At 42.8% G+C, this 287284-nt stretch overlaps 5 protein-coding genes, 1 long non-coding RNA gene and 1 other non-coding gene across 16 annotated transcripts; 4 read left to right on the forward strand and 3 right to left on the reverse strand.

The window, feature by feature from the left end:
- Nucleotides 1–1774: 1774 nt before the first annotated feature.
- LOC138811409 (serine/threonine-protein kinase PLK4-like) lies at nucleotides 1775–24598 on the forward strand. 2 transcript variants are annotated; one of them, XM_069999152.1, is made up of 16 exons: nucleotides 1775–2057; nucleotides 3209–3304; nucleotides 4236–4331; nucleotides 4546–4660; nucleotides 8763–9780; nucleotides 11617–11714; nucleotides 13616–13956; nucleotides 16155–16259; nucleotides 16854–16956; nucleotides 18018–18167; nucleotides 19063–19196; nucleotides 19274–19365; nucleotides 19526–19673; nucleotides 20413–20535; nucleotides 22729–22835; nucleotides 24442–24598. In XM_069999152.1, exons 1-16 carry the CDS (start codon nucleotides 2028–2030, stop codon nucleotides 24539–24541), a joined length of 2856 nt encoding a protein of 951 aa, XP_069855253.1. In that variant the 5' UTR covers nucleotides 1775–2027; the 3' UTR covers nucleotides 24542–24598. The 2 variants fall into 2 exon arrangements, with proteins under 2 accessions (XP_069855253.1, XP_069855252.1); XM_069999151.1 differs by lacking the exon at nucleotides 1775–2057 and adding an exon at nucleotides 3053–3107.
- A 365-nt stretch (nucleotides 24599–24963) lies between these two features.
- LOC138811410 (major facilitator superfamily domain-containing protein 8-like) lies at nucleotides 24964–46957 on the reverse strand. Of its 5 annotated transcripts, none has more exons than XM_069999153.1 (12): nucleotides 46851–46957; nucleotides 44915–45006; nucleotides 42870–42913; nucleotides 40612–40852; nucleotides 39060–39173; nucleotides 38592–38736; nucleotides 37136–37191; nucleotides 35502–35610; nucleotides 31619–31753; nucleotides 27975–28078; nucleotides 27635–27882; nucleotides 24964–26683 (listed from the first exon to the last, which is right to left on the reverse strand). In XM_069999153.1, the coding sequence occupies exons 1-12, from the start codon at nucleotides 46913–46915 to the stop codon at nucleotides 26477–26479; spliced, it is 1560 nt and encodes a 519-aa protein (XP_069855254.1). In that variant the 5' UTR covers nucleotides 46916–46957; the 3' UTR covers nucleotides 24964–26476. The 5 variants fall into 5 exon arrangements, with proteins under 5 accessions (XP_069855254.1, XP_069855255.1, XP_069855257.1 ...); XM_069999154.1 differs by having other exon boundaries at nucleotides 40612–40701; nucleotides 42809–42913; XM_069999156.1 differs by lacking the exon at nucleotides 46851–46957 and adding an exon at nucleotides 46291–46357.
- Nucleotides 46958–47077: 120 nt separating this feature from the next.
- On the forward strand, nucleotides 47078–79151 carry LOC138811411 (protein ABHD18). 5 transcript variants are annotated; one of them, XM_069999162.1, is made up of 13 exons: nucleotides 47078–47314; nucleotides 55080–55187; nucleotides 55858–55942; nucleotides 59491–59591; nucleotides 62457–62535; nucleotides 62648–62732; nucleotides 64877–64904; nucleotides 67659–67797; nucleotides 69965–70054; nucleotides 71095–71196; nucleotides 72949–73327; nucleotides 74673–74835; nucleotides 76452–79151. In XM_069999162.1, the coding sequence occupies exons 2-13, from the start codon at nucleotides 55096–55098 to the stop codon at nucleotides 76501–76503; spliced, it is 1395 nt and encodes a 464-aa protein (XP_069855263.1). In that variant the 5' UTR covers nucleotides 47078–47314; nucleotides 55080–55095; the 3' UTR covers nucleotides 76504–79151. The 5 variants fall into 5 exon arrangements, with proteins under 5 accessions (XP_069855263.1, XP_069855259.1, XP_069855261.1 ...); XM_069999158.1 differs by lacking the exons at nucleotides 62457–62535; nucleotides 62648–62732 and having other exon boundaries at nucleotides 47079–47314; nucleotides 64887–64904; XM_069999159.1 differs by lacking the exons at nucleotides 47078–47314; nucleotides 62457–62535; nucleotides 62648–62732 and adding an exon at nucleotides 48576–48687 and having other exon boundaries at nucleotides 64887–64904.
- LOC138811420 (U6 spliceosomal RNA) lies at nucleotides 54016–54121 on the forward strand. The gene has a single exon (XR_011367378.1). It is a non-coding gene; the product is annotated as a U6 spliceosomal RNA (small nuclear RNA).
- On the reverse strand, nucleotides 54484–81574 carry LOC138811413 (uncharacterized). Its single transcript, XR_011367377.1, has 3 exons — nucleotides 81270–81574; nucleotides 79756–79902; nucleotides 54484–54664 (listed from the first exon to the last, which is right to left on the reverse strand). It is a non-coding gene; the product is annotated as an uncharacterized lncRNA (long non-coding RNA).
- Nucleotides 81575–83000: 1426 nt separating this feature from the next.
- LOC138811414 (la-related protein 1B-like) lies at nucleotides 83001–163312 on the forward strand. The gene is given in 21 exon segments (XM_069999164.1): nucleotides 83001–83289; nucleotides 92362–92420; nucleotides 92806–92865; nucleotides 97352–97526; nucleotides 100454–100594; nucleotides 102939–103085; nucleotides 103655–103820; nucleotides 109198–109342; nucleotides 111987–112161; nucleotides 117567–117739; nucleotides 122081–122434; nucleotides 142089–142215; nucleotides 144916–145002; nucleotides 145005–145084; nucleotides 146539–146569; nucleotides 146572–146644; nucleotides 151663–151823; nucleotides 152424–152568; nucleotides 157740–157849; nucleotides 159028–159155; nucleotides 160587–163312. Coding segments are annotated over 19 exon segments (2634 nt in total). The 5' UTR covers nucleotides 83001–83289; nucleotides 92362–92420; nucleotides 92806–92823; the 3' UTR covers nucleotides 160761–163312.
- Nucleotides 163313–189342: 26030 nt separating this feature from the next.
- On the reverse strand, nucleotides 189343–203210 carry LOC138811415 (membrane-associated progesterone receptor component 2-like). Its single transcript, XM_069999165.1, has 3 exons — nucleotides 202750–203210; nucleotides 193464–193619; nucleotides 189343–190695 (listed from the first exon to the last, which is right to left on the reverse strand). Exons 1-3 carry the CDS (start codon nucleotides 203189–203191, stop codon nucleotides 190598–190600), a joined length of 696 nt encoding a protein of 231 aa, XP_069855266.1. The 5' UTR covers nucleotides 203192–203210; the 3' UTR covers nucleotides 189343–190597.
- Between the last annotated feature and the right edge of the window lie 84074 nt (nucleotides 203211–287284).

Raw genomic sequence — 287284 nt, forward strand, 5'->3', positions numbered from 1 at the left:
AAGGAAAGACACAGACTTGTTAGACATATTTTGTGTGAGGGTTAATTTTATGAAGTCAATGTGGAGCTCAATAATCAACATAAAGACAGCATTAACACAATTTAAAATTAGCACAATTATAACTTGGAAAACTGTGTAAAGCTAAAGGCAGAGTAGTAGGTCAGACTGGCTAACTTTGACCTGAAATCGATGGAAGCACCCCTCATTTTCATAAATTTGTACGTCTGTCCACATACTCCAAGTAGGATTTTGCTAGAGCAGAAAAATGTGAGCCTACTGTGCCATTACAGAGGCAAGGCGCAGCGGGCGCTTTCCTCCCTCCCTCCCGCCCACTGCGCCTTTCCTTCCAACCCAGACTTTGGGAATTTAGGGTGGTTCATTATTATGTTTTGGTGCAGGTCTTAAGCTTGAACTGAGTTTTTGGAATCTAACTTACTAACAAGGCCCTAAGTCACAGGACGCGTACGTCGGCAGTGGGTTTTCTAAGCTTAGTGCATCCTCCCCTGGGCCCTCATCCTCCCAGCTCCCTCTGGGCCCCGAAGGCAAGGGTGGCACACCCTGGGAGCGGAAGGAATCGCTTCCCCTCACCGGGGAAGGCGGAAGGCTAGGCGAGGCGAGGCGAGGCGAGGCGAGGCGAGGCGGCCCGGCCCGGCCCGGCCCGGCCCCAACCCGCCCCGCCAGGCCCGGCCCCAACCCGCCCCGCCAGGCCCGGCCCCAACCCGCCCCGCCAGGCCCGGCCCCGCCCCAACCCGCCCCTCCAGGCCCGGCCCCGCCCCTCCAGGCCCGGCCCCGCCCCAACCCGCCCCGCCAGGCCCCGCCCCAACCCGCCCCGCCAGGCCCGGCCCCAACCCGCCCCTCCAGGCCCGGCCCCGCCCCAACCCGCCCCTCCAGGCCCGGCCCCGCCCCAACCCGCCCCGCCAGGCCCGGCCCCGCCCCAACCCGCCCCTCCAGGCCCGGCCCCGCCCCAACCCGCCCCGCCAGGCCCGGCCCCGCCCCAACCCGCCCCGCCAGGCCCGGCCCCGCCCCGTCAGGCCCGGCCCCGCCCCGGCGCTCTCGGGGCCGCAGCCAGACGCCGGCCAGCTGGCCAGGGCCTGCCGGGCCGCGTCGCCGTCACGCACTCGGTTACGCTTCCGGGCGGGCGGCTCGCGACGGCGGGGCGGAGGCGCGAGCGGGGCCCGGCGTGCGCGGGACTCGGCCGCACCCCGGAGCCCGGCTCCAGCCCGGCCTCGGGCTTCCTCTGGGCCGGGTGCCCTGGACACTGCGGTGGGCCTTTCCCGCGATCCGCGGCCGGCGCCGGCTGTGCATCTACTCATCCCGGCGGGCGCCGGGGCGCGCCCTCACCCAGCTCCGAGGGTCGCGGTTCGAAGCCAGCCCGGGCCGGAAAGCCCGTGAGACATCTCCCAGGAGCCGCCAGAAAACCGGAAGTGGGGCTGTGGCTCAGGCGGTCGCGCACAGGCCTGGAGCTGCAGAGCCAGGGACGGCGCCAGGCCCGAGTTCGAGCCCCACGACCGGCAAGGGGCGTGCGGAGGACAGCTGTTTTTAAAGCGAGCTGAAAACCGGACGAGGAGCCGGGAAGCTCCAGTGTTTCTCTTCGAAGGTTGCCAGACCCGGGTAACTGAGGACAGTTCTTCGCTCGGAACTACCGCCCTTCGGCGGAGTCCCAGGCGGTTTTCCTGGCGGGTTGACCAGCGTCCTCCCGCGCGCGTGCGCGCCCGAGGCGGGGCCGGAGCGCGGCCCGCGGGAGCGCGCGCAGCCGGAAGAGCCCTCAGCGCGCACGCGCGGCCCCTCCGCGTGACGTCACGCCGGCCGGGCCCGTCGGCTGCGGGCGCGAGATTTTCAAAATGGGGGCGCGGAGACGCCGCCCCGGCCTCAGGTGTCAGGGAGACTTGTCGGTGGCGTCGGCGTCGTCGCCGGGAGCGGCGGCCTAGAAAGCAAAGCCTGATGGGCGCCAAGCCCGGGCGGCTGCTTGGAGCGTTACCTCGAAGGCGCTGCGCGAAGCGAGCGAGCCCGGGCCGCCGCCTGGGAAGATGGCGACCTGCATCGGCGAGAAGATCGAGGTGAAAGGCTGCGGGCTGCGGGGCGGAGGGCTGCGGGCTGCGGGGCGGGGGGGGCTGCGGGGCGGAGGGCTGCGGGGCGGGGGGGCTGCGGGGCGGGGGGGGCTGCGGGGCGGGGGGGCTGCGGGGCCGGGGGGCTGCGGGGCGGGGGGCTGCGGGGCGGAGGGCTGCGGGCTGCGGGGCGGGGGGGCTGCGGGGCGGAGGGCTGCGGGGCCGGGGGGCTGCGGGGCGGGGGGCTGCGGGGCGGAGGGCTGCGGGCTGCGGGGCGGGGGGGCTGCGGGGCGGAGGGCTGCGGGGCGGAGGGCTGCGGGGCCGGGGGGCTGCGGGGCGGGGGGGGCTGCGGGGCGGAGGGCTGCGGGGCGGAGGGCTGCGGGGCGGGGGGCTGCGGGGCGGAGGGCTGCGGGCTGCGGGGCGGGGGGGCTGCGGGGCGGAGGGCTGCGGGGCGGAGGGCTGCGGGGCGGAGGGCTGCGGGGCGGAGGGCTGCGGGGCGGAGGGCTGCGGGGCGGAGGGCTGCGGGGCGGGGGGGCTGCGGGGCGGAGGGCTGCGGGGCGGAGGGCTGCGGGGCCGGGGGGCTGCGGGGCGGAGGGCTGCGGGGCGGAGGGCTGCGGGCTGCGGGGCGGGGGGCTGCGGGGCGGGGCGGAGGGCTGCGGGGCGGGGGCTGAGGGCTGAGGGCTCAGGGCCGGGGCTCAGGGCTGAGGGCCGGGGCTCAGGGCTGAGGGCTCAGGGCTCAGGGCCGGGGCCGGGGCTGGGGCGCGGAGGGGGAGCCCGCCGAGGTGGCCCCGCCCCGCCCCGCCCCGCCCCGCTCCGCCCCGCGGGGCGCGGGGAGGTCCCGCGGCCCGGCCTGGGAGCGGCGGTCCCGCCGAGACTGCGCGCCGAGGGCCGCCTCCCGCTTCCCTCGGGACGGCGGTTGGCCGCGGCGGGCCGGGCCGCGGGTTCGGGGGCGGGGGATGGGGCTCGCAGCTCTCCCCGGGGCGCCGCCCGGGCCCAGCCAGGAGCCCGGGAGCCCCGCGAGGCGCCAGCATGCCCGCCGCCCCGCGCGCAGGCCGCGTCCAGGTGCTCGCGTCGCCCCTCCGCCCGCTGCCCCTGCCCCCGGCCCCTCCCACCCTTCCTTTCTCCCGAGCGTTATCACATGTGTCTGATCTTTAATTTTTAAGGACTTTAAGGTTGGAAATCTGCTGGGGAAAGGATCGTTTGCTGGTGTCTACAGAGCTGAGTCCATCCAGACTGGTTTGGAAGTTGCAATCAAAATGGTAAGACTGTACTGATGAGTGCTTCTCCAGTACAGGGCCTGCTGTTGGGGATGTCACTCCACCAGCCGGTTCTTTCATTGTGATGTAAAGACTATATGTACACAAAAGACTAGGACCAAGTCCAGTCATTGAGCTTGAGAATATTTGAGGAGAGCTTGACCTTGCTTAAATGGTTTAACTTTATTACTGTTTCAGTAGAGCTGGTAGGGGTTGTAATTATGCATACTTGGAGTTGGGTCAAAACCCAGTAACTTTAAGCAATCCAGAGTACTAGTCTTGAGTGTTAGAAACCAGTCTAATAAACTAAAATAAACATGAGTTATCTCCCTGGTGGTAGAACTTACAGGTAGAGTGCTTGCCTAGCATGAACAGAGTTGGTAAGTCCTGTCTCTAGGAATTTAGAACAAAAGAAAAATTAACTATCAAAACCCGTTATAAAAGGAAAGAGGACTTTTTGTGTAAAGATTTAAGTTTGGATTTTTTTCCCCTAAGGTTAGTAGAAGTATGTTATTAAATTATTTATATTGAGAAGAGGGTATTAGAATGCAAAAGACAAAATTATTGTCTGCTCTGCAGGTTGCCTGTTGCTCTGGAGAAAATCAGTAGGGCATATATAAAAAGACCCCAGTCTGTTTTGAATTACTTCTAGACTTTCAATGTTGGCTTTTTTTGTTTGTTGGGTCATGGGGCTTGAGCTCTAGGCCTGGGGCTACCACTTAAGTCTACAGCTCCAAGAGTGGTTTTCCCGTGGTTAATTGGAGATCAGAGTCTCAAGGAGTTTCTTGGCCCAGCTGGCTTTCAACTGTTATCCTTAGATCTCAGCCTCCGGAGTAGGATTGCAGGTGTAAGCCACCGGCACCCAGATCAATGTTGACTTTTAACAACTTTGTAAGTTTTATCATCAACATTTAAACTTCTCTGCTATTTTTAGATAGATAAGAAAGCCATGTACAAAGCTGGTATGGTACAGCGAGTCCAAAATGAGGTGAAAATACATTGCCAGTTGAAACATCCTTCTATCTTGGAGGTGAGTTTACAAGTTCTATAAAAGTAGGTAAGGATAATGAATCATTTTTTACTTCCTTAGATTTTTGAGATAGTCTTGATATGTAGCTCAAACTGACCTCAAACTTAAAGTTCTATTGACCTCAGCCTTCTGAATGCTAGAATTACAGGTATGTACTACTACCAGGCCTAAGACTATATTTTTGCATAATTTATTATAACCTTTTACATTTCAGCTTTATAACTATTTTGAAGACAACAATTATGTGTACCTGGTATTAGAAATGTGTCATAATGGAGAAATGAACAGGTACCTAAAGAACAGACGGAAACCTTTCTCAGAAAATGAAGGTAGGCTTCTTTGTCTCTTCTTTCCATCTCCTTCCCTCCTTGTTTTTGGTAAGATAGACATTTTGCCTTTCAGAATATGGTTTTGAAGTGTGCTGTTTTATAGTATTTAGTAAAAGTATTCAGTCATTGCTATAGGCTAGAAAAGAAGGTTCCCTTTTGTGTCCCCCAAAAGCTGATAGGTTTTATAAACCACTAGTTACTGAAGCAAGAAATTTGTCGTCCCCCCCCCCCAAACACATTGTAAATTAAAACAACTTAACCTTTGGTAGTCATTTACTATATATTCTTTCTAGTCTGCAAAGTTTTTTTGAATGTCATTAATGGCTGTAGTGTAGGCCAAGTATAACCATTACAATAATTTATTACTGAAAATGTATAAAATTCTTTCCTGAATGCCCTCAGCTTATCACTCAACTTCCAGTTATACTCATCTTACTCTGATTTACTAAGTATTTTGAAGTAAATTTGTATTTTTAGACATACGAGTATATTTACGAGTATATATACGAGTATATTCAAAATACAAACTGAAAACATGAGCACATCGTCACATCTAATAATTCCTTACTGTGAAATAGAAGATGAACTTCCTCCTCTCTTCCCCATTTCTCTCTTTTTTTTTTTTTTTTTTTTTGAGGCTGGTTCTGGGTTTGAACTCAGGGGCCTGAGTATTCTGAGTATTGTCCCTGATCCTTTTTGCTCAAGGTAAGCGCTCTTCTTTTGAGCCACAACTCCACTTCCAGCTTTTTGGTGGTTAACTGGGTATGAGTCTCATGGATTTTTCTGCCCAGTCTGGCTTTGAACTGTGATTCTCAGTTCTCAGTCGCCTAAATAGGTAGCAAAATAAGTATGAGCCACTGACGTTGGCTCCCATAATTTTTTTTCTCATAACTTTTTTATAGTTAAAATTAGAGTCAAAGTCTATAATTATCAAACTGATTTTTTTTATCAAGTTATATTGCTCTGTTAACAGTGATTACAGATGATAAACTGGAAAGATGTATATCAGTAATTTTCTGTACTTTCTTGTGTGTGCTAGTATCAGGGCTTGAACTCAGTGCTTCGAGTTACCTGGTGCTTGGTCGTGGCTGTCTTGCTATCACTTAGCAAGACACCTTCAGTTTGGCATTTTGCTGGTTAATTAGAGATGGAATTTCCAGACTTTTCTGCCAAGGTTGGCTTTGAACTTGGATCCTCCATTACCCAGCTTCCTGAGTAGCTAGGATTATAGATGTGAGTCTGTGGTGCTATGCTGAATTGAAACTATGGGGTTAACTAGCATGCTTACAGAAATACAGCCTTCTGAAGAATAACTTGGAAACGTACAGGAAATAAAAGCCAGCACCATGGCTTATATCTGTAATCCTAGCTACTCAGGAGGCTAAGATCTGAGGATCAGGGTAAGCCAGTCTGGGCAGAAAAGTTTATGAGAATCTTATCTCCCATTGACTAGCAAAAAATCGGAACTGGAGATTTGGCTTAAATGATAGGATGCCAGCCTTGAGTGAAAAAGCACAAGTTGAGAGGTCCTGAGTTCCAGCACAAAATAAAAATGTTGAGACATATAGGATAAAACAACAGCAAAAAAAAAGGCAAGTGAGTCAGAGGCCCTGAGTTCAGTACCAGCACCAAAAAGAAAAAACAGAATCATTCTCCAACCCACTGAATCTGTACTTTGTTTTTTAAAGGGGACTTGGATTTGAACTTGGGATGGGCCTTGTGCTTGAGAGGCTTGTTTGCTTGGTGGTGTACCATTTGAACGCTTAAATAGTTTTTTGCTGGTTGACTTGGAGATGGGTGCTATGTATTTTTGCTTTACTCTGACTGGCTTCAAACCATGATTCCCTGAATATTCGCCTCCTGATTAGCGAGGACTATAGAAATACACCACCAACCAGGTGCTGGTGGCTCATGCCTGTAATCCTAGCTACTCAGGAGGCTGAGATCTGAGGATCACAGTTCAAAGCCAGCCCAGGGAGGAAAGTCCCTGAAACTCTTATCTCCAATAAGCCACTCAGAAAACCAGAAGGGGTGCTGTGGCTCAAGTGGTAGAGCACTTGCCTTGAGCTGAATTGCTGAGGGACAGTGCCCAGGCCCCGAGTTCAAGAGAGAAAAAAGAAATAAGCTACCAGCATACAGTTTGATTGTATATCTTGAATACCCTTAAGAATGAATGACTATGAGAAAGCCTCTTACATACACATAAGAGAACAAGTATCTAGAAGAATGTTTATCACTGTCTTCGTGAACTTGGAATACCACAAATGGACCTAAAGGTTCCTCAACAGCAAGTAAGCAAAAGGAAGACCTGTATCACTACAAAATTATCTGTGAGAACTGTTGTAAAATTGGGAAAATAAGCTGTATATTTAAAATTAGCTTTAAAAAATTTTTTTGTTGTTTTATACACACACACACACACACATATTTGCCAGTCCTGAGTCTTGAACTCAGGGCCTGAACACTGTCCCTAAGCTTCTTTTGTTTAAGGCTAGCACTCTACCACTTGAGCCACAGCGCCACTTCTGGCCTTTTCTGCTTATGTGGTACTGAGGAATTGAACCTAGGGCTTCATGCATTCTAGGCAAGGACTCTAACACTGAGCCACATTCCCAGCCCTCAGTTTTATATATATATATATGTATATATATATATAATTTTTAAAAAAAATTTTTTGTTGGTCATGGGTCTTGAACTCTGGGCTTGGGCGCTGTCCCTGTACTCTTCAGCACAAGGTGAGTGCTCTACCACTTGAGCCACAGTGCCACTTCCAGTTTTCTAATGGTTTATTGGAGATAAGAGTCTCAAGGACGCCGGGCGCTGGTGGCTCACGCCTGTAATCCTAGCTACTCCGGAGGCTGAGATCTGAGGATCCTGGTTCAAAGCCATCCTGGGCAGGAGAGACCGTGAGACTCCTATCTCCAATAAACCACCAGAAAACCGGAAGTGGCGCTGTAGTTCAAGAGGTAGAGTGCTCGCCTTGAGCTGAAGAGCTGAGGGACAGCGCCCAGGCCTAGAGTTCAAGCCCCACGACCGACAAAAAAACCCGACAAAAAAAAAAAAAAGAGTCTCAAGGACTTTCCTGCCCGGGCTGGCTTTGAACTGCAATCCTCAGATCTCAGCCTCCTGATTAGCTAGGATTACAAGCATGAGCCACTGGTACCTGGCTTAAGTTTTATATTTTTAAAAGTATTCATTGCAATGTGTAGATTTAAATGTATGTAAATATGCAAAAGAAAAAATTTAAAGATATACATAAGCTTGTCAGTGAATAATTTTTGGGAGAGTTTTGGAGCCATCAAAGGAACTTTCTTTTTTTATAAGTTGTATGTACTTAATTGTGCAATTACAAATTATTACTTTTTGCTGGGCGTGGGTGTTCATGCCTATAATCCTAGCTACTCAGGAGGCTGAGCTCTGAGGTTTACTGGTCAAAGCCCACCTTAGGCAGGAATATCTGTCATATTCCTGTCTCCAGTTAGCCATCAAAATGGCAAAGTGAAGTTGTGGCTCAAGTGTCAACATGCTATCTTTGAGCATAAAAGCACAGGGAGATTGCCTAAGACCTGAGTTCAAGCCCTAGGATAGACAAAAAAAGTAATAATAATTACTCTTCAGTTATTTTGGAATTCTCTTTAGTTACCTTTATAATTTAGCTTCCTTTGTAAGTAGAAAGCTTATCAGTTGCAAATGGCAAAGAATAAAAGCAGTGCCTAGTTTTCTTTTAAAGGGAATCCAGTATTGTGATATCAGCAGAGTGGTATTTTGGTTGATAAATCTATGTGTAAGCTACTATTTATCTGTACTCAATAATATACTTTTCTTTTTCAGCATACATTAGTTTTACAAGGAGGTTCCACATGTGCATATGTGTATTTTGATCAGCCGTACCCGGTCCTCTGTCACTCTATACTATCCCACTGCCACTTTCCAAAAGTTTTAACAAGTTTCATTGTTGTATTTTCATATATCCAAGCAAACTCTGTAAACTAGTATTTTAATAAAATTCTTTGGCATTTGTAGCAAGGCTTCATAATGTATTCTGAATGCTGAATCTCTCAGATTTTCCAGATTGTAAGTTCTCCTTTCTTCATCCTCATAGCTCGACACTTCATGTATCAGATCATCACAGGAATGTTATATCTCCATTCCCATGGTATATTACACCGGGACCTCACACTTTCTAATCTCTTACTTACTCGCAATATGAATATCAAGATTGCTGATTTTGGACTGGCAACCCAGTTGAAAATGCCACATGAAAAGCACTATACACTTTGTGGAACTCCTAATTACATTTCCCCAGAAATTGCAACTCGAAGCGCACATGGACTTGAGTCTGATGTATGGTCCTTGGGTTGTATGTTTTACACATTGCTTATTGGGAGACCACCTTTTGACACTGACACCGTCAAGAACACATTAAATAAAGTGGTAATGGCAGATTATGAAATGCCAACTTTTTTGTCAAAAGAGGCCAAGGACCTTATTCACCAATTACTTCGTAGAAATCCTGCAGATCGTTTAAGTCTGTCTTCAATATTGGACCATCCTTTTATGTCTCAAAGTTCAGCAAAAAGTAAAGATTTAGGAACTGTAGAAGACTCAATTGATAGTGGACATGCCACAATTTCTACTGCAATTACAGCGTCTTCTGGTACCAGTGTAAGTGGTAGTTTATTTGACAGAAGAAGACTTTTGATTGGTCACCCACTCCCAAATAAAATGGCTGTATTTCCAAAAAGTAAAAATTCAAGTGACTTTTCTTCAGGTGATGGGAGCAGCTATTGTACCCAGTGGGGAAATGATGAACAAGAAACGAGTAATAGTGGAAGGAGAAGAGTAACCCATGATGCAGAAGAAAGGCCACATTCTCGATACCTTCGTCGAGCCCATTCCTCTGATAGATCCAGCACTTCTAGTCAATCTCATGCAAAAACATACATGATGGAAAGATGTCACTCAGCAGAAGTGCTTTCAAAGTCCAAAAGATCAGGAATTGATGAAAATGAGCAGAGATATTCAACCACAAGCAGTGATGTGAATGTTTTTCACTTCTTTAAAGAAAAAACATCCAGTACTTCTGGATCTTTGGAAAGACCTGATAACAACCAAGCAGTGTAAGAACTATACCAAAAGCATTTTATTTTCTGTAAACGTACTAGCATGAATATGAAGCCACATCTAAATTACGGGATGTCCCAGGGCAATGAATATTGATTTTTATGAGAGGCAGAACATAATTTTTGAATTATGGTTAAGGAGTCTATTTATTTTTGTGGTACTGGTGTTTGAACTGTGTTAAGAAGGTACTCTACTGCTTGAGTCATGCCTCCAGCTTTTTCTCTTTGTGGCATTGGGGTTAGAGCTTAGGGTCTCACAATTCTAGTGCAGTGTCATTTGAGACACACTCCTGTCCCTGATTTAGAGAAGAGTCTGTCTGAGCTGGCCTCAAACTTCTGAGTCTCAGCCTCCCACATACCTAGGGTAACAGATATTGGTCACCAGAGTTCAACTCTGCTCTTATTTTATGTGTCTGAATGTGTCAGTATTGGGGCTTGATCTCTTCCTTAGCTTTTTTACTTAAGACTGGCACTCTACCACTGGGGCCACACCTCCACTTCCTGGCTTTTGGCTAGGCAATTGGAGATAAACGTCTCCTGGACTGACTTGTCAGGGTTCTTGGAACCAAGATCCTTAGATTTCAGCTTCCTGAGTGGCTAGGGTTACAGTCGTTAGCTGGTTGTGTGGCTGCCGTGGTTATTTTGGTGATCAGACCTTGCTTTTGCTAGGCTTTCTATAACAAGTTGGAGCGACAGGTACACTACACCATGCCTAGCTTTTTCTCTGGATTGTCTCAAATGACAGTCCTCCCAGATCTCTGGCTCCTAACTAGGATTGTAGGCATGAGCCTATGGGTTCCAGCAGTTCAGGTTTTTGAAAAAATGAATGTAGCTGGATATGGTCCTAGAGTAGGAAGGTGTTGAGTTTGAGGCCAGTGAATTCAAGGTCAGTTAGGATTATAGTAATACAACTGTCTCAACCAATCTCTCCCTGTAACAAGGCAAAAAAATGTGTAAATGACTTATAGAAGGTTTAATTTTTAGACATTTTAATTTTTTAAAGTGGAGCAGGTTTCTGTGATGCACTATATATTTAAAATCTGTTCCCTAAAGTACTCTAAGAACTGCACAGATTAGAAGGGTAGGGAACATTGCTCCCATGGACTGTAATAAGGCCCTGCCAAAGCAACTGCCACATTTGAAAGTCAGTAAATCTAGTGGCTTTTTCAAGAGAGATGGTTTAGGCCTGGGAATGCTGTTGTAAAATACCCAAATGGTCCTTTGCAGAGAAAAAAAAAAAAAATCCCTCGGCCCTACCCGACCAGTAGAGCTGAGCCTTAGGAGAGGATAAACCATGGTACTGACTGCTTTTACCTTGAAAATGTTTATTTTTTTGTTTATTTATTTTTGGGTCTGGTCGTGGGGCCTGAACTCTGGGCCTGGGTGCTGTCCCTCAGCTCTTCAGCTCAAGGCTAGCGCTCTACCACTTGAGCCACAGCGCCACTTTCGGCTTTTTTCTTTTTGCTTATATGGTGCTAAGGAATTGAACCCAGGGCCTCCTGCATGCAAGGCAAGCGCTCTACCACTGAGCCACCTTCCCAGCCCTGAAAACGTTTATTTTTTTTAATAGAGTTATTTTTCTTTGTTTAATCTTGTGACAGATTTTATACTTAAAATACGAGAGTCTTTCTAGAGATAGTTTAATTCTATTATTTTTCTATAGTTACTTTTGAAGTTTTTGGGTATTCACATCTTTCTCTTAGTGTATCTAAAGTTGCATGAGGGCTGAATAGCAATTCTGTTTTATCTTAGCAAAACATCCTTCCCCCCAAAATAGAAAGTTGATGGATGATTTATTACTTAATGGGATTTTTCTTTTCTTCCCTCCTTTAGCTCTAATCATCTTTGTTTAGGGAAAACTCCCTTTCCATTAGACCAGAAATCTCAGATGGAAATTGTACAACAATGGTTTGGGAATCTGCAAGTAAATGGTAAGGTTTTTTTTGTTTTTTGTTTTTTGTTTTTTTGGTCGTGGGGCTTGAACTCTGGGCCTGGGCGCTGTCCCTCAGCTCTTCAGCTCAAGGCGAGCGCTCTACCACTTGAGCTACAGTGCCACTTGCGGTATTCTGGTGGTTTATTGGAGATAGGAGTCTCACGGTCTCTCCTGCCCGGGCTGGCTTTGAACCGCGATCCTCAGATCTCAGCCTCCTGAGTAGCTAGGATTACAGGCGTGAGCCACCAGCGCCCGGCTGTAAATGGTAAGTTTTTAATGGAAAATTAGTGACCTGGAATATTTGTATTTTCATGAAAAACATTTCCAGGGGGCTGGGAAGGTGACTCAGTGGTAGAGTGCTTGCCTTGCATGGATGAGGCCCTAGGTTCGAGTCCTCAGCACCACATAAACAGAAAAGGTGGTGCTGTGGCTCAAGTGGTAGAGAGCTAGCCTTGAGCTGAAGAACTGAGGGACAGAGCCCAGAGCCAGAATTCAGGTCCCAGGACCTACCAAAAAAAAAAAACATTTCTAGTAAATTTCAAAAATGCTATAGTGCAGCAACTATTAGTGCATATTTAGAACATTTACTGTAAGTCAGCTCCTGTTTGTACTCAACATATATGATTAATTCACTAAATTCAAATAAAAAACATGAGGAAGATGGCATTATTATCCTAATTTTACAGGTGAAGTGCACAGAACTCAGTTTACAGGTGTTACACAACCTATAGAGAAGCTAGAATTCTAAGATACATCCTAGCTCAGCAGCTTTACTTCTGAGCCTTTTGCTCTTAAAGCTTCTCTATCATAAGCATCTATTGACAGTGTCCCCACAATATTTTAAACATGATTTATTACAACTTGAAGGTGAAACGGACATTGTAGTCTAGAAACCTCACTAAAAAGCTACTACAATTATAAAGCAGCTGTCACCAAGTCATTGTGGATGGAGTGTTAATAGTCCTCCTTAGTGAACATAACACTCACAGAAGGTGAACTGCAAAACAATGATGGGGAAATTAACAAACATATGGAGAGGAGGAGATTTTTTTTACTAAGTGTTGTATTACCATGTTTACAAAGAGTCCATAATGAGGCTATAATTGAAGGGGACAGTTAAGTCGCCTCAAGTCTACTCATTTTACAAAAGAAATCGATAGGATTTTCAGATGCCTAAAATGGAATTACTCTTTTCATGTGTATTTGTTGGAGGTAAGTCAGGTTTGTTTTTGTCATGTACATAATCATACACTTCTGTTTATAAGTATTTTCACTTGGTAATGTGAATTTTGAGATGAAGAAATCACCTTTTTATAACAGTATAGCAGTACTCTTTCACTTTTAAAGTATTTTACTTGATACAAAATTCTTTTGTTTAAGCCTTATAAGAAAACAATTGCTGTAGACTTTTAGAGCTTAGTAATTGAAAATTTTCAGGTAATCTAGTTGTATAAAGACCTTTGCAGTAATAATAATATGGACTGTAAAGTGTAAAATACAAATTGATCAAGTTCAGTAAGAACTTCTTAAAATATTGCTACAGGCACATATGTAATATTAAATATTAATAATAAAGCTATTAATGTAGCATTGCTTTTATTTACACTTTTTTCTAGGTAAAGATGGATTAGACATCTGAGTATAAAAGGAACAAATGTATATATTTTTCATATATAGAATGATCATCTGAGGCTCTTCTCAAATCTGCTTTTGTTTGTTGAAACAATGCTTTGACTTAGTAGGTGACTCTGGTTACATTTTTTACCTTAATTGAAAATTTTATCTTAAATATGTGTGTATTATATGTATATAATTATGTGTATAGTAGTTAATATGGTAAGCACATTTATGTCACTTTGCAGTAGTTTACTAAACTGCCTTTTTCACTGTGTATTATAGCTCACTTAAGAGAAACTGCTGAGCCCAACAGGATTAGCCCACACCAAGATTTCCAGGGATATCCAGATTGGCAAGACACATCAAGAAATGCTTGGACTGATACTTCTGAAAATGCACATTCTGTAAAACAGCTGAACACTATAAAGTATATGACTGCACTTCACAGTAAACCTGAGATAATTCAACAAGAACCTATTTGTGGCTTAGATACTCCTGAACAAAGCAAGACCAGGGGTATGGAGTCAGCTTTGGGTTGTCAGAAACGTACATTACGAAGCATTACAGCTCCTTTGATTGCTCACAGGTTAAAACCAATCAGACAGAAAACCAAAAAGGCTGTGGTATGTCTCTTTTTTTTAAGTTACTATTTATTATTTTTCTTACAATTTAGTTCTTATGAACATAATTTTTAGTCACTTGTGGAGAATGTACATGATAAACTTATTTAAAAAGAAAGAAGACAATGTAATTCTGTGCCTCTATCAGAAAGAATGGCATTGCCCCGTTTGTTAGGAAATGGAAAGACTTGGAAAAAATTATATTAAGTGAAGTAAGCCAGGCCCAAAGAAACATAGGTCTCATGGTTTCCATTATTTGCAATAACTAGGATATGTCTGAGACAAGCAGAAAAGGTCAGATAAGTTGATGTTAGGTGAAAATAACCCCAAGATAAGGATTCAAGTGTTTTTTTTTCTTTCATGCGATTGTATCTAACATATTTATAAGATGATTTCTATGTTTCTTTGTCCCTATGTTTCTATGTCCCTCCCCCACGGCATAACCCCTGCTTTCACTGTATTTGATTTTGGTATAATTTGTGGAGGGGAAGGGAAAAAAAACCAAATCGTTTAAATAGGGATACAGGTGGACCCATTGCAACAATGAGGTGTACACATCCTTATGTGGAAAAACGAACTTTACAACTTTGGCCGGGGGGTGGGGGTGAAGTGCGGGGTTGGGAGGGTGGGAGATGGGAAGGGGAAACAAAGGAGGAGGCAACAATGCTTGATGAGAGATGTACTCATTATCTTGCCCTGCAATTGTAACCCCTCTGTACAGTACTTTCACAATTTAAAAAAAAAGGGAGAAAAAAGATTTTGAGTATTCATGGAAAAATAGCTCTTTTTTTCCCTGTTTTGGGGGGTTTTGTGTGTTCTTTGTTGCTGTTTGTTTTGAGACAGGGCTTCTGTGTAGCCAAGTCTAGAACTTTTGGTCCTGGTGCTTCAATATATCAAGGGTTGGGATTAAAGGTGTGCACTAGCACCTAGTTGTTCCCTTTAGCATTTTAAGGGTGGTGAATTGAGCAGCCAGGCACTGGTGGCTCTCAACCACTGACGAGGTTGAGATCTGAAGCCAGCCCATGAGTCCATGAGACTCCACTAGAGAGAGAGAGAGAGGGAGAGAGAGAGAGAGTGTGTGTGTCTGTGTGTGTCGTGTGTGTCTGTGGGGAGGGGAGGGAGCCCTGAACTCAGTCTGGGCACTGTCCCTGAGCTGTTTTACTCGACTAGTGTTCTACCACTTTGAGCCACAGCTCTAAACAGTTGGTTTATTTTTGTTTATGTGATACTGAGGAATTGAACCCAGGGCCTCAGTCAGAATGCTGAGCAAGCACTCTACCATTAAGCCACATTCCCTGCCCTTTATCTCAAATTAACCACCAAAAAGCCAGAAGTGGAAGTATGGCTCAAGTAGTAAAGTTTTGAATTTTAAGTTACGACTTTTAAAAAAGTATTTGACTGAAAAACATTTATTTATTTATTGTTTTTTTTTTGGTCGGTTGTGGGGCTTCTGAACTCTGGGGCTGGGCGCTGTCCCTCAGCTCTTCAGCTCAAGGCTAGTGCCCTACCACTTGAGCCACAGTGCCACTTCCAGCATTTTTCTAATTATGTGGTGCTGAGGAATCGAACCCAGAACCTTGTGCGTGCAAGGCAAGCACCCTACCACTGAACCACTTTCCCAGCCCCTGACTGAAAAATATTTTTAAAATGATGCTGACAAAATACTGTGTTGAATATTTTATTCATCGTTCTGATCAGTGAATTGACTTAATATTAAACCCCTTGACTTAATTTTTATTTCTGCCTTTACTTCAACCTCCAATCAAAAAGTTAAAGTGTAAATTTTTAACAACTGAAACTCAAAAGGAATTTGTATGTTTATGTTTAGAATTTTAAAATTGTATGAAGTAGGAATGATTTTTTTCCTTTACAAATTAATTTTCTTTCTGTTCTTTTCCATTGAACTTACCTTGCCTTTGTCTGGCTTTCTATTGTCTTTTCAAAGTCCTTATTCTCCACCCTACCTTCTGTTTTCTTTTTGCTCATTGGATATCATTTCACACTTCATTATACATCTTTACCTCTCCACCTTCTGGCTCAGATGTGCTCATATTCACCTCTAGTCTCGACTATTATTGTGAAGCAGCTACTTGATTTTTGACTTTGATGTTTGTTTCTGTTATGGTTAAGTACTTTTAAGTATCATAGGTTTAGAGATGTCCTAATAAGATAATTACTAATAATTTTTGTTATTTCTTTAGGTGAGCATACTTGATTCTGAGGAGGTGTGTGTGGAACTACTAAAGGAGTGTACATCTGAAGAATATGTGAAAGAAGTTCTTCAAATATCCAGTGATGGGACTATGGTGTGTAGTTATTTTTATGATCTTGAAGCTTCAAATTGTGGCACTATTTAGCATTGCAGTTTACCTTCCAGTATCAGTATTTTAATATGATTATCTTTGGAATTCAGAAATTAATATAATAAATATTTATTTAAATAATGTAGCTTTAAAAACCTGTAGAGAAGTCAGACGTGTGTAGCTTATGCCTGTAATTCTGCCTATTCTGGAGGCTGAAATACAGAGGCTCTCAATTTGAAAACAGACCAGGTAGAAATGTCTGAAAAACTCTTATCACCAAAACAACCAGCCAATGCCAGACTGGAGGCATAGCTTAGGTATTAGAGCACCAGGCAAGCAGTGGAAGCCCTGAGCTCACACCTTAGTACTGGCAAAAAAGAAAAAAAGTATAGGTGTAGGGCTGAAATAGGGACCTTGCCTCTAGGTATGAGGCTTTGGCAATAAAATCTGTAGTTTTGGTTAAGTTTTTTTAAAAAAAATTAGAGAATACTTTAACATCTTTCAAAAATTAATGTTTTTATGTTTGAACCCTCTATATTTTTGGAAACAGTGTAGTACTCATGATGTACACTTAAAAATCTTGAAAAACTTTTACAGGTCACTGTATACTATCCAAATGACGGAAGAGACTTTCCTCTTGCTGATAGACCTCCCTCGCCTACTGGCAACATTAGTACATACAGCTTTGACAATTTACCAGGTATGTAAATTTTGTTGTTGTTGTTGGTGGTGGTGGTGGTAGTGGTCATGGGGTTTAAACTTGGGGCCTGGGCATTGTCCCTGAGCTCTTCTGCTCAAATGTAGTGTTCAGCCACTTTGAGCCACAGCTCTACTTCTGATTTCCTGCTGGTTAATTGGAATAAGAGTCTCATGGACTTTCCTGCCCAAATTGGCTTTGAACCACAATCCTCAGATAGCAGCCTTCTATGAGTAGCTAGGATTACAGGCATGAGTGAGCAGCCTGTAGATAAGTCATGTGTGACACTACATTTGTATTTCTAGGTGTGGTGTCACATGCCTGTAATCCCACATTCAGGAGGCTAAGGGAGGTGGATCCTAGCTAAAAGTGAGTTCCAAGATAGGCCTGGAACACACAGTGAGACACAAAAGAAAAGTTAACAAAACAAGCAGCAATACTCATACTCTTAATCCTAGCCACTCAGAAGGCTGAAATCTGAGGATCCCAGTCTGAAATCATCCTCAAGAGAAACTCCAATTAATTAGTAAAAAGAAGCTGTATTGGAGAATTGGCACAAGTGGTAAGAGCACCAGTCTTGAGTGAAAATGCTGAGTGAGAGTACAAGAGTCTGAGTGCTGGCACAAAAAATATGTACAACTTGGGATTGGGATTGTGGTTTAGTGGTAAGAGTGCTTGCCTAGAATGCATGAGGCCCCATGTTATTAATGGTTAGGGAAATAAGTACTGAATAGCACAATTCGTTGAAATGACTTTTAGAAGCAAGTAAAATCTGCCTAACCTATCTGTATCAGAATCAAATAAGGGGCCTGGGGATGTGGCTTAGTAATAGAGTGCCTAGTATGCATAAAGCCCTGGGTTGGAGTCCTCAACCACATAAACAGAAAAAGGCAGAAGCGGAGCTGTGGCTGTGATAGAGCACTATCTTTGAGCAAAAGATGCTCAGGGACAGTGCCCAGGCCTAGGACCGGCAATAAAGAAAAATGGGAAAATAACTCAAATAGGTAAAACTGTATGTCAAATCAACTTTTACTTCCTTAATATTAGGTAATTTTTCCCCTTAGAAAAATACTGGCGAAAATACCAATATGCTTCTAGATTTGTACAACTTGTAAGATCTAAGACTCCCAAAATCACTTATTTTACAAGATATGCTAAATGCATTTTGATGGAGAATTCTCCTGGAGCTGATTTTGAAGTTTGGTTTTATGATGGTAAGTACTATTTCGAAATGGTATTTTTCCTTTGTGTTTGTAATTTAGTAGTTTGCACACACACACACACACACACACACACACACACACACATATATACTATGTAATACACATTTTATATATTCATATAAAATATGTAGTACATATACAATCTCCATTTATATAAATTATACAGTAAGTATACTATGTGTTACGATGTTTTAACTAAAATTTACTTACACACATATCTTCTGTAATAGGTGTACATGCATAGTAGTCCTTTGTCCCAATCTAGCTCTGAATCCAGATTGATGATACAAAAATTGTGCAAAATAAACAGTATCTTCTTTCTTACTAGAAACTCAAATTGACATAAACCAAATTATGACAGCCATAAATGTGTGTGTGGGGGGGGGGGGGAACAGATAATTTGTAATAGTCCTAGTCCTAGAGATTGAATTTAGGGCCTGGGCTTTGTCCCTGAGCTTCTTTATATGCTCAAGGATAGTGCTCTACCACTTGAGCCTCAGGGCCACTTCTAGCTTTTTTTTTTTTTTGAGTAGTTTATTAGACATGACAGTCTCATTGACTTTTTTGCCCGGGCTGCCTTCAAACCATGATCCTCAGATCTCAGCCTCAAAAGGATTACAGGCATGAGCTGCCAGTGCTTGGCTAACATGGTGTACTTTTAAATCATGAATCTCTCTTAAGTAGATATGTATGTATACATATCACACAGTGCACAAAGCATGATGGCTGTCTTTGTTATGTTTTTGTATAAGAGCAGTGATTTTTTTTTAATATAAAAATATCAGTTAAAGCAGAGAAAAATGGGTGACCTATATGATTGGATATTTTTAGTCTAATTTATAACATAAAAATGTTGGCAGAAATTATAATTCTGCTAATTTTTTAGGAACAAAAATACACAAAACAGAAGATTCAATTCAAGTGATTGAAAAGACTGGGCGATCTTACAGTTTGAAAAATGGAAATGAAGCTAACAGCTTAAAAGAAGAAATAAAAGTATATGTGGATCATGCTAATGAGGTACCTGCCTACTGAAATTAAAAAGTGATTACAAGTTAAGTAAGTAAAATACTAATAGCACTCTTCTTTTGAAATAGGGTCATCATACTTGTTTAGCACTGGAATCTATAATTTCAGAACAAGAAAGGAAAAGTAGGAGTGCTTGTTTTTTCCCAATAATTATAGGAAGGTAAATATTTAAAAATTCTAAACACGTCTTAAACACATGTCTAAAATGTCTTAAGATACGTGTAATTCTTAAAAGAAGAGTTTACTGTTTGCATTACAAATATTCCTGTTTTCTGTGGAAAGTTTTAATGGACTATATCGACATTTCTTTTTTTCTTCAGAAAACCTGGTAGCACTGGTTCGCCTAAGGCCTTATCACCCTTTCCTTGTGTGGGTGCCAACTGCTCAGTGAGAGACAGACCAGCTTTGAACAGATCGCTCATGAATCGTGCGGCCTCTCCAACACAGGGACCCACGCTTAAACCGTCTGTAAGTAAATACATTATTTCTGAACTTTAAGCCATTAGTGATTGCCTGACACTCTGAGTAAATTAAAATTTGATCTTGGGGGAACATAGCTCTAGGGTTCCACGTGTTTATCATGTGTAACACTCTGGACTTGGTCCCCACAATCACAGTCAGTAAATTAGGGGGGGAGATAGAGAGATGAAACTATATAAATTTAGAAGAACTCTGTTAAGTAGGGATGTGGTTATGTGTTCTCACATTTGTATTCTTATCTGCATCAATAAAAACATTCCTTGGGGGAAAAAGATGAAAGACATCTACCAAAATAAATATAGCAGTATATCATGCTATCTGTCTAATGTGCTGGAACAGGAGCTTGAACTTGGGGGTCTTGTGCTTTCACTTGGCTTTTTCTGCTCAAGGCTGACGATCTACTACTCGAGCCAAAACTCCACTTCCTGACAGCTTATTTTAAGTCAGGTGCCAGTGGTTCACATCTACAGTCATAGCTACTAAGGAAGCTAAGAGGATTATGGTTTGAAGACAGATGGGGCAGGAAAGTCCAAAAAGTCAGAAGTACAGCTGTGGTTCAAGTGGTAGAGCACTAGCTTTACCTAAAAAGAGCTCAGGGATAGCACCCAGGCCCTGAGTTCAAGCCCTCAGACTGGCACCAAAGGAAGTTTGCTTTAGACTAATAAAAATTCAATGAGTTTCCTCTTTAGATGGCATTGGCCTATAAAATCCTGTCCTTTGTTTATAGGTGGTTACCCTGGAAGGCCCTGGCCACACAGCTACAGTTTCTAATAGTGTAAAAGACTGTCTTCCGAAATCGGCACAACTTTTGAAGTCTGTTTTTGTAAAAAATGTTGGTTGGGCTACACAGGTGAGAAGTTTGTAGGGAAGTGAATTTTCTCAGATCAATTTCATTTGGTTTTCACTAATTAGCCAGTTATCTGAAAATATAAATTATTTTAATAATTTGTCTATCAGGAAGCTTTTATACTTTTTTACATTGGTAATATTAAAATGTAATAATATGTAAGTAGAGGCCAAACAACAAAATAAATGAATCTTCACTACTCAAGAGGTTGAGATCTATGAATATGAACTTTGAAACCAGTCTGGACTGAGAAATCTGAGAGTCATGTATCCAGTCAATCAGCATAAAGCTTAAATCTTAGCTACTCAGGAGGCTGAGATCTACGAACAGAGGTTTAAAACCAGCCTGAGCTGACAATTTTTTTTTTCTTGCCTATCCTGGGACTTGAACTCTGGGCTTTGGGCATGGTCCCTGAGCTCCTTCTGTTCAAAGCAAACCGTCTACCACTTGAACCATAGTGTCACTTCCAATTTTTTCTGTGATTAGTTGGAGGTAAGAGTCTCACGGGGACTTTTATGCCTAGGCTGGCTTTGAACTGCTATCCTCTGATCTCAGCCTCCTGAGTAGCTAGGATTACAGGCCTGAGAGACTCTGATAGCCAGTTAGCCAGCAAAAAGCCCAAAATGACCATGTGGTTCAAATGGTTAAGTGCTAGCCTTAGGTAAACGAGCCAGGTGAGAGTGCAAGGCCCTAAGTTCAAGCTAGTACCAGCACAAAAGAAAAACAATTAAGAGGTCATGATAATTTGAAATTGAAGAGTGTATGGACTGGGAAGGTGGCTCAGTGGTAGAGTGCTTGCCTAGCATGCCTGAAACCCTGGGATCAGTTCCTCAGTATCACTTAAGTACAAAAGGCCAGAAGTGGTGCTGTGACTCAAGTGGTAGGGTGCTAGCTTTGAGCTGAAGAACTCAAGGACAGTGCCCAGGCCCAGAGTTCAAGCCCCACAACTGACACAAAAAAAAACAAAACAAAAACTAAGTCAAGCTGGACACCAATAGCTTACACCTGTAATCCTAGCTACTCAGAATACTAGGCAGGAAAGTCCATGAGATTCTTACTTAATCGCCAGAAAACCAGAAGTGGGGCTGTGGCTCAAGTGATAGAGCACAAAGAGGCTCGGGGGCAGTGCCCAGGCCCCAGTTCAAGTCCCACTACCAACCAAAAAAGAAATGTTAAAATTATAGCTCATCATAGTAGTTTTACAGTCTCTCAGTACTTGTACTTTTGTACACTTTGCTATCTTTGAACTGTGTCCATGTGTTTGTTTTTTTTCCTGTATACTTTGTGTCTTCCTGTTTGGAAAAGAATAGTAAATATTAATGACTAAAAGAAGTTTCCAAGGCTACGGTACATCATTCTCATTCAGGACATCCATTCTTGAGGCCTAAGTACAAAGGGCTTTGTTTTTCCTGAGATCCTTCTTGATGAGAAGTACTATATGTGAGACAAAAAGGAAAATCCTGCTTAGATAACCTACTGGAAATTAGTGAGCAGGATTCATTTAGAATCATTTAAGTATTACCGTGCCTTAGCTATTGAAGGAATGGTCTAGCTGGGTGCCTAGCTACTCAGGAGACCGAGAACTGGAGGGTTGTCATTCTGGGTCAGACTGAGAACTAGAGGCAAGCTTCAAGTAGAAATACAGGAACTGGTGGGAGCAAACAAGCCCAGTGAGAGCATGAAGCACAAATAAATTAAGGAATGATCTGGAAAAAGACAGTCTCAGTGTGGGGGGGGGAGGGGAGGGGGAGATGAGAGGGCAGGGATGGAAGGGGAAACAAAGGAGGCAACCAATGCTTGATAAGAAACGCACTCATTACCTTGCTCAAGTAATTGTAACCCCTCTGTACGGTATTTTCACAATAAAATCTTATCAATAAAAAAGACAGTCTCAGTGCCAAGGCCATTATAAGTCCTAAATTTTTAGTTATGGAACTTAGAAGTTTATTTTGTTTTCTTTGAGATGGTCTATGAAGTCCAGGTTAGCCTAGAACTCACCCAGGCTGGGCAGGAACTCAAGATTGTCCACCTTCAGCTCAGCTTGGATAATTTTTTTTAAGCTATGTAGAGGACAGGGCATGTTCATGAATGAATGAATGACAAAAACAACATGAAAACTTAGGATAAAACTATATACCTTTTAAGAAAACGAGACCTCTACTGTGTAGTTACTTTGTATGCTTGTTATTTTTCTAGTTAACTAGTGGAGCTGTGTGGGTTCAGTTTAATGATGGGTCACAGTTGGTTGTCCAAGCAGGAGTATCTTCTATCAGCTACACCTCACCAAGTGGCCAAACAACTAGGTAAGTTCTTTAAATGTTGGTTGAAATGCAACCTTTTCCTGTAAGTTTGCTCTTGCTGTATTAATATAAGTGATTAATAAAGCCACTGTTCTTGTGTTTTTTGTCACGGGGACTGAACTCATGGCCTGGTCACTGTCCATGAGCTTTTTCTTTTTCTTGGCTCAAGGCTCTACACTTTGAGCCATCGTGTCACTTCTTGTTGTTGTTGTTTTTTTTTATGGTTAACTGGAGATAGGAGTTTCATGGACTTTCCTGCCCAGGCTAGCAGCAAACCACAAACCTCAGATCTCAGCCTCAAAAGTAGCTAGGATTACAGGCGTGAGTCACCGGCGCCCAGCACTATCTTAATAATTATATTCTCTAAAAACTTCATTATTCTCCACAGCTCAATCTTTTAAGTATGTCTTTTATGATTACTGATTATTTACATTAATGCACAGAAGTTGGTATGAGTAACCTTTCCATAATGCACTTGAATGGTTAAATTCCTTATCACCTTATGATTCTATAGAAGAGGCTGACCCACAATGGAAACCTTTTGTTACATGTGTATATATGCAGTACTGTCCCTAAGAACTACTCTTATAGTGAGTAGTATACCTAACATGGAAACAGTAATCTTTTTATTTTATTGTTGGTTATGGGGCTTGAACTCTGGCCCTGGGCGCTGTCCCTCAGCTCTTCAGCGTAAGGTGAGTGCTTCATCACTTGAGCCACAGCCCACTTCTGGTTTTCTGGTGGTTAATTGGAGACAAAGAGTCTCATGGACTTTCCTGCCCTGGCTGGCTTTGAGCTGTAATCCTCAAATCTCAGCCTCCTGAGTGGCTAGGAAAACAGGAGTGAGCCACCAGTGCCCGGCTTCTGTGGTCATTTTTGAAACTTAACATTTAATAGAAGTGATTTCAATGAATCCAGATTTACAGCTTTAGAAATCAAAATCCTTTTTTATATAAAAGCCTGTTATTTAAATGTTTAGAAATTAATGCCTGTATCCTAACTACTCAGGAGGCTGAGATAACAGGATCATGGTTCAAAGCCAGCCCAGGCAGAAAAGTCCATGAGACTCTTTTTTTTTTTTTGTCGGTCATGGGGCTTGAACTCTGGGCCTGGGCGCTGTCCCTCAGCTCTTCAGCTCAAGGCGAGCGCTCTACCACTTGAGCTACAGCACCACTTCCGGTTTTCTGGTGGTTTATTGGAGATGGGAGTCTCACGGTCTCTCCTGCCTGGGCTGGCTTTGAACCGTGATCCTCAGATCTCAGCCTCCTGAGTAGCTAGGATTACAGGCGTGAGCCACCAAGCGCCCCAGCGCCCAGCTTCCATGAGACTCTTATCTCCAGTTAAACACTAGAAAACCAGAAGTGGAGCTATGGCTCAAGGCAGTAGAGAGAAAGCTCAAGGACACTGCCCAGGTACCTAGTTCATTACTGACAGAAAAAAAGAAAAAATGGGGTTTGCTTCATTCATACAGGTATCTATTCATAAATAATTGTATTGTTTTTCTTCAGATGCCTGTATCACTGAAGAAAGCATTACTTAAAAATATAATGTGGTTTTAAAAATATTGTTAGAACCAAGTTGTTTTTATATTTCTCTTTGCTTCACTTAGGTATGGAGAAAATGAAAAATTACCAGAATACATCACACAGAAGTTACAATGTCTTTCTTCCATCCTTCTGATGTTTTCCAATCCTTCTAGTTTTCATTGATCAAAAAACTTCTTTTAGATGTCTACATTTAATAAACAACTTTTTGGCTGGCTTTCATATCAAGTGATTTTTTAAATTTAATATAACTTCAGAAAGCCTTTCTAATAAGGAGAATGAAATTTGAGTTACCAAATACAGTGGTCATAAAGTAAAATAGGGCTCCTTACACCCCAGTTTATTGTAGTCATATATATATTAAGTGTGTGTCAGTCCTGGGGCTTGAACTCAGGGCCTGGGCACTATCCCTGAGCTTCTTTAGCTCAAGACTAGCACTCTACCACTTGAGCCACAGTGCCACTTCCAGCTTTTTCAGTTTATGTGATACCCAGGGCTTCATGCGTTCTAGACAAGCACTCTACCACTAAGCCACATTCCCAGTTCCTCAAACAAGTCTTTAAAGCAAAAATATAAATGATGTGTGATATGCTGTGCTTTTTTATTGGCTTCCCCATTTTTCAGATGTATTCAGAGTCATGGACAAAATGGGCAATAGTTTTGGCATTTTTGGGTGTGTAAATAATGTACATTTGTTTTAATTAACGTATATATTTTGTATTTATTTTTGTAGCACCAGTGTCTGATGAAACATGTTTGCAATGTACTTTGTAAAAAATGATAAATATGTTTATCTTTTGATTCAATAAATATTTTGAAGTACTAAAAATTGCTTTTAAATTACATTAATTTAAAATTTTAGTTTTGTTAATTAAATATTAAGTATTCTGAAAGTGATGTTACTTAAATAGGACAGCCTAATATTTCTGATGGTGTGTATACCAGAAGGTTTTGGAACTATTTCTATTAAGTAGGCAAGTATACAATCACCATTCCTGAGCAATTTTTTGGGAAGGGTTTTGCCTAAGCAAATAAGTTGCATATTTAATTTTTTAAAAGCCTAATAGAAAAATGGAGAAGGTAGTGGATAGTTTGAAAGGAAGAAATCCATATGATAAAAAATACAGAAACAGTATAATCTCATTAATGGTGAGGAAATGCAAAATTAAACCAAGAGAATCATTACTGTTATCAGAGTTGGTAAAATGAAAACAAAAACCCTAATGTGTCAGGGCACAGTAGATTATGCCTGTCATCCTCCCTACTCTGTAGGCTGAGATCAGGAAAACTGCTCTTTGAGGCCAGCCCAAGTGAGTTTGAGAGATGCCCCATTTCAATCACTTAAACATCTCAGCATCGTACAGTAAGGGAGGAAAAATAGAATCCCTGTCTAGGTCAGCCCGGGGGTAATGCAAGCCTCTATTTGAAAAACACCAGAAGCAAAAGAGGATCCAAGCATGGCTTAAGTAGTAGAGCGCCTGCGCACAAGACCCCGAATTTAACCTCCATCTTACTTAATTTGTGCTAGTCCAGGAGCTTGAACTCAGGCTCTAAGTAATGCTTTTTTTTTTTTTTTTGCTTAAGGCTAGTGCTTGACTTACTTGAGCCACAGTTCCACTTCTAACTTGGCTGGCTAACTGGAGATGAAGAGTTCACATCCCAGGCTTGTCTTCAAATTGTGGCCCTCCTATCTAAGCCTCATGGGTAGGATTACAGGCACCAGCCATAGGCTTCTGCTGCTTTACGTTTTGTATTTCAAAATGCAATATCTGCAGACTGGCACAGAGTTTGTCTAGCAGACTTACAACTAGGAAAGGCCACACAGCAAGTGCTTTTCCCTATCTTGGCTTACTTTTTTTTTTTTTGTCAGTCGTGGAGCTTGAACTCTGGGCTTGGGCACTATCCCTGGAGCTCTTCAGCTCAAAGCTAGCGCTCTACCACTTGAGCCACAGCGCCACTTCCGGTTTTCTGGTGGTTAATTGGAGATAAGAGTCTGACAGACTTTGCTGCCAGGGCTGGCTTTGAACTGCAATCCTCAGATCTCAGCCTCTTGAGCAGCTAAGGGTTATAGGTGTGAGCCACTGGCACCCAACTCTTGGCTTACTCTTGAATCCCCCCATGCCTCACAGAAAAGGCAACAAGTCTTTTGTATACCACTCCCAGGAGGGTGATGGTGAGTACCACTATTCCGCACACAAGGCTGAATGCCCATCGTGGTCCCAAGTAAGTATACACGTGGCTGATGAACACAGGCCCAAGAATCCTTGCTCCGCTTCCAGAAGCTGTTAGCCAGCCCATGTACACACCCTGGTTATCCGGTGGGGTTGGGGAGAAGGGACAGAAAAGTATTAAGAGTTTAGTTAGTTTAATGCTGCTATTATCAAACTGGCTAACATAATCACTTTTTCTATACTATTTAAGACAAAATGCCTCTCAATAAAAAACGTATTTCAAAGCCAGGTGTCTGCAGTCCTAGCACTCAAGAGTCTGAGGCAGGAGGATGATGAGTTCCAGGCCAACCTGGATTACATAGCAAGACCCTACTTCAAACACTTCAGTGAGTACGTAAGCCTATATCACAGTCAAAGAAAAATAATTCAAGGACAGAGTGGGAAGGTGGCTCAGTGAGAGCATGCTTGCCTAGCATGCATGAAGCCCTGGGTTCCATTCCTCAGACCACATAAACTGAAAAAAGCAGAAGAGGTCTGTGGCTCAAGTGGGAGAGCGCTAGCCTTGAGCAAAAGAAGCTCAGGGACAGTGCTCAGCCCAGAGCTCAAGCCCCAGAACAAAATTCAGTGAAAATGACTTTAAGCTCAGGATCACTGAGTTCAACACACGTTTAAGTTGTATCCAGTATGCATTATCATGCAAGCACTGCAAAAATTATTTTTCCTGTATTCCTGGCACCAGGGAGGTTGATGAAGGGGAGAGGTGGAGGTCAGCGAGACTCCACAGCAAGTTCCTAGCTAGCCTGGACGACAGCAAGAGCTTGTCTCAAAAACAAGGTTGGTTTTCAACTTTAAAATGCTAAACATGATTAAAAAAATCCCTCTGCCTGGGGACTGGAGGCTTGGCTCAGGTTATAGATTACCCGCCAATGAGCACGAGCAAAAGCATCGGATAACCCAGAATTTGAGTTCTGGTCTCAGACCAAAAAAAAATCCTCTGTCTGTGTAAAAAAAATAGAGGATGGTAGCAAGAAATGTAAGTTCTACAAGTCTACTTCACATAACTTCTCAACTTTCAGGAAAAGGGTACCTGAGGTCTGGGTCCTATGATTTTCGAATACAGTGTGTACGACATGACATTGCAGGCTGGGTAGCCTATGCCCAGCAGCCCAGCTGAGGTGAGGAGCTGGGCCAGATGGATCACCGGGGTATACAGGCACCAGGCTTGCTCAACGGGGCAGCCAGTTGGTGGTTCATTCTGACGTTCGCTGGCAGATTTCCAAAGACCAATAATAGTTTCCCCAAAGGTAGTATTAGGAACTGAATTATTATGTAAATCTGTAAAAACAAAACCGTACAATGAACAACTTGTTAGTTTACATAATAACAAGACCAAATAACGGGTTAATGTCAGAAATGTATGGCTGTACCTTCCCATTGTATTTTAGGCAATTGACTTCCCCAAGGTAACAGGATAAGGAAGCCTGCCAGTACAACTGTGAGTCCTCCCAGTAGAACAGCACGCTCTCCAATCCTGTTCAAGAACAAAAACCAATTTTTAAATGAAATAATATAACAGCTCTATTACTTTTGTAGCTTAAAAAATAACTTGTTTGATACATATACATAATCACAACACAAGTGCTTTCTAATAGTTATTATAAAGGTGATATACAGAGGGGTTGCAGTTATAAAAGTCAGGTAAAGAGTACATTTCTTTTTGGACAATGTCACCTTTTTCCTCCCTGTTTCCCAGTGAATGTTAAATATAATTCCCTACTAAAAGCAACCAAAGCCACTTGTGATGGTGCATACCTATAATCCCAACATCTAGGTAGGGAGAGGCAGGAGGATCAGAGTTCAAGGCTGGCCTGAGCAACATAATTGACACTGTCTCAAAATAAATAATTATTTAAAAAAAAAGCCCAAAGGCTATGGACATAGCTCAGTAGTAGGCAATGTAGCATGCACAGGCCCTGAGTTCAATTCCTAGCATAATGGTACACACCTGTAATTACAGTGTATTTAGGAGACTGAGACAGGAGGATTGGGCCAGCCTGGCTACACAGGATTTTGAGACCAGCCTGGGCTACACAGACAGTGCCAAACAATGAAAACAAAACCTGAGTCTCTCTGAAAAATCACTAATTGATTTATTTATTGGTTGGTTGGTCATGGGGCTTGAACTCGGGGTGGTGCTGTCCCTAAGTTCTTCAGCTCAAGGCAAGTGCTCTACCACTTGAGCCATAGCACTTCTGGTTAATTGGCGATAAGAGTATCACAGACTTTCCTGCCCAGGCTGGCTTTGAACTGAGATTCTCAGATCTCAGCCTCCTGAGTAGCTAGAATTAAGGCATGAGCCACCAGTGCCCAACTTAGTTAATTTCTTTTTATATCAAGAAACAAAATATATATCTTAGGTCATGACTGTTAGCTAAGAAAAAAAGGGGCTAAGCTGATTTTTAAAAACTGGTCAAGTGTGACAATGTTAAAACAAAAAAACCAGGTGCCAGTGGCCCATGCCTGTCATCCTAGCTACTCAGGAGGCTGAGATCTGAGAAACGCAGTTCAAAGCCAGCCTGGACAGGAAAGTCTGTGAGACTCTTTATCTCCAATTAACCACCAGAAAACCGGAAGTGGTGTTGCAGCTCAACTGGTAGAGCACTTGCCTTAAGCTGAAGAGCACAGGGATACCAAGCCCAGAGTTAAAGACCCACGGCCAAAAAAAAAAAAAAAAAAAAAAAAAAAATGTGAACACCAGAAAAAGAACTAAGAGAGCAGGGCAAATGTATAGGATGAACCCTGGCTACACACTGAGTTCCAGGCTACCCTGTGCTACAAATGACAGTCCCTCAACCGCCTCCCCCCACCCCAAAAAAAGGGACCAGTACAATGTCTCACACCAGTAATCCTAGCTACTTAGGAGGCAGAGGGGATTCAAGTCCAGCCCAAGCAAAAAGTTCATAACCAATAGCTAGGATGATGGTAAACATCAACTGTCCCTCAGCCATAGTGGGAAGTGAAAACAGGATCATGATCCAGGCTGGCCTGAGCAAAAAGCAAAATACTATCTCAAAAACAGCCGGAGCAAAAAGACCGGAGCCATGGCTAATGTATTACACTGCCTGCTTAGCAATTGCGAATCGAAGTCAAACCCCATGGTGCCTCTCCTAAAAAGGTAAGGATGTAGCACAGTGGTAGTATGTTTGTTAGTAAATATGAGGCTGTGGGTTCCATTGCCAGTAACAAAAATGAAAAGACATGAGACTGAACTGAAATATACTAGTTTTATAATCTAGGAGTTGACATTCTCTTATAGTTAGTGCTTGGGAATGAACCCAGGGCCCTGCTCTTGCTAGACAAGTTCTCTACTACTTGGGCCATATACCCCCAAGTCCTACTTGAAGCAGTTCTCTGCTTCACAGTCACCTCCTCAGAATTTAACTTTGTCATGATGATGATAAAGTGTTTATAAATTGAAAACTTTAAAGTTCTAGAGTAAGTTCAGTAATTTTATAAGACAGCATCTTCGTAGCTTAGGCTGGTCAGGAACTCATGACCATCCTTGTCTCTTACCTCTGGAGTAATTGAGTAATCTTTTGTATTGCCTTTTTTTGTTGTTGTTGCTCACAGGACTTGAATTCAGGGCCTGAGTGCTGTCCTGAGCTTTGTACTCAAGGCTCAAACTCTAACACTTCTAGCCACAAAGCCATTTCCAGTTTAGCTGGAGATAAGAGCCTCACGGACTTTCCTACCTGGGCTGGCTTCTTTTTTTTTTTTTTTTGGTTGGTCATGGGGCTTGAACTCTGGGCTTGGGCCTGTCACTGTGCTCTTTAGCTCAAGACGAGCACTACCACTTCAGCCACAGCACCACTTCCAGTTTTCTAGTGGTTTAGTGGAGATAAGGGTCTCATGGTCTCTCCTGCCCAGGCTGGCTTTGAACCACGATCCTCAAATCTCAGCCTCCTGAGTAGCTAGGATGACAAGCGTCCAGTCATTGTTTTGTTTTTTTGACACAGGACCCCATTAACCCAGGAGGGCAGGCCTACTGCTCCCAAGTAGCTGGGGTACAAGTGTCTATTATAATTTCAGTTTGGTAATCTTAACCAGAATCGTCAAATTTAACACAGTGGTTGCAAAGCATATATTACCATATACAAGGACATTATTTTAGAAATGCTTTTCAAGAACCATAAGGGGCTAGGAATGTGGCTTAGTGATAGAGTGCTTGCCTATGAAGCCCTGGGTTCCATTCCTCAGTACCATTTAAACAGAAAAAGCCCGGAAGTGGTACTGTGGCTCAAGTAGTGGAGTGCTAACCTTGAGCAAAAGAAGCTCAGGGACTGGCCAAAAAAAAAAAAAAAGAAAGAGAGAGAAACATAAAATATAAAAGATATGAGACAAGTATTCCCTATTTAAGATACTTTGCTTTATCAAAGACATGCTACGGAATATATGAATGGCATGTAATCTCAATAAATACACCTCCCTCTGCAAACTTCCTTTTTTTTTTTTTGTAATTGAACTTGATGGCTAGGCACTGTCCCTGAGCTGTTGTGCTCGATTAGTGCTCTACCACTTTGAGCCACAGCTCCACTCTGTTTTTCTAGTGGTTAACTGGAGGTGAGAGCCTCATGGACTTTCCTGCCTAGGCTGGCTTCAAACCTCAATCCTCAAAACTCAGTCTCCTGAGCAGCTAGGATGGCAGCAATGGTTATAAACTTTCAAGGACTGAAACATACATAAAGGAAAAGCTTTAAATTATTTTTAATACATTTACAATGTTAGCTTTATTTCATATTTTTTTTTAAATATAGATTTGATCTGGGGTCAGGGACTCACGTGCAGAAACATCCATGAGACTCTTCTCTAATTAATCACACACACAAAAGCCAGAAGTGGAACTGTGGCTCAAGTGGTAGAGCACTAACCTTGAGCACAAAAAGCAGCTCAGGGACAGTGCCCAAGCCCCAGGACTGTCACGTGCACATGCACGTGCACACACACACACACACACACACACACCCAAAATAAACTATAGATCTGAAACAAATCCAAAAGCATTTTAACTTACGTTTTTGAAAGTAATTTAACTCCCATGAAAATAACAACTGCTTCAACTCCAAGAGCAGCAAGTATTATTCCACCATACAGCACAGCCTGCTCCTGGGTCCAGCCGTACATATCCATGGTCAAAGGAGTCAGTATCCTAAGAAAAACAAAAAATAAATTATTATCTTATTAAATTCTGTGACTTAAAATTGAGTATAAAGATGAATAATGCCTACCCATTTGAGGATTTACATCTAACAGTGACAATGGCCTATTTTGAACTCTGCTTGGGCAGTCCCTGAGGTCCCTTATACTCAAGGCAAAAGTAAATTTTAAAAGCTACCATCTTTTCAAATCAGAATGGTTTCGGTATTTCTGAGAGCCCCTCTGTGGTAGGCTTTGTTCTCCCTGTTAAGGAAGTGAGCATGTTTCTAGCTGCTCAGCACGGCTTCTCTTAGCCAGCAGATTGTTTTCACCGAAATTCCCATGTACTAGGGGAAAAGGTTGAAAGGGTGATATCAAGATGTGTTGTGCTTATAAATGGTAACTCCTTTGTACGACTATTCAAAAGTAATATAAATAATAAACATGCTGCTAAACTTTTCTAAAGTAAATACACTTCGAACTCATCTCTTTTCAATGCAATAATGCATTAATGTTAATAGAATCTATTGAATTTTTTTTGTCTCTTATCCCTATCTTTGAATGTGTATATTTTTCTCCCTCACTCTCTTTTCCTTTATATGATTGTCTCCTTCCTTGACAGAGTTTTTTTTTCCCCTCTATTCTGCCATCTTCTGTTAAATAGCTACAAAATGAAATCATTTTTATTTTCTGGTGCCCATCCTGGGGCTTGAACTCAGGGCCTGGATGCTGTCCCTGAGCTTCTTTTATGGAAGGCTAGCACCCTAACACTTGAGCCACAACTCTACTTCCAGCTTTCTAATAGCCAGGATTACACCAGTACCTAGCCCAAAAATGGAAATTTTATTTAAAATATTCTTTTTTTTTTTTTTTTTTTTTTTTGGGTCCAGTCGTGGGGCCTGAACTCTGGGCCTGGGCACTGTCCCTCAGCTCTTCAGCTCAAGGCAAGCACTCTACCATTTGAGCCACAGTGCCACTTCCGGCTTTTTTTTTCCGGCTTACGTGGTACTGAGGAATCGAACCCAGGGCCTCATGCATGCAAGGCAAGCGCTCTACTACTGAGCCACCTTCCCAGCCCTATTTAAGATATTCTTTAAAAAGAAAAAGCCAGATGCAAGGGCTCATGCCTGTACTCCTGGCTACTCAGGAGGCTGAGATCTGAAGATCACAGTTCAGAGCCAGCCTGGGCAGAAAAGTCCCTGTGAGCCCACTCAAAAACTGGAAGTGGCACTGTGGCTAGCAATACTGCAGATTACCTTTTAAAAAACTAGATATTTATTTCCATCCACTATTTTCAACTCTTTACTGGTCCATCCACGCTAGTATAATAAATCAAGGTGAATGGGAACTGTGAGGTAGTTTTGGGGAAAAAAAGGTAAGTCTTCAATTTGAGAAAAGAAAATACCTTGGAGGCTAGGAATGTGGTTTTGTGGTAGAGGGCTTGCCTAGCATAAATGAAGCCCTCGATTGGTTACCCCATACACAGAAGAAGCTGGAAATGGCACTGTGGTTCAAGTGGTAACTTGCTAGCCTTGAGCAAAAGCAGCTCAGGGACATTGGCCAGGCCCTGAAGTCAAGCCCCAGGACTAGCAAAATAAAAAAAAATACCTTGGATTGGAGTCATAGCTCAGTTGGTAGAGTGCCATCCAATGAGCAAAGCATCAGGTTCTGAGTTGGAGTGCTAGTCAGGAAACAAAAATAAGAAAAAAAAAAAAAAAAAAAAGCCCAAAGAAACAGATGGGATCTTCTGGGGGAAAAATATTAGTGCTTAGAGTCCTTTTTTTTTTTGGTCAGTTGTGGGGCTTGAACTTTGGGCCTGGGCTCTGTCCCTGAGATCTTTTGCTCATGGCTAGTGCTCTATCACTTGGCGCCACAGCACCACTTCCAGTTTTCTGGTGGCTAATTAGAGATGAGTCTTATCGACTTTCCTGCCTGGGCTGGATTTAAACCACAATCCTCAGATCTTAGCCTCCTGAGAAGCTAGGCTGGAGATAAAACATTTGCTAGGTGTCAGGGTCTCATGCTTTAATTCTGCTCAGGAGGCTGAGGATCATAGTTCAAAGCTAGCCTGGGCAAAAAAGACCATGAGAATCTTACCTCCAATTAGCTTACTAAAAAGCCAGAAATGACATTGTGGCTGTAAGTGGTAGAGCACTAGCCTTGAGCAAAAAAGCTCAGAGACAGTGTTTAGGCCCTGAGTTTAAGCCCCATGACCACAAAACAAAACAAAACACTTAAAGATAGCACTAGCGTATGATCTAGAAATTCCACTTCTATGTATATGTACAAAAATAATTAAAGAGCTAGGAATGTGGTTTAGTGGCTTAGAGTGCTTGCCTAGCACACATGAAGCTGTGGGTTCCTTAGTAACATACACAGGAAAAGCCAGAAGAGGCGCTGTGGCTCACTCAAGTGGTAGAGTGCTAGCCTTGAGCAAAATAAGCTCAGGGACAGCTCAGGCCGAGTTCAAGCCCCAGGACTAGAAAAAAAAAAAAAAAAGAATTAAAAGACAAGACTCGAATGTTAGAACAGCATTCTTGAAAATAGTCAAAAGTGAAAACCACCAAAGTGTTAACAAATAAATGGTCAAATAAAAAAGTGGTTTAGGGCTGGGAAGGTGGCTCAGTGGGAGAGTGCTTGCCTTGCATGCATGAGGCCCTGGGTTCGATTCTTCAGCACCACATAAGCAGAAAAAGCCGGAAGTGGCACTGTGGCTCAAGTGGTAGAGTGCTAGCCTTGAGCTGAAGAGCTGAGGGACAGCGCCCAGGACCAGAATTCAGGCCCACAACCGACAAAAAAAAAAAAAAAACAACCCAAAAAACAACAAAAAAAAAGGTTTATACTTACTATGAAATATTACCTGCCCTAGTTAGGAAATTCTGATATATATAATAACAGGATGAAACTTAAAAACATGATAAGTGAAATAAAGCAGACACCAAAGAAAAATCCGGTATGATACAATTTGTATGTGGTACTTGCATAGGCATAGTATATATATAGAAGCAGCAGGCTGGACACAGGTCAGCAGGGCTGTGGGCAAGGCAGAGGTGGGGTGGATCATTATTGAATGGATATGGACCTTCTGTTGGGGAAGATGAAAATGTTCTGGAAATGTATGTGGGTCATAGTTGTACCACACTGTACCTGTATCTAATTCCACTGAATTAGATTGATACTTAAAATGGAAATTTTATGTTATGTGTACTTTTGAACAATAAACCATTACCCCCAAAATAAGGTAAGCTGAAGCACTTAATACTTTAATAATTCTGAAAAATACATAAAAGTGCTACAATATGTTGGTAAGCGAATTGTCCAAATGATATCATAGTCTATGTAAGTGTAACAGTTGCAAAACACGTGTTTGAAAAAAATAAACTGAAGATCTGGCAGTGGTTACTTCCACAGAAAGTTATGGATGTCGAAGTGTAATATTTGGGGTTTTTATAATAAGAATGCACTTCTGTATTTTTAAAATAAATCAAAGGGCTATCTGATAAAGGTAATGAAGCCTTCACAAGGTTATTAATTTTGTAATACACTTGTTTTTTTCTTTTCAGAATCAGAATTTAAATAGAGCTAAAATTTTCAGATTGAGTCCAATATACATAAGAAATTATGTCACCTAAAGCTAATTACATTATAATACAATTTATGCTTTCAATATCATATCAATAAAAATATGCTTTATATATCTACATAAATAACAGCAGATTTAGAAACAGGTTAACAATCTGATTTGGGTAAGTAAAACTTACGTTTCAAAAAGGGCAAAAATAAATAGAACCACAAAAAACAGGACATTAGTGGCCACAACTGCAACTTGATCAATATTTCTTTGGAGAATGTGAGGTTCATCTGTACTTGCTATAAGAAAAAAGAAGAAAAAAACATATATCATTTTTCTCATGATGCTAAGATAGTATGGAAATTTCTCACAAATTCTGTGAATAAACAATCACTTTGAGGTTTCTTTTTTTAGTGTGTATGCCAATCCTGGGACTTGAATTTAGGACCTGGGCACTGTCCCTGAACTTTTGTGCTCAAGGCTTGGTCTTCTACTATTTGAGCTACAGCTCCATTTCTGGCTTTTTTTGGTAGTTAACTGGAGATTAAAGGTCTCATGGACTTTCCTGACTAGGCTGGCTGCAAACTATGATCCTCAGATCTCAGCTTCCTGAGTAGTTAGGATTATAAGTATGAGTCAAGGGTGCCTGGCACTTTTAGGTTTCAAAGTTTAAAAGTAACAAGATTTAGGGGCTGGGAAGGTGGCTCAGTGGTAGAGTGCTTGCCTTGAGCTGAAGAGCTGAGGGGCAGCACCCAGGCCCAGAGTTCAGGCCCTACAACCAACAAAAAAAATAAAATAAAAAGTATGCAAGATTCTGCTGGGAAGGTGGCTCAGTGGTAGAGCACTTGCTTTGCATGTATGAGGCGCTGGGCTCGATTCCTCATCACCACATAAGCAAAAAGAAAAAAGCTGGAAGTGGCGCTGTGGCTCAAGTGGTAGAGCGCTAGCCTTGAGCTGAAGAGCTGAGAGGGACAGCATCCAGGCCCAGAGTTCAGGCCCCACAACCAGACTTCCCCCTCCCCCCCCAAAAAAAAAAGTTTGCAAGATTCTATTTCAACTAATTTAATATTTATTATTATAATTAAGGATATTAAGAACTGCTTGAAATAGAAAAGATACACTTGGAACAAAGTTACTGCACTCCAAAGATCTAAAAGGACAGGCACGGGTGGCTCATGTCATCCAGCTACTCAGGAGGCTGAGATCTGAGGATCATGGTTCAAAGCCAGCTCGAGCAGGAAAATCCGTGAAACATTTCTCGCTAATAAACTGCCAGAAAACTGGAAGTGGTGCTGTGGCTCAAGTGGTAGAGTGCTAGCTTTGAGCTGGAGAGTTCAGGGACAGCACCCAGGCCCAGAGTTCAAGCCCCACGACCAAAAAAAAAAGCAAAGATCTCAAAGGTTCTAGGGTAGTGGATCCCTGAAAATAAGACAAGTTAATTTTTTTTTGCGTGGGGAGGCAGTACTATGGATTTGAACTCAGGGCCTCCCAAGTTACTAGGAAGGTGCTCTACACTCCAGCCCTTGTGTTTTTCAAAGACAGTCTTAAATGCAGGCCCTATTACTTCTGCCTTCTGTATAGCTGGCATTACAAGTGTGAACCACAGGTATGCTTGGCCCAATAAATTTTTAGCAATGACTGACTGTAATTTTCCAATTATGAACACCAAATAACTGATAAGTGCAAGTTTCTTTTAAAAACCATTTACTTTTCACCCTTGAACATGTTCCCCATGCCCACTGTTTGTCCTCAGATGCCAAATCTAAATAAACATCAGACAGAATAATTACACACATTTCAATAATGTCAACAGGCTAACAGTACCTTCCTCAAAATTAGTATTTTTACACTGTTGTCCTGAGTCATTCACACGATGTTCTCTTAAAAAGAAAAATATAACATATTATAAATGTGTGGAAATCTCTATATATAACTAATGTAAGTTAATTTTTAAGGAAATATTGTATTTATACCATACTTAATATAAAACAAATGGTTTATTACTAGCATTTTTCCACATTCTAATATAGTTTAATAGCTTCTGACATTACTACTAGTATGAATTTAACTTATGAACTTAAAAAAATAAAAGAATATATATATTCCCCCCAGTAGTGAGGTTTTAATCCAAGCCTTGTACTTGCTAATGCTACCACTTCAGGCATGCCCCAACTCTTTTGATTTCAGGATACTTTTTTAGCTAGGCACCCATTTTTGTTATTGGCTGGCCCAGGCATGTTTTCTTCCTTATGGCCTTTCAATTCGATAAAGCACTCTGAAGTGACACAAACTGGCCAGAAGCCCATGGCTCCTGCCTGTAACCTTAGCTATTCAGGAGGCTGAGAACTAATGATTGTGGTTTGAAGCCAGCCCAGGCAGGAAAGTCCCAGAAACTCTTATTTCCAATAAACTACTCAGAAGTGCACTAGCCTTGAGTACAAGAAGTTTAAGGACACTGCCCAGGCCAGGACAGGAAAAACAAAACAAAAAACACACAAAGTGACAAAACTTTCCTAGTTGTTGAAACTTCTAATATACATAAAAGATACAAGTAACCTGGATATGTAAGGGAGATACTAAGCCTTTAGTCTACTTGAAATGCTGCTTTCATGGGGCTGGGAATGTGGCTTAGTGTTAAAGAGTGTTTGCCTAGCATGCATGAAGCCTTGGGTTCAATTCCTCAATACTGCATACACAGAAAAAGCTGGAAGTGGTGCTATGCCTCAGGTGGTAGAATAAAAGCCTTGAGCAAAAAAAAAGATGCTCAGGAACAGTGCCCTGAGTTCGAGCCCCAAGACTGGCAAAAAATAAAATAAAAATGTTGCTTTCATCCCATTGTCCTACTCAAAACACACAGTAAATCAAGACCAACGCTTACTCTAGTGGCTCATGTCTGCAATCCTTGCTACTCAAGAGGCTGATATCTAGAATTGCAGTTCAAAGCCAGGCCAAGCAGGAAAGTCTGAGAAACTTTTCTTTTTTGGTTACCAGGCTTGAACTCAGTGCCAGGGTGCTGTTGCTGCTGAATTTTTTGCTCAGCCTCCTGAGTAGTTAGGATTACGGGACATGAGCCACTAATATCCTGACTTGGGAAACTCTTATCTATAATTAAGCAATCATTAATTTTTAACTAAATGAGATGTGGAGCTGTGGCTAAAGTGGTAGAGCACCAGCCTTGAGCACAACAGCTAAGAAACTTCATGGGGTTATCCTTCAATAATGACATAACTTACTACATTTCACAATCTACCAAAGAAGCTTACCATATCCACCTACTTACCTTAAAATAGTAATAATCAGAATAATATTTAAAATTCCCAGGAAGGCACCAAGTAAAACCGGTGCTGTATACATGTTTATCTGCAGCTTAATTGTATCCCATGTCACACCCTTTTCTCCAATGAGTACAAAACAGGTCTGAAAAACTAATTGAAATGTACACAGATGAATATGGGAGGCACAGGCCAAATATATGCAAAAGACATCACAGAACTGGAAATAACACCATTATACATTCTCAACAGAGCCAATGGAAAAAGTTGAGATACTGATATTCATGTATACAAAAGATTTTATCTCCTGTAATTTGTATCTTTCAAATTCGTGCGTGCGCACGCACACACGTACATACACACACACACACACATTCTCATTATTCACAGGTTTTTATACTTGGGTTACATTTAACATTTTAACCTCAATGGTTTTCCTCATTCAAACCTAAGAAATACTAATTTGAGACACCTACCTGGCCCTAGAATGAAGCCTAGTGCTTGGCATGTACTTGTATTTGCCATGGACCCCGTTCTCTCCTCAAGAGAAGTAGCACCAGCAATATATGATCTGACAACTGCTACATTCCCTATAGAGAAATACAATAATCTACAGTAAAAAAAAAAATCTTTCAATTTATAAAATTCAATGTAATTTGGTTTTAAGCATGAAAAAAATATTGGCTAACACTACTGTTTCCTCTTTATTTTTATTTTTTTTTTTGTGGGTCATGGGCCTGAACTCTGGGCCTGGGCGCTATCCTTCAGCTCAAGGTGAGCATTTTACCACTTGAGTCACAGAGCTACTTCCAGCTTTTTCTGTCTATGTGGTGCTGAGTAATTGAACCCAGGGCCTTATACATGCAAGGCAAGCACTCTACCACTGAGCCACCTTCCCAGCCCGTTTCCTCTTTATGATCATACAAATAATGTAAGATATCTTTATTGGACAAATTAATGAATATAGTATTTTTTCTAAAATAAAAACTTTTTTCAATGACAATATTTTCATTTTTTAAAAGAATTTTAAAAATTAAAGCTATCAAGCTGTTTTCATCAGAAAACTGTATTTACTGAGAAAGCAAACAAATGACTGTGACAACTTTTTTTTTTTTTTTTTTTTTTTTTTGGGTCCGGTCGTGGGGCCTGAACTCTGGGCCAGGGCACTGTCCCTCAGCTCTTCAGCTCAAAGCTAGCTCTCTACCACTTGAGCCACAGCGCCACTTCCAGCTTTTTTCTTTTTGCTTATGTGGTGCTGAGGAATGGAACCCAGGGCCTCAGGCATGCAAGGCAAGCGCTCTACCACTGAGCCACCTTCCCAGCCCCAACAACTTTTTTAATAGCCTACCTACACTGGGGGCTCGGATGCATGCATGTTGCTTGCTTGGCCAGCACTCTACCATTTAAGCCAATGCTGAATGTCAAACACTGGTGGTTCATGCCTGTCATCCCAGTTACTCAGAAGGCTGAGATCTCAGGATTGAGGTTCAAAGCCAGCCCAGGCGGAAAAGTCCATGAAACTACAATTAACCATCCAAAAAAGCCAGAAGTGGAGCAGAAGCTCAAGTGGTAGAGCTCCAACTTTGAGCACAAGAAGCTCAGAGGGCCAAGACTCTGAGTTCAAGCCCCAAGACCAACACACATATACACACAAAGAAATAACAATTAACAAACTCTAAAAGTATCTTCAAAAGACTGCTTAAAAGTATCAAAAACTGTCTCTTAACTACAAAAGGCTTATTGTCTAATTTATGAGCAAGAATGAAAAGAACAGAAGACTATAAGTAAATGCCAGAAATAGACAAGTTAAAGCTCTACTAAGGGGGAAGATGGCCTGAGATGGCTCCATGTAAGAATTAGAACTTAATGTCTTGAAGGATGAAGAACCATGAGAACAAAAGAGAGACCAACAGGGAACAGAGACATTATGATTAAAAGAAAACTGAGAAGGAAAGAAGTAAGAGGAGAGGGCCATAAAAGTTAGGATGAATGTGAACTGAACACAACAAGTACATGCAAATACATTACCTGCTCCGAAACCCATCAGTGCCCGAGCCATCAACATGTAGTATTTATTGTGGGCAGCTGGGACATGGACATATGCATACAGGCAATTGGCTGCCACCGAAATAAAGATGGAAACAATAAGAGGTTCTCTTCTTGGCCTATAATTAGACCATAAACCAAATAAAGGTGAAGCTACCATTTGGCCAAGACTAAATGAAGCAATAACCCAGCCCAAAAAACTTGCATCAGCTGTCTGATCAATCTGCAGAGAAAAGTACAATGTTTTAGGAACTGTTATCCAAGAAAGGATTTTGCCTTTTGACAATTATAAGACAACTGTAAACATTTATATGTACATTTTTATGTGGATATAAGCTTTCAAATCATTTGGACAACAGATTGCTACATCATGGAGAAAAACTATAATTAGCTAGGTAAGAAACTATCAAACTGTACTGTTTGCATTCCTATCAGCAAATCTTTCTAGTACTTTTGTTGAAACAATCTAATTATACTAACTACTAGGGTAAGTTAAGTAAACTCTAAACATACAACATGGAATGTTACAACATTCCATGGTAAGTATTAATGATTACAAAGACATGGAAATAAAGTTGTCTCTTGTTATCCATAGGGTACAAAAGTTGTAGGACTCCTGAAGATATCAAAATTAGCAGATCTGTAAGTCCCTTATATGAAATGTATTTGTATATAATCTATGTACACCCCCTACACATTCTCAGCCCTTTATTATAATGCCTAATACAACACAAAGGCTATGCAAGTAGATGGAATAACAAGGAAAAATCAGTCTATGTACAATTTGTACAGAAGATTTTTTTTCCTTTTGCAAATATTTTCAATCTGTAGATGAATCACAAATGTATAATCAGAGGATAAAGGTGGCCAATTATATACAGAAACCCCCAAACTGAGGTGAAGGGCAGTCAGAAAAAGCTTTTACGAGGAGGTGACACTAGAGCAAAGGCTTCAAGAATAAATAAAAGGTAGCCTTGAGCACAAAAGCTCAGGGACAGTGCCTAGGACCTAAGTTCAAGCCCCAGGAACCACACCCCCACCTCAAAAAGAAAAAAAACAAATTAGAGTTAGGAGAAAAGCCAGAAGAGCAATGTCATTAAAGCATTGAAGTTAAAAGATGGAAAGAACTACAATGTTAAACACGATGTGTATGCCACCTAAAGTAAGGGCTAAAAACTATATTAAACATAAACAGGCTGTTTTTCTTGTCATTATCCTCTAAAACACAATTTGGTTAATATTTATATATTAACACTGTACTAGGTATTACATGTGAAGCACATGAAAGATGTAAGTAGACCACATGCAGACACTGCATCATTTTATACAAAGGACCTGGGCATACGCAGATTTTGGTACCCTTTGTGGGTCCTAAAAACCAATCTGCTAGAATAGCAAGAGGCAAATACATATTATTCTTTTTTAACAATTTTTTTTTTTTTTGTCTGTCATGGGGCTTGAACTCAGAGCCTGGGTACTGTCCCTAAGCATTTTTACTCAAGGTTAGTGCCACTTTAAGCCACAGCTCCACTTGCAGTTTTCTGGCAGTTAACTGGAGATAGAGTCTCACGGACTTTTCTGTCCGGGCTGGCTTTGGACCATGATCCTCAGATCTCAGCCTCCTGAGTAGCCAGGATGACAGATATGAGCCTCAGGCACCTGGCTTTCACAATCTTTTCTGAGAACCCAAATTAATTATATGGGAAAAACATGAAATGATTCTGCATAAATATCACCTGTGCATTTTGGGAGTTTGGACTATTTCTAGTTTAGTTTCCTTTTTATTAGGAATTGGTAATAATGGGATGTAAAAGTGACTTATAAATAGATGATCAGATATCTTCTTTTGCCTGTTTCAGATATAATCATATTTTCCTAGCATAACACACTTTTTTCTTAAATAATTTTTTATTCAGATTGATTACATAAATTTCACAAATTTCACAGTATTGTGGAATAGTGATACTTAAAAAGTCACACACATTTTAACCTTCACAAGGCAAATTATCATTATCATGGTCTATAAAGTTTGTGAATTCTATGAGCAACACACTTTTATATCAATATTATTATTTACACAATAAAGTATATGCTAACCATTCTACTGTTTCTTTTGAGAAATTATCTGTTATTCTAGTATAAACTACAGAACATTAACGAAACTCTCTAAGATGCTTACCTATGTAAGAGTTAACTCTACTACAGTCACTTAAGAGAAGAACAGACTGAAATGCACAAACCTTGTGGAGGTATGGCCATATTGACATTATCACAATAGAAAACCCTGTGATAGGGAAAATTTCATTAGTTATGACAATAGAATTGCTACTATAGATACGATTTTTAAAAGTATATTTTAAAATATTGTGAACCTATAAATACACACATACAAATTGCCTAACTTATAAAGAAAAAGATTTTAGTTAATAGAAGAAAATACCAAATACAAAACAGCAGAAAAGGTCAGATAAGTTGATGTTAGGTGAAATGAACCCCAAGATAAGTATTCAGATGTTTTTGCTTTCATGCAATTGTTTCTAACATATTTATAAGATGATTTCTTTGTTGCTTTGTATGTCCCTCCCCCACGGTATAACCCCTGCTTTCACTGTATTTGATGTTGGTATAATTTGTGGAGGGGAAGGGAAAAAACAAATCGTTTAAATAGGGATACAGGTGGACCCATGAGATGTACACATCCTTATGTTGAAAAACGAACTTTACAACTTTGGCGAGGGGCAAGGGGGGGCGGGGGGATGGGAAGGGGAAACAAAGGAGGAGGCAACAATGCTTGATAAGAAATGTACTCATTATCTTGCCCATGTAATTGTAACCCCTCTGTATGGTATTTTCACAATTAAAAAAAAAAACTCTATAAAGACTAATATACTAAGCCAGGCCCTGGTGGCTCATGACTATTATAATCCTAGCTACTTAGAAGCCTGGGATCTGAGGATCATGGTTCAAAGCCAGCCTGGGCAGGAAAGTCTGTGAGACTCTTATCTCCAATTAACCACCAGAAAACCAGAAATGGCACTGTGGCTCAAAGTAGTAGAACCCTACCCTTGAGCATAAAGAACTCTGGGATAGCATCCAGGCACTGAGTTCAAGCCCCATGACCAACAAAAAAATAAAAATTAAAAAATTAAAAGCCAGTGCAGAGGCTCATACTTTTATCCTAGTTACTTAGAAGGCCAAGACTGGGATGACTGAAGTTCAAGGACAGAGCAGGCAAAATGTTCTCAAGATCCCATGTGAACAGTAAAAAACTGAAAATGGTGCTCTATGACTCCTTCCAGCTTCATGGGAAGCATACACAGCAGCATTGTAATCCTGGCCAGTCCAAACAAAATGTGAATCCCTACTGGAAAAATAGCAAAAAGGACTAGAGGCATGGCTCCTGCCGCACAGTGCCTAGCAATGACTAGGCATGTAGACTCCTCTAGGTCTGGAGTTCAAACTCAAATACTGCCCAAACAAAAACAGGACAGAAGCCATAGTCTAGATCTGACAGCAGACAGAAGCCAAGCCGCTGCTCCCAGGAGAAGTGACAGGAAGCTAGATGGTATCACTTCACAGGACAGTAACTCTCAGATCAGATCAGTTGGTCATTAACAAGTTACCAGAAAAGGTAGCAAACACACATCACACTGGCTCCTTAATAAAAGAAGTTCTTGGGAGAATAACTTAAGGATGTAACCATTAAGGTGGATATTTGCCAGAAGAAACATCTTTTTGAGGAGCAAGCTAGGTCCTATTTCACTGCATTTTACAAAGTAGTTGTGTGGTGGTTTATACTTATTAACAAAAGCAGTGGCCTAATGGATGGATCATGAATACAGTGTACTACTATTTAGCTTTATAAAGGAAATTCTAACACTGGTAAACTTTGAGGACATTATGTGAAATGATATGAGCTAGTCACAAAAAAGTAAAAGATTTGTGATTCCATTTTTTTTTTTTTTCTTTTTGCTTATGTGGTGCTGAGGAATCAAACCCAGGGCCTCAGGCATGCAAGGCAAGCACTCTACCACTGAGCTACCTTCCCAGCCCCTGTGATTCCATTTTTGTGGTCAAATTCATAGAAATGGAAAGTAGGATAGTGTTTGCCAGGGTTGGGAAAGGAGGAAGTAAGGAGTTAATTTGATTATAATGTTTCAGTTTTGAGAGATGAAAGGTTTTATAGATTATATAGCAATGTTAATATATTTAGTACTACGGAACTAGGTATTAAATGAGTAAAGAATATTTTATAATTTTTTAAATGTGTAATTCTAAAACTTACCTACACTGCTGAGAAACATAGTAAGATATAGAACCCTAATAGATCTCCACCGGCTCTTATAGTGTTCTTCAGTTTCTGTAACATCCCATTCTCTAGATACAAAGAAGAAAAAGGTAATACAGGTGAGCATCAATAATTGAAAATCCAAAATACACTAAAATATGAAACTTTTTGAGTAATAATACTCTAAGTGGAAAGTTCTACACCTGCTCTTACATGACAAGTAGTCAAAACACAAATGTAGCCAGGTCAGTGGCTCACACTTGTAATTCTAGCAAGTCAGGAGGCTGAGATCTGAGGATCACAGTTCAAAGACAGCCCAAGCAGCAAAGTCCATGAGATTCTTATCTCCAATTAACCATCAGAAAACTGGAAGTGGCACTGTGGCTCAAGTGGTAGAGCATAAGCCTTGAGTTGAAGAACTCAAGCACTGCACCCAGGCCCAGAGTTTGAGCCCCATGACCACCACCACCAAAAAATATATATATATATTGTCTAGAATTATCTTCATATATTCCAAAATTGGGAAAATCCAAAGTCTGAAACACTTTTGTTTCTAAGCACCTTAAATTTATAAGGTTGAATATAAATGTTTAAAGCATTTTTATATAGTAGTAATTTTTTCTTCTCTGAAGTCATTAAAATGAAGCTGGTAACTCCTGGCTCAGGCTGTAATCCTAACTACCAAGGAGGCTGAGAAATGAAGATCATGGTTCAAAGCCAGCTCAGGCAGGAAAGATTCTTATCTCCAAGTAGCCACCAAAAAGCTGACAGTGGCACTGCAGCTCAAGTGGCAGAGAGCTAGCTTTGAGTACAAAAGCTCTGAGACAGTGCCTAGGCCCTGAGTGCAAGCCCCAGGACTGGCACGGGATAAACCATATGACAGGCTCATCAATAATACGTTCTTTTCTGCTACACTAGTTCATCTCTGAGTAAGATTTTTTTTAAACGTTTTCACAGATTGCATTTGTGTGTCATTGTATACAATACTTGAAAGACACAAGATGGCTTTATAAAGAAAGGACAATCTGGGAAGGTGCCTCAGAGGTAGAGTGATTGCCCAGCATGCATGAAGCCCTGGGTTCCATTCCTCAGTACCAGACACAGAAAAAGCCGGGAGTGGCGCTGTGGAAAAGCACTAATCTTGCGTGAAAAAAGCTCAGGGACAGTGTCCAGGTCCTGAGTTCAAGTCCCAGGACTGGCAACAAAAAAAAAGAAGAACCGTTCGATCCTGTCTGGTCTCACTTTAAGGCACACACACAAAACAAGTCATAACTGGGAGAAGGCCAGGGAGGGGTGGGACTGTCCAAAAAGAAGCGCCCCCGCCACCTGCCTTCTGTGACCCTAACCCTCCCACGCATTACGTTTCTTTCTACTTTGCTGGTCCTGGGACGTGAGCTCGGGCGCGGGCGCGGTCCCTGAGCGCCTGGGCCAGGCGTGAGGCACAGCGCCTCTAATCGGAGAAGCGTCTCCCGGGCTTGCGGGGCCGGCTCTGAACGCCGGTCTCCAGACTCGGCCCGAGCTGCTCGGGTCTCGGGTGCGCGTCCCCGGCGCGCGGCGGCGAGCCGTGGGCTTCGGCCCGGGAGCGGCCCCCCGCGGCGTCCCGGCGGCCCCGCGGCTCCGCGCACGCGCCCGGGCGGATCCCGCGTCGGGGCCCCGGGCGCGCGCTCCCCGCTCACGGCATCCCCCCGGGGTCCGTGCGGACTCAGGCCACTGCAGACGTCCAACGCCCCGTCGGCCAGGCTGCTGTGACCCCGCACGCGGGCGCGGCGCTCCCCGACCGCTCGCGGCCACCGCCGAGCCGGAGGCCCGGGCTGCGCGGCGCTCCCGCGGCCCCACGCCGGGCGGCTCTCGGCGGCGGCGAGCAGCCCGTCTAGACCGTGCGGGAGGGCGAGGGGCGCCGGGGGACCGGGCACGGACGCCGGCGCCCGCTCACCTGCTTCCGGCTGCGAGGGGGCCTAAGAGCGGCTCCCGCTCCGCCTCGGCTCCCAGGCCCGCCATAGCTTCGGCCCCCGCGAGGTGGCGCGCGGCAACTCTCGCGACACCTGCTCGCATCTACTTCCGACGGCCTGAAGCTGTCAAAACAGGCGTGCAGCTGCGCGCGCCCCGCAGCGGGCTACCGGAAGTGGGCGGTTCCTGCCGAAAGGGGCGGGACGCTGTGCTCCCGGCGGCGTCCGACCGTTGCGTCCTCAGCCGTGGGCCGGGACCGCGCGGGAGGCGAGCGGGGGAGCCCGGCGGGCGCCGAGGCTGGCGGGAGGCGAGCGGGGCAGCCGAGCGGGGGAGCCGAGCCGCAGAGCCCGGCGGGCGCCGGACGGCCTCCGAACCCTGCGCTGTGTCTGCCCTGCCCGCCGCCCGCCCCCGAGGGGCGCCCCGGGAAGTGCGCCGTCCGCCGCGCGGCCGGTGAGTAGCGGGCCGCCCGCCGCTGCGTGCGTGTCGGCGGCGGGACGGGGCCCGGGCCCGGCCGGAGGGTCGGAGCCGGGTCCGGTACCGCGCCGGGCGGTGGCTGCGCCCGGCAAGGGCAGGTGGAGGGCGCCGCGGCCCCGGGGGCCGGGCCGGGAACCGGGCCCCTCCGCCTCGGAGCCGCCGGCCCCAGCCCCGGGCAGAGGTCACTAAAGGGCACGGCCGAGCCGCCGCGGCTCCCCGGTCTGGCCGAGGCCGCCGGCGCGGCGGGGATGCGGGGATGCGGGGATGCGGGGCCGGCGGTGGTCCTGACGCCAGGCCCGGCCCGGCGGGGATGCGGGGATGCGGGGATGCGGGGCCGGCGGTGGTCCTGACGCCAGGCCTTCCCTGCGGGGATGCGGGGATGCGGGGCCGGCGGTGGTCCTGGCGCCAGGCCCTGCGGGGATGCGGGGATGCGGGGATGCGGGGCCGGCGGTGGTCCTGGCGCCAGGCCCGGCCCGGCGGGGATGCGGGGATGCGGGGATGCGGGGCCGGCGGTGGTCCTGACGCCAGGCCTGCCCGGCGGGGATGCGGGGATGCGGGGCCGGCGGTGGTCCTGGCGCCAGGCCCTGCGGGGATGCGGGGATGCGGGGATGCGGGGCCGGCGGTGGTCCTGGCGCCAGGCCTGCCCGGCGGGGATGCGGGGATGCGGGGATGCGGGGCCGGCGGTGGTCCTGACGCCAGGCCTGCCCGGCGGGGATGCGGGGATGCGGGGATGCGGGGCCGGCGGTGGTCCTGGCGCCAGGCCCGCCCGGCGGGGCGCAGGCTCGCAGTCAGGTCAGGGCTCCGCCAGCTCCCTGGGGTCGGGAGATGGGTGAGCTGAGCCTTTTTTCCTTTCCTCTCCCATGAGTTCCTCCGGCCGGTGGGACCGGCAGCGCCCAGGCCGAGCTGCTGTCGCTGAGTCCTGTTGTAGGCTGGTTGGGAGGTTGTGGAATTGCTGTCGTTGCTGTGTTGGCCATTTTGCCTTTACCTGAGGACCGAATCAGGCTCCTTCATTGGCCAGTAGCGAAACTTGAAATGTAGTTTCTGTTCAGAATCGTCTTCTGAAATCCAGGCCTGTCTTGTCAATTAAGTTGTTACGACTGAAAAGAACATGTAAGGTGCAAGCCGGGCACCCGTGGCCCTGGCCTCCATCCTAAACACCTCGGGAGGCTGATTTCTGAGGGTCACAGTGTGAAGCTCGCTCAGGCAGAAACTGAGGCTCTTATCTCCAGTCAACTACTAAAGAAAGAAAAACCCACAAGTGGAGCTGTGGCTCAGTGGTAGAGTGAGAAGCCCAGCAACAGGGACCCTGAGTTCAAGCCCTACAACACCCTTTCTCCTAAAGAAAAAAGGTACATAGATGGACAATCACTTTTAGCCATAATCTTGCTTTCCACTTTTAATCCCTGGAGGCTAGCACAGCTTGTAGGAAGTACAAGGAAATTTAAAGAGCATCTCATCAAAAGAACAGTTATGATAGATAGGCTAAATGAATGCTTAGTAAGTTACCTCCATTCATTGCTACAAAAGCTTCTCTGGGATGGGAAATGTCCCCAGTAAACAAAGAAAACTGAGATTAAGTAATCTCCTTGCAGTTAGACATCTGACAAGCAATGGCTTGAATTCAAGAAGCCTAGGACTCTTTTGTCTGTTGTGGGGCCTGAACTCTGGGCCTGGGCACTCTCCCTCAGCTCTTTAGCTCAAGTCTAGAGCTCTACCACTTGAACCACAGGGCCACTTCTGCCTTTTTATGCTTTTGTGGTACTGAGGAATCAAACCCAGGGCCTCATGCTTGCAAGGCAAGCACTCTACACACTGAGTCACCTTCCCAGCCCCAAGCCTAGGACTCTTGACTGTTGAGTTTGTTCTTTTTTGTTTGTTTGTTTGGTCAGTTATGGGGCCTGAACTCTAGGCCAGGGTGCTGTACCTCAGCTCTTTAGCTCAAGGCTAGCGCTCTACCACTTGAGCCATAGGACCCCTTCCAGGAATTTTTTTGCTTATGTGATGCCGAGGAACTGAACCCAAGTCCGCATGCATGCAAGGCAAGCATTCTACCACTGAGCCACTTTCCCAGCCCGTTGAATCTGTTCTTATTACCAAGTTTCTTGCAAAAAGAATTGCAGTAACTGGGTGCTGTTAGCTCACACTGCTCAAGAGGCCGAAGCTGAGGTCTGAAGATCATTGCTCTAAGCCGGCCTGCACAGGAAAGTCTGTAACTTTCATTTCCAGTCAACCAGCAAAAAGCTGAAAGTGAGGCTGTGGCACATGTGGTACTCATTATCCTTGAGCAAAAGAGCTAAGGGATGGTGCTCAGGCTCCATAGTACCAGCACAAAAGAAGACTCTATTCCCATATCTTTTAAAATGTCATAACGTATTCAATTTGATGTAGACAAAATAATTTGCTACTGCATATGTATTAAGATAAGTATTTATAGGTAAGGTGGCTTATTCCTGGTCACACTGTGTGCCTTCAAGTTATATCTTCAAATCATAAAACTCATTGAGTCTGTGTAAGACTTGTGAAATCTAAGCTCTTAAGTATTTCTTAGGAACACACAAATAGCATCCAGAGGAGGAAATGTTAGAAAAGGCAGTTTAAAAAAAGCAGTAATTTTTAAATAGCTCATCATAAAGAAAAGCTAAATTTGCAGAGTAGGTTGTTTCCTGAATGTTCTTAAAGGACATAGGGGTCTACTAACTTGTGATTAGATGATACTTGTCTGGAAGGCTACCCAGAGTAGATGGCCACACTGCTTACAAACTTCCTGCTTTTATGTTCTTCTCCAGTGTGAGAGTAAAAGGAATATACTTGTTACACAAAGATAGATTCTTAACTGTATATCTGAAGTATCTTAACCCCTTCTTAGCTGCTTAAACTTATGTTGAAGTGTCTTTGGAGATGAAGGGAAAAGTACATAGAGATTTCTTTTTTATTTCACTTATGCCTTGCCTGGTCGGGGAGGGAAGAGAGAAAGAAGTCCAGAAAATAGCAAGTTTGGTTACTTAGCTGCTACCAGAGAGATAGGAGATAATAATACCAGATGACATAATAGGTCTTGGTGTCACTGTAAAAATAGAGCTTATTTCTAGGAAAGATATTTTATACCTTGGCACTGTGTTAGCACTTCTATTTTTGTTTTGCTTTGTTTTACTCTTTCATATTGTGTATTTAAAACATCTATGTCCATTTGGCTTGGTATTTCAGAAAGGAACCTGATAAACAGAAGCTGTTGGGTGTCAGTCTAGCTTGACATAGGCTTTTAGTACCTGGCATAGCATAGAAGGTGCTTCTGACTCTTGTGGCCTAATACACAGTGAATCAAAGTAATTTGGGACAATTTTCTAGAGTAGGGCTAAAAATAATGACTAAACAATTTAGGCACATAATAGATACAGAACATTATATTTACTTACTTATTTACTTATTTATTTAGTCATGGGGCCTGAACTCTGGGCCTGTCCTTCAGCTCTTCAGCCCAAGGTTAGCACTCTACCACTTGAGCCACAGTGCCACCTCCAGCTTTTTTTTTTTTTTTTTTTTTTTTTGGCTTATGTGGTGCTGAGGAATCAAACCCAGGGCCTCATGCATGCAAGGCAAGCGCTCTACCACTGAGCCACCTTCCCAGCTCCTATAATATATTTATTAGCAGGTTTATTATTCTTAGATTTGTTTCTCTTGCAGCTTGCTACATCAATATGTCTGTCTCTAGTTTTATCTACTGTTAAGAGGGTTGAAGTTTAGTCTCAGTGGTACAAGCTATGGTCCCAGCTAACTTGAGGTAGGAGGATTATGATCCAGGACTGGCAGCAGGCAAAAACACAAGAACTTATACGAAAAATAAACAGAAGCACTGAAACAAAAATGACTGGAGGCCAGGCTTAAGTAGTAGAGCACTTGCCAAGCAAATATGAGACTCAAGTTCAGTCTCAGTACTATCAAAATGAAGAGTTTTAAGAAAATAAAATATTTTATGAACAGCATGTTGCTTTCCCTTTTTACTGTAAAATATAAGTGTTGGATTTTTAAATTTAATTTTATGTGCTTACTGTGCTTAATGCCATGGGTATTACGTTGGAAAACGTTGACCCTGAAAAGTAAGTGGCCTATAATACCTGCAAAAACAGATGAAATCCTGCATTGTAAAGACATGATACTGTTTTGCAGTTTAATATACACAAAAATTGCATCAGCTATATGGATATTTTAAGGCTTTTTTTTTAGGGGGGGGGGTCCAGTTGTGGGGCCTGAACTCTGGGCCTGGGCGATGTCCCTGAGCTCTTCAGCTCAAGGCTAGCGCTCTACCACTTGAGCCACAGCGCCACTTCCGGCTTTTTTCTTTTAGCTTTTGTGGTGCTGAGGAATCAAACCCAGGGCCTCAGGCATGCAAGGCAAGCATTCTACCACTGAGCCACCTTCCCAGCCCCGGATATTTTAAGTTTTAAAAGTTCCTTAAACCGGGTGCCGGTGGCTCACACCTGTAATCCTAGCTACTCAGGAGGCTGAGATCTGAGGATGACAGTTCAAAGCCAACCTGGGCAGAAAAGTCCATTAGACTCTTACCCAATTAACCACCAGAAAATGAGAAGTAGTGCTGTGGTTCAAAGTGACCTTGAGTGAAAGAGCTCAGCAAGACCCACAACCAACCAAAAAAACAAAAACAAAAAGCAAAATAATCATTATTCTGTTTCTTAGTGATATCAAAATACTCAAGAAAACTGACTTAAGTAAAGGTTTGTACTGGCTCACAATTTCAGAGGGTTTTTGTTGTTGTTTTAGTTTTGTTTTTTTTTGTTTGTTTGTTTGTTTTGCCAGTCCTGGGGCTTTAACTAGGGCCCTGAGCACTGTCCCTGAGCTTCTTGCTCTAGGCTAGCACTCTACCACTTGAGGCACAGCACCACTTCCAGCCTTTTCTGTTTATGTGGTGCTAAGGAATTGAACCCAGGGCTTTGTGCATGCTAGGCAAGCACTCTACCAGTAAGCCACCTTCCCAGCCCCTCAGAGGTTTTAATCAATGCTCTTTTGACCACTTTGTTTTGGCAGTCAGGTAAGCCGGAATATCCTGACTGGAAGTATGTGACAGAGAAAGTCTTTTTTTTTTTTTTGGGTGGGGAGGAGAGGGGTCCGGTCGTGGGGCCTGAACTCTGGGCCTGGGCGCTGTCTCTCAGCTCTTCAGCTCAAGGCTAGCGCTCTACCACTTGAAACACAACACCACTTCCGGCTTTTTTCTTTGTTCTTATGTGGTGCTGAGGAATCGAACCCAGGGCCTCAGCGCTCTACCACTGAGCCACCTTCCCAGCCCCAGAGAAAGTTTTTTTTAACCTTCTATCCCCTGGAAAGGGTGGAGTATCCCAGTATCACCCATATATATTTAAAGAGCAGGTTTCTTGTTTGGAATATATAACACTAGTCAGAATTTTGTCAAAGAATGAACTGACCATTTCCACCCCAGCTGGATGTATTTCAGTCTGATAGCCACCTCAAGTCACTGCAGAGTCCCAAGTTCAAGGTACAGTCCTCTTGATGCCACTACCTCAGGTTCCAGTCACTCCGGAGTCTCCATGCCTCTAGAATGGTAACTTCTGAGTAGCTTTAACCTCAAATTTAAAGGTTCTTAAATCCCGAGTAATTTGCTAGAAGACTCATAGAGTTGAGGGAATCTATGCACAGTACTTAAAATCACTATCATATATTATAAAGGTTACAATTCAGAAACAGCCAAATGAGGAGACACCTCTGAGATCAGCAGTGTGGAGCTGCACAGGCCCCTTCCTACAGTCTCTTACTAAAGGGCTCTCCCTGTAGGGTGTGGCTCACGTGGTAGTGGATAAGGGAAGGTTACTGTTTAATAGGGTGTACACAGTTTTGTTTTTTTTTTTTTGGTCCAGAGTTCAGGTTTGTTTGTGTGGTGCCAGTCCTAGGGATTGAATGCAGAGCCTGGGCACTATCCCTGAGCTTTTGTGCTCAATACTAGCACTTTCTTATTTGAGCCATAGTTACTTCTAGCTTTTTGATCTATACGGTCTGAGCCATACTTCCTGTTGTTTTGTTTCTTTTTTTGTCAGCTGTGGGGCTAAACTCTGGGCCTGGGCACTATCACTCAGCTCTTCAGCTCAAGGCTAACGCCCTACCAGTTGAGCTATAGCCAAAAAGCCACTTCCGGCTTTTTTTCTGCTTATGTGGTGCTGAGGAATCGAATCCAGGGCCTCAAGCATGTGAGGCAAACACTCTATGACTGAGCCACCTTCCCAGCCCCTTGTTTCGTTTCTTTTTGCTTATTTTTCTAATAGAGTCTCACTTTTTGCCTGGATTGCAATCCTCCTATGTACTCTCCTGAGTAACTGGGGGGTTACTATGTGGTACCATTTATTTATTTTTTTGGTTGGTCATGGGGTTTGAACTCTGAGCCTGGGCACTGTCCCTGAGCTCTTCAGCTTTAGGCCAGAGCACTACCATTTGAGCCATCATGCCATGTCCAGTTTTCTGGTAGCTAATTGGAGATAAGAGCCTCACGGACTTTCCTGCCTAGGCTGGCTTTGAACCACGATCCTCAGATCTCAGCCTCCTGAGTAGCTAGGATGACAGGCATAAGCCACTAGTACTGGATGTTCTTCCATTTCTGTGCCCTCCATTATTCCCTAAAAACAGATAAACGAACAGCAAGGCAAAAAGAAAAAGAAGTGCTCACTTAGGCAGCACATATACTAAATTGGAATGATACAGAGAAGATTAGCATGGCCCCTGTGCAAGGATGACAAGTAAATTTGTGCAGTGTTCTATACTAAATGAAAAAACAACAAAGATAAAACCTTTTGTTCCCATTTTCTAGAGTTACTTTCTATTATTATTTTGTATGATCAGATGCGCATAGGTATTGAAGCTCCTCCTTAGAGTAATCTCCTTGGACTGGGAAGGTGGCTTAGTGGTAGAGTGCTTGCCTAGCATGCATGAAGCCCTGGGCTCCATTCCTCAGTACCACATACACAGAAAAAGCCAGAGGTAGCACTGTGGCTCAAGTGGTAGGGTACTGGCCTTGAGTGAAAACAAGCTCAGGGACAGTGCCCTGACCCTGAGTTCAAGCCCAGGACTGGCAAAAACAAAACAAACAAAAATGATAAATGGTATACAAATAGCAGCACTGCTTTTGCTTTTTATTCACTGTTATAGAGTCAGAGTTGTATAGAGAATCTAGAGCTCTGTGCCTAGAATTAATCTAGGTCTGTATCATACTACTGATATGGGACTTGGGTGAATCACCTCTTGTCTCTATCTCAAGTTCCTCTTCTGTACAGCTGGGGCACTACATCTTTCTCAGGATTGTTGGTAGGTCTAAATGAGAGAGAGAGAGAGAGAGAGAGAGAGAGAGAGAGAGAGAGAGAGAGAGAGAGAGAGAGAGAGAGTTACAGCTTTTTAAAATAGTGCCTGGCTGACAATATAAAGTACTAGGTAAGAATCACTTAGTGTTGCCACGTAGTGTTATCCCTTTATATTGTCCAACAAATTGTAGGTGCTTATACTGAGAGTGGAAAGATGATGCTCTACTCAGTTCATTGCAATTTGAGGCTCTTCATTTTCTTTTCTTTTTCATCCCAATTTGTTTTTTTGCTAAATTCTGTATGTTGTTTTCAGAGAATACAAGTATTTACTCTCAATCTTTTAATTTATCTGATATTTAGAGGTGGTTAGAAAGTTGACCTGCTGCCTTTATTGAACATTTTAAAGTCATTTAAAATTCTTCTTCCAGATGGTATTTGCTACTGATGGGTGTAAGCAAGTTAGATGTTCTATACCGTAGACTTCTCCTCACAAAACTTTTTATCAGAGGATGGGGAAGGCCAGAGGATCTCAAAAGGTAATTTTTTTACTTGAATACTTGTTTTTAATTTATTGCTTTAGTAAACATTTTAGATTTTAATTTAGGTACACAATCCTTTATCCTTAAGTAAAAAATGATTGTTCAGGAAATTAAGCATTAAACTATGTAAAAAATATGATTCCTTCTTTCTTTTTTTCTTCTTGATTCTAGTAACATAAGATGGGCTATTAAAAAGGACAGTGATTTAAAATAAACACAAACTGGATTTTTAAATTCATTTTTTTCTTTTGGTCAGGCCTGGGCACGTGAGCCATGGCACCCAGCAAATTCATCATTATTTAACTAACTAGAATTGTACATTGTTTCTAAGCACTGACTTTTTTGCAATACCTTTTATGTGTAATGACTATAAAACTGGAATGTTCTATAGCTCATGGGAAAAAAAGAAAATTAATTTTCAGGACTGGTTCCTTTGAATTTCATCTAAAATGTGCTAATTACTGTTAGACAATATCATATCTTATTTTTCTAAGATTAGTGTTTAGTTTGAAAAAATCTTAGTAGCCTACTCTTTAATGATGATAATTAAGCTTTAATATGGCTCATAAACTGTATTTGTTCATTTTTGTCACTATCAGTCTATACATTCAGTAAAATGAATGGTATAAAAGTGAATTTTTTCCCCTTTGTCTCTTTTCTATAATAGACTCTTTGAATTCAGAAAGATAATTGGAAATCGAGAAAGATGCCAGAATCTGGTTTCAAGCGATTATCCAGTATACATTGATAAGGTATTCAAATGATAAAATGCATGTGTAGAAATTTTGGTTTAACATAGATATATGCCAGGAATAGATTGAATGTCAGAGTATAATAACAGTAACCCCCAAGACAGTAGTGCACTGGATGTTTTTCATTTAATATTTAAAGAATGCTATTTGTACCCTAACCAGATTTTTTTGTGTATATGTGTGCCAGGTTTGGGGCTTGAACTCAAAGTCTGGGCACTGTCTCTGAGATTTTTAGCTCAAGGAAAGCACTGGCACTAGAACCACGGCTGTGCTTCCAACATTTTATTGGTTACTTGGAGATAAGAGTCTTACGGTCTTTTCTGCCAGCTTTGGCTTCAACTTGTGATCCTCAGATTTTAGCCTCCTGAGTAGATAGGATTATAGGCATGAACCACTCTCACCCAGCACCTAGATATTTTTAATAACTAAATATATATACATATTAGGCTGGATCTTATTCTCATTTTGTGTCCATAGGCTCAAGAGGGTTAAAGTAAATTATTCAATATTAGAGAAGAATACTAAGGAAGGAATAGTAAGTATTGAAATATTGCAGGGGAATGATGTATCTAGTTGATGAGTTTGCACATAGGAATTATTTTCAAGGCAAAAAAAGGCAGGGAAAAAGTATTATGAAATAGTTAATTGCTGAGAGAATGGTAGGAACAGAATGCTATAAAATTACATATAGAGATGAGACTTTTTCATATTATTTCATAAGCAACCAGCTTTTTTCTGTAATCTATGGTTTTCTGTAAAACTGGATCTTTGGTAACACCGTTGGAAGCCACGCAGATGGCTGGACTTCATACATCCCTCACTGACCTGTAACCACAGTAACTACTTTCATGTCTTATTTATCAAATAGTTTTAGAAGGTTTTGTTTTTCAAAAGACTGCATACTAGCTGGGCACCACTGGCCCACACCTGTAATCCTAGCTACTCAGGAGGCTGAGATCTGTGGATCACAGTTCAAACCCAGACCCCAGCCTAGGCAGACTAGACTCTTATCTTCAATAAACCACTAGAAAACCAGAAGTGGTATTGTGGCGCTCGCCTTGAGCTGAAGAGTACAAGGACAACACCCAGGCCCAGAGTTCAAGACCCACTACTGATGAGAAAAAGAAAATATTTGCATACTAAAACTAAAATATTATCCTTGAAAATTCTATATCAAAACTTTTGTTTCTGTATCATCTGTATTTCAAATATTTTTCCTTTATTCTAATTTTGGTACATATTTCTATTTTTTGTTTTCCTTTCCCTTTCCTTTTTTTTCTTAACTAAAATATTATAGACGTTTAAAGTGAAACCGTAACAAATAAAAATCAAAACTCTCCTTTAGTCTCTGTCACTTTTTACTATTAATTCCTGTTCTTTCAGGGAGTGCTGTTAGTTTTTCTGAGATCAGATGAGATCAGGCATGTTCAGGGTGCCATGGCCATGGAGACTCAATACATCTTATAGATGCCTCTTCTGGCTTAAAAAACAAAAAACCAAACTTAGATATCAAAGCAGGGGACCAGTGGCTCTTGCATGTATTCTTAGTTACTCAGGGGTGATATCTGAGGATCACAGTTCAAAGCCAGCCTGGGAGACAAATCTGTGAAACTCAAGCCTTAGTATCTTCAATAAAAACAAAAAAATATCATTTACATATCTAAATTTACCTTTTTTTTTTCTTTTGTGCCAGGTCTGAGGCTTGAACTCAGGGCCTGGGTTCTGTCCCTGAGCTTTTTTGCTCATGGATAGTGTTCTATTGTACCTACCACTTGAGCCACAGCTTCACTTCTGGCATTTGAGTGTTTAATTGAAGATAAGCGTCTAATGGACTTTCTTGCCCAGAGTGGCTTCTATCCTCAAATCTCAGCCTCCTGAGTAGCTAGGGTTGTTGGTGGTGGTGGTTGTGGGACTGGAACAAGGGGCTGGGTGCTAGAACAAGGGTCCTGGACCCTTTATGTGCTCAAGGCTAGTGCTCTACCACTTGAGCAATTAATTGAAGGTAAGAGTCTCACAAGGACTTTTCTGCCCCAGCTGGCTTCAAACCGCAATCTTCAGATCTCAACCTCCTGAGTAGGATTACAGGCATGAGGCACCAGCACCCTGCTGTTTATTTTTGTGGTTGTTGGTGCTTATTTGTTCCATTGCTTTTATTCTATTTATGTTTTTGTTTTTTTTTTTTTGGGTCCGGTTGTGGCGCCTGAATTCTGGGTCTGGGCATTGTCCCTCAGCTCTTCAGCTCAAGGCTAGCACTCTACCACTTGAGCCTGCTTTTTCTTTTTGCTTATGCCTCAGGCATGCAAGGCAAGCGCTCTACCACTGAGCCACTTTTTTCCAGCCCTGCTTTTAGATTTTTTTTTTTTTTTTTTGGTTCCAGTCATGGGGCCTGAACTCTGGGCCTGGGCGCTGTCCCTCAGCTCTTCAGCTCAAGGCTAGCGCTCTACCACTTGAGCCACAGCGCCACTTCTGGCTTTTTTGCTTATGTGGTGCTGAGGAATTGAACCCAGGGCCTCATGCATGCAAGGCAAGCGCTCTACCACTGAGCCACCTTCCCAGCCCCTTTTAGTATTGTTTTATTGGTTAGTTTTTCCTCTCTTTTTGAGGTAACATCTTACCATAACCCAGTGTGGTCTCTAACTCATTATCTTCCTGCTTAAACTTGCAACATCTGGGCTTTCAAAACCATATACCACATAAAGCTACAAATTGCCTTTTTAGTACATAGAAATCATGTTTTTCCTTAATTTGTTGACAATAAGACATTACATCAATACATTGCCCAACGTTAAACCACTGTAACATACTTGATATCAAGTCTTATTTCCATGTGGCCAATTATGATTGCAATTATAAATCATTCTTAGGATTGTTTTTATATTTTTTAATGCTATTAAGTTCTCTTAACTAGTATTTTATCTTGTGCTATTATCTGTCAATGTATGAATTTGAGTTATTGTTTATTTTCCAAACTAGATTGTAGTTAAGAGTATGTAAGGAAGCCAGGCACACCAGTGGCTCATGTCTGTAATAGCTATTCAGGAGGCTGAGATTTGAGGGTCGCGGTTCAAAGCCAGCCAGGACAGGACTCTTATCTACAATTAACCACCAGAAAACTGGAAGTGACACTGTGGCTCAAGTGGTAGAGTGCTAGCCTTGAGCTGAAGAGCACAGGAACAGGGCCTAGGCCCAGAGTTGAAGCCCCATGACTGACAAAAAAAAAAAAGTGTGTAAGGAAAATATAAAGCATGTATGTAGAAGCAATGTCTTTTGAAAGCAAAGTAAGACTAAAAGGAAACCATCGTATGTACTGAAAATAGATTTTTGGGAAAAATTTTTAAAAATGGAAATAGATGTATACCTAAAGTGATAGATTGCCATCCTTGAGCAAAAACTCAATCTTGATAGGAAGGCCTTGAGTTTAAGCCTTCACACTGGCAAAATGAATAAATAAATAAAATTTTAGCCTAAAAAAAAATTTTTTTTTTTAGAAAAAGTTCTATGATAAACCAAAGTGTATCCGTCTAATTGCATGGCTTTCTTTGTTTTAGATGGAGGAACAATCAGACTGTAAGATTTTAGATGGACACTTTGTTTCTCCCATGGCCCACTATGTGCCTGGCATCATGCCAGTTGAATCTGTTATTGCAAGGTAAGAATGTTTGTCTAGAAAGTTAAATTAGTAAGTGTGTGTATATGTGTATGTTTTCCTGGGGCTTGAACTCAGGGCCTGGGTGCTGTCCCAGAGCTTTCTGGCTCAAGGCTGATACTCTGCCACTTGAACCTCAGCTCTACTTTTAGGCTTTTTGGTGATTAATTGGAGAAAAAAGTTTCACAAACTTTGTTGCATGAGCTGCCTTCAAACCATAGTCCTCAGATCTTAGCTTCCGGAGAAGCTAGGATTATACCAGTGCCCAGCTAAATTGTTTTAAATTTAAGTCAATGTTGAAAACAGGTTATCTCCCGATTTCTATTTCTTTCTTTCTTCTTTTTTTTTTTGATCATGGGGCTTGAACTCTGGGCCTGGGCACTGTCCCTCATCTCTTTAGCTTTAGCGCTCTACCACTTGAGCCACAGCTCCACTTCTAGTTTTCTTGTGGTTTATTGGAGATGAGAGTCTCATGGACTTTCCTGCCAGAGCTGGCATTGAACCATGAACCATGATCCTCAGATCTCAGCCTTCTGAGTAGCTAGGATGACAGGCCTGAGCCACCAATGCCCGGCAGCCATGAGATTCTTATCTTTAATTAACCAGCAAAAAGCCAGACAGAGTGAGTCAGTAGCTCAAGTGGTGCTGTGCTGGCCTTGAGAAACAAAGCTTAGGGACAGTGCCCAGACCTGGAGTCTAAGTTCCAGTATCTGCAGAAGTAAAAAAAAAAAAAAAAACAAGTTACTTTACTGTTTCTTCCCATATATATTACTGATGATAAACATTTGCTAATTTTAATATGTTGTTTTTCCTTTAATGTTTTTTGTTTTTATTTTGTCAGCCCTGGGGCTTGAAGTCAGGGTCTGGGGGCTGTCCCTGAGTGTTTTTGCTCAAGGCTAGCACTCTACCACTTGAGCCACAGCATCACTTCAGTTTTTTGGTAGCTATTTTTTGTAGATACGAGTCTCATGGTTTTACTACCCAAGCTGGCTTCAAACTGCAGTCCTGAGATCTCAGCTTCCTAGGTAGCTAGGATTACAGAGCCACCAGCGCCTGGCTGTGATAGAAATTCTTACGTGTCAACTGCTAAGGAAATTAAAAAGAGAAAGAAATCTGTTAGCCAGATCATGTTGTAACATAGTCAGAAAGCTCAGATCCCTAGATCTCAATTCACAGCTAGCCTGGGCAGAAGAGCCTATGAGATTCCATCCCCAAAATACCCAGGAAAAAGCCAGGCTGGAGGTGTGGCCAGAAGAGGTAGAACACCAAACAAACAAGCTGAATAAGCAAAAGACTCTGAGTCCAAGCCCTAGTACTGGCAAAAAAGAATCCATTTAGGAAGATGAAAAAATTTTGAAGATGGATAGGTAGTGATAGCTGGACAACAAAATATATGCAATGAATATCACTATATTGTACACTAAATGGTAAAAATGCTAACTTTTGTCATAAAAGTCATTAAATAAGAGAAAGAGAGCCTGGCACAAGTGGCTTATACCTATAATTCTAGCTACTCAGGAGGCTGAGTAATGACAATCAGGATTGAAGCCAGCCTTGGCATACAGATCTCCCAGATTCTTATTTCCCATTAACCAGCCAAAAGTCAGGAGAGCACTCAAGAGGTAGAGTGCCAGTTGTGACTGAAAAAGTCAAGCAAGAGCCTGAGTCCTTAAGTTCAGGCCCAGTACCACATATAGAGAAGAAAAGAGAAGATGACAAGTAGAGAAAACTGCTTACTTTTTTCTGGCATGGATTCACTTATCTCCCAGTACCAGAATTTTAATGAATCAGATTCTATCATATACTACAAAGGTAGAAATAGAAATAAATTATTTTGTAGTTACTTCAACAGCTTGTATAGCAAAACATTTTTCCTATGAAGAGAAACAGCATATCTATGTCTTTAAGCTTATTAAAAATTCATCAAGCTGGGTGCCTGGTCCTCATGCTTGTAATGCTAACTACTCAGGAGACTGAGATCTGAGGATAGGGGTTCAAAGCCAGCGCAGGCAGGAAAGTCTGTGAGACTTTTTTTGTGGGGGGAGGGTCCGGTTGTAGGGCCTGAACTCTGGGCCTGGGCGCTGTCCCTCAGCTCTTTAGCTCAAGGCTAACCCTCTACCACTTGAGCCACAGCGCTACTTCCAGCTTTTTTCTTATGTGGTGCTGAGGAATCAAACCCAGGGCCTCATGCATGCAAGGCAAGTGCTCTACCACTGAGCCACCTTCCCAGCCCCAGTCTGTGAGACTCTTATCTCCAGTTAACCACCAAAAAACTGGACGTGGTGCAGTGGTTCAAGTGGTAGGGTGCTAGCCTTGAGCTGAAGAGCTCAGGGACAGCTCCCAGGCCCTGAGTTCAAGCCCTAGTACCAACTAAAAAAAATATTAAACATTTATAAAGTTTTGACATTAAACTAGGTAAAAAATTATGTATTAATGTTGAATTGAATATTTAACATACTGATAGCACATTTACTTTGTAGGTTTTAGTTTAATCAATCACAAATTAACTGTTAAAATTCTACATGATACTTTTTTTTTTTTTTGCCAGTCCTGGGAACTTGAGGAATGGAACCTAGGCATGATGCATGCTAGGCAAGCCCTCTACCACTAAGCCACATTCCCAGCCTCTATACGACCCTTTTCTTGGAAATAACTTCAAACATTTTAAGATTTGAGGCTCGACATGATGGTATACACCTACAATACCTGCTCTCAGGAGGCCAAGGCAGGAATATCTTGAGCCTCAAAGCTGGCACTCTACCATTTGAGCCACGCTTACACTTTCAGGTTTGGGTGGTTAATTAGAGTAAGAGTCCCATGGGTTTTTGAGCTGGCTTTATTTTAAAGAGAATTTCATTTTAAAAATAGGTTTCAATTTATTGTACCTAAAGAATGGAACAGCAAACACAGACCTGTATGTATTCATCTTGCTGGAACAGGAGACCATGTAAGACTTAATTTTTATATTGCAATCCCCAAATAATTTGTTTGTCAAGTATTCTCCTTCACATATGTGGTGATTTGTGCTATTTAAGTATGTTATCTTTTTCTTTCCATAGCATTACTGGAGGAGACGGACGCTAATGGCCCGTCCTATGATTAAAGAAGCCCGAATAGCTTCTTTGTTGTTAGAAAACCCATACTATATCCTTTTGTGACACTAAGAAACTTTTCCATAGCAATGACATGTAATAACCAACTTTTCCAAACTAGTTAAATTCAGTCATTAGTGCAGAAAATATTTAAGAAGCAAGAACAAAAAGGAATATAAGGTTATTTTACATCTCTTAAAATTCAGGGGAAGGAATCTGATGTGGGAGCTCATTCCTGTAATCCCATCTGCTCAGCAGGCTAGAGCACAATGATTATGTATGTATTTATGTTTGAGCCAGCCTAGGCTGCACAGTGCACAGTGATACCTTATTTAGGGAAAACAAACTAAGGATTAGACTTTAATTGTTCATAATAAAGATGTATTTATTTTTTTCTTCAGATACTTATGGATGTTAATTTTAATAGTGTTTGTTAGCAAAGAAACTCGTGTTTTAAGTCCGTGTGCAAAAAGGTGGAGGTTTAGAACAGTACTTAACTAATCTTCAAGATGACATCAGACTATTCACTGAAGAACAGAAACTGATGCACAGCTATAAAGAAATGTTCAACATTGCTGGTAATAAAAGAAATGTAAAGCTGGGAATGTGGCTTAGCAGTAGAGTGCTTGCCTAGCATGCTTCAAATGAAGCCCTGGGTTTGATTCCTCAGCACCACATAAACAGAAAAAGGCAGAAGTGGTGCTGTCAAGCGGAATAGCACTATCCTAGAGCAAAAGAAGGTCAGGGACAGTGCCTAGGCTCTGAGTTCAAGACCCAGGGTTGACAATAATTAATTAAATGTAAAGTTAAAATTGCAGTTACCAATAATTTTTAAAGTACAGTGCTTGGGAGACACAACTGAATTGAGCATAGTCAATACTAACATCTGAAAATTGGGCTGCTCTTTATTAAAGCACTTGGGTGCTCTAAGATGCCTCATTTCTAGGCTGGAGTATGGCTCAGTGGTAAAAGTATGCCCTGGAGAAAAAAAGGAATACTATTTACATGCCTTGACAGTGATTTTGATTCTGGAAAAGTCAGTCTGAGTATAAAATACTAAGAAAAAAGAAAATGATGGGAAAATATATTTAAATAGCCCTATGTACAAATAAGATATTAAGAAATAATTACATGGGCTGGGAAGATGGCTCAGTGGTAGAGCGCTTGCCTTGCATGCATGAGGCCCTGGGTTCCATTCCTCAGCACCACATAAGCAAAAAAGAAATAAAACGGAAGTGTTGCTGTGGCTCAAGTGGTAGAGCGGTAGCCTTGAGCTGAAGATGAAGAGCTAAGGGACAGCGTCCAGGCCCAGAGTTCAGGCCCCACGACCAGACCAAAAAAAACCCAAAAAACAAAAAAGAAATAATTACATAATAGAGAACAATTTAGTAAACTAGTTCCTAACACTGGAATTGTATTTATTATGTTTATTGCTCTATTTCTGACCACTTTTGTGATCTCTCAGACCTGTTATTTACCATTTCTGTACCTGTTTTCTCATTGATAAAAGAGAATCATCTCTTAAGTTATTCAGAACATTAAATATTATCTAGAATAATTCTTAGTAAATATTAGACATTCAGGGAGTTTATGTGGCTATTTTAAAAGTTGCAATGTGTGAAAAGTATGATTTAAAAGCAGGATACAAAACTGTATGGTGTCGGTGGTAGCATGTGTGCTTAGCATACAAAAGGTGCCACTCAGATGTTAGAGCCCCACAACCATGGGCAAACAGGCCACGCAGGCAGCAGCCAGTGGTTTTAATCCCTAGCACCGAAAACAAAGTCAGACCATAGTGCCTGGTGTAAGTATGCAGCAATTGAAAACAAAACTTGCACACAAGGGAAATACTGGGGAGAAATACACAAATGTATGAATATTGTTGTATATAAAATAGTTTTCTAATTTTCTTTATTTCCTCCTTTAATAAACATAATTGCATAAACTATATCAATAAACATTTTAAATTGAAAATGAATACAACTCTTTGAATATACTTAGTACATTAAGTTTTATACTTCAGATTGTGTATCTCAATAAAGCTATGTAAACCTGAGAAGTTCTAAGTAGCCTATTTAGGTAACTGAAAGTTTTTTCAGTATTGTGTCTAAATGTAACTGCTTTGCTTATGTTAATGTTTTGTGACAGAAGTATGTTTAATTATTTTAAAACTTTCTCTTTGACCCACAATTTTAAATGGCTGCAGAAAACCCAAGGACCAAGTGTAAGTGCATATTACCTTCATTTTTTCAATCTTTGTATCATATTTTCAGCAATATTAAAAATTTTGGTAGCCTTTAGTTAACTATACTGAGTTTTAATATCCATGTATTATGGGGGGAGGACAGTAAAACTATAGCAAGAAGTATTGACTTCTTACTTTAAGGTTATGTCTGCAAGATGATATAGTAAGAAAGTTGTAAGGCAGGCTCCATTGGCTTATATCATAATCCTAGCTATTCAGGAGGCTGAGGTCCCAGGTTTGGAGATAGCCTGGGCAGACAAATCCAAATGACTCCTATTTCTAGTTAGCCAGAAAACAAGTGAAACTGGAGGTGTGGCCCAAGTTCAAGAACCTCAGTTGAAGCCCAATACTGGCACCAAAATAAAAGGAGGAGTCACGTGCCAGTGGCTCATGCCTATAATCCTAGCTACTCAGGAAACTGAGATCTGAGGATCATGGTTCAAAGCCAGCCGGGGCAAGGAAAGTCCATGAGTCTCTTATCTCCAATTAACCACCAGAAAACCAGAAGTGGCACTGTGGCTCAAGTGGAAGAGGGACAGTGCCCAGACCCAGAGTTCAGGCCCAGAACTGACAGTCAGTCAATCAATGAAGGAAGGAAGGCAGGGAAAGAAAAGGAAGAGAAACATTAACAGGCTGACTTAACGATTCTTTTTAAAGTACATTTACTGCTGGGTATGGTGGCTCATAGCACTCAGGAAGTAGAGATAGAAGGATCAAGAGTTAAGAGGCGGCCAGCCTGGGCTGCATAGAGAGACCATGTCTAAAAGGGAAAAAGTACATTTCCTTTACTTTTTAGTTTTTGTAAAGCACAGTAAAACATAGTATAAAAATCTGAAGATTGACTGTATTTTTCTGGTCTTTTAAAAATGATAAACTAGACTAGAAATAAGTAATACAGCCACAATAAAAGCCAGGTGCCAGTGGCTCATGCCTGTAATCCTACTTACTCAGAGGCTTAGAGGTTCAAAGCCAGCACAAGCAGACAAATCTCAGAGACTTTTACCTCCAATTAACTGGCAAAAAGCTGGAACTGGAGGGAGATGTGGCTTAATTAGTGGCGTGTCATACTTGACTGAAAAAGCTACATGACAGCAAGAGGCCCTGAGTCCAAAGTTCAGATACCAGTACCTGTACCAAAGGAGAGCCAGTGGGAGGGGGAGGGAGAGATACCTACAGCAAGGAAGGAAGGGAAGGAGGTAATGAGAAAGAAAGGAAGGAAGCAAGGAAAATGACAAGGGAAGCCAGAAGCTGGTGAGTCACACTTGTTATCCCAGCTACTCAGGACGCTGAGATCTGTGGATCACCCTGGGAAGCCAGCCCAGGCAGGAAAGGTAAACACCAAGTGGGGGATAGTAGTACCGGAAGAAGTCAGAGAAGTGGTTAGTTTTACTAAAATTGCTGTGGGAAATGTCTGGGAGATTTTAAGATGAGTGGCCTGATGATGGAGTTTTATTTTTGTTTTGTTTTATCTTGATACGAGGGCTTGAACTCTAGGCCAAGTGCTGTTGCTTAACTTCTTTTCACTCAAGGCCGGTAGTTTACCACTTGAGTCACTCCTTCACTTTCAGCTTTTTGCTGGCTGGTTAATTGGGGATAAGAGTCTCTTGAAGGGACTGGGAATGTGGCTTAGTGGTAGAGTGCTTGCCTAGCATGTATGAAGCCATGGGGTTCAATTCCTTAGTACCACATTAATAGAAAAGGCCAGAAGTGGTGCTGTATCTCAAGTGGTAGAGTGCTAGCTTTGAGCAAAAGAAGCTCAGGGACAGTGCCCAGGCCCTGAGGTCAAGCCCCATGAAAGGCCAAAAATAAATAACTAAAAAATAAAAATTAGGGGCTGGGAAGGTGGCTCAGTAGTAGAGCGCTTGCCTTGCATGCATGAGGCCCTGGGTTCAATTCCTCAGCACCACATAAGCAAAAAGAAAAAAGCCGAAGTGGTGCTGTGGCTCAGGTGGTAGAGCGCTAGCCTTGAGATGAAGAGCTGAGGGACAGTGCCCAGGCCCAGAGTTCAGGCCCCACGACCAGACCACTAAATAAATAAATAAATAAATAAATAATATGTTAAAAAAAATGTTAGACCAGGTGCCGGTGGCTCATGCCTGTAATCCTAGCTACTCAGGAGGCTGAGTGAGATCTGAGGATCACGGTTAAAGCCAGCCTGGGCAGGAAAGTCCATGAAACTCTTATCTCCAATAAACCGCTAGAAAACCAGAAGTGGCGCTGTGGCTTGAGTGGTAGAGCATTCGGCTTGAGCTGAAGAGCTGAGGGACAGCGCCTAAGCCCAGAGTTCAAGCCCCATAACCGATCAAAAAAAAAAAAAAAAAGGTTGCTGGACGCTGGTAGCAAAAACTGTAATCCTAGCTACTCAGGAAGCTGAGATCTGAGGATCACAGTTCAAAGCCAGCCCAAGCAGGAAAGTCCATGAGACTCTCTATCTCCATTTAGCCACTAGAAAACCAGAAGTAGCTCTGTGGCTCAAGTGATAGAGTGCTTGTCTTGAGCTGAAGAGAACAGGGACAGCTCCCAGGCCCAGAGTTCAAGCCACAGGACCAACCAAAGGGGGGCGGGGGGAGAAGGGGGTAAGAAACACACAAAAATGTTAGAAGCACTCTAATGCCATTCTGATCCTTTAAAAGAAATGTAGCTGTATGCTATAAATGTAATGTTGAAACAAATATAGGTGTTAAAATGTAAATGCATGGAATAAATCATTTTCTGTTTGTTTTCTGAGGCTAGGAGATCCAGTTTAAAAAATGTGTCTGACCTTTTCGTGATGGGAGGAGCTCTTGTTTTAGAATCTGCTGCTCTCTTGCACTGGTTAGAGAGGGAAGGCTATGGCCCTCTTGGGATGACCGGCATATCCATGGGAGGACACGTAAGCCTTCTCATTACCACTCATTACCACTTACATTTCATTATCTGAGTAAGATCTAGGGAAGTGAGTTATTTTAAAAATTCACTTTAGAGCTAGGCCCTGGTGGCTCACGCCTATAATCCTAGATACTCAGAAGGCTGAGATTTGAGGATTGCAGTTCAAAGCCAGCCCAGGCAGGAAAGTTCGTGAAACTCTTTATCTCCAATAAACCACCAGAAAACTGGAAGTGTTGCTGTAGCTCAGGTGGTAGAGTGCTTGCCTTGCGCTCAGGCCCAGAGTTCAAGCCCCATGACCAACCAAAAAAAAAAAAAAAATTCACTTTAATTATATTGACTTGAGTTTTTTTGAAAATAGGAAGCAGAAATAACTCCAACGATGAAGTAATGATACTTTTGTATGATTTATATAAGCATTTATTGTGTAACCCCCCCCATACCCAGTTATAGTTCAGATGTTTGGATTTAATATTTTATTAAAAAGTTATTATATAATTTTAATTTTCATGTGTCAAGTTATGCTTGCCCACTTCTGCTGTTAAATTGGCTAAGGTTGCTAAATTTTAGCTACCATTTAAGTTATGCATTAATTGAGTTAATGGGTCTCATGTTGACATTTTCATACATGTGTAATGGTATGTATGTTTATAACACCTATTTTGCTGGTTGCTAGGGCTTATGCATGTAACCCTGCTACTCAAGAGGAGAGATCTAACGATTGAGGTTCAAAGCCAGCCCAGGCAGGAAAAGTCTGTGAGACTCATCTCTCCAGAAAACTAGAAGTGGAGCTGTGGCTTCCAGAGTGGTAGAGCACTAGCTTGAGCAAAAAGACCTCAGGACAACCTCCAAACCCTGAGTTCAAGTCCTATCACTGACAAAAACAACCTACCTACCTATATACATATATTTAATTCTATTTTACTTTTGTCTGTCTTATATAATGTACTAAAATGGACTCATAATTGGTTTCTCTGCCTCTGATGGTTTTTTGTTTTTCTTTTTTTTTTTTTCCGGTGCCTGTCGTAGAGCATTGAACTCAGGCCTAGGCACTGCCTGTGAGCTTTTACGTTCAAATAGCTGCCCTTTTGCTACAGCTCCCATCCACGATAGCTTTCTGACCTCCAGTATTACCTGCAGTCTATGCTTCATTAGGACTTTTCATTGTACTATAATTACTTAACAGTCTTTTTTCTACATGAAGCTGTTGGTTTGATGAGGGCCAGGAATATGTATGCTTGGTTCATTATATGTCACATATTGGTCACTGAGTTTATGCAATAACTAAAAGTTTTGGGGTTTTTTTGTTTTTTTTGGGGTCTGGTCGTGGGGCCTGAACTCTGGGCCTGGGCACTGTCCCTCAGCTCTTCAGCTCAAGGCTAGTGCTCTACCACTTGAGCCACAGCGCCCCTTCCAGCTTTTTTTTTTTTTCCTGCTTATGTGGTACTGAGGAATTGAGCCCAGAGCCTCATGCATGCAAGGGAAGCGCTCTACCACTGAGCCACCTTCCCAGCCCTAAAATGAAGTTTTTTTATAGATCATTTGAACTATAAAATTAAGCTTAAAAAATCACTTAGCCATGTATCATGGCACATGCCACAGTATTTGGGAGGCTGAGGCAGGAAGATTACAACTTTGAGGGTAACCTGAACTCAGGACCTAGGTGCTGTCCCTAAGCAGCATTTTGCTCAAATCGAGTGCTCTACCACTTGAGCCACATTTCTACTTCCAGCTTTTTGGTAGTTCATTGGTGATAAGAGTCTCATTGATTTTCCTGTCCAGGCTGGCTTCACACTATGATCCTCATATCTCAGTTTCCTGAGTAGCTAGGATTATAGACGTGAGCCACTGGTGCCCAGCAAAAAATAGTAGTCTTTAACTCCTATTTCCTACATTGCAATTAGGAAATACTTCTTTCTTCCATTTCTCCCTACTTTACTCTGCTATACTAAAATAAATCCTTTCTGACACTTTCAATAAATTTCTATCATATTTTGTAACTTTCAAAGGAGAAATTGTTATTGTTGAATTTATGTATCATAAGGTCACAGGTATTTTCAGATTTTATGTTTATGTAGTCTCTCACCAATTGCTGTAGAAAGTACTTTTGAGTATTAAATGTTGTTCATTTGAATAATAGGAACTTCACACTAAAGCTCTCTGTTCTGTTACAGATGGCCTCCTTAGCAGTATCCAGCTGGCCTAAGCCCATGCCATTAGTTCCTTGTCTGTCTTGGTCCACGGCCTCTGGGGTCTTTACTACGGTAATTGAGTTGCAATTAAAAGTGTAAATAGCAATAAATACGTAATTAAAGATAATTGCCTTGAGAATCACCCAAAGTTACCCTTAGGTTTGGTAATTCACTTCGAATGAATAAAAACTCAAACATATGATTTTATTTATTTATTTTGGTCAGTTGTGGGGTTTAAACTCTGGGCCTAGGCACTGTCCCTGAACTCTTCAGCTCAAGGCCAGTGCTCTACCATTTGAACCATAGTGCCACTTCTGATTTTTCTGGTGGTTTATTGGAGATAAATAGTCTCACAGACTTTTCCTGCGTGGGCTGGCTTTCAACTGAGATCCTCAGATCCCAGCCTCCTGAGTAGCTAGGATTACAGGTGTGAGCCACTGGTACCTGTTTCATCATATATTTGTAGTTAGGATTATGTCAGAAGGATAGGACACATACATAATCAAGAAAGGGAAAACATTCTTGAAGCAAAACTTAGTAGAAAAAAGAGAAGCTGTGGCTCAAGTGGTAGAGCACCATCCTTGAGCAAAACAGCTCAAGGACAGTGCCAAGGCCTTGAGTTCAGGCCCCAAGACCAGGACGCATGCGCGCACACACAGACACAATTAAAAATTAAAAAACAACCCAGTACAAGCTTCTGAGAGGTCCAGTGGAATCTCAGTTTGTGCTTAATTCTTCCAGCAATAGGTTGTGAAAAATTGTGTGTTCATCGCATGAGCCTAGCATAACAAGGTTTTTAATCTGAAGTCAGTGATTTGCCTAGAATATACTAAAATTGCAGAGGAAGTATAGTGTTAAGCAAAAACTACATTGCTTATACAAAGAGCACAGGCATAATGGCTCGCTTTTATCATTCAAGGAAAATTGTATATTAAAGTAAGAACTGTTTATAAGTCAAGTTCCCAGACTGTAATAGAGAGTAAATTTTACAAGCAGGCTTTTCTGTGGATAGGCAAAATCAGTCTTGTGATTAACTTTTACTTGATAATTTAAGAAAAAGTATTGGATTAAAAAATAGTATAATTTGATCCTAATTTAGTTTCTTATTTTAGGGTGTATTGAGTAAATCAATTAATTGGAGGGAGCTGGAGAAGCAGTATTATACTCAGACAGTTTATGAAGAAGAAATAATTCATATGCTTGAATACTGTGGAGTAAGTATTTTAATTTCCACATAATGTTAGGAAAACCTGATTTTCTGAATAAGTTATTATTTTCTATGATAAGTTTTGAAACGTTATTCTAAATTTATCATTTTAACTAGATATGGTAGTTCATACTTGTGACCCAGCACTTAAGAGGTGGAGGCAGAAGTATGAGTTTGAGGCCAGTGCCAGCTATATACAAAGATCCTTTCTCAAAAAACAGGAGGGGCTGGGAAGGTGGCTCAGTGGTAGAGCACTTGCCTAGCATACATGAAGCCCTGGGTTCCATTCCTCAGTACCACATACACAGAAAAAGCTACAAGTGGCGCTGTGGCTCAAGTAGTAGAGTGCCAGCCTTGAGCAAAAGAAGCTCAGGAACAGTGCCCAGGGCCTGAGTCCAAGTCCCAGAACTGGCAAAAAATATATATACATCAATATCTATATATGCAAAAAATTATATATATATATATAATTTTTTATTTTTGCTAGTCAGACTTGGTGTTATACCTTGGTAACAGACATCTGTAATCCCCTAACACTGGGTAGGATTGCTAGCCTTGGCTACTAGCAAGACCCTCTTTTAAAAGGAAAAAGAAAGGAAGTTATTTTAAATAAATCTTATACAGAGAACATGTAACACAAATGTACGGCCTATTACATGCATCAAAATGGAAACACACTGTAACTGTTAACTAGGTCAAGAATAAAACTTGGCCATCCAACCTAGAAACAGCTATCTAGATAGACAGAACTTTCTCATCTTCCCAAACTTTAGAACAGTAGCTCCCAGTCCCTCTTTTCTCAGCCACTGGCAACTAACCATTGTTTTCTTTTCATCTTTATTAATTTGATTACAGTGAAGGCCTTATACAAGTGGGACAATATGATAGTGCCGTTTTGTGTCTGGCTTATTCATGTGGCATATTGTGTTCAAGATCCATTTTATAGCATGTGTTTTAAAACAAGATTTAATACCAACAGTGGTACATCCCTATAATTCCAGCTTCGCAGAAGGCAGAGATTGGGAGGATTGAAGTTTGAGACAGTCCAGGCAAAAACTTGAACTACTGGCTGACAAGGAAGCTATATCAAAAAGGCTCACAGCGTGGTTCAAGTGACACAACAGCTGCCTAGCATGCACAAGACCTTTTGTTCAAACCCACCTACCACCACCAAATTTTTTTAAAGGGGGGAGGGGAATTAAAATTTTTAATTTAAAAAGTAAAATTTTGCTACGTACAAGTGGCTCACACCTGTAACTGTAGCTATTCAGGAGTCTGAGACCTTAGGGTTGTAGTCCAAAGCCACCATTTTTCTCTAATTAACCACCAAAAAGCTGGAAGTAGAACTATGACTCAAGTGGTAGAGGACCAGCTTTGAGCTTAAAAAGCTAAGGGACAGCACCCAAACTTTCATTATTTAAAACAGTATTCCATTGCATGAGTACAATATTATATTGTATCCACTGATGTGTTCTTAGATTTTTTTTTTGTTTTAAAAAAGTGAGGGGCTCAGTGGTAGAGTGCTTGCCTAGCATGCATGAAGCCCTGGGTTCCATTACTCAATACCACATACACAGAAAAAGTCAGAAGTGGTGGTGTGACTCAAGTGGTACAGTGCTAGCCTTGAGCAACGAGAGGCTCAGGGACAGTCAGTGCCCAGGCCCTGAGTTCAAGCTCCAGGACTGGCAAAAAAAAAGAAAGAAAATTAAATAAACCTTCCGTCTATATTAATGCTTTTTTTTTTTTTTTTTAAATACAGACAGATTCTTTCAAAATGGGACAAGAGTTTGTGAAATACTTCCCTAACGGTACAGACAAGCTAACTAACCTTAAGCTGGTTCCTAGAACTTTAAATTTAGATATGAGAAAACAAACTGTATCCCCAAATTATGTTGGATGTCCTAATTCTAGTAAAACTTCCACCAGTGTTACATCAGAAGGACTCTTGATGCAAGATACCTCTAAGACAGAGTGCTTAAATCAAACACTTTCAACCAACAAAAGTTGTTATACAAGTTACAACCCTTATTCCAACCACCTGCTCAACAAAGAACAAAGAAGAAACAATCTTCAAAAGGAATCTTTAATATTTATGAAAGGAGTCATGGATGAATGTACTCATGTAGCCAATTTTTCAGGTACTAGTTTTTATATAAAATTGATAGTATTAGCAGGTATTTATTTGTTAAGTATATTTAGGAATGTTTTACAAGGTAATTTTCATATTTCCAAAGATAAAGGGTTTTTGTGTTGTTTTTAGAATGTGTTTTTCAAAATAAATAGGTCATTTTAAATGTATCATCTTATACATGGAAATTAAGAACATCGTGTATATTCAAAAACACATTGGTAAGGTATCTTTAGTGGTTCACACCTATAGGCTCAGCACTCCGGAGGCTGAAGCAAGAGGATCTTGGATTCAAGGCCAGCCTGGACTGTGTAACAAGACATACATTTATTCATTCATATATTAGAAGGCTTGGCATATGCTTCAGTGATAGAACATGTGCTTAGTATATATGAACCATTAGAATTCGGTTTCCAGCACTAATAATAGAAAATGCATTGATTATGTCTTTAGAATACGAATCTCATTGTGTTGGATGAATGTTATGATAATCACCAGTACTGGAGCTTGAACTCAGGGCGTTAACACTCTTGCTCATCTTTTTCTCTTATAGATGGTACCATTTGAGCCACACTTCCAGCCTTGGTTTTTTGCTGGTTAATAGGAGATAAAAGTCTTGAGGGTTTGCCTAGACTGGCTTTGAAACTTGATCATTAGATCTCAACCTTCTGAGTTGCTAGGAAGGATTATATATGTGAGTCACTAACACCTGCTTTATAGTTGATCTTTACTTTGATCAAAAGGGTTTTAGAAACCAGGTACTAGTGGCTCATGCCTGTAATCCTAGCTACTCAAGAGGCTGAGATCTGAGATTGCAGTTGGAAACCAGCCTGGGTAAGAAAGTCCATGAGACTTATCTCCAGTTAACCACCAGAAAACCAGAAGTGGCGCTGTGGTTCAAAGTGATAGAGCATGAGCATTGAGTGAAAAAGCTTAGGGACGGAGCCCAGGCCTTGAGTTCAAGCTGCATGACTGACACAAATTAGTTTTAGGGCTAGGCATCGGTGGCTCAAGCCAGGAATCTTAGCTACTCTGAGTCTGAGATCTGAGAATCAAGGTTTCAAGCCAGATCAGGGTAAGAAAGTCCATGAACCTCTTATCTCTAATTAACTGCCAAATGCCAGAAGTGGATCTGTGGCTCAAGTGGTAGTGTGCTAGCACTGAGCCAGAAAGTTCAGGGACAGAGCCCAGGCCCCAAGTTCAAGCTCCAGGACCAGCTCCAAAAAGAGTTTTAGTTTGACAGCTGTTTCACTTACTCGTCTTGTGTGGCTTTGTTGTTTTATTGTTGCTAAAATGACTTATGAGTTAGCACAATAATCCTAGAGCTTTTTAATGTGTCAAAAATCTTTACTTAGTTCCAGTTGACCCAAGCCTCATTATAGTGGTTCAAGCCAAAGAAGATGCCTATATTCCACGAACAGGAGTTCGAAGTCTACAAGAAATTTGGCCTGGTTGTGAAATCCGATATCTAGAAGGGGGTCATATTAGTGCATATCTTTTTAAACAAGGACTCTTCAGGTAAATTGAGATAGCTATTTATTTGTTTGGGGGCTATTTTTCACTTCAACAAATACAAAACAGTATTTTTAGTGTATGTTTTAGTCCTTTTTCCCTCTCATAAATGTCACATTGAGGTATTTTCTCTTTTACTGTACCATCTGTTTTTTTTCTTCCAGAGTACTAGGGATATATGATATCTTAAATATCCTTTATCAAGTTGTTTTTATTATCCTCTTTAAATAAGGCTAGGTATTTTAGGGTATCAGAAGGATTGTTATGATTTGTAAGATCTTTGACAAGATTTTTGTTTTTTTCATTTTTTTTTTTTTTTTGGCCAGTTGTGGGGCTTGAACTCTGGGCCTGGGCGCTGTCCCTCAGCTCTTCAGCTCAAGGCAAGCACTCTACCACTTGAGCTACAGCACCACTTCTGTTTTTCTGGTGACTCATTGGAGATAAGAGTCATGGACTTTTCTGCCTGGGCTAGCTTTGAACTACGATCCTCAGATCTCAACCTCCTGCGTAGCTAGGATTACAGGTGTGAGCCACAGTTGTGGTCTGGCGCTTAAGAGTTTTTCCAGCCACGTGAATAATTCTCTCAGAATGACTTTGAGATTTGAAAATAACCTAGCAATGCTTTGCTACTAGCAAGTGAATATTAACTGTTAATGACTTTGGACTTACCAATCTTTTACAATTCTGGTATCCCTTGTAATTTTTACTTCTATCCAAGTTTGAACAGAAATAGTACCATTGGGCCAGGCGCTGATGACTCATGCCTATAATCCTAGCTACTCAGGAGGCTGAGATCTGGGATTGCAGTTCAAAGCCAGCTTAGGCAAGAAAGTCTGTGAGACTCTTAGCTCTAATTAACCACTCAAAAACTGCAAGTAGAGCTGTGGCTCAAAGTGGTACAGCAATAGCCTTGAGCAAAAAAACTCAGGGACAGCGCTCAGGCCCTGAGTTCAAGCCCCACAACCAATAACAACAACAACAAAACCAGCACAAAACAGAAGACTAGCGTGGCCCCTGTACTTGCTCCATTGAAGGGAGGGAGGGAGGGACTTGTGAAAAGTGGCATTTTGACAGTTTCTCCTTGTCCATATTTTTTTTGTTTTCTGACTACTGTAATGAAATTCCATGTTCTTGTATTAGAAGAAATAAACTTTAAAACATGTTTTATGGAGCAATAGAACAATTTTCCTATTCCTCTTCAATTGAAATATTAAGATTCCTAGTGAAGTTACTGTAGGAAACAAAGCCTTGATTTAAGTTTGGTTGCCAGTAACATATTCTTGGTAATCAAAAAACGTGTTATACCCTGTCAAATAAATTTCAGATTCTGAAAAGTTATGTAATTGATTTTCAACAATGATAAAAAATATTACATATATTTATATATAAAGTCACAAAAAAGTGCTTCATAAAAAGATGCTCCTGGATCTATTATCTCTTGGAACTGCCAGTAGTGTGGTAAAGTTACCTGGATCCATACACCACTCAGGTACTTGATGTTTTATAACTGTTTGTAGAGAGGAGCACAGATTGTAGACCATAGATAATTTTAGAAATACAGTGGAAATACTGTTGGCCCCACTATGTTTTCTAATTATCTGGGTTTTGTTTTTTCATTTTAGACAAGCCATCTATGACGCATTTGAACGCTTCCTCCATAAGTATGCTAACTAATTGGATCATTCTATTGTAAAACAGTACAGCCATCAAGGTTTCTTACAAAAGGAGTTTTTCATCCAGTGATGATAAGAACATGCAGATAGTACTAGTAATATAACAAGTTAGTATGGAATTCAGTGTTACAGATCAGTCTATTATAAACTTTAAATATATTTCAGTAATTTAAAAGAATATTTCAATTACATGTTAAAATATTTTGTTATTTTGAGAATCCCATGTATTCATTCTTTTCTCTTGTTACTGTTTATGAAAACTTAAATTTTTAATTATGAACAATTTATGAAAAATAAATTTATTCATAGGAACAACATTGATTTGTAAAGGAATTGCTAAAACAAGTAAGACTGTAATATGCAGCCTGTACTGTGACATTTTGCTATTCATTTGATTTGAGAACTGTGTTTCCTTTCTGGGCATATGGCAAGTTTATAATCTAGGGTTAGGGGGGGTTAGCTTTAGCTTTTTTTCCATAGAAACTTTTATGGTATGTAAAATTTGAAGTCTTAAAAACTGATTTTTTTAGATAATTGCTTTTAATAATAAAAATGAATGCTGAAATACATATAGGATTACTTAGAATGGGCTAGACTTCACATTTTTATTAGAGACTGGTTTAGAGAGAAACTAGGAAGCTGAGGATTTAGCTCATTAGAGTGCTTACCTAGCTGTCTGAAGTTAGCATTGTCCAAAGAGAGAGAGAGAAAAGCCAAACATTTCCTCAAGTTTTGGGGCTGGGAAGGTGGCTCAGTGGTAGAGTGCTTGCCTTGCATGCATGAGGCCCTGGGTTCGATTCCTCAGCACCACATAGACAGAAAAAGCCAGAAGTGGCACTGTGGCTCAAGTGGTAGAATGCTAGCCTTGAGCTGAAGAGCTGAAGGACCGTGCCCAGGCCCAGAGTTCAAGCCCCACAACCTACAAAAAAAAAGTTTCAAGTTTTGAAAGATGGAAATAATGATCTTTATATTAATTGATGGATTCTGTGTTTAAATTTTTTGTACATTTTTTCTCTTCTATTTTTCTAAACATCTGATTTTAGTTCAAATACTTCACAACTTTAGCTTGTTAAAATAAGAGTTTAATAGCTATAAAGGAAATTGATTTCTCCCATATAAACTTTAGAGACTTAAAAAGTTTTATATGTGAACTACTCACTCTTAAATGTGATATTATTATATGACTAGATTTGGTGCTTTATGTTAAACTTCTTTAACTGAAATTTAAAATGCTAAAGAAGAAAATATTTTGGAGTATCATGTGGTTTGGAGTAAGTGTATTTGAATTTTGTTTGAAATCTGTGTAAAAGTAGTCTAGTAAGGCTATGTGATTATGTGCCTTTCCAGCCTTTTTAAAGATTTTGTCATTCTAATAGCTCTTTCATAACTATCAAAAATTAATAGGAACTTGGGGCTGGGAAGGTGGCTCAGTGGTAGAGTGCTTGCCTTGCATGCCTGAGGCCCTGGGTTCTATTCCTCAGCACCACACAAGCAAAAACAAAAAAGCTGGAAGTGGCGCTGTGGCTCAGGTGGTAGAGCGCTAGCCTTGAGCTGAAGAGCTGAGGGACAGTGCCCAGGCCCAGAGTTCAGGCTCCACGACCGGACCCCAAAAAAAAAAAATTAATAGGAACTTATTAATGGCAGACAAACTAGTAATTTCTTTGGAACTGCTTTTACATAACAAGGTACAGCTATTAGAAACTATACCATGAGCGTGCGCGCGTGCGTGCGTGTGTGTGCGTGTGCGTGTGTGTGTTGCTCTACCACTTGAGCCACAGTTCCACTTCTGGCTTTCTTGGTAGTTAGGGATAAGGGTCTCTGAACTTTCCTGCCTGGTAGTTAACTGGAGATGAGAGTCAAGGACTTTCCTGTCAGGGCTGGCTTTGACTCTAAATCCTCAGATCTCAACCTCCTTAATGGTTAGGATTACAGGCACTAGCCATTGGTGCTCAGCTACATTTAATCTTTTAACCAGATGTTTTAAGAATATATAGAAAACAGCATACCTTGTCTCAGAGCTTTAACCTCTTCCCCTTATATATAGCTTAAGTAATCTTAAATACACACAGAAGCGCCAGCTACCACCTTCTTTCCATTTTAAGGATTAGACACAAAAAATCCTAAAATTCATTCAGATAAGAATTATAAACTGGTAAGTCACACTAACGAGTTACCACTTGAGCTACACTTCCAGCCAACTTTTATTCATTAATTGGAGATGAATTCTTATGGACTTTTTTCTGTCTGACCTAGGTTTGAACTGTAATCCTCTAGATCTAAGCCTTTTGAGGTGCCAGGCTCACACAAGCCAGTTTGACCCACAATTTTATTTGGGGTAGATGTTTCAATTAGAAAATTCTTTAGTTTGAGTATGCCATTCCCAGGTTTGCCACTGCTTCTCTACTTTGTATTTCCTACCCAGCCCTGAAAATACATCTAAATTTGAGACCTCTCACATTGGTCAGTGGTTAGAAAGTTTCTGAATTTTTAACTTGTTATTAATAGTTTTTATTTAAAATATTTTGGCATATGCATTTTAGAGTGTGTCTTATAAAAATATCTCTTTAAGGTGGTGCTTCCTTTTACAAAGATTGTTAAATTATCCATGTATATTTTTAAAATTCCAAATATTTTATATAATAAAGGTCTTCAAAAGTTGATTATTTCAAGTGGTATTATTCACATAAGGATAAATGTCACATTTGACTAATATACAGACACTGAGCATATGTGTTTCTCAGCTATCTTTCAATTTCTATTTTTTTATTATTATAAAGTTGAAATACAGAGGGATTACATGAGTCAGGTTCTTTTTGGACAGTGACACCCTCTCCTCTGTTACCTTTATAGTAAGGCAGAAATGTGAGGGAATCTCTAATACAATGGTATTCTTTGGGGGTTTTTTTGGTCGTGGGGCCTGAACTCTGGGCCTGGGTGCTGTCCCTCAGTTCTTCAGCTCAAGGGTACCACTTAACCACTTGAGCCACAGCACCACTTCAAGCTTTTTCTGCTTATGTGGTGCTGCAGGGCCTCATGCATGAGAGGCAAGTGCTCTACCACTAAGCCACCTTCCCAGCCCCTAGTATTCATATTTCTATAGCCACTTTTTCCTTGAAATGTATGTGATCTGAGAACAACAAGCAATCTGACAAACCTAGTTATATGAATGCTAATTCAATCTTGGATATGATTACATTTATCTGATACATTTATACTTCAAACAAAACCAGGAGGTACCAACCTAGGGACTTACTTGGGATGAGAATGGGATCCTGTGCAGAGGCTGCCGTGAGAGCTGGGTTTGGCAATGTAGAGAAGAGTATGGCCAGTAATTATGGCAAGTACATTTTGTCCATTTTGCAGTAGGACACCTGATTCTAGGAATGTTCTTAGCCAGATCCTAGAAAACAGTTTTTGTGTGATGGATTATGAAAACAAACTAGAACATTTGAACCAAAACCAGCAGAAATTCCTTTCATTACTAAATGCTGATTAATAAGTGGCCTCAGGAAAAGAAAACGTAAAGTCATATAAACGTAAAAGTATATAAGCTTGTGTATAAGCTTCTATGTAGTACCTGCATAAATCCACAAAGAAAACGTTGCTACTCAACATATGATCTATAGATTAGCACACTTTTGGGAGTTGAGAAACTTAGATCTTTTCATAAAGTTAGAATTTGTGATTGCCAAATGCTTCAAATAAATAGGAAGTTTCCAAAATCAGGAACTTGGTCTGCATAATTCCTTGGAGTCTTAAAAAAAAAAAAAAAAGCCAATTTGGGGAGCCAGCCACCAGAATTTACAATCTATGAAGTGGGGAAATTGCATTCTTAGAGTACAAGTATTGTTTTATCTAGGAATCCCACTATATCCAGTTTCAAGCGAATCTCAACACGGGCTACAATTAGAATCACATTCGGATTCTGTTGGTTAGAAGTAGTTTTAACTCTAATGTGCAAGAAGTAAGAACCTTGGTATCTTGCATGGTGGTACATATATACCTGTAATCCCACTGTTGGGAGGAGACAAGGCAACCTAGATTACATAATCAGAAAGGTGGGGGTGGGGGGAAGGATGGGTAAAAAGAACTTGACTCAAAACAGGAACAGCTGCTGAAGGAAAAAATGAAAAGGTGTAGTCACAGTCAACATATTTTAAGTTTCCCAGTGTTATCAGTACCCAAGAGGAAATGCTAAAAGGACTTGTATTTGTTTTGGTTTTTTTTCCTTTTTCTTTTTTTGGTCCGGTCGTGGGGCCTGAACTCTGGGCCTGGGCGCTGTCCCTCAGCTCTTCAGCTCAAGGCTAGTGCTCTACCACTTGAGCCACAGCACTACTGCTTTTCTAGTGGTTTATTGGAGATAGAAGTCTCACAGAGTTTCCTGCCCGGGCTGGCTTTGAACTGTGATCCTCAGATCTCTGCCTTCTGAGTAGCTAGGATTACAGGCGTGAGCCACTGGCTCCCGGCATCTTTTTTTTTTTTTTTTTTTTGCTGTTGTTGGGGCTTGAACTCAGGGGCTGGTGCTGTCCCTCAGCTCTTCAGCTCAAGGTGAGCACTCTGCCACTTGAGTCACAGCGCCACTTTTGGTTTTCTAGTGTTAACTGGAGATAAGAGTCTCACGGACTTTCCTGCCTGGGCTGGCGTTGAACCGTGATCCTCAGATCTCAGATGACAGGCCTGAGCCCCCGACACCCAGCTTCATTTCCTTTTGTACAGTGTCACCGTCCCCTCGTTCTCTCCCATTCCCTCCTTCCTATCTCCACCTACCAGTTCACTTCCATCAGCGTCCAGTGGCTCCACTGCTGTCCTTTTCACCTTTTTTCCTTCGGTTTTGTTGGGATCCGTGAGTTAGAAACAAATGAGCAGGAGATGAACACCGTCCTCTCCTCTCCCACCCTTCCAGTCTCCCACTCTTCTTCCCTCTCTCTGCATCACTTTGTAGGAACGGTAGAAGTCTTGAAACTAGAGCGCGGGCTTCCTCGCTCCCCTCTCCCGCCGATGCCTGGCCCTGCAGGGACGCAGGGCGGCTGGGCCGGGGTTCTCAGGGCTGAGGCCCGGCCGGGAAAGCCCGGAGACTGATCTCCACGGAACCACCAGACGCCGGGCCCGGCGCCCTGGCTCAGGCGGCGGGGCGCCCGGCCCAAGCAGGGAGCCCGCAGGCCGGGCGCGTCCCGCCGGGCGCGCGGAGCGCGGCAGCGGGGCCTCGGGTCGCGGTGCTCCTGGCGTCCGGCGGCTGCCCGGACATCAGTCTCCCGGGCTTTCCCGGCCGGGGTGGCTGGGAACCGGGGGCCGGGCGAGCCCGGGGCCCGCGGCGGCGCGGCCTCGTGCGGGGCGCGGCGGGCTCGGCCGGGCGCGCGGCCCGGGGCGGCCGTTACCTGGGCCGGCGCGCGTCCGCGGCCGCCGTGGGCTGAGGCGGGGCGCCGGCGCTACCGGGGTCCCGGGGCGGACCGCGGCGCGGGCCGCGAGGCTGAAGCCGGGCGTCAGCCGAGGGGTCCGCCGGGGCCGCTCGACCGCGGCCGGAGAGCGGGGTGAGAGAGGGCGCCGCCGACCCCGGCGCGGGTCTGCGGGGCGCGGGGGCGCGGGGCCGGCGCCGCGGGAGCCTTCACGCGGCAGAGTTTCGGGCGCAGGAGCCCAAGGGCCGCGCCGGGCGGCGGCCCGTGGTTAGCCCGACCCGCCGCCCGGGGCGCCGGGCCGAGCAGCCCCGGGCCCGCCGCGGGAGCCCGGCCTGAGGTGCCGCGAGTCCCCGGGGCTGGGTGCGGGGCCCCACCGGGCGCCCGCGGGAGGCCGACGCCGGAGAGCCCGCGAGCCGCCCGGCTCGCCCTCGCTCGGCCTCGGCCTCGGCCGGCCCCGGGGGCGGGGCGGGGGGCGGGGCGGGGGCGGGGCGAGAGCGGCAGCCGGTGAGTGGCCACGTCAGTCTCCGTGGAGCCCCGCCCCCCGCGCGCCCCGCCCCCGAGCGTTACCGGCTCGGGCGCTCGAGCGCCGACTGGGTCTGAGGCGCGCCGTCCCGCTCCCCCGCTCCGCCGCTCCGCCGCTCCGGCCGCTGTCCGCGCGGGCTGGGGCTCGAGGCTCCGGGCGGCCCGGCGCGTGTCGGCGGGCTCCGGCCGTGCGCTGCCGCGGAGGGCTGGGCCGGCGGGCGGTTAGTGCTCCGTTCGGCGCGGGGAGGGCGGCACGCCGGGCGCTGCACTGCCTCGGCGGGCGGCGGCCGGGCTCCCGGGGTCTGCGTCCCAGGCCCGAGTCAGTCGCTGCCCCCGTGGGGAGACGGGCGGCCGGGCTCCCTGGTCCCGGGCCCTCCCCGGCTGGGGAGGCTGGGGCAAGGGAACCATGTCCGCTCGCGCCCCGGTGCCCGCCGCTCGCCCTCGGGAGGACCCGCCCGCGGCGGCGGCGGAGCGGGCGTCGCTGCTGGCGGCCGGCCGGCCGGCGGAGCCGCCGCCGGAGCGGGAGCGCAAGGAGGCCGTGAGGGAGGAGAGGGCCGCGGCGGCCACCAGCGCGGGGGCGCGCGGGGAGCCGTCGCCCGCGCCGGTGCGGGGCCACAGCGTGCCCCAGGCGGCCGTGCCCGTGCGGCCGCTGGCGCTGCACCTGGCGCACAAGGCGCGCGGCCCCGGGGGCGCCTTCGGCGGGGAGCCGCCGGCCGAGGACGCCCGGGAGCCGCCGGCCGCCGCGGGCCCCGAGGAGAAGCCGCCGCCGCCGCCGCCGCCGAAGGAGAACCCGTGGACCAGGAAGCCTCCGCGACACCTGTCCCCGGGCGGGGCGGGCCCGCGGCTGTCCCCGCTGGAGACCCTGGAGGCAGGTCGGTGCTGCGCCGCGGCGGGCGGGCGGGCGGGCGGGCCGCGGGGAGTGCAGGCCCGGCGCCGCGGGCCCCGCTCCCCGCCGCCCGGGGCCGGGCTCCTCCGTGCCGGCGCCGCCGAGGACGCGGACCTCGCGGAGGCAGCGACGGAAGGGGCGGGGCCTCGGGGTCCCCGGGACCGCGGGGCGCCGGGGTTAGCCGGGCCGGCGGCCCCCACGTGTCGGCGCCTCGGGCGGGCCGCACGCCCCGGCACCGACACGGAGGCCGACGCCAGTCCGGAGCCGGGGCCGTTTGTCCGGGAAGCACGTCGGTGTTCAAGGGGCGCGGAAGCCGAACGTGCCGTGCCGCGGAGTCGCTGCGGCGAGCTCGGAGCGGCCGTGGCGGCCGGAAAACGCGGGAGGCAGGGTGGCGGAGCGCCGGGCGCGGCAGGCCGGCGCGAGCCCGCGGCCCTGGGCGCCGAGGGGAGCTGCAGACCGGCGGCCGGGAGCTGCCTCAGAAAAGCAGACAGGTGCAAGCGGAAAGGGCCGTGTGAGTCCGTTTGGCTTTCTAAATTGGGCTGAAGCACGCTAAAGTCTTCAAAGTTCTCTCGACCTTTAATATTGATGGAATTTCTTGTAACTGCTTATGTCTGTTGGTAACTGAATAGAAAAATCTTAAGCAATGTTCTTAAAATTTAGAAAGCCCAGCAAGTCACTTCATTGGCTGTCTCACTTCTTCTAGATTTATACACAATATAATATATATTTATAGTATTTCGTGCACTACCAAGAGATATGAAGTCTTTGTAGGCAATAAAAGCAGTTATGAATGTTTTAAATTTTTATTTATTTTTGTGCCCATTCTGGGGCTTGAACGCCAAACCTGGGTGCTGTCAGGAACTCTTTCACTCAAGGCTATAGCACTTTGCCACTTACGCCTTCGCTCCACCTTCAGCTTTTTTGGGGGTGCTTAATTGGAGATTAGAGTCTCAGACTTTCCTTCCAGGGCTGCCTTTAAACTATCATCCTTAGATCTCAGCTTCCTGAGTAGCTAGGATTGCAAGCGTGAAGCACACAGCACCAGTTTTATCTTTTAAAACTTTAAAAACCTTGTGAGTTATTTAAGTGCTGAGGATGAACCCAGAGCCTTGCATATATGCTAGAGAAGCACTCTACCACCAAACTCAGCCTTGAGACTCGGGAATTTTTCCCCCTGAGCTAAGTGAACTCAGGGCCTTGCACTTGCCAGTGCTTTTCCACTGAGCTAAACTCCAGGAATCAGGAATCTTTCCCACCCCCCACCCCCCATGCCCACCTAGACACCATCACTGAGCTTTTTGCTCAAGGCTAGCACTCCACCCCTTTGAGCCACAGCTCCACATCTGGGTTTGTGGTTGTTGGTTTTTTGTTTTTTTGGTTGTTTTTTTTTTGAGTAGTTTATTGGAGATGAACTTTCCTGCCCAGGCTGGCTTTGAACTAGGATGCTCAGATCTCAGCCTCCTGAGTAGCTAGGATGACAGGGGTAAGCCACCAGTGGCTGGTGAAATTCAGGAATTTTAATTGCCAATTACTTCAAAAAATGTGTTTATATGATATTAATATTTATTGATCCCTTTGTTCTCTAGTCTTTTTGAAGGTTAAGAACAAGTTGATACTTCATAGGGCATAGATACACCTGAAATCCCAGCACACAGAGATCAGGAGTAATCAGAGCCCATCTTGAACTAGTGAAATACTGCCTCAACTCCCTCAGCTCCTCCCCTTCCTAACTCAGACCCCTGCACTGTTTTCCCACAAAGTATAGCATTTAAGTAACTTAGGTAACTTAGATAAGAGATTGTAGTGTGGAAATGCTCTGCTTGAGAACTGGATTTTAGTACTGGTATTACTAACTAGCTAGGTGACTTTTGCTAAGATTTCTGGATCTGAATTCTCTTTTCCAGTAACTGGGATTATAGGTATGAGCCACTATGCCCAGCTCTTCACATCAGAGAGCCATCTACATGCAGTCAGCCTGCTTTGGCTTCTTATTTTCTAAAGTAACTTTTTGCCACTTCAAGAATAAATGTATAGGGGCTGGGAAGGTGGCTCAGTGGTAGAGCGCTTGCCTTGCATGCCTGAGGCCCTGGATTCTATTCCTCAGCACCACATAAGCAAAGAAAAAAGCCAGAAGTGGCGCTGTGGCTCAAGTGGTAGAGCGCTAGCCTTGAGCTGAAGAGCTGAGGGACAGCACCCAGGCCCAGAGTTCAGGCCCCACAACCAGACCCCCCCCAAAAAAAAAAAAAAAAAGAATAAATGTATAGTGCCGTGTACCTGTACCACAGGTATTCCAGAAGGTTGAGGTCTGAGAATCATTTGAACCAAGGTGAGACCTTCTAAGTAGTGAGGCCCTGTAGCAAAGTAAAGGGGAAATAATGATCTACTTAGATCCAGACATTATTTAGGTCAAATGAGGGTAAAAATTAAGGATTGTTAAGTTAGCATTCTAGGATACCTGTAGAATTCATTCTACAAAATAGGTTATTCTTAGAGAAGGAAGGATATTAACTCTCCTATAATAGCAGACTTAAACCAGTTCTATTCTGGCCAAATTTAGGTTTACCGATAAATCTTATTAATGAGGTAAAAGAATTCAATCCACAGAAGTTTGGCAAAAGGGTTATTTTAAGTATTATAGAAACATTATGGGAAGCATGAAGGAATTTAGTACATGAATCAAGTATTATCTCTACTTTAGAACCTGGAGATGTATAATTGAGATAGATTCTTGGTGCCTCATTATTGTGAGATACATTTTTTTTTTTTTTTTGGATCGGTCCTGGGGCTTGAACTCTGGGCCTGGGCTCTGTCCCTCAGCTCTTCAGCTCAAGGCTGGTGTTCTATTCCTTGAGCCACAGCACCACTTTGGGCCTTTTCTATTTATGGGGTGCTGAGTGATTGAACCCTGGATCCGGGCCTTATGCATACAAGGCAAGCACTCTACCACTGAGCCACCTCCCAGTCCCAAAGCTTTGACATTTATATATGGAACAATCATTTTCCTTTGTCTTTTTTTTTCTTTTGTACCGGGGATCGAACCCATGACGTTGCACTTGCTAGGCAAGCGCTTTGCCGCTGAGCTACATCCGAGCCCTTGAGATGCATTCTTATAAAATATTATCTGATAGTTCTGGTAGTGTGTTGTTTGTGGAAATCAAGTTGAAGCACTCTTGTTCCCCATTGTTTTCAGTTAAAGTGTTCGCTTATCTTTTTTTTTTTTTTTTTCCTGACATTGGGCATAATTTTGAAGTTCTCACATGTTCTGCTTTCTACTTATGGTGAGTGCTTTACCGTTTAAGCTATTCCTCTAGTTACCTACCACATTTTCCTAGTTATTTGGAGATAAGAGTGTTTCTCTGAACTTGTTTTTAAGCTCTCAGCCTCTTGAGTAGCTAGGCTTGAGTCACTGGTGCCAGTTTAGCTGATTTTTTTTTTCCTTGTCAGTTGTGGGGCTTGAACTCTGGGCTTGGGTGCTGTCCCTCAGCTCTTCAGCTCAAGGAGAGTTTTCTACCACTTGAGCCAAAGTACCACTTACAGTTTTCTGGTGGTTAATTGTAGATAAGAGTCTCACAGACTTTCCAGGCCAGGCTGGCTTTAAACCCAGCTCCTCATAACTTAGCCTCCTGAGTAGCTAGGATTACAGGTATGAGCATGGGTGCCCACTTTAGCTGATCCTTTCTAAAAAGAGGAGCTGACCAGGCTAATTTAGCTCTCCTCCTCCTCCCCCCAGGCTCAAGGCTTGACCTGGGGTAGCTTTTCTACTCAAGGCTAGCATTCTACCACTTGAGCCACACCTCCACTCCATCTACCTTTGACCTGTTGATCAACTCAGCAGTTTCAAATTTCTTAGATGAAACTGAACACTGTGGATGTATACCTTTCTATGGTGTGGAAGTGGAATATCACAGGGTACTTGTTTAAATATTGTTTATGCATAGAGAATTTAACTCTTCTTGATTACATTTTTAGACTATTCTTAACTACGGGGTCTTTGTGTCATCCAGTCTGGTGATTTACTTAGATTTTCCCCTTTAATCCAATATGGAACTGAGGTACTGTTGATGAGTTTAGTTTCTTTTGTTTTGGGGTGTTTTTTTTTTTGCCAGTCATGGGGCCTGAACTCTGGGCCTGGGCGCTGTCCCTCAGCTCTTAAGCCCAAGGCTAGCACTCTACCACTTGAGCCACAGCGCCACTTCCAGCTTTTTCTGCTTATATGGTGCTGAGGAATCGAACCCAGGGCCTCATGAATTCACTCTACCACTGAGCCACCTTCCTAGGTCCTGTACAGGTCCTGGGGCTTGAACTTAGGGCCTGGGCACTATCTCTGAGCTTTTGTGCTCAAGGCTAGCCCTTTACCACTTGAGCCACAGCTCTACTTCCAGCTTTTTTGGTGCTTAATTGGAGGTGAGAGCCTCACAGACTTTGCTACCTGGTCTGGCTTTGAGTTGTGATCTCAGATCTCATTCTCTTGAATAGCTAGGATTACAGGTGTGAGCCACCTGTATCTAGCTTAGTGAAAACTTTTTTAATAAGAATTATGATCATGAAAATTAAGGTGATTAACCCTTGTATTGCAGGATTTGAGTATCCAAACTCTTAAAAATAGTTTTTTATTTGCTGAAATTGTTTTAGGAAGGGAGAAAGGAGTAAGACTAGTAATAGAAAGTGAGAAATTGAGTGGAAAAATCACAATGAAAGCCTCTCCTTGTTTAGCTAATGTACTTGCCAGGTACTGGTGGCTCATACCTTCAATCCTAGCTACTTGATGACTGAGAGCTGGCCAGATGGGTCACAAGTCTTCAGGACTCCATCTCCAAAATAACCAGCAAAAAGCAGTTGGAGAGGTGGCTCAAGTAGTAGAGCCCTCGAAAAGCAAGCAAGAACAAGCTGAAGACTTTGACTTCAAATCCTACTACTGCCCCCCACCAAAACAAAAAAAACTTTCCTGCCAAGCCATTTTTCCTGACCTGCTTTGAATCATTTCTCTATAGATTTCCACAGCTTAAAGAGGAGTATCTTAGAAAAGGGGAAACAGCTTAGTGCTGGAGCAATTACTTCATTTTCATGATCCCCGACCACACCCACAAAAACTGATTATTGACATATTGTTCAGAAATGTATTGAAAATAGAACAATGAAATCTATTAAGTCATTTTAGGAAGGAGAGAAGAGGGTAAAAGGAGTGAAAGTGACTGGAATACATTGCATTCTGCTACACATGTGTCTTGTGAAATGTGTTAGAGATGTCTCAGGTTTTCCCCACTAATGTATGCTAAGAGTAATAAAGAATTGTGTACTGGCATGTTGTGTGCAACCATTGATGTGTGAAAAACAGAGATATATGGATCACATGCTCGTGTGATATATTTGTTTCTAGGTTTTTGAGGGAAAGATATTTGAGCCTGGACTCTGGTGGCTCATGCCTATATTCCTAACTACTCAGGAGGCTAAGATTTGAGAGTCACAGTTCAAAGTCATCCCAAGCAGGAAAGTCCCTGAGACTCTTATCACCAAGTAAGCAACAAAAAAAGCTGGAAGTGGATATGGCTTAAGTGGTAGAATGCTAACAATGAGTCAGAAAGCTCAGGGACAGTCTCCTGGACCTGAATTCAAGCCCTAGATCTGGCCCACAGAAAAAGGAAGGAAGGAGGAAAGGAACCATAGGTTTTTTTTTGTTGGTTGGTTGGGGATTTTTTTTTTGCTTTTTTATAAGGGGAACAATTGATTGGGATTGAAACTATAGCTTTGTACATGCTAGAAAAGAGCCATAGTGCTCAGTTATATCCCTAGCCCAATGTAATGCTTTTTAAATTAATAAAAATATTCACATCTATATGTTACAGATACTTTAATTGCATTGTATATTGTGAAAGTCAGAGTGTTGGCTTTGATTTTGTGTGGTCAGAGTAATTGTCTTCAATTTCTGATTTTGCCATAGTAATATCTAGTTTAGCTGGATATGGTTACTGAGGAGTATAATCCCAGCACTCAGGAGGCTGAGACCCGGGGATAGTGAGTTGGAGGTGAGCCTGGACTATATAGACAGTGAGAAGCCAGGATGTTTCCGCTTCCCTTACACCCTCCCCCCAGCTACAAGCAATCTAATTAATTTGTAATAAACATAAAATTTGCTGAGATAACCTCTTTTATGTTATTTTCCATTAAACCAAGTAGTTTGTATATAGCTCTATTTTATAATGTTTACTCATGAAATCAGCAGCATTTGGAACATACTTTCCATGTTGTTGAGGGAAATATCTCCTCAAAATTGTGTACCAGGTAACCTAGATGATTTTTTTTCCCCAGTCCTGGGGATTTGAACTCAGGGCCTGGGCACTGTCCCTGGGCTTCTTTTGAGCTCAAGGTTAGCACTGTACCACTTGAGTTACAGTGCCACTTCCAGCTTTTTCTGCATATGTGGTGCTGAGGAATTAAACCCAGGGCTACATGCATGCTAGGCAAGCACTCTACTACCAAGCCACATTCCCAGCCCCAGGTAATCTTTAAATACTATTTTGTTATTGTTGTTTGAACTCAGGGCCTGGCACTGCCCTTGAGCCTTTCTGCAGGAGGCTAGCAGTCTACCACTTGAACCACACCTCACTTCAAGATACTTGGTTGGTTAATTGGAGATAAGAGTCTACCACTTTTCTGCTTGGGATGGCTTTGAACTACAATCCTCAGATCTGAGCCTCTTGAGTAAATACTGTCTTTATTAGGGATTTAGACCTTTTTCCTTCCCTATGGGCTTCATTTTTTTTTTGTCCTACTTGCCTGTATTTTTTTCTCTATGGCATGTAGTTTTGTATGCACTTAAGACATATTTACATAAACTATAAAGACATAAAAAGCAAACCCTGTGTACTTCACTATAGTTTAAAAAATAGAATGTAAAGTTAAAGAACTCTTGTATGTTCATCCTGATCTCATCTCTTCCTTCTCTTCCCATTTTGTCTTCCCCTTTCTTTCCTCCTTCCCTTCCCATTTCTTCTTCCCTCTAAACCATCCTATCCTGTTTTTAAAATTAGCAAAGATTTATTTAGTATGTCAGGGCAAAGTTGGGAGAAATAGAAAGGGGAAAAAAACCATTCCTCCGCAGGAGTGGCAACAGAGAAACTCCTGTTTTTTTTTTCTTTTTCTTTTTCTTTTTTTTTTTTGGTGGTTGTGGGGCTTGAACTTGTGGCCTGGGTGCTGTCTCTGAGCTCTTTTTTGCTCAGGGCTAGTACTCTATCACTTTGATCCACAGCACCACCTCCAGCCTTTTCTGTTTTGTTTTTGTTTTTCTGATGGTTAATTGGAAATGGGAGGCTCATGGAATGTCTTGCCCGTGCTGGCTTTGTACTGTGATCCTCAGATCTCAGCCTCCTGACTACTAGGATTATAGGCGTGAGCCACCATCGTCTAGCTCTTTCTTGGTTTTGTTCTGTGAAACTCAGTTTTTGCCTCAGCTTCTGCAGTAGTTAGGATTTCTCATATATGATGTCACTTCTGGCTACCTTCTTCCTTCGATAAGTGTTCTATATCTTAAACATGCTTCTAGATTTTTAACCTACTTCTAGATTTTTTTTAATTTATCTTCAGCCAGTCCTGGGGCTTGAACTCAGGGCCTGGTCACTGTCCCTGAGCTTCTTTTGCTCATGGCTAGCACTCTACCACTTAAGCCACAGTGCCAATTCTTTGTATGTGGTACCAGGACTTCATGCATGCTAGGTAAGCACTCTACCACTAAGCCACATTCCCAGCCCCCTACATCTGGGTTTTTAAAACTACTTGTTCTCTAGATTGGCTGTTGCTTTTTACTGTATTGTGTTATCTATAGATGTAGATCTCAAGTCTGGTATTGGTTTTTGAGACCAGATCACAATATTTTATTTTGGTTTGGTTTTTTTTGTGGGGGTCCGGTCATGGGGCCTGAACTCTGGGCCTGGGCGCTGTCCCTCAACTCTTTCATCTCAAGGCTAGCGCTCTACCACTTGAGCCACAGCTTTTTTCTTTTTGCTTATGTGGTGCTGATGAATCGAACCCAGGGCCTTAGGCATGCAAGGCAAGTGCTCTACCACTGAGCCACCTTCCCAGCCCAGGTCACAATATTTTAAGGCTGGCCTTGAATTCACTATATAGTCCAGGCTGGGCACCAATGGCTCACACCCCTAATCTTAGCTATTCTGGAGGCTGAGATCTGAGGATAGCGGTTCAAAGTCATGTGGGGCAGGAGAGTCGATGAGACTCTTATCTCCAGTTAGCCACCAGAAAACTGAAGTGGCTCTCAAGTGGTAGAGCACCAGCCTTGAGCTGAAGAGCTGAGGGACAGCGTCCAGGCCCAGAGTTCAAGCCCCACAGCCAACAGAAAAAAAACAAAAACAAAAAACAACTTGAGGTCTTAGCCTTAGCCTTCTGAGTATAGGGATTAGGATGATTCCATCTGGTCATCTTGCCAGATAATGAGGCAAACAAAAAGGCAAAATAAAAGTGATCACCTCATCTGAAGCATTGTATTGGTTTTTTTTTCTGTCAGCCACTATGCTTTCATTCAGTATAAGAACAAGTGATGATGCACTAATGCCCTTTAAAATATTTCTTTTTTCTTTTTGAGGAGGCAGTGCTAGGGATTGAACTCGGGGCCGTACATGGCTAAGTAAGCAAGCATTCTTATCATTGAGCTACATTACCAACCCAAGTTACTGTCTTTTATGGCTTGAATCTGGGTACAACCTGTTAGAGTTGCCAAACCTGTTGTGTCCTATAATGAGGAGTTTAGTCTTTTGACCTATTTTTCTGAACTTAGTTGTATAAGAAAGAAAATCCTAATAGAAAGTGAGTTGAACTTAAGTGATATTTCTGATTTTCTCTTGTAGTCTATTTGATTAGTATGCCAATTCATTTGTGTGTATTGTAACTTAATATTTCCTACTTCTTGGTTTGGATATGGCTAATTAATCTGAATCTACATATTAAGTATTTTTGATATCTTTGGGATTTTGGCAATATTACTGGAGTAATATTTACTTTGCTAAATAGGTTGAATGAAATGATTGTAACAATTATGTATTTTCTTTAGAGCTCAGTTCCCCAAAAATTATAAAAGCAGGAAAACTCAAGACAAAGAAATCCAACAAGGTATGTATTTATAAGAAATTATTCTTAACTATATTAATTTTGTAAGTTCTTTGGGAACTAACTCATAAAATTATTATACATGTTTTCTTCTAATTATATCATTTATGTTCACTTAAAGATACTCATAATCCCCATATGCCACTATCATATGAATCTCAATTTAAAGTCATTAAATTCTTGAAGTTTGATCATAAGACCAAAATATTTTTAATATGTTCTGTGTGAAACATTTGAATTAATGGAGAAACACTGAATTAATTTGGCAAAGGTCTACATATAATTACATGTAGATGATTTTTAAAATTATTAACACTTTGAGCAAATAGTTTTTCTATTTAAAAATTCTAAATATTTGCAGGCATAATACTTATTTGTTACTTTTTAGGCCAGTGATTTCAGTGATATGGCAAATTGGCCTACACCAGGTGAATTAGTGAACACTGGAGTAAGTATTATTTTAAGACATTTTTACATAAAAAAATAAACAGTAGCATGTTCTCATTTCAACATATAGAATTTTCTTAAAATCTAAAGAAAGCTGGGTATCATGGTATATGCCTGGAGTCCCAGCACTTGGGAGGCTGAGGTAGGAGGGTGTGATAGGGAGATTATGTCTTAACAACAACAAGCAACTTTCTTTCTCCAGGTCTGAAATCTAAAGAATTACTGCCATGAAGGACATAAAGACTTGATTAATCATTAAGATTACTGTTTTGTTTAACAGTTAGCCTGTGGTGCTGCTGCCTATAGTATTAGTAACCTGGTAGCTTCAAATGTATCCAGAGTAAACTTTGCCTATTTTTTAGTAATAATTTTAGCACATATTAAAAATTATGTCAAAGCTGGGCGCTGGTGGCTCACGCCTATAATCCTAGCTACTCAGGAGGCTGAGATCTGAGGATCGCGGTTCAAAGCCAGCCGCCAGCCCTGGCAAGGAGAGACCGTGAGACTCCTATCTCCAATAAACCACCAGAAAACCGGAAGTGGCGCTGTAGCTCAAGTGGTAGAGCGCTGGCCTTGAGCTGAAGAGCTGAGGGACAGCGCCCAGGCCCAGAGTTCAAGCCCCACGACCGACAAAAAAAAAAAAAAAAAAAAAAAAATTATGTCAAAATATTTTACTTCCATTATTACTATTACATTGCAATAATGACAGTACATTATTATTACTATTACATTGTTACTAATATAATTTACCAGTAATATTATTATTTGCTTGAACTCAGGGTCTTCCTCCTCAGCCTTCTTGCTCATGGTTGATTCTTTACTGCTTGATCTGCCTGCAGTCCAGGTTTTGGTTGACTAATTGGCGATCTGAGTTGGCTTCAAACTGAGATCCTCCTGGTCTCAGTGCTTGATTATAGTTGTGAGCCACTGGCAGCTGCCTCAAAATGTTTTTGTGAGTCTGTATAACTTGACATTTACCCTTTTTATAATTTTACTCAATCCAGATACATTATTTCATTTACATATACTCATCTAGAATTCTTTGGAGGTGACCTTACGTTTGCATGTGGTAGAGGCATATGGTTGTCATCATTCTGTAATCCTTATAATAGATTAATTTGTGTGTGTGTGTGTGTGTGTGCGTGTGCGTGTGTGTGTGCGTGTGCGCGCGCGCATGCGTATGCACACCAGTGCTGGTGCTTGAACTTAAGGCCCCTTTCTCACATAACTTTTTCAATCAAGGCTGGCACAGTACCACTTGAGCCTCAGCTCTGCTTTATTGCTGGTTAATTGGAGATAAACATCTCAGATATGTCTGCTTAGGCTGGCTTCGAACCTCAGTTCTCAGATCTCAGACTTCTGAGTAGCTAGAATTATAGGAGTGAGCCATCAGTGCTTGATGAAGCCTATTTTATATATTAAAATATAATCTTCAATATATGTTAAAGTGCTAACTACACACATGGGTGCATGCATATGTATAATGAATGTGCAATTGCTAGGTGGTGGCGGCTCACACCTCTAATCTTAGCTACTAAGGAGGATGAGATCTGAAAATCATGGTTGAAAGCCAGCATGGGCAAGAAAGTCCTTAAAACTCTTTTCTCCAATTAACAACTAGACAACCAGAAGTGGAGCTGTAGCTCAAAGTGGTAGAGAACTGGCTTTGATCAGAAAAGCTCAGGGACAGCTCCCAGGCCCTGAGTTCAGGCCCCATGACCTAAAAAGGGAGAGAGAGAGAGAGAGAGAGAGAGTGTGTGTGTCAGTGTGTGTGTGTGTCAGTGTGATCAATGGACTTTTCCCTTTGATTCAGGTAGGATTTCACCATATAACCCAGGCTCTCCTCAAACTCATGATTCTTTTATCTTAGCCTCCTGTGTGCTTGGATTTCCACACTTGGCCAACTATGAAAGGTGCTACTAAAATATCCCACCAAGGGCTTCTTAGAGGAGTACCATATATTTATCTGGCTTCATTTTTTTCATTTGATGCTATCCTCCTTTTCACTCTGTCAATGTGCAGTATCATTGGTATATATTAAATAACTTAATTGAAATATGACATAGAATAAACTGCATATAGATACATGAAATACATAACTTGTAAGGTTTGGCCTAAAAACCATCTCCAGAATCAAAATAAAAACCATTGCTTTCAAAAGTTTTCTTAGGACTTGTCTTGCATGCATGAGGCCCTGGGTTCAATTCCTCAGCATCACATAAGAAGAAAAAGCCGGAAGTAGAGCTGAGGGACAGTGCCTAGGCCTGGAGTTTAGGCCCCACGACCAACCAAAAAAAGTTTTCTTATACCCTTTTGTAATTCTTCCTGTCCCATACATCTTCACTATCTTAGCTGCCACTAATATGTGGTCACTATGAATTAATTTGCATTTTCCATATATGTAGATTTGTGTGGTAGTTAAAACCATAGTTTGGGCCAGATGCTGGTGGTCTTCTCCTGTAATCGTAGCTACTCAGAAGGCTGAGATCTGAGGATAATGGTTCAAAGCCTGCCTGGGCAGAAAAGTCCCTGTGAGACTCTTAACTCCAAGTAACTATCAGAAAACCAGAAGTGGTCCTGTGGCTTAAAGTGGTAGAAAGCTAGTCTTGAGTGCAAAAGCTCAGGGACAGTGACCAGGCTCTGAGTTCAAGCCCCATAACTGACCCCTCCCCCCCACCCCCCCAAAAATCAGTTTTTCCCTTCGTTATACAGAGGTTTGAATTCAATGTTTCATGCCGTTGGGCAAGTGTACTGTTCTGCTGTTTGAGCCACATCTCCAGTGTCTATTCACTTATTTTAGATGGACATAAGGACTGATGCCAGGTTTTGGCCATTAGAAATACAACTACCATATAAAACTTTGCTATACAAAATTTTGTATGCATATATGCCTGTATGTTTTTCTTGGGTTAATATTTTGGTCTCTAGATCTCCAGTAACTATTTGGCTTTTGTGCTGTGTGTGCATGCACAGGGAGTACTAGGGTATGAGCTAAACACCTGTCCCTGTCCCTCAGGTTTTCACTCAAAGCTAGTGCTCTACCGCTCGAGACACAGCTCCACTTCCTGCTTTTTTTTTTCCTTTGGTTTAAGACCAAGACTCAGGCTCAGTACCTGATGCTTTGCTCATTGGCTAACACTCTAGCAGTGGAGCCAAGGCTCCAACCCCAACTTCTGGGTTTTTTTCTGGTTAATTGAAGATAGATATGTCACGGAGTTCCTGCCCGGGCTGGCTTTGAATCTCAATCCTTAGATCTTACCTTCCTGAGTAGCTAGAATTATGGGTGTGAGTCACCACCAGTACCTGGCTTGTTTCACTTTTAAGAGACTTCCAGACTTGCTGAGAGCCTTCACATACCTCACAGCTGTAATCCTAGCTATTCCTAGCTGAGATCCGAGGACCATGGTTCAAAGCCAGTCTGGGCAGGAAAATCTGTGAGACTTTTATTTCCAACCAACCAGCAAAAAGCTGAAAGTGGAGCTGTTACTCAGTGGTAGAGCACTAGTTTTGTGCACAAAAGCTCAGGGATATGGGCTGGAAAGGTGGCTCAGTGGTAGAGTGCTTGCCTCATACGCATGAGGCCCTGGGTTCGATCCTCAACACCACATAAGCAGAAAAAGCTGGAAGTGGAGCCGTGTCTCAAGTGGTAGAGTGCTAGTCTTCAGCTTTGTCATATATGTTTTCCATTGCTGTATCTTATTTTAATGTTACTAGTGGTCTAACCCAGAGGTCCACACCACTATCTTATTTATAGCTGAAGCCCTTCCATGTATGTTTGTTGTTTGTTTTGTTGTGATTTGTTTTTTTCTGGTGTCCTGGCTTGAATAGAGGTTCTTGAGCTTTCGGGTTTTTGTTGTTGTTTTGTTTTCTTCTTCTTCTTTTTTTTTTTTTTTTTTTTTTGTTCTGTTGCCAATTCTGGCCCTTGAACTCAGGGAAATGGGTGCTGTCTCTGAGCTTTTATGCTCAAGGCTGGTGCTCTACTATTTGAGCTGTGTAGCTCCACTTTTGCCAGTTCTGGTAGTTGATTGGAGATGAGAGTCTTACCGACTTTTCTTACTTGAGCTGGCTTCGAACCACAATCCTCAGATCTCAACCTTCTGAGTAGCTAGGATTACAGGTAAGAGGCTCTTGGCGCCAACTGTTTGTTTTGTTTTGTTTTGTTTTTCTTTTGGTCGGTCCTGGGCCCTGAACTCTGGGCCTGGGTGCTGTCCCTCATCTCTTCAGCTCAAGGCTAGCACTCTACCACTTGAACCACAGCACCACTTCTGGCTTTTTCTGCTTATGTGGTGCTAACGAGTCGAACCTAAGGCCTCATGCATGCAAGGCAAGCACTCTACCACTGAGCTACTCCCAGCCCGCGGTTTTGTTTTTAATAAATTATTTTCTCATTTGTTTGGTAATACTTAAGTAGCGTTTATTGCACAGAATTTTGGATGTTGTAAAACCATTAATGAAAGTGATTTCATTCAGAACATTTTTTTTTGCAGTCTCAGAGTGTCATCAGCCAAGGAAATAAGAAGCTACAAATTAGAAAAGAAAAAGAAGAAAAGATTGAAAAGAAAAGTAATGGCGAAAGCAAAGAAAATCGGGAAGCAAAGTCAGATGGTCCTGGCGAAAACATTAGTGAGGATGAGGCTCAATCAAGCAATCAGCGGAAGAGAGGTCAGTTCTCTTTCTTACTTTATTGTTTTTGGTGAGTTGTGAGGCCTGACCCTGGGTCTGGGCGCTGTCCCTCAGCTCTTCAGCTCAAGGCGAGCGCTCTACCACTTGAGCCACAGTGCCACTTTGGGCTTTTTCTGCTTATGTGGTGCTGAGGAATTGAAGCCAGGGCCTCATACATGCAAGGCAAGCGCTCTACCACTGAGCCACCCTCCCAGCCCCTCTCTGTGTACATTTTTGAAGAAAGTTGTAGTAACAAATTATTTTAATCAGTTAATCTTGAGTAGTAACCAATATGATTTGTATTTCTTCAGAATCAGTCATCAGTAATAGTAGCTCACTTGTTTTTACAACACTAATAAGGTAGGTTTCCCCATTTTCTGCATTGTAGTATACGCAAGAAAATAGAATGAAGCTGTAGATACATTCTTAAAGAATTAGATGATAATTATTCTGTTAATTCTCTCTTTTGAAACTGCTCCTAGGAGAAAATTAAATTCTTCATTTTTCTAAGAGAAAACAGGATAATTGTAGTTAAGTTTTTCCTTCAAAGCACCTTCATTACATTTCCCTATTAAAAGAAACTGGGAAAATAATTTTTCAAAAGGAAAATTCTTGTCTTACATCGTTTTCAATTTAAAATATAAGTAATTTTATTGCTATAATAAAGGTGTTACCTAGAGGGTTAACATGTTACAGTTCAGGTGCTATGTACATTCTCTTTTAGACAATGTCACCCTTTACTTTCTCCCAGATTTCCCCATCTGTCACTGCCCACAAGTTAAATAGTTCATTTTCTACATAGTATATACTAAATACCATGATTGCATTTGTTCACCTTTCCCCCCTCTTTCTGTACCCCTCTTTTAGCTCCCTAAGAAGCAGAAGATAAAAAAAAAAAAAAAGAGAAAAGCACACACAAACACCACTGCCAACAACATAAATAATCCGCGTTTCTGTTTCCTGGAATTCATTTTGATTAATAGTATTTTAAATGTTCAGGAGAATTGTGCCTTTGAGTCCTTTCCCTACTGGTGGTATCCTCCTTTGGTCTAAGTCTGTGTATTTGTATGCCTTGAATCCTTGTGTTAGGTTATCATGTTCAGTTATATTTTAGGTCTTGCTTCTCCATATGAAAGAAAACTTGCTATTTTTCTCTCTGAGCTTGGCTTACCAAACATAACACAGTTGTTCTAGGTCCATCCATCTCCCTGCAAATGGCATCATCTTATTCTAATAAGTAAAATTCCATTGTGTCTATGAACCACATTTTTTGGGTCTATTCATCTACTGTAGGGCATCAGGGTTGTTTTCATAATTTGGCTATTATGAATAATGCAGCAATAAACATGGATGTGCAAATGTTTTTATCATATCATGATTTGTAACATTCTGGGTAGATGCCCATGAGTGGAATTGGCTGGGTCATAGGGAAGTTCTACATTTAATTTTTTTTGTGGGACCTACAGATTGCTTGCTAGAGTTAGTGTGGTTATAGTAGTTTACATTCCCACCAACAGTCACTAGGGTTCCTTTTTTTATATTCTTCACTGAAGCTATAGGTTAGCAGGATTTACAGAATATCAGTACTGTAGATACACATTAATAATATTTCTTGTCCTTACATTACTTTGGTAGTTTTTGCTTTGCATCTTTTTAATTTTTGGTAGAAAATGTAGATTGCGCAACATAGTGTTTTAAAACCTAAACTATGCAACTGTGTAATCTTCAGAATTTTACTATTTATTTATTTTTTTGGTTGGTCATGGGGCTTGAACTCCAGGCTTGGGCGCTGTCCCTGTGCTCTTCAGCTCAAGGCTAGTGCTCTACGGCTTGAGCCAAAGCGCCACTTCCAGTTTTCTAGTGGTTTTTATTGGAGATAAGAGTCTCACGGACTTTTCCTGCCAGGGCTGGCTTGGAACTGCGATCCTCAGATCTCAGCCTCCTGAGTAGCTAGGATTACAGGTGTGAGTCACCGGCGCCCGACTATTATTCATTTATTATAGCATAACCATAACGTGGTTATAATGTGGATTCTCAGTAAAAGTTAACTTACTTGCATTTCCCTCCTTCCTTCCCTCTCTCCTTTTTTCCCTCCCTTCCTCATTCTCTCCCTCCTTTTTCTCTTTCTCTTTTTCCTTTTCTCTTTGTTTCTTTCTTTCTTTCTTTCTTTTTTATGAGATGTGGAGGCAGGGACTTTCTATGTAGTCTAAACTGGCCTTAACCTTGTGAGTATTGGGATTATAAGCATGTGTCACTGTGCTCATCTTTTTTATTTCCCCTAATTAGGAAAATGCATTATAGCTATTTTTTAAAAATCCTGATATATTTTATATTTATCTGTCTCTTAAGTTTTGGGAAACATCACTGAGTAGTAGTAATCTTTGGTTAATGATGTTTCATGTTTTAGACTGCTCCAGAATTCAGTGTGTTTTTATCAATAGTCTTGGTTCTTGCTGTGTAAATTATGCTATGTAAAGCCTAAGAATCAGATATTAGCAAGAGATAGTTTTATTTGAATTAAACAGAAAGGTGAACACTTCACTTACATGAAATAATTCCAGTGATAACTTGATCACTTGACTTTCGTTTGCACAAACAAGTTTACCAAAGCTCTATTCTGTATGAGAAGGAAAATGAGTCTTTTGGTACCTTAAAAATAATTCCTTTAAAGGCAAGTAAATTATGAAGTGTATGTGTGCGCACGTGTGTGTGTGTGTGTGTGTGTGTGTGTGTGTGTTTGCGCGTGCGTGCTAAAGCTGGAACACAAGGCCTAGGAGCTGTCTCAGCTTTTTCACTCATGGCTGGGCTCTACCACTTAAGTTACAGCTCTACTTCCATATTAATTAAAATTTAGAGTGCTTTCTGAATTGCAGAGCTTTAGTGAAAATTTTGTACTGCCATTATGATTTTATTTTGTTTTCTTGAAGCTAATAAGCACAAGTGGGTACCGCTCCACTTGGATGATGTAAGACCAGATAGTCAAGAAAGGCCTGGATCTCGGAATAGCTCAAGATGTCAGCCTGAACCAAATAAATCTGTGCATAATAATAGGAGAAATGATACAAGAAGTAAGTAAAATTCTAATGGAAAGATGACTAAGGAAGGAATTCAGTTTTAATGCTTATTATTTTAAGAACTATGTGTGGTATATTCTTTTGAGGTTAGTTGCAGATATATCTACTCCTTTAGTCCTAAATACCTTCTGAATATATTTTATAAAAATAGTATATCCAGGGGCTGGGAAGGTGGCTCAGTGGTAGAGGCTTGCCTTGCATGCATGAGGCCCTGGGTTCGATTCCTCAGCACCACATAAGCAAAAAGAAAAAAACCAGAAGTGGTGCTGTGGCTCAAGTGGTAGAGCGCTAGCCTTGTGCTGAAGAGCTGAGGGACAGCGCCCAAGCCCAGAGTTCAGGCCCAATGACTGGACCCCCGAAAAAATAATAATAAAAATAGTATATCTGTAGCACAGCAGTAAAACTTAACAGTAATACAATGTGATTGTGTACAGGCAAACATCTATCTATCTATTTTTGTCAGTCATGGGCTTGAACTCTGGGCCTGGGTGCTGGCCCTGAGCTCTTCAGCTCAAGACTAGCACTCTACCACTCGAGCCACAGCACTGCTTTTGGTTTTCTGGTAGTTAATTGGAGATAAGTCTCATGGACTTTCCTGGCCAGGCTGGCTTTGAACTGTGATCTGCAGATCTCAGACTCCTGAGTAGCTAGGATTACTGGTGTCAGCCACCAGTGCCCAGTTCAGGCAAACTTTTAAATATTTCTTATAATTTCCCTTCCTGCTCTTAGTTTTTTTTTTTTTTCTTTTTGTGCCAGTCCTGAGGAGCAGTTTATTGTAGATAAGAGTCTCATTGACTTTCCTGCCAGGGCTGGCTTTGACTGTGATCCTCAGATCTCAGCCTCCTGGGATTACAGACATGAGCCACCATGGCCTGGCAGTTTTTCTCTTTAATCTTCATGATTCCCTATCAGTTCTACTTTGTCTTTCACTACAATTGGATTTTGGTTTTTTAAAAATAATGGGACATTGGTACTGCAGAGATTTCTTACTTTGGATTTTCAACTTTTTGTTTTTGTTTTTTGTGGTTGTGAGGCTTGAACCCTGAGCCTGGGTACTCAAGATAGTGCTTCAGGAACACTTGAGCCACAGCACCACTTCAGGTTTTCTCAAGTGAATATCTGTGCCTGGACTGCTTGATTTTATGGTGTGCTTTCTCGTAGTATAACAATATACCTAGTATAGACAACTTATTTGGTAATAGTTTATTTTGGCACATTATTGTACAGGTTCAAGCCCAAGATATGGGCCTTTGGTGAGTACAGCATATCATGATGTGGGCACATCAAATCAAATAGTCAAATTTGGTGTCAGGAAGCAGAAAAGAGCTGGGTGCTGGTCGCTCACACCTGTAATCCTAGCTCTTCAGGAGGATGAGATCTGAGGATTTCAGTTTGAAGCCAGTCTCTTTAGACTCTTACTTCCAGTTAACTACCAAAAAGCCAAAAGTGAATCTGCTATGGCTCAATTGGTAGAGCACCAGATTTGAGCAAAAAAACAAAATGATCTCAAACCCCATGACCAGCACAAATCCTTCCAAGGAGCTAAGGATCTGAGGATCTCCCACTATGTCCTACCTTCAATCTCACAGTAACTCCTTTCTGGAGACTAACTTTCACACCTGGGCCTTGACACACTCAGCATCCAAATTACATGTCTGGTGCCATGTGACATTAGTTGGTTTATCGTGTTCCTCTTTTTGTTTTAGCCTTTCAGTTTTGACTTTTTATTCCTATACAGTGACTTTTATTAGCATATATTAGTTGTACAAAGGAGGGGGGCGGTTACTGTGAAACTTTTACACTATAAACCATGTATCCAGATAAGGCTACTCCTCTGTCCTTCTCTTCCCTACTCTCTACTCCCTCTTCTTAAAATACTCAGTCTAGTCTTGAACCACAATCCTCCTAATAGCTACCTCCTTCAGTTCTCCTAATCTCTACCTCCCTAGTAGTTCGAATTATAGGCATGAGCCACCATGCATGCCCATCTGGAGTTTTATTATTATTTTTTGGGCCTGAACTCTGGGCCTGGGTACTGTCCCTCAGCTCTTCAGCTCAAGGCTAGCGCTCTACCACTTGAGCCACAGCACCACTTCCGGCTTTTTTCTTTTTGTTTATGTGGTGCTGAGGAATCGAACCCAGGGCCTCATGCATGCAAGGCAAGCCTCTACCACTGAGCCACCTTCCCAGACCCCATCTGGAGTTTTTCTTAGTGTATATTTATCTAAAGTCTGCCTGACTATTGTAAACTAGTCATAATAGGGGGGAAAGTCATTACTGTATTTTATAAAGGTGATTATATTATTTTATTATAAATTGGAATGTTTTTGTTTAAAAGGTTGGAGAAGAGATAGAGAAAAGAGAGATGATCACGATGAAGTGTCCAGTGTGAGAAGTGAGGGAGGTAATATCCGAGGTTCCTTTAGAGGAAGAGGAAGAGGCCGAGGACGGGGAAGAGGACGAGGAGGAAGAGGAAATCCTCGATGTATGAAATGACTTTTTTGTTTGTTAAATAAGATGGACTTGTGGAAAAAAGGATTAAGTGTTCCTTCATAGATTTTTACATTATCCTAATTTTTGTTGTCGTTTGTGGGGCTTGAACTCTGGGCTTGGGTACTGTCCTTGCGCTCTTCAGCTCGAGAGGAGCATTCTGCCTCTTGAGCCACAGCACCACTTCCAGTTTTCTGGTGGTTTATTGGAGATAAGAGTCTCACGGACTTTCCTGGCCCAGCTGGCTTTGAACTATGATCCTCATATCTCAGCCTCCTGAGTAGCTAGGATGACAGGTCTGAGCCCCTGGTGCCTGGCTTATCCCAAATTTTTTAATTAATTAATTAAACTAAATTTTTTTAATTTATGGCTGAGATGTAGCTCAGTGGCAAAGCACTTGTTTAGCAAGTGCAGTTGTCCTGCATTTGATCCCTAGTACCAAAAAAGAAAAGACAAAAAAAATTCAGTAATAAAACTAGCTTACTACTTATTTTCCCTTCAAGTACTTCAATTTGGATTTAACTTTTTTAATCTATGGCCCTTTTTCTTTCCCTTCACATCAAGTGAACTTTGATTATTCATATGGTTATCGAGAACATGGTGAAAGGACTGATCAGCCATTTCAAACAGAACCTAATACCAGTATGATGTATTATTATGATGATGGTACAGGTGTGCAGTTGTATCCTGTGGAAGAAACTTTGCTTAAAGAGTATATTAAACGTCAAATGTAAGTAAAATCTGTTGCAATATCAAGTCTTTTTTCTTTTTTCTAACAATATCAACCTTTAATGTCATAGGTTAGTAAAAGTTGAAGGATGATTATTTTGATTCCCCCCCCCCCCCAGGACCAATTAGTAAATGGGTAAAGTTTTTCTTTTTCTATTTGCTTTTTGTTAATATGCCGTCTGTTTTCCCTTCTGTTTAAATTATTTCTCTGAATAAAATATTGCATCATATGAAAAATATTGTAATATAAAATTACACATATTATTTTAAGTGAAACAGTGAAATTTTCCTCATTATTTGTAAGTAGATATTTTATGGTAAAATTTAAATGAACATCTGGGTATACATCTGTAATCCTAGCTACTCAAGAGACTGAGATCTGAGGATCATGGTTCCAATAGCTGGGGGTACTACAGGTGTGATCCACCAGTGCCCAGCTAGCAGTTAACTTTAATTCTTTTTTTTCTTTTAATATTTACTTTCTTTGTGACATATTAAAAAGTGACTTAATCCTTCAGTTCAAACTTTTTTTGCATGTGTGCCAGTCCTAGGGCTTGAACCCAGATCCTGGGTTGCTTTCCCTGTGTGTTTTGCTCAAATCTGGCACTGTACCACTTGAGCCACAGCTCCTGTCATCCTAGCTACTCAAGAGATTCTTTTTTTTTTGGGGGGGGGGTCCGTCATGAACTCTGGGCCTGGGTGCTCTCTCTCAGCTCAAGGCTAGCCCTCTACCACTTGAGCCATAGCTCCACTTCTGTTTTCTGGTGGTTTATTGGAGATGAGTCTTATGGACTTTCCTCAACTGTGATCCTCAGATCTCAGACTCCTGAGTAGATAGCATTACAGGCGTGAGCCACCAGCACTGATTACTAACAAAAAAGTCTCGTGGACTTTTCTTCCCAGGCTGTGTTGGTCAGATCTAAGCTTCCTGAGTAACTAAGATTATAAGCATGAGCCACTGGACTATAGTTTTTAGTGCCATTTCTGAAGCTTGGACTCCAGGCCTGGACACTATTCTTAAGGCTAATTAACTCTTACCACTTGAACCACAGCTCTACTTGTTGCTTTGGGGTGTTTAATTGGTGATACAAGTAGCTTGGATCATAGATGTGAGCCAACAGTGTCCTACTTGTAGTTCTCTTTAGTTGCTTTCTGGTACTAATTTGAACTCAAAAGAGCTACCCATTTATTTTCTTATCTTTATGGAAAAAAACCCTTTGCATATTATTAGTATTGCATGGAATATTTTGCATGTATACATAATATATTAATATAAAACCTTCCCAAGTAATTTGCTTAACTAACTTGCTAAAATTTCAGAGTTTTTAGTTTCCTCTGTCCTAATAAGGTGAAGGGGAAAGGGCCATTTTTGAAAGGACTTGGCATTTTTAAAAAGCACTTAAAGCATTTAAGAGAAAGTGGAGCCTACTCTGTTACTAGAATATTCGAAAATAATTTCTGCATCAGCTAAACATCTTTGTTTTTTTTGTTTTGTCAGTCATGAGGCTTGAACTCAGGGCCTGGGCCCTGTCTTTGAGCTCTTTTGCTCAAGGCTAGTGCTCTATGACTTTGAGCCACAGCTCCCCTTCTGGTTTTCTGGTGGTTAATAGATGATAAGAGTCTCATAGAGTTTCCTGCCATGGCTGTTTTTGAACCAGGGTCCTCTGATCTCAGCATCTTGAGTAGCTAAAATGACAGGTGTGAGCCACCTGTTACCAAGATAGCTAAACATCTTGTGGATGCCTTCATTCCATGGATTTGATTGGCTTACAGTGCAGAGCAGCTCATTTTTGTTGTTGTTCTTGCTTTTCTGTTATAATTGAAGCAAACAATGAAGAAAAGGGATTTTTTTTTTTTAATGGACAGAAAGTATATGTCTATCAAATTCATACTGTCTTTTTCTAACTTCGGCTGCCAGATCCCTTGTAAGTCCTGGCAGTAGACACTCCATATCAGGATAATCAGCCTCTAATGTGCGCATACAAGAGAGGGAGGAGCAGTGTTCAAATTTCTGTTCATGCAGTGTAGAATGGTGTAGGACATGATATATCCCCTAGGACACTTAGCAGAATGACAGTCATAACTTCTTTTTTGTTACTGTTTTCAGCGGTAGAGTTTTTAGCAAATCTTAGTAAAGCATTAGGTTAAGGGTGGCTTGTTAGCTTTCATTGATTTCTGGAGATCTTGCTTTAAAAGAGTGGTACTTCACAACTGTCAGTGACACTAAGTTTGGTTTGGGGATGTAACAAAAATCAAATGTTTATTTTTTTAATGTCTGAATTTTTGTCTCTTTAGGACTTAGGAAGAACAAATAATTGTGCTTCTAAGATGTCAATATTTCAGTAGTTTTGTAAGAGCTGTTTTCCTTCCTCCAGAGAAGTAGAGCTTAAAATAATTATTTTTAGCAATATTTGCCTAGTTCTTCAAAGTAGAATTTAGCCTAAGTAGTTGAAAATTGCCTAATCATTTACTTTTGTTGATGTCAGTCGTGGGTCTTGAACTCTGGGCCTGGATGCTGTCCCTCTGCTCTTCAGAGCAAGGCAAGAGCTCTACCACTTGAGCCACAGCTCCACTCCTGGTTTTCTGGTAGTTTATTGGAATAAGAGTCTCATGAACTTTACTAACCAAGCTGGCTTTGAACTGTGATCCTCAGATCTCAGCCTCCTGAGTAGCTAGTAGGATTACAGACATGAGCCACTGGTGCCCGGCCTAACCATTTACTTTTATATTTGTACTTTTTCATTACTCTGTTAAAACTTTTGTGATTTGGGGCACTGGGGAGGTGGCTCAGTGGTAGAGCACTTGCCTTGCATGCCTGAGGCCCTGGGTTCGATTCCTCAGCACCACATAAGCAAAAAAGAAAAGAAGCCAGAAGTGGCACTGTGGCTCAAGTGGTAGAGCATTATTAGCCTTGAGCTGAAGAGCTGAGGGACAGCGCCCAGGCCCAGAGTTCGGGCACCATGACCAACCTCCCCCCCCCCCCCAAAAAAAAAAAAAAGCAACACTTTGTGATTTGGGCATAAGGTAAGATTACTAAACTATAGACTATCTCCTCGTTGATACCACTTTTTGTTGTTTTATTCTTTTACTTTTTATATATTTTTTGTTCTAAGACTGGAACTCAAATTTGGTACCTGATGCTTTTCACTCATTGGCTAGTGCTCTACCAACTGAGCCACTCCTTCAGCCCTCCTTCCTTTTTTTTTTAATGAAAATGACAATTTATTGAAGGGAAAATGAGATTTACTGCAAGAATGTAGTGGGCTGAAATAGAACTCCAGAGAATCAAACCTTTCATCTGCAATAAATTTAAGGGTTAAGGATAGTTGTGATTGTGGGCTGTCCTTTAATTGGTATGAACTGTAATGGACGGACTGACAAGTATAACAAATGTGCATCTATGAATGCCTAGATTTGTTGAGATACACTGCACAGATTTCCTATAGAGACTGAATAGTCTTGAACTGAGATGCAGGGCTATTAGGCTAATGGGTTGTTAGAGGGTCATTGTCCCTTCCTTTTGTACGTGCACTGGAAGGAGCATCTGCTTGCAAATGAACATGCTTTTATTCTATTTATTGTCAGTCGTGGGGCCTGAACTCTGGGCCTGGGTGCTGTCCCTCAGCTCTTCATCTCAAGGCTAGGGCTCTACCACTTGAGCCACAGCACCACTTCTGGTTTTCTGAGTGGTTTATTGGAAATACCAGTCTCAGGCCTTTCCTGCCCAGGCTGGCTTTGAATCCTCAGATCTCAGCCTCCTTAGTACTTAGGATTACAGGTGTGAGCCACCACGCCCAGCTCAAGTTTTATTCTTTTAAACATTTTTTGTTTTTATTTTTATGTTTTCTGTCTCTTTAGAGTCTTTTCATTTTAATACATGGAGGGTTATAATTTAAACATGTATTTGTCAAAATAGTAATAAATGTATTTATTATTTTTATGTATTGAAATTTGTAGCTGTTGTTCAACTGACAGTTTGTTTCTCTCTAAGGAAGAGTAAGGTTAATAAATAAGTTCACACTTTCCTAAGCTTTTTCTGTATTTTTCCTCCATGGTATTTGTGACATTATTGATCATTTTTGGTTGTCTACATTTTGTTTCTGTCTCGTTCTGTGTCTCTTTTCCTTTCTTTTTTTGCAGTGTTGAGGAACAAATCCAGGGCATCCTGGCCCTTAACTGTACTCTTATTACCACTGAGCAAAATCTTCGGCCCTTGTTTTCTTATTATAGCTGTGTTTATCAGAGATAGGAGGAAGAGGGCTGGAGGTATAGGTCAGTAGTAGAATACCTGTTAATTATGCAGATAGTCCTAGGTTCAAAGTCAAGCATGGAATTTTTTTTAAAGGCAAACTTGAATCATTTAAATATATAATAACTCTGGGTATACTCATATGTCTATGTGTTTATCATATTTTATTCAGTTTTATGCTAGTTACTAGGGTTCAACATGATGTCATTACTTTGTCAGTTTAGAAAATGTAGCAAACTATTATACATTTGAATGTGAATTCAATAAAATAATTCCAAATATTATATCCCATTGTTTTAGGAGGCAGGGTGGTGACATGTGTACTGTTGTTCCTTAGTGTTCAAGTGAAGCAAGTAGTGGTGGCTTTGTAGTGGAATTTTTCACTGAATTGACTCATTAGAAAAATAAAATACTGACCAGGTACTAGTGGCTCATACTGGTAATCCTAACTACTCAAAAGGCTGAGATCTGGAGATCAGAGTTCAAAACCAGCTCAGGCAGGAAAGTCTGTGAAACTTGATATCTCCAATAAAATACTGTAAAGCCGGAAGTGGAGCTCAAGTGGTATAGCACAAGCCTTGAGCAAAAAAAGAAAAGAAAACTAAGCAAACAAAAATATCAACTATTGGTGGGTTCAGTGTCTTACACCTATAATCCTTGTTGCTCAGGAGACTAAGATTTGAGGATCAAAGCACACCTAGTGCTTTATAAACTGTTTATAAGTTTATAAGGCTCCAATTAACCACCAAAAAGCTGCAAATAGATTAATAGCTCAAGTGTTAGTACACTAGCCTTGAACACAAAAGTACCTAGCATTGGTACTGGTACAAAAAAAAAAAAAGTTTTAAACCCAAATGTTTTAAAGTAAAACGATTATTGTCTTAGGTGAAGCTGATCTGAATAGAAGTTAATTTTAGTTATTTAAACAGTACTTTGTAAAGTTTACACCTATTATTTCAGTAGGCTTTCTTTGCTGTTATACCCTGTGTTGTATAAGGTCATCTATATTATGTCTATATTGTAACATTGCTACGAAAGCCAATTATTTTCATAGAAGTTGATGATATATACTCAGTGGATATTTTTATACTATTGAATAATGGGTGAAATTTATGTTTACTTTTGTCAGTGAATATTATTTTAGTATAGAAAATTTAGAACGAGACTTCTTTCTTCGGAGAAAAATGGATGAACAAGGTTTCTTGCCTATTTCCCTGATTGCTGGTTTTCACCGTGTCCAGGCTCTCACTACAAACCTTAATCTCATTTTAGAGGTAAATATTCATTAAAAGATCAATCTGTACTTTCAACTCAGTTATCCTGTGAATGTGAAGCTTTTCTTAAAAAAAAAGGTAAAGAATGTTAAAAGCCTGGTGGCATGTTTCTTTTTGTTTTTTTAATTTGCTATTGTGAAAATACCATACAGAGGGGTACAATTATTTGAGGAAAAGTAATGAGTACATTTCTTATCAAGCATTGTTGCCTCCTTTGTTTCCCCTTATCATCCCTGCCTGGCCAAAGTTGTAAAGTTCGCTTTTTGATATAACATCTTGTCCATCTCATTGTTACAGTGGGTCCAGTTTCTATAACTATTCTGGAAGTGGGACCAGGAGGATTGTTAGTTTTAGCCAGCCTGGACTACATAGTGAAACTTGTCTAAAGGTCTTCTCCAAAAAAATGTATATGAAATATAGTGTTGCATATCTATAGTCCTAGCTCCTCAGGAAGCTGAGGTGGATGAGTTTCAAAGTTAGTAAAAAAAAAAAAAAAAACATTTAAAGTAGATAATCTGGCTTAGTGTCAGTGGCTCAAGCCTGTAATCCTAGCTACCCAAAAAGCTGAGATCTGAGAATCTTGGTTCAAAACTAGCCAGCCAAGTAAGTTCCTTGAGACTCTTGTCAGAAGTAGAGCTGTGATTCAAGGGAGAGAGTACTAGGATTGAGCAAAAAAATCTCAGGGACAGCGCCTGTACCCTGTTTAAGCCCTATGACCTACAAAAACAAAACCTGACAATCTGAAGTTGACTTGTGCTCAGAAAACAACTCATAGCTTATTTCTATTTTATAAAACATAAAATAAATGCCTTAAGCCAGGCACTGACGGCTCACACCTGTAATCCCAGCTACTCAGAAGGCTGAGAGCTGAGAATCACAGTTCAAAGCCAGCCTAGGCAGGAAAGTCCTTGAGACTCTTACCTCCAATAAACCCACCAGAAAAACAGAAGTGGTGCTGTGGTTCAAGTCATGGAGCACTATAGTTAAGCAAAACAGGCCCTGAATTCAAGAGCCAGGATCAGCTCATACACACACATAGAGAGGTTTTTGTGTTTTTTTTTACCTTGTGTGCCATTCATTTCTGCAGATACCTCCTAGCAACAACCATTGATACCTTTTTTGTCCCTTTAGTTTTGATTTTTAATTTTTCGAAAGTATCATAAATAAATCTTGGTATTTGAAGCCTTTGTTTCTGATTTTTTTTTCTTTTTTTGAGACAAGGTCCCATTTGCTAGCTCTACACTGCTCCATTCTCCTGCCTAAGTGTCCTTAGTGGTGGAACTAAAGGCATGGAGCATCAGACATGGTTCATTTCTGGTTTCATTAAGCATGGCGCTTTTAAGATTCATCTATGTTATTGCATACTTTAGTAATTTCCTCTTGGCTAGAATTGTGGCTTAGTAGTAGAGTGCTCGCCTAGCATGCATGAAGCCCTGGGTTCCATTCCTCCGTACCACATAAACAGAAAAAGCTGGAAGTGATGCTGTTGCTCAAGTGGTAGAATGCTAGCCTTGAGCAAATGAAGCTCAGGGAGAGTGCCCAGGCCCTGAGTTCAAGCTCCAGGACTGGGGGGGAAAAGTAGCTTCTTCATCATTACTAACTAGTATTTTACAGTATAGTTTTTGTTAGGCATTTAAATTGTCTTTTTTGAGATATGAATACAGCTTTGTGTGGATATACATTTTTATTTTTATTGGGTGAATATCTAGACTTGTGATTGTTAGGATTGTAATTCCACGGTACTAAGGAGCCTTAGATCTGAGGATTGTGATTCAAAGCCTGCAAGGAAAGTCAGTGTAACTCTTTTTTTTTTTTTTTTTTTTTTTTTTTGCCAGTACTGGGGCTTGAACTCAGGGCCTGGGCACTGTCTCTGAGCTGCTTTTGCTCAAGGCTAGCACTCTACCACTTTAGCCACAGAGCCACTTCCAGCTTTTTCTGAGGAATATAGGGCTTCATGCTAGGCAAGCACTCTACCACTAAGCCACCTGACTAGCCCCTCAGTGAGATTCTTAATTCTAGTTAGCCAGCACAAAGCTGAAGTAGAGCTGTGCCTCAACTGACAGAGCACTAGTCTTGAGTGAAAAAACTAGAGGATAGTGCCCAGGCCCTGACTTCAAGTCCCAGCGCGCACACACACTGATATAGGTTGAAGGCTGGGCTGGGAAGGTGGCTCAGTGGTAGAGCGCTTGCCTTGCATGCCTGAGGCCCTGGGTTCGATTCCTCAGCACCACATAAGCAAAAAGAAAAAAGCCATAAGTGGCGCTGTGGCTCAAGTGGTAGAGCGCTACCTTGAGCTGAAGAGCTGAGGGACAGCGCCCAGGCCCAGAGTTCAGGCCCCATGACCGGACCAAAAAAAAAGTTGAAGGCTTCTATTTGGTCCCTAAGTGACTATTCTAATTGTGGGGGAAAAAAGTTACCTGGTAGAAGTTAAATCAGCATTAAGTACAATTATTTGCTATTTTATAGGAACAGTTTTAAAATTCACTTTGTTATTAATAGCTCTTTGTATCATGGATATTTTTACAACTAATAACTGCAAGGTAATCTGCAAACTTCAGATCTATAATATGTAGGTTACTACAACTATAATATGCAATTAGTTTTTTGAGTGAGTTCTTTAATAGCTTGAAATTTCTATTTTTAGGCACTGAAGGATAGTACAGAAGTCGAAATTGTGGATGAGAAAATGAGAAAAAAGATAGAGCCAGAAAAATGGCCAATCCCAGGCCCTCCTCCACGAAACGTGCCACAAACAGACTTCTCTCAGTTGATTGATTGTCCAGAGTTTGTACCAGGCCAAGCCTTTTGCTCACATACAGGTAACAGCTTTTCTTCTACAGCAAACAGCATAACAGTGGGCTGTTTGATCCATTTTACTTATCTTCTTTATTTTATTGGCTTTTGTAGAAAAATTAAAGATAACTAAATGATTTATAATTTTCTTCATCCTATTCACATTGTTTCCTACACAGAGCTATAACTTAATTAAGGATCTAAGAATTATGGATGGAGCTCTTGTGTTTCCTATTAAAGTATATGTGTATTTTTATTATCTGTGGAGTTCCTACTCATCTTAATTTTACTGAATGACTACAGATATGTCAGTTTCTCCTCCTGTAAGATTTGAGTAGTCTAGAAATTTTGACTCAGGAGTGGGATAGCTTTCCTTTACTTTTGCTGCCAATATGCATTAACCTTAATCTTTGAAAGTTAAGATGACCCACCTTCTAAAGCACCATTGGGGTTCTATTTAATCTGGTTGTTTATAGGGTGTCCAAAAACTACTTTATTATTAAGATTTTTTTTCCTGGATCATTTTAAAGATATTCCCTCTTGGGAAAAAAATGTGTGCTTAAACTTTTTTCAGTCAGGGTGATGATCTACTGATGCTCTTGGATGTCATTTGGTCGGAATACGCAGTGGAATAGGTGACTCACTGAAATGCCATTGTAAATATTGGAACAAATTGTGCTGCAGAAATGAGAGCGACCAGACTGCCTTCTGTGCAAGAATATCTACTCTCAACCCCTTGTGAAGGAGGTTGGGCCAGCACTACAGTGGAGATAACCACCTTTGGGATGATGTGAGACAGACCAGAAGACTGCTATTGTTATTACAGGAGCTGCCTATTTCTGTGAAATTAGCCTGGGCTTCATGGGCTACTTTTATTCACGGTGGGAAAGTTAATTTTATCATTGTGGAAATACTGCAAGATTCTGTGTTTTGTTTCCAAGCATATATACTTGTGCCCAGATCAATAAAGCAGAAAGAGAGGATTGAGTAGCATTTCCCAGGTTGTTAGCTCCTTTGCTATTTGATTTTCCTTTCAGTAAGTACAGTGCAAAACACATGTTGTCATGGTGTTTCACATGGACTGTAAGATTATTAAATGTGAACACGTAAGTAGTAAGAAATTTAAGAAATAAATAAGGGTATTTTTTCCTTTACTCTTAAGAAATGTATTTTTATACACCAGTATGAGAGAGCTGCCCATCAATAAACCATGATGGACAGTTTCAAAGATACTTTTATCTCATATTTCTTGTTAGTCTCTTCTATTTCCAGTTAGAAATTTGGGTGAGTGTTTTAAATGTTGAAGAAAAGTGACATTGTTTTAATTTTTTGTTTATTTTTTAAAAAGATATAATGACTGTATAAGTTACATTTATTTATTGTGTAAACTTGGGTCCAAGATGATATTTTTCAGCCATCTTATGAGCAGTTGTTGGGTAAGTGGGATACAATAGAAAATCCCTTTCCCTCAGGATAGCAAAGATAGGTCAGTCAAGTTGGTGATGCCTGTCTCTTAACCATTTGTGCATTATTAATAAAATTGCAAGAATAAAATCAATGCTTTGTACATTTTTGTGATTTTTTTAAAACATACTAATGACATTCACATACATCCACCAAAAAGTCAGGGAATAATAAAAGTTCACAAATGTTATGAGTGTGTGTGTGTGTGCGTGTGCATGTATGTGTGCATGTCTCACAGTCCTGAGGCTTGAAGTCGGTGCCTGGGTGCTGTCCCTGAGCCTTTTCACTCAAGGTTAGTGTTCTACCACTTGAGCCACAGTTCCATTTTCAGCTTTGGTGGTTAATTGGAGATAAGAGTCTCAAGGACTTTATTACCTGGTGTCTGGCCAAATATTAGATTTTTTTATACAATGTTATAAGAAGGTAGGTGATTAAATGAATGAAATAAAGAATGGAGTGTCATAGAATTATGTTGATTTATTTTAGGTCATAGGACTAAATATGTATATAAGCTTTCTCTATGAATCCCAAAATTTTGACTGTAACAATTCACTTGTGATAAGAAAACCTAGTTTCCTAAAGTCAATGGAGAACTGGTGTGTGACCAAAAAAGTGAAGTAGAAATGAGATGAGAAGTCACCAGGAACCAGTGGCTCATTCCTGTAATCGTAGCTGTTCAGGAAGCTGAAGATCATGGTTCAAAGCCAGCCCAAGCAGGAAAGTCCATGAGACTCCTATCTCTAACCAGCAAAAACGAAGTGGCTCAAGTGGTAGAGCACCAGCCTTGACTGAGAAAAGCTAAGGGACAGAGCCCAGACCTTGAGTTCAAGCCCTAGTACCCATACCAAAAAAAAAAAAATGTTTAAGGAAAAAGAAATGGGAAAATAAGACTGTCAAGTGTAGCTACCTTTAAAAACATAACCTTGGACAACATAACCTTTCAAGATTTTAATGTTGTAAAATATTATAATCCATCCTCTTTATCAAAGATTTAAATTCTATTTTTTCCTCTTTGGAGGTTGAATTGTAACATGGGTTGACATTTGCACTGAGCAGAAGACCTTAATGCACCACAAAAGGTTGATTATGAGAATGGTAAGATGACTTTTGAAATGAGGTTTTCCTCTGTTAGTGGACGTAGTGTTGTGCTATCAACTTAAGGATCTTAATCATCAAATTGAGAACTCGGTTTCCTGACAATCTTGATTCTGTTTTTCCTTTAAAAATCATGATTATTAAGTAAGCGGTGTGATTTCCTTTGAAAATGATAAGCGGAAATGTTTGAAAATGCCACACAAAAACTATATAATCCTTTGGAAAGTGCTTGTGGTTCTTCAGAACTGTGATCTCCTGATGAAGGGGAAAAAAGTCATACTACATAAGAGTGTATATAGCAATTTATATTTGGAAAGCCAAGCTGAAAATTTTAGTGGAAAAACGGGAAAGGTGAATTTTCTGTTTTCACAAAATGTAACTAAGAAATCGTTAAAGTATGTGTCCTAATAATTTACATCTACATAAATAGATTTGATAATTCAAATTACTTCGGTCTAGAAAGATATGTGGTTGGCTATTACTCTTAAACTCTACCAATATATCATTTAGTATATTTTTATATACTAAATAAGGGTGTAGAAAACCATACAGAGCATATGAATAAGCCAATATAAAACATCCTATTAGAAGTCTTAAATTTTGGAAGTGGCGCTGTAGCTCAAGTGGTAGAGCGCTCGCCTTCAGCTGAAGAGCTGAGGGACAGCGCCCAGGCCCAGAGTTCAAGCCCCACGACCGACAAAAAAAAAAAAAAAAAGAAATATAACTAGAAGTCTTAAATTTTCATCTTATCCAAATTCTTTGATATCTTAATATAATTCCATTTCTAAGAACATATGTTTTGCAAACAATGAAACATATGGTGGAAGTGTAGTTCAAGCTTAATGAACATTTGGGGATGATTACATGACAGACCATGAAGTGGATGTTAGAAGATTACGTTTCTACATTAAAATAGTAATTACTGATTTTTATACCATATGCTAGTTGCTGTTCTTGTCATTTGTAAATGTATCATTCGTATATGTAGTAATTTAGGTATTTCACACAGTAGTTGTGTAGGGAGCAAAGTCATTCCTCAAATGCTGCAGGATAATGTGATTGTCTCCTTTTTAAAGTTTTATTTACCAAATTTACAAATTCATACTGTTAGGAAGTATCCATGAATTCATGTTTTTTTTTTCTAACCATGCAGCTTTAGCATTGTGAAGAAATCTAAACCTTGTATTCCATTTGAATTATTTGTAAAGGACCAGTTGAGGGGCTGGGAATGTGGTTTAGCGGTAGAGTGCTTGCCTAGCATGCACAAAGCCCTGGGTTTGATTCCTCAGTACCACAGAACAAGCCCGAAGTGGTGCTGTGGCTCAAGTGGTAGAGCACTAGCCTTGAGCAAAAGAAGCTCAGGCACTGAGTTCAAGCCTCAAGACCAGCCAAAAAAAGGATCAGTTGATATACCGGGTCAAGAATGATATAGAACAGCAGTATCCAATAGAAATAGTTGCTACAAAACATTTAAGTTTGCTATTTTTATTAGATATTTTAGTTTTATTATATCTACATATTATTTACAACATACACTCAGTGCTAAACTTTGATAGTATTTGAGAAGGTAAGATACCAGGTATTTTCTGATGTACATTTTACACTTGTTCTGAGCACCTTTAAAAATTACTGACCTTTTAAGAGGTCAGTAATTGCATATAGCTAGTTGCAAAATTTTCTTATTACAAAAACTTTTTCAAACAATTTTAACTTGTAATTTACGCACATCCAGTTTAAGAATATAGTTCTGACCAGTATACTATTGTGATTCTAACAGTACAATTAAGATATAACAAATTCCTGTCACCTCCAAATCTTCTGGTATCTTCACAGTCAGTCTGTACCATTCATACCACTCTCCAGCCCCAGCTAGCCACAGATGTGTACAAAAATTGATTGTTGTGTGTTTTAGCTTGTTTTGTGGCACTGGATATTGATCCAGGGCCTCACATGGAAGGCAGGTTCTCTGACACAGCTATACCTACAGTCAAGGTCTACTGTATTGAAAGCAGAGTTTTAGAAGCTTTTCTTTTCAGAAATATGTCTCTTTTTAAAAGTAAAATATTCTAAAGCCTTCATGTACATGGAAGTAAAAATTTCAGAGCACTTTTACCCAGTCCTGCAGTATGCCTCTAATAAATGAAAAGATTGTTGGTATTGACTTATTTCAGCTTTCTGATGTAACATTGAACTGTGTAGTTTTCAATGAATTGAGGATAAACAATGACTTGCAGTTTTACATTAAAAATTTGTGTTTTTCAGGTTTGTGACATGTTTCAATATGTACTTTTAAAAACAAGTCCATATTGCATCATCTTTCTGAGCATGAAAATATAAAACTTAAAAATGCTGTAGCTTTTAAAAAATATGAAGAAAACTTGAATTTTATAGAAATACATTTTTATTTGAAATAAACTGGCATTTCTAGTATGGAAAAGAAGGACCTTTTAAATTCCAACACTTTTTAGATATTTTGAAAGTTATTGCTGAAGTTGTACACTTCAGTATAGTGACATGTACTTTTCAGTATTCATTATGAGCCAAGATGATATTTGGATAGCCTTCATTTAGTACATTAATCTTGTTAAATATGTAAAGTAGGAGTAATAACTAAGTCCTAGTGAAATAATAAACTAATTTTGACTTAATGCTATGGAATAACTATGATCTAAGAGCAGTTGAAATTTGATTTAATTATGACTTACTGGTCTTAATCTTTACTTAAAAAGATTTCACTGATAACTTGATTCCCAAATAGATTACCATCATAATTAGTTATTCATACTGATACTCTTGAAGTTAGAATGCTTGTGAAAATGTATTTCATAAGCAAGGAAAACCATTTTAACATAGAACTAATTTAAAATTATAGGGTCTGCCCCAATTTCTCCAAGAATTGGAAGTCCATTGAGCCCACATCAGAAGAATGAAACAAGTAATCTTCAAGCAATGTCTAGAGGTTTATCTACCAGTTTACCTGACTTGGATTCAGAACCATGGATGGAAGTAAAAAAGCAACACAGCCCATTCCCAGTGAAATTAAAGGTATGTTATACTAAGTCAGATGAACCATGGTGTAACCTGAGTACAGTTGGTGATGTTTTATTTGTCAGATACAAGTCTAAAATTTGGAAAAGTTAAAATGTTAGAATTGTTATGTAGAAGAAACCCATTTTATTAAAAAAAAAAATTGTTGCTGGTACTAGGGCTTGAAATTAGGGCCTTATGCTCTTGTTTGGCTCTTTTGCTCGAGATTGGTCCTCAACTATTTGAGTCACATGCCCAGTTCTAGCTTTTTTTTTAAGATATGAGAATCTCTTAAATACAAGAATTTCCTGTCTGGGTTGGTTTCAAACCTCACATCTCAGCCTCCTAAGTAGCTAGGATTACAGATGTGAACCACTAGTAGATACCCAGCTATTATACTAATTTTTTTGTTTGTTTGTTTTCCAGTCCTAGGGCTTGAACTCTAGGCCTGGTCGTTGTCCCTGAGCTTCTTTTGCTCAAGGTGAGTGCTCTACCACTTGAGCCACAGTTCCACTTGAGGTTTTTTTGGGTAGTTTATTGGAGGTAAGATTCTTATGCTTCCAGATCTCAACCACCTGAGTAGCTAGGATTATAGGCATGAGCCACTAGTGCCCAGCTATTGTACTTATTTTTAAAGTTCCTCTTTCATTTTTGAACATATTTAAGGTAAGTTTTCAGGACTTCCTTTTGCCATAGACGCTCTTTGTCCTTTTCCATCCTTGAAGAGTTTCCCGACTTTTACCATTTAGAAGGCACTTCACATATCCTAATCTTACAACATTTAAAAGGAAGTATGGTGGGGATAATTTTCCTGTTTCTCATCTGTTCTACTTCTGGCCTATCTAGCAAGGGAACCAAAAGGTCAGTTTTCTTTTCTTGTTTAGGAAGTTATAGGATATATTGCGTTGTGTCCATCAAGACTAGAAGACATCAAACTGTTCTTTTTACTAAGAGAGACATAAAAAGCAATGTTTGTGAAAACCTGGACTTTCTATATAGACAAAGCTCATTTAATATATTTTAGAAGAACAATAAAACAGTAAAGATTGTGATGTTAATTGAAAATACTTCCCATTCATAAAGAGCACATAGTGGATTGATAACTACTCCAAAGATGGCAACCTAAGTCTGTTTATTTTAGATTTACTGATTAAGTTACAGCTACCCTCTATGAACAGTGTTTTACTTTAATGTTGAGTGTCTCTGGGAGGTGGAAGGTTGATTTAAATCCTGTCATGACTCAGATGCAAAACTTTTTAGTCCTTGATTTATTAGGCTGTTTTTGAAATATAAATCCAAGAAGCATGTCTGTGGATACAGCAACATCTAAGAGTTTTTAAAAATAAGCATAGGCTGTGTAATTTTCCCTAGCTTTGAATGAGAACTCTCATATCAGCCTTGCCTTTTAGTTGCATATAGAATGATAGTTTATCTAGATCTGAATTTCCCATGCCTAGGGCAGGTACCAGTATACCTTTTGAGAAGCTTTTTTATTGCTTTCCAGCCAGGTCCTGGATAATCTTAAAAGGGGCTTAGTCATTTGTGTCAAGGCCCAGGCATTCCACAGGTAAGTTTTGAGCTTTTTCTCCTCAGAAAGTTAGAAAAAAAATCAGATCCACTGAAGTTAGAAGGTGGGCTAGGTATTTACCTACACTTTGTTTAGAGAGATATTATGTCTTTTGTGGAGAGATGCAGTGTCTACAGACCCCATGAAATTAAGGAGAGATCATCTGCATACTGTAGTAAGTCTCCACAGGTTAAGGTCACAGACCTCAGCTTCCTTGCTAAGTGTTTCCAGTTTTTTAATTTTTCTCAAAAGCAGTTCATTTAGAATATGATACACTACATTAAGCTGTAGAGAACAAATTTCATTAGTGTCCTTGGCTATTTTCAGCATCAGAGTCAATGTTATATAAATAGAACCAACCTTATAAACAAGTGCTTACTAGAGTTGTTTTCCATGAATTTACTCTAGATGCCATAAAGAAGGATCCACACTGACAAAAACTGTGGTTAAAATTTGAAAAACAGCTTATTAGTTGACAGAACAGGCTTGTTATTTATAGTACATATGGCATTTTATGAATGACGACATTATACCTGTACCATTAGGTTTTCTTGGTTATGATTAGGAACACAGACACACAAACCTACACACAAGGGTACAATTTAGAGGTGACTGGCTTGGTGAAGTGCTCTCCCGTGTTTGGCAGTTTAGGATTGTATACTTTTGTTTGGGAACACAAATATGTTCAATATATAAATGACCCACCAACAGTTACTAACACAGTTAAAATAGATGTCACAAAAAATATTAACTTGTGGAGTAAAATTTAGAGCTGTCTAGGTACAATAGAAGTGTACTGTATAGGACTGAGAAACATCACAACTTACACATTTAGTGAACAATAACAGTGAGCCCAAGAGACGTGTCAAATTGTACAAATGTATCTTCTATACACAGTAGTGTTCATTTAGCTTAATGTACATGGCATGAAAAAGAGCACTTAGCGTTTTGCATAAATTAACCTTATATTTTAACTCTGAAAATATGTGAACATTTAGATAGAAATTAAACACATAGCTTAACGTACCTGTAGTTATAGACCTATGGAATTCTCTTAAAATAATAGCTGTTCATTTAACCACAGTTGTAAGATTGTCATAAAAAAAAAGAGAGAGAGATGAATAAAAAACAAAAACCTGTAATCCTAGCTACTAAGAATGCTGAGACTGGAGGATCTCTTCTTGAAGCCTGCCTGGGCAAGAAGCCAACTAACTAAGTGGTATCAGCAACTCACTCTCTCTCTCTCTGTCTCTGTCTCTCTCTCTCTGTCTCTCTCTCTCTCTCCCTCTCCCTTCCTCCCTCCCTCCCTCCCTAGGCCTCATAACCTGTGTTCCTAGTTACTGAGGAAACTGAGATCTGAGGATCTGATCTCTGTTTTAGGCCAGCCTGGGAAGAAGAGTCTCTGGGACTCTTCTTACCTCTAATTAACCAGCAAAATGCCAGAAGTGGAGGTTTGGTTCAGCTGATAGGGCACTAGCCTTGGGGGAAAAGCAAAGTGACAGTGAAAGATGATGTGAAAATCAGGACAATTAGGGTGGGATAGGGAGCAATATAGAGGGATCAACTAAGAGACTATTGTATTGTGAGATGAAAAGCAATCAGATTAGCTGGTGCTAGTATAGCTCATGCCTGCAGTTCTTGCTACTCAGGAGGCTGAGATGTGAAGATTGAGGTTCAGAGCCAATTTAGGCAAATGTAGGGTACTCTTAGGTCCAATTAGCCAGGAAAAAGCTGGAATTGGAATATTTGCTGAAGTAGTAGAGCATCAACCTTGAGCAGAAAAGGCCAATCAAGAGCTTCAGTAGCCCATGTATTTACACATATGTCCACATACAAATACATATATATAACTATATATACACATATGCATATATGAAAGCAGTTTTAGACTACCAAAGGACACTGAACCTGAAAGTAAAAAGACTTAGTTTCTAGCTGATTAGTGGGTTCTAGCCAAAAAACATGATGGCTCACATGGTGTAATCCTAGCTGAGAACCAGAGGAATCAAGGTTGGAAGCTCTCTCAGGCAGAAAAGTCCCTAGACTCCCATCTCCAAAATAACCTACAAATGAAAAACAAAACAAACAGGGCTGGGAGTGTAGATTAAGAAGTATAATGCCAGCTGAGCAAGTGCAAGATTCTATGTTCAAATTCTGAATTAATGGGCAAATAAATTCACCTCTCTAGGTGTCTCTCTCCTTTTTTATTATTGTAAAGACAATATATAGAGGTGTTATAATAATGTAACTCAGGTAAAGAGTACATTTCTTTTCAGACAATGTTACCCCTTTCTGGCATTTTTTTCATGGCCTAATTGAAGAGAAACAGTTCAATATTAGGATGATCTAAGGACCATCCCAAATCTAAAAGACTTTATTATAATCCTCTTATAATTAAATTTCATTTTTCTTTAGTTTTCTATTTAACTCTGAATTTAATGTGCTGTCCCTGAGCCTCTTTGTGCTCAAGCCTAGTGTTCTACCACTTTGAGGCACAGCACCACTTCTGGTTTTTGAGTGGTTAATTGGAGATAAGAATCTCAGGAGGACTTTTTGCCTGGCTTTGAACTGTGATCCTCAGATCTCAGCCTCCTGAGTAGCTAGGATGATAGGTGTGAGCTACTGGTGGTATCCAGCTTTAGTAATTCCTTTTATTAGGCCAAACTAATACTACTAAGTTTTCCTTTAGAATTTGTCTTGATGTTACCTATTTATAATATTGTTATATCACATTTATTTTAAAAGTGATAGAAACAGTCTTTCATAAAAGTCATGTTTTTTTTTAACTTCAGGAATCAGTATCTGTATGTGAAGAGACATCAAATCAGCTATATTTTCCAGTAGAACAAGAACTTAATTTTTTATTTGATGAAGAGATGGAACAAATAGGACCAAAAAACACACTTAATGATTGGTCTGATAATGATTCTGATTATGAAATTGATGACCAGGACTTAAACAAGATTTTGATTGTAACTCAGACACCACCACATTTGAGAAAACATCCTGGAGAAGATCAAATAGGCAACCACACATCTCGTGCAGAAATTACATTGGAACTTGCTAGAGTTATCAGTGATGGCTTATATTATCACGAACAGGATCTATTGTCAGAAGAAGAGGAAAACTCACTCACAGCCATAAAGGTAATAGTTTCTGGCCAACATCTTTCTTCTGATTAGTTGTATAATAATGCTTGCATTTTGTAAACTGCATTACTTTATGAAATTTTGAATATAAATAAATTATATTTAGTTTGAAATGTATTTGATGTATTTGATAGTCACCAATCTAAGAAATAAGTTTAATAGACAGGTTAGTGAATATTGTAATTATGAAAAAGTCTTTTTCTCATTCATGCTCGCTCTTTTCAGGTGGAAACAAAGTGGCCCTTCCTATGAAGAAATTAAAAAGTGAAGTTACCGTGGATAGATTTAATTTATGTACTCATTCTTTAATGTGGCTATTACCACAGCTGCATGGGCTAGTAGCTCTAGAGATCCCACTTTATCTTAGTCTGTGATGTAGGCTCTGCAACAGTAGAAATGGTGTGGGGCTAGGAGAGTATTAAACTGGCCATTTCTCCTTGCTCAGCCACTACTGTGGTGCTATAAATATAATAAATACCTGAAACCTTGTTCTAGATAACTTACAATATTACCCTAAAATGTGGCTTTTATCCTGGTAGTCAAGGTAGAAGAATGAGATATATGCAATAGTTTACTGAGTAACTGCATTTCTTTGGAAATGAATTAAAGGGCTACAGAGATAACAAGGGATCTTTTTCTGCCATTAAAGTTTTCAGAAAGGCCCTGGAAGTTAAGTAGTGAGATAAAATGATTAGGGAAAGTTATATAACATTTTATGCCAAACAGGAAAATTATACTGGTCAGAAATAGTTAGAGTTATGGAATGGAAAGCTGGTCGGCTGTGGTAGAATAGAGGGAACTCCTTGCCCATGGGCTTCACATCATCAATTAGATATATGCTTTCTTTTTTGGCTCCTCATTTCTTTCTTCCTTTTCCCTTATATGTTATATAATTTGCATATAATATAAAATAATCTTTGTCACCTAACTTTAAGCATTATGGATATATCTGAACATCTATCTCATCTTGACCTGATTCTTACCTGTGTAATCAGTGTTGCTTCACTTTCTTTGGTGTCACTTCTCGTAAGACTTATACTTTTCCCATGGGTATATTGAAAAGAAGCGAGATCATTTAGTAAATGTTCCAGATACTTAAATGACCATACAGTAAGTACTCAATCATTAATTATAATAAATATTATTTTTAAAAAACACAAGATAGTGTTGCATTAGGTAATCGGGGAAGTCATCTGATAGAATCAAGTTATAGTGAAATCTGAAATGCAAGAATTAACCATGCAAAGACAAGGAATCATATCCCAAGAAGAGAGGACTAAGTATCCATGATCTGGAGTGGGAAAGAATTTGGCATAATTGCTGGGAACTGGTGACTCATGCTTATAATCCAAGCTACTCAGGAAGCTCAGATCTGAAGATTGTGGTTCAAAGCCAGCCCAAGGAGGAAAAACCATGAAACTCTTATCTCCAGTTAACTACTAGAATACCAAAAGTGGAGATGTGGCTCAAAGTAGTAGAGCACTAACCTTGAGCAGAAGAGCTCAGGGACAGCACTGTGGTCCTGAGTTCCAAGTCCCATAACCAACAACAACAAAAAAGTATTTGGCATATTTGAGAAACTGAAAAAAATCTGTCCATGGTGTAAGGTTATTATGAAGTGTAGGCAGTAGTTTGATTATGCACCAATATTTGGACTACATTACATAGTTTAGATTTTTTTTTTTCTGGTTCTAGCCTTGAACTTTGTGCCTGGGTGCTGTCCCTGAGCTCCTTTTGCTCAAGGCTTCCACTCTACCGCTTGAACCACAGCTCCACTTCTGGCTTTTTCTGTGATTAATTGGAGATCAGAGTCTCACAGACTTTCCTGCCCTGTCTGGCTTTGAACCAGGATCCTCAGATTTCACCCTCCTGAGTAGCTAGGATTACAGGTATGAACCACTGGCACCCAGCTTAGCTTGGCATTTATTTAAACTTTACATGCAGAGTTTTACACATGACCAAGAATGGATTGGGAGAAGAATTATAGAAACTAGCATGGAGAACCAAAGATATAGAATATATACAAAGCAGAGCTTTGCTACTACTAGATAAATGTCATATCATTTGTATAAGCTAGAAATTCTTTTAGGAGGCTGTTAGGAGAATAGCTATCTGTAAATGGATGTTTGTAATGTAAGGTAAACTAGTGACACAGGAAATAAAGAAATGAGAAAACTCAGATCTGAACCCTGATGAATTATTACATAGTTGTATAGGAAAGTGTGATATGTAGATTACAAATACTGGCTTAAAAAGGAAAGAATATCCAAAGATCTGCATGATAATTTATTATTAGAGAAATGGAATACTGAGTCAAGGTTTGCTATTAATATCATTGAAGAAGCCTGGGCACCTGTGACTCATGCCTGTAATCGTAGCTACTCCGGAGGCTGAGATCTCAGGATCACAGTTCAAAGCTAGCCCAGGCAGGAAAGTCCATGAGACTGATCTCCAATTAACCACCAGAAAACCAGAAGTGGCGCTGTGGTAGAGTGGTAGAGTGCTAGTCTTGAGCTGATGAGCTGAGGGACAGCCCCAGGCCCAGAATTCAAGCCCCACGATTGACCAAAAAAAAAAAAAAATACACACACAAACACACACGCACGCGCGTAGTATATGGGGAATTTGAATAGGTCACCCTGGCAAAAACTATACAAACAGGTGAAAGACACAAGCCTGGGATCAGCCCAAATTGAGGATTCTTTTTTTTTTTTTTTTTTTTTTTTTGTCTTTTTATTTATTTATTTTTTATTATGAAAATACTGTACAGAGGGGTTACAATTACATGGGCAAGGTAATGAGTACATTTCTTATCAAACATTGTGGCCTCCTCCTTTGTTTCCCCTCCCCATCCCTTCCCATCCTCCCCCTGCCCCCCCCATCTTCTCCCCACCCAGAAATTGAGGATTCTTAAATAAGTTCTTGTGCTATTAAATTTATACCAAAAAGGAATAAGCTGTCAGTAAAAGATAACTTAATTTGCTTCCCCACCCTCTTCCTTATGAAATACAGTACTCCCTGGTGGTTCTGTGTGAAAAGCTGGAGTTAGGCAGCCTGGATTCACACCTTTTGGATGAAGATTCACACTATCTTGGTGACTAAAGTAACCCCTAATTGTAAATTGTAGCATATTGGTTTCACAGACAACTACCATAAGCCAATGAAGATCATATTTCAAGAAAAGAGCAGCACACAGAGTTAATAATCAAATAAGGAAATGAAATGAGCAAAAACAATAGAACCATACCTTAAAATAATAGAGATAATAGAATTTGGTAAGTTTTGGATCACTTGTAAAACCTTGAGTAGATTTTGTTATAAAGCCTTTTAGTTTTTGAAAAAACAGACAAGCAATAAATTTGGAATACATAGAGTAATAGAGAATGTCTATGATACATATTTAGTCAGAATTCCAGAAATGAAAAAGGTATGGTGAAGAGCCAATATTTAAAAGAGGTAGTCTATAGAATGTTTACAGAACTTAAGAAAAGTTTCATAGACAAGACTTGAGCAGCTAGGAGTAGAAAAAAACAGATTACTTTCAAAAGAAAGAAGGTTCAATTGACTGGTCACTTCCCAACAGTAGCAGAAGAATCATATACACAACGGAAGGACAGTTCTAATATGGCCAGGAAAAATGACTATTAACCTAAAACTGTAGGCCTTGCAAAAATACCTTTCAAGTAAGGTGATAAAATATGAGCAACTGTAATCAGAAAGGCCTCATTAAAGGAAGTCCATGAGGTAAGAGAAAAGTTCTAGTTGTCAAAGAGCGAGCAAGTGATAAATACATGAATAAAACTAATAATGTACAAAAGAGCAATTATGTGTTATTAGTATATTTAAACAGGTTTCATATAACATCCTATTGGGATAGTGTAGTAAATCTAGTATTTAGAGGTACACATATCTGAAAAAATAGTGACCAATTTTAAAGTTCTTGACATTTTCACATTACAATTTGAACCATTGCTGTTTTTTGTTGTTTTTGTTTGTTTAGTGGTTAAGTGAAGAGAAATGTCTTAGGGACTTTGCTGACTAGGCTGGCTTTAAGCCTAACAATGATCCTCAGGTTTCAGACTTTTGAGTAGCTAGGATTACAGGGGTGAGGTACTAATGCCCAGTTTAAATTCAAGTATTAAGAGTTTACGGCCTGTCTTAAGAAGCTGAGGTTTGAGAATCGAAATACAAAAGCCATCCTAGGCAGGAAAGTCTGAGACACTTAAATTAACTACCAAAAGAATAGAAGTAGAGTATTAACCTTGGGCAAAAAAGCTCAGGGACAGTGTCTAGGCCCTGACTTCAAGCCCCAAGACTGGCCAAGAAAAAAGAAAGTTTATATAAGTGTACTAGTTATTTACATGAAACACATCAAAAAAGAAAAAAATAAGTTTATTTTTTTGCCAGTTCTGGGACTTAAAGTCAGGGCTTAAACACTGTCTCTAAGCTGCTTTTGCTCAAGCTAGCTCTCTACAGCCACAGCACCACTTCCAGCTTTTTCTGTTTATGTGATACTGAGGAATTGAACCTAGGGCTTCATGCAATGCAAGCCACATTACCAACCAAAAGAGCAACCAATTCTTTTTTTTTTTTTTTGCACAAAATTAATGTTTATTCCACTTTTGTGTCATATTCCTGGATCCTTCACCAATGTTACATGGGGAAAAAACAAATGAAAAACTGAAATCAGAATCAATAATGTTATCAAGTAGGGAAACAAATAAATTAAAATCTAGCAGCCATCAGCAAGAGTACAGCAAAGATACTGCTGTAAAAAGAAAGAAAATTGCTAGAAAACTGTATGCATCATATTCTTTCAAACCAGCAAAATATGCTCCTCCTTAAAATGGAACAAATTTTTTTTTCCTATTAAGGTATAGAAATTCAAGTTCTTTTCGAATATTGTGGATGGGCAAATGTGTTTGTAATGGTAATTCTACTAGGCTTTTACAGAGTGAGCCAGGAACACATTTATAGATTCTGGGGATGACATGTACTGTAATTCTTTGATTTGTATAGTGGACACTCTAGCAAAAGTTAAAAAAAATGAACACAGAAGTACAAGACAAAGGCGAATGAGACTTCTCTTATATCTTAGTAACATTTAGATGGAATCAAATTTAAATGCAGTCCACTCTGCTTTGATGAGGCTTTGGTTCAGCTAAGAGCAACCAATTCTAACCAACACATGTGCATAATCCCTGTTAGCATTAGAAGCCTTTTTTGCCCCATTTTTCAGGATATAAATTCATAGAGAAATTCGAGTGACTTAGGGGCTGTTAGAATAATCTTAACTTACAGCTTGAGCTTTTAGCTTTTTCACTCACAGCTGGCACTCTACTACTTGAACCATACTCCCAGTCATTTTGCTGATTAATGGAGATAGAGTTTGGAGACCTATGCCAGAGCGTGCTTTGAACCTTGATCCTCAGATCTCAGCCTCTTGAAATAGCTGAGATTACAGGTGCGAACAGACATATACAAGCAAGTGGAGCCCCTCTCTACACATTACCAAAAAAAAAAAAAGTCAAAATGAATTAAGTGTCTGAAGAGCAAAAACTATAGAACTTCTTGATTTTGTTACTGTTTTTGTGGTAGAAAGGATAGAGCCAGAGCCAAGCACACACTCTGCCTAACTGAGCTATATATCTCTAGTCCTGTCACCTGACGTTTTGACAAAGGAGCAGATGTAATCCAATGTAGAAAATGGTGGTGGGGGAAAAAAAAGGAAAAAAAATAACCTCTGTATAGCATACTCTTCAGAAACTGTAGAGGTAGAACTGTGGGTCAAGTAGTAAAACACCAGCCTTAAGTGAAAAAGCTAAAAAGCATCCTGAGTTCAAGTCCCAGTACAGGCAAAAAGACAAAACCAGCTGTGCGAGCATTCCTATAATCCTAGCTATTCAGGAGACTGAGATCTGAGGATCACCGTTCCAAGCCGGCCCAGGCTGGAAAGTGCATAGACTCTGATCTCCAATTAATCACAGAAAAAGCAGGAAGTGGCTCTGTGGCTCAAAGTAGTAGAGTGCTAACCTTGAGCAAAGAGCTCAGGGGCAGCACTCAGGCCCTGAGTTCAAGCCCCATGACCACTCAAAAAAAAAAAAATCTGAGTTACAATAGTGAAAAGATCTAGAAACAATTCATGGAAAAAGCTAAACAAGTGTAAAGCATGCATATGAATAGATGGTCCATTATCATCTTTCTTTATGGATTTGCAAGGATCCATGCAATAATGTGATAGGATCTAATTAGAACTGTCAAAATTCCACAGACCAAGATAAGGAATGAGAGGAACCTCTCCTTAGGGTAGATGCAAAATATTACAGCTACTTTGGAAGGCAGTTTGACAGTTGCTGATGAAATTAAACCAAATCAGTAAATTTCCCAAATAAGTTGAAACCTATAACTACATTGTAGTACAACCATAAAGACATGTGTATTAGACCAGTGGAATAATATTCCCAGGTTATTAATTTTTAATAAATCATAATTGATAATTAATTAGTTTATTTATATACTCTTATATGTTTTAACAAGTATACCAAGACCACTAAATTGGGAGAGCCTCTTCAAATTGTGTTGGACAAACTAGATTTAGACATTTACTTTATACCATATTTAAAAATTATTCTTGGCTAGTTCACGCCTGTAATCCTAGCTTCTCAGAAGGCTGAGATCTGAGGATCAAGGTTCAAAGCCAGCCTGGGCAGGAAAGTCCATGAAACTCTTATCTCCAATAAATCACCAGAAAACCAGAAGTGGCACTGTAGCTCAAGTGGTAGAGAGCGCTAGCCTTGAGCTGAAGAGCTGAGGGACAGTGCTCAGGCCCAGAGTTTAAGCCGCACGACCAACAAAAAAAAAAAAAAAAAAGAGTAATAGAGTGACTGGGAAGGTTGCTCAGTGGTAGAGTGTTTGCCTTGCATGCATGAGGTCCTGGGTTCAATTCCTCAGTACCATATAAGCAGAAAAAGCCAAAATGGTGTTATAGCTCAAGAGGTAGAATGCTAGCCTTGAGCTGAAGAGCTAAGGGACAGCACCCAGACCCAGAGTTCAGGCCCCACAGCCAAAAAAAAGAAAAATTATTAATAGAGGGGCTGGGAATGTGGCTTAGTGGTAGAGTGCTTGCCTAGCATGCATGAAGCCCTGAGTTCCATTCCTCAGTACAACATAAACAGAAAAAGCCAGAAGTGGCACTGTGGCGCAAATGGTAGAATGCTAGCCTTTAGCAAAAGAATCTCAGGGACAGACTGGCAAAAAAAAAAAAAAAAAAAAAAACAGAAAAAACTAATAGATACAATTATATACAATTTCCATGAAGAAGACAATGTTTCTGTAATCATAACTAGTAATATATAATATATTTTATTTTACCTGAAGCTTTATTCTTTCTTTATTCTGCTTCTTTTTCTTAGGCCATGTTTAACCTTAAAAAAAAAACAAAAACCCTCTTACTGTTTACTATCTCATCCTTCCATCAAATTCTATTACATATTGCCCCAAATAGGAGGTGAAAAGTCGAAGCACCTGTGGCCCCCTTCAAGAAACCAACGGAAGGAAATATTTACTGGTCTAACTTCCTCTTCTCTTTGTGACAGTATGAATTCCAGATAGAATGCATACATTTGAACATAAAGTTATTTTCTCACTGATTTTACTACTATCATTTTATATTAATAATTCACATTTATTCCCTCCAAGTCTTTGTTTTGAAAGCGTCGATAAGTTTTCAAGATCATACTGGGTATGGTGACTCACACTTGTCATCCTGGCTACTTGGTAGGCTAATTGGTAGGATCATGGTTTGAAGCTAGTCTGGGTAAAATATCATGAGGCCCTATCCTCAACCAATACAAAGCTGTATGCAATGAGTTATTCCAGCTACACAGGAAGCATAAATAGGGTTGTAGTCCAGGCCACCACTGGCAAAAATGCAAGACCCTATTCAAAAAGTGATAAGAACAATAAAGGCTGGGAGTATGGATCAAGTAGTAGATTACTTACTTAGCATGTAGATTAGCCTGCAAATGCTAGGCTCTGAGTTAAAATTCCATATCCTCAACGAAAAGTTTCAAGAAAATCTGAAACAAACAACAGGATACCATTCACCTAAATTATTACCACATTACTATATAGACTCTCAATAATGTACATTTTCCTGTATGATTTGGGAATTGTTGACCTATCGCTATCTATATATATTCACATGTGCTTTCTCAAAAGAAGTAAATTCTTCTATATAACCCTAATTATCAAACATAAAAAGCTTAACATTTTAGAATACCATTACTGAATCTGAAGTATTGTTTCAATATGTTTTATAATTGTCTTTTTAAAAATATTAGTTCCAACCAGCAATCACACATTACATTGTAGGTTAGATAATTTTAGTGTTCTTTCATTTAGGGGAGTTCCACTGCCCTATTTTAAATTTTTTATTTTTAACATTTATGAAGATTCCAAACCAATAGTTTGGGAAATACCTGAATTTTCACACAAATAGTTTCAGGTTAATATCTTTTACAGGAGCATTACATATATGACGCAGTCTCTTCAGGGTACCTCAAGAGATACATAAATGATTGATGTGGTCAGAATTGGTGATTTGGTCCTGTGGTTATGATGATGTCTACTAGATTTCTTCATTGTAAAGGTACCTTTCTCCCTTTGTAATTAATAAGATTCTTTGAAATTATGTCCTCAATGGACTGTATTCAAACGTTTTTGGCTCTTAATATAAATTTGTGATCTTTATGTTAGCTCTGTCTGTAAAGAACTTTGCATTGCATGTTAATATTGAAGCGCACCCTGTGCCTTTATGGATTCTGGAATCAATTCTTCTCCATTCCTGTCATTATTCATTTGGTTAAAAAATGCATCTTCAGCCTGGGTGTTGGTGGCTCAAGCCTATAATCCTACCTACTCAAGAGGTTGAGATCTGAGAATTAAGGTTTAAAGTCAGCCCAGACACACAAATTCATAAGACTCTTATCTCCAATTAACCAGCAAAAAGCCAGAAGTGTGGAGGCTGTTAGGTTTTTAAAAAGAGGTAGCCGAGTAAGAACAGCACCACACACGTGGTATTCAGGTAAGGGGTAGGTTTATTCATCGTTCCGGCTGGCACCAGGCCATCTTGGTCCTCCACGCTGTGGGAAAAGGCCTGGGAAAGAGAGAGAGCTGGGGAAAAGAGCTAAGAGGGAGCTAAAAAGAGAGAAAAAAAAAAAGCTAGAAAACAGCAGAGAGAGAGAGAGCAGAGAGCTAGAAAACAGCAGAGAGAGAGAGAGTCTGGGCCTGGGCTAGGCCTTATCTAGGGTATGGGCGGAGAAAGGGGTGGCCACATAACAATTAAAGTAGACAAACAGGAAAAGAGAGAAAAGTTACATGAAAGACTCAAAAATTGCAATTCTTAACTGTAGCTTTTAACCCTTTGAGGATAAAACACGAGGTCCTACAACTTCAATTCTTAAGACTTTGGTTTGGAGTATTTTAAGTTGGGTGAGGTCTACCCAAAACAGTGATGACCTTCAAGACTTCTTTTTTGCATTCTGGTCTCTTTAAGTCTCTAAACATTCCTGGAATTCCCAGGTTTTTACCTAGGTTTTAAAGGGTGAGAAAGATTTAGATAGCCTCAAAGGGGAAAAGATTTAGATTGTCTCAAAGGGGAAAAGAATCTGAGATAGCCCCTCTCTTATTTTCTAATCTTGTAAATTAACATTAAAAAAGGAGGTTTGGAGGGAGAAGGAAGGATTCTAACCTCCAAGTTGCTACCAAAAACCTGTAAATGGCACTGTGGCTCTGAGTGGTAGAGCACTACTGCCCTTGAGCACAAAAGTTCAAGGATGTTTAGACTGGTAAGCATGCCCCTGTGCACACACAAATATATAATTTTCCTTTCTCCCCTAAATAACTTTGGTATCTTGTAATCTTAAAAGAGGCATGGAAGGTTGACAATCTTATCTTACATTGTGGTTCTACTGAGAGTGGATTATTTGCTCTACTAGGAAAAGAGGAACAAAAACATTTTCTTACATAATTTAGGAAGTAACTTTCTGTTGACCACCTGCCTGGGTCAGAACTTAGAAGATGACATCAAGTTATTTTTGTTTTAACTACGCAAAGAGATATTAGTGAAAATTATTCAGTATGAATAAACAGTGTTTCCTATAATGGATAGTTACTAGAGTTATTTTTAAAAGACTCATAAAACACTAAGGAATTACAAAGTCTATACTTTCTGCTATCCACAAACAACATGTTCAGTTGACAGCTACTATAAGGATGGCAACCTTTATCTAACTGTTGTATATCTAGTATAGATGTGTACTTATTTTTATGACTGTACTGGGTCTTGAACTTAGGACCTGGGCACTGCTCTTTAGCTTTTTCTCTCTAGGCTGATGTTGTAATACTCCAAGAACATTTTTTAGAGAGGATAAAGTTTATTTCTGGGGAGCCAAACCAGGCTGGAGCCAGAAAGAAGTTCTAGATCCTAAGGGAGGGGAAACCCTAGGTTTTATTTATTTATTTATTTATTTATTGGTTTGGTTGTGGGGCCTGAACTCTGGGTCTGGGCACTGTCCCTCAGCTCTTCAGCTCAAGGCTAGCACTCTACACTTGAGCCACAGCAACACTTCTGGCCTTTTCTGCTTATGTGGTGCTGAGGAATCGAACCCTTGGCCTCATGCATGCAAGGCAAGCGCTCTACCACTGAGCCACCTTCCCAGCCCCCTAGGTTTTATACAAGCCCATTGCACACAAAATAGGCATTAATCATTAGATATACGAAAGGTCAGGCAACTGACTTCAAATTCTGACCAGCTGGACAGTTCCTTTCTAGTTGTGCAGAATTCTTGACCTCCTGTTACTACCTCTTCTGTATTGTTATTTTTAAAGTGCCTGTGGGCTTCCCACTGTAGTTCAGTATCCTCCCCTTCTCTGCCCCAACCCATAGTCAGGAACTGCCCCACAGGGCCGCTTTCAGGCAATTGCTAGCTGGAAAGTCTCTTCGCCTCAGGGGTAGCTTTGTCTACTTCACTCACAGTTTTGTTTTGTTTTTGTTTTTAGGCAGTCCTCGGGCTTGAACTCAGGGCCAGGCGCTGTCTCTGAGTTTCTTTTGCTCACTGGAGTACTCTACCTCTTGAGCCACAGCGCCACTTCTGACATATTCTGTTTATGTGGTACTGAGGAATGGAACCCAGGGCTTCACATATGTGAGGCAAGCACTTTACCACTAAGCCACATTCCCTGTCCTCTTTCTCCTTTTATTATTTTTATTTTTATTTTGTTGGTCGTGGGACTGGAGCTCAGGGCTTGGGCACTGTCACCGAGTTTTTTCCACTCAAGGCCAGTGCTGTATCACTTTGAGCCATGGCCACTTCGTTTCCTGGTGGTTCATTGGAGATAAGAGTCTCAAAGCCTGGAATGGCTTTGCTCCTGGATTCTCAGATCTCAGCCTCTTGAGTAAGTAGGATTACAGATAGAAGCCAACACCCTGCTCACTTCGGGCTGGGGGGCGGAAAAGTCCCAGAGGGTCTTATCTCCCGTTAACTCCCAACTCTTTGAGGGTTACTAGGATTATAGCCTTGGATTATAGTGATGAGTTTAGAATGGTTAATGGGATTATAGGCAAGAGCCACCTTTACCTGGTTTAAAATGAAATTACCAGATCCAAAATAGGAACTTAGAGACCAGAGAGGGACCTCTAGTAAGTCATTTATTTATTTATTTTTGCCAGTTCTTAGGCTTGCACTCGGGGCCTGGGTACTATCACAGAGATTCTATTGCTCAAGGCTAGCAAGCTACCACTTGAGCCACAGCACCACTTCTGGCTTTTTCTGTTTATGTGGTGCTGAGGAATCGAATCCAGGTCTTCATGTATGTGAGGCAAACACTACCACTAAGCCACATTTGCAGCCCCAAGCTTTGGGATTTCTGAAGAGATATATCCTAGAAATTATAGTGAAATTATAATGAAAAAAAAGACCTACTTTTAGCAAAATAAACATTAAATGGCTTTTAACCATTTGTGTGGTAACAGCTTGATAATCCATCTAGCTGCTTTTTGTTGTTGTTGTTGGGTCTTGTGTGCTGTCTCTGAGCTATAGCTCCAATTCCAGTTTTCTGGTGGTTGATTGGAGATCATTCTCTTTGGACTTTTCAGCTAGGCTGGCTTTGAACCACAATCTTCAGATCCAAGCCTACTGAGTAGCCATGATTACAGATGTGAGCACTAACACTTGGCTCCATCTAGCCATCTTCTTAAAGCAAAAAATAAGTCTTTTCTGGTTGGAGGGGGTGGCTTAGTTAGTAGAGTGTTAACAAATGGGTGATAGGGTCAGGTGCTGAGTTCAAGTTCTGGAACAGGAAAAGAAATCTCTTCTGGAGGAAAATACATCATAGGTCTCAAATTTTCAATAGTGATTGTTTGGCTCTCAGAATACAATCAGAAGTATGAAAAGACAACATGTGACAGGAAAAAAGACGATGTATCACAGATAATAGAAACCTCCTCATAGGGACCCAGAATATAGTTTATTGAACATAGCTTAATGTAGCTGGTTTGTCTCTGTGCTCCTTTTGCTCAAGGCTAGCACTATGTCTTAATAGAAGGATGGAGAATTTCTTCAGAGAACTTGAAATTTAAAGCATGGGATAGAGATTCCAAAAATAACTGAAAAATACAGCAATGAAGTGCACTGGATAAATTTAACAATACAACAGTATAGAACTCAAAAATGGGTTGAAAGAAAAATATGCTGGGTGCCAGTGGCTCACATCTGTAATCCTAACTACTTAGGAGGCTGAGATCTGAAGATAGTGGTTCAAAGACAGCCAGGCAGGAAAGTCCATGGGACCCTTCTCTCCAATTAACTACCAGAAGACTGGAATTGGCATTGTGGCTCTAAGTGATAGAGTGCTAGCCTTGAGCAAAAGAGGACAGCAGAGACAGCACTCAGACCATGGGTTCAAGCCCCACAACCGACAAAACAAAAGAAGAAAGAAAAACATGGATTGAAGCAAAGAGAAAAAGAGAGAAGGAAAATAAAGAACCTAAGTGACATAGGAGATGTAGTCAAAATGAAAGAAAGAGAAAACGAGGAAGAAATACTATTTGATGAGGTTATACCTGGGAATTTGAAACCAAGATATAGCCAGGGACAAATTCAAGCCCCCAAATCTCCAAAGATGACAAATATAAAGATGACCATATCAAATGCATCATAAAAGTACTGAATACAAAAGTCAGGGGATATAGATAGGTTTTAGGTATTAGTTGTAAGGCATTTAGCTGACATTTCTGCAGAAATATGGACATGAGAAAACAGGGGAAATACATTGTTTGCTTTCTAGAAGGAGGAAACAGTGCCCTGGAATGAAGGCAAACAAGACTCAGCAACCACCCAAACAGGCTTCTGGTCCTCAGCTATTTCTCAGCTCTTCTTTGCAGCAGATACAGAGGAGTGACCATATGTCATTAACTCATACTTGTTTGGCTACGTGCTATCCACAAAGCAGACATAGTAAGAATGCTTCAGAATTATACCTGTCAGTTTGAATGTAGGAAGGAAGAATGGAATGCTTATCGAATTTATAAAACATTTACTTCTTTTAGATAAAAGTTCCATTTCATCAAAAGATGTCAAGAATGTGAAGAGGCAAACTACAGTTGAGAGACATTTACAACATTTTATAAGAAACTTTTTTTGCTGGGCACTGGTGGCTCATGCTGTAATCCTAGCTACTCAAGAGGCTGAGATCTGAGGGTTGCCGTTAAAAGCCAGTCCAGGCAGGAAAGTCTGCGAGACTCCTATTTCTAATGAACCACTCAGAAAAAGCTGTAGTGGCACTGTGGCTCGAGGAGTAGAGCACTAGAGCGCTAGCCTTGAGAAAGAGAATCTCAGGCACAGCGCCCAGGCCCAGAGTTCAAGCCCCATGACCAGGAAAAAAAAAAAAAGAAACTTTCAGCCAAAGGAAGACACCTTATAGAGAAAAGAGCAATAGAATTGAATAGTCACCTCACAAGACACATTCTAAATCAACAAACTTAAGGTTTCAACCTTACTTATAATGACATAACATAGGTACAAATTAAAGCCACTGTAACACATGGGTTCTCCCTTTGATTTTTCTCTCTCCAGACAGTCTCACTATAGCCCAGGTTGCCCTTAAACTATGACTCTTCTGACTCTGCCTCCCAAGTGCAGGGATTACAGAAGTCTCCCACACATTACATTTTTGACCAGCTTCTTCAAATTGCCTCTGAATCCTATGTTTTATGACTTAATAGTCACTGATAATGTTTTGTTTTGTGGCATGAAAAGATGTCTAGGTCTTCTGTGCTGCAGTTTTGTTTTTTTTTGGGGGGGGGAGGGGGAAGTCCGGTCATGGGGCCTGAACTCTGGGCCTGGGCACTGTCCCTTAGCTCTTCAGCTCAAGGCTAGTGCTCTACCACTTGAGCCACAGCGCCACTTCCAGCTTTTTTTTCTTTTTACTTATGTGGTGCTGAGGAAGCGAACCCAGGACCTCAGGCATGCAAGGCAAGCGCTCTACCACTGAGCCACCTTCCCAACCTTCTACAGTTATTTTTTCAGAAAGTCTTTTTTTGTTTGTTTGGTTTGTAAATTCACACTACATAGCTCAGGCTGATTTCAAACTCACTATGTAGTACAGCTAGCTTCAAACTTTATATCTTCCTACCTTTGTCCTACCAAGTAGTTGGATTACAGGTGTATGCTACCATGTCTAGCTAATATCTGAAATTTTTTGAAGTAACTATAAACTTACAGAGCATTGAAAATAATGCAGAGAGGGCTGGGAACATGGTTTAGTGGTGGAGTGCTCGCCTATAGCATGCATGAAGCCCTGGGTTCAATTCCTCAGTACCACATACACAGAAAAAGCCACAAGTGGCGCTGTGGCTCAAGTGGTAGAGTGCTAGCCTTGAGCAAAAGAAGCTCAGGGACAATGTCCAGTGTTCAAGCTCCAGGACTGGCAAACAACCCCCCCCCCCAAAACCATGAAAATAATACAGAGAAATCCGAGTACCCTTCATCTAGTTTACTAGATGAAGGTTGGTTATATCTTAGTTCACTTAATTTAAACAAAGAGACAGGGTTTTTCTTATTGTGCTGGCCCTCTATACTTGTATGTAATTTCGAGACTGTTCTGTGAATGGAATCATGTAACAAGTGATTTTTTTGAGTTTGGCATTTTAAAATCATAATACCTTTAAGATCTGTCCAAAGTGTTGTATATTCATGGTGTGAGGTTAGTCAAATGGCTTCTAAAATTTTAATATTCATTTGTTAGAATGCAACAAAATGTTAGGTTCACAACAGAATTGATCAGAAGTTAAATTTTTTCCCCATATATCCCCCTTCCTCACATGAACATAGCTTCCCCTGTTAACAACAGTCCACATTTGAGTCCTGGGTTTGTTACCATTAGTAGTGAGCTTACACAGATACAGTAGTACCATCTGAAGTCAAAGTTTACGGCTGCTCTTGGTCAAAATGGATTAATAACACCAAGTACTAATAATATAGTTTGAGAAGAGGCATACTGTCTGATTTTTGACAGTTCCTAAAAAGTACTAAACAAAAATTTGTGTCTTTCATGAAAAGCAGTTTTTGTTAAAATATAGCTACTCATTTGTAAAAAATGTGATGAAAAAGGGACTCGTGCTCATCCACACAGTAGAATGGATTGATTTTTGGGGGGGCGGGAGGAGGGGATGGGGGAGGTTGGTCTTGAAGTTTCAAGTCTGTGTCTAGGCGCTATCTCTCAGCTCTTCAGCTCAAGACAAGGGCTCTACCACTTGAGCCACAGCGCCACTTCTGGTTTTCTGGTGGTTAATTGGAGATAAGAGTCTCTTGGGCTTTCCTGCCCAGGCTGGCTTTGAACTGGGATCCTCAGATCTCAGCCTCCTGAGTAGCTAGGATTCAAGGTATCAGCTACCGGCTAGTGGAATAGATTTTAAAGGTTGTGTGTGGGGCACGATGGCTCACACCTGTAATCCTAGCTACATAGGAGGTTAAGATCTGAGAATCACAGTTCAAAGCCAGCCTAAGCAGGAAAATTTGTGAGACCCTTATCTCCAGTTAAGCACCAAAAAGCTGGAAGTGGAGGTGTGGTGCAAGTGGTAGAGCTCTAGCCTTGAGCAAAAAACTCAGTGGCAGTGCCCAGGCCCTGAGTTCAAGCCCTAGGATTAGTGCTCATGCATACGCGTGGGGGTGTGCATGCGCGCGTGCGCGCACACACACACACACACACATACACACACACACACACACACACACACGTGTATTTATTCAGGAAAATAAGAGTAAGAATATATAAACATTTGGATAAAGAGATACATGGTAGAATGTTTAGACTTTGTGGGTCATATGTTGTCAATGAAATCATTGATAAAAGTAGACTTTGGACTTGGGGGGGTGGTATAGTTTGCTGGCTAATACTGTGGAGCCACAAACTATTACACAGTATACTTACATGGAGTTAGAGCTGTGGTTCAGTTGGTATAGTACCACAAATGAGCAAGAGTGTCAGGTACTGAGTCAAGTCCTGGTCTCAGGCAAAAAACAACATGATTCTTTTTTTTTTTTTTTTAAATAAAGTTTGAGAGAACATGCAAAAAGAGCTTATGGTGTTGAAGGCTCCACACGACTTATCTCCAAGGAAAGAGGAAGTAGCAGTGGGATGAATCATTGAAGGAGCCTTTAATGTGTGATAACTCTGTACCTAAATGGTATTTGCATAGTTCTGTGCAGTTCATGTATGGATTGAACCCTGGGCCTGGGCCTCCAGGGCAAGCTTTCTATCCTGAGCTATACTTCCAACACTCAGATTCACTTTTGTGTTTGTGTGCCAGTCCTGAGGTTTAAACTCAGGGCCTGGCACTGTCCCTGAGCTGCTTTTAGCTCAAAGCTGGTGCTCTACCACTTGAGCCACAGCACCACTTCCAGCTTTTTCTCTTTATGTGGTACTGAGGAAGCAAACCCAGGGCTTCATGCATGCTAGGCAAGCACTCTACCACTAAGCCACCTTCCCAACCCATCGCATTCACTTTTGAGTATGTTCTGAGATGTGTTATATTTATCATTGGGTGCTTCTCTAGTTCGTATTTCAATTAGTTAATTAAAATACTAAAACCCCAAACATCCTCAATGTGATCCCATCTGAGTAGACTGTTTTTATTGATGGTATGTGGTTAATATATAATTTCTTTATTCAATTTTAGTAGCCAACTCTATCAAGGTAAAGTTCGGTGAAAAATGAATATGTACATAATGGTTGATTTTTTTTCCCTTTGTTTTTTTGGTTAGAGCTCCAAGCATTGCATATGCTAGGGAAGTGCTCTAGTGCTGGCCCCCAGCCGAAGAGAATCTTCTGTCTATTTATCTATCCATCTATCTAATTTTTGTGCTGGGGATTGAACCTAGGACCTTAACACATGCTAAGCAAGTGTTATAACACTGAGCCACCCTCCAACTCCTAGTGAAGACTTTTGAAGAAGGAAGTATATAGGTGACAAGCAGGAACAGAAGTAATTATTTAAGATACTTTAAAGCAAAGACAGACTAAAGTCTAAAAAGCTAACTGGGTCTAATAAATGGTGTGACTATACAAGTAATCTTATCTGAAGGTTGCAAACTTCTAAGGTTAGATAGTAAGAGCAGGTTTCTGCAACTATTTTGTAGCAATATTTAATTTGCTTCTCTGGTTATTACCTTATTAAAGGTCATTTACCCATTAGTACCACATGCTATACATGTGATCTGGAATTTATTGTGGAAAACTTGGAAGTAGTGAGTTGTAAGCATTCCCTTGGGGTCTTTTCATATTCCACAGCTGAACCAGGCAAAGATGGTCTTTGTGTACTATGGCCAAATAACCTTGCAACAGAGGAAGACCTCTACTTCTGTAATAACACTCTGCATATTCATAGTCACACTCTTACCTCTGTGATAACATTGCTTATTACTGATCATAGCAGGAGTCATCTCAGTGACTGTGTAGTTAGACAGGAGGAGTCTTCAGAGCATGAGCTGAGGATGGTCCATCCCATTCTTCCTTTGAGCTTACAACTCAAGCTGCTAAGTTACTGAAAGATGTTTAGAAATGAATCTCTAGGGCTACTAGGTTTATCTTTTATTACCGATATCCCATTACCGGAAAATGAAGTGAAAACTTCTCAATTTGCTAATAAAGGTTTCCCAATTCCTTTTTCCAAATTCCTTACCAACTCTTTCTACTCAAGATTTCTAATTCATGTAATTGTTTTCTAAGTACGTTGCTTTAAAAAAAAAGCTTCGCTGGATGCCTGTAATCCCAGCTACTCAGGAGGCTGAGATCTGAGGATCACAGTTCAAAGCCAGCCTGGGCAGGAAAGTCCATGAAACTTGTATCTCCAGTTAACCACCAGAAAACTGGAAGTGGTGCTGTGGTTCAAATGGTAGAGTGCTACCCTTGCGCTGAAGAGCTTAGGGACAGCACCTAGGCCCAGAGTTCAAGCCCCACTACTGACAAAAAAAAAAAAAAAAAAAAAAAAAAAGAATAAAGGGGGAAAAAAAAGCTTCTTGGTTATATTTCCCAATCTAAAATGCTTTCTTCTTTTTCTAAATTCACATCCTTTAACACTGCTTTTATCCAATTTCTTCTTGAGTAAGTCCCTGATTATCTCAGTCTTTATTCCAAATCCCCCCCTTTTTTTGGGGGGGTGGGTCATAGGGCTTGAACTTGGAGCATGGGTGCTATCCCTGAGGTTTTGTTTTTTCGTTTTTTCTCAAGGCTAGTTCTCTATCACGTGTAGCCACAGTTTCACTTCGGATTTTCAGTGGTTAATTGGAATTTTCTGTGGTTAATTGTGGAATCTCAAGGACATTCCTTCCCAGGCTTGCTTCAAACCACAATCTTCAGATCTGAGCCTCCTGAGTAACTAGGATTACAGGTGTGAGCCACCAGTGCTCGGCTTTCCAAATCACTTATTTTATTTTGTTTTCAACTTTCTTTTTTTGTCTTTTCTTTTGGTACTGGGGATGGAACCCAAGATGTTATACTTGCTAGGCAAGCAATTTTCCACTGAGCTGCATCCAAGCACCCCAAAATCACTTTTTATATATTGCATAATTACTAGTTTTCATGGGTACATTTATTCTCATCCAACTGAAAAATTCCTTATGGATAGGTTCACTGATTACTTTGTAAAGTCTATATCTGGTGCTCTTGTGTATAAATGCCCAACAAGTAACTGATGATTAATATGTATGCTTTTATAATGTTTCCTTTTTTTTTGCCGGTTGTGGGGCCTGAACTCTGGGGGCTGGGGCACTGTTCCTCAGCTCTTCAGCTCAAGACTAGCACTCTACCACTGAGCCACAGCATGCAAGGCAAGCACTCTACCACTGAGCCATCTTCCCAGCCCCTTTTAAAATGTTTTCTAATCACAAGCTATTCATAATGTTTTAGGGTCTCTGTGCCTCTTTTAGACTGAATATTGTTATTAATGCTAGATTCTTTATTAGAACATTTTTATATCTCACTGTTTATATTTCCCTGTGTTAAAAGCTCATTTTTGAGATTGGTATCAATTACTGTTTGTTGGTTACTCTTACAGCCAGTTTAGTAATTAGGTTCCTCCGTTCTACTTCAGCAAGAAGTTGAGAGCTTTAAGAAGCAAAATCTCATTACTGAAAAGCACTTTGAAAACCTGACACCTGAACTTCCTTTTGAGCCAAACCCAGAAGTTGAATTTTTAGCACCTTCACAGCCCAGGCCAGGTATGTAAATCTGGTTTTGTGTCTACAGAGTACTACAGCAGTTCTAAGAAATTTTTGAATGATTGCTCTTCTTTTCCTGATTGTAGTACATGTTAGGTACCTGACACAATACCAGAGTTTAAAACTTCAACTTTTGTATACATGTTTTGATTTTCTAAACACTTTAAGATTAAGATTAGTAAATGTGAAAAGCCTGAATTTAACCATACTGATAGACAGGTAATCATAAAGGTAACCTATGAGTCATCTAGATCAGGCTCAACAAATGCTAAGTGGCCAGAATTAGTTTTTAGTATATCTGCTGTGATTTTAAGATCGTTAGAGATGTTTCTTTTCTCAATGATCCTTTGAATACACTATAAGAGCCAGTCTTTTAAGCCCTTAGCTCTATGAAAATATATATATTTGGGAAGGAAAAACTGGGAGAGAGAGAAAAGGGTTGACATTATCCAGAAAGAAATACATCCTTGCCAGTTGCTGGTGGCTCACGCCTGGAATCCTATAATCCTACCTTCTCAAGAGGATGAGGTCTGAGGATTGCGGTTCAAAGCCAGCCTGGGGCTGGAAAGGGCAAGAGACTCTTATCTCCAATAAACCACCAGAAAACCAGGAGTGGCGCTGTGGCTCAAGTGGTGGAGCTCTAGCCTTGAGCTGAAGAACTGAAGGAGAGTGCTCAGGCACAGAGTTCAAGCCCAATAAAAAAAAAGGGGGGGGGGGAATATATCCTTTGCCTGTCTTATATAACCCTCTCTACATCATCTTTATGAAAAAAAAATTTTAATAGAAAAAAATATATATATATTTGAGAGATTTGTAAATTAAATCTGATAGTCTCCAGGAAGTACAGCTAATTTTTTTTATAGTCTTGAAGATGTTTTAAAAGAGAGAGTAACAAAAACTTCAAACATGTGATGAACAAATTAGGTAATGAAACCCTTAGACACACAGTGAGTCATTCTGTCTTTAAGAAGATAACTATCAGGCTGGGAATGTGGCTTAGTAGTAGAGTGCTTGCCTAGTATGCATGAAGCCCTGGGTTCCATTCCTCAGTACCACATACACAGAAAAAGCCAGAAGTGGCACTGTGGCTCATGTGGTAGGGTGTTAGCCTTGAGCAATAGAAGCTCAGGGACAGGGCTTGAACTCAAGGCCTGGGCATTGTTTTTGAGACTCTGTGCTCAAAGCTAGTAACTCTACCACTTGAGCCACAACTCCACTTCGAGTTTTTGAGTGGTTCATTGGAGATAAAGAGTCTGCTGGGGACTTTCCTGCCAGGCTGGCTTCAAACCATGATGTTTAGGTCTCAGTCTCCAGAGAAACTAGGATTATAAGCATCATCAACCAGTACCTGGCTTTGGTTTTGAACTTTTGCCTTGATCTTCTGAGTATCTGGGACTATAGTTAGGTGCCACTGTGCTGACTGAGAAGCTTGTTTTTTGGCCATGCTGTGGATGAAACCCAGGACTCACTGTATGATGACACTATGCTCTTAGCCTCAGTGAGTGCTTTGACCAGCAACATTTCCCCCTTTTGTTTATGAATTTGATTTTTTAAAGCAAAAATTAATTAATTTTTCTTATGGTTTTATTAATCTCTGCTATCTATTCTAACTTCTTTTGATCCTCTTGCTTGAATTTATGTTGCTCATAATTTCCTAGTCTATTAGAGTGGAAGCGTAGATAACTAATTTAATACCATTCTTCTTTTCTTTCCTTTACATGCCAGTACTGGGGAAATAGCATAAATGTTCACCTCTGTGGGAGAATAGATAAATCGTGATGTTCTATAATAGCACACCATTCATTTAGAAATAACTAAATGATTAAAACATAAAAAGCTTAGAAAGTATGAAATCACTTAAAGAGTATGAAACATTTATTTAAAGTTAATGATGCAAAATAATATAGTATTCAAAATACCAAATGTAAGAGTTTAGTTGTTGCCTGGCACTGGTGGCTCCTGCCGTCATAGCAGCTCAGGAGGCTGAGATCTGAGCATTGCAGTTCTAAGCCAGCTGGGGCAGGAACATTCCTGAGACTCATCTCCAATTAATAACCAAAAAGCCAGACGTAGAGCTGTGGCTCGGGTGGTAGAGCACTAACCTTGAGCAAAAATGCCCAGGCCCTGAGTTCAAAACCAGGACTGGAACCAAAAGAAAACAAGAACTTTGTTGTCTCTGGGGAGAAAAACAGAAAATAAATGAGATTATAGAAAATAACACAATGAGTTTCAGTCTTTCTTTTAAAAGAAAAAGAAAAATGTCATAAAACAAAATAACAAACTTTTTTTTTTTGGGGGGGGGTCCGATTGTGGGGCCTTAACTCTGGGCCTGGGCGCTGTCCCTCAGCTCTTCAACTCAAGGCTAGCACTCTACCACTTGAGCCACAGCACCACTTCCGGCTTTTTTCTTTTTGCCTATGTGGTGCTGAGGAATCGAACCTAGGGCTTCAGGCATGCAAGGCAAGTGCTCTACCACTGAGCTACCTTCCAAGCCCCAAAATATAAACTTTTTAAAGGTAAGTGAAGGTTGCCAAGTATTTGGGTATTTAAAAATTCTAATACATTTGAAATGTTTGTAGTGAAAAAAATCCTTTGGACCTGGAAAAATACAGAATTTATTCTCAAAGTGAAATATTTTCCTAGCATTGAGCTATTTTTCTGGTTCCTGATAAATGAGCTCACAGGTATTTGATATTTCAGAAGCAACTTCAGCAATAATGGCTCATATGTTACCCACGGCAGTTCCAGAGTCTCCTGGGAGTTATCCAACAAGGACACCTAAAACACCCGAACATCCAGGTTACAAGATCCTCACAAAACACCTAGATTTTATCCTGTTGTAAAAGAACTGAAAGCCATTGATTTAAAGGTACACAAAACAACTAGGGTTATAAAGTCTGCATTTTGAACCATTTCACATTACAGAATGAGATCTTAAAACAAAAAAGCAAAAATTTTTCACCTTTTTTTTTTTTTTTAAATCATGGATGGTGAACTCAGGCCCTTATATTCTATCAACTTTCTCAGCTGGAGCTCTATTTGAGCCAGTCCTACAGCCCTGCTTTCTGCTGGTTATTTTCTATACTTGTCTGTAGGTCTGGCTTTGAATTTAAATCTTCTGGATCTCAACCTTCTTTAGTAGCTAGTCTTAGAGGTGTGAGCCATCAATGTCCAGCTTTCACATTTTTTAAATGTGCCTTATTTTTGGTTGATCATGGGGCTTGAACTCAGGGTCTGGGCACTCTCCCTGAACTCTTTAGCTCAAGGCTAGTGTTCCACCACTTTAAGCCATAGCACCACTTCTTGTTCTAGTGGTGGTTAATTGGAGATAACAGCCTTTCCTGCCTGGGCTGGCTTTGAACCATGATCCTCAGATCTCAGCCTCTTGAATACCTAGGATTACTGGTATGAGCCACCAGCACCCAACTAATGTGCATTATTTTTCACCTGTTCTAGGCTTGAACTCAGGGCCTGGGCACTGTCCCTGAGCTTTTTTGCTAAAGGTTAGTGTTCTCCCACTTGAGCCCCAGGTCAGCTTCTTGGTTTTTGCTAGTTTATTGGAAATAACAGTCTCACATTTTCCTGCCTGAGCTAGCTTTCAACTCTAATTCTCAGATCTCAGCCTTCTGAGTAGCTAGGATTACAGGCGTGGACTACCAGGGCCCAGCTAATGTGCATTTTTTAGATTGTAAGAATTTATTTACAATGGTCTTTTCTTGGGTTAAGAAATAAGTTTCTTGGGGCTGGGAAGGTGGTTCAGTGGTAGAGCGCGCTTGCCTTGCATGCATGAGGCCCTGGGTTCGATTCCCCAGCACCACATAAGCAAAAAGAAAAAAAAAGCTGGAAGTGGCGCTGTGGCTCAAGTGGAAGAGCTGAGGGACAGCGCCCAGGCCCAGAGTTCAGGCCCCATGACCGGACCCCCCCCCCCAAAAAAAAAAAAAAAAGAAAGAAAGAAGCTTCTTTAGCCAGCTCCTGGCTTATTCCTGTAATCCTAGCTACTCAGGAAGGAGTCTGAGATCTGAGAATTGCAGTTCAAATCTTCAAGCAAAAAAGCTCAGGGACCATATTTACGTCCTAACTTCAAGCTCAGGACTGGTGCCAAAAAAAAAAAAAAAAAAAAAGACCAATAATTTCTTTTATAATTGAGTGGTGTAATTAGAGGTGCAAAGTGTCTTGTTTGTTGAGTTTTGTAACATATGTGAGATGCTTGAGTTTTGTGACTTCATATGATTTCATAATGTGTCATCCTCAGAGTCAGAGGGTTTTACTTTTGAAGTTCACACTACCAAAAGTAATTGCAATGTCTGACTTTTTTGCCTTTAGTGTCCACGAAAGAGAAAAACAAGGCACAGTACAGACCCCCTCTAGAGTGCCATGTGGGTTGGGTGATGGATTCCAGAGATCATGAGCCACGAGCATCCTCTGTCAGGTACCCTATTTGCTATTTTGTTCTGATTTGAAGTTGGTTAAAAGTTGTACTAATTTGATATTTGGAAATATTGAAAAATGTCAGCAAATTGCAAAACAATGAAAATAAAAAGAATCAGAAGAAGGGGAAAAACTCAAGACAGTTTTAAAATAAGTATATTAGAGGAATGATTTAGTAGGGCAGTTTGTTTTCCATTTAAATCATTTTTTACAAATGTGGATTCTTAGATTTATAATGTGTATAGGTCTTTAAAAGTTACCTTTGGGAAGATCCTAAATTCTTAGTGGTATTTAGTAGGTTCTTGGTAAATATTTATTGAATTTACCTGCTAAGCAATCTACTCAAACTATACAAAGAATAAGGAAGGAAACAAAATACACTATTTTGAATTTTTTTCCCTTTAGGGGGAAATTGTTTTGGTTATCTGGTTACTTGCATGAAATGTGTTTTTCACTTAGCTCTAATAAATAGGCTGTTTATTTCCCTTAGAAAAAGACCATTGGGCAAACCATTTGAGTACCAGTTAGGTGCAAAGCAGTATGATGTGTTTTCTCCTTTCAAAAAGATATAGGGATGATGCTTATTAATATTTAGCTTAGTTAAAACATTTAGGTAAAGAAAATGTTACGATTCATATTATATGGTATGTATCCTTTTTTTTTTTTTTTTTTTTTCCCGGTTGTGGGGCTTGAACTCTGGGCCTGGGCGCTGTCCCTCAGCTCTTCAGCTTAAGGCCAGCGCTCTACCACTTGAGCCACAGCGCCACTTCCAGGTTTCTGAGTGGTTATTAGAGGTAAGAGTCTCATGGACTTTCCTGCCTGGGCGGGCTTTGGACCTCTATCCTCAGATCTCAGCCTCCTGAATAGCTAGGATTGCAGGTGTGAGCCACTGGCACCTGGCTGTGTTTCCATGTATCAATTAATGCAATAGAAGTTTACACATTCCCAGCTAAAACCCTCACAAAACAGAGACTTACAATATAATTTTCCAGGTACTGGGTATACAACAGGGAACAAGATAGATGTAGTCCCTTCTTTTGGAACTTAATTCAGGGATGACAAGAATTTATTATAATGAGTGATAGATTATTTTTACTAGATTTTATATTTTAAAACAGTGTAATGGCTCAGAGTAAAATGGTCTGGGGATCACATCTCCCCCAGTCCCGTCTCATTGCCTTCCTTCATATTATTGTTTCACCCTTGAGTGGCACATTTGTTGCATCTGATAAACCCACAGTAACACCACTTTATCAGCCAAAGCACATAGCCTCCAATAGACATTTTGTCATCTTGCCAACAGATGTTCTATGTTTTATGTGTCTGAACACATGTATAATGACATATATCTACTACTAGAGTATCATACCTTAAAAGTCTTCTCTACTCCACCTGTTCATTCCTTCCTCTGGTATTCTCTGATCTGTTGACTGTCTCCATAGTTTTGTCTTATCAGAATATCTTATAGTTGAATCACATTGTATATGTGGGTTCAGATTGGCTTCTTTTGCTTAAGAATATGTTTTTTGTTTGTTTGTTTGTTTTTGTTTGTTTGTTTTGGTCTTGGGGCTTGAACTGTGGGCCTGGGTGCTGTCCCTGCGCTCTTCAGCTCTAGGCAAGCCCTCTACTGCTTAAGCCACAGTGCCACTTCTGGTTTTCTGGTGGTTTATTGGCGATAAGAGTCTCGTGGAGGGGTTGGGAAGGTGGCTCAGTGGTAGAGCGCTTGCCTTGCATGTATGAGACCCTGGGTTCGATCCCTCAGCACCACATAAGCAAAAAGGAAAAAAAAGCCGGAAGTGGCGCTGTGGCTCAAGTGGTAGAGCACTAGCCTTGAGCTGAAGAGCTGAGGGACAGTGCCCAGGCCCAGAGTTCAGGCCCCATGACCGGACCCCCTCCCCCCAAAAAAGTGAAGAGTCTCATGGACTTTCCTGCCCAGGCTGGCTTTGAACCGTGATCCTCAGATCTCAGCCTCCTGAAGAGCTAGGATGACAGGTGTGAGCCATGACACCCCGCTGTCCTTCATGTATTTTTATCGCTTGGTAGCTCATGTCTTTTTAGTGCTAACAGTCTTTTCCTTGGATAACCACAGATGCATTACCTACTCACCTATCACAAAACATGTTGGTGGCATCCAACTTTTGGCAATTATGAATAAAGCTCTGTAAAAAAATCTATGTAGATTTTGGTATGGACATGTTCTCAAACTATATTCTAAAATAACTACCATTTTATATTCCCACCAATCTCATTTTCGCTTGAAAAGTTGAAGTTTATCATTAGAATCAAATATTCAGTTGTTTTCATTTTGTCCATTTTCAAGGAAACGACTGAAAACCAATATCTATAGTCTGTTGGTTTTTCTAGTTAAAAGTGGCACTCCAAGCTGAGTGTGGTCATTCACATCTGTACTGTCACATCTGTAATGTCACTCCAAGCTAAGTGAGGCAGCAGGATTGCAAATGCACACAGGCTAGGCTACAATAACAAGACTGTCTCCAAACAAAACAAAAAAGGCCAGTGTGGTAGCATGTACCTGCAATCCTAACTACTCCATAGGTAGAAATAGAAGGTTCTCAGTTAAGACCAGGTTGGGCAAAAGTGCAAAACTTTATCTGAAAAAGAAACTTAAAGCCAAAGAATGGCTTGGGATGTAGCTGGGGCTTAGTGGCTTAGTGCACTAGCCAGTGAGTAAAAGTGGCAGGAACATGGCAGTAACTGAGTTCAAGTCCTGGTCTTGGACCTAAAAAAAATAAAAAGAGAGCGAAGTAGCTTAGAAGCTTGATGTTCCAGTATCACCACAAGAAAGAGAGACAGGGAGAGGAAGGGAGGAAAGGAGCAAAAGGAAAGGAAGGAACAAAGAAGGAAAAGAAAGAGAAAGAAGAGAAAAAGTGAAGGAAGAGAGAAAAAGAGGAATGAAGGAAATCATACAAATACTTTATGTTCATCTTAAGACATCCATTATTTGTTATTCATTCATTCTCTTTCTTTGCTTCCTTCTCTCTCTCTCTTCCCCCTTCTCTCTCGCCACTTTGTCTTTTTCTTCTTTCTTTTCTTTTGTGCTAGTACTGGTGCTTGCATTCAGGGTCTGGTTGCTGTCCCTTAGCTTTTTCTCACAAGGCTGATGCTCTGTCACTTGAGCCATTGCTCACTTCCAGCTTTTTGGTAGCTAATTGGAGAATAAGAGTCCCAGAGACTTTGCTATCTGGGCTGGCTCTGAACCTGGACCCTCAGATCTCTGCCTCCTGAGTCACTAGGATACAGCTATGAGCCACAAGTGCCTAGCTACACTATATTTATATTTTTTATTTTTTTATTTTTGCCAGGCCTGGGGCTTGAACTCTGGGCCTGAGCACTGTCTCTGAGCTTCTTTTGCTCAAGGAAAGCACTCTATCACTTGAGCCACAGCACTACTTCTGGCTTTTTCTGTTTATATGATACTGAGGAATCAAACCCAGGGCTTCATGCATGCTAGGCAAGCACTCTAAGCCACATTCTCAGCACTGCATTATATTATATATTTTTAATATGCTACAAAAAGACTTTTTGTATTTTTATAACATTTAAAAAATTATGGTAGAAATCACAGTTTGCTGTATGGACCATTTTAAATTGCAGAGTTAAACAAATCTATTAAAATATTAGCATTTCCATCCTTTTTTTTTTTTTTTTGCCAGTCCTAGGGACTGAACTCAGGGCCTGGGCCTGTCCCTGAGCCTCTCTGCTCATCTAGCACTCTTATCACTTGAGCCACAGAGCCACTTCTGGCCTTTTCTGTGTGTATGTGGTACCGAGGAATGGAACCCAGGGCTTCATGCACGCTAGGCAAGCACTTTCCCACTAAGCCACATTCCCAGTCTGTTTCCATCCTTTTTTTTAAGTTTTTTTTTTATCCAGTCTTCCATCTTGTTTTTGTCATATACAAAAAAAAAAAAAAAAAGATGGATACTCAAAGGTTGATCTCATTAAGTTATGTTTTCTGCTTCATTGAGGACATCTTTTTTTTTTCCATGTCAGTCAGTCATGGGACTTGAACGCAGGGCCTGGGTGCTGTTCCTGAGCTTTTTGGCTCAAGGCTAATGCTCTGCTACTTTGAGCCATAGCACCATTTCTGGTTTTCTGGTAGTAAATTGATGATAAGAGTCTCATGGTCTTTCCTGTCTGGACTGGCTTCAAGCTACGATCCTCTGATGTCAGCTTCCTGAGCAGCTAGGATTACAGGTGTGAGCCACTGGCTCCTAGACATCAAGGACATCTTAAGTTGAAGTTGGCATTATTTTCTTTCTTTGACAAGTATGTAGCAGTGAAAGTATATCACTAGTAAGAAAAGTTGTGTGCTAGTGCCTCAGTTCATATCAGTAGTTGTGCCATCAGAACAAATTTCCAAACAATAGAAAGGGCAAATAGTGTCTTATTGCTTTATGAAAACAGTTTTGATTTGGTGACTTTCTGAAGGTTCTTAAGATTCCTCTAAGGATCTGCACTTTGAGAACCACTGATTTAGATCCTTGTCAGGAAGATCATTTTAAGTGAAAGAAGAGGGAGGCCTGCATTTGAGTAATGGAGTACAGATAAAAACAAAGGTAGATTTGGCGGATATTGCAAAGCTGAAGTGAATTAAAGAACTGCAAGTTTGCCTTTGAAAAAATTACTTTTGTCTTTGTTAGTTTCTGACCCTCATTTCCATGTATTCATTGTTACATTAATGTTACTTAGATTAAACTGAAAATTTATTCAATAATATAATGATAATAAAAACATAATCTTGACTAAAAATACTAGATCTGTGAAGGTAATGAGCCTAGTTATCTTCTTATTGTTTTGGTTTGAAAATTTATGATTTTGTTCTTTATCAGCATCTGAATTCACCTGTGTGTTGGACATAGGTAGATGTATATGTCATTAGTTGAGTATTAGGGACTACTTTCTCTTATACTGCTCAGGCAGATTACTAAGGAAAATAGTTTATGTCCCTGTTTCTTGCTATTTCCATTTGAAGGTTTTTTCCCCCTTCTTAAACAGCAGTTCAAATGCTTCACCTTCAGAAGGTGCGCCACTAATGGGAAGTTGTGGATGTACTCCTCACTCATTCCCAAAGTTCCAGCACCCTTCCCATGAGCTTTTGAAGGAAAATGGCTTTACCCAACAAGTGTATCACAAGTATCGTCGAAGATGTCTAAGTGGTAAGATGCTGTGCTTTACCTAAATACATTTGAAAATAAAATGTTTTAAAAGTTGAAATTATTTCACGGAGTATCTGAATAAGATATTCTTTAATTTTTTTACAAGTAAATAATGACTTTAAGTAAATTTATTTATATATATCCATTTATTATAACTTAGACACATTAGTAAATGAAACTTAGTAGGTTTTTTGTTACTTAATTTTTTTCTAATTTGAGCAAGTATATCATAAAATAGGTTAGTATTTGTCCTTTGTTTTGAGAAATACAATTTTGAGGATTAGTATGTTTAGCTTTGTTCATTTTAAGCTGTATAAAATGCCAGTTATGTTGGCTTTTATTTATTTTTATTTTTATTTTTTGTTGGTCGTGGGGCTTCAACTCTGAGCCTGGGCTCTGTCCTGAGCTCTTCAGCTCAAGGCTAGTGCTCTACCACTTGAGCCACAGCACCACTTCAGCTTTTTCTGTTGAGGAATCAAACCCAGGGCCTCATGCGTGCTAGGCAAGCACTCTACCACTGAGCCACCTTTCCAGCCCCCTATCTTGGCTTTTAAAGGTATATTTAATTTTGAAATGCTTTGTTATTTGTATTTTTTCCAGAAAGAAAACGCTTGGGAATTGGACAGTCCCAAGAAATGAATACCCTCTTTCGTTTTTGGTCCTTTTTCCTCAGAGATCACTTCAATAAAAAAATGTATGAGGAATTTAGACAACTTGCTTGGGAAGATGCAAAAGAAAATTATAGGTAAAGTAGTTTCTAGTTATTTTATACTTAGTGAGTTTAAAAAAATGGAAGAGGGGCTGGGAAGGTGGCTCAGTGGTAGAGCGCTTGCCTTGTATGCATGAGGCCCTGGGTTCGATTCCTCAGCACCACATAAGCAAAAAGAAAAAAGCCAGAAGTGGCGCTGTGGCTCGAGTGGTAGAGCTCTAGCCTTGAGCTGAATTGCTGAGGGACAGTGCCCAGGCCCAGAGTTCAGGCCCCACAACCGGACTCCCAAAAAACATGGAAGAAACAAAGTACCAAAGTAACCTGACTGAAAGTAGTATAACATAATGGAAATGGATCCAGTGTTTGTTTTCTGTTACCCACAAACTCAGAAGATTAAAGCAAACATTAAGTCATAGCTTCTAAGGATCAAGACTCTAGGATCCAGCTCTCTAGGGAGTCCTGGCCCAAGATCTCCCATTAGGTTCAATCGGTGTTTTTGATGGAGTTGCCATCAGTGAAGACTTAAATTGAGCTAGAGAATCCCCCTGAGCTCCATCACGTGGCTGTTGGGCAGAGGTTATCAGTTCTTGGTCACAGCAACCTCCCAAAAGGTGTTTTACAGCTTAGCTTCAGACACAGTGAGTGATGTAAGACAGAAACATAGCTTTGAGGTCTGTATCTTGTATAATCTACATACGGAAGTGACATACTGTCACTTTCCTACCATATTGTAGTGTTCATACAGACCAGCCCCACACTGTAGATCATAAACAACTGATGATATGATCGGTAGAAACCTTAGAGACTGGCACAAGGACTGAATATAATTATAATAATTTTCAGGACTGGGAAGGTGGCTCAGTGGTAGAATGCTTGCCTTGCATGCCTGAGGCCCTGGGTTTGATTCCTCAGCATCACATAAGCCAAAGAAAAAAAAGCCAGAAGTGGCGCTGTGGCTCAAGTGGTAGAGCGCTAGCCCTGGGCTGAAGAGCTGAGGGACAGAGCCCAGGCCCAGAGTTCAGGCCCCACGACCAGACCCCCCAAAAAAAATTTCAGTACTAAGCCAAGCCCTGGTGGCTCACACCTGTAATCCTAGCTACTCAGGCAGCTGAGATCTGAGGATGGTGGTTCAAAGCCAGTCCGGGCAGGAAAGTCCATGAGACTCTTATCTCCAAGTAAATACCAGGAAACCGGAAGTGGTGCTGTGGCTCAAGTGGTAGAGTGCTGACGAGCTGAGAGCCTAGAGTTCAACCCCCACAACCGACAAAAAAAATAATAATTTTCTCTCCTATAAACAGGACATGAGGGATGGGGAGGAGAAACTAGCCAGAGGTGGACTCTTTCTATGGCATTAGAAGGAAGAGGGATAGCTGGGGTCTCCTCCTCCACTCCCCACAAACTTCTCAACCATCTTCCAATCTCCCAAATCAGTGTGTGAGCCTTCTTGTTCTCCTTCATACCCCCTGGTGAATTCTTGGTGTTGATTATGGCAACTTTGAGCATAAATAGCAATTCTCATGGGGAAAAAAATAATTTTCCCTTCCATGCTCCACTATTGTAGATGTCATTTACCTTTGTCTAAGCATCCCCAAAGTTATACATGCTCAAAGCCATGTTTTAAGATTTTCTTTAATATAAGAAAAAGTAGAAATTCTCATAAGTTCCTTGACCTCTCTGTCCAGCCTCAATTTTTCCCCACTAGGACTTTTAAGTAGCAGTACATGTTCTTAATGCACTTTGAATATATATTTCTTGCCTCTACTTCATCTTTTCTTCATCCCCTGCTTTGCTAACTCATGGTATTTGTGTCCTTCATGGAACTTGTTTCCTTCAGCAATGTTAAGGGAGGTCTGAAAGTACCCATAGGGCTGAGACCAACCAAGAGGGTGAAGTGGACTCATTTAAGCCTTTTATTCAGGGAGAAAGAGGGAAAGAAAGTTGAAAGAAGGCAAAAAGATAAATTTTCACTCAATAAATTTTACCCAACATTAACCTTCATCCAGTTCAGATAAATTATTGTTAATCAGATGTTGTGACCTTTGAAAAGAATAAAGTGCTATAATTTTCATGATTTAAAAAAAATTGTATTTTTAGCTGGGCGCCAGTGGCTCACGCCTGTAATCCTAGCTACTCAGAAGGCTGAGATCTGAGGATCGCAGTTCAAAGCCAGCCCAGGCAGGAAAGTCTGTGAGACTCTTATCTCCAATAAACCACTAGAAAATCCGAAGTGACGCTGTGGCTTGAGTGGTAGAGTGCTCGCCTTGAGCTGAAGAGCACAGGGACAGTGCCCAAGCCCAGAGTTCAAGCCCCACGACCGACCAAAAAAAAAAAAATTTGTATTTTTCCAGACTTACGTGAAAACACAGCCTATTTAGTGTTTGTCTGAAATCTCTATTTAGATTCTGAACAGCAAATACATGACACATGTCCCTTTGTTTCTGTGACTTCTGTCCAATACTGGTCTATAATCAATCCCAGCACTGTTTTATGCTTTATCTTCCCACACTTTTCAGATTGATACTATCTTATCATGGCCTTCATATTGACTTCCAGTTTATCCAAGTTGGCACAAAAGGTAGTTCCTAGTGTCAGTGTTCTCGTTGTCATTGTGATCTAGTTCCCTTTAATAGGGTGCAAACTTAATGATTTTGACTTGCTTTTAAAACTATGCTTTAAAAAAAAACAATTTGCTTTTACTTTCAGACTTCACTGAAAGTATCAGACTTCATGGAGGCTAGCCTCATGATTTCTACATTCTTACAAAGAACTGATTTGTGTGTACATATCTACACACATATATGAGGGCATGTACTGACTGGATTCCAAGGTAAAACTTTTGTATATGTGCTGGCCTTGGGTCTTGAACTCAGAGCCTGGGCACTGTTTCTGAGCTTTTCTGCTCAAGATTAGTGCTCTACCACTGGAGCCACAGCTCATTTCTGGCTTTTTGGTAGTTAATTGAAATAAGAGTCTCAACCAGACTTTCCTGCACTGTCTAGCTTTAAGCTGCAATCCTCAGAACTCAGCCTCCTGAGTAGTAGATGTGAGCCAGTGGCACCAGGCTGGTAAAATATTTTTATAATGTTGTATCTATATAAAAAATGTGAAAGCTAATGTTCAAATTGGTTTCCATATATTTTACTCTTGCTGCAACTTTTTGTGTGTGTGCCTATCATGGGGCTTGAAATCAGGGCCTTGGTACTATCTCTGAGCTTTTTTGCTCAAGGCTAGTATTCTACTACTTGAGCCAAGGCTCCCCTTCTGCTTTTTGGTGGTTTATTGGGGATAAAAGTCTCATACACTCTCCTGTTTGTGCTGGCTTTGAACTGTGATCCTCAGATCTCAGCCTCCTGAGCAGTTAGAAGTATAGGTCTGTTTCTGTAGTCACTGTGTGTGACGTTGACAAAATATAGCTCCACTGAAGTTTGGTCTCTTTTTATAAAGTAGATGAGTTTATAGTAGATACCTTCATAGTGTTATTGTGAAGATTAAACAAAACATGGGAAGGACTTAAAACGTTAATATTTACTGTAAGTACTTAATAAATAATTGTTATTGAGGGAAGATCAGTGCTAGCCATGGAGTGAAAGCCCCAGTAAGATAAAGTCAGGAAGAACAGCACTTATATTTAGTATATCTCTTCAGTGTGCCAGCTCTGATCCAAGAACTTTACAAATTTTTTTGAGAAGAATATTATTTCTATTTTAAGTATAATAATATATTATTTGGTTATAAGCCTAATATTCAAATGAAGTTCTAAGTTTTTTTTTTTCCAATCAAAGCTGGTGCTCTACAACTTGAGGCACAGCTCAACTTCCCAAGTTTTAGTGTGTTCTCTTCATGAGGCATGAACTGAAAGAGCTAGTCACTTGCCTCTGCTCTTTTCTCAAGCAGTTAGGTTGCATATTTTAGTTGTGTTATTAATGGAATACTCTTGGTCTTTGAAATAATCTGTTCAAAAATAAGAGTAAAAATCCAAATATGGCCTAATATTGAATAAATTTACAGGTGATTTTATATAAGATTGAGAATCTCTCATTCTAATATAATCAATATAAGATAATCCCATAAGAGGAATGTCAAAGCACATTTGTCACTCTGTGTTTCAGTCCTTCATCGCATTTTTTTTGGGGGGGTGGGCCAGTCCTGGGCTTGAACTCAGGGCCTAGGCACTGTCCCTGAGCTTCTTTTGCTCAAGGCTAACACTCTACCACTTGAACCGCAGGACTGACCACTTCCAGCTTTTTCTGTTTATGTGGTACTGAGGAATCAAACCCAGGGCTTCATGCATAGTAGGCAAGCACTCTTATCACTAGGTCACATTCCCAGCAGCTCATGTAACTTTCAGCCATACAAGCTCAACCAATTGCATCACTTCTGGATGCCAAAGCAAAGTATATAGTTGGCATTGTGTTTCTCTTGCTGGCTTGCCAAGAAGCCTATTTATAATTTTGGACAGACAATCACTCTGAATACTTGAGTCACCTGTCTAAGGGTTCTTACTGACATTTTAGCGGCTGTGCTCCCTTTCGTGGGTTCTGCTCACCACTGTTAGGTGAATGTTGAACCCATGCTGTTGGCTAACCAACCCACTGTACAGAACTTGTCTCAGGTTTTCTAGGTAGCTATAGGAAAAAGCAAATAAATTTGTTTTCTGATTTGTGATCTTTTATCAGGGTATGTGCTATTAATTGTACTTAATAACCAAAGCAGAGAATGTTCTGTTAGGCCCCATTTCACTAGGTTTTTACTTTTGTAATTGAATGAGTCCATCACATCAAGAGTGGTAAAGTACCTGGCCTAGACTCCAAAGTACAAAAGATTAAGAGTGGCCTTGTCTTTTTAGAGTTAAGATCACATTCAAGAGTATTTAATGCTATAGAAAAACATGTGGTTATACATTTTAAGAAAAATTGAAAATATTCCAAAGTTTTACAGAGATAGCCAGGAGAGACACACTGTAGGTCTGAAGCTATAATCAAAGACTATAGATTCTCAAATCACTTTGACTATACTGAGTCATCAAAAACAGCAGCAAAGTAATTCAAATATTACTAATTAGCATTTCTCTTAAAAATCTAAATGTTAAACCTCATTTCTTGCTTAGTTATTTGTGTTATATATGTTTATATTAATGCCACTGATAATGATTAATGTGTTATTATGGAAAAAATAATTATTGTAAAACTTCTGTTTCCTTTTCATAGGTATGGGTTAGAATGCCTGTTCAGGTTTTATAGTTATGGACTGGAAAAAAAATTCAGACAAGAAATTTTTAAGGATTTCCAAGAAGAAACCAAAAAAGACTATGAATCTGGTAAAAAAAAAAAAAAAAAAAAAAAAAAAAAAAAAAAAAAAAAAAAAAACAGTTAATGTTTGGAAATTATAAATCTGAATCTGTCAACAAATAAGGAATTTATAGTTTGTGTCTTCATAGTAAACCATTTAAGATCTTCTATTATGGTTCATGGGCAAAGGATGGAGCACATTAATAGTAACATCAGGGTCTGCGAAGGTGACTCAGTGGTAGAGTGCTTGCCTTGTATGCATGAGGCCCTGGGTTTGATTCCTCAGTACCACATAAGCAGAAAAAGCTGGAAGTGGCGCTGTGGCTCAAATGGTAAAGCTCTAGCCTTGAGCTTCAGAGCTGAGGGACAGTGCCCAAGCCTCTGACAAAAAAAAAAAAGTAACATCAGTGGGTAAGCTTGAACTGGACGGGTACAGTTGGAAGTGATAAAAAGTACAGGGTCTAAGCCAGATCCCTAGGTCAGAGTTCTATTTCTGGTACATAGTAACTTTATGACATTGAGTAAGTTCCTTCATCTTCATCAACAGCCTGTTTTATCAGCCTGTTAACAGATTATGATTCAAATTAATATGTGTATCTTAAATGCGCTTAAATGTTTGTTATATACACTCAATAAGTGTTAGCTACCATGTTGTTTGTTCATTGCATGTCTTATTTTCAAGATCTGAAAAAAGTATATATTGAAGAGAAATAATTTTACTAGTTGAATCAATCACATGTTTAATATCGGTCTTTTTTTTTTTTTTTTTTTTTTTTTTTTTGTCCGTCATGAGAATTAAACTCTGAGCCTGAGTGCTGTCCTTCAGCTCTTCTGCTCAAGGCAAGTGCTCTACCACTTGAGCCACAGCGCCACTACTGTTTCCTGGTGGCTTATTGGAGATAAAGAGTTTCACAGCCTTTTCTGCCCAGGCTGGCTTTGAACAGAGATCGTCAGATCTCAGCCTCCTGAGTAGCAGTAGCTAGGATTACAAGTGTGAGTCACTGGCGCCTGGCTTAATATGGATCTTTTGGGGCTTTTATTTTTGTTTTGTTGAGACAGGATCTTACTATGTAACCCTGTTGGCCTTAAACTCAGCATTCTGCATTAGCCTTCCAAATGCTAGAATTACTAGGGTTACAGTTATCACTATGCCTAGGCCAGTTTAAAGGAATTCCATGTAACAATGCATATTCTTCTTCGTTATTAGGTCAGCTATATGGACTAGAAAAATTTTGGGCCTATCTGAAATATTCTCAATCTAAAACACAGTCTATTGACCCACAACTTCAGGAATACCTCTGTAGGTTTAAGAAATTAGAAGACTTCCGCGTTGATGTGAGTTCTTTATTTTTTTAATTGATTTTTTATTGTTATTGTAAAGGTGATAGATGGAGGGGTTACAGTTATATAAGTCAGGTAATGAGTACATTTCAATTTGGACAATGGCTCCCCTTCCCTTGCTTTCAGTTTTTCTCTCCTGCCCCCATCCACAAGTGAGTATCACTGCTATATCCTCTTTTCTTTTTATTACTCATATCTCCACCAGAAAACCAGAAGTGGTGCTGGGGCTCAAGTGGTAGAGTGCTAGCCTTGAACAAAAGAAGCTCAGGGACAGTGCCCAGGCCCTGAATTCAAACCTCAGGACTGGGGGAATGGACTGGCAGTACCATGCAGTACATAATTAAATATAATAATAATAATAATAGGAAAAGAGTCTCACAGACTTTCCTGCCTGGGCTGGCTTCAAACTGTGATCCTCAAATCTCAGTCTACTTAATAGCCGGGCACCTACTACTACTTTTTTTTTTAATTGCTTTTGTTTCTTGTACTGAGCATTAAAACCAGTGTTCCGTGCATGTTAGGCAAATGCTCTGCACTGAAGTATGTCTACAGCCCCCAAAATGTTCACCTTTTTGATTATTTTAACCCATATAATTTTTGTAACAGTTCAGTGGTAGAGTGCTTTACCTACTATGTGCAAGGCCCCAGGTTACATGTTCAGCACCACACAAAATATATAATTATAGCTAGTTTCATTAAGGCAAGGCTTGTTATGTGCAACAGGAAAGAAGACTATAATCAGTTTGATTTCATAAGGAAAAGAAATGGGATGAATGTAAGAAGTAAGGACAAAGGAGAAAATAAAACTAATACAGAAATGAGGAAAGAATAAGAACTAAAATGTAGAGCAGAAAACTAAGTGGTGGCTGGAAATGTGGCTTAGTGGTAGAGTGCTTGCGTAGCATGCATGAAGCCCTGGGTTCGATTCCTCAGTACCACATAAACAGAAAAAGCTGGAAGTGATGCTGTGGCTCAAGTGGTAAAAGTGCTAGCCTTGAACAAAAGAAGCTCAGGGACAGCTCCCAGCCCCTGAGTTCAAGCCCTATGACTAGTGCCAAAAAAAAAGGAAGATGAGGTCCATTCCTGCTTTGGGTTGTGATTTTTGGTCTTTTGGTTCTGGGTAAGTGGCTTTGATGGCTCAGGAATGGAATCAGTAGAAATGCATATGTCTGGAATTAAGCTACTTTTCTGTTCTGTAGCTCAAACCCCAAAACATGGGAGCTTTATGAGTACCTGTTGAGTGAAAAAGTGAGCCTCTGATTTAGTTAAGGAGGAAATTTGAGTTTAATACTTTAAGTGCTATAGGGAGTCATTGTAGTAAAAAGTCTACTGAAGCACCAAAACAGTTTCTCCCTGTTGGAAAAGTCTGGCCTTAGATTCTGAAGGAGGGAGACAGTAAAATACGCCACCTTTCATGATTTGCAGCACCCTATTGGTGAGGAATTTGGAAGAAAAAGACATTCATCTACTTCTGGTGAGGAGCGTAATCGTCATAGATTTCCATCTAATTCCTCTACAAAGCCACCAAATGGTGCTAAGCCTACATCTGCCAGTGAACTACACATCGCAGTAAAGTCTCCCAGAAGGAATACTTCGTAAGACCCTGCAACAGTTATACCAGACTAGTGCGACCTCAATCTCAACAATGCCTGAGAAATAGACTGTTAATGAAAGTTGTGTATCCTTGAAATCAACATTTACATCAGTATTTATGTTGGGAAATCTTCTGATGTTTAATTGTGATAACCAGATAAAACAAAAAGGGAGAAAAGCAGTAGCATTTTTTTCTAGCAACATAAATTTCACAAGCACTTACCCTGATTTCACAAACAAGGATAGTTTGTATGGGCCCTCTGCTCAGTGATGCACTTTGACCTCAGTGTTTCTTTAATGCTATGTTTACAAGACAGAATTCCTTAAATACACTTAAAAGTAACATGAGGAATGCCTGACATTTCAGCTCATACTTCTTAAAGAAGATATATTAAGTTGTATTCATCTCTTCTATAGAGCTCTTAAAGAAGCAAATGACCTCACTATCAATTCATATTTGGACGTGGAAAACAAAGGAAGATGATGTGTATACTTTTTAAATTCACAAAACAAATATATTTCTTTTTGGTATATAAAGAAAGCTTTTTTAAAAAAGTAGAAATACATAGTTACACTGAAGTACATGTACTTTTGATGCTGAATTTTGTTTTTTTTTCCCTCAGTCATACCTCATTATTTTCGTCATTGGTGTGTTGGATAGAGTTTTTCTGAATTGGCATAAAGTGGTTATATATTAGAAAAGATTTAATTTTGTGATTCTGTTAAACCTTGTACATGGAATTGGGATTATTGGTCATATTGGGATTGGTTGAAATATATATATTGGGAATTGGTTATATTAGGATTGGTTGGAATATTGCTATAAATAAATTAAAGGTCTGTCTGCTTGTTTCAAATGTATCTTCTATTAGTACATCTGCAAGTGGGCATGTCATAAGTAGCTAGGTTATCAATTTAAAGGTAGTGTTCTTTTTCCTTTTTGTTTTTATAATTTTTGCTTTATGCTTATAAGTATTTTTACAAGTTATAACATTAATTTCTTTTTTGTTGTTATTGTAAGTGATGTAAATGATAGTTTTTGAGTTTGGGTGGGACTTAAAAAAATAAAAATTTTAAACTTTATTTAGAATATACTCATATTCAAACTATACTAGTAGAAGACCATTGTATTTTATAAATGAACTTTCAGTTATTAAACTTCTGTTCATTTTCTTGAGCACAATAGGAGTCACAAGTATTTTATGTACTGGCAGAAATGGATAGTTTTTGTACACTAAATGTATTACTTTATTTTTGTGTCAACCCACATGTCTTCTTAGAAATAGCAATATTAAAATATAGCTGGGATGTTGTTTACTGGTAGAATACTTGCTTACCATGACAACTCTCCCCCAAAATCCTAAAAACCCCAAGACATATAATCTTACATATTCTTCTTTGGATAAAAGGATATTCATCAGTAAATACATTTGTATTTAGTTATTTTTCATGTGTAAGTGATCATCTTTTGAAGTTAAATTTATTCTTTGGGGGTAATTCTGATGTGCTTTAATTTTTAGAAGCAGGCCAATTTGAAATTTATTATTCAGAAAATAAATTTACTCATGTTATAAAAAAGGATGCAAAACCATCAATATTTAAAACAATAAACCCTGAAGTGTTTGTGTTTGTTTAAATGCTGGTACTTGGATTTGAACTCAGAACCCCAACTTGGGACCTCATACATCTAGCCTAGCTCCTTGCTGTTTGTTTTGGAGATGAAGTCTTGTGGATTTTTTCTACCCAGGATGGTCTCCAGCCCCCTCCTCCAGGTCTCAGTCTCCTTAGTAGCTAGGATTATGGTCAAGAGGCAAATGGTCTCTGAATTTAAGTTTTAAGGTGGGGTTTTTTGGTTGGTTGTTTTGTTTTGGGTGGTTTTTTTTGTTGTTTGTTCTGGGTTTTTGTGGGGTTTTCTGTTTGTTTTTGGTCTGTCATTGGGCTTAAAAATGGGGCCTAGGCGCCATCCCTGAGCTCTTTTGCTTAAGACTAGTGCTCTACCTCTTGGAGCAAGAGTGCCACTTTGGGTTTTCTGGTAGTTAATTGGAGATAAGACTCTCACAGACTTTCCTGCCCAGGCTGGATTTCAACCATGATCCTCAGTTCTCAGCCTCCTGAGTAGCTATAATTATGGGCTTGAGTCATCAGCACCTAGCAAGTGTTTTTTTCTTTTTTTTCTTGTCAGTCATGGGGCCTGAACTCTAGGCCTGGGCGCTGTCCCTCAGCTCTTCAACTCAAGGCTAGCATTCTACCACTTTAGCCACAGCGCCACTTCTGGCTTTTTCTGCTTCTGTGGTGCTGAGGAATTGAACCCAGGGCCTCATGCATGCAAGGCAAGCACTCTACCACTGAGCCATGTTCCCAGCCTAGCAAGTGTTTTTTTTTTGTTTGTTTGTTTTTTAAAGAGGTCTGTAGTTCTGGATTTTTAATGAGAAATTTCCAAACCATGCTTATTAGCTTTAAATGGTCTCTTGAAATAATTTAAATTTTTTTCAATATCATTTTTGTGTTGGACACATGCATGTGAAATTTTAAGATTGTTTCTACTCAACTAAATATGAAAATGTAAATTTGGGGAATTGTATATTTTTATGAAATAATAAATTTTATCATATATGTTAGTAATTTTGAAAGCAATATATGTACACTGGAAAAGTCAGAAAAGCACAAAGGAAAAAAGTTACCTTCTTTAAAAAGAAAAAAATAATTAGTATTACACTATATGTACACAATTGAGAATTATAACTTTTTTAATTAATGGAGTTGAACTGATGTTTTGATAGTTCTAAATCAAAACTTTTTTTGTTAGTTACATAGTATTATAGCATATGAATACAATTTACTTAATTGCCTATTGTTGAACTTGAGCCGTGGCAAGGTTGGGTCTTAGGAACAATTATTTAACTTGATGTGTTATATCCTTTACAAATCAATTTTGTATATAAACATGGGGGTTTTGCCTAGAATAAATTCCTAAAAGCTGAAATTCTAAATTGAAATCAATTTTAAGATCCTCTAAGAGGGTTGCATCCTTCATCACTGATTATTGTACATCTTTGTTAAATTAAGAGGCAAAAATAGTGTCTGATCATTTTATCATCATTTCTATTTTATTTGTATTTTTATTACTAAGTAGTTTGTATGAGCGGGTTACGAGTCAGGTTATGAATACAATGCTTCTTGGTCAATGTTACTCCTTTTTGTTGTTGTTGTTGGTCGTGGGTCTTGAATTCAGGGCCTGGGTGCTGTCCCTGAGCTTTTGTGCTCAAGGCTAGAGCTCTACCACTTTGAGCCACTGCACCACTTCCAGTTTACTGGGGGTTAATTGGAGATAAGAGTCTCATGGGCCAGGCACCAGTGGCTCACACCTATAATCCTAGCTTTCAGGTGGCTAAGATCTGAGGATCTTGGTTCAAAGTCATCCTGGGCAGAAAAGCCCATGAGACGATTATCTTAAACACTAGAAAACCAGAAGTGATGCTGTGGCTCAAGTGGTAGAGTGCTAGCCTTGAGCTGAATTGCTGAGAACAGCGGGCAGGCCCAGAGTTAAAGCCCCATGAACAACAACAAAAAAAGAGTCTTATAGACTTTCCTGCCTGGGCTGGCTTCGAACCTGTGGTCTTCAGCTCTCGGATCTCAGCTTCCTGAGTAGCTAGGATTACAGGAGTAAGCCACTGGCACCTGACTTCCTTTATTTTTTTGTAACATGGATTTTAAGTTTTTAATGATTTGCTCTTCAAAAGCAAGTCTGGCTTGTCAGGAACTTTCATATTTTTAAAGATTTTTTTTATTAATATATCTTAGTGTACACGAGGGGGAGTATTTATTGTGACATTTCTATACATTCATACAATTTACCCTGAACAAATTCACCCCCTCTATCACGCTCTTACCCTCCTCCCCAGCAAGTTTTATTGTTTTATTTTCATATCGGCAAATAAACCAGCTTGACTTTATTAATCCTTCTTCATTCTCTCCTCTCTTGCTGTACTTGCCAGCCCCAATAGAGCCTATGTTACTTTCCTGTCATTCATTTCTTTTGGTGTGCATGAATTGTACCAAGGTGTCACACATGCCTGGATTATATTCTAATAAAATAATCCTTTCTCTTGGTTTTTCTTTCCCCAGGCCCTGTTAATCAACAGCTTTCAGAGAGTTCTGCTTTAGGCCATCTTTATATAGAGTTGCAATGTATTTCCAAGACTAGCGGGAAAAAAAAGTCCCATATATTTTGCTGATCACTTTGGTTCATGTCTGATATAGCAATTCAGGATGCTGGGATTTGAGAATATGGTTCAAAGCCAGCCCAGGCAGGAAAGTCTGGGAGATTCTTGTTTCCAATAAACTACTCAAAAGCAAACAAAAAAGAAAAAGGTAGAACTGTGGCTCAAGTGGTAGAGCACAAGTTTTGAACAAAAGAAGCACAGAGACAGTGCCCAGTCCCTGAGTTCAAGCCCAGGACCAGCACAAAAAAAGACTCTTGTATATATCCTACAAAATTAAGAAGGTGAGGGAGGGGTCGATGGGGGAGGGGCAGGTGAAAATGTTGAAAGGAGTGACATTGATCAAGACATTGTGCTCATGAGCTGCTCCCTTCAATGGCAGCTCCTTTGTGCAGCTACTTAGTGATAAAAATACAAGACACCCATATATTTTATGCTTATTAACTATCCTATTTATAGATTTCTTAAGCATATCCTTTATGGTTTCCTATTGGAGTGCTTATCTCTTTTAGATTGATTTCTGGGCTTTTTTTGTTTTCTAATTTTGTTCATGTATATTTGACATATAGATTTTTCAGTAAAATTTAAAATTAAACTCTTCGAATTCTAAAGGTAAAACTCCAGCATCTAAAAATGTTGTTATTCAATGAAAAGAAGAACATCATTGACTATAAACCACCAAAAGTTTAAGTCCCTAGAGCCCTTAGCTATTTCCTTGTTTATAATTTTGCACAACTTTTAATTTTATTATAAAAATAAGAAAAAGCAACATTAAAAATATTTGAATCTAGAGCTGGATGCCAGTAGCTCTCATCTATAACCTTAGTTACTCAGAAAGCTTAATTCTGAGGATCATAGTTCCAAACCAGCACAGGCAGGAAAGTCTGAGATTTATCGCCAGTTAACCACCAGAAAGCCTGAAGTGGAACTGTGGCTCAGTTGGTAGAGCACCAGTCTGTGAGGAAAAGCTAGAGGACAGCACCCATGCCTTGAGGGCTGGCATACACACAAAAAGTTTGACTCTGAGCTTCCTACCTTGTTAAAGGGGTAATTGATGCCATCGTTGATATTGTTCATGGAGAAGAAATTAATATTGAAAAAGAGACATGTTCGCTTTTAAACTTGCATATCTATTTTTGCAGTAGGGTTGCTGTTGCTGTCTGACTTTTAATTTACAATTCTGTCTCAGCCTCTGGCATGCCAGATTACAGGAATATACCACCACATTTGGCATAGATTGATTATTTGTTTGTTTATATTACTGGAACCAGGGCTTTAACTCAGGGGCCTTGTGTTCACTTGGCTTGCTTGAGCACAACCTTCAACTCAGTTTTTTGCTGGTTCCGTTGGAGAGAAAGTCTTTTGGACTTTACTCTCTGGACTGACTTCAAACTACAGTCCTCCAGGTTTCAACCTCAAGTAGCTAGAATTATAGGTATTGAGCCAGCAGTAGTACTAGGGTTACAATTTTTTGGTGTGTGTGCCTGTCCTACAGCTTGAACTCAGGGTCTGAATGCTTCCCTTTGCTCTCTTGCTAACAGTTGGAGCCACAGCTTCACTTCTGGCTTTTTTGGTAGTTTAGAAGAGATGAGAATCTCACAGATTTTCTGGCCTGGACTGGCTTCACACTGCAATCCTCAGAATTCAGCCTCCTGAGTAGCTAAAATTCCAGGTGTGTGCCACTAGCGCCTGGCTGGGTTTTGTTTTATTTATTATTTTCCTTTGTCAGTCATGGGGCTGCACCCAGGGCCTGGATGCCGTCCCTGAAAGCTAGTGTTCTACTAGTGTGAGCCAGAGCTCCACTTCCTGTTCTTAGGTGGTTAATTAGAAATAAGAGTCTCAAGGCTTTTCCTGCCTTGCTGGCTTGAACCATGGTTCAAGATCTGTAGATCCCCGCCTCCCGAGTAGGATTACAGGCACGAACCCCCAGCTCTAGATGTTACTTTTTTAAACTTGTTTTGATAGGTTGAGATTACACTCTGGCCTTCTCCTGTGCTTCGTGCTGTTGCACTTTGTGGAAAGTTGTGACTTACCCTTGTGCACTCAATATTCTTTCAACTAATTTCTTAGGTCTTAACTGAATTTTATTATTTTATTTTTGCATGGGACAGTGATACCTAATGAATGATATTGCCACTAGATGGCAGAAGAGAATGTCACATTTGTAGATGACAGAAGGGAAGGAAGGAGGAAGAGAAGAAAGGAGATAGGGAAAAAGGGAGAGGAGAGAAATGGTGTTTTGGCAAACTCCTACTCCATTTGTGACAAAAGTTACATTGATTACTCTTGAATTCCTAATCATCTGTGTCTCAACAACTCATTACCTTTTAGGCCATTTCCTAGTTTTTAGGAAATAGTTATTATTTCCAAGTTATTAAGAAATAGTCATTTCCTAGTTATTAGCATGAGCTGTTTCCTTATTGATAAATATAGATTTGTGTATGGTTAGAAATGATGAGTGAAAGCTGAGCACCAGTGGCTCACACCCAGCTACTCCAGAAGCTGAGATCTGAGGATCATGGTTCAAAGCCAGCCCAGGCAGGAAAGGCTGTAACACTCTTCTCTCCAATTAAACACCAGAAAACCAGAAGTGGTGCTATGGCTTAAAATGGTAGAGTGCTAGCCTTGAGCAAAAGAGCTCAGAGACAGCGCCTAAGCCTGAGTTCAAACCCCATGACTGACCCCACCCACCCAAAAAAAAAAAAAAGATGAAAATGCTATTGCATATTTTGTCCTTTCAACTTAAAGTTTGTGACTAAGTCTCAAGAACATTCAAGGCAAACAAATGGTCAGATATTACTGTTGTTGTTGTTGGTCATGGGGCTTGAGCTCGGCCTGGGCGCTGTCCCTGAGCTTTTTTCAGGGTAGCGCTCTACCATTTGAGCCACAGTGCCACTTTCGGTTTTCTGGTGGTTAATTGGAGATAAGAGTCTCATGGACGGGGCTGGGAAGGTGGCTCAGTGGTAGAGCGCTTGCCTTGCATGCTCAAGGCCCTGGGTTCGATTCCTCAGCACCACATAAGCAAAAAGAAAAAAGCCGGAAGTGGTGCTGTGGCTCAAGTGGTAGAGCGCTAGCCTTGAGCTGAAGAGCTGAGGGACAGCGCCCAGGCCCAGAGTTCAGGTCCCACGACTGGACCCAAAAAAAAAAAAAAAAAAAAGAGTCTCATGGACTTTCCTGCCCAGGCTGGCTTTGAACCTCGATCCTCAGATCTCAGCCTCCTGAGTAGCTACGATTATAGGCATGAGCCACCAGTGCCCAGCCATGGAGAGTCTTATCTCCATTTAACCACTCAATAACCAGAAGTGGCACTGTGGCTCAAGTTGGTAGAGTGCTGCGCTTGAAGAGCACAGGGATAGTGCCCAGGCCCAGAGTTCAAGCCCCCTGACTGACTAAAAAAAAAGAGTCTCAAGGATTTTCCTTCCCAGGCTGGCTTCAAAATCCTCAGATCTCAGCCTTCTGAGTAGCTAGGATTATAGGAATGAGACTAGCATCCAGCCAGATAAGTCTATTTAAGTGTCTTACATGGCTATGTAATTAAATCACACAGTAAGTTAAAAAATGGATCCTGCTGGAACATAAGACTTACGGTTAAACTGGAACAAGTTAACACATAGTTTGTTGAATGAGCTTGGATTTAAATTCAAGTAGTATGACTAGAGCCCTAGCTCTTCATCTTAACCAGATGGTTCTTTTTTTTTTTTTTTTTAACCAGATGGTTCTTAAACAGCATGCAGTATGGTAGAGCACTCTAAAGCCTCAGTATGATTTTGTGTGTGTGTACCTGTGTGTCCCGTGGCCTCAACTCATGGCCTGGGAGCTGTCCCACTATCCTGAGCCTTCTGCTTAAGGGTAGTGCTCTATACTTGAGCAACAGCAGCACTTACAGTTTTTTTCTGAATAGTTTTTTGTAGATAAGAGTCTCAGGTTTTCGTGCCCTGGCTGGCTTCAAACCAGGATCCTGAGATACAAGTGTTAGCCACTAGCTCCCGGCTACTACCATGATTTTTAACAAATATAAACCAAGGTTAGATCTTGTGATTTTTACTAAATTTATACATGGTAGGCCCCCTCTGCAGCAATGACTTACACGTACATTAAAATCATGTGATTAAAACTTGAGGTGGAAAATGATGATTAGGAAGTAATACAACTTGTATATTTAAATATGTTTCCAGAATAGATAAAGTAAAATGCAAACTCAACTGAAAACTTACTCAGAATCTGCTTGGAAATTTCTCATTAGTTTAAGTGTTATTGCCAACTGAAGATTCTGTGTTACTCAGAAATAATCATTTTCTGGTCTAAAGGTTAGACAGAGAAATGCTACAAGATTAACAAACTATCTCTGTCGTCTTCCTGTTTGACAGTTTTCTGAATTTTTTTACAATGACTTTTTTCCCCTGGCCAAAAAAGAAGGAATTGGTTAATAAAATTGTTTCTAGCAGTATGTCATCTATTGCTTCAGTAAATTCTTTGTTGTTGATGGTGGTGGTCGTGGGGCTTGAACTCTGGGCACTGTTTCTCAGCTCTTTACCTCAAGGCGAGTGCTCTACCACTTGAGCCACAGCACCACTTCTGATTTTCTGGTGGTTAACTGGAGATAAAAGTCTCACAGACGTTCCTGCCCCAGCTGGCTTTGAACTTCAGTCCTCAAATCTCAGCCTCCTGAGTAGCTAGGATTACAGATGTGAACCACCAAAGCCAGCTGCTTCAGTTTCTAAAAGTCAATGTGCTATTGTTTGTTTGTTTTTCCAGATGATATTCCAAGTCTACAAAATTTAGTACATTTCTTGGGGCAGAGTTGTTTTATTTCTAAACAGGTTCTCCTTGTAGCCTACACTGGCCTTGAACTCCAGGTTTTAGAAGGCAGGAGAGGTTAGCTCTTCACTTCTAGACCTAGTTATGCCTGTACCTGTGTCTGTTTTGCTTTTCTTGGAACTGGGGTCCAGATGTTGAAAACAACCAAGGCCCAAAATGAGAGAACCTTTCTGAATCAGCATCTATTCTCTTTGGGGACTGTATATAGAGAAATTGTCTTGGGCTGGGAAGGTGGCCCAGTGGTAGAGTGCTTGCCTTGCATGCATGAGGCCCTGGGTTCGATTCCTTAGCACCACATAAGCAAAAAGAAAAAAGCCAGAAGTGGTGCTGTGGCTCAAGTGGTAGAGCGCTAGCCTTGAGCTGAAGAGCTGAGGGACAGCACCCAGGCCCATAGTTCAGGCCCCACGACTGGACCAAAAAAAAAAAAAAAAGAAATTGTCTTATAGCATATTAAGTCTCAATGTAATTGCCTTTTAGTATATTAAGTCTTCTCAAGATTTGGAGCGACTACTGTTACATTAGCTGTGCTCAAATAATAACAAATTTACTATTGTGTTTAATAATTTCCAAAATGCATTTATTTTTGTCATCTTAATTATATAACATTTGTAATAATGAAGATATATTTTGTCAATTAGAACCAGTTATCAGGGACAAATAAAATTTCAAAGTATATATTTTTATTGTATACATATATATACAGAATATTATATATATTTATTATATATAATACATTTACATATACATTTATTGCATATATACAGAATATATATTGTATATATGTGTATATATATAGTAGAGCTTTTAAACATAAAACCTATCAGGAGCCAGGTGCTGGTGGCTCACACCTGTAATACTAGCTATTCAGGAGGCTGAGATCTGAGGATCATGGTTCAAAGATAGCCCAGGCAGGAAAGTCCCTGAGACTCCCAGTTAGCCACTAGAAAACTGGAAGTGGCACTGTGGCTTAAGTGGTAGAGTGCTCGCCTTGAGCTGAAGAGTTCAGGGACAACGCCCAGGCCCAGAGTTCAAGCCCTAGGACTAGGAAAAACAAATAGGATGAAGACTGTTGACAGCAGAAAGGACAGACTTGGAATGCCCCAAACTCATACTAAACAAATGTGCCTTCCCTCTGTACTCCAATAGTTAATGAAGATAATGTAAAGTTCAATCTGACACCTGTGCTTGCAATTGAAACTATCATATTTCTAGGGAGCAAAACCAACTACTTAAGTAAAAAGAGTACATGTTTCTGCATGTGTATAAAAATTAGAACTTTATTTGTGACATAGAAGATAATTTCAGAATAGGTAGCACAGGCTAAGGGAAAAAGGACCCTGTTTGGGAGGGCATGAGGAAGGGTGACAAGGTTGCGTGGGAAGGGAAGGGAAAATGAGGAGAAAGCTTAAGTTTGCTTTAACTTGTATTGGTTCTAGTTTAATATGTAAAGTAGCTCTTAAGCAAGACACTAGGCTCAGTCCCTAGCACACAAAAAACAACACTCAGACATTAAAGTTACTTGCAAACAGCTACCAGTTTTACCCTGGGAATGAGAAGAATCCAGTGACACAAAAGTGACCACATTCTGAGGAGGGAGAATGGAAGAGAGGAAAAACTACAGGGAGTTCAAGGAGACCCAGGAATTTACAAAGCAGAAGACAGCAGCAAGGAGTCCTGAGCATGTGCCCAACTCTCCTGGTAATAGGATGGGAATCCAAGACTGCAGCACCAGGTAAAACCAGATGGCCTGCCGAGGGCTTGCCAAATTCAGCTGTGGGAATCGTAGACACAACCCACAGGTCTTACCACAGCTCAGGGACTTGGGGAGCAAGGGCTTCAGGGAACTAAGTCATCCTCTGTCCCTTGTGTCCCTGAGAATGACAGTCACCATCTTGGACAAATTATTCTGGGAGCCCAGTTTGAAAATCTCACAGGCTGGGTGTTAGTGGCTCACACTCGTAATCCTAGCTACTCAAGAGGCTGAGATCTGAGGATTGTGGTCCAAAGCCAGCCGGTGCAGAAAAGTCCATGAGACTCTTGTCTCTAATAAACTACTCAGAAAAGGCCTGAAGTGGTGCTGTGGCTCGATTGGGTGCTGGTGTTAAGCCAAAGAAGCTCAGGGATAGTGCCCAGCCACTGAGTTCAAGCCCTAGGACCAGCACACACACACACACACAATCACAGCTAGTGAGGCACACACACACACACACAATCACAGCTAGTGAGGCACACACACACACAATCACAGCTAGTGAGGCACACACACACACACACACACATACAATCACAGCTAGTGAGGCACTTTGCCATAGAGCTTGGATATGTCAGTTATAAGGGGCGTGTCAAGGGACAACAAAAAATTTAAGATGTGGGAAGCCATGTCGAGGATTGAGGTTTGAAGCCAGTTCAGGCAAGAAAGTCTAAAAGACTCTTATCTCCAATAAACTATCCAAAAAAAGCCAGAAGCAGAGTTATGGCTCAAGTGGTAGAGCATTAGCCTTGAGCAAGAAAAAGCCCAGGAGCCAGAGGCTGCTTCTGCACCAGCCATACTGAGAAACTGAGGATTGGGAATTTTCTGCCAAAAAAGAGCATAGAAACTTGGACTGTGGCTATGAACCCCAGTCTAGAAAGAGCTACAGATCCCCAGAAGTTAAAAACGGTAAGAAATTAGACTGTGTAAGTTATTCTTTCTTCTTGCTTTGGTTTTGAGAAATTTTAATTGAATTCTTTGTGTTTTCTGTAAAAAAAAAAAAAAAAGGATAAAGGCAATTTACCATTTATTTATTTATTTGTCAGTTATGGGGTTGAATTCAGGGCCTAGGCTCTGTCTCTAGACTCTTTTGCTCAAGGTTAGAGCTCTACCACTTTGAGCCACAGCTCCACTTCTGATTTTTGAGTGGTTAATTGGAGATATGAGTCTCAGGAGGTCTTGTCTGCCCTCGCTTTGAACTGTGATCCTCAGATCTCAGCCTCTTGAGTATCTGATTACAGGTGTGAGCCACTGGCACCCAGCTTGTCATTTAGTTTTTTTCTTTTAAATCTTAGCTTTACCCCCTGCCCATAGCCCCTCAGGTTTATATCTTTATATCTACAAGTGGAATTCTCATTGTGTTCCTACCCTTACACCTCCCGCCCATTCCCCCACCCAGCTGTCCTTCATTAGCTCAGACCTAGGGACTAGATTATCTGACTCAGCTTTTTTTTCTTGCTCAAGGCTAATGCTCTACCACTTGAGCCATTACTCTGCTTCTGGCTTTTTTTGGATAGTTTATTGGAGATAAGAGTCTTTTGGATTTTCTTGCCTGAACTGGCTTCAAACCTCAATCCTCAGATCTACAGGTTTGAGCCACCGGCACCTGGCCCTGACTTTTTTTCCCCTTGTTTTACTCCTCTTTTTTCCTTTCTTTTGTCTTTCTTGTGAATTGTGTTTTTTTTTTTAATTTATGTGTGTGTATATATGTGTATGTATGATGTACGTATGTAAATAGGTATAATTGTATAAGTATAGATGTGTATATATATATATATATATATATATATATACACACACACACACACACACATAACAAAAACAGATAACACTAATGCTAAACTCTCATTTTTCTTCCTCTGCTTCCTAACCCAACACAAGATTAACTTTTTTTTCATTTATCTCATTCCACCTTAACTTTTACCATAAAGCTTAGCTCCTAGGCTTTCCCATCCAGATACCTAGTACTAATCCATTGGGACTATCTTCTGTATCTTCATCTTATTTATTTATTTATTTATTTTTGTCAGTTGTGGGGCTTGAACTCTGGGTCTGGGCGCTGTCCCTCAGCTCTTCAGCTCAAGGCTAGTGCTCTACCACTTGAGCCACAGTGCCACTTCCAGCTTTATCTGCTTATGTGGTATTGAGGAATTGAAACCAGGGCCTTATGCATACAAGGCAAGCATTCTACCCCTGAGCCACCTTCCCAGCCCTATATCTTCATCTTACTAGGTTAAGAAAAGTCTTCCATGGGCATTAAGATAAGCCTTGAATCTTCTAGTCATCTAAAAAGATGAGCAGTAGCAGTAACTAATCATCGTTGGAACCTATCATAAATGTAAAGCCATATTTCCCAAGCTTCCTCAGCTGAGTGGAGCAGAGTCCAATAGTCAATGTCTCAAGCACTATTTGTCAACTAAGATCCTCCCTGGGAGTCCAAAACTACCACCAACCGCCACTTCATCTTAATGAAGCTGCAAGAAACAACCAACGGAGTACTCAGGAGATTGAAACCACTACAAAAATTCTAGAACCAGATGCAGAAATTCCAGCAAAAAATCATGAAATTCATGAACAACCAATGCAACATGTCTCCCTCAAATAAATTAAGCCTCAAGTAATGAGATTTAACTAAGAACAAAGTCTGAATAAGGCACTCATGAAAACAATGTTAATATTGGCTAATGACATAAAAGAACAGAAAATTTAAAAACAAATTCAAAGAGGATTTGATTTTAAAAATGAGGAACAAGTGAGAAATCCAATGAACAAGAGGATACAAATAGTGGAAGGAACTAAATGGGTAATTCTCTCATGCATGAGAGAAACCTTGTATGTGTGTGTGTGTGGGGGGGGGGGAAATCCTGGGAATGAAGATCTCAATTGCCTAGATTTAAAAAAAAAAACAAACTCAATTTGAAAGTAGGAAATAGTTGAATATAAGGTACCAGAGGTTGACAATCAAGCCAAAGAATTAGGTCAAGGTCAGCAAAATTCTAGAGGATAGCAAGGCCTTTCAGAGTCCATCTAAAGAGCAGATCTGCATTATAGGAATAGAAGAAGATGAAGAGAGCCTATTCAGCAAAAATTCCCCCCAATTTCAGGAGTGCTCTGCATGTGATGGGATTACAGAATTGCAAGATGAAAGAAGAAAACCCCTGAAGACACTACAGAGAATACAGACAGCTGAAAGAAGCAAAAAAGGAAGCAAGTAACAGAATGGCAAGCCGGTTAGAATCACAGATTTCCCAACAAACACCGAACGGAAAGAGGGCATAGAAAGACATGGTTCACATCTGCAGACACATCTGCCAACTTAGGACACATCTGCCAACTTTATGCAGCAAAGTTGTCCATGATAAAAGGGAATTTATGACTCATGAAACAGAACTGCAAAAAAAGATACTTAAAGGAATCCTACCTACAGGAGAAAATTTAAAAAACAAAAACATAAGAATAACACACTCTAGAGGAATAGACTAGCAAAGAACCAGGAATCACAAAAACAAGAAAATACATGTTAGTGTTAGCATGTGTTCTAAAAGAGATTAATTCTAAAAAAATTTTTAGAATTAAATGGCACCATAGACGAACTGGAATTAACACATCTATAGAATATTTCATGCAGTAGCAGCACAATATACATTTCACAGCCCATGGGACTTTCTCCAAAATAGAACATACCCTAGGAGATACAAGGCTGAGCAAATACAAAAATCTGAAATATCTCCTTGTGTTCTATAAGACCATAATGAAGTTAAGAGCTCAATAGCAAAAGATACTACAGAAAATATTCAAACACACAGAGGCTAGACACATTGTAGAATAACTTGTGGGTCACTGTAGAAATAAGGAAAAAAAATAATTCCTGAGAACTAATAAAAGTGAAAGCAGTTCCTACTAGAACCTCTGGAATACACCAAAACAGTGTTGAGGACATTCATAGCCATGAGTACCAACATTAAAAAAAATAAAAGAAAACAGCACTCAAAAGAGCCTTATGATTCAACTCTTCTAGAAAAACGAATCAAACCCTTAGTCTGGAGACATAATAAAAAAACAAAAATTAATCAAAGACTTAAAAACTATGAAAAAAGTTGGTTAAAAAATAAAAGATTTAGCCAGGCACTGGTGGCTCACGCCTGTAATCCCAGCTACTCAGGAGGCTGAGATCTAAGAATCAGGGTTCAAAGCCAGCACAGGCAGGAAAGTCCATGAAGCTCTGATCTCCTATTAACCACCAGAAAACCGGAAGTGGCGCCGTGGCTCAAGTAGTAGAGCACTGGTTTTGAGCGGAAGAGCTAAGGAACAGCTCCCAGACCCAGAGTTCAAGCCCTATCACCAACAAAAAAATAACATAAAAAATAAATACAAGATTTGGGGCTAGGAATGTGGGTTTGATCCCTCAGTACCACAAAAACAGAAAAAGCCAGAAGTAGCACTGTGGCTCAAGTGGTAGAGTATTAGCCTTCAGCAAAAAGAAGCTCAGGGACAGTGCTCAGGTCCTGAGTTCAAGCCCTAGGGGAAAAGAAATCCAAAACAAAAAAATATTTAACAAACCCTTAATCTGATGAAAAGGGAAGATTCTCAAAATTACAATAGAAAAAGAACATCACAGCAAATACCAAAGAGATTTTAAAACATCATGAGGGAATACTTGACAAAATATAACTGGAGCCAGGTGCTGGTGTCTCAGAACTGTAATCTAGCTGAGATCTGAGGATTGCAGTTCAAAGCCAGCCCAGGTAGGAAAGTCCATGAGACTCTCATATCCAATTAACCACCAGAAAACCAGAAATTACACTGGCTCAAAGCAGTAGAGTGTCGCTACCGCCTCGACCAGCAAGGAAGACACAACACCGGACTCTTCTCTCTGCAGTTTATTCAGGACCTTTGAGTAATCTTCTGACCCCAACCCCGGGGAGAATTCCCCACAGCCTTAAGTACCCGCTGGGTAGCCAACCCTGATACGCCACGTGGGAACCGCCAATAGGTTCAGGTGCGCGGAAAGCAAGCCAGATTCTTTGCCTTAGCCATATAAGGAGTTGTTTACCACAGAGAGCACTTGCCATCGGGAAGGCGGAGGGCGGAAGCCGGCGCCATCTTCCAGGTGCAGCCTCTCGCAGCTCTCTACAGTAGAGCACTAGCCTAGAGCAAAAAATAGCCCAAAGACAGTACCCTGGCCCTGGGTTCAAGTCCTATGACTGACCAAAAAAGAAAACTAACTGGAAATGAATACATTTTATATAGAACTTACCCACTAAAACTGGATGAAGAGAATATAAACCACTTACATTGAGTGTTAGCAAGTAAACATAAAGCAATATGAGTCTCCCTAGCCAGGTACTGGTAGCTCACACCTGTAATCCTTCATATTTGGGAGGCCAAGATCTGAGAATCGCTGTTGGAAGCCAGCCTGAACAGAAAGTTTCATGAGACCCTGATCTCTAACCAGCAAAAAGAAGTGAAGATATGGCTAACGTGGTACAGTGCTGGCTTTGAGTGAAAAATCCAAGCAAATGTTGAAGCCCAGAGTTAATGTACTAATACTGGAATAACAGCAAAATGGTCTCCCAACAAAGAACACCTAGTGAAATTCACAGCCCAATTTACCAGAACTGGCACTGATACTCACACTCCATGGTGGATCCGTTTCTGCCTTCCGCAGTCCTGGCTGCCGTGGCTTGTGCTGCCCTGGACTTTTATAGAACCTGTTGTTTGATCCCTCCCTTGGCCCCAGCATATGTGGCCTTCTTCAAAGACTTTTTTAAAATGGCTCTAGGCTCTTATTTTCTTTGCATTTTGCCCCTAAAATAATCTCTTAATGAAAGCTTAACTTTAAAAAAAGACGTTGAGCCAGGTGCTGGTGGCTTATGCCTGTAACCCTACCCACTCAGGAGGCTGAGATCTGTGGATGGCGGTTCAAAGCCAGCCCGGGCAAGAAAGGCCTTGAGACTCTTATCTCCAATAAACCACCAGAAAACTGGAAATGGCACTGTGGCTGAAAGTGGTAGAGCACTTGCCTTGAGAACAAAAGGTCAGGGACAATGTATAGGGCCTAAGTCTAAGCCCTAGGACGGACCAAAAAAAGACTGTTGACTGCATTATACCGTTTACACATGAACAACCCAGATGTACAATGTTTGTTCATATAAATCATATGGAGAGTGTGGTGAAAGGACTGCAAGGCCCCACCAGGCTGTGGGTTTAGTGTGCCATGAGGAAAATGCCCTCTCACGCCCCCTGTGCCCCTGTCTCCTGGGGTTCTGGCAGTGGTCTGCCCACGACGCTCCCACGCCCCTCTGTGCCCCTGTCTCCTGGGGTTCTGGCAGTGGTCTGCCCACGACGCTCCCACGCCCCTCTGTGCCCGTCTCCTGGGGTTCTCTCACGGAGGCTTGTAGGTGGTTGAGAATGAAGTTGCTTATTAATTTATTTAGCCTCGACCTGAATATGGTTGGATGATCATGGGCCATTTGTCCTCCTTAATTAACATGCAGAGATGAAGCGATTTCTCTCTGTCTTCTACGGACTGAGTGTTAAGCCATCAAGACAACCCAGTGGGACTTGCTCCCAGAGCCCTGCCCGTTGCTCCTCAGTGAAGCCCAGGAAGCCCAAGTGAAGGGGGAAAGCTTTTGCTGTTTTTGCTTATTTTATCTTTTACAAAGACCTCTGCTGTGACTAGCCATGGCTAGTCACAGGCAATAACACAACGGGATCAGGAGGGAGAAGGACAGTGTCCCAGAGGACTGCAAGCTTCACCTCCACAGGCTTCACACTTCCTATGGGTCCCCTCCCTAGTCGGCGAGTGACAAAAGATTAAAGCCGTCTAGTTATAGAGAACTGCTTCTAGGTATTGATATACGAAGGTTACAAAACTCCCACTAAGACACTTAGAAATGAACCAGCTTTCATGACCAGAAAGTCCTACTTAATGAAAAGGCCTAACCAGAACACATCACATAACCGAGTGATGTGGGTGTGACATAGCTCTTTGGCCAAAGCTAGGTATCAGATGGCACCCATGTCACTTAGTGCATCTCTGAGAGGAGGGGAGGTAGCAGATACAATTCCTCCACAGCAGACTGAGAATCAAAGAATAAGCTGAAGATAGGAAGGGCCTTCGGAAGACAGTTTCTAGGTGTAGAGTTGGGAACTAACATCCTAACTCTGATCCCCTTAATCAGTCTACCTTCCAGAGCACCTCCCAGCTGTGGTCCACAATCCGACTGTACTCTCAGGTGAGCCCTGTTCCTGTCCATGACACCACCACAGCTGCACAGTCCAGGTGAGCCCTGTTCCTGTCCATCACACGCTGCACAGTCCAGGTGAGCCCTGTTCCTGTCCATCACACGCTGCACAGTCCAGGTGAGCCCTGTTCCTGTCCATGACAACACCACAGCTGCACAGTCCAGGTGAGCCCTGTTCCTGTCCATGACACGCTGCACAGTCCAGGTGAGCCCTGTTCCTGTCCATGACACCACCACAGCCGCACAGTCCAGGTGAGCCCTGTTCTTGTCCATGACAACACCACAGCTGCACAGTCCAGGTGAGCCGTGTTCCGGTCCCTCACATGACCGTAACTGCACTGACCAGGTTTGTGATGAGTTCCAGTCTGATTTAAAGGACATGAGATCTTGCAAAAACGTGAGGAAACACAGGTTATGAAACTCTGTGGCACTGTCATTCTTAGAGACAAGTGGAATTGAATAGTCTAGAAATAAGCCTTCACATACACAATGAATTTTAACATTATTTAGTAGAGAACTCTTTCAATAAGTGGTACTAGAAAAACTGGGTATTTACATATAAAAGAATAAAGATATGTACTTTATACCATATTCAGAAATTAACTGACAATGGATCAAAGACCTGCATTTAAGAAGTAAAACTATAAAATTCTTAGAGGGTAAAATCTCCATGATCTTGGATTTTATGGTGGATTTTTTGTTGTTGTTGTTGGTGGTGGTGGTCATGGGGCTTGAACTTTGGGCCTGGGCACGGTCCCCACTCTTCAGCTCAAGGCAAGTGCTCTACCACTTGAGCCACAGCGCCACTTCCAGTTTTCTTGTGCTTTATTGGAGATAAGAGTCTCACAGAGCCGCGCACCGGTGGCTCATGCCTGTAATCCCAGCTACTAAGGAGGCTGAGATCTGAGGATCCAGGTTCAAAGCCAGCCCGGGCAGGAGAGACCGTGAGACTCCTATCTCCAATAAACCACTAGAAAACCGGAAGTGGTGCTGTGGCTCAAGTGGTAGAGCTCTCGCCTTGAGCTGAAGAGCTGAGGGACAGCGCCCAGGCCCAGAGTTCAAGGCCCACAACCGCCAAAAAAAAAAAAAAAAAGAGTCTCACGGACTTTCCTGCCCCAGCTGGCTTTGAACGGTGATCCTCAGATCTCAGCCTCCTGAGTTTCTAGGATGACAGGTGTGAGCACCGGCGCCCTGCTTTTATGGCGCATTCTTAAGGCACAGGCAAAAGAAAGTTTGAGTATCTGTTCATCAAAGGATACTATGAAGAGATTGAAACCCACAGAATAGGAGAAAAAGCTATAATTCAACAACAAAACAATTTAAATGTGGGGAAAGACTTGAATAGACATTTCTCCAAAGTAATATAAATAGTACTAGATGTGGCGCTGTGGCTCAAGTGGTAGAGTGCTTACCTTGAGCTGAAGAGCTGAGGGACAGCGCCCAGGCCCAGAGTTTAAGCCCCACAACTGACAAAAAAAAAAAAAGAGGCTGCAGCAATAGTACTGCTGTAAGTATGGCTGTGAGATATCTCCATCATGTGCTGACTTATGTTCCTTCAGACACAGTCCTTCGGGTTGGCCTTTGAGTGGAGCAGCAGGTATGGTAGATTTATCTTTTTTTTTTTTTTTTTGAGGAGTCTCAACTTATTTCCACAGCATAAAGACTCATTTTTCGTGGCTGGGAAGGTGGCTCAGTGGTAGAGTGCTTGCCTTGCATGCCTGAGACCCTGGGTTTGATTCCTCAGCACCACATAAGAAAAAAGCTGGAAGTGGCGCTGTGGCTCCAGTGGTAGAGCGCTAGCCTTGAGCTGAAGAGCTGAGGGACAGCGCCCAGGCCCAGAGTTCAGGCCCCACGACCGGACCCAAAAAAAAAAAAGACTCATTTTTCCTGGTATGTATTTTCATCAGAATTTGTTGTCCCTTTTTCTTCCTGTCCTTCCTTCTTCTTTCTTCTTGGTGGTACTGGGGTTTGAGCTCAGAGTTCATGTTGGTTGTTTTCTTGAAGCTGGCCTCACTGCAGTCCCCCTCCCTTGTGGCTGGACGCACACTCCTCCATGTGTGGATTACTGAGATCATGTTTCACTGTCTCCCTAAACTGATCCAACCACTGTTCTCTTTTTCTCCATATCTTGAGTAGCTGAGATTTACAGGGTGAGGCACTGTGCCCAGCACTGCTATTTTCTTTTCTTTTCCTTTTTTTCTGGTCGTAGGGCTTGAACTCTGGGCCTGGGCACTGTCCCTCAGCTCTTCAGCTCAAGGCTAGTGCTCTACCACTTGAGCCACAGCGCCACTTCCGGCACTTTTTCTTTTTGCTTACGTGGTGCTGAGGAATCAAACCCAGGGCCTCAGGCATGCAAGACAAGCACTCTACCCCTGAGCTACCTTCCCAGCCCCTGTCCCTCAGCTCTTCAGCTCATGGCTAGCACTCTACTACTTGAGCCACAGCACCACTTTTGGTTTTCTGGTGGTTACTTAGAGATAAGAGTTTCATGGCCTTTTCCTACCTGGGCTGACTTTGAACCATGATCCTCAGATCTCAGTCTTCTGAGTAGCTAAGATTACTGGCATGCCACCAGTGCCCAGCTCTGTGTTAATTCTTTATCTGAGTAATAGGTGTATCCTATTACTAAGTGGAAGGAGACCCTTCCACTTCATAATTGTCCATATCCACTCTGACAGCCTTTTCATTTGGAGTGCAGAGGCTTTTTAATTTGTTGCAATCTCATTTGTTACTTCTTGCTCTTTCTGAGCTACTGAGTCCTATTTGGAAAGTTGTTGCCTTGCCTTTATTTTCCTCCAGTAGTTTCATGTCTTACATCAAGGTCCTGATGCCTTTTAAATTGATTTTTTGTTTTTCACAGAGTGATAGATAGGGATCTAGTTTCAGTCTTTCACATGTGACTAACCAGTTCCTCCAATACTGTTTGTTAGTTAAAGAAGTTGTCTTCTCTTCAGCTATGTTCTTTGCAGCTTTGTTGAGAAGCTGTCTGGTAGATGCCTGGGCTTTCCGTTCTGTTGCATTGGTCTTGTCTGTTTTTGTGCCAGTACCATGCTGGTCTGGCAGTTCACTATTGGGATATCTCCAGTATTGCTCTCTTCACTTGGGGATTGCTTTGGCTTTGTGGGCTCTTTTATGCTTCCATGTGGATTAGGATTGATTTTAATTTTTATATAAAACACCATTGAAATGTTGATGGGAATTGTGTTCATTTGTAGAGCAGTATTGGTAGGCCTTGAGCTTGGGAGATCAGTGATTGCAAACAGATTACCTTTGGGGAAAAACTGCGTGTTCAGGATACATAGAGTTCAGTGCTCTAAAATACTCAAATTCACATGGGTGTATGGGAGGTCTGAGACTGCACAGGATAGGATACTTTTTTGTCACAAAATGACTGTCCTACACATTAATGCTGCTCCCCAAGACCAGATCTTATTTCATTTCATGCTGTTCTTTTTTTTTGGGGGGGGGTCTGGTTGTGGGGCCTGAACTCTGGGCCTGGGCACTGTCCCTCAGCTCTTCAGCTCAAGGCTAGTGCTCTACCACTTGAGCCACAGCGCCACTTCTGGCTTTTTTTTTCCTGCTTATGTGGTGCTGAGGAATCGAACCCTGGGCCTCATGCATGCAAGGCTAGTGCTCTACCACTTGAGCCACAGCCACTTCCGGCTTTTTTCTTTTTGCTTATGTGGTGCTGAGGGCCTCAGGCATGCAAGGCAAGCGCTCTACCACTGAGCCACCTTCCCAGCCCCTGTCCCTCAGCTCTTCAGCTCAAGGCAAGCGCTCTACCACTGAGCCACCTTCCCAGCCCCTGTCCCTCAGCTCTTCAGCTCAAGGCAAGCGCTCTACCACTGAGCCACCTTCCCAGCCCCTCATGCTGCTTTCTTGTAATATTCCAGGCGCTTGCTTCATTTTTCCCATAAAACTGCCCAGTTCCACCAAAGACATGCTGACTTTCAACAAATATACAAATTTCCCTTTAGCACTTAAATAAGAACATTTAATGTCTTGTTTGGCTTGATGTCTTACCATAGCTTAGTTTTGTGGGGGGTTTTTGGGGGGGGCAAATTTGCCTTTTAGCAGGCATATTTTCACAAAAGAATAAAGAAAAAGCAGATCACGCAGTGATTTAAACACAACTGACCGTGACGCAGGACTGACAGAATCTACATCAGCTGAGCTGCATCATGCACACAGGAATTTAAATTCTGTTTTGAACTTTTGAAACTTTTTATAACACTGGATTTTTTCAGTATTGAGGTTTTAGCTGTAGGCAAGTGCTCTCCTAGCTAAGCCATGCTCCCAAGCCACTTTCATTTCCTTATTTCTGAGGTGGAGTCTCACAGTCAATCCCCTAGGTCAGCATGGACTGCAGTCCTCCTATTTCACCTTCCCTGGGGTGTGGGGTGGATGGCATGTAGCTCCATGTCCAGGCTTTTCTGTTGAGATGGGATCTTGATGACTTTCTGTTGGTCCCATGGTCCACCGACCTCCACCGCTGGAGCAGTCAGGAGTTCAGGTATCAGAAACCGTGACTGGCCTCTATTATGATCATTATTTGACTCTGGTTAAAACTATGTGTAATAAATCCAGAAATAAGGCCTGATTACCTTACAATGATTCATAATATTAATTCTGCCAGCAATGAAAAGGTCAAAATAATGCTTGGCCTACTAGAATATTGTTTTGTTCCTTTATACATTTGGATGAAAAAAATATACTGTACATTAACCCTTAAGACTCACTTGAAAACTCACAAAGACTCAACGTTTGTTCCTTTTTTTTTTTGTCGGTTGTGGGGCTGGAACTCTGGGCCTGGGCGCTGTCCCTCAGCTCTTCAGCTCAAGGCGAGCGCTGTACCATGTGAGCCACAGTGCCACTTCTGGTTTTCTGGTGGTTAATTGGAGATAAGAGACTCTCAGACATTCCTGCCTGAGCTGGCTTTGACGTGCGATCCTCAGACCCCAGTCTTCTGAGTAGCTGGGATGACAGGCATGAGCCCTGGGCCCAGCTCCATTCCTTTGCTTTACATGGCATGGTGTTTACCACCTTTTATGTGACCTGTGAGGGCTCTGGCTGGGATGATTCCTGCACAGCTCACTGTCTTCTACCAACATCTGATGGTGTTACATGCCCAGTGGCTGGTCAGGCAAGCTGTGTGTACACTTTTGAGAAGCATGATTGTTGTGAAAACCTTTGCCACAGAAACAGAAACAAGGCAGTGGCTCTTACAAACGCCAGCAACTTTACTCTTATAACCTCTGCAACACGATTGCATCAGCTCAGACACATGTCTGCTCCAATATGATCTGGTCAAGAGTGATCCCAGCTGGACACAGGTGGCTCACATCTGTAATTCTAGCTACTCGAGAGTCTAAAATCACAATTTGAAGCTAGCCCAAGCATGAAAGTGTATGAGACATTTACCGCCAAGTAAACACAAAAAGCTGGAAGTGGAGCTGTGACTCAAGAAGTACAGTGCTGGGCTGGGAATGTGGTAGAGTGCTTGCTTGGCACATACAAAGCCCTGGTTTTGATTCCTTAATACTACATAAACAGGAAAGCTGGAAGTGGCGCTGTGGCTCAAGTGGTGAGCACTAGCCTTGAGCAAAAGAAGCTCAGAGATAGTGCCTAGGCCCTGAGTTCAAGCCCCAAGACTGCCCCCCCCAAAAAAGCTTGGGGACAGTGCCCAGAACCTGAACCTGAGTTCAAGACCAGACCTACCAGTGAAAAAAATAAGAATAAAAAGAGTGTTCCAAATGCCCAGGTAGGCCCTCCTCATCCTTAATTCCTCAAAGTGCATATGCACGGGTTCTGGTCTAGCCTTGTAAACGTGGGTTCACCCTGGAGGACTCCTCACTTCGGGGACATGTCTGTGGAACAGCTTTCAGGGCTGTTGCATTTTGGGGGCGGTTGTGGCAAAGGTGGTTTGAGGTGATTCAGCTTAATCATTAATTGGTTCACAATATTGGGGGCTACAGGTACTCAGTATGTGCTGCTGTAGTGAGATACCAGATACAGTGATCCAAGGACAGGGATTTGCATTCTCATTCAAGAGATCTGGCCGATCAAGACTGAGGTGCCCGCAGATTTGGTGTCTTGTTGCTCACAGCCTGCAGTCTGGCATCCGTAAGGATGCAGGGTGGAAGGCAACCCTTTTCCCAGGCTCCAGTCCATTCCAAGCAGAGCCTCCACAGACCCACACCATGAAGGCTGTCTCCTGTCACTATGTTAGAGTTCAGCATCAGCACAAATTTCGGAGGGAACACAACAGGATGAGATAAGGTGGTGGCAATTTCTAGTCCTTTTTGTCTCCAAAAGGAAACCTCATCTGAGTAGCCATACCAGTCATTTGGGTTTTAGACTTAGGTAGCCTTATCCACAGCATTGAGGTCACAACTCAAGTTGCTAGGAGGAGGGAGTGAAGGAACAGAGTGGTCACTGCGACTGCTCTGCATCTTTGGTGAGCCACTGGCTTAGTGGGTGTGAGATTCAGAAGACAAGCACAGGCTGCTGTGGTGGCCAGGGCCACTTTGAGTTCACGGAGCTCTGCCAGTTCAAACAATATAGGAACAAAGGCAAAAACTACTTGGGTCAGTGTAGCTAGGCACAGATGAAAATGAGATTTGAAACTGGAAATTCCAAAGTACATTAATGAATTAAAAACATTGGTGACAATCCACAAATCTAGTGTTTATGTTAGTAAGAAGAGGGGAGGGGAAATAACAGCTAGTACTTTGTGCCTATCTTGTGTCCGAGGCAGTTTGGGTGAATGGATTAATTTGTCCTCCAAACAACCTGAGAATTACATACTACTGTTATAAGGGACAGTGGAGAAGAAGACTTATTTAGTGTCTCACCCAGAGTAATGCATCCAGTCCATGTGGAGTCAGGATTTAAATCAGTATCTGACATTCAGGACCTTAAGCTTTGCAGAATACCCATGAATATAAATGCGTAGAAAAAGGGCCAGAAATATATTCATTTTTTAATTTATTTTTTATTTTTTTTATTTTTTGGGTCCAGTCATGGGGCCTAAATTCTGGGCCTGGGCGCTGTCCCTCAGCTCTTCAGCTCAAGGCCAGCGCTCTAACACTTGAGCCACAGAGCCACTTCCAGCATTTTTTCTTTTTGCTTATGTGGTGCTGAGGAATCGAACCCAGGGCCTCAGGCATGCAAGGCAAGTGCTCTACCACTGAGCCACCTTCCCAGCCCCCAGAAATATATTCATAATTTGAAAATTGTCATCTTTGGAGACAGCTATGAATTAGAGTTCTGCAAAATATATCCAAACATTCCATTAGTAGCAAGTGTTTAAGGATTTCTTTTTTATTTCCCAAAGAAGCTTCATGGTACTTCTGGAGTTAAAATGACTGGATTAGGCTTTTCAACCTAAATATTACCATAGACTGGTGACATTGAGATCAGAGGGATTGTTTCATCTTTCCTCTTGGTACATCTCAAGACATCGGATAAAATTTTCAGAGATTAGGTGAAAATTTATTTCTGGTTTTAGAACAATGCAAGGCATATTAGTAAATTTATTATTTCAGAGATGAAATGTATTTTGTAGTTGAGAAACTGAAGCCTATGTGGTCATGTCAAATACAGTATTAAATACTGGAAAAAGTCATGTTACAAAAGAGACAAAGCTTTAAAACAATCTCATAATGTATTAGGAAATATAAAGTAAGTTTGCTAGGGAATTCAGAGACAGCTATTTATTTTTTAGACTTGGCTCATTGTTGTGAATTTTGAAATCCGTAGAGTCGGCTGTTTACAAATTCAGGTAAAAGTTGATGCTGCAGTCTTGAGTCCAAAACTTACAGGGAGAGCCAGTAAACTAAAAACAGGGCTTCTGTGTTTAAGTTCTGAGGCAGAATATTTTGTTTTGCTCTTAAAAGTTGTCAAGAGATGTAATAGTTTGAAACATTCAGAATAATCTATATTGGTTGTTGTCAGGCAATGGTGGCTTATAATCCTAGCTAGTACCTATAATCCTAGCTAGTCAGGAGGCTGAGATCTGAGGATTACAGTTCAAATCCAGCCTGGGCAGGAAAGTCCATGAGACTCTTTATCTCCTACCACCAGAAAACCAGAAGTGGGCTGTGGCTCAAAGTAGTAGAGCCCTAGCTTTGAGCAAAAGAGCTCAGGGACAGTGCTCAGGCTGCAAGTTCAAACCCTACAACCAAGAAAAGCTGATTGCAAGTCTACAGGTATCTTTACAGCAACATCTAAGACTAGTGTTCAGACTGGGCACCACAGATTAGTCGTTAACAAATGAAAATTATCACGAGCAGATTCCAACTTGAACTAAATTCTGTCTGCACAGTGTGAGTCTATTGATTTTATTTGTTTAGGATTGAACAAAGTTTTCTTTGAGGCTCAGTCATTTGAGCAAAGTCCTTGAACAAGATATATGCCATGCATTTTACTATTTTAATCTTAGTTTTTTGTAACACAGATTGAGTTATGATGTAATTCTGAACTATTTTGTGGCAGTTGAAAGATCAGCTAAAGCAAGGCACATAACTTTTGTAAGGTAAACAGGAAACACACTAGTGAACTCACTGCTGTCATCTGGTCTTTTCAGTTTTGCTCCTCAGAATACCTCACACACCCTGTGCTCTATGTGCTCTACTACTGTTGTCCAGGGAGGGTGCTCAGTCATGTTTTCACAGATTAACATAATCTCTCAGTACCAACTCTGAAATCTCAACTACAGTTTCACCATTATGCAAATGACTTCAAGAAACTCCCCACCGAATGAGTCTAGATTTAAAATAAATAGGGAGATACCATGTTGAGACTTAATAAATGTGGAAACTATATTTTTGCTGGCATTATTGCTAAACTTTTGGGGGCGCAATACTAGGGCTTGAAATCAGGGCCTTGTACTTGTCTGGCTGGTGCTATACTGCTTAAGCTACACCTCTGGCCTTGCTTTTTGCTGGCTATTTTAGAGATGAGTCTCACAGACTTTTCTGCCTGGGCTGTCATTTCAACCTATTGAGTCCTAGGATTGCAGACACCATCCTTCAGTGCAGTTTGAGCTTTTATCACTGAAGGTTACCTTCAGTGCTCCATCATTACTTTATTTCCAGGTAAATGGGAACATTGTTCAGATTTGGAACAATCTGTTAATTAACAGATTAGATGGTTACAAAAGAAAAAGACTTACATGCCACCTAGATACTAAGTCCCTACCTAATACTTGCCCAAAAGCAACTAGCTCACCAGAAAGCAGCCAGCTCCCTTCTGGACCTGAGTTTTCTCTATTTCAAACACAGCCTGAGACACACAGAGTAAGGAAAATGCTTCTTGCACTTCTTACAGAAGAAAGGTGACCTTCAAGGCATTTCTTCTCAGGGCCACTTTCATTGTACTTTTTATTAAGTCTGCTGCAATTTGTTTTTGCGAAGGAAAATTAAAATGTTCTTTTTTCTTCTCTCCAAGTTACTACTGGGACCTGCACGCAGCCCTGGGAATAGGCTGAAGAGGCAGGAAGGTGCGAAAGCCCAGGCGGGTGCGAACTTCAGCGGGAAAAGGCTCAGGGAGTCCTTCCTTCCCTACTGGTGACCCAAGTGAGCGGCCGTGCACATTCTGCCAAGTACACATGGGGCCTGGGTTCAAACCCCGGCACTCAGAAAAGAAGTACCTGTATTTTAAGCACCTCAAGTGATAGACAGCAAATGTGGGAAATAGAGGATAGGGAGTGTGTCCACATATAACCAAAATTAAGGTCCCTCACTGAGACTAGCTGCTACATCCAACTGGAATCAAAGAATTATCTCTAGAACAGTTTATTTCCAGCCTCAAACACAAAATAACCCATCTTTCTTAACAGATCGTATTTCATTTTTACTGCATGAATACTTAAGGTTTCTCTCTTCACAACTGCAGATTATTGAACTTCAGGCCCAAATGACCCAGGCATGTATCAGTTCTCTACAGAGGACATGTACCTTAACCATTAAAAAAAAAAAAAGTTGTACATAAAAACACTCAAAGCATTTACCAACACTTTTCATAGCCATTCTGTAGCTTGACTGAACAGAATGTTGTCATTAGAAGTTTCCCTTTGATGGTTTCTGCATGTATTATGCCAAAGACAAAGTCTTCAGTGACCATGTCTTTTGTTTTTATTTTTGGTACAACTTTTCCCTATGGACTTCCATAGTCATGGTGAAATCAAGTAATCAACATACACAGGGCTTTTGGGAGGGTGTTTTCAACCTAATACTTGAAGAATTTAGTATCTATTGGTAGAATAGCCTTTCACTGTTTTGTTTAATAACTGCCTGCATTGCTATTATTTCTAGTATAACCAGTTGGCATCAAAATACAAAGTAAAAATATGTACTTTTAGTATTTCAATTCTTACCTGAGTAAGGTAGGATCTCTTGACTGTCCCACAAAAGTGGAGGTTCTGAACATTACAACAAACCTGGTATAATGTTTACAACTTGGATACCCAGTGCCTACTTTCCATCTCCAGGATTTTTCCTCTCATCTTGAATTCAATGCACAGTCTTATTAAGATATCACAATGCACTGCCTTACAATTTTGCATATTTTGGTTTATTGTCCATGCTTTATTAAAATGGTACTTGTATTTACAATATCGCGAGTCCCTTCCAAGGCGCGCACACATCCAGACTCACCCAAACAGACATCCAAACCTCGGCCCCACACACCCAACACCAGTGAGATGTGAGGGTCAGATTCCTAGAATTAGGCAGCTGTTGGGGTAAAAAGAATTGTTGGTTTGTGGGTGTTTTTGTTTTTTGTTGTTGCTGTTTTTGATTTTTTGGAAAAGAGAAAAGCACAAGGGGGAATGCATTTGGCCATTACAATGCTAATTAAATTTGTGTATATTAACGTATGGCAGTTAACACTGAATAATCCTTTTACATTCTATATACACAGGATGACATCAAGGTTTTGCAGTCAACAGAACATTCCAACCTCAGTCTCAACCTGCTTGTAGTGACTTGGGAATTCACATAGGGGCTTTCCCTAAAAGTAATTCAAGTTTATGGAAGTGAAATAAGGCACAATTAATATTGATTTGACCTAGGGGAAAGAACAGAAGGGGTAAAACTAGTTTCAAATGATCTTGTTGGGGAATTGCTTTGATTTCAATCCACCTGAAATCCATTCTAATTTCCAATGGATTCTTAGGAATAAGTTTTATTTTTTATCCCTCCTTGACAAAGCCCAAAGAGAAGCTTGGGAATTCACATTTTAACATTTCAGTAGCCTGAACCACTCAAGCTGATGTGCAACTTCTACCTCCCTGGCCAGGTCTTCCTGTCCCTCAATGATAAAAACATCAGTTAAAGAAGAGTCCCTTGCTGTTTTTTGTTTGAGATTTGTACAGTTGAGTAGCAAATACATATGTGGCTGTCTTTGATACTTTTTTTTTTTTTTTTACAAAAAGGACAAATTCAAGAATGGAGGGAGAGAGGGGCAGATGAGAGAGGGAGAGAGGGTAGAGGGAGAAGGAGAGGGGGAGGAGGAGAGTGAGTGAGCTGCCCTAGGCGCACGACCTTCTTGCCATTTAAGAAATCCCTGTCTTTTTCTCAGGATGACGAAGCCCCACCAGACATTACAAACAACTGCAACAAAGGGGTCTGGCAGCATCATAACATCCGGTTTTCAAATCTTCACAGCAAGACTCACTTCTCTTGTACACAATTGGGTGAATGTTTTTTCGCAGCAGGTGAATCACATCCAGAGACACTGGACATTCTGTGAAAGGGAGTAAGAACTGCAGTTCTGAAGGCCCCTGACTTTGGTGGTTTGCAAAGTTCAATCCTGTTTATTGTGATCCTTGGTATCCTCTTCATCTGTATATTCTGAAGGCTCTTCTCCTGGTTTGAGAAGTCTGCCTACATAATCATATTTTTCTGAAAAATAAAGCAAAAGAAGATCGGTAGTGATCAAAACTTATTTCATGATTCCATTGCACAGAGGGAAGGCGCTTGCTTCGTTAGAACCATATGGAATAGGCTAAGTTCTTCCTGGTACTTTACTATGTCTGGTCTTTGTGTATCTAGGAAGCTCAGAAAGCATGGGCATTAGCCGGGTGCTGGTGGCTCCCACCTGTCATCCTAGCTACTCAGGAGGCTGAGAGCTGAGGATCATGGTTTAAAGCCAGCCCAGGAAAGAAAGTCTGTTGAGACTCTTATCTCCAATAAACCACTCAGAAAAAACTGGAAATAGCACTGTGGCTCAAACTGGTAGAACGCTAGCCTTGAGCAAAAAAATCTCAGGGACAGTGGTCAGGCCTGAGTTTGAGCCCCCTGACCAACCAAAACCCCCCCACCAAAACATGGGACTTAGTCTTTACAGGAGTGCTCGTGGCCTTTATCAGAGTCACTGGGAGATCTTTTAAAACACACACATTCAGCACCCCTCAGAGTGAGCTGAGTAGCTCACAGCCAGTTCACCCAGCCCAGCTCTGTGGTCCAGTCTGGACATGTGTCTGCACTGTGTAGTGTAGGATGGCCATGTGAGGATGAGAGCAGTCCTTGAACCTTTTCTGTGTGTTGCTGTGGCTGACCCAAAGCCCCTATGTGTGTTAGGTAGGTAGTTGTATAAGTTAGCTATATTCCCCAGCTCAGGATTTTAACCCTTCATAGCCCAAAACATTATAATTTAAATGACAGATTACAAAGTACTATAATTAAGGATTATATTAAAGATTACAATTGGCAATATAGGGAACTTCTAAGTTATTTAAAATTTGTAAATATACTGGAGTTTGCACAGAAGTGGTATTTTAAAAAATCTAGAGCTAATATTTTGGGGCACATGAAAAATGAAATGGTGACTTTCTTTTTTTTTTTTGGGTCCGGTCGTGGGGCCTGAACTCTGGGCCTGAGCGCTGTCCCTCAGCTCTTCAGCTCAAGGCTAGCACTCTACCACTTGAGCCACAGCGCCACTTCCACTTTTTTTTTCTTTTTGCTTATGTGGTGCTGGGGAATCAAACCCAGGGCCTCAGGCATGCAAGACAAGCACTCTACCATTGAGCCACCTTCCCAGCCCGAAATGGTGACTTTCTTGACCTGAGGAGTTGTGGGGCTGGAACAGCATGCGGTAGAGAACCACATGGTAAACAGATAAAACATGACTGTAGGCCAAGAACATAAGCCTAACGAGGTAAGAGTAACTCAGGGGCTTCTGTGTGTTCTCTGAGGTCTCAGTGTGTGGCGCGTTGCTCTCCTTCCTTTCCTAACTAAACGGTCTTCTTGCCTTTATGCAGGTAACACATGTTGATATCAACTCCCTGGTAAGTGAATTAAAGCTAGGGTAAGTAACTTAGCTGTCAAAAGGAACAGACAACAAGATCACTTCATATCATGGTACTAGAACAAGTGCCAAGAACCCAGAAGAGCTGTTCTGAGGGACCCAGGGTCTGATACATGTCAGATACCCTGGCACACAGTGGTAAAAACTATCAGGGTATACTAAAGGATTCCTTCCTTAAGGTTAAGATCATTTAGAATACATTATATAATCACAGTATTGATATCATACCACGGATCCAGTTTTTTGTTTTAGTGGTGATGAGGGTTGGAGCTAAATACAAGGTCTACTACTGAGGTCTACAAGTCTAGATAAATAGTATTATTGTTGTTGCTGTTGTTCTTAAAACTGTACCTAAAAGTCCTAAAAAAATTAAAACTGTCTTTTTTTTTGCGGTGGGGGGGGAAGGGCTGGGCAGTGGGGGTGGTTGTGGGACTTGCACTCAGGGCCTGGGTGCTATCCTTGAGTTCTTTTGCTCAATTCTAGTATTCTAGCACTTAAGCCACAGTGCCACTTCCAGTTTTCTGGTGGTTAACTGAAGATGCCCAGCCTGGCTTCAACTGTGATCATCAGATCGCAGCCTCCTGAGTAGCTAGGATTACAGGGGTGAGCCACCGGCACCTGGCCAAAACGGTCAGTTTTTAAGACTTTAGCTAGTACAATGTCCTACTATACCTGGCAATAAGTCCATTTTCAAATATAAATTCTCATGTTACTTTTTATGATGCTTAGAAACATCATTAAAATATATGCTGGGAAGGTGGCTCAGTGGTAGAGCATGCCTTGTATGCAAGAAGCCCTGGGTTCAATTCCTCAGCACAACATAAGCAGAAAAAGTGGAAGTGGTGCTGTGGCTCAAGTGGTAGAGTGCTAGCCTTGAGCAACAGCAGCTCTGGGACAGCGCCGAGGCCCTGAATCTAAGCTCCAGGACCCACCAAAAAAAAAGACACCTAGCCAGGTGTCGGTAGCTCATGTCTTTAATCCTAGCTACTCAGGAAGCTGAGATCTGAGGATTGCGATTCAAAGCCAGCACAGGCACCGTAGTCCATGAGATTCTTATCTTCAATAACCACTCAGAAAACCAAAGTGGCACTGTGGTTCAAGTGGTAGAGCACTAGCCTTGAGGTGAAGAGCTGAGGGACAGCACCCAGGCCCTGAGTTCAGGCCCCAGGACTGACGAAAAACAAAAAACAAAAAAGACTTCCTTTGGCTCTTTACATAGGCCATTCAACAAAGCAGTTTATGAATGCATTCTGTTGTCATTCTTACCCACCTGTCTGGCTCCACTCTGTCCTAGGAGACAGTACACACTTCCTTTGAATACATATTTAATTTCCCAAAGAACCCAACAAAATGATGGAGGTACCTTTAAACTGCATTTCCCATTCTCGAACACTCTCCATTTGAACTGCATTCAAGTCGGAAAGGTCGTCATACTCATCTCTGAGAGCATCCTTGTCTAGGCAGAACGTGGCCAGGCCCCTGGAGGCATCTCTACCAGCAAATATCCCATATGGACCGGCTGCAAAAAGAAACAACAACTTCGTTTGCTCAATGTGCAAATTTTAAAAAACCCTTGCCACGTCTATTATTTGTCACCCAGTTTTAATTTCAAAACGTAATAGACGAAGCGTTGAGAAAAGGTTTGATCAAAGTAAAGCCTTTCAATGGAGCCACAAGCCCTGAATTTAAATTACTTCAGATAACCTCAAATGCATTCAAAACAACAGCAGTGAGGCGGTGAGGGCAGGGAAGAGCGTGCCAGTGAGCCTCGTTCTAGTCCTGTTGTGTGATGCTCAGCTCATGCATGCCTACCACACAGCTCCTACATGAACGTCCAGCTCGGCTCAAACTCAGGACTTTGTACTCTTGCTTGCCTTTCATTATCATGGCTCCTACCATTCAGTCCACAGCTCCACTCTAGTATTTGGAGATGAGTCTTACAGACTTTTCTGCCTGGGATGGTTTTGAATCTTGACCCTCCAAGTCTGTCTCATGAGTAGCAAGGATCAGAGGTTTGAACCATCAGTGCCTAGCTAGGATGTTGCTTTTGCTTGGGCCGGCTTGGACTTTGATCCTATTAATGCTTCTTTTTGTTGGTCATGGGGCTTGAACTCTGGGCCTGGGCGCTGTCCCTCAGCTCTTCAGCTCAAGGCCAGTGCTATGCCACTTGAGCCACAGTCACAGTGTCACTCTCGGTTTTCTGGTGGTTAAATGGAGGTAAGAGTCTCATGGACTCTCCTGCCCAGGATGGCTCTGAACCGTGATCCTCAGATCTCAGCCTCCTGAGTAGTTAGGATGACAGGCGCAAGCCACTGGCACCCAGCTGCACTCAAATTTTTATTGGTTGAGATGGATTGGCTCTAACTTTTTGCCTGAGCTCCAAACATGATCCCCACCTCAGATTCCTGAGTAGCTAGGATTTAGGCATAACACTCTGTCAAGCATTGTGCACTGTGTGTCAGGCGCTGTGCTAGTCTTGTTACAATTTCTGGGAACCAGATGGAGTAGGTCTAAGAATTAGTTCCTAACACATTAAATAATAATTAGCTTAAATGTTTTTTCTGGTATAGGGATTGAATGCATGGCCTTACACCACTTGACTATGCCTCTACTTCTTTCACCCCTCCTCCATTTTGCCTTAGATATCCAGAGTTAACTTCACTCAAGCCAGCTTCCAACTTGTGGTCCTCTTTTTTGGGGGGGGGAGAGGGGTCCGGTTGTGGGGCCTGAACTCTGGGCCTGGGCGCTGTCCCTCAGCTCTTTAAGACGAGCGCTTTACCACTTGAGCCGCTGCACCACTTCCAGCTTTTTCTGCTTCTGTGGTGCGGAGGAATGGAACCCAGGGCCTCAGGCATGCGAGGCGAGTGCTCACCGCTGAGCCACCTTCCCAGCCCCTGTGGTCCGCTTCTGTGTATCAACTGGTGTTGTAGGTGTGTGCCAGCCTATCGCTATGATGAGTGCTTTATTTCTCTGGGGAGGAATGGAATAACTGGCCCAAGTGAAGCATTCCTTGTCTGTCCTCCAGAACAGCCACTGTCTTGTTCATCTGTCTTCAATGCCCAGGCCAGTGGCTGGCAGGAGGAATATAATTTCTCTCAAATTAGTTAGCTGTACTTCCAAACAGGGAGAAACTAGATTTGACCCTTTTAAGTAAACAGATCCACTTATGAAAGCAAAATCCTGACCCACACGAAAAAGAGACATTATTTCTGGAGAATGAAGAGAAAGTTTTACACATAGAATTGGCAAAGGCTAGCTATTTGAGAGTTTTTTGGCAGTACTGGGGTTGAACTCAGATTCCTTGGGCTCTCTCAGCTTGCCTTCTCAGCTCATATGCTCTACCACTTGAGCCATACCTCCAGCCTGACTCTTTATTGGTTACTTTTGGAGATGGGGTCTCAATAACCTTTTTTGTCTGGACTTACTTCAAGTTATGATTCTTCAGATTTCTGACTCTGGAGGTGAGTGAGAGCCACTAAAGATATTTAAAGAGTTAACTCTGTCTTCATTCTTATCTGCAGAATGGAACAAGTAGATTTTTCTGTTTCAACTTTAAAAACAAATGATGCAAAGGCCAGGTCAGACATGGTAGTTCACACCTGTTAACACCTGTTACTTGAGTGGTGCGGGTCAAGGGGCTGTAGTTCCAGCCCAGGTATAAACCTTTCCAACAATAAACCAGATGTGTCGGTGCATGCCTGTAATCCAGGTCGGAGGGTCACGGTCTGAGGCTGGCCCTAGGCAAAAAGCACAAGACACGATCTGAAAAATAAAAATAGAAAAGGGCTGGGAGTGTGACTCAAGTGGTAGAATAACTGCCTGTCATGCACACACACACACACACACACACACACACACACACACACACACACACACACACACACACACACACACACACACACACACACACACACACACACACACACACACACACACACAGATATGCTAATAAGGAACAAAACATAGTTTTACAAAGGATAGTAGCCTTCCTGCATCTATAAGGCAACTATATATGACAAAGGTCACAGTTTAAAAACCAGAATTTCTGGTTTTACTATTATGAATTGTTCTAGTAAGAGGGCTTATTAGAACAAAGCTTTTTCTAATGAAAAATAAAGTTGCTTGATTTATTTAAAATGAATGCAGTAAAGACTATACATATATTTAAAGCATTTACATGCCAAAAAATATCTGTATATTGAGACAAGAAATCATTGTTTCACCTTAATAAACAAAAATTAATGAAAACCAATTTGAATTCCGACAGTAATGCAGTTCATAAAAGAAATTATAACCAGGCACCGATGGCTCATGCCTCTAATCCTAGCTACTCAAGAGGCTGAGATCTGAGGATCACAGTTCAAAACCAGCCCAGGCAGGAAAGTCTGTGAGACTCTTATCTCCAATAAACCACCAGAAAACTGGAAGTGGCACTGAGCCTCAAGTGGTAGAGCGCTGGCCTTGAGCTGAAGGACAGTGCCCAGGCCCAGAGTTCAAGCCCTATGACCACCAAAAAACAAAACAAAACACCACCAACCAAAAAACCCACCTAAATGAAAGCTGCTGATCAATAGGGGCTGGGTGGGGAAGAGAAGGGAAGGGAAGAGGCTCTGTTGGGGGCAGGAGGGGAGTAGAAAGAGGGTTGGAGAGGGCTGGGAAGGTGGCTCAGTGGTAGAGTGCTTGCCTTGCATGCCTGAGGCCCTGGGTTCAATTCCTCAGCACCACATAAACAAAAAGAAAAGAAGCTGGAAGGGGAGCTGTGGCTCAAGTGGTAGAGCGCTAGCCTTGAGCTGAAGAGCTGAGGGACAGCGCCCAGGCCCAGAGTTCAGGCCCCACAACCAGACCCCCCCCCCCCAAAAAAAAAGAGGGTTGGAGAAACCGACTGGTACTGCCCTGGGCAGGGAGAAGAAAGAGAGTGACAGAGAGGAGAGGTGAACAGAGCACACTGCGCACAGAAATAGAAAGGCACAAAGACCCCCTTCCTGCATAGCTAATGTATGCTAGTAAAAAAGCTGCTACTGAAAATAAAATTTAAGAGAATCAACAAAAAAGTCCATCACAACAGCAACTTTTTTTTTTTTTTTTTGGGGGGGGTGGGTCCGGTTGTGGGGCCTGAACTCTGGGCCTGGGCACTGTCCCTCAGCTCTTCAGCTCAAGGCTAGCGCTCTACCACTTGAGCCACAGCGCCACTTCTGGGTTTTTTCTTTTTGCTTATGTGGTGCTGAGGAATCGAACCCAGGGCCTCAGGCATGCAAGGCAAGTGCTCTACCACTGAGCCAACTTCCCAGCCCAGCAACTTTTTTTTTTTGTATTCTGTTATAATATGAACCTCCACTTCCTGTAAAAATTTCAGCAGGCACTTTCAGAGTATATAAAACACATAAAGTTTTCAGTATAAAAACAGCAAATAGGGGCTGGGAAGGTGGCTTGCATGCATGCATGCATGAGGCCCCGGGTTCAAGTCCTCAGCACCACATAATCAGAAAAAGCTGGAAGTGGCGCTGTGGCTCAAGTGGTAAAGCACTAGCCTTGAACTGAAGAGCTGAGGGACAGTGCCTGGGCCCAGAGTTCAGGCCCCACAACAAACAAAAATTAAAAAAAAAAAAATAGGAAAAATGACTTTCTCTGCCAACATCTTGAAGGAAGCCTCAATACTTAATGAATATAAAAATAAAACTTTACACAATATTTTTTTTTCTGGCTTTAGATAGCTGGCTCAGAAAAAAATAAATGAATCAACAATACAAACAAGTTCTAGAATGGTTTATGCTTAAAAGGACTGATTAACATATTACCTCCCACCCTCCCTCCAAAACCTTATCTACTGTCTTCTCCTGACCTAAGGTTTAGAATCTTCCTCAGAAGCATTCAACTGCTGAAAAAAAGTCTTTTCAGGGGCTGGGAAGGTGGCTCAGTGGTAGAGGGCTTGCCTTGCATGCATGAGGCCCTGGGTTCGACTCCTCAGCACCACATAATCAGAAAAAGCCGGAAGTGGCACTGTGGCTCAAGTGGTAGAGCGCTGGCCTTGAGCTGAAGAGCTGAGGGACAGCGCCCAGGCCCAGAGTTCAGGCCCCACGACTGGCAAAAAAACATCTTTTCAGAGAATCCAGAACTACAGGCGCACATGCCTAGCTTGTTATGAAAGGGCTTGAGTTTTTTCCTAGGCCTGGCCTTGAACCATGATTTTTCCCATCTTGGTCTCCCTTGTAGCTGGATTAAAGGTGTGGGCCCCAAGGCCCAGCCCTTACTTAGAAGGCCATTTTAGGGCCATTTTTATTTCAAAGTTTAATATACCAAAGCAACGTCATAATAGTTGGAACTTATACTCAGCTATTACTTTTTAAGAGTTAACTTGTAGTTCATATTTTTACAATTTAAATCAGCAAATTTAGTTACTATGCCTTGAAACATGGAATTGGGTGACATACTTTAAAATTTAAAGTTAGTGAACAATCCAAGCTACTCAGTCCTAGTTGGCTTCCAAGCAGAAGGCTGGGATAGGAGCTGCATTACGTAGACTATCCATGAAATAGTTGTCTTTATGTTGTCAACTCTTGCTTAAACTGAATTTCTGCAAAATAAGTGTTTAAATTAACACACTGAAGATGGAGTTTAAAAAGGAGGAAAAGAACCAGGAGCCAGTGACTCCCTGCCTTTAATCCTGGCTACTCAGTAGGATGAGGTCTAAGGATCGTGGTTCAAAGCCAGCTGGGACAGAAAAGTCGTGAGTCTCACCTCCAAATAAGCCCCAAAAGCTGGAAGTGGAGCTGTGCCTCAAGTGGTAGAGCCAGTCTTAAGAGAAGCAGCTGAGGGGCAGCAGCACCTAAGCTTCAGTACGGCGGGCGGGCAGAGGCAGGTTTACACACATGTACGTACACACACACACACACACACACACACACACACACACACACACACACACACACACACACACACACACACACGAAAGACCCAAAGGTACATGTGCCTTGTGTTCCTTTCCCAACTTCCTAATGATCAGGAAATCTCAGAGTTGTGCTTTTTTTTTGTCAGTTGTGGGGCTTGAACTCTGGGCCTGGGCGCTGTCCCTCAGCTCTTCAGCTCAAGGTGAGCGCTCTACCACTTGAGCCACAACACCACTTCTGGTTTTCTAGTGGTTTACTGGAGATAAGAGTCTCATGGACTTTCCTGCCTGGGCTGGCTTTGAACCATGATCCTCAGATCTCAGCCTCTTGGAATAGCTAGAATTACAGGTGTGAGCCACCGGTGCTTGGCAGAGTTGTACTTCTTATGAGATTATTTTTCCCTCAGTGGAATTTAAGCTGGATATGGCTTTATATATGTTGAAGAAAAACACAGGAATAAAGGATAAACTATTAAAGAATAAGATCATCATATTGGTAGAGTTCCATTGAAGTAATATTAAATAAAAATCATTCAAGACCATACCAAGTCTTCTGAATCTGTTAATACGTGCGCTGGACAGGATTAGACAGCAAGAAGGATGCCTGCTGAACCAGTGTGGTCTGGTTTAATTTCTCGTGTTGCTACTTACTAGTATATGCCTTAGGCCAGCTGAGTTCCACTTTTCACAAATATAAAATGGGAACCTAACCAGTATCATAGGGCTGCCTGAAAAATAAACGAGGTAATAAGCTCAAGGAATGGAGCCGCCGCCTCCTTTTCCTACTCCGACTTCTGCTGTTCAATATGGTAGCTGTATGACTTAGTGCTTGGTAATGTGGCTGTTTCTGAGAACTTCCACTTGTCGCTATGGCTACCCACTGGACATAAAACCAAGGCAGTAAGATTCCTTACAAGTTTACCCCAGAATGCTGCAGTAATACACAATTAGTTATTTCAGGATGAAAATAAAAATTAAAAGCAAAAGGCAAACACCTCTGTATATCACCTTAACAACAATAAAATTAAAAATACTAAAAGCAAAACCTAACATTTGTTTCATACACATTTGGCTTTAAGGCTTTTCAAAAGTCTCACATTTCTATTAATGTAGAAAAGTAATATAGTCTAAGCTCATAAAATTTTCTGGCTTCCCTTTTGTGTGTTTGTTGTTGCTGATCACTTGGCTTGAACTCTGGGTGCTGTCCCTCAGCTGAGAGCAGCTTCCCACTTGAGCCACAGCACCACTTCTGGTTTTCTGGTGTTAACTGGAGACAAGCCTGCCCAGGCCGGCTTTGAACTGTGATCCTCAGATCTCAGCCTCCTGAGTAGCCAGGACGACAGGCGTGAGCCACCAGCGCCTGATTTCTGGCTTCCTTTAAGTCTTCAAAATCCATTATGACTTTCAATATGATATTCCAACTATCTCTATTATCTCTGATCATCATGTAGAATTGGTGGAAGGCTCACCTAAAACCGGCTTCTCTGCTCTCTCCTTAGCTTGTCACTCTTGTTCGCCTCTGACAAGGGCCATCTGCCGCTGCCTGTGGCTAAGCCATCACAGACCACTGTACTTTGTACCAAGACTTTACCTCAGCCAGGTGAGACGGGTACAATGACAGACCTTTTAGCTAAGCTGTGTACATGTAGACTATTTCTATGGGCTTCTAAGTCAACTCCTCCATATACTGTAAAGCAGTGGTGAAAATGCTTTAAGTAGTCACAAAATACTGTATAAATCCTTAATTAAAAAACTTCAGCAGCCAGGTGTTGAGATCTGAGGATCATGTTCAAAGCCAGCCCAGGAAGGAAAGGCCATGAGACTTTTTTTTTTTTTTGGGTCCAGTTGTGGGGCCTGAACTCTGGGCCTGGGCGCTGTCCCTCAGCTCTTCAGCTCAAGGCTAGCGCTCTACCACTTGAGCCACAGTGCCACTTCGGGCTTTTTTCTTTTTGTTTATGTGGTGCTGAAGAATCGAACCCAGGGCCTCATGCATGCAAGGCAAGCGCTCTACCACTAAGCCACCTTCCCAGCCCCGCCATGAGACTCTTATCTTCAATAAAGCACCAAAAAACCAGTACTGGTACTGTGACTCAAGTGGTAGAGCGCTAGCCTTGAGCTGAAGAGTTCGGGGACAGCGCCCCGGCTCAGAGTTCAAGCCCCACAAGTGACAAACAGCAACAATAACAACAACAACTTTAGCTCATCTGATCAAATACTGTAGTTTGGCCCTATTCTCTACTCCCACATGCTAATAAATAAAAAAGTATTAACCATTTTAGCTGATGACAATAGGAAGAGACATCTGTTGTCTTGGAAGGACTGAACAGATACACACAAGCATCAAAGAAATTAAATAGATGGATTCCCAGGCTGCCATCTAGCAAGCAACAAACCAAGCACTTGCAGAGTATCATCTAACCCATGTAAGCACAAGTATGTACTCACAAATGCCAATTAATCCCAAATACTACAAAGATTAAGGAAACCAGCAGGTCTTCCTACTGCTGGATGCATTCTTTCCAGGAACGGGTCATTTTAGGTCTCAAATTCCATTACTTACTGTACAGTCTTAGTAAAGCTTAGCATTTACCACTGCACGGCCTTGATAAACCACGTTGTGAATTTCTGGGACACCAATAAGTTCCATGAGTCTGAAGGGTGCCTTCCCGCCTTCCCACCGCACTGCAGCGGCGGGGGCAGAAGCAAAGCTACGCGGCAGGGAGCGGGTCTTAACTCACGGCTCTTCCACCTTCCCGTTCGTCCTACCACCAAAGGGTATGTGGCTGGATACTTGTCTCAGTACTCACACACCAGACAGACAGCCTGCTGAGCGCCCGCGAAGACCCGCAGCCCAGCCCGCGGCCACCTTGCACAGCATCCCTGGGCCCAACCGGTTCGGAAAGCGCCCAAGATGGTTCGCACACGGGGCTTCCAGACGGAGGGCTGGGCTGGGCTGGGCCGGGCTGGGCTGGGCTGGGCTGGGCTGGGCTGGGCTGGGCTGGGCTGGGCCGGGCCGGGCCGGGCCGGGCTGGGCTGGGCTGGGCCGGGCTGGGCTGGGCTGGGCTGGGCTGGGCTGGGCTGGGCTGGGCCGGGCCGGGCCGGGCCGGGCCGGGCCGGGCTGGGCTGGGCTGGGCGTGCTCCTGAGCCGGCCTCAGAGCGAGCGAGGCCCAAGCCGCCAGGTCCGGGTGTTACTCTGGAAATCACACCTCCCGAATGACAACTAGAAATGGGGACACTCCAGCCCGAGAGGGGGGAGGAGTGGGGTGGGAAGGGGTTCTGGGGGGAGGGCCCTGGGGGGGCGCACTACCTACAGCTGCGGCCTTGGGAGCAGGGTCGGGTGTCCTGAGGGCCCGGGCCGTCGGGGCCGTCGGGGGGGCGCGGGGCCGGGCCGTCGGGGCCGTCGGGGGGGCGCGGGGCCGGGCCGTCGGGGCCGTCGGGGGGGCGCGGGGCCGGGCCGTCGGGGCCGTCGGGGGGGCGCGGGGCCGGGCCGTCGGGGCCGTGGGGGGGGCGCGGGGCCGGGCCGTCGGGGCCGTGGGGGGGGGGCGCGGGGCCGGGCCGTCGGGGCCGTGGGGGGGGGGGGCGCGGGGCCGGGCCGTCGGGGCCGTGGGGGGGGGGCGCGGGGCCGGGCCGTCGGGGCCGTGGGGGGGGGGGCGCGGGGCCGGGCCGTCGGGGGGGCGCGGGGCCGGGCCGTCCGGGGTCCCGGCGCGGGCCCTCCTCCCTCCCTCCCTCCGTCCCTCCGTCCCTCCGTCCGGGCGTCCCGCCTCACCCGGGCCGTAGAACTTGCTGCCCTTGGTCACGTCGAAGACCTTCCCGTTGACGGCCAGCAGGATGCGCGGCGTGCGGGCCCCGTCGTACTGGCGCAGCTGCTCCAGGCTGAAGTCGCGCTTCTTCATGCGGGGCAGCGCGGCGGCGGGGCCGTCGGGGCCGGCGCCCGCGCCCGCGGCCCGCGCGCGGCGCCCCCAGCGCGCCCACAGCCGGTAGGCCCCCAGCAGCACCAGCGCCAGCAGCGCCACGTTCAGCAGCGTCTCCCCGCCCCCCGCCAGGAGCGCCGGCGCCGCCGCCGCCCAGCCGCCGCCCGCGCCCGCCGCGCCCGGGCCCCCGCCGCCGTCCCCGCCGCCGCCGTCCCCGCCGTCCCCGCCGCCGCCGCCGCCGCCGCCGCCGCCGCTCCCCAGGGTGCCGGGCTTCACGGCCCCATCACCCGCCGCCATCACGGCCCGCCAGCGCCTTCCTCTCCTCCCGCCCCCGGCCCTCCCCGACCCGCGGCAGGCCCCGCCCCCGGGCCGCCGCGGCCAATAGCGCGCGGGGAGGAGGCGGGGCAGCGCCGGCCCCTGATTGGAGGGCTGCCGGGCGACGTCGCCGCCGCCCCGCCCCTCTCCTTCTTTTGGGGGCTGCGCTCCCGCGCGGAGCCCCACCCACCTCGCCCCACACTTCCCCGCTCGGCCTCCGGCCGCCTCCCGGGAAGCGCATGAAGGGGGCGGGCCCGAGAGAAAGGGCCGCGCGACCACACCACCGCGCGTGCGCGTCCTGCCCCTCCCGCCACGCGCGTGCGCCCTGGGGTCGCGCCGCCCGGGCCGGCGCCCGCGCGCTCTTCCACCGTCGCTCTCGCTCTTGTCTGGTTCTGAGCTTCGGGGGCGACGGCTGCGAGCTGGGGGGACGCGGAGGCCAGAGGGGCGCGGGGGGCCGCAGGGGTGCGGGGGGCCGGAGGGCGCGGGGGGCCGGAGGGCGCGGGGGGCCGCAGGGGCGCGGGGGGCCGGAGGGCGCGGGGGGCCGCAGGGCGCGGGGGGCCGGAGGGCGCGGGGGGCCGCGGGGCGCGGGGGCCGCAGTGGCGCGGGGGGCCGGAGGGGCGCGGGGGGCCGGAGGGCGCGGGGGGCCGGAGGGCGCGGGGGGCCGGAGGGCGCGGGGGGCCGCAGTGGCGCGGGGGGCCGGAGGGGCGCGGGGGGGCGCGGGGGGCCGGAGGGCGCGGGGGGCCGGAGGGGCGCGGGGGGGCGCGGGGGGCCGGAGGGCGCGGGGGGCCGGAGGGCGCGGGGGGCCGGAGGGCGCGGGGGGCCGGAGGGGCGCGGGGGGGCGCGGGGGGCCGGAGGGCGCGGGGGGCCGGAGGGGCGCGGGGGGGCGCGGGGGGCCGGAGGGCGCGGGGGGGGGCCGCAGGGCGCGGGGGGGGGGGCCGCAGGGCGCGGGGGGCCGGAGGGCGCGGGGGGCCGGAGGGCGCGGGGGGGGGGGCCGGAGGGCGCGGGGGGGGGGGCCGCAGGGCGCGGGGGGCCGGAGGGCGCGGGGGGCCGGAGGGCGCGGGGGGGGGGGCCGCAGGGCGCGGGGGGCCGCAGGGCGCGGGGGGCCGCAGGGCGCGGGGGGCCGGAGGGCGCGGGGGCCGGAGGGCGCGGGGGCCGGAGGGCGCGGGGGGGGGGCCGCAGGGCGCGGGGGGCCGGAGGGCGCGGGGGGCCGCAGGGCGCGGGGGGCCGGAGGGCGCGGGGGCTGGAGGGCGCGGGGGCTGGAGGGCGCGGGGGGCCGGAGGGCGCGGAGGGGCGCGGGGCGCCGGGCTCGGCGGGGTCTTGGGCTTCTGTGGGGTGGTTTGGGCTGGGGCTCCGTGGAGACGACGCAGGTGTGAATCGGGCCGAGGTGTGAGTGGGCCGAGGTGTCAGTGGGCCGAGGTGTGAGTGGGCTGAGGTGTGAATCGGGCTGAGGTGTGAGCAGGCCGCAGTGCTCACGCCTGTCATCCTGACTACTCAGGAGGCTGAGATCTGAGGATCGAGGTTCAAAGCCAGCTCAGGCAGGAAAGTCCGTGCGACTCTTCAATAAATCACCAGGAAACCGGAAGTGGCGCCCAGGCAGAGTTCAAGTCCAGGGACCTACAAAAAACAAAACAAAAAATCTCATCTCCAGCTAGCCACCAAAGAGCTGGAAGTGGCACTGCGGCTCAAGTGGCAGAGAGCTAGCTGTGAGTGCCAAAGCTCAGAGACAGTGCCTAGGCCCTGAGTGCAAGCCCCAGGACTGGCACGGGATAAACCATATGACAGGCTCATCAATAATACGTTCTTTTCTGCTACACTAGTTCATCTCTGAGTAAGATTTTTATTTTTTATTTTTGGGTCTGGTCATGGGGCCTGAACTCTGGGCCTGGGTGCTGTCCCTCAGCTCTTCAGCTCAAGGCTAGAGCTCCACCACTTGAGCCACAGCACCACTTCCGGCTTTTTTCTTTTTGCTTATGTGGTGCTGAGGAATCGAACCCAGGGCCTCAGGCATGCAAGGCAAGCGCTCTACCACTGAGCCACCTTCCCAGCCCATAAGATTTTTTTTTTAAACGTTTTCACAGATTGCATTTGTGTGTCATTGTATACAATACTTGAAAGACACAAGATGGCTTTATAAAGAAAGGACAATCTGGGAAGGTGCCTCAGAGGTAGAGTGATTGCCCAGCATGCATGAAGCCCTGGGTTCCATTCCTCAGTACCAGACACAGAAAAAGCCGGGAGTGGCCCGTGGCTCAAGTGGTAGAGCGCTAGCCTTGAGTGAATAAAGCTCAACACCCAGGCCCAGTTCAAGCCCCAGGACTGGAATTTTTTTTAAGCCCACTTAGCTAGAGGCATGGCTCAACTGGTACAGCGTCCGCCATGTGTAATTTATGTTAGGTGTAAACATACATACTAAACATTTTTTTTGTATTTGACTCGAATTAGGAGGGAATTATAATTCCATACATGCATGGGGACATCACTCGAGTTCACTCTCCATATGTTCCTCCCTTCTACCCTTTTAGTTTTGAACATTGTCATTAGAGCCAGGAAAGTGTTCCCTCTGCTGCCTCATCGCACACGCTCTGTAGGAGCCTGCCCCTAGCAAGGGGCACTTGGGTACACTTAACAGGATACCTTTCTGGAGAAGGGAAATTTCTAGTTTGGGGAGCTAAGTTCATTTCTGGAGAGTGACAAAACATGTTGGACATGAATAATATTGGACTTTGACATGAATGAAGTTGGCACTGATTCCTTTGGACTGTAATTTAGAACAGAAAAAATTTAATCTCTACAATTAATTTCTCCCTGGAAAATGTATATTGCAAGAGGGGCAAAATCAAATTGGGAAATCTTTTTGGCTTTCAGTTATGAAAGTGTGTTGATACTGTTAGATGAGCTGGAGGGGTATAAATTGAGCTAGCCATAGACTAGGTTATGAGTTACAGCCTTGGGCACAGGCTGGTTCAGTGAAGGTGCTCTCTTTCAGGGCCTTCTGGGACAGACTACCATTTACCAGTGGCTTCAGAAAGTCCTAAAGAGAATTCGGTGCTGGAGAAGGGGAGCATGGGTACCCTCTTTTTTTTTTTATTTTTTGTTTTTTGTTTTTGGGTCCGGTCATGGGGCCTGAACTCTGGGCCTGGGCGCTGTCCCTCAGCTCTTCAGCTCAAGGCTAGTGCTCTACCAGTTGAGCCCCATTCTGGCTTTTTTCTTTTTCTTATATGATGATGAGAAATCGAACCCAGGGCCTCATGCATGCAAGGCAAGCGCTCTACCACTGAGCCACCTTCCCAGTCTCACGGCTACCCTCTTGACTGCTGACCTCTTTCATGTGAATATTTGGATCCCAAGTAATTTTTCAGGTGTAAGTTGGAACGGTTAAGGCAATAGTCTCTACACTTTTTTGCGGATATAACCCCTAAAATAATTTTGAAGTAGACACATGAAATTTCTTTGTCCTAAGTTTAGTTGCAAAAGATGCAATTTTTAGTTTAATATAAACATGACTTTTAAAATTAAAAAAGACATCACTTAAAATGTGTTTAATGACATCTAAATTCCATAGAAAATGAATACTCCTCCATTTTCAAAGAAATTTTGCATAACTCCTTTTCTGTTTGAATTTTTATGCTGACTCTTAAAGAATTTTTTAAGCTGGGTGTCAGTGGCTCATGACTATAATACTAGCTACGTAAGGGGCTGAGATCTGAGGACTACAGTTCAAAGCTACCCAGGCAGGATAGTCTGAGACTTGACTCCAATTAAGTACCAAAAAATCTGGAAGTGGAGCTGAGGATTAAGTGGTAGAGCTCTATCCTTGAGCAAAAAGAGTTTAATAAGTATAATTTTTGAATATTCTATGAATGCAGGGGTCTAATTGTCAAAATTTATTTTTGACTGAGTCATAATTATACTAGTAGTTTATTGTTAATAGGTATGTTGGCTTTGAACCTGGATCCTGAAATCTCAGCCTCTAGGATTACAGGTGTGAGCCACTGGTGCTAGATTATCTTCTTATTTATAGATAAAAAGATCTGAACTCTAATACCATGCCAGGCATAAATAGTTTTTGTTCAGTAAACATAGAGAAATGAGTGAATTAAAAAATAACTAAGCTATAAAAAGTGCTTTTGGTTCCAAGAGCCACAACACCCAGCATCAATGTAATTTTTAAAAAATAATTTCTACAGGCTCATGCCTATAATCCTAGCTACTTCTTACACTCCTAGCTATTCAAGAGACTGAGTGAGATCTGAGGATTGCAGTTTAGAGTGATTCTTATCTCTGATTAACCAACAGAAAGCCAGAAGTGGAGGTGTGGCTGAAGTGGTGGAGTGCCAACCTCGAGTGAACAGGCCAAGTATAGGCCTGTGGTCCTGCAGTGAACAGGCCAAGTATAGGCCTGTCGTCCTGCAGTGAACAGGCCCTATGTCCACCTATGTCCAGTCCTTTAGCTTTCTGGTTTTGTTTTTTGTTTTTGTTGGTCATGGGGCCTGAACTCTGGGCCTGGGTGCTGTCCCTTAGCTCTTCAGCTCAAGGCTAGCGCTCTACCACTTGAGCCACAGCGCCACTTCTGGTTTTTTTCTGCTTATGTGGTGCTTGCTGAGGAATTGAACCCAGGGCTTCATGCATGCAAGGCCAGCACTCTACCACTGAGCCACCTTCCCCGCCCTCTAGTGTTTTTTTTTTTCCAGAGAGGGTTTTATGCTTTTGCCCAGGCCAGCCTTGAATTATCTTCCTAATTCCTGAGTAGCTGGATTATAGCCATTTATGATCACATAGGGCTTTTTAGCTATCTACTCTTCCCATTTCTCAGTTGATTTACAACTTTAAAGGGCCACAAATCTATAAGCACCTGGGTCTTAGAAAGTGGGCTGCCTTTTAGATTGAAAAAAGAAAGGAAAAAAAATATTTTCTGAGACTTGAACTTGTTCTCTGACACTTTGACTCATTTGCTCCAAAAGTCTTATTTTAATGCAAAGAAACAGTTCTTGAATCCTCCAGAAGAAATAAGTGCTGTTTATTCTAAATAAATAGTTTATTTTAAAATAAACTATTGAGTCTGTAAGATCTGTTAAGTACAAGATCATATCAGCAAATAGGGAGCATTCTTATTTCTTTATTTGAATCTTTTATTCTGCTTTACTGCTCTGGCTGGTAATTCTAGTGCTGAATTGAGTAAGAGTGAGGAGAAGGACATCTTTGTTTCTGATGTAGGAGATATGATTTCTGTTTTTCCTGTTTAATATGTTAGATGTATGTTTGTCATACATAGCCTCTATTATGTTCAGGTATGTCACTTCTATTACTAGTTTCTTCGGAGATTGTATGTAAAAGGATGCTGAGTTTTGTTAAAGACCTTATCGGCATCAATTAAGGTGGTCTTGTGACATTTGTTCCTCGTCTTATTTATATCATTTATTAGATTTATTTATACATATATTGGATGAAACCAACTCGATCTGGTGTATGATCTTTTTAATGTGTTATTGAATTTGGTTTGCAAGGATCCTACTGAGAATTTTTGCATCAGAGTTCATTGATGAGAGTAGTTTATTATTGTCTTATTTTGTTGCCTCTCTGTCTAGTTTTGGAGTGAATATAATGCTTGCTTTATAGAATGAGTTTGGGAGCATTCCTTTTTTTCCCCATTTTATTGAAGAGTTTGGGTATATTGGTATTAGTCCTTAAAAGTTCAATGGAATTAGGCCATGAATCCATCTAGCCCCTGGGCTTTTCCTTGTTGGTAGAGTATTGTTGCCTCAATTTTATTACTTATTATAGCTCTGTTTAAGCAGTTTATATCCTCTTGGTTCAGTTTTAGTGGGTCAACTACATCTAAAAATTAACTACTTCTAGATTTTACAGTTAGCTTTTTAAAGTAGTTCCTCATGATGATTTGGATTTCTTTGGTATTTGTTGTGATATTTCCATCTTTACCTCTAATTTTATTAACTTGAGCCCCTCCCCTCCTTTTCATCAATTGAAAAGGGGTTTGTTGATCTTATTAGTATTTTTCAAAGAACCAACTTTCTGTTTCTTTGATATTTTGTATAAGTGTTTTAGTTTCCAATCCATTAATTTTTTTTTACCTAATTTTTACTATTTCTATCTGGTCTGGTTTGGTTTATTCCTATTTTTGTAGAAATTTGAGTTGCATAAGAAAGCCATTTATTTGAGTGGTTTTAAATGTGTGTGTGTGTGTGTGTGTGTGTGTGTGTATGCATGCATTTTAGCTATGACTGGCCCTCTCAAAACTGCCTTTGCCATATCCCAGAAGTTCTGGTAGTATGTATTTTTCATTTTCATTAGTTTCCAGGAGGTTTTGGATCTTTCCCTTTATTCAGTCATTCAACAAGGTGTTGTTCAGATCCCGTGTATTGGAATGTTTTCTAAAATACCTTTTACTATTGAGTTATAGTTTAACTCCATCATGATCTGATAGAATACAAGGAATTATTTCAGTTTTCTTGTATTTGGTCAGACTTGCTGTATGTATGTCGTAGGGTATGATTTATTTTGGAGGAAGTTTGATGGGCTGCTGAGAAGATTGCACTGTCAGGGCTGGGAAGGTGGCTCAGTGGTAGAGTGCTTGCCTAGCATGCATGAGGCCCTGGGTTCCATTCCTCAGCACCACATAAAAACAGAAAAAGCCAGAAATGGTGCTGTGGATCAAGTGGTAGAGAGCTAGCCTTGAGCAAAGGAAGCTCAGGAACAGTGCCCAGGCCCAGAGTTCAAGCCCTAGGACTGACAAAAAAAAAAAAAAAAAAAAGCACTGTGTAGTTACTAGGTGAAAGTGAATGTTGGGTTAAGGAGCAGGGGAAGGAATGTAGGAGAGTTTGGTTGATATATATGCACACATAAAAAATAAAACTAGACAGGCACCAGCACTCAAGGATGAAGAGAACAAAAAGAGAAAAACAAAGAAACAAAAACCTAGAATGCAAAACACCAAACAACCAAATCAATATTCAGGCAATGCATGTCTAATTTTTAGATAGGAGTTACATGAGGAAGAGTCAGGCGTGGAGCCTAGGGTGTTAGTATGAGTGGGAGGTGAGTTCTTGTAGAACAGAGAGGGTGAACAAACGATCCAAAGCACCGGTAGGTAATGGGATTCAGACACGAAATACAGGGTTTGACAGGAAGAATTAAGGTCCATGCTAGAAGATAGACGTTACAGAATAGATTGCAGCCCACTCCTTTAATGCTAGCTGCTCAGGAGGCTGAGTACCATTGTTTGAAACCAGCCTGGGGAAGGGAAGTCCAAGAGACTCTTATTTCCAATTACCCACCGCAAGAGCTGGAAATAGATCTGTGGCTCAAGTGGTAGGGAGCTAGACTTGAGTGAAAAAGCTGGGAGACAGTGCCCAGTTCTGAGTTCAAGCCCCAGGACCCCCTCCCCCAATGCTTTTTATCTGATAAGCCATTCATTGAAGCAAATGCATTAAAATATATTGAACCTAAAGGCTTTTTACAACAAATATGAATACTCAATTGTTCTTTGTATGGCTATATACATAAAATTTATATATAGTTTTGCCCGCAGGATGCAAGGGTCTGCTTGAACGTGGATTTACATGGAGTCAAGGACTAAGGAGTTCAAGTTCGTGGCTGATGGTCCAGGCCTCTGTTGTTTGGCATAGCAGGGAGTCCCAGGGCTGCTGAGTGGCCAGTGGTGGCCACTGCCTTTGCTGCCAGGCGCCAGAAGCTTTTGAGCTGCAGCAGGTGGATGGCACCTCCCATGTGTGCTGTATGTGTGGGGGCGGGAACTCTTCAGTATGTTCCTAACAGCTTCTACACAGATACTTCTGCTCTCTGGTTGAACAAGAATTCCCAATTTTCCATCTCCCAGTATAGTTGCCTGCCAGCTTCTGCACCTCTGGCTTCCTGGTTGCACTACAACTTTCCAAACTTTGTTTTCTTTTACTCCTTCCCCTCTCCCTCCTTCCTTCCTTCCTTCCTTCCTTCCTTCCTTCCTTCCTTCCTTCCTTCCTTCCTTCTCCTTCCTCTTTTTCTTTCCCTCCCTCCCTTCCTTTCTTTCTTTTTCTTTCTCTCTTCCCCTTCCTTCTTTTCTTTCTCTGCTATCTGACTGATTCACACCCAAGTTCTATGGCAAAGTGCCTTATGAGTGGTTAAGCTATGATTGGTTCTGGGATCCCAGAAAACCTTTCTCATTCTCTGTCCACTCTCAGGGATTTGAGGGACACAGAATCTCTTGGTTCCCTACATCCCAGCCTCTCACAGTAGCTTAGTTCCAAGTACCTGAGCTGGTTGCCCTTCCTTTTCCTACAGCTGAATTGGATGATCCCTTAGTGGGACCTCCTCGGTTTACTTAGGAGTTCAGTCTTGGGGGTTCTCTCCCTTGTGTGAGAGAGCTGGACGCTTACCCAAGCCATTTTGTTTTACCATTTGTGTTCTGCTGTCCTTCTCTGTAAGTCTCTCGTAGCCTTGTATTGTTCTCCTTTCTTCCACTGGTTACCTTCATGCCATCCAATTCTCATTCACAGAGTGAACATGGAATCTGCTCTTGTCTCTTACCTTGTTCCTTCCCTCGTTTTCAGTTTATCTGTCTATGTGCTCTGTGTTTAGTATGCTCTGGCATATTGATTTGTGAAAGTCAGCTCCTATCTCAAAGAGTTTGCATTTGCTCTTCTGTAGGCCTGGGATTCTTTTACCTCCCCAAATTTTGCTTATGGCTGACTTAGTTTTCTAACTCAAGTTGCAGCACAAATACCCAATTCTCAAAGAAGATCTATCTTGACCATATCTAAAGATCTCCCACTCCTTCTCATTCAACTTTGACAATTGTCTACTTTGATTAATTTTCTTTGGACATCGTTTGCTACCTGAAAGTACCTTGATTTTTACATGTTTCTCATCTCTCCTTCTGTTAGACCGCAGTGGAGTGTGATTCCATGTTGGTCTGTTTAGTTCTCTGTTCTATTTTTAAGTCTTAGGGCAAAGGTTAGTACTTGGTAGGGATTATTGCATATTTTCAGAATGAATTGAGAAGTCAAGGTCCTGCTATCCCCAGGAAAGTCCTCTCAAAATAACTTATTCACCACAGTTGGAACTGTCCTCCCACTTTTTTTTTTTTTTTTTTTTTGGCTCCAACTCAGCTAGATGCTGATTCTTTGCTTTTCACTTAAGTCTATGCTCTACCACTTGAGCTACACCTCTACTTATGGATTTTTGCTGGTTAAATTTAAGAGGCTCATGGACTTTATTTATTTATTTATTTATTTATTTATTGCCAAGACCTGCTCTAGCCCCAATCCTCAAATTTTAGCCTCTTGAGTAGCTAGGATTGTAGGTGTGAGCCTTAAAGGCCTTTATTATTATTATTATTACTACTATTAAGTAGTTGTACAAATATTCTTTTTAGATTCTTTCTAAGGTGATAGAGGAGAACTTATAAGGGGAATGGAGAAGTAAATGTGTGGCTCAGTGGTAGGGTATTTTTTTTTAGCATGGATAGGCCCTGTACTAAGTTCCCATCTTATTAGGATCTGGGGTAGACGTAAGGGGTATTGAGGAAGGAAAAGAATGAAAAGGTCTTTACATCACTGCGTCCTGGCTTCAGCTCCTTACATATAATGCAATCATAGGATAAGGGCTCATCTCCATTTAGAGCTATTAACATGGAGAGGCTAAAAGATCTCCCTAATATTGCATAGTCTATAAGGAGTAAAACAGACACCCAATGGTATAATTTTCTAAACTAGAAATTTTCTCCCATACCCAGTTAAAAGTATTTCTGTGTATTTGTTCATCTAGACCATTACTAATTTCTACAGGCATAGGATATGTTTCATTTTAAGAAGAAAATAGTCCAGCTGTGGTGGGGGAACTGTCTTCTCTAACTTTTTTTGTTGTTGTTGTGGGGCCTGAACTCTGGGCCTGGGCACTGTCCCTGAGCTCTTCAGCTCAAGGCTAGCGCTCTACCACTTGAGCCACAGTACCACTTCCGGCTTTTTCTGCTTATATGGTGCTGAGGAATCGAACCCAGGGCCTCATGCATGCGAGGCAAGCACTCTACTACTGAGCCTACTTCCCAGCCCTTTTCCAACTTTTTAGGTCTCTAAATTCTTTTTAAATGTTCCTATTTCCCAAATCACTGCCTATGGTACTAAAACAGTAATAAGAAAACACACCAGTGAGTTGGGTTAAGGTGTTCTGGTGTTGTGGAGCAACGTAGTCCTTGATGTCAGTTAAGATGGGTGTGTTCTGAGTAAGAGGGTAGAGGATTATGTATGACTCTAGGGATAGCAAAGTCTAGATTTAAAACCTTTTTAATTCTTTTATTCATTATCTGGATAATTCTAGTCACCATCCTCAACATAAAGGAGACCATTAAACCTCAAGCTGAAATATAAAAGGAAACATTTGTTTTCAATCTAAATTCTTTTTAGTGAAAATATGAATCTGAAAATTTGTCATTCTGAGTGCCCTGCCATTTCTATGAAGTTAACTGGGGCGGGGGAGGGGGAGGAGGGGGGGGGGTTAGGAGAAGTAATCTTGAACTAAAGTCCAAATTCCACACCTTCCATTTTTAGTCTTCGAGAGGAATGTGAAAGTTCAGTTTTGCTGATCTGGCCTGAAGCACAGCCTTTCTTTTACACAGTTATATCCCCCTTAAGAAATCTCCCAGAAGCCCGGCACTGGTGGCTCATTCCTGTAATCCTAGCTACACAGGAAGCTGAGATCTGAGGATCAAGGTTCAAAGGTCCTTTTGTGAGACTCTTATCTCCAGTAAGCTACTCAGAAAAAGGCAGAACTGGTGCTGTGACTTAAGTAGTAGAGCGCACTAGCCTTGAGCAACAAAGCTTAGGGACAGCCCCACCACAGAAAAAAAAAAGACAAAATTCTGTGGGGGTAAAGATCCATTAGACTGCTGTGATCACAGGAGAGAATGTACCAGAGCTGTGCTGATTACAACAGCATGAGCTCAACCAAGTGTGTGTGAGCAGCCCCCCCAGGACCTGCAGCCGCAGTGCATGCCGTCTGCTCACAGCTATAGAGCAGCAAAGCTGCATATTAGCATCATACCATAGTTTCTCCTCAGGGGCACTGTCTTTTCACTTCTCTCCCATCTCCCTCCATCAGCCACGATCCCCCCCCCCCCCATCCCAGAGCAGGACTGAAGCTCCTCCCTCTGGTATCAGTCAGTTCCATTTGTGGCCTCTCTGAGATAATTCTCCCAGCCCACCATCAGACACTTGCTCTTCTTTTATCAAAACATGGAAGGCCCATGAGGCCAGACGGAAGACCTGTCAGCTCCTGCCGGAGGTGCCTGAGACTGGCCCTCAGCCCCAGTCTGCACCCTTGCGCCAGCCTGAGCCCACGGTGGTGGCAAACACTGACGCGGCCTCTCGGAACCTTTCCTCTTTCAGCCTTAATCTCTCCTCCCTTCATGTGGAGACTTCTGTGGCATATTTAAACTTTTCCAAAATGCCTATTGTTATTTTAAAAATAAGTATTTTCAGATTGCATAAAGTGTTTTTTAAAATTGACATAGGACTCTCAGTGTCTCATGTAAACAAGAATGAAGTTTAGGAGAAAGGAATGTGTTGAAATATAATGTCATCTTGAACTGAAACATGACTCAGTCTGTGTACTCGACAATATAGTCTGAAGGGTTTAGAGGCATGCTTGGTTGGTAGCATGCAACCAGTGAGCAAAAGCATCAGGTATGGAGCTCATGTTCCAGTCTCAAACCTAAAAAAATAGTCTTGTGTATGTAGCCAGTATTACATGACTAACCATTAATAATGGCTGAGTTCTTATTTACTACAGTCACATTAAAATGAAAGTTAATGAAATAAATACAGTAAAATTTCACTTATAGCCCATTGCTTCATACAGTTGTTCCTTTTACCTTTCTGTGTTCCCTTCCACGTCTAGACCATGTATTGTAAGGCTGCTGGATGGGACTCTGGATGTAGTTCTGGGGGAAGACATTCTTGTGAAAAGTAGAGTTCCATACTTTAAACTAGCTCTTAGGCGCATCTATGTCTTAACTTGCCCTATCAACCCATTGTAGTTTTATTATCTCAACTCTGGCTGCGCCATTATAATATAAGATGCATTTTTGTTGGTCATGGTGGGACTATGATTTTACAATCTCATATTAAGGAATACCACCAGACTAAACTGCTTGACATTAGATCTTCATTATATATTTACAAAAAGCTGGTGAGCCTGGGCATAGTAATAGGCCTTTGTGGGTAGGAACTGTATTCCCTCTTTATCTTAGATTCCTGTGTACTTTTTTTTGGTGGGGGGCCAGTAATGGGGCTTGAACTCTGTGCCGGGGTGCTGTCCCTGAGCTCTTCAGCTCAAGGCAAGCACTCTACCACTTGAGCCACAGTGCCACATCCAGTTTTCTGGTGGTTTATAGGACTTTCCTACCCAGGCTGGCTTTGAACCGTGATGCTCAGATCTCAGCCTCCTGACAGCTAGGATGACAGGCGTGAGCCACTGGTGCCCAGCTTGTGCACTTTTGGCAGTATGGAAAGATTTCAGCGATTACAGGCGTGAGCCACTGGTGCCCGGCTTGTGCACTTTTGGCAGTATGGAAAGATTTCAGCGATTACAGGCGTGAGCCACTGGTGCCCGGCTTGTGCACTTTTGGCAGTATGGAAAGATTTCAGCGATTACAGGCGTGAGCCACTGGTGCCCGGCTTGTGCACTTTTGGCAGTATGGAAAGATTTCAGCGATTACAGGCGTGAGCCACTGGTGCCCGGCTTGTGCACTTTTGGCAGTATGGAAAGATTTCAGCGATTACAGGCGTGAGCCACTGGTGCCCGGCTTGTGTACTTTTGGCAGTATGGAAAGATTTCAGCCCCAGACAGACAATGGGATTGGGCCCTAAGGTAATAATCTGCTTTATCCTCCCAAATGGCCAGTAATATATATTCCCCTCTAGTTTTCCTTCCTGGTTTCTTCCTGAGATTGTAGATGTGGTTTGTTGAGGTTTGCAAAATTTGCCTGGTTATAAAAAATTATTAGAAACAGTTTTCTGGGTCCTTCTAGTCTTACTGGCAGTTCTGAAGGGTGGCTTGAGTTAGGCATACTGATATTTGGAGAATGAATTTGTTTCAAGCCAAGCCATGCCTGTCAGCACATACTTTGACTCAGTTCACCTTTAAAGAGAGGTGGCAGCGGTTCCATGCTTAGGATACCATGTGCTTACAGCCTCCAAGTTCTGCTGTGGTCATATGAAAGTGTGGGAAGACAGTCTTCCACACCCAGAGTCAGAAAACTTACTACACTCTTCATTTGGCCTCAGTGAAGAGGCAGAAAAATACAGATGAGATTTTTTTTTACATTACTTGCCATCCCTCGAGTTATAATTTGTACATTATAATGTGTGCATAGTTTTTCATCATGCTTCAAACAGTAGGTTATTGTTTTAATTTAGTTTATGAATTGAAAATGGCTCCTCACCAACACTGCATTATTAGTTTGTAAGATAAGCATCGTTATACAATTCCCGATCTTGGCCCAGAAAGAGGAGTTACTCCTGGAAGCAGGCCGGTCCCAGGATTGGGAAATAATGGGACTTGGAATTTGCACTCACTTGCCAGGTTCCCCCTTACCCTAACGCATCTGGATCCTCTCGCTGGTCTCCGCCAGTCTGCCCTGCTACTTCTCTCTCCATCCTCCCACAGCGGGGCTCCGTGCCTCCAAGTTCCCCTCTCTTCCCTTTTAAGTTACTGTGTTGAAAGATAAAATGAAATACCATAGCGCATAACCTAACAACTAATAACCCAGCCAGGGAGTGGAAGAAAGAAATAGATGAAGTCATGTCAGCGTGAGAATGGCCAATTGATGACCTACTGCATTGGAGAACTGTCCTGCGGATTTACATTTTAAGACAGTACTCATTAAATTAAATAACTAGGCCTTGAATACAAGGATATTGGGTGATTTTAAACTAAAGGGGGAATCTGGGGCCGAGGGATCTTTGGATCACACCACTAGGGCCATAGTTCACTGTGCTACCAGAGGTTGATCATGGTTCCTGGAAATGTGTTGATGTGACATTCAGCCAAGAAGGTGAGGGAAACATGATTGTGTCTGGCTAAAGGGCAAGCCCAGCTCTTGCTCCCTGCCCTTTGTCTCTCCAGCAGGGCACTGAATGGGTGTACTCTGAAGGATTAGTTGTCAGAAGAGCAATTGGTTCCAGCTGCTAGTTCAGGGTCCACCCCCAAAAGACCATGCATCTGTTCCTGAACATGGCGGCGACTCTGCCGCCCAGAGTCAGAGCCCTTGAATTTTGTTATCTCAGGCTGTTGACTTGCCGATGCAGCGCCTGTCAGTTACAACCCTGGTGTGTGGACAGAATCGAGAACCTTTGGTACAGGCTCTTATCACAGTGTCTAAAGGTGAAAAATTGATTAGGCTTGAGTGGAAGGAGATGTGATATTTTATTCTTTCCCAGTCTTATGTCTTTCTGTGGCACTAAAATAAAAATCCAGATATAACCAGGCAGAGCTTTTCATTAAAAGACTTTGTATTTTGAAATGTGAATGTTAGCCAGGCGCCGGCAGGAAAGTTTGTGAACTCTTTTCTCCAATAAACCACCAGAAAACCGGAACCAGTGCTGTGGCTCAAGTGGTAGAGCGCTAGCCTTGAGCTGAAGAGCTGAGGAACAGCGCCCAGGCCCAGAGTTCAAGCCCCATGACCGCCAAAAAAACAAAAAACAAAAAAAAAGAACAGTGGAGAAGTTTAATCTAATTTATATCATTTTGAATTTCTTTTCATAGTGATAATATATTTCTATATTATTTTGTATAATTGAAACTTTTGAAGTTGAAATGATCAAAGTTCTAAATCAGGTTAATAATTTACACAAACTTCTTGCTACTTAAAAAAATAGTTAGGCCTTGAAAGCTGGTAGGAAATTCAGAGGTCATTGAACGCATAGTTATTTTTCAAATGAAAATGGGACTATGTGCCTTGTTTGAGATCTGAGAACTAGTTAGTGACGAGTGGGTCGGCGGAGGCTCAGATTTAGGTGTTTTCCATTGCAGTTTTCGAGATACACCTTTGATGGAGTAAAATGCACAGATCTTAAATAAACACTGAGAATTTTGACAAAGGTCATTTTGACTATAAAATAAACTCAGAAGTCACAATATAGATAATTTCCATCACTCTCAAATGTTCCCTTTGACAGACTTTTTTTTTAAACCTTGCCTTTGTTCATTAGTGTCCACTGGTAAAAATTCAAGTACCTTCATGTCTTATGTATTCATACCTTATGTAGTTCCCAGCAAAGACACATCTATTGTATATAAAAACAGAAATAAGTTTTCACAAAGTTCTCTCCTTCTATGAACTGGTCCCTAATTGTTGAATTTACTAATAATTGTTCCATGTTTATAAGCAGTATCTCAAGTGTGTCTTTAGCCTGACATGATCATCATTACATACAAAATTATTCTTCAGTCATTTGATATTAAACTCTCCAAGCACATTTATAATCAAAATACATGTCTTTTTTTCCTTCTTTAGGGGTTTGAACTCAAGGCTTGGACACTGTCCCTGAACCTCTCTGTGCTCAGGGCTAGCGCTCTACCACTTGAGCCATAGCACCACTTGCAGCTTTTTCTGTTTATGTGGTACTGAGGAATTGAACCCAGGGATTCGTGCATGCTAGTCAAGCACTCTACCACTAAGCCATATTCCCAGCCCCAAAGTCCGTGTCTTTTTAAGCTAACAAAATCTGTGTCAAAATTGTAAGTTCTGTAAGAATAAGTCATGTTTATTAAAAATAGAGCGTTTGAGCTTGGTGCTGTGGCTCACACTGTAATCCTAGCTACTCAGGAGGCTGAGATCTGAGGATCATGGTTTGAAGCCAGCTCTAGCAGGAAGTTCATGAGACTCTTATAAATTGAAAAAAAGCTGCAAGTGGTGCTGTGGCTTAAGTGGTAGAACACTAGCCTGGAGCAAAAAGAGGCTCAGGGACAGTCCCAGGCCCTGAGTTCAAACCCCAGGACTGGCAATACATACATACATACATACATACATACATAATACATATATAATAGAGCATTTGAACATGGGTGGGTTTGATCTACTGTACTTTCTTTTAACTGCACAAAACTTTCCAGTTGATTTGGCAGTAGTCTTCCATCAACAGTTTGTCAGTATATCAGTATAGCCCCTTGAACATCTTTCTCTTTCCCTGTTAGGTTTGATCTTTGGGCTGGTAGATTGTGGTGTGTGTGTGTGTGTGTGTGGATTGTGGTGTGTGTGTGTGTGTGTGTGTGTGTGTGTGTGTGTGTGTGTGTACCAAATTTTGGGTGGGAGGTTTTTTGTTTTTTTTTTTTGCTGGTCATGGAGCTTGATGAACTCTAGGACTGGGCACTGTCCCTGAGCTCTTCAGCTCAAGGCTAGTGCTCTACTACTTGAGCCATAGTGCCTTTCTGGCCTTTCCTGGTGTGTGTGTGTGTGTGTGTGTGTGTGTGTGTGTGCGTGCATGCGTGCACGTGTGTGTGTGAGAAGACCTGCTGTCTGGCAATGGTACCAGTGAGATGATGATGAATTTCTTTTTTTTTTGTCAGTTGTGGAGCATGAACTCTGAGTCTGGGCGCTGTCCCTCAGCTCTTCAGCTCAAGGCTAGCACTCTACCACTTAAGCCACAGCACCACTTCTGGCTTTTTCTGCTTATGTGATGCTGAGGAATCGAACCCAGGGCCTCATGCATACAAGGCAAGAGCTCTACCACTGAGCCACCTTCCCAGCCCCTGATGGTGAATTTCTGAGGCTACTTTATGTCTATATTTACAACTATAGGAAATGTCCTCTGGTACAAGTGGCTCTCCATATAATTTTAGCACCTGTAACAGAATGTAGTCCTTTAGATCTTGTTCTACAGAATTATTCTAACCACTAGGAAATATTCCCAAGAGAAATAAAGTGATTTTTATAGAAATGTTCACAGCAGTTGTACAGTAATTGTGAGCATGGAATGATGAATGATGGAGAATGACGTCGTTGCTAAACACGAATGGTGTGTTCTGTTCTTGGAGGCTGGAGTGTCCCTCGGGAACCAGCCTGTGGCACTGGAGGGCCCTGTGTCATCTCCTCAAAGGACAACCCATCCAGGGGACTGTGGCACTCGGGTCTCTTCCTCCTTTTCTGTATCCAGTGGTGAGGTAAGCAGGTCTTCTCCGTACGTTTCCCACCATCGTTCCTAAAGCAGTGCATCTGATTGTTCAGACCTCAAAAGGATGAGTCAAAATGAACCATTTATCTTTTTCAGTTGATGATCTCAGGTCTTTTGTTACTAAAAGCTGGCTAACACAATATCGATCAAATTGATACATGGGGAAATATTTAAATAAAACAATATTAAGGAAAAAGATTGTAGTTGCAAGTACTATATAATTAGAAATTATAACTATATACAATTATATAGACCTTAATGGAATTTCATTGTGACAGACATTTTATCCATGAAAATAATTTTAATTTTATTGCTTTCTAGGGTCATTAGTCTAAAAATACTTTTAGTCTGAAATACTTTCAAACTGTGGAGAAGTTGCAAGAATAATACCAAGAACTTCCTCTGATCTCACATACCCTTTACATGTACTCACTGATTTTTTTGTTGGTTGTGGGGCTTGAGCTCAGGCCTGGGTGCTGTCTCTGAGCTCTTTGTGCTCAAGGATAGGCTCTACCACTTGAGCCACAGCACCACTTCTGGTCTTTTCTGTTTATGTGGTACCAAGGAACCAAACCCAGGGCTTTAGGCATGCTAGCCAAGCAACTCTACCACTAGGCCACATTCCCAACCCCTCAACATTTTTTTTTCTTTCTTTCTTTCTTTTTTTTTTTTTTTGGTCCAGTCGTGGGGCCTGAACTCTGGGCCTGGGCGCTGTCCCTCAGCTCTTCAGCTCAAGGCTAGCGCTCTACCACTTGAGCCACAGTGCCACTTCCGGCTTTTTTTTCTTTTTGCTTATGGTGCTGAGGAATCGAACCCAGGGCCTCAGGCATGCAAGGCAAGCGCTCTACCACTGAGCCACCTTCCCAGCCCCCCTCAACATGTTTTTATTAAAACATGTTGAAAATTTTCTTATGTAACCTTAGTACAATTAATTATTAAGTTCAGGCATAGTGCAAGCTTAGTATAGTTTTAAGTAAAGACACAATGTTAGTTCAGATAAAATACTTGAAAAAAAACCCAATTTATATATTTTACTTTGTCACTTGTTCCACTATTGTTCTTTCTAGCACTTCTTACCTCCAGTTCAAAATCTAGGAGAAGCTGGGATTTGCATTTGGGCATGTTATCTCTAAAGAACTCCTTTGTCATATTACTTGAAGAATGTGAACCAGTTTTTTTTTTATTGTAAAGATTTATACAGAGGGTTACAATTACATGAGTGTGGTAATGAGTACACTTCCTCTTGAGCATTGTGAACCAGTTATTGGATATTGATTTGTCACACAATTTGATTTCTCGGGATTGTTTTCAGGCAATGCTTCTCTGTACAGAAGACTACACAAGCAATGTTACATGCTTTGGCGGGTCTCTCCTGTAGAGTAACATGATGTACATGTGTCCCTCTGTGGGGGGTGTCAATGCTGATCATTTGATTAAGTTGTCATCTTGTTTCTCTGCAGCGTACAATCTGGACAATCCGAAGACAGCTGTATGAAGAGGACATTAATGTCCTTTCCCTCCATTCTCTACCTAGACTTAGCATCTTGGTTCCTTTTAAAATTCATATTTCCAAAGACTTGTTTACATATGCTCCAAGTAAACTGGACCTGTATCTTTGCCGATAAAACCCTCATCTACACCTGTCTAGTTTGTGCCATAATGTAAGAATGTCTTAAAAATGTTATCTACTTCTTTAAAAAATTAATTATCTTTAAATAGATGTAGAGTTTCCATTTAACAAATAATTTTATGAATACAATGCATTTTTGATTGATGTCACCCCTTTCAGCATGCCCACTCATTCCTCTATTCTACTCCTTCCCTTACTTAATGTGATCTGTTTATCCTTGGTTGGACTTAATGTGGTCCTTTAGGCTATTGGGAGCACTTTGTACTTGTCTTGGGTATATATTACTTACTGTGTGCTGATAACTGGTATGTCCCTCCCTTATTCTGGCACCAGACAGCAAATGCCTCGAAGGCACAGATGATGTCTAAATCATGTCTGCATCTTCTCCTAGTCCTTAAGGAGTCAGTGAAGGTGAAGCAGGAAATGCATGTTCACTCCTCCCACTTACCACTTCAAGCTCTGCTCGGTCTTAGCTCTGCTTATTAACACCTCCATTCTTCTGCCCCTAGAGTTGCTATGTTGCCCCTAGAGTAGAAATAGAGACCCCTCATTAGCCCTGTCAGTTCCTTACTGTGAGGATTTGTATTACATATTTCATCCAAGCCTCTTCTGAGTTGCAGGGCCAGCTTCTCATTGCTTTGACAAGGAGGTGTGATGAGTCCGGCTCTTCCTTAAGGCACCCTTCTAGCACTCATTAAGGATGACTGGATGTGTGTCTATAGGAGAGTGAGTCCCTACAGACTTGAGAAGCTAAAAGTACAACTTGTCCGAACTGTAAGAGTTAGGAGCCAAGGTGACTAATTTGCTCAGATAGTAGTGTTATGCCAAGACATGTAGTCATGTAAGCATTAATTTAGTTCGAAAGTTTAAGGAACAATTAGAAAAACCAAAATTCTAAGTAGTTCAATCCAACCATAAAGCATAACTAAGTTGTAACTATATTGGGGAAAAAAACCCAAATAGATGATATTAGGACACTTGGTATGTTTTTAAGAAGTGTATAAAAGACATAAACTTATATAAAAGTACAATTTTTATGACATTTTGAAATCTAGGAAGCCACATTATTCTTCACAGTGAGGCTTTTCATTAGGATATGAATTGGTGTAATATTTTAAATAGGTATTTATTTTGGAGTAGTTTTAGAGTCCCAGAAAAGTTATAAGAATAATTCAGGGAATTTCTGTATACTCTTAATCAGTTTCCTTTACTGATAATATCGTTATGTGCATTTATTGTAAGATAAAAACTACCACTGATACATTATTAATAATTAAATCAATACTTACCTCAGATTTCACCGGTTTTTCTTCTGTATCCTCCATTCTTTTTTGTCCCAGGATCGCATACAAATACCATATTACATTCAGTTGTCACGTGCTACGATTGAATACTTGCCCCCTCCAAAAGGCACGTGGAGGTTAAATTGCTAGGGTATTGAAGCTGGAACACGGGACCCTTCGGAACTGTTCAGGCCAGGAGCCCCTCCCCCCCTGAGGCCTCTCACTCTCTCCCAGCTTTCTTTATCCTTCCGCTCTGCGAGGCTTTGCGTGCTATAGCAAAGCAGGAAGGCCTGCACCCATGTCAGGCCTGGTCTGCTCAGCCTCCAGAATTGTGAGCCAATAGGTCTGTCTTGGCTTCACATCACCTAGCTGATTTTAGCAAGAGTGTGAGGACTGTAGGCCACATAGTAAGTTTCTGTCTCAAAAACGAAACACCAACAGCCCCTCTGTGAGGTGTGCAATGCAAGTGAACGGCAGGCCCCACGTGAGGGCAGGCTAGGCCGATGTTGGTAACTGACTCATTTAAATGACAAATATAACACTATATGCACAAGAAAACGCACTCATCAGGCATATAGCTTGTGGTTCCTGCTTTAGCAGGCTAAGATTATTTTTCCTACCTATCTCAGATCATTCTTGGACACATACCTGCAGGTATATTTTCTAATTAACAATCACAAAATCCATCACATGTTTGTTTATGTGCTAGGCAATGTATTAAGCTATTTACGTATGTCTTTTATCTTTTTTGCTGGATGTAGGGTTTGCACTCAGGGCCTGAGGGCTGTTGCTCAAGGCTAGCGCTCTACCATTTTGAACCACAGCACCACTTCCACTTTTCTGGTGCTTAATTGGAGATGAGAGTCTCACAGACTTTCCTGCTGGGGCTGGCTTTGAACTGTGATCCTCAGATCTCAGCCTCCTGAGTAGCTAGGATGACAGGCGTGAGCCACTGGCACCCAGCTCCAATTTGCACATTTCATTGTTGCGGTAATTCCATAAAGTTATTACTAATGCTTTCTAGAAAAGAAGCTATCTGTCTTTTTTTGATGCCACACAGCAGGATGGGCCATCACTATCAGATACTTTACCTTTTGCTGTATTTCTTCAATGAGCTGCAGATGCACAGATACATCTGTGTCCAAGAAGTCATAGATAGAAGAACCTCAGAGATCTCTTGGTATGTTAATCTTAGTTTAAGGTGGGGAAATTGATGTCAACAGCAAAATACAACAGCTAAACTTGGAATAAACTCAAACCACTTCCCTCCTTTTTTTGAGACTGGGTCTTATTTTGTCTCTGCTTCCAAGGTTTTGTTTTTTTTGTTTTTTTTGGGTCCAGTTGTGGGACCTGAACTCTGGGCCTGGGCGCTGTCCCTCAGCTCTTCAGCTCAAGGCTAGTGCTCTACCACTTGAGCCACAGCGCCACTTCTGGCTTTTTGCTTCCAAGGTTTTGGGATCACAGGTGTGTGCCTGCCCCTGTGTGTGGCCGGGTCCAAAGCACTGTGTGGCTCTTGGAACTTGCTAACTACAGAGACTGGGAGGTGCTGATGGGTTTTACAATGCGTTTTACAGCAGTAACAGATTGTCCTGCCATCGCTGTTCCTTATGGACATATTCTTTACCTCATACCCAGTTCTTCAGAGGAGGCCATATGTTTATGTCTTTTTAACCAGGAAAAAAATCATAGCAATTACTTTTCTCTAAATTTATCAACCATTTAATCTGTAAGCACTGCAATCAATGTGGTTTGAGGGAGAAGTCAAAGGGTACAGGGAAAATATTTTGCAATTGTTGTAAGTATCTGTCTTCTAAGGCCTTCTGTCAGCTCCTGAGAGATGTGTCACCAGAAGTGCTGGAAGTAGCATTTTATCTATATAATGAACGGTTTCAAAACACTAAATTCTAGTGTCTGCTTTCAAAAAGTTGTAGATTCAATAAATATGTACTGATGGTCCGTTATGTGCAATGAATTTTGCTTAGCCCTTTGGAAATAGAAAAATAGTAAGAGACAAGCTCTGTCTTCCCTGAGTTTATTGCGTAATATAGAAGGTAGATATAGGTCGCTAATGACAATAGATTAAAATAAACACTTTGAACAATTACTAAAAAAAAAGTCATATCCAACTCAGGGGATCAGGGAAGACTTTCTAAGATTTGAGTCAGACCTTGAAGGCTGGTCAGATTTCAGTAGCTGTAGTTGGGAATGAAAGCCAAACGGGCAAAAGGAAGTACAGAAGCAAAGACTTAAAGGTGAAAGACAGTGTGTGTAGAAACACATAGTAACAAGGTTGGTTATATTTGGAAGTCTTTGCTTGCCAGCCTACATAGTAAGTGGTCGTTAGAGGCTTTTGAACAGCAAGCGAGATTACCAGGGATGTCCAGGTACATTGTTCGGTTTTAAGTAGGAACAGACTGCCAGTCAACAGAGCACTAATGATGTGAGGCTTGTGAAATCTAGGGCTGGCCTGGTTTGGTTGTTGCATACTAGAAGACGTTAAAGGGCATTGTGAAGTAGTGTTTGGAATATTAGAAGAGTTCTATAGTTTGGAGCTTAAATAACTGAAAGAATGATGGAGCAGATGCAGAAAAAGGAAGGGAGGGACAATTGGTCTGAGATAGCACATGGGGGAGAGTTTCAAACTGTTGGAAGTGAGGAGTGAACTGATGATCCAGGGAGAGGTGGTAGATCTGGGTCTTGGTGACTTGTGAATGTAGCTTGTGGATTTAAGTTTGGGAATTGTTTGCACGGGAAATAGAGTAACTGTTATGTCACCATATATGAGCATTGTTTTAAGAAGTGCGAGGCAGGTGTCAGTGGCTCACCCCTCGAAGCCTAGCTACTCAGGAGGCTGAGAGCTGAGGCCCCGGTTTGAAGCCAGCTGCAGCAGGAGAGTCAGTGAGACTCTTACCCCCAATTAAACACCCAAAACAAGTGGAAGTGGAGCTGGTGGAGTTCTGGTGGGAACACAAAAGCTCAGAGACAGCCCCCAGGCCCTAAGTTCAAACCTCAGGACTGGCACAAGAACAAACAAAGAGTCACAGTAGGCAGGTAAGTAGCTCTGGAACCTTGGTGACGAACCCACTTTTTGGGCAGTTTACCATTGCGTGAGACGCTGTTGAATTTTTTTTTTTTTTTTGCCCATTTTGCTTGGATGTCTACTACGCCAACTTTAAGAAGTACAGACTAGTCTTGTTTGTGTATTTTATACTTATTTTAATGTAAGACTCAGGCTGTGATAATAATGCACATTCACTAGTGAAGTTACAGATAACAACTGGAGAAAAGTCAGTTAAGCTGAATGTAGGAAGGAAATACTGAGATAAAATTTAGTTGTGGAGAATATTTTGTTTGGCATCCTGCCTTACCTTGAACCAGAGGACTTATTTGACTCTGCTATGCATTGCTGTCTGACCAATGATGGCGATGCTGTGTGGCTGAAGGCCACACCCCCGTCTCTCCTCCAGTTGAAAGCTGGGCTCTCAGGGTGCATGTTGCTGCTGGAGCTGAAGCTTTATGTAGGCTCAATTGAGCTGATGTCTACCATGGCTTCTATGTGACATGTTTGACACTTACAGTCCTCCACGTGGTCTTTCTTTTAGTAAAATAACTTGCTCTTCTGACATGGTGGCTCAGAAAGTAGGAAGTGAAAACTTCAAGTCTTTATAAATTGAGACCCAGAACTGCCACAGGGTCCTTTTTACCACATTCTACCAGTTGAAGCAGTCAAACAAGGTCACCTCAGATTCGAGGTGGTGGAGGAACACCCCACTTCCACAGGGAAGCGTGGCATGCACCCCAGGGAGGGGAGACACAGAGGAGACTAGTTCTATCAAATCATCAGGCATCCATGTTCACCTCACACAGTAATTACCAGGCTTTGACGAAAGAATGTTCTTCAAACAATGAGCACCCACTGAGGTGGCTACTCAGCATGATTTATTCTAGAGCCATCCATTTCCCTGAACTGACACAATCATCTTCTTTCTAATGGTTGTGAATAGTTTCCACATTTTTTGGATCTACTCATCTACTGTAGGGCATCTGGGTTGTTTTCAGCATTTGGCTATTGAGAATAGTACAGCAGTGATCATGGATGGGCAAGTGTCTTTCCCATATCCCGATTTGTGATGCTCTGAGTAGATGCTCAGGAGTGGTATGGCTGGATCATAGGACAGTTCTTTTTTTTTTTTTTTTTTCTGTTACTGGAGCTTGAACTCAGGGCCTGGGCACTGTCTTTGAGCCTTTCTGTGCTCAAGGCTAGCACTCTACCACTTGAGCCACAGTGCCATTTCTGTTTATGTGGGATTGAGGACTTGAACCCAGGGCTTCATGCATGCTAGGCAAGCACTCTACCACTAAGCCACATTCTTAGCCCTCTTAGAGTAATTCTATGTTTAATTTTTTTTGAGTAATTTCCAAATTGCCTTTCAGAGTGGTTCTACTTGCTTATAGGCTTAAACTTGGGCTTTGAGTTCTTGCATAGCTTTTTTTTTTTGCTCACAGCTGATGCTCTACCACTTAATCTATGCGTCAAGTCTTTGTTTTTGTTTTTTTGTTGTTTTTTGGGTCCGGTCGTGGGGCCTGAACCTGGGCCTGGGCGCTGGCCCTCAGCTCTTCATCTCAAGGCTAGCGCTCTACCACTTGCGCCACAGCGCCACTTCCGGCTTTTTTCTTTTTGCTTATGTGGTGCTGAGGAATCGAACCCAGGGCCTCAGGCATGCAAGGCAAGCGCTCTACCACTGAGCCACCTTCCCAGCCCCTATGCGTCTAGTCTTGCATTTTGCTGGTTAATTGGAGATCGAATCGTGTAGATTTTTCTGCCAAGACTGGCTTCAATCTCACCCTCAGGTCTCAGTGTCCTGAGTAGCTAGAGTTATAATCTACCTGTGCGTGGCTCTTGCTGGTGTGCTTGAGAGAATCAAGCGACACACTTACTCAGCTACCTTTTGCATGTGTCATGGTTCTAGACTCTTGCCTGAGCATGCTACGCACACCACAGTGACTTCTTGTGCTTTCACGAGCACTTCTTCTCCTCGCCACCTCTGTCTACCTCATGTGTCTCAGCTACAATGCTTCATTCTCCTGCCTTGAGGCACAAGAGCTGCCTTGCTCTTTAAATGGACCATGAGCCTTTGTTGAGTTGTCCACGTACCCTTTATGTTTATGTATAAATCGAATTGTAAGCTCCGGAGGAGCAGAGACAAATTCTTAGCTTGCATTCACAGTTCTAAATTCAGTGAGCAGATAAAGTTTATCCTCAAGATGATAATGAAGAGGAACTGGGAGATTTTTCTCCCATTTTATCGAACAGAACTCCTGGGCAGTATAGGGTCTTTGAGTTTTCTGGATGGTTTCCTTTTTTTCACTTGAATACCTTTCCCCCTGGAGTGAAATGCATATCTGTAGAGAGAGGTAAATGGTTTGAAAACAAGGTACTGTAATGCACTCACTTTGGCTACAAAAATAAAGCAGCCAAACCTAGTTGTCCTTGCAGTCTTTAAATCCAGATGGCAGTAAAATCTGACATTTCAATTCTGTTTGTGGAATTCATTTTGTTTTTAAATTGGAGTAGCCATAGATCTAAAAGTTGCCTGAAGCAGTGTGAAAGTCTGTGAGACCCCTTGAGGAATATTATAAATAAGGACTTGGTCTTTTAATTAATTATTTTTTTTGGTGCCCATCCTGGGCACAAAAACTCTGGGCCTAGACTCTAAGTCCAAGCTTCTTTTGCTCAAGGCTAACACTCTACCACTTGAGCCACAGTGCCACTTCCAGCTTTTTCTGTGATTAATTGGAGATCAGAGTCTCACCAGCTGGCTTCAAACCAGGATCCTCAGATGTCAGGCTTCTGAGTAGCTAAGATTACAGGCGTGAGCCACTGGCACCTGTCTAGTGGTCAAGATTTTAATAGACTATTTACTAATATTAAATAGTTATTATGTGCAAGGACAAGTAAAGATAAGTCATAAAAATATTCTTCAGGTTTCTTTGCTCTAGAACACCATCTGATTCTCAGTTGAGGCTGCTATGGGAATGTTATGCTTTCTAGCTCTTGTTGATTTAATTGTTAGGGTCTGAGCATGTCATTGGTTTTCTATATCATAGAAATATGTTATATATATATATATTTTTTTTTTTTTTTCAGTCGTGGGGCTTGAACTCTGGGCTTGGGCGCTGTCCCTCAGCTCTTCAGCTCAAGGCGAGTGCTCTACCACTTGAGCCACAGAACCACTTCCAGTTTTCTGGTGGTTTATTGGAGATAAGAGTCTCACAGACTTTCATGCCCAGGCTGGCTTTGAACCATGATCCTTAGATCTCACTTTCCTGAGTAGCTAGGATTACAGACGTGAGCCACCAGCACTTGGCTTAAAAATATATTTTAATGGGCTATTTTCCCTACATCTTTCTCCTGGGAAACAAATTTTCTATTTCTCAAAATTGTCCCTTTTGCTAACCACATTCTATGTTTAGACCAAAAAGGGAGTTATTTCTGGCAGTGTCTGAAGGAAGTTGCTCTTTGGAAGTGTTGCTTCTGTGTGCATAACCTGCATTTATGGACAATGGCAGCCTTAGTTGGTTTTTGTTTTTTTGTTTTTTTTTGCTCATGTGGAATCGAACCCAGGGTTCGAATGCTAGCTAAGCATTCTACCACAGAGCCAGCTTCCCAGCTCCAGCCTTAGAGCCTTATACTAGACTCAGTACAGGCTCTTCTCTGGTTCTTTATTTCCTTACATGTGTGTGCATGTGCATGGTGTGTGCACGTGTGGGCATGCACAGTCAATACTGAAAGTATTTAATGAGTGATATTGCATCCTCATCGACCAATGTGGGTGCCAGTAACAACTGCTTGTACAATTGCACCTGGGCAAAAGAGCTGAATATAGCCTCATCGATGGGCCCCAAAACATTATTGGCAGTGAATATCAAAAAGATCCTCTCTTCAGTCTTCCCAAGAAGTTGAGAATGAAAGCTGGGGACAGATATAAAGCATGCAAGAAATGACGGCACTGTTCTTGAGGAGTAAGGAGTGAGAGAGTAAAGGGAACGATGTGTCAGTGCAGATGTCAGGAAGTGGGAGCAGACCCTGCTAAGAGTAAGAGGAAGGGAGGGTGAGGAGGAAGAACACAGGCGAGGGAGAGAGGAAGAGATGGGAGAGTCTGCATGGAGAAGGGAATTTCTGGGGTTAGAAAAGGGGTTTCCAGAGAATCTCAGATTAAGAATGAAGGTGGCTCAGTGGTCGAGTGGTTGCCTTGCATGCACGAGGTCCTGGGTTCAATTCCTCAGCACCACATAAAGAGAAAAAGCGGGAAGTGTTGCTGTGGCTCAAGTGGTAGGGCGCTAGCCTTGAGCTGAAGAGCTGAGGGACAGCGCCCAGGCCCAGAGTTCAGGCCCCATGATGGACAGAAGAAGAAGACGAAGACGAAAACGAAGAAGGAGAAGGAGAAGAAGAAGGAAGAATGAAGTGGTAAGAAATTTTAATGTGTTTCTCTGGAGTATATATTTAGATTTTCTTTAGCATTGTTTGAGAAGAGAAAAACTATGGCTTGATATGTTTCTGAAACTGAATGACTTAGGTCCCAGGTGTGGAAAGGATTACACACTGAAAAGAGGTGGTACCTGGTCATTCTGTGTATCTGTTTATCATCTATGATGGAGATGAGGTTGTCCTATTCTACAATGCAGAATTTACCTCTACCTGGTTATAATGTACTGAAAGGATACTGGGCATAAGATTGTCCACAAATTGTTCAATAACAATGATGTAATCTGATAAAAGCACAAGCTCGCCCCTCAGCTTTGTCTTCTGAGGAATGTGTCTCGTGAAGATCACTGCGTCCATTCTGTGGTCCACAGTGGCTTCTGTTTAACACTGTCTAGTATCTTCAGGTAACAGGAAAGAATGACAATTAAAAGGTAATTTTGGAGGATGGAAAGAGCTCTGAGAGGGTTAAAATAAGGAAATTTAGTAGAAAGTTGGGATGGAATACCATATTAGCCAGCCTTGGGAGAGAGATCATCTCTGAGAAGGTGATGGTTGAACTGAAACCTGAAGGAGAGGAGGAAGCGATGTGCAGGCAGAGGACAGAGCAAGGGTAGAGGCTGAGAACTGGCGGTGAGGTGTGTGAGTGGGGGCGTGTTTGAGGGGGACAGTCTTGGGTGGCAGGGTGAAGGAGACAAGAGCTCCATGTTATGGATTGGAAGTGTTCTGGTCAGGACTGTGCGTAATTTTCACATGCACTGAGAAGTCTGGAGCATCTGAGGTGCGAAGTGATGTTATCTGTGGAAGATCAAGGTATTCACAGAGAGGCGAGAGATCAGGAAAGGAAGATACAGAAGGAGCTGATGCTGAAGTTCATGATGTGGAAGGAGGGTTGGATGGCTCTGAGCTTTGAAGAAGCAGAAACTAGGCCTCAAGTGAAGCTGTGGGAGCCAGCTGAGAGTGAGAAGAAGAGGACTAGGTCATGCGAGGTGGAGAGAGAACCCAACCTTCCAGCTGTTTGTGCTTGGTGGCTTCGCGAGCCCCCAAGGCTGCCTGAACCATGGTTCCTATGAAATCCCGGGTGTCTTCCTGCCCCATTGATTCTTTCACTAAATGGCCTTGTCTCATTTAAAGCTACCTTGAGAGATTCTGTTACTAGAAACTAAACCTGGCTAGCAAAGGCAATGGGATCAAACTATACAGAGCATTTTGTAACTTGCCTTCTCTCTTTCTCAAGACAGAACAGACATTTATCTTGCCAGTAGGTCATAGAACTGTTTGTCAGGTACCTCTCCATCGCACCGGTGACTCCTCACTTACACCAGCTGCTGGGTACCATGCGTTTCTCAGTTTCTGCCCTGAGGCTTCCCATACCCCATGTGGGGGCACAGCGCACCCATTTAGTAGTTGAGTATGTTCAGGCTTGTTGGAGGTTGGGGTGGAGTGGGAGGGAAGGGGCAAACGCTCCCAATGGTGTCTAAGGTGATACTCACAGGGCACCTTCCATGACAGCTCCTTAAGGCCTGCTTGGGTTGATTCCCGATTGACAGCCAGTTTTGTAACTCACCTCTGGAGTGGCGTTTCTCCTTCCTCACTCTTCTGATCGTGGTCCTGGGGTCTACCTCCCCAAATGAGCCACCTCCACGCAAACCCTGCCCTCTGCTTTCTGACGGAAGCCAGCCAAGACCCGTTACATTGTCTGGCCACATCAAAAGTCTTGCTATGTTACTACTGATAGACATTTAGATGATTTCTTTTTCACTGTTACATAGCATGTTGTGATATATATTCTTACAAGTACATCTTTGCATACATCCTTTAAAAATATTGTAAATGAAATTGCTAAGCTTATGACTGGACAGGCACATATACTTTAAAGACTTTTAGTTCACACAAGAGAAAGAAGACATATTTACTAGTTTCATACACTTATGGATAAATTAGAGACTAATCCAAGGATCATAATCTATTAATAAAGATTTACTTTAAATGACTGATTCTATGTTGGGGGCTGGCGGCCTTCTATAACTGTAAGCCAATACCTCAGATAGAGAGATTTCCTTTACTTAAGTCAAACCAAGTTTTCAGGAGCTTGGCTTTGCCCTTTATATTTTTGATCAAAAAGTGGTAAAAGAAAAAAATTAATCAAGAGATTAATCATATATTTTAAGAGGATTGAACTAGTAACATTGCTTCTCAAGAAATTCTTCCACTATATAAAGACTTCATGTGACATGTTTAATCTCTAGTGTTTAAGATTACAATATGAATATTTTCCTTGAGTGGAGAATAAAGGGATACCAAGAATTTAAGTATCTCTATGTCAGTATCATTAAGAAAGCTACAGGGAGCTCTAGGTCTTGTCTCAAAAATGTTGTATCAGAATCAAGCATTTCGATCAATCCTTCTTAATTCTGTGACCTTGGCAAATGTGTGACCTTGACAAAGGTCTGCTTCACCTTCTGGTGAAAATAGAGTAAGTTATCAAGTAAGCAAGGAACATTGAGTAAATTTTGATAACGTATCACATGAAATACATTTTTTTTTTGTTGGTCGTGGGTCTTGAACTCTGGGCCTGAATGCTGTCCCTCAACTCTTCAGCTCTACCACTTGAGAGTGCTCTACCACTTGAGCTACAGCACCACTTCTGTTTTTTTGGTGGTTTATTAGAGATAAGAGTTTCACAGACTTTCCTGTCCACGCTGGCTTTGAATCTCGATCTTCAGATCTCAGCCTCCTGAGTAGCTAGGTGGCGTGAGCCACCGAAGCCTGGCTATGAAATACATTCTTGTGATCACATTACTTGGATTACTTAGTGCATTTTAGAAAGCCCTCTATTTCACAGTTGACTTAGAGTTGGTAATCAATTGTGGTTGTGGTTGTGGTGCTGGGTAGATGCTTAGTTTAGAAGCATTTCTGTTTCTATAGAAAATCACACCCTACTTAGAACAGTTTTGGTAGCTTCTCATTTTCTTCTAGGGGTAAATTTTGGCATCCCCAAAAGATGATGTTTGCATGACTATTTCTTCATGTTTGGAGTAAGAAAATGACTTTCAGGTACCTGGCTACTATACAAATCACAGAGAGCAGAGTGTCGCGTTATGATTTGCTTCCTCTGTGTGGTGTGTGGGAAGGGAGCCAAGAGGACTGAGTGTATACCCATGAGATCTCTCACTAAACAAGCCTTTGTGGAATTCTAGGATCATCTACATGTTTAAAGTTTTTATCCTCGAGAATCACAAAAGGAGGTCAAAATAGACTATTAGAGTGGCAACAAAAGCAATCCCCCCCACTGCTCATGTGACTTGGCTGATGACAGCTTTCTGAGGTCTCTCTTTCCTCATCTGTGCGAAGCCCTGGTGGCTCGTGCCTGTCATCCTAGCTATTCGGAGGCTGAGAGCTGAGGATCTCAGGGAAGGAGAGTCTGTGGGACTCTTATCTCCACTAAACTACCAAAACAAAACAAAACAAAAGACAGAAGTGGAGCTGTGGCTCAAGTGGTAGAGTGCTGGCCTTGAGCGCAAAAGCTCAAGGACAGCACCCAGGGCAGGACCAGTACAAAAAATGAAATAAAATAAAATAAAAAAGGGAGACATGAGCTTGAATGTTATCAGCTTGAATGGCCTTTCTAGCTGTCTCTCATTAAATGCATAAGTGTTTTCCATTTTGTACCGTAGCTACCATTCAGTTTTCTCCCAAAACCCTGTCCTGTGTTCCAGGCTCCTCCAACCTCTTGCTTAAAACACTTAGTGACCTTCTGACTGCGTTTTTAGCTTTTATCATGGTCCCAACTCCTTATTTCGTAAAGACGTAATAATGCAGTCTATTTAAGTCATAACACAGCTGCTGTGTTTGGAACAGCTAGTTTGGTAAGTTTTAAATGGCACCTAGAAATGTATTAGGAGCTGCTTCATCTCAGCCTGTCTGCCCTTCAGTAGTGTTTATACCACACACATTTACACTCCCACTGGACTTCCTGAGTCACAGCATTCCACTTCGGACTTGATGGCTGTGGTTGGCCTAGTTCTTTTTTTTTTTTTTTGGTCTGGTCATGGGGCCTGAACTCTGGGCCTGGGCGCTGCCCCTCAGCTCTTCAGCTCAAGGCTAGTGCTCTACCACTTGAGCCACAGTGCCACTTCTGGCTTTTTTCTTTTTGCTTATGTGGTGCTGAGGAATCGAACCCAGGGCCTCATGCATGCAAGGCAAGCGCTCTACCACTGAGCCACCTTCCCAGCCCCATCAACTCTAGTTCTTGACTAGAACCATCTTTCTTTGTTAATAACACATTGACACGTTGTCTTATCATAGCCATTAAAGAGGTATCTCTCCAAGGAGCTTTTCCTTCTTGCAGTTAGAGAAGGCCTGAACTCTGACTCATATTCTTGACTTCACAGATTTGTAAACAGATGATTGATTATCCTGCTTTTAAAAAGCTGCTACATCATGTCCTCCATGAGAAAATTTCTTAACTATGTCTAGAGTTGTTGACCTTATATTCTGATTGGTTCATTAAATTTGAGGGCTCAGCTTTACAAAGAGGGCTTTAAACTGACAATGTGGGGTTAGGTATCAATTATAGACAAATGCTGGACCAGGATGAAGGGCTCGAGTTGTACTTTTAGCACTTACTTGTAAGTGCGCTCCTAAAAAGTAGGTATGGTCTTACGAGTTCCACTGGGCACTGTGTTGTGAATGAACCCTCATTCACATTGAAGACTAAACCACCCTTACAACTCCAGAGCTCCTTTCTTAGAGGAACTGATTTAATCCTCAGTAATACTTTACATAGGTAAAACTTGGACAATGCTTATCTTCACATGTATGACATGAGCTTCTATAGATAAAAATTCCATTAACACTGTAGCTTGTAGAGTGGGTACTTGGACAGTTTTGTAGTCAGATAGAGCCTACTCTGTCCTGGTGTCTCTAACTGGCATAGATTTAACGCTGCTCCGAGGGCTCCTCATTCTGCCCTACTGCTTTTGTGAGTGTCCTGGGCTTTTGAGTGTCTCAGGCTGTCCCCAAGGAGCAGTTCCTCTGGGATCCAGCACATTCTGGGGGATGGGATGTATTCATCCGATAGACGTTACAAGGGTGATAAGTCGGCCCTGACAGTGGTGGGGCCGCAGACTACAGCTCCCTGGTTCATCCAATACAGTCTCATTAGAACGGTGTGGGTGGTGCATGGCACTGGCCCAGCTTCCACGAAGTTTCCTGGTACCAGTTGCATCTGTGTCTCCAGGTGCACTCATCTTGGCTGCCCCATGTCACCCCTACTACCACGCTCCCCTCAATCCCAGTCCACGTGTCCTCAATGAAGCTAGGAGACAGAGGGACTAACTCGCCCCTCTCTATGCTCTTTCTGATTTATTATTATTAACTCCATGTCTCTTTCTTCATTCTTGCTATGATGTGTTCCATTTCTTCCCTTGAAGCCACTCCCAAAGTTCCAGGCTTTTAGCCTGTTACAGCATGGCCACCTCATGTTGAATAGAACATGCTCATTCCAAAAAAGTTCAAACAATAAAGAAAAACCTCAGCAGGGCGCTGGTGGCTCATGCCTATAATCCCAGCTACTCAGGAGGCTGAGGACTGCGGTTTGAAGCCAGATGGGGCAGGAACATCTGTGAGACTGTTACGTCCAATTAACTACCAGAAAACCACAAGTGGCGCTGTGGCTGAAAGTGGTAGAGCGCTGGCCTTAAGCAAAAGAGCTCAGGACAGTGCCCAGTCCTGCGTTCAAGCTCCAGGACTGACAAAAACAAAAACAACAAAAACCCTCAAAGGAATATTTCAAGAAACGATTTTTTTTATTATATATTGCAGTATAACAATCTCTGAAAGGTATTCATTGACTTAGAGCAATGTCAAAGGTAAGAATGACCAAGCCTGACTTATCAGAAGAAGGTAGAGGCCCTTTAGAGCTTTTACTAGTCTTTAAAGCTGGTAAACATCCCCAGTTTGCATGGATTGGAGAAGAGTTTGGGCCAGGATTCTGTTCCTTTGCTACACGTGACCTGGAGAATCCACTGCTAGACACGTCCTTGTCACTGACTCCTGACCATGCATTGGCTCCGTGTCTGATGGGAGCAATATGCCTTTATCAGCTGGTTTCTCTTGGAAAGCCTTACCTGCCTCAGTGACTTCCTTCCAGAAGCTTCAGTGTGCTGCTGGGGCTTAGGGTCAGTGCCTGTGTCTTCTTTAGTAGATGATCAGAGCTTTTTGTTTCATGTGGTGACGAGAGAGAAATTTTGCCTCTCTTTTTTGTGAACGCTCTTGGGTGCTGCCACAGATGCTCAGTAATAACTTTCCACCTCTCCTGGGTATCAGTGGCTTCACTGGCTCTCATCACATACTTCTCACTCTCCCGTAAAGTACAGTTACTCTCAACGGCTTTCCACTATTTGGGACTAAGAAGTTAGCCACCTTGGTTCATTCTTAACGTTTCCCTTGTAGATATTATTTCCTCTGCACTTGTTACGTTTTTGCAAACTGTCAATTTCTCCACCCTCCTAGTATAGATATATTGCTGTTTGAGTAGCATCACTATCCAGTGATTGCACGATTATGATTATGTAAATGTTCTTCCCATTTATCAGAGCAAGGTAACAGTTGCTTCTCTGAACAACTTTGTATCTTCCCTGGAATTAATAATTTCCATGTTCTCTTGGTGCTTATGAGTCCATCAGAAAAGTAAGGCTAATGAACTGAATCTAAATCTAAACCTGCTTTTTGGGGCTGGGAAGGTGGCTCAGTGGTAGAGTGCTTGCCTTGCATGCATGAGGCCCTGGGTTCAATTCCTCAGCACCACATAAGCAAAAAAAGCTGGAAGTGGCGCTATGGCTCAAGTGGTAGAGCACTAGCCTTAAGCTGAAGAGCTGAGGGACAGTGCCCAGGCCCAGAGTTCAGGCCCCATGACTGGGAAAAAAAAAATAAACCTGCTTTTGTGGGGAAAAAATTCTTTTTTTTTTTTTTGGTCCGTTCGTGGGGCCTGAACTCTGGGCCTGGGTGCTGTCCCTCAGCTCTTCAGCTCAAGGCTAGTGCTCTACCACTTGAGCCACAGTGCCACTTCTGGCTTTTTTCTTTTTTTGCTTATGTGGTGCTGAGGAATCGAACCCAGGGCCTCAGGCATGCAAGGCAAGCGCTCTACCACTGAGCCACCTTCCCAGCCCCAGGGGAAAAAATTCTTGAAACACAACCATGCCCATTTGATTCTTTCACTCAACACAACAGTAGAATTAAATAATGTGATGAAGAAAAACTTAAGTATGTATTGTCTGGATCTGGCCTTTTATAGGAAAAACGTGTCTTCTGTTAGCGTATGTAATTCAGTCTGAATCTGCGGATTTTCAGTACTGTACCCTCTCATCATACTTTCAGAATCATTCAGTATTGACTTCATTTCCTGGAGGCAATCTCTGCTTTCCTTCCTCCCTCCCTCCCTCCCTCCTTCCCTCCCTCCCTCCCTCCCTCCTTCCTTCCTTCCTTCCTTCCTTCCTCCCTCCCTCCCTCCCTCCTTTCCTCCCTCCCTCCCTCCCTCCTTCCTTCCTTCCTTCCTTTCTTCCTTTCTTTCTTTCTTTCTTTCTTCCTTTTTGGCAATCTTTTTTGACATGTAGGTTTCAAAGAGTGTTGAAAAAATTAAATTCACAACATAGGAAAGGAAAATGTTATAAGTAATAACATTAAATAATTGAAGTATTTAAGTGACCAGATAAGCCGAAGAGGACTCTTCACTTGTAGCTCTGAAGGAGCTCAGGTTTGGAAGTAACCTAGTTTACCAATGATTGTTCAGCGCCTTCTGTATGTACCGGGTGCTGAGATGGGGAGGGGAATGACGAATAGACAGGAAATGATAGGAATGTAAACAAAGACATGCAGAGACAGAGCATGTACGAAGGTCAGAAACAGGCAGGAGGACCAAGGAGAAGGAAGCCATTAACTTGATCAAGGTGACATATTAGAGGAAATTTAACTGAGGAAATGATGTTAGCTCAATTCTGGAAATAAACTGTCTTTCTAATTAACCAGGAAGACAATGGGCAGGAAATCTTTAGCATGGGTATCTCAGGATCTTGCCTTGATATCAGAACTTGTCTCTTAACTGGCCTGCTCCCATCAAGTTTGCAGTTTTTTTAAAATGTAAAACGAGGCGATTAATACCGTGTAATAGAATTATGTGGAGATTACAAGAGATGCCATATGCAAAACGTCTAGACCAGCGCCTGGCATGTGCAGGTGCCAGAGCCATCCGGGGAGCCTCAGAAATTCAGTACCATAATTAACTGTAAATTTCGGATGCGATTCACAGATGGGTGTTATCTACATTAGTGACATCTAGCAATTTGAAAATTCCTGTTTAAAATGTGAACTTTCTAAATTTTAGTATCCCAGGCCTCTGGCTGCCCTGCCAAGTTGTTGTGTGGGTAAGTGCCAGACAGATGACGGCTCTTGTCCTTCAGACAGGCGTGAGCGTAACACTGCTGTTTGAATACTGAGTGTGCGCTAGGCTCGGGCCAAGGCTGCAGTTCCATGTGTTAGCTGGGCAGGAGTGGACAGCTGACTGGGTCTATGCTGATCTGACTGATTTCTTCTATGATCCAGAAAAACTAGACTGAGCTCTGGTGTAATTACTGTGTTTTCATCATGTGTATCCTCAAATCCTTTCTATAAATAATAGCTGGACGAGCTGGATGTGGGTGGGGTAGTGGATTTCGAAAGATCCTAGATCAGACTTTCATAATCCCCAGCTTTCTACCCTGTGACAATGTTCATTTCCCCACTTTAGGAGTGAGAGGTTTGGACTAGAGGCTCCCCAGCCCCCACTTATTTGGGTTCTGGGCTTTGAAGGCTGGGCCTGAGCACTAACTCAGAGCTCCTTGCTCAAGGCTAGTGCTCTACCACAGCTGGCTACAGCACCACTTCCAGCTTTTTTGGAGGGTGGTTAAGTGGACATAAGAGTCTCACAGACATTTCCTGCCTGGGCTGGCTTTGAACTGGGATTCTCAGATCTCAGCCTCCTGAGTAGGTAGGATTACAGGTGTGAGCCACTGGTATCAGGCTAGAGGGCCATTTAAAAATATATGTATGGGGGCTGGGAAGGTGGCTCAGTGGTAGAGCACTTGCCTTGCATGCATGAGGCCCTGGGTTCGCTTCCCCAGCACCACATAAGCAAAAAGGAAAAAAAACCAGAAGTGGCGCTGTGGCTCAAGTGGTACAGCGCTAGCCTTGAGCTGAAGAGCTGAGGGACAGCGATCAGGCCCAGAGTTCAGGCCCACAACCGGACCCCCCCCCAAAAAATGTATGTATATGTGTGTATATACACATAATTAAGCACATATAATCAAACATAATTAAAGGCCTACATGTAGGGCTCAGTCTCTGAACAAGAAGAAATTTTTAAAAAGATGATCTGATGTCTAAACTGTTTCTAGGATTCTTTAGACATTTTTGTAGTGTCTCAATGAACTGTGTGAATGGGGTGAACTTTGCTGGGGCTCTTCTTTTAGTTTTGTTAAGTGGCTTTATTTATGTCATACAGTTTCCTCACTTAAGCCACTCATAAACATTAGGATGGGTTATGCATTCCTCACACAGAGACTCACCTTAGACCCTGCATTCTTGGTTTCACCTCCTGTTCTTTCAGATGCCTTGTGGCCTCGGGATTCTGAAGCTCGGGCCCGCCCCTCCCAGCTCTCCACCTCCGCCTTGGTTTCCCAACCACCTGATTTTCTGGTCTTGCTTCCTTCGTTCTCCCTTGCCACCTCGCTTAGATTGTTGGCTTACAAATCTACCGACTTGTTTTCTGTTTTCTCTCCATTTGCTCATTAGTTAGTTCCTGATGCTCAAAGGACAGTCCAGGCCAGGAGCAACTGGAGAGGGGGCAGGTTTCTGCCTTAGATATGAAAAGGGCTTTGGGTTTGGGGTAAAGGGAGGCTCTGGGCTTCTCACGTAAATACTTTTGGTCTGCAGCATATGGCGGGCACCCTACAGCTTGTGCAGCCATTTGCTCTTTGCAGACTGCAAGTATAATGCTACTTTTTGGGAAGGCCTCCATCTGATAGGAGAACTGTGGAATTAATTTCTGATAGACTAAGGCAGGCCCACTAGGCTCATTTGTGCTCTAAACCTGCAAGGCTGCACCTGCCCTGCATTTCACTTACCCAGGGCTGGTGGGACTCTTGATAGCATCTCTGGTGTGGTGGGTGTGTCCAGCGCTCATCATCAGGTCTGAAGAACATTTTCCCATGCCCCAGTTTGGACAGTGTGTTGTTTTACTGATTTTCATACTTGTGAAAATCAATTAAGGAATAAATATTTATTGACTGCCTGCTGCCTGCTGTGTTCAAAATCTGCCTCAAATAGTTTGTGTAACATTTGGTCTTTCACATAGTTTTAGGTTTGTTTTTATTTTTTTTGTGTAGTTTTAAAATGGGGACTACATATAAGTAAATGGATATTTTTAGAACTATACAGAAGCTTTTAGGACAAATAAAAATGTAATTGTATATATTGATTAAAAATAATGCATTACTCTTATATTACAAAAGCAATTTTGTATTTTGTAGAAGAGAAGCATGAAGATGATGATAAATCCTGCTTCTTAGAAATAACTATTGTTAGAGTTTTGATAAACATTATTTGAGTCATCCTGCTATGAATACATATACCATTTATCAAACATACATAATTCTACATAACTGGTTTTACAATGTACTTACTATTTGTAACCTGCTTTTTTCCTACACAGCAGTGTGCTGGGCTGATATTTTCATATTTAATTGTAACAGTATTCCATTATATTGACCATAATTTAACCCAGGTCTTATTGATGGAAATTTAAGTTATTTTCAATTCTTTAAAATATTGTGCACAGTCATCACTTGTAAGTCAAGTATGCCAATAGCATAAATTTCTGAAGGTAGAATTGTTACAGAGTGCAAGCATTTAAACTATTTAGTTTTAACTTTTGCCGGGCCCTAGAGCTTGAACTCAGGACCTGGAGCTAGCTGTCTCTGAGCTTCTTTTGCTGAAGGCTAGTGCTCTACCACTTGAGCCACAGCACCTCTTCTGGCTTTTTCTGCCTAGTTTATTAGAGATAATTCTCACAGACCTCCCTACCTGGTCTGGCCTCAAACCACCATCCTCAGATCTCAGCCTCCTGAGTATCTAGGATTATAGGTGTAGGCCATGGCACTTGGCAAAACTTTGATTTTTAATGTCACATTTTCCTCAAAAAACAAAACAAAACAAAAAGCACACCCTTGATTCAGACACCCCTGATGGCCATGGCTCCCTGTTCCACACTGTAACGGTTTGGATGCAGTAAAGCACCCGGGATGTTCTGTGGCTGCGGCAGATGCTGCCTTGAGGCAGGAGGCACTGGAGGTACCAGGGTTGAGCCGACTCTAACTAATAAGTGAAAGCAAGTAGTCGATAAATGCCCATTGCTGAATGGTTCTGAGGTATGTTTTATATTGTTTCTAGGGGAAATGATTAATTAAGTCCAATTAAGTCCAATTGCTTATCATGGAATTCTGCTCATTAATTTCTTTACTTGCTTTCCTTCTTTACTTGCTTTGCTTCTTACTCAAATCCTAGTTTCAGGTGTGCTTTTAGTGAAAGTCAAGTGAAAATGTCCTTCATATTAAAGATGAAAAGTTTAAGATTATTTCTTTGTTGCTTTGTATGTCCCTCCCCCACGGTATAACCCCTGCTTTCACTGTATTTAATGTCGGTATAATTTGTGGAGGGGAAGGGGAAAAACAAATCGTTTAAATAGGGATACAGGTGGACCCATTGCAACAATGAGATGTACAAGTCCTTATGTTGAAATTTACAACTTTGGTGGGGGGGATCACTGGGGGGGGGGGCAGAGGGAGGATGGGAAGGGATGGGAAGGGGAAACAAAGGAGGAGGCTACAATGCTTGATAAGAAATGTACTCATTATCTTGCCCATGTAATTGTAACCCCTCTGTACAGTATTTTCACAAAAAAATAAATTGAAGGAAAAAAAAATTAAAAAAAATAAAGATGAAAAGTTTTCAGAAGCCCAACAGAATTTTCAAGTAAATTAAAACATACCGCCTTCCAGGTTGTCAGAGGAGATGCCAATGTTTTAATTCCAGGGACCTGTGAAGGTGTTACCTTGCCTGGCAAAAAGGACCATGCAAATGTGTTCAACCCTGAGATGGGAGAGCTGTCCTAGACCAGCCAGGTAGAGCTGATAGAGTCACAAATGTCCTTAAAAACGGAAGAGAGTGGCAGAGGAGAGAGTGTGATGCAGCAGAGATGCAGCCTGGCTGGCTTTCAGGATGGAGAATGAGGGCTGTGGGCCTAAAAAGAGTGGGTGGCCTCTGGAAGCAGGAGGTGGTAAGAAGACAGATTTCCTCCAGAGCCTCTGGAAGGGCCATCGCTGGTCTTGATTTTAGCCCAGTGAGATCTAGATTGGGCTTCTAACCTACAGAATCGAAGCAAACCCATTTGTGTCAAATTGGTTCTCATCTATTATGGCGGTAATACAAAACTTATACGAAGTTAAATAATACAAGGTGGCTTATGCCAGAAGTAGCCAATGTTTGTGCTTATTATTCACAAGTAGGAACATGAGCCAGGAGGACCAGAAGGAAACAGTCATGAAATATATCCCTTCCTCTTGAGGACAGAGTATTTGCTTGGAGCTGAGTTTGCAGTAGGCGATTCACTGACCTCTAAATAAAAGCCTTTGGCCAGAAATTCTTCTGACATGCTAGTAGTTTATTGTGTTTTAGTTTACTTGAAAATTCCATCGGGTTTCTGAAAACTTTACTGCATGTAAAAATTATCTGGGAGAATGAAAAGTTAATAAAGATCACCTGGAGCATTTGTTTTAAATATGATTCTCAGATCCTATTTATTGGAGGTTCTCATTCAAAGGTCTGGAGCAGGACTCAAGGATTTGCATTTAAAACCAGGTTATTCTGAAAATATGTTGTTCTGCAGTCTGTTCCTTGGCGGACAGGGTAGGGTCTGCATGGCACTGACTTTGTCAGTGGTATGTGTGAGTAAGAGCAGAAGGCAAGGTAATCACTAGAAATGATCCACTACTGCAAAAGTCTAGCATCACCCGGAAGCCTGATTATTGTAGAAAAGGGTAGCTGTGTTACCAGAGACAGAGCGCCTGGGCATCGCAGTCCCTGAGGGATGTTTGACCTTGCTGTTGTTTTGCCCACAGCGGCATTTCTTCACTTGGCTGATGAGCGTGCTGTTTCCAGATGACCTTGGGAGCCCGGGCAGCTCTGCAGTTGCTGACTGGGAGCTGCAAACGCAGTGTTTGGACAGTCCTGAGCATCACAGATGTGCTGAAGATTGTGTTAGATGTCCCCCCCCAACTCCCTTCTCCCCGCCTCCCAGGACCACTGAGATCACCTGAAAGGAACGCTTGTCTTTTGTCTTGTGCCTTTTTGAGGGAGGCTCAGTGCTTGTCTAACTCCATGCAGCCCACTGAAATGTCACGAGATAAGAAGTGCCTCTTAGTATAAAGGCTTCCAGACACGTATGTGACAAGAAATTTGGCATCAACTTCACAAGTGTCAGATGTCTGGGATAAAGCAATATGGGTATCATCTTTCTGGTGCTATTTTGGTGCCTTGAGCCTGAGCCTGCAGCGTTAGGGAAACTGCTTCTCCAGTTTGATGAGAGCCGCACCGGTGCTCAGCGGGCTTGTGTGAACGTACACTCAGGCCCTTCGCTAGTTACTGGTCCTGGCAGGTCACCTGCAGCCAAGTGCTGGGCTTCGGGGGCCTGGGTAAGGGACCTGGCATTGTGCAGCCTGTGATGGCCGAGCTGCATGGCCGCAAAGCCTGTCATTAGACGCTGTGGTCGGCGCCTTCATCAGCTCTGACAGACCCCTGGGGAGCCGGTGAACACGCTTAGCTGGCTCTTCAGGCACGAGAGGCCCAACAGGCAGGGTCACAGGTCTGGTTTACCTTGGGCTGAATAATACCATCAGCACAAATTTCTACTCAGTGGCTCAGGGACTGCGTCTCCTGGTGAGAGTGCATTTTTGGCACTTTGAGACTTGCTGAGAGACTTGAATTTCGCAGTCTGGCTGTTCATTGGTTAAGAGCAAATGTCTAGGGCACTTGGCATAGTGGCTGTCATAAATGGTGTGAAAAAATGTGTAAGAAAAAACACAATATGGTAATGTGGGGAGGTTGTTATGGCAATACTCTGCAGCAGGAATATTGAACACACAATCTGAGTGGCACTATCCCGCCTCATCTGGCGTATTTGGTATTGGTTGGTTCTTATTTTATTAATTTCTTTCTTTAAAAAATTATCCTTAAGTTGTTGTACACAGCAGTTTCAACTCCACATGTCAGTCTGTGAGTAAAATGAATCTTCATGTGGCCCTGCCACCACATGCTGGTGAGGCTTTGTGAGGTTTCCCTTCAAAAGTAGGGACTCTTCACTTAGAGTCCTTGACTTCAGCCGCAGAATAAGAGTTTCTGGACAAGTCATGATGGTAGGAAAACTTGGCAGTGCTTTATTGAGTAAGTAAGCAAGCGGGCGAGCAGACAAGCAGACAACATAGTGGGGCCAGAGCACCCTAACAGTGTGGGTGCTCTCCCAGGGAGACGGGGGAGCCCCACACAGCTCTTGGCTGTTGGGGCACATTTCTATGGTAAAGGCAGGGGTCTGGCTTCAAAGTTATGCAAAGCTAGGTGCCTTACCTTTGCTCTACTTGCTCCTGGTGTTACTTTCTGAGTTTCTGTACGTCTGGGCACTCTTTCCAGGTGAGACCCTTGCCCTTGAGATAAGGAGCCACCTGCTCCTTGCATTTGGGATGGGAGGTGGCTTAAGTTTTGGGGAAGCATTTTTCTCAGGAAGGCATACATTCTGTCAGACAAGTGTTAATGCTTGGGGTGAGAGACACATCCCTCAGGAAGGAATGCTGGGATGCACCCTCTTGTCTCTCTTTGAAGTAAAGATGGTACTTCTGTGTTTCTAAATGCCATTTTTCTGAGTTGCCTTCACCAGGCTCAGTTTGCTCATCCTGTCCCAGCCCCTTTTCATCATTCTCCCTGCTTTCTCTCCATCCCATCGTCCCCTCGGTTTACCTAGCTCCGTGTTCGTGCATGCACAGACAATATTAAAGCTACATTTATCCACCCTTTCTTGTTCTATTCTTCTGCCTTCCCCACCGTGTCCTCCCTGACAACACGTTCTAGCTTCGTGGTTATTTGTTTGGTTGTTTGTTTTAATATAGGGATGTGATGTGGACACCATAGTTTATGAAGATGAAAAAATTGGAAATGGAGAATTTTCTTAATGATTCAAACATGGAAAAAGAGCTATCGAGAGAGATGAAGACATTGTAGAAAGGTCAGTTTTGTGGCCTATAAGCATACCACAAAATCTTCTGTTGTAAAAGATAATTTTTCTATCGATGACAAAACTTGAAGAAGTGCTTTTCTCCTAGAGTATGAAGGGATTAAAGAGTCATAGAAAATACAGCCAGGTGCCAGTGGCTCATGCCTGTCTGTAATCCTAGCTACTCAGGAGTCTGAGATCTGAGGATCACAGTTCAAAGCCAGCTTGTGCAGAAAACTCCCCATGAGATTCTTATATCCAATTAACCATTCAAAAACCAGAACTGGTGCAAGTGGTAGAGTGCTAGCCTTGGGCACAAAGAGGCTCAGGGACAGCACCCAGGCCCCACAAATGACAAAAAAAAAGTCATAGAAGATAATCATCTAGTTCAGAGGGTGCTTAAAACCCAGAACAAGCTACACAGCTGCTTCTGGAGGTCTTCTTTAAAAAATTATACAAGGCCTAAGGTAATGGTTCTGGATGGCTCCCAGGAATCTAAGGGAGTAATCGTGGTAGTATCATGTTTCCTTTAACTTTTTAGCTTGAAATAAGGAGTTAGGAAACTAGTAGAGTTCTTACATATCTTTACCTGATTTCCCTTTGTATCATTACCATGAAATTAACATTGTTACGTGATCGGGCTTATCAAACCTCACAGTCTTAGAGTTGACTCTTCTGTAACTCCATTTTACTTTTATGACTCCATCTTTAATAAAGGACTACACCCCACCCATGAGACTAGCTCCTTATGGTTTAACATTTAAAGGTGAATGTATCCACTATTCCGTTATGTGTCTAAGTAAGTGGCCATGAAAACGGGTCCTAGAAACGGGCCACGCTGCCCTTGCTCAGTGCTGTGCTTGGCTTCTGTAACTGGCTTCTGCTGGACTTGCACCTGCAGGCAAGAACTGTTATGGATGTTCCACCCCTGAGCAAACAAGGAGGTGGGATTTTTCTGCTTTCAGAGGGCCCTGAGGATGGCGTTGGGGCTGCAGTTTGAGCACCCGACTGCCCAGTGTAGTTGCTGGCCGGCTAGTAAAGACTTTCTATTAACTGTACTCTGTGTCCATGTGATCTCCCTGGTGAGTCACCTCAGAACTGGGCTTGTGCGGCTTTGAGTGGCATCTCTTCATAATTGTGTTATCTCACTACACACAGTCCACACTAGAGCTTATGAATGGGATCGAGTGGTGTGCTTACCTCATCCTCGCATGTTTACATTACAGTTATCGCTCAGATCTTCCCTAATACCTTCACATAACATTTTTGGTCTGACTTGTTTGATTCTTTCTTTCTTTCTTCTTTTCTTTTTTTCGTGAAGACCAGGACTCAAACTTGGTATCTGAGGCTTGCTCTCACTCCTTGTCTGGTGCTTTATGACCTGAGCCTTGCCTCCCCGTCCCATTATTACTTTTTTCTCTTTTGTTGAAAGACTGGGATTCAAATTGGTACCTGATGTTTTGATCCTTGGCTGGTGCTCTACCAACTGAATCACACCTCCAAGCCTCTGTCTCTTTTTTACTCTGTTGTGTGTGTGTGCGCGCTATAGTACTTACTACGATCTCAAAGATGATGTGTTTGTGAAAGAGGCACGGTTTTCTTCCTTGGGGACAATGGCTGTGTTTTATCAACTCTTGTTTGTTGTTTTGTAGATGGAATCTCACTGAGGAGCCCAGACCGGCCTCCTCAGCACGGCAGGCCACGCTTGCCTTCAGCCAATCAAGGGCAGTTTTTAATTTCTGGCTCTTTGTTGTTTTAGGCCACTAAATGTATTTTTATTTTTTATACCAGCAATATGACACTTTTAACATAACTTATTCATACTCCTGTAAGACTTGTCAAGTATGGTTTCCACCCAGGTTATGAATCTTTATCTCCCTTTGCTTTCCAACAGTGTCTTCTGCTTCGGTCAGACCTGTCCCTCTCCTCTGTTCATATATACCAGCTCATTCTCATCCTGCATCACCCCGTCTTGTGTGTCACTCTGATGGGGAAAGAATTTCTCCCTCTTGCTGGAATGGACCTGTGCGGACAGGCTTACTTCTTTCCCTGAACTTCAGGACAGCCTTACCCGACTTCTCAGATGTCAGATCAGAGAGATCTCAATCACAGCGCCTTGCATCTCTGCCATGTGTTGGCACTGGTGGCATGGGAATGATCAGGCCTTACTTTTATGTCTACGTATCCTGGCAGGTGAGAACGTGCATACAAAGCTGTCACAGAAGAGCGTGCCCCTCACTCTTGCTGAAATATACTTAAGGTCCTGGAGGACCAGAGAGAAGGAATGTGTGACTGAGGATCAGACTGAGCTGAGGTCAAACTTCCCAAATACAAAGGTGCTTAATTTGATGAGTGATGCGTTTGCAAGATGGCACAAGGATGAGAAAGGGTATTTCAGACAGAAAACTGCCAGTTCAGAGGAGAGAGCTGCAAGGGATTCGATGCAAGGAGTATCGGTTGTTTGATTTAGCAATAAGGACTTGAGAAGAGAATGACAAGAAATTAGGATAGAAGGATAGACAGAGGCCAGAAATCATAGGTTGTGCTAAGTGGTTGGTAGGTAGTGGAGAGCTACTAAATGAATTGAGCAAGAATGGTGTTCATTTTACAAACTCTCCTCTGGTTGCCACGGAAAGGATAGATAGATAGAGGATCGTTGAGGCCAAGGGAGAAAGAGAACTCCAAGAGGCTGTGGTTGAACAGGGAGCCACTGGACCTGACTTAAAATATTGATAGGGGATTAGGAGAAGGAAAACTGGCATTACAGGTAATCAGGAGAGAGAATTAACAGGAAAGAGGCCATGGAGCAGAGCCTGGGTAATGACTGGAAAGTTGGTTTTATAAGGAAAATCAGATGTTCAGTGTGGTGTTGGATTTGAAATGTTCACAGAATGTGAGGATGAGCTTGTCCAGCAGGCGGTCAGCATCAACTTGATGAAGGATCTAGGCTGGAGGTACTTTTGGGTGACTAAGCAAGATAAAAAAGAAGGGAGAGCTGTGTAAATATGTAAAATGGGAAGAGGTGGTTCAGGAAGTTTTAGGGGACCCAAGAGATGGTGCTGTCTCAGAGCTTTAGTCCGGGCTGCGATAACAGAAATGCCCCAGCTCTGGAGGCCGAGAGGCCCAAGGTCCAGGCGCCAGCGGGCTCAGCCAGGGGCTGGGAGGACCTGCTCTCGGCTCACAGATATAAAGGTTCAATTTTGCACTAAGAATTGGTTCACCTAAAAAATAATTTCCACTTGTTGGAAGGTTCAAAGCACAATTCTGAAGGGCTGAATTATGAAGTTAAAGGTGAGATCTTTGTTCCAATATGAGCAAGGGTTATTTATTTTACCTAATCAACTCTGTATTAACTTCCCGTGTTGCTGTCTCTCACAATGATAAACATTTATTCTCTCACAGTTGGGAAAAGACTCAAGGTGCCAGCAGGCCTTGCTCACACTGCAGGATCTGGGGGGCCCTTCTCCGCTTCCTTGAGCATCCATTGACATCGTGAATTCTCCCCTCTCCGCCTCGGTGTTTCCAGAGCCTTCTTGTGTGTGTGTGTGTGTGTGTGTGTGTGTGTGTGTGTGTGTGTGTGCATGCACGTGTGTGTGTCATCTTCTTTCCTTCTGAGGATATTTGTCACTTGGGACTCCCATGAATCCTCCAGGGTAAGATCGTCTCAGGATTCTGCAGGAGCTCAGTCTACAAACAGGGCCACCTCATTGTTTCTGGCTGGGCCTGCCTATCCTGCGGGGCTACCCATTTCCTGCACAACAGACCTCAAAAGATTTAAACATTATGATCAGTGAATTAAATTGTCTTTCTAAACACCACCCCTCTCTCTCTCCCTCTCCCTCTCTTCTCCCTCTCTCTCTGTCTCTCTGTCTCTGTCTGTCTCTCTCTTATACACACACACACACACACACACACACACACACACACACACACACACTTAAAATGTTTCAGTGTGTCTTGCTCTTCTCCATATAGCACCATATAGCAGCATGGCTATTTAGTGTTCAGTAAGTAGGTTTAGAGTTAGTATGAGAATCTTCTATATCACATGTTAAGATAATAAGTGTTGTTTTTACTTATTTACTTTTTTTTTGTCAGTCCTTGGGCTTGAACTCTGGGCTTGGGTGCTGTCCCTGAGCTCCTTTTGTTCAAGGCTAGCTTTCTATTACATGAGTCACAGCTCCACTTCTAGCTTTTTCTGTGATTAATTGGAGATAAGAGTCACACAGGCTTTCCTGCCTGGATGGGCTTTGAACTGTGATTCTCAAATCTCAGCCTCCTAAGAGGCTAGGATTACAGGTGTGAGCCAGCAGTGCATGACTACTGTCATTATTTTAAATGACAGCAATTTAGCAACGTATACCTTCATTCATAGCAGATTAAACCTACTGAGTTAAAGTTGTCCTTTTCATGCAAGAAGTCTAATGGAAAAGTACCAAAGGCAAAACTATCCTGGGCCTCCTATGGATGCCAGAAAGGTTTTAATGTCTTTTCTTCACCCATGGAAACAATAAGTGACAAGATAAAACAGAAGCTGCAGAATGGAGGCAGAAAAGGGTACACAAAGACAGCCCTGGTGCCCTTGGAGTACTTTCCAGGGAGTGCCAGTATGGCTGGCTAACGTAGCAGTCTCTGGAGCTCTGTGTCTGCGGCAGATCAGACATCAGCAAGAGCAAGGGAAAGGATTTCAACAGCATGAGCACAGCGAGGCGCCTGCCGACTCAGCAATTCCTCCATAGGATAAACCATATTTAATGAGAAACAAACAACGTTTTATTCATAATAGTGTAAAATATGTTTCTAATGTCTTCGATAATTCCATGGATGATTTGCACACATATCTGCCTCCATTCGTGATTACTGTTGAGGGAATTTCTAATTGGAAATTCTGCGTTACATCACTGTCCACATATAAAATTTAAGTTAATATGATGTAAGAACCACAGCAATCTCCCCTCCATCTCCAGTTCTGTTTTGTGGTGTTTTGGTGTTTTTTGGTGGTGCTTGAACTCAGGGCCTTGTGAGCTGAAGGCTGTGACTTTTATCCCTTGGGTCACAGCTCTGCTCTGGCTTTTTGCTGGAGATGAGGGTCTTACTTCTTTAGCCTGAGCCGGCTTTGATCTTTAAATCTGATGCTCCTGAGTAGCTGGGATTACAGGTATGAGCTACCAGAGCCTGGCTTCCATTTCTGTTATTGATATCACTTGTTACTAATACTATAGTCCCTAAAATTTCCTAAATAGTGAGGAAATTATGCCCCTAAAATGTCTTGAATTGCAAGATTTGAGAGTTTAGATCCTGCTGCACACACTTACATAATTTAGTTAATTCATATACACGGCAGGGTCTGTTTGCTCATGTGCAAAATGAGGGTCGTTGGGCGTGAAGCAAGAGGACTCACAGCCTTGCACAGGCCGCGCTCAGCCGTTAACGAGCCAGGCCCTGAGCCGTGCAGGGCCGTTGTATTCTCCTCCTGGCTCCTTCCCCAGGCCCATCCCCTGTTCTTCACAGCACCCTGACTTGGCCCTTCTGCCTCCTAACCTGCTGCTGCTCCAGGAACCCCAGCCCCCCAGTCTGTTCACTCTGAGCCATGCTGCCCTGTGCACCTTGGTCATTGTCTTGGCTCTTCTCTTCCAGAACTCACTGCTTGCTGCCACTGTGCTGCCGCCGCTGCTACTTTATTCTTTCCTCCTCCTCCTCCTCCTCCTCCTCCTCCTCCTCCTCCTCCTCCTCCTCCTCCTCCTCCTCCTGCTCAGGTTACCAAGGCATTCTCTCTATGCTTCCATTCCACTGTGTGCAGAACTGCCCCAGTGACTCGCTAGTTAGTATGGGGAGTTACTAGTTATTTACTAAGTTAATGTGAACAAAGTACTTAAAACATCTTGGTATGGAGTAAGTTTTCCAGATGTGTTAGTTACTGTATTTGGATTATTATACACATTCAATGTAAACCCTCCAGTGTAGTGTAGAATACACATTCAATAAACACTAACTATGTAATTGTTTTATTTAGAATATAAGGGGAAAAAGAAAATGGCCATTGTCATAATTATTGTCAAGTATTCCATATTTATGAACTCACATTATAATTATTTTTCAAAGATGGGAAAAGTCAAGGTTTAGAGAGAAAAAGTGACCTGGCTGGGTCCCACAGCTGGAAATAAATGGAGCTGATCAAGCATTCAGAAAGCCCAATGGCAGAAGCTGCCCCGGGTAAGCCTCTGTTCTCACGCTCTGCCCTGGACTGCATGGCGAGTGTGGGAAAGGTTTGCGCCAGCAGCACGGGGCTGGTTCCCGTCCCGGCTTACCTCCCGCCTGGCGGGGAGCACCCTTCAGAGGCCGCCTTTCCTAACCTGTGAGATGAGGACACAGTACTCCACCTGGGACTGTGACTGCGGCGGGGAAACACGAGGCGCGCTCCAGCACAAAGCCTGGTCTTAGGGAAGGACACGCCCCTTTAATTATTCTGTTGAGTTAAAATTCTGAATTAAAATGCAGTGTAGACACCTAGAGAAGCAGTCAGGAAAGCTGCCTTTGTGTTATAAATAACCAGACATGTCTGGTATTAAAGACGTGTGGACACCCGCGTAACTTATCCATAGCCACTGTCAGTGGTATTTCTAAACAGATGGCGTTCATTCTACAAGTAGTGGCGTGTCCTGGCAGGGAAAGTCTGTTGCCAAGCAGGTGGGTGTGAGTGAGAAATCAGGGATTGCAAACCAACTGGGCTGGGAATGCTCTTTAGGGCCGATGAGGGACGCAGCGAGCCTGCGGCCAGCCCTGCCGAGGCTGCGTCCCCAGCCGGCGAGAGCACCACTCAAGTTGATAAAAATTGTCTTCAAAAATTGTTTTATTTTAGCCTTTGGTTGATATAACCCGTGGTTAAAAAATAGCACGCATGATTGGGTCAGAAGCAGTTAGGTGTTCTAAGATGTTAATGAAACCAGTTACTAAGAATTCGTAAGTAGAAATCTCCTTCCCAAACTTAACGACTCTACGTAGGCACAGGTGCATGGACTATCTCAAGCCAGAGGAAACATCAGCCTCTTGTACATGTCGTAAGCCCTGAGTGTCTGCAGAGGGTGCACTTTCCTCTTCTTCCTTCTAAAAATTTAATCAAAAGGTATTGTGTTACACGGAGGAGATGGTCGTTTGAAACTTCACCGCTCCCTCCAAAGGACAACCGCTGGTCACAGCCTGCAGAGATGGTGGGCACCTTGGTTTTCCTGCTCCATTTCCTATCTGGGCTCCCATCTCAAAGATACTTTGTAACTGAAGCTTCTCCAATATCATGGCATCAGTTTAGGAATAAAATTATTTCCTAGATGTGGCTTGCTGAACAGTTTGCATCAGCATAAAATAGTTCATATCTGTGATAAAATGATAATAGAAGTTGATCATTAAGAATAAAACTCAAGAGAACGGATGCGAAAAGTGTGGCTGATTTTATTAGAGAGCAGGCCCCTAAAATTGGGCTGAATTCAAATCTGACTCTACCACTTATTAGCTATGTCTCCTTTCTTTGTTTCTTTCTTTTTCTTTTGTCTGTCTTGGGGCTTGAAGTCTGGGCCTGGGTGCTGTTCCTCAGTTCCTTTTTTGCTCAAGACTAATACCCTACCACTTGAGCCACAGTGCCACTTCTGGCTTTTTCTGTGATTAATTGGAGATAAGAATCTCATGGCCTTTCCTGCCCCAGCTGGCTTTGAACTGTGGTCCTCAGGTCTCAGCTTCCTGAGTAGCTAAGTTACAGGCGTGAGCCATTGGTGCCCAGCTTATGTCTTCTTATTAAACTGTCTTGAGGATTATCTGACATAACACATGTAAAATCATAAACCTGACTCCTGGCATGGAATACATGTCACTTTTATTGTGAATATCAATGTTAGAAAAGTTTGCAAAGTTGGACTTCCAAGATGGAAGATGTCCCATCAAAGCCCCTAAACTTAGCGGGGCCCCAGTGGCTCACATCTGTAATCCTCTCTACTCAGAAGTCTGAGGTCTGAGGATGATGGCTGGGTGGCAATGCAGCCAGAAGTTCAAGCCTCAGTACAACAGAAGTAACAATAAAGTACGAGATGCACAGGGCTTGGTAAGCATCCACAGGCAGGGCACCACCTCACGAGGGAGCCACACAGGCCTTGAACCTCAGTCTTCTGGCCTCCACCCTGGAGTGCTCAGTTTATAGTTATGTAGACCACTCCTAGTCAATATTCAGGGTTTTGAGGAGGGGAAAAGGGAGCTGTGGCCATATAAAGTGAACACCTCTGCTGTGTGTTACATTCTGACTTTGGAAATTGCCTTTCCGGCAAAGGAGGGTGAAGAGCGTGAGAGAGGTCTTGCTGGAATTTCTTCCTCTCGACTATAGACAATGGCACTTCCTGACAGGTGGCTGGCATGGAGAAGGGTGGTATTTTAATACAGAGCCAAGAACGGTAGAGCTTGCAGCAACACAGTTTTGGGGAGCACATTCCCAAACGCAGTGAATGTCCTTCCACAGAGGCAGAACAACACAGCTTTCCAGAAACTCAGCAGCATTGAGAGGACTAAGTGATTTACCTTTTCCCTAGAAAGATGTTAGAAAAGCCAAGGGTACAGAGACTTTGTGATAAGCTAACCAGAGGCTCCTGTGGCAAGGTTATGATTTTGTAAAATCACATCCTTTGTTGACTTAAAGCAGGGGTTGGGACGACTTTCTGAACCACATATTAAACCTATGGTTCTGCTGTGCTCCCCACATTACTTTAGCACCAATGAAAAGGCCTCGAGTCTCCTGGAGCATTAGAGAGGAATCGGGGGGCTTTGGATAGCTGTTATTCTTCTGTGCAAATTGGACTTAGGTAAGTAACTTCTGTCAGTCTTATAAAAACAGTGCCAACAATATTTACTTCAGTGTTGTGTACAGTCAACTACCTGTGCGTGTGTATATCTGTCTATTCCGTAAGGAGGAGTGGGTAAAGGCCATTCATTGGAAGATTGTGATTACACAAGTGGTAGCTACCAGGAATCTAGATGGGCGGAGCAGATGCGTGCTGTTAAGATCCTTTATTGTTGCCAATGGTATCTAATATCTACCCCCACGCTGGTCATTTAGATCAATTTTAGCTACTGCACTTTTTTAAGCAACAAGAAGGCTATCTCCTTCTTACTGTATGTTCGGCATGAGATCTGTAGGTCCAGAGACTCAACGTGGTGTGTCCATTCTATCACGTGGTCCGAACTTGTCACTCTTGCAACACAGTACTTTCCTTTATTGTAACATCTCTATTTTTCTTCTTCTTTTAAATAATAATTTAGCTTTCAGTTTGAGAAGAGACCTTTGTTTATTCTTTTTTCCCCTAGGGATTGTCACAATTGTGTTTATTGGTATCAAGGATGCACCTCATTGGACAGTAGAATAAATACCTCCTCAGGCCTGAGCCAGTGTCTAGTCTGACTGGATATGGAAGAAGTACACCCACAGTTCTATCCCTAAGGGAATCCTGATGAAGGAAGACCAAACAAAACCCAGACACCACTAGCTGAAATTAATAGCTGTTTCAGGCACTCTGTCACATCCAGCAACATGGAGTTAAACTTAAGCACTGTATGTGGAGACTCATGAAATTTTATTGGCAAAATTATTTCAGGGTTTGCAGGCCTGAACCGTTGACATTTGGGTGTCAGCCTGACTAGATGTGGAAGCAGAGAATAATGATGAAAAATTATTTTTCCAAAAGGTTGAAATGTTTTGGAGAGATGAAACAAGGCTGTTTTAAGTTTTAACACATTTACTGATAGACCAGAGGAGGCGATAAATAACACAAAACAAAAGCAGTAATTAAAACTGTCCCATGATCTAAGCAAATGATACTGAGTAGCATGTATGTCACCTCTGTGTGAAGTCATTTGGTATCTGTACAGTCAGGTAAATAAAAAACAAAAGACTGGAAGCTCACTATATACCAGGCATTTGATAACAGGTCAACAGATTTACGTATGTCCTAGCATTTGCTAGATAATATATATTTTTTTATTTTTTTGGTCGGTCGTGGGGCTTGAACTCTGGGCCTGGGCGCTGTCCCTCAGCTCTTCAGCTCAAGGCGAGCGCTCTACCACTTGAGCTACAGCGCCACTTCCGGTTTTCTGGTGGTTTATTGGAGATAGGAGTCTCACGGTCTCTCCTGCCCGGGCTGGCTTTGAACCGTGATCCTCAGATCTCAGCCTCCTGAGTAGCTAGGATTACAGGCGTGAGCGCCCGGCTGGGGTAGATAATACTACAATTGACATTTTGCCATGACTTAGAAAATTAAGATTTGGAAAGGTGAATCTTGAGTCATGCAAGTCTGCATGACTACCGACAGAGCCAGAATTTCATCCCTCGAGTCTCTGGCTTCAAAGCTAATATTTTAAGTGGATCATTCCAAGTAGGTTTTGAGGATAGTAGTGGGCAGTAATGGAGGCTTTTTGCATGCAGCAACCCTTACAGAATTAAGCATGATGATGACTGGATGTCACTTAACCTAGAGGTTAATGAAGCAGGTCAGCATGAGCCCCTTGCAAACATGTCACAGACACAGATGTAAAGGCTGGTGTCCCGCGGATCCGGCCCAGGCGTGGCTCCAGATCGAGGACTCAGAGGCACGTGGCTGTGCAGGGATGAGCTAGTTCCCGTCCTGCCTCCTGCAAGCGGTGGTCTTTCCTCTCAGGTGAATTAAATCTTAGTCCAGAACTGTTTCTCAGACACTGATAATTCTCAATTCACAAGATTACTTCACAAGCTCTAGAGTTAGAGGCAGTACCAACACATCTTCCCCCTTCACAGGCTACTGACTGGTTTGTTTATTTTTGGATTCTGTGGATTAAACATGGTTGCAAATGGTGCTTTGAATTTTTATTTCTCTACGTTCTAATTCCCCCTTGAATAGATTCCTTTCTCCTTTCCTGGCAATCTCTGAAAGATGGTGTGGAGTGATTTTGTCAGCACCATCTCATAACCAGAGTCCTGTACTAAGCAGATTTCTTAGTGGCTTCTTGAATGGAGGTAAGCTAGATGCTAAATATACCGCCCGGTTATTTGACTGGGCTGGCCGTGGACGTGCTTCAAATCAGCAGTTCCCAGTTCTGATGGCCCACAGCGGAATGCAGGCCTGAGTCCACACCACAGCACCAAGTTCTCAAGAGGTGTCAGCATTCATGAAAACTGAACACGAGTGAGTTACTCTAATTTTATAATTTCATTTAAATAATATAATTTATTATCATAAATTTACATGTTGCTTTACTGCAAATTAGCTGTACCGGGCTTGGGTCCAAGTACAATGTATATCATTTATGAATATTATTCTTTTCATAAAGACTCTCAGGAAGGATACAGATTATATTTAAATATTTAAAGTCACTTAAAATTCAGGGAATTCAGGGACGTAAGCACTGTGATTGTTTGTCCTGCCTTCCCAAGATCCTGCCACACGGGCAACGTTGGGCTGATAGACGGTGTGGTTTGTTCTTTATTCATGGCGTGTCTAGCAAGTGTCTCTCTTTGCAGGGCCTGCTACCAGAGGGTTGCAGGAAGACTGGAACTGGACTCAGAGATGCTTTTGCAGTAGAATGTGCCACTTAGCTCAACCAGGTGTTCAGACCAGAGATCTTGGAGCAGAGGACACGGGCAGTGTCTTCTCACAGTGCGACTGATGTGACCTTGAAGAAGCATTCATTACCAAACTAAAACAGGGCCTGCTACCCTTCCTGGTGGCCCAGGGACCACAACTCCCCACCTGGACTTGGAACGGGGATTTGCCCAGGTGCCACCACTGAGGGCCAGCAGAGGGCGCTGTCTGCCTTTCCAGTGGCGCCTTTTTGAAATGCAGCTCTTCGTAGACCCTGGGAAAATCAAGCACACATAGCTGGCTGTGTGTGAGATTCCAGTGAGCACTGGATGTTCGTGTACTTTTTAATCCGATGTCTGTCTTCTCCACTGAACTGTAATCTGAGAATAAGCTCTTGCCTTTGTGCTCATCACTTTCCTGTGACTAGCTCAGAGACTGGCACCTGAGAAGTTTTCATAGCTACCTCTGAGTTTAGTGAATTGATCTAGCCTTCAAGCTCAGAGGTTTTCAACTCTTTTTTGTTTACCTTAGTCATCTGGGAACAGCTTGCCCTGAGATTCTCATTCAGTGTGTTTGGTCTAGGGCTAGAAATGTTATTCTGGAAAACTCTCGTGTTGTTCTTGTTTCGTTCTGACTTGAGCCCTGCTGTTCAGCCACTCCCGTCCTGCAAATTTTGCCCCATGTCCCTGCTTCTCAGTCCACCACTGATATTCTTCAGGGTGATCTAGCTGCTTTCCTTCTCTGTTCCTCTTCTCATGAGTATCCCTTCCTGTCATGCACTCCTGTAGGAAGAGGGAAACATTCCAAAAGAGGGCCATGCCACTGAGAGGATAACTGTGGTGTAACACGGAGATCTGGGTTACCTCCACAAGAAATGCAAATTCTGATGGGTGTCAGTGGCTCACACCTCTAATCCTAGCTACTCAGGAGGCTGAGATCTGAGGATCACGGTTCAAAGCCAGCCTGGGCAGGAAAGTCCGTGAGACTCTTATCTCTAACAGCTACTAGAAAGTGCCAGAAGTGGTGTTGTGGTTCAAGTGGTATAGCACTAGCCTTGAACATACAGAAGCTCAGGCCCTGAGCTCAAACCCTAGGATTGGCAGAAAAAGAAAAGATGAAATACTCAGTCCTTTGTTATTTTAATAATGTTGAGAGAAATTACAGTCCCCAGAATGACTATTGACAAGCCAATGTTAGTTTTACAAATGTAAGTGTGAGGGTGGCTGGCTGAGTTCAGAGGAGTCATGCTGGACATGTCCTGTCTTGTCCAGGAGCTTCATTTGTCTAAGATGTGTGACACCCCAGAGAAGAAAAGTGGGCAGACTCCAGGCTTTCTTCTGAGAATGGGGGGACTGGGCAGGGGCTGGACTCGGCTGAACCACGTTTGCTCCTCCTCATTACAGGGGTCCTTGCACTGTGGCAGGGATAAAAGTTACATGATGAAAGTGGTTCAGGGCTCCCTTCCGCAGAATTCCAATCCAGTGGGAAGGGCCGCTCAGGCCGAGTCAAACCCCTGCAGAAGCAGCTGCTCCTTTGCTGGCCTTTCCTCAGGGTGATGGCTCACTTTGAGCCAAAGCACCACTTAACAGCCTGTGCTAGCTGTTTCCTACTAATTCCAGTTGTCACGAGAGGAGTCAGGGGCACGGGGGACGTTTCTCTAAGGGAATGGTGTGGTTTGGTGCGAGCGTGAGTCATGGGCAAACATCGCACAGGTCCCTCACTTTGTCCCCAGCCATCTGGGTATTGCTACACACATCTGTTCCTTCTCCTGGAGAGGATGCTCTGCTGTTGTCACGTGACTTAAATGGTGTTAGGGGCAGGGATTCCGTTTGTCCACTTCTCTGGTTTGCAGGGAGGGTTAACAGGAGTCTCAGCATTCATTCAGGGATGGGTTTTTAACTCTGAATTTTGGTTTGGGCATTTGCCTGGTAGGATACTTTGCCGAGGCCTTCCCAGTCTGTATGCTGCTGTCTGCTCCTGAAGATTTACAGCTAACGAAGGGATAAAGGAAGGTCGCAGCTGGCAGTGGCGGCATGTGGTGCTGGCTCACTGGTTGGGCCTGGTGCGGGGCCGGTTTGGGTGGAGGAACAGTCAGCCGCTGTGCCTGCTTTCACGTGGCGCTTAGCCACCGCCTTTGCTGGTCAGAGGAAAGACTTCGCCGGTTTACCTGCCCTTTCCCGTTAAGGGCCCAGGCCACGGCAATAAAGCCTGTTGGCCCTTTGACAAAGAATCTAACAGTTGGGCATTCAGAAGGCAGTGCGTAGTCCAGGCCTGGGAAGGCCCCGACGGAGGCCGCGGGAGCTCACACTGATGCGGGCGGGTGCATGACAGAGGCTGGGAGGGCAGGCAGGAGGGCTGCCAGGAGGCGGGGTGCTTAGTCGCAGCACTGTGTGGTTTTGGGCCAGGCAGTTCTGTGAGTGTGTGCGCATGTGCGCTGAGAGGGCATGCCCAGCAGAATCATCCCTCGTTGAGAACCACCCTGGATGGGTGCGTCCGGGGCGCGTGGCCAGCTGGCATTGAGACATCTTCCACCATGTCTTCCTCATCCTTGTTAGAACATTCTATGAAACACTTACTGTTTTACAGGTATTCTACTTAGTATCCATGATGTCATTTTCTTCCATATAACAACCCCACGAGGAAGAAATTCTTATCATTTCCACTTTATAAATAAGAAGACAGAAGTTCACACAGTTTGGGGCTCAAGTCCAGGTGTCAGTTGCTTCTTCTTTACCCTCTTGTCATAGACAATGGAGCCATCCTACAGGAACCAGGGGAAGAGCGAGATGCAGGCCGAACCCCTCTCGAGGGTCTGCAAACCCTGGAGCAGTGGCCAGCACAGGTGGCCTGGGATCCCAGACACACAGTGCAGATAGGGATGGACAGCTACGGGAAGCCAGGCACACATCGCAAGGTAGTGACCAGTGACCCTTAGCCGAGCACGTGATCTGTGAGCACCACCGTTGTCTCTATGAGCCCCTGAGACATGACACCTAATGTGAATCACCTTCTCACGTAAAAACTCCCCTTTGGGCTGTGTCTCCTGCTAGCCTCATCCCTTCTGTGGCTACGTCCAGCTGGGCGGGACAGTCCTGAGTGATGACATGCATGTGGAAATGTCCGGACGACACGGGGTTGATGGTCAGCTCTGGCACCCTAAAGACCTGGGACATAATGGAGGCTGACACGGGTTCCCGTGTGACGATGCAAACTGCCGATTCTGAGTAAATGCCAGTTGACACACTGGAAAGGTTTGTCTAGAAATACCTGCTTTTTTTTTTGGTCTGGTCGTGGGGCCTGAACTCTGGGCCTGGGCGCTGTCCCTCAGCTCTTCAGCTCAAGGCTAGCGCTCTACCACTTGAGCCACAGCGCCACTTCCGGCTTTTTTCTTTTTGCTTATGTGGTACTGAGGACTTGAACCCAGGGCCTCAGGCATGCAAGGCAAGCGCTCTACCACTGAGCCACCTTCCCAGCCCGTATACCTGCATTTTTGAAAGGAAGCCTCAGGGTTTCTGGCCCTTCCTAAATTATCAAGGGTACCAGAGGTAGAGGTGAGAAAGAGTTTACTTGAAACCAAAAGGAACGCCTCCAGTGGGTATTTCATTTTTACTGTCTTGAAGTAGCTGTAAAAGGAGTCGTCATCCCCCGTGTCAGTTTATGAGCGCCTCGCATCGGCACTGGCGCCACCCCTACCCCTTCCCACCTCCTCCCTCCGTCTTCCCAGCTTCCAAGTCTGCACAGAGATTACAACTGCATCCTCCTCTTCCTCTCTTCATTCTTCTGTCCTTCCCAGTTTCTCGATATTCAGGTTTTTTAGACTGTAAGTTAGTCAAATAGAGTTAACAGCATTTGAATAAATACACAAGTAAACACATATGGATCTTATGCCAGTTTACATAAATATATTAGCCAAAGTATGGGATATGCAAGGGAAAATTCGAATGCTGTAACTCCAGTGGGCATTCTAAGACTATGTTTCTGTGGGGCCGCAGAGCTTTGGGAGTACACGGTGGTTTTGTAGTCTAGCTGAAACCCAGGTCCAGGTGGCCCTCAGTTTGAAAACAACATGGTCGGTGGGCACTTGCTTTGTTGCATGGGCTTGTTCCTTGTCCACAGTCAGTGAACTAGTCTCTTAATTCATGTGCACTGTGAAAATTGGCTGGTATCCGGGCAAATCAGTTTTCCTTTTGCACAAAGAAAACCTCCAACCTGGGACTGGATGGGTCTGGGATTTTCTGAGTGACGTTCCTCTCAACTCTTCTTTATGGCGTTTTACTCATCACAGTCACTGCGCATGTTTTAGCATTTCCAAAAGACTGAGAAATATCTGAATGGTCCCTCTGTGTTCTTAATCCCCTCTGCCCTTCTTCGGTGGTCTTCCTTATTCTGTGTGATCCTTGTAGGGTCAGTGAGGTCTGGACAGCATACCACAGCAAGGCTGCTCACTGGGATTTTTTATTTTGTTTACTCCACATTTATCTTTACCTTGTATAATTGTCAAGATTAGAAAACAATATGTTGGGGCTAGGAAGGTGGCTCAGTGGTAGAGTGCTTGTCTTGCATGCATGAGGTCCTGGGTTCCATTCCTCAGCACCTCATAAGCAGAAAAAAACAGTGGTAGAGCACTCGCCTTGAGCTGAAGAACTGAGGGACAGTGCCCAGGCCCAGAGTTCAGGCCCCATGACTGACAAAAAAAAAGTGAATGAAGACAAGTTAGAAACCCTACCCATCCATCCCTGCCCCCCTAAAAAAAGAAAGATAAGGAAAAACTCTGTTGAAATCATATAATCCAGAAAGAGCCACTGTTAATACTGGGTTATTTCTGCATGTAGTAGTTCTGCTTTTGCACTTTTTTCCCCTTATTTTTCAGTATTATACTGTGCCTTGAACTCAGAGCCACATACGCTCAGTTTTTTTGCTCACGGCTGGGGCTCTGCTGCTTAAGCCTCCATTTTCAGCTTTTTGCTGGTATATTGGAATTAAGAATGTGTCCGGTTTGTCTTCCCTGAATGGCTTTGAACTGTGGTCCTTGGGTTTCAGCCTCCTGAGTGGCTATGGTTCTAGGCATAGCTTTGCCAGGCTTTGTTTTACTTTTCACAAAAGGAGGAAGAAATTGTCAGAAGATGTGACATTTTCTTAGAAGAATTTTCAAGGGGGGTCTTACTAAAATCTTGCTTTTTGGGCAAATAAGTTTCAATGATATACATGTGTTGGGGTACTGACTGGTACACCACAATTTCTCGTTTGAAGGGTAGACGCACCAGTGTGTGTGCGCAGACGTGTGCACACCGCACACATGAAGGGCTGTCTGGCTCCTGAGAAAGGAGTTGGTGCTGGGCTGTTGGAGCTCACGTCGGCCCTCGTGGATCATTGGCTGCCGTGGTGGCCATCTCCTGATACTTGGCTTCTCATGGGCTCATGGTCAGATCAAGGGTTGTTTATTTCGCCTCCTGATCTCCTCCTATTTCTTTCATGTCTTTAGCATTCCTCAAATTTGTGCTAGTCCTGCCCTCAACTCCCTAGTGTACAATGTTAGAAATACCCAGACATTTCCTTCCTGCGGCCACTGCTGGAACTGGCGTCTCCTTTCAGGACCTTGTTTGTGCACGGCTGTCTGTGTGCCTGCTCAGCTCCAGGCTGCCGTGGGGTCCCGGGGGGGGGAGCCCCGCAGCCCTGGCAGATGGGCAGTCATGCAGAAAAGCTCCCTCTTCTCGCCCAGTGTGTGCTCAGGGCGCACAGTTGGACTCAGATTTCATCACACTAGGCTAGGGGTATAGGGAGATGAGGGAGAGCAGCAAACGGTGCCACTTCATGGGAGAATTCCTTTGCCATTTGGGTGAAAATGGAACTTAGCAAGGACTCGTGTGACTGGTAGTATCATCTCTAAGGAGATACATCCTAGGATCATAATTTCAAAAAGTAAAAAAAAAAAAGAAGTATTTAGGTCAGGCTGGCAAAACTAGAACAGAGAAGAGCGCTGTCGTTGCCTTGAGGGTGGCTGGCAAGCCGGGCGCGGCGCGGTGGGCGGGAGGGCCGGGAGCTGTCTCTTCTGCATTCAGCTTCTTGTGGTGGGTTGGAGCAGTGTCCCAGGTTCCAGGCAGTGACATAGCGCAGGTCACACCGTCACCCACGCAAACCCTGCAGCGACCCGAGTCTGCAGATGTCGGTGGTGTAGGCTGTCAGGAGCCGGCCCCGCGGGGAGGACGCAGGCCGGGTCTGGCTTTGGAGACCCCACTTCCTGCGGTGCTCCTAACTGGCCATGCCATCTCAGACAAGTCACATTGCCGAGGGGGCTTCAGCCTCACCATGTGGCTAAATAATTCTGTGGTACATTTGCGCCATTCCCAACTTGCTCCTACAATTGTTGGATACCTTTAAAAAGAGAATTGCAGTTTGTTTTAAAGGCGATGCAGATTGGATTTTACATCCGGTTCTTTTGGGCTTAATTCTTTCTCTGCAAGAAGGAGTTGTAGGCTCTTTGTTCTCAGCAGAGCAGCTCCCTTGGGACGCTGATCCCATTGGATGAGTCCTACTTCAAGATGAAGAGGGTTTGCTACGGCATTGACTGGTGGGATTCAAGAGGTCACATCTTGCTTGGGTAATGGAGACTTTCTCCAATTAGGAAGTAAACCAGTCCGTACTTCCAGGAAACCATTTTAATCCATAGAAAGCAGGTGAAAGGAGTCAATATGGTTCAGAAGACTAAGCATCAGACTGGCTGAGGGTCTTTTTTTCCCTCAGCAGATGTTCCTCGCTAGTCATTTGTCCATTTGCATTTCTGTTTCCTTGGTGAGGTTGCTATGGAAAGGCCTGCAGAATCACCTGTGAGACTCCATGCAAATATTGACTCCTAATGATCTCATTGCAGTTGGTGGGAGGTGAGGGGTCTCACAAGCTGGGTGCCGGTGGCTCACGCCTGTCATCCTAGCTACTCAGCAGGCTGAGATCTGAGGATCACAAAGCCAGCCCGGGCAGAAAAGTCCGTGAGACTCTTATCTCCAATAAACCACTAGAAAACCGGAAGTGGCGCTGTGACTCAAGCAGTAGAGCACTAGCCTTGAGCTGAAGAGCGCAGGGACAGCGCCCAGGCCCAGAGTTCAAGCCCCACGACCGACAGGAAAAAAAAAAAAAAAAAAGAGTTTCATGGACTTTCCTGCCCAGGCTGGCTATGAATCATGATCCTCAGATCTCAGCCTCCTGAGTAGCTAGGATTACAGGCGTGAGCCACCAACGCCCGTATGCCAGGACATTTTGAGAAATCTTGCTTAATGGATTTCTCTGTGGTATTCAGTGGCCAGCACCTAGTTGGACAGATAAATACAAATGATGATGCCAAAGGAATGTCACTGGCTGTGGCCAGACTGTTTACATACCAGGAGTTCTTGCCTGTTTCCAAATGTTCTGAGTAGATGTAGATAATTGAGAGGTTGTTCAGCTAAGACTTCTTAGGAATAAAAAATTGTTGATATAATCTTTCAGGCCCATGCTGTCTTTTTCCAATAATTCACTTGTGATTTATAGGTGTAGACATACATAATATCAAATTACCTAAGTGGGGCAGGGGAGGGAAGAGCATGAAAAACTTAAGCTCTGTTGTAAGGATCGGTTGCCACAATATTGCTGACTTCATAAACCATTCAGGCTTTTCCCCAGACAACAGTTGATGTATTTATAGCCTTGTAATTTGGTTGCCCATACTTAGCCTATACGTGAGTCACCCATAAAGTATATGCAGACCAAATGTACAAATATAAAGGCAGAGTGCAAGTGGGAAAGTCTAATTAAGACCCCTGTTTCACAGCAGTGGAGGATTGTTGGGAAAGGATTTTTTAAATCACTAAATGACATTAAGGCATGGTGAAGCTGACTTTAGGGAGCTACTCAGCTCCCACCACCCTGTGTGACCGTGTTTGTTGTGAGGAGTGGTGCGGAGGGGACAGGGAGAGGGTGGAAGTGGGCGGGAAGAATGGCCAGGGAGGCTCTGAAGAGAGGAAAAGCTGAGTCTTTTGTAGTAAACTAATTTTGCTTCAGAAGCAGCATTCTGCTATAGCTATCAGAAATTATTTTTATGAATTTATATTTAGGCCTCCACATTTTCCCCAGAATAACTTTTGACTTTCCTTTTCCCCTTTCAAGTACCTTTCCTGGTATTCATTTTATTGGACAGCGAGTTAATTTTTCTTTTCTTTCTTTTTTTTTGGGGGGGGGGTCCAGTTGTGGGGCCTGAACTCTGGGCCTGGGCACTGTCCCTCTGCTCTTCAGCTCAAGGCTAGCACTCTACCACTTGAGCCACAGTGCCACTTCCGGCTTTTTTCTTATGTGGTGCTGAGGAATCGAACCCAGGGCCTCGAGCATGCAAAGCAAGTGCTCTACCACTGAGCCACCTTCCCAGCCCAGCGAGTTAATTTTTCTAAGAAATTACATCGCTTACATTCTTTCCTGCAAATATGACTTTCAGTCAATACTTGTGTATACACCTGTGTGTAACCCGAGGTGTTCACTTGCACAGTTATGTTAGTTAGAGTTTCCACACATGTCCTTTGTGTCTCTGGATGTGACTGGCTTCACTTAACATATTTTTTCTATGTCCATCCATCCATTTCTTTGCAAATGATGTAATATTATTCTTCCTAATGGATAAGTAAAATTCCATCGTGCGTATATGCCATATTTTATTGACCCATTTGTCCATTGAGGGGCATCTAGACTGTTTCCATACCTTGGCTATGGTGAATAGTAGTACAATGAGCTTGGCTTTGCTGGTGGCTTTAACTATACCCAGATTTGATATCTTTTGGATAAATGCCCAAGAGTGGCAGTCCTGGATTACAAGGTAGCTCTGTGTTTAGTTTTCTGCTTTCCAGAGTGGTTGAACAGGTTTATATTCCCACCAACAGTGTATTAGGGTTCCTTTCCCCTGTATCTGCACTAGCACCTGCTATTGTTTGTATTCTTGATGATGGCCATTCTAATTGGAGTGAGATGGACTCTCGGTGTTGAAAATATGGCAGAAATAGATGTTTTCCCAGATACCATCAATGCAGCAAAACTGAGCTAGTAACATAAGCCACTTAAATAGACCCATAACAAGTAATGAAGTTGAAATGGCAGTAGAAGAATCCCCAGCAATGAAAGTTACATGTCCTGATTATTTCACAAATGATTTCTTTTTTTGTTTAAGAGTTTAAAAATGTTATTGTAAAGGTGATGCACAAAGGACTTACAGTTACATCAGTCAGGTGATAAGTACATTTCCTTCTGAACGGTGTCACCCCTCCTTCATTCTCTCCCAGTTTTCCCCCTCCCCATCACCTTCCCCCCTCACCGACATGATTTCTATAAGACCTTTTATTTTTATTTTTTGTCAGTCATGGAAAGCTTTTTTCATTCAAGGCTAGTGTTCTACCACTTTGAACCAAAGTATCACTTCCAATTTTCTGGTAGTTAATTGGAGATAGGAGTCTTTCAGGCTTTTCTTACCTGGATTGGCTTGGAATCCCGATCCTCAGGTCTCAGCTTCCTGAGTAACTGGGGTTATAGGCGTGAGCCACCAGTGCCCGGCTCTGTGAGAGCCTTAAAGCAGAACTAACATCAGTACTCTTCAAACTCTTCCACAGAATAGAACAGGAATGAGGTCACTACCAAATTCATTCTGTGAAGCCAGCATTACACATCTTCCCAAACTAGACAGAGACATAACAAAAAAGTACTACAGACCAATATCTGAAGAACACAGGTGTGAAACTTCTTCATAAAATACTGGCCAGCAAAATCCCACAAATAATAACAGAAAATGATACATTACCACCAGGCAGGATTCATCCCAGGAATGCAAGGTTGGTTCAAATAAACCAGTAAATGTAATACACCACATTAACAGAACCAAAGACAAGAATCACATGATCATCTCAATAGATGCAGAAAAAGCCTTTGGCAAGATCCGGCATCTGTTTATGATAAAAGCTCTGGAGAAGCTAATAGAGTATGTCCACTTTCCCTGTTTCTTTTTAGTGCAGTACTGAAGTTTTATTCGAGCATACATTAACATAGTAAGTTCAAATAGAAGGTGCTGTATTTAGAAATAAGAAAAAAATTAAAGGTAAATATGGTGTTATAGATCCAACAAAAGTGTACTTAAGGTTATTTTACTTCTGTGAATTTTGAAGTTACTTTACAATTGAGTAATAAATTGGTTACTTTCATGTTGGATGGCATATTTTCTCTCTCATGCTTATTCTTTCTTCTTTTTTTTTTTTTTTTTTTGGGGTCCGGTCGTGGGGCCTGAACTCTGGGCCTGGGCACTGTCCCTCGGCTCTTCAGCTCAAGGCTAGTGCTCTACCACTTGAGCCACAGCGCCAATTCCGGCTTTTTCCTTTTTGCTTATGTGGTGCTGAGGAATCGAACCCAGGGCCTCATGCATGCAAGGCAAGCGCTCTACCACTGAGCCACCTTCCCAGCCCCATCTCATGCTTATTCTTAAACAGAAAAAAAATAAATAGAAAAAAGAACCGGATGTTGGAGGACTTTCTTAAGCAAAGTTATATATCCAGCAGTCTACTAGCTCTGAAGAGTTAATTCGTTCTGCTCTGCAGTGTTTTATCTTTCAACTTGAGTGGTCCATTTTAGCTATAAAAACCTACCTTCAAGCTAGATTAATGGCTAAATTACAAACAGGGAGGCAGAGTATTTAAAAGAAATTGAACACAAAATAATGTTTTCATGCTGTTTAAAGGACTCACTGCGAGCTCTCCTGTAATTTGGATGGCTAGATATACCCAGCTCTGCACAGAGGGAGAATTCTACCTGGGTGCTTGAATGCTAGTGTGAGGTGGAGTTCTATCTGGAGGGGGATGAAGTCGAGAACTGAGTGTGATCGCGGGCAGCTGGCTGACAGTGATTCAGAGGCTGCTGTTGAACATTAGGAGAGCCCTGGAGACACAGCCAATGGCTGACTTCAGGGTTCTGGGATTGGAAAGATGCAGGATATTCAAACCAGTCACCTGCCATTTTCCCACACATTCCTTTGCTGTGAAAACAAAGATTCATTTGAAACTTTAATGGCTGAAATTGAGAAGCCGTTCATTGTTCTTCCAGGAGATCATTGCAGGGTGCATATAAATTCTGAGTGTTGTGTGAGGTGGAAAGGCGTAGGTAAGATCATTCCCAGCACCCTGCTGTTCCGTCCAGACCACAGCGGTGACTCATTCTTGGTGCACTTACAGATGGCCCTAGAGATTAATAGCAGCTTTTCTGAACTATGCATGTATCATTTCAAAAATAAAATTTAAAGCCTGGTGCTAATGGGCACAAGCCTGTAGAGTTCTGAGGACCATGGTTCAAAGCCAGCTGAGGCAGGAAATTCTGTGAAACTCCTATCTCCAATGAACCACCAGATAGCTGGAAGTGGAGCTGTGGCTCAAGTAGTAGAGTGCTAGCCTTGAGCAAAAAAGCCTTAGTTCAAGCCCCCAGGACTGGCACAAACATTAATAACTAATAAAAAGTAACTCATAAATGTGGTTTAGGGGCTGTGAATGTGGCTTTAGTGGTAGAGTTCTTACCTAGCAGGCATGAGGCCTAGGTTCAATTCCTCAGTACCACATAAACAGAAAAAGCCAGGAGTGGAGCTGTGGCTCAAGTGGTAGAGCGCTAGCCTTGAGCAAAAGAAGCTCAGGGACAGTGTCCAGGCCCAGAGTTCAAGCCCCAGGACTGGCAAAAACCAAACAAAACAAAAACACATGGCTTAAACAGTTCATGGAAATGTTCGAATGCATATTAAAAAGCATTATTACTCTGCCTACTTCTTGCTTATATGAAATCCCAACCATAACCATTTCTGCTTTTGATTTTTGCAACAACACCTGTATCTTAAATTTCTTTCCTGTGACTTTCTGATTCATCTGTCATAGACCCATTGTGTTGATGACCTGAAATGGTAGATTTAGTAGAGAATTTAGTTTGTTCTCTACTTGTAATATAATTATATCACAATTTTTGGTTCTTCTATGGTTCCTTCTGTAAGAAAAGATAATGTAGTTAAAACTCCTTTTCTCCGTCCACTGTTGACATTGTTTCTTGGCCATCTGCTTAGTAAGAGGAGGATTTTGATATTCTCGCCCCTCCTGCTACCATTTTTGTTTGTGTGCCTTCTTCACCTTCTAGCTTCTTTCAGGTTTGATTTAGTGTTTGCAATGTCAAAGCATTTGGTTCTGTAACACACCTATTTTCAGAGTTCGTTTAAAATGGCCCACCGCAGGATTTCCTGAGGCGTTGGGCAAGCGCGGGAGTGCTGGCTGCTGAAGAGATCTGCTCTGAGAACGGGGGCAGTATCACCGCGGCAGCGCTTGCCTTCACTGTGGTATCACCGCGGCAGCGCTTGCCTTCACTGTGGTATCATCACCGCGGCAGCGCTTGCCTTCACTGTGGCTCCTCACAGGTTGGTGGCAGTGGTTCTGATTTCAAGCCTAGTAGTCATACCATCTCTCTTTTTTTTTTTTTTGGTCAGTTGTGGGGTTTGAACTCGGCCTGGGTGCTGTCTCTGAGCATTTTTGCTCAAGGCTAGCGCTCTACCACTTTGAGCCACAGCACCACTTCCCATTTTCTGGGGTTAATTGGAGGTAAGAGTCTCATGAGCTTGTTCTTTCCCTGGCTGGCTTTGAACTTCGATGCTGAGATCTCAGCCTCCTGTGTGGCTAGCTGACAGTATGAGCCACCAGTACCTAGCCTTATCTTTTATTATTACATGTCTAGCTTAGAGTTTTGAGTTAAAATGGGCCAGTCGCTTCCTGTCTGCTCATGGAGTCCTCTCAGCCGCAGTGTCACGATGGCTGTGTATGGACGGCCTTCACATCGAGGCCATCCTTCCTGGGGAGGAATCTTGTCATCTCTTACCATTTTCTACGACTGTGCTTTGCATAACACTTCCTCAGTTCTCTCCTGTGATGGGGAAGGCTCAGGTTAAGCATATGTCAATAGTGAAAATTTGGAATCTGGAACATACACACAAAAATGCAAACTCCAGTTTCTCAGTGGTATTGGGTCTGGAATTCAGAGCTCCATGCTCAACTTTATTTCACTCTTTACTGATGCTCTCCTACGGGAACTATGCCCTCAGTACAGCTTTTTTTTCTTTTTTGCTGGTTCATTGGGCTGCCTTCCAATATCAGTCCCCAGATCTCAGTCTCCTTAGTATCTTGTATTACAGGCATGAGCCTCCAGTACCTGGCTGCAGTTTGGACTCATTATCTTGAACGTTTCACACCTTAAAAATAATAATACTTTGAAAAATAATGTTTGGTGGGCAAAGCAGCTTTCCTATACTATCCCACTTGATACTTACAACTTTCCTAAAGGGCAAGTAGCTCGATTAAGGTCACAACTGGGGTAAGATAAAGCTACACCAACTCCTCAGAACCTTGTCCTCCCTTCCCTGAAAAGTGCTGTTGCTACAAGTTTCTCCATTGAGAAGTTTTTTGTAAGTAACCTAACCCTTACTATAATATGAACTATATGCTTTTGTTCTATTTTCAGTTGATTTTGAAAAGATATTCACCCTTAAATTGAAAGATCATTCTAAAGTGACAGGTTGACTTCGCATACTGTTAGAATTATAGGAACTTAAGGAGAAAACATTGAAAGAAATGGATGAGTTTTGGAAGAGATTTAAATCATATGATTACATTTTGTATGTTGTATGTGGGGAGGGGATGTTTAACATGAGCTCATAATTGTTCCTTCTACTTCTATGCAGCATGCAAAACCTCTTCCACCTAAAATAAAAAAATGGTAGAAATGATTCAGAGTTGCAAACCCGTGTTCTCTGAGGTAGCAGCGATCTCGTGCACATCTGTCTCTGCTCTGCCCTCGGGTTGCTCACGTGGTGATTCCCGCAACCCTGCCGTCAGTGGCATGCTCTTTCTTGGGCTGAGCTCTGAGGACTAAGTGTGTGGATCTGAAATTGGACAGAGAGGAGAAGTTGGGGGAGTCAGTATCAGAACTGTGCTCCGCATGCCTATCTAGAATTTTAGCTACTCAGGAGGCTAAGACCCTTATTTCCAATTAAGCAGCAAATATCTGGAAGTAGAGGTATGATTCAAATAGTACAGCACCAGTGTGATTAAAATAAAATAAAAAAGGCCACCTGCTCAATGCCTCGTGTTCCAATATAGTGACCACAACCACAATCACGATAACAAAAACAAACTATGGTCAGGGCTCAGGCTGGTTATAGCAGAAGTGGCTGCCAGAGGGAAAGAGGTAAAACCAAGTCCCAGAACAGGCCAGCCGGGTGTGGAGGCCCTCACGAGATCCGATTAAATTGTCCCCAAACAAGGGGATCGCAGTCCATCCTTGTCAGGAGGCAGCCTAAATTTCTATCTCTCAGGCCCCAAAGGGTTTTTGTTTTAAAGGTTTGGGTTTCTTCAGTTCGACGTGATTGAGGGGATGGGCTCATTCATGCAGACTTCCTTGCCCTTTGTCCATGGAGAATTCTGTACTTTCCAAGCAGTGTGTATCTCTTTGAGGGGTTCAGATTATGTTACCTGAACTCGAGCAGGAAGATTTGTTAGGGTCCTTGTGCTTCACTTAGTTGTAGTTTTTCTAAGAAGTTTCAGTCCCTGGACTGGAATGAGAAGAAGGCTTTAACGTGCTTAAATCTTCTCAGTAGAGAGCATGTACATTTGCCTTGATATTCATTTCTCTAGGTTTTAGTCAACATGCTTTGGGTCATAATTGGCAGTTTTTTTGGAAATTGGGATTTTTTTTTCCTGATCATATCCTACATCACAGGTATGCCTACTGGTATAGAAATTAGTAAGGCTGAAGTTGGCTGATGACTCGCTTATTAAACAGGTAGTGAATGCCTGAGATTAGAAAGTAAGGTAGTGAGAAGGATCCCAGGTGGCCTATGACCCACAGAGTGTGTGGTGTGTATGGTAACTGTTTTGCTTTGCACTGGAGAGTTACAGGATTCTTCTGCACCTAAAGGTCTCTGTGTCAGCATTGCCCTCATATGGAGACCTTGAAAATAATGCTCCGATGCGTGGCTCAGTGTGGGCTGTCTCTGTAAGTTGACCATTTCATAGAGCACGGTGGCCTTGGTCTGCATAAAAGGCAGTGGGTTCTAAACCTCAACAAAGACCGAAACACCGCAGAATTGGGTTAGTGTTACATTTCAAGTGCCAAGACAAAGTTCTCAGCTTGCACCTCAATCAGCCAATCTTAATTTGTGCTGGGAGAACTAAATACATAAGATACATACTGTTAACTTCTGAAAAATTTTAAAATTCTTTGGTGGTACCGGTTTTGAACTCAAGGCCTCACAGTTGATACGCAGGGACGCTACCACTTGAACCAGGCCTTTAGCCCTTTTTGGTTTTAGTTTATGTTTCAGGTACGGCCTCACACTTTTTGCCTGGGGCTGGCATGAGTCTGCTGGTGCTGTCTACGCTTTGTAGTACCTGGGATTACAAGGTATGTACTATAAAGCCTGGCTTGTTGTTTGAGATAGGCTCTTGCTAACTTTTGCCAAAGCTGACCTCAAACCTCAATCTCTGTCTCCAGAGTAGCTGAGATTGCAGAGTGAGCTATTGTACCTAGCTTAAGATACATACTTTTAGGTTTCCATTTTCTGTGGGGAAAGTAATGTTTATTAATTAGTATGGTAACTTTTTTCAAAGGAAATGTTTTAGGCTAGTTCCTATGCAATATGGTTTTCTAAGCGAACATTTATTTTGAGATGTAAGATATGCAATTTCTTATTGGGAAACTTAGATTTAGGGAAATTTAGAATTTAGGGTGGGGGTGGAGTTACCCATTACTTTACAATGCATCAGTATAACTTACTTTTACTCATTATTATTCACCTGGTTCTTCTTACAACAGAAGAATAGAAGAAGAAAAAAAACATTTATAGATCACTTAAAACATTTTACTAGAAGAAAGGGAACAAATTAGCCCACTTGAATCACTAGCTTTGCCGAGAATGAGCAAGAGATATATTTAATCTTTCATCAAAGACTTTATTTGAAATTACTAATATACAGTTTCACTCAGCACAGTGTAAATGAATTATTAGAACATTTAAGCAAGATTGTCATTGTTTTTATTAACAGCATTATTCTTTACTCCTTTTGTTAGAAAACCACCCTGCGGTGTGTGCAGGTCTGTTTAATTGCAGTACTTTTACATTTCCCCTCAAATGTAGCTGGCTTATTTTATAAATATTTTGAGTACGTAATTAGTATTTTGCTTTAATGAAAGTCACAAGCGGATTTAGATCATTGAAGGGGTGGGGATGCATGGCCTGCATGCGGTAAGAGTGTCTGACGTTCCTGACTCTCGCACACACCTTGCCCCCAGGGCAAGTGCTAGCCTCTCCGAACCCAGGGATGGAACCCAGACTTCTCTGGGAGGAAGCAGTTATGACTTAAAAGAATGGCAGAGGAAACACGGTCATGTCACGCTGCCTTCACTTGCAGGACGCTTGCTTTCTGGAAGTTGGCAGAAGCCGGCTGCATGGTGTGTCCAGCCAGCTGTCACAGAGACTCTCACTGGTGCACTCCTGACAGAGTCACTGTCAGGACTGAGCCTGACTTGTTTGCACACATCCTGAGCTCTAACTGCCACACTGTCCCTGCGTCACCCTGATATGGACCCCCACATAGTTTCCCAGCATGCTTTGGATACAAGAGCGGCTATGTGCACTGAGAAGCCGGGCTAGGAGGCAGCCGGGTGGAGAAGTGAGCCCCTTCGGCCTGCGGTTCCCCGAAGCACTCCTCTGACAGCGCTGGCAGCTGCTGTCTGACGCAGCCATGGAATTTCACAGGCCCATATCCATTTTCTCAGAGCAGGCAGTAAAGAATGGATTTGTAGCCACAAGGCAAAACACTGACGCCTGACAGGGCCTCTGGCCAGAAGATCCCTTATCCTTTGCTGGCTTGATTCCAAGGAGAGTTCAGCATAGCAACAAGGATCTTCAACAAAAGCTCATAGTGAATTCTTTCAACTCACTCTAATTTTTGTTTTGACTATTTTAATCTTAGTATAATTAATGGAATTGGATTCAAAACACCCCACTAAAATCAATTAATAGAAGGAATGGTTTGTTCTCTGAAAATATAAACAACATCGACAAGCCTTTATCCACACTAACAAAATTCAAAGTGTGTTCATGTAAGTATTTGAAAAGGGTTCAAAAGGGTGTTTAGGGTGCTGGGCACCTTCCCAGACCCCGAAACTTGGGTCTGGCTCTGGTCCTGGGTCTCATCACCTTCACATGGAGCGAGAGAAACTGGCCCGGACATGCTGCATCTTCCTCCCCCCGAGGACCGCCTGCCCTCCAGCATCTTCCTCCCCCAGGACCGCTGCCCTCCAGCATCTTCCTCCCCCCTGAGGACCACCTGCCCTCCAGCATCTTCCTCCCCCCAGGACCGCCTGCCCTCCAGCATCTTCCTCCCCCAGGACCGCTGCCCTCCAGCATCTTCCTGCCCCAGGACCGCTGCCCTCCAGCATCTTCCTCCCCCCTGAGGACCGCCTGCCCTCCAGCATCTTCCTCCCCCCAGGACCGCTGCCCTCCAGCATCTTCCTCCCCCAGGACCGCTGCCCTCCAGCATCTTCCTCCCCCAGGACCGCTGCCCTCCAGCATCTTCCTCCCCCAGGACCGCCTGCCCTCCAGCATCTTCCTCCCCCAGGACCGCTGCCCTCCAGCATCTTCCTCCCCCAGGACCGCTGCCCTCCAGCATCTTCCTCCCCCAGGACCGCCTGCCCTCCAGCATCTTCCTCCCCCAGGACCGCTGCCCTCCAGCATCTTCCTGCCCCAGGACAGCTGCCCTCCAGCATCTTCCTGCCCCAGGACCGCTGCCCTCCAGCATCTTCCTCCCCCAGGACAGCTGCTCTCCACAGGCTCTCGTGACCTTTGCCTCCCTCACTCGGGAGTGTAATGTGTGTCTGCATTGTCTCCTTCATCCCTCGGAGGTCACACAGCTATCAAACATGTTGCTAGAAAGAGTTCATTGTGAAGCAGCAGTATGCTGGTTCTAATTTTAAGTGATGACAAATAGGACACAAGATTGTAATGTATGAAACACGCAACATGGCTTAGAACTAAAAGTCAGAACTACTCAATTTTGTTGTTCTCATTCAGTGAAATCACCTATTTTTCTTTGCTTCCTGTTGATTTATTATTATTTACTTATTTTTTTTTGTCAGTCATGGGGTTTGAACTCAGGGCCTGGGTGCTGTCCTCTTTGTGCTCAAGATAGCACTTAGCACTCTACCATTTTGAGCCACAGCACCACTTCTGCTTTTTTTTTCTTTTTTCTTTGTCAGTCATGGGGCTTGAACTCCGGGCTTGGGCGCTGTCCCTCAGTTCTTCAGCTCAAGAATAGCGCTCTACCACTTGAGCCACAGCGCCACTTCCGGTCTTCTGGTGATTAATTGGAGATAAGGGTCTCATGGACTTTTCTGCCTGGGTTGGCTTTGAACTTATCCACAGATCTCAGCTTCCCGAGTACAGCTAGGCTTGCAGGTGTGAGACACTGGTACCTGGCTGATTTTTTATTTTTTCACAAATTTACTGTAGTGATCATATGCTAGCTTTGGAAAAAAAACCCACAAAGACAAATACATGTGCCATAGACATATATGTCTTGAAGTCAAACTGGAGACCCAGAATGTGACAACTGTTTTCTGTCCAGTATCTGACCAGCCATGTATACCATGCGGATGCTCACGTGACAGGTCCAATGGCAGTGTGGCCCACTGAAATGAGATGGGTCATGTGCCCCAAACAGATTTTAGAACTATTGAGATCTATACACATATCTGAGCAGCAACCAAATCTAAGGAATTAACCAGCCAAAGACCAGAATTCAAGCAGTTCTAAGCAAAACTAGCAAGATATCAACACCAACAATTTCTCCTCTAAGGCAGGGACAGCCAGCCGCCTTGGAGCTCTCCCAGCCGTTTGTTGGAATCCTATAAAATGAAACTCGTAGCTTATGCTAGTTTTTGCAACAATCTGCCCTCCCAACCATGGCTCCTGTTAAAATGAAGAGCTCTGCAGTTCTTAACTCCAGGACATCCTGAATTTTACTGTGAAACGGAGGCCAGGACACCTCCTCTCACACTAGCATGTAAGAAAGCAGAAATTGCACAAACACAAGAGACTACCGTAGCAAATAGCAAGAGTTATACAACGGAGGAATGAGCATTGGCTGCTCGTCATCTGCTCACTCTCTTCTCCAGCACAGGGTAGGACCAGGTGATCTGCGCAGAGCTCCTGTCTGAAAGCTGTGGGGAGACAGGGAATGCCGGCATGAGGTCTGCTTCGCTCCGGGGTTCAGGACTGCTGTGTGTGAGAGGTCTGTTGTCAGAATGGAAAGGAGAAGGTGGGAGTTGTGCCGGAAGAGGAGTACGAGGGTGAGCCTGGTTGTCCTTGTTTGGCACCGGAAGATCCACACCCAGGGATGCTCCGTAGCCATGAGCACACGGCATGGCCGGTCTCCCACTCAGAGCGGACAAAAACCGATGCCCTTGGGTATCTCTGCAACCTTGAAGCTTTAAAGAGGGCCAGCCCGGCGGCCCCCACCTGCAGCCCCAGCTAGGAAGGAGGCAAAGCCACGGAGGAGGTTGTGGTCCCAGGTCAGCTCGGGCAACACTGCACTAGCCCTCCCCCCAAAAATTGAAGCACCAGGCTGGGGCAAGGTGCTGGTGGTAGAGTCCCTACTGAGCCCGGAGCCCCGAGCATTAGCAACGACGGAAATAGGCAGACAGGATCTCAGCCCCAGCCAAGTTCTGCTCAGTGTCATGGAGCATGCTCTCGTTGCTGGCCGAGAGGACCTGGGCGTTACTGGTCCTTCTGTCAGAGGCCAGGAGCGCAGCCTGGGGCCAAGCCCCGGCCTTGCTGGGGAACTGCGAAGCTGCAGCTCCCAGTGCCAGCACTGTGCTGAGCCCCTGGGGACCACTTCTTGGGTGGCTTTAATGACATCAAGAATGAGCAGACTCTCCAAACCACCATCAACCCAGAGGCCGGCGCGGCTCAGTTCTGATCAGTGTCCCCAAACGCGCCGTCTACACAGTACTTCCTTCCTTTTCGTTGCCCTTCCTCTACTTTCTTTTCATGCTCCTTATCTGTCTCAACCCCTCTCTCTGATCCCCGAACTCTCATTCCTCTCTCAGCCTGTATGGTTTTCCTTCTTTCCTTCCTCCTTCCCCACTCTGTCCTGTCATCCAAACAGACCAAGCTCCTTTTCATGAAGAGGAGGGAGGAGGGGACATTGAGGAGGGAGATGGCAAATCTGAGGCCCTTCCCATGTTCATTATTTCTGTTCCCAAACACATAGCTTATATGTGTCTACACAAATATCCATGGCATGTTGACATGGTTGAAAAGGGCCATAAAATTCATGGCTCAGATCTCCTAATTTAAACAAATGTCAAAACAGCCAAGGCATTAGATAGCATGTCTAAGGATATGAAGTCTCTTTTCTAAACTCTGTAATATGACTTTAAATCCTGTGGTTTGTGGTTATCAAAAGAAATAATTACTAAAGCTTTCTGGTCAGAGACCACCAGAAATACATCTGTAGTTTATTGGGTGTTGAAGAGGAGCAGGACACATGCACATACATACTCTCTCTGTCTCTGTCTCTGTCTCTCTGTCTCTCTCTCTCTCACACACACACCCAGTGAGCAACCATGGTGTCTCTCATGGATAAAAGGACTACATAGAACTGGTGCTCTGGCAATGATTTGGGGAGGGGGTTAAGTGGGCATGATCTGAATCAGATGCTACTGGGAAATAGGAATATATGCTTGACTTCCTTCCTTCCTTCCTTCCTTCCTTCCTTCCTTCCTTTCTCTTTCTTTCTTCCTTTCTTTCTTCCTTTCTTTCTTTCTTTCTTTCTTTCTTTCTTTCTTTCTTTCTTTCTTTCTTTCTTTCTTTCTTTCTTTCTTTCTTTCTTTCTTTCTTTCTTTCTTTCTGTTTTTGTCAGTCGTGGGGCCTGAACTCTGGGCCCGGGCACGGTCCTTCAGCTCTTCAGCTCAAGGCTAGCATTCTACCACTTGAGCCACAGCGCCACTTCTGGCTTTTTCTGCTTATGTGGTGCTGAGGAATCGAACCCAGGGCCTCATGCATGCAAGGCAAGCACTCTACCACTGAGTCACCTTCCCAGCCCAATGCTTGACTTTCCTAATACATTTTATCTAGAAAGTGGGAAGAAAGAGCCAGCCTAACCTTGTAATTGATAACGAATCAGAACTCACTCATATTGGCCAGAATTGAGGGAGGTTTGGTCATTTTTGTGGGTTGGTTGTATCCATATTGCATTTTGCCTAAGTTCAAATAAAATTACACAGTGGGTTTAAAATATTTTATTTTTATTATCCTTAAGGAGTTGTACAGAGGGTTCCATTCGAGCTTCAGTTTATGAGGACAGGGTCTTCGTCACAGAGTGGCCTGGTCCACGGAAATGCTGATTTCAACAGGACAACACTGGAACCTCTATTTCAGCTCTTCCTTTAGTTCAGCTGCTGCTTTTCTATTCTCATCCTAATGAAACTGTTATCCTTTGAACACTTTTAGGGTCTTAGGATACTTTTAATCTTCATCACCAGCCGAGGAGGTAGATATCATTATTCTAATTCTCATATACAGAAATGGAAGCTTGTAAGGCAAGTGATTTTCTCAGCCCCTAAATAGTAGAAGGCAGCTCAGCCTCGGGCACTCTGTCTTCAGGGTCTGCGCTCTGATCAGCCAGGGGTGAGTGGAAGCACTGGGGAAGGGGGTGGAGGGGATCAGTAGAGACATGGGGCATTTTTACAGCAAATATTCTGAGAGAATGAATGTGTTCAGGAATGTCAGGCGGCACTGAACTGCCAGAGCCACTGGGGATGGAAGAGGAGAAGGCATGGAGAAACCATGCTGACTTACTGTTCTTCATTTCAAGAATGACTTTCTGATTTAGGATCTTACTTTACTTGTTATTCTTGCTGTTGGTATGAAATTAAGCTGACTGGCAGGAGAAGGAAAGCGTGGCACCAGCTCCTTGGCATTGTCCGTTGGACCCCCTCACTGTATTGAACGGCAAAGCAAAGTTGTTCTGTGCTTTGTGAGCTCCGGGCGCCTGGCAGTACCCACGGCTTAGTCATCATGATTAGGAGAGGGATGTGCTTGTTAATAGCTTCGTAAATGCATTCATTTTACAGAATCACCTTCAGAGTAAAATGACAGAAGGAGACTCAGATGAAGACACAAGTCTCCCGTGGCCCACCCACTCCTCCAGCTGTGTGGGTGTCCCAGTGCCCAGGACGGGACAGGTGCGGAATCTCCATCTACTCCTAGTATCAGGATCCTAATGTCATATTCTATGCTCACCTAATAAATCCTAGTAGTAGCAGTCTAAAAAATACATTCTCTTCTCACACTGTAGTAATACAGAACTCTTTCAGGTATAGAATGAGAACGGGCTTACTTTTAAGATATTTACTTATTTATTGGTGTGTGTGTGTGTGTGTGTGTGTGTGTGTGTGTGTGCGCGCGCGCGCGCGCGCGCACTGGGGCTTCAGCCTTGTGTTCTCACTTGGCGTTTTCACTTAAGACTGGCAGACTACTCCTTGAGTCACACCTCCACTTCCAGCTTTCATCTGATTAATTTAAGATAAGAGTTTAATGGACTTTCCTGCCTAGGCTGGCTTAAAACCGCAGTCCTCAGGTCTCAGCCTCCTGAGTAGCTGGGATTACAGTGTGAGTCCTTGCACCTGGTGTCATACGCTTCTGTTTTCAAAAGAAGGCTGTGGGAGGTCCCTAGGCCAGGGACTGTGACCATTACAATGTCAGATTCTTTATATCCCTCGAAAATAAAATCAATAGGCTTTCCTGATAAACTGGATATTGGTTAGGAAAGAAAAATTAGGTGCAATAATGACCAAAGATATTTCCCTGAATGTCTGGGATGGATGGAGATGCCACCAGTGGACCAGAAAACTCTTGAGTGGGCAGACTTGGGGGAAGAAGAGTTTTTCTTGGGTAAGTTGAGTCTGAGCCACTCATTAGACACCCTACTAATAAAGATGTCAGGCAGCTCTCTACCGGAATCCCAGGCAGGGTAGGAGCTGGGCCGGCCTGTGTGGGCTGTCAGCAAGCAGGTGGTAATACGTCCCAGTGGTGGGATCACCCAGTGGGGCAGGGAAGGCAGACTGGAAGGGACCCAGGGCCATCTCAGGTCTCCTTGGCAGGGGCGTTTCCAGCCATTACTTATACACACACACACACTTGCACACACACACACACACTAATACACACACACTCAACTATGTAAAAAAATCCGTGGTTAAAACTTCCAAACATTCTGTGCCCTCAACGTGCTAAAAGTCAGACATTTGGATAAGGCAACACAGCTTTCATTGTGTTTTTCATTATCGTGAAATAGTTGTCAATGGGTTTCAATTTAATGTCTGTCTATATGTGTTCAATGCATACTGTCATCTTCCCTTTGACCCCTCACGGACCCCGTTCACGGCCACTGTTGGACTGTGTGTTGGGTACATTGCTGTGTACTTGGTATGGATGATCACAATCTTCATCTCGTTCTCCTGCGGGAGATGCTATCACTTCCAGTTTTCAAGCGAGAAAACGGAGGCTTAGAGGATTAAAACCATTTGTTTGAGCCATGGCAGGTGGTAAATAATGGGACTGGGCTTTGCACCCTTTGACCCACCTGTGCAGTTTCATTATCTGCTGTAAGTACTGTAAAGAAAGACAAAAGCCCAAGCCCAGAGTTCAAGCCAAAAAGAAGCGTTTGCTAGAGCTCCAGATCCCGCTTGATTGGCTAAAACATCCAACCAACGTGTTACACACACACACACACACACACAAAACACATCCCCAAAATTTGAAGACTTATGAGGAGTTAAGAAGTTCCAGACTGCCAGGCCTTACTGTGGTACCGTCCCACCACAAAGTCTTAGAAATGTTGGTGCACTAGCACAGGGCCTGGGAGGGAGTCCATCACGCTTCCAACCCCAGTCCAGCCATCGGCAGTGAAAAGAACATCCCAGGTTCAAAAACACCAGCCTTTTAAATCCGTCAGATATTATGTTTTTAAGAGTTCTGGCTTTCCTGGAATTTCTTTCCCTTGGCTTACTGTTATTTGCCCTCTTCTACAATCTACTGAACTGTATCACCATTGTGAACAATTTCAAAGCTTACGTAGTTCTTGTAATCAGTTTAGTCAATCTTGTAACTATAAAGAGATGGTAAATTCTAAGCTCCCATCTGACTCAGAGTTTGTAGCAGAAGCCATGCATATATGGTAATATGGTAATATGTATGGTAATATGGTGATCTGTATGGTAATATGGTACTCGAAATTTATGTCCATCTTTTCATCCAAGGAATACAGCGTGCATCTGTGCAACGCAGAAGAGCCAACCGTCTACAACAACATCAACAACGAACACAGTTCACGATAGGACTGCTGGGGGACTTCGTTTCTGAGAGGCTGGCGTTTGCACCAACAGCCACGTGTCCCCTGCTTCACAGAAGTGGTTCTGGGAGCCCCTGCCCTGCCTCCCCGGCTCTGTGTGGTGATGCAGCTTCGTGGGTGCCAGCGGGTGTGTGAGGGAAGACCTTGCCGTGTGGCGGAGGCGGTGCTGGGCCCAGGTGAGGACAGTGCCCTGTGTCGGCGAGGAGGTGAGAGCAGAATGCGTTCCAGCCACCGCCTTCCGTGGTCGACTGGCGGGCTTTTCTTCTTAGCAAGGGCCGCTCTTTGTGATTCTCTTTGCCAGCTTTAAAAGCTCTAGTCTTGAAAATAAGCCCACTGAATCTACAATTCATGAAATGCTATGACTTCTATGTGTCATGTCCTTTAAAGTATACCTTGGTAGGTCTCTGTATTAGTTACATATTGCTGTGTAATGTCATTGAACACTGGTGACCTAAGACAATTCTACGATGCCTTTGTCCCCATGGGTCAGGAGTCCTGATTGACGGCTTGACTTGGTCCCCTGCCACAGCCTCTTTCACAGCTTGATGGAAAGTGTGTGACACCCACAGGGCTCTGTGGGACTGGCCCGGTTTGTGTGCGGGCGGCCCTTCCCGCGTGTTGGCCAGGGGCCTGCCTCGTCCTGTGCTGGTGTGCGGCTCGCGGTCAGGAGGGCGAGAGACACTGCTGGAAGACGGGCAGGAAACCCAGGCGGGGGGAGACCAGCCAGCCTGACCCCTGCACAGGCCCGGTCTCACTTCATTCTGTTAACAACCGTCCAAGGCCATTTGACAGGCCGTGCTCCTGGACCCGCCAGCTGAGCTTCGAAGTTGGGGACTCACACTGATCATCCGTGTGTGTATGTGCTCCGTGAACATAGGGTTTACCAGGCATTAAGGGGACGGCAAGGTTTTTTGTTTGAGTCTCACTGTGTAGGTCAGGCGACCCTGGAGTCCCGAGAGGACCCCGCGGCCCGAGAGGACCCCGCGGCCCGAGAGGACCCCGCGTCCCGAGAGGACCCCGCGTCCCGAGAGGACCCCGCGTCCCGAGGACCCCGCGTCCCGAGAGGACCTGGCCTCAGGGCCGGGAGGACAGCTGTGTGCAGCCATGACCGGCTGCACGTCTTCATTCTTGGTGAAACAGAGCCATATACAACCTCCCCAGCAATTCTTTTGTGAGTATTCCTTGAGGGAAGAAAGGGTCCCATCTGTGTGTGTGTGCGTGTGCGTGTGTGCGTGCATGCGTGTGTGTGCACACGTGTGTGTGCACGCGTGCACGTGTGTGTGCGTGCGTGTGCATGTGTGTGCGCGCGCACGCGTGTGCATGTGTGTGTGCATATGTGTGTGCGTGTGTGCATGCGTGCGTGTGTGCGTGTGCATGCGTGCGTGTGTGCGCATGTGTGCGTGCGTGTGCGTGTGCGCGCGCATGTGCGTGCACGTGTGCGTGCGCACGCGTGCGTGCGTGCATGTGTGTGCGCGTGTGTGTGCGCGTGTGTGTGCGTGTGTGTGCGTGCGTGTGCGCGCACGCGTGTGCATGTGTGTGTGTGCGTGTGTGCATATGTGTGTGTGTGTGCATGCATGCGTGTGCGCGTGCGCGTGCGTGCTTGTGTGCGCGTGCGTGCGTGCATGTGCTTGTGTGTGCGCGTGTGCGTACACGTGTGTGCGCGTGTGTGTGCGCATGTGTGTGCGTGTGTGCGCGTGTGCGTGCACGCGTGCGTGCGTGCGTGCATGTGTGTGCGCGTGTGTGTGTGCGTGTGTGCGCGCATGTGTGTGCGTGTGTGCGCGTGTGTGTGCATGTGTGTGCGCGTGTGCGTGTGTGTGCGCGTGTGTGTGCGTGCGCGCGTGTGTGTGTGCGTGTGCGCGTGTGTGTGCGTGTGTGTGTGCGCGTGTGTGTGTGTGCGTGTGTGTGCGTGTGCGCGTGTGTGTGTGCTATTTCTGCTGCAGATACAAGCCGGTCACTCGGATAAGTCGATACAGCCCACGGTAACACTGAACAGACTTGGGTTAGAGCTCTGTTTATTTTCCAGGTCACAAAGGCATATTGGATCTTCATTAAATAGTCTACAATGTCCTTTCCATGACGTTTTTCTTTAATATCTGTTAGAAAGACACTTACAGTGAGCCAGAAGGTGATGAAGGGATTAGCTGCTGCGCAGCCCCTGAGGAGAACATCTGACCATCGGCCCCGTCCGCGCTCTGTCCGGCCGAGGGGGGCTCTGATGGCCGGTGCCTGCCCGTCCCGTGACGGGTCGCCGCTGTCAGCACTCAAGCTTTCGTTCTCACAGCCATGGCACGATTTCAGGTGCCATAAGCCCTGGTGTTAGTTAGAACTGGCAGTTTTTCCATCTCCAGTCTCTAGCTTCAAGCCCACATTTAGCTATTAATTTTTTCCTCCTTAAGTTGGACACTCTTGTTGATGAATACTTTCTTGACAAATAAATAGGGTGGAGGTGAGTGGGCTGAGGTGGGAAGGAGGTCGTCCAGTTGTGTCTGCCTCACGTGAATGACACAGGAGGGCAGAGGTGAGGGGTGGACACACAGCATTCCCAGTGTCTTCGCCCAGGACAATCGTGAGCTGAGGTTGGAGACTGAACCGTGCACCTGCTGGCCACAGGCGCAGATGACCACTGGCATCTTGGACAGCACAGGGCTGCCGTGGGGCCCCGAGAAAGGAAGTGTCTCTAGAAAGATGTCTCTTCAGCAACTGACCCAATTTCATGCAGAACTGGCTTTCTGGTGCATTGTTAGTGTTCATGCGGTTCACGTTAAGGTTTGTGTGTAACCTGAAAATAAAAAGGGCGTGTACCATGAAGGGCCTCTCAAAGATCTGTTCCTGCCTGATGGCTTCGTTCTGAAATTTGTATTTCACATGTGTCATTACCTTCTTTCTATGCTACTCTTCGGTTTCCAAACATACCTGCAGGAGGAGGATGGAAGGAGAGCAGGCGCACAGCTCCAATGTGGAGTGCCGCAGTGTTAGGAAGCACCTGTACGTTTATGCCAGCTTCTGATCAGGGGTCGATTTTTGTTATTGTTTCCTCCGTATCTTCACTTGTAGCAGATAATTTTTGACTCTCAATTTCTTGACTCTTTTGGTCCCTCTTAGGAAATAAGGAATATTAATAAGGAATTTAAATGGAATCTAGATTTCTTTCTTTCTTTCTTTCTTTCTTTTTTTTTTTGGGTCCGGTCGTGGGGCCTGAACTCTGGGCCTGGGCGCTGTCCCTCAGATCTTCAGCTCAAGGCTAGCGCTCTACCACTTGAGCCACAGCGCCACTTCCAGCTTTTTTTTTTCTTTTTGCTTATGTGGTGCTGAGGAATTAACCCAGGGCCTCATGCATGCAAGGCAAGCGCTCTACCACTGGGCCACCTTCCCAGCCCCTGGAATCTAGATTTCTATGAAGAAACCCCCCCACCATATTAAGTAGGTCTAATTATCTCTAGCAAGGAACCGAATGAAAACAGAGGTCAAATAATCACAGAGCCAGAAGATGGTGGAGCCGTGACTTGAACCCAGGTTGTCTGGATTCTAAAACTCTTAAACTCACTGCCACTACCAGTGAAATTTCAGTGCCAATTAGTGGAAGTTAAAGGAATTGTTCAGAGTAGAGCTGGAGAAAGGAACAGAAGTGAAGGGGGATGCAGGGTGAAGCTACCTCACAGGACCCAGGTAAGGGTTCCAGGGTGCAGCTGGGGCAGAGTCCTGCTCTGTGTGTGTGTGTGCGTGTGTGTGTGCACGTGTGTGTAGTCCTGCTCTGTGTGTGTGTGTGTGTGCGCGTGTGTGTGCACGTGTGTGTAGTCCTGCTCTGTGTGTGTGCGCGTGTGTGTAGTCCTGCTCTGTGTGTGTGTGTGTGTGTAGTCCTGCTCTGTGTGTGTAGTCCTGCTCTGTGTGTGTAGTCCTGCTCTGTGTGTGTGTGTGTGTGTGTGTAGTCCTGCTCTGTGTGTGTAGTCCTGCTCTGTGTGTGTGTGTGTGTGTGTGTAGTCCTGCTCTGTGTGTGTGCGCGTGTGTGTAGTCCTGCTCTGTGTGTGTGTGTGTGTGTAGTCCTGCTCTGTGTGTGTGTGTGCACGTGTGTGTAGTCCTGCTCTGTGTGTGTGTGCACATGTGTAGTCCTGCTCTGTGTGTGTGTGCGTGTGTGCATGTGTGTAGTCCTGCTCTGTGTGTGTGTGTGCGTGTGTGTGCGTGTGTGTAGTCCTGCTCTGTGTGTGTGTGTGCGTGTGTGTAGTCCTGCTCTGTGTGCGTGTGTATAGTCCTGCTCTGTGTGTGTGTGTGCGTGTGTGTGCGTGTGTGTAGTCCTGCTCTGTGTGTGTGTGCGTGTGTGTGCGTGTGTGTAGTCCTGCTCTGTGTGTGTGCTCATGTGTGGAGTCCTGCTCTCTGTGTGTGTGTGCACGTGTGTGTAGTCCTGCTCTGTGTGTGTGTGCATGTGTGTAGTCCTGCTCTGTGTGTGTGCGTGCACATGTGTAGTCCTGCTCTGTGTGTGTGTGCGTGTGTGCATGTGTGTAGTCCTGCTCTGTGTGTGTGTGCACGTGTGTAGTCCTGCTCTGTGTGTGTGTGCGTGTGTGTGTGCACATGTGTGTAGTCCTGCTCTGTGTGTGTGTGTGTGTGTAGTCCTGCTCTGTGTGTGTGTGTGTGTAGTCCTGCTCTGTGTGTGTGTGTGTGTGTGTAGTCCTGCTCTGTGTGTGTGTGTGTGTGTGTGTGTGTAGTCCTGCTCTGTGTGTGTGTGTGTGTGTAGCCCTGCTCTGTGTGTGTGTGTGTGTAGTCCTGCTGTGTATGTGTGTGTGTGTGTGTAGTCCTGCTCTGTGTGTGTGTGTGTGTGTAGTCCTGCTCTGTGTGTGTGTGTGTAGTCCTGCTCTGTGTGTGTGTGTGTGTATGTGTGTGTGTAGTCCTGCTGTGTGTGTGTGTGTGTAGTCCTGCTGTGTATGTGTGTGTGTAGTCCTGCTCTGTGTGTGTGTGTGTGTGTGTGTGTGTAGTCCTGCTCTGTGTGTGTGTGTGTGTGTAGTCCTGCTGTGTGTGTGTGTGTGTAGTCCTGCTCTGTGTGTGTGTGTGTGTGTGTGTGTAGTCCTGCTGTGTATGTGTGTGTGGGGGG

This window comes from Dipodomys merriami, unplaced genomic scaffold (genome assembly GCF_024711535.1).
Source record: "Dipodomys merriami isolate MVZ:Mamm:240054 unplaced genomic scaffold, mDipMer1.0.p SCAF_525, whole genome shotgun sequence".
Classification (NCBI taxonomy): Eukaryota; Metazoa; Chordata; class Mammalia; order Rodentia; family Heteromyidae; genus Dipodomys; species Dipodomys merriami.

Excerpts from the sequence above, each read along its gene's own strand:
- LOC138811415 (XM_069999165.1), bottom strand. The coding sequence starts at position 203,191 with ATGGCGGCGGGTGATGGGGCCGTGAAGCCCGGCACCCTGGGGAGCGGC. Across the intron at positions 193,620-202,749 it reads CAGCAAGTTCTACGGCCCGG|CCGGTCCATATGGGATATTT; the intron begins GTGAGGCGGGAC and ends TTCTTTTTGCAG. Across the intron at positions 190,696-193,463 it reads ATGGGAAATGCAGTTTAAAG|AAAAATATGATTATGTAGGC; the intron begins GTACCTCCATCA and ends TTTATTTTTCAG.
- LOC138811411 (XM_069999162.1), top strand. The coding sequence starts at position 55,096 with ATGGGTGTAAGCAAGTTAGATGTTCTATACCGTAGACTTCTCCTCACA. Across the intron at positions 62,536-62,647 it reads TTGCTGGAACAGGAGACCAT|CATTACTGGAGGAGACGGAC; the intron begins GTAAGACTTAAT and ends TTCTTTCCATAG. Across the intron at positions 74,836-76,451 it reads TTTAAACAAGGACTCTTCAG|ACAAGCCATCTATGACGCAT; the intron begins GTAAATTGAGAT and ends TTTTCATTTTAG.
- LOC138811410 (XM_069999153.1), bottom strand. The coding sequence starts at position 46,915 with ATGGCGGGCCTGGGAGCCGAGGCGGAGCGGGAGCCGCTCTTAGGCCCC. Across the intron at positions 39,174-40,611 it reads ACTGATGGGTTTCGGAGCAG|GGAATGTAGCAGTTGTCAGA; the intron begins GTAATGTATTTG and ends ATTTCTCTATAG. Across the intron at positions 28,079-31,618 it reads GTTAAATTACTTTCAAAAAC|GATTGGAGAGCGTGCTGTTC; the intron begins GTAAGTTAAAAT and ends GTTCTTGAACAG.
- LOC138811409 (XM_069999151.1), top strand. The coding sequence starts at position 3,075 with ATGCCCGCCGCCCCGCGCGCAGGCCGCGTCCAG. Across the intron at positions 11,715-13,615 it reads TGGGAATCTGCAAGTAAATG|CTCACTTAAGAGAAACTGCT; the intron begins GTAAGGTTTTTT and ends TGTGTATTATAG. Across the intron at positions 13,957-16,154 it reads AGAAAACCAAAAAGGCTGTG|GTGAGCATACTTGATTCTGA; the intron begins GTATGTCTCTTT and ends TTATTTCTTTAG.